At 35.8% G+C, this 243,793-nt stretch overlaps 1 protein-coding gene and 1 non-coding gene across 12 annotated transcripts; both read left to right on the top strand.

The window, feature by feature from the left end:
- The first annotated feature begins 12,231 nt into the window (after nucleotides 1-12,231).
- Nucleotides 12,232-242,581, top strand: Ank2 (ankyrin 2). Of its 11 annotated transcripts, XM_077803582.1 has the most exons (52): nucleotides 12,232-12,594; nucleotides 49,801-49,902; nucleotides 77,075-77,173; nucleotides 79,604-79,702; nucleotides 103,775-103,873; nucleotides 108,037-108,222; nucleotides 108,658-108,681; nucleotides 111,932-112,030; nucleotides 113,394-113,492; nucleotides 120,752-120,850; nucleotides 125,898-126,095; nucleotides 128,185-128,283; nucleotides 128,443-128,541; nucleotides 133,432-133,530; nucleotides 140,216-140,413; nucleotides 143,289-143,387; nucleotides 143,923-144,021; nucleotides 147,221-147,418; nucleotides 151,422-151,520; nucleotides 152,224-152,322; nucleotides 156,344-156,442; nucleotides 157,391-157,489; nucleotides 166,203-166,275; nucleotides 167,547-167,600; nucleotides 174,251-174,395; nucleotides 181,416-181,518; nucleotides 182,063-182,166; nucleotides 185,669-185,704; nucleotides 192,045-192,269; nucleotides 193,791-193,889; nucleotides 194,875-195,029; nucleotides 199,538-199,749; nucleotides 200,055-200,259; nucleotides 202,341-202,437; nucleotides 205,055-205,283; nucleotides 206,134-206,259; nucleotides 208,868-208,990; nucleotides 211,109-211,141; nucleotides 213,193-213,214; nucleotides 216,014-219,453; nucleotides 219,580-222,352; nucleotides 223,897-223,971; nucleotides 226,058-226,189; nucleotides 227,183-227,326; nucleotides 229,678-229,948; nucleotides 231,519-231,810; nucleotides 234,026-234,118; nucleotides 234,607-234,690; nucleotides 234,812-234,976; nucleotides 235,963-236,145; nucleotides 237,485-237,576; nucleotides 240,594-242,581. In XM_077803582.1, the coding sequence occupies exons 1-52, from the start codon at nucleotides 12,460-12,462 to the stop codon at nucleotides 240,775-240,777; spliced, it is 12,495 nt and encodes a 4,164-aa protein (XP_077659708.1). In that variant the 5' UTR covers nucleotides 12,232-12,459; the 3' UTR covers nucleotides 240,778-242,581. The 11 variants fall into 11 exon arrangements, with proteins under 11 accessions (XP_077659708.1, XP_077659709.1, XP_026245481.2 ...); XM_077803583.1 differs by lacking the exon at nucleotides 108,658-108,681; XM_026389696.2 differs by lacking the exons at nucleotides 193,791-193,889; nucleotides 216,014-219,453; nucleotides 219,580-222,352.
- On the top strand, nucleotides 76,660-76,732 carry LOC113183429 (small nucleolar RNA SNORD103/SNORD85). Its single transcript, XR_003300880.1, has one exon. It is a non-coding gene; the product is annotated as a small nucleolar RNA SNORD103/SNORD85 (small nucleolar RNA).
- Nucleotides 242,582-243,793: the final 1,212 nt, after the last annotated feature.

Below are 243,793 nucleotides of genomic sequence, written 5' to 3' on the forward strand. Positions count from 1 at the left end.
AAAAAACATAAGACTCTGGACAACTTGTCCCTGTATTTCTCCAATTGACCTTATACTTCTTTAAAGAAAAGTAGCTGTGATGGAGAGTATGTATCACTAAAATATGGAAAAATATTTTTACCATTTCAAGAAATGGAGCAAACAGAATAGAAGAGAGTTTGTTAGGAGTTGTAATGTAGTTTATACTAAGCAAGGTCTCCAATAACAAGAATGGAAGGTGGAGGAGGACAGAATACTCTAAACTACCGAAGGCTCAGGCCATCCATACTGCTAGGACTTCTGGCAACCAAAATGGCGTCAAAGTAGATGGAGTTCTAGATGTCTTCAACAAGAAGTTCTTGTAAAGTGGAAGAGGGTTGTGGTAGGTCCCCCAGGCTCAAATGTCACATAGTTGATTAGTTCAGAGACAGTTCATCAAACTGCAGATGGAGATACTTCTAAAATTTCCTGAAAATTGTTTTTGTTTTGTTTTTCTTTCCATCTCTTTCTTTTTGGCTGAAGCCACAGAGAAAATGCAAGAACAAATAAAATAAACTGAAAAAAAAAAGAAGGGCCCTGAGATATTTCTGAACACAAACACAAAAACCTAGGCAGCTAGTGAAGGTCTTTGAATGCCTTATCTGCTGAACCACAAGGTCAAGGGTCTGTAGGATGCTTCTGTACATAGGAAGGTGATCTTCCTTTATCGTAATGTGGGATAATAATAAACTGAACTATATCAGGTTTCAGAACAAGAAGGAAACACCTTCTTAGAGGGTTTTTAACCTTTGATCACCTGCTTAGCTAAAATTGAATGCTATTAAAATAGAATCCACATATATTTGTAAAGCTGACATTTAAAAATGTCAATAGTTAATGGAAGCTACATTCACTCTTATTGATGATTCTTTTTAAAGAAGAACTTAGGATAAGATTAAATTGTCATGACATCCTTCTTGGCCAGCTAAATAGAATATGACCCATTTAGTGAAACCTGACCAGAACTTTGCCATATAGTCTGAGTTGTCAAAATATAAAATCAGAATTGAGTGCTGTGGTGGATGCTTGTAATCCCAGCAACTCAGGAGATGGAGGCAGGAGAATTGAAAGTTTGAGAACAGCCTCAGAAACTTAGAGAGGTCCTCAGCAACTTATTGAGACCCTTTCTCAAAACAAAAAGTTAAAAAGGGCTAGGATTGTAGCTCAGTGGTAAAGCACCTCTGAGTTCAATCCTCAGTATCATCCCCCCCATATATGCGTGTGTGTAAGTGTGTGTGTGTGTGTGTGTGTGTAATAAGTTTATAGGCATAGAAATTGGAAATTCTAATTTCCAACATTAGAAGCATTTAGAATAATGAAAGTACAACTTTGGTATCTTATGGTTCTCATTGTTTCAGGATGCATAGTTATTGTGTTAGACATTCTGAAGTACAAATATCTGATAATGGCAAGGAAGGAGAGGTCACCTGAGTACTTTAGTTAGATGTTGACCATGAGAATGAGGAGGAATGCATTTCTTTCTCTGAGGATTTACTGCAGGCTCATAACTGTGAGGTATTTTTGCATTTATGCATTTGCTATATTAATGGTGGCTGTTGTCTGTAAAAGATTAATATTTACATTGAAAGTTGTTGGGAGTAATGATAGGTATGAAAAATTAATATGGCAAATTAAAAAATATATATATATAAATGGTGGAGAAGAAGAGAAGGAAGTGGGTATCATAGATTAGAGGCAATGTCATTGAAGGTGGTGGCCATGTAGAAATTATGGTTGTGAAGAGCATAAGATGCAACAGTAAGGCACATAAGGGAGCTCTTGATGATCCAACAGTGGGGAAAAACAGAGCCAGTAATGAAAGAACAAGGAAAGCTCTTCAAGTGGGAAGTGGGATTGGAATTGTGGCTCAGAGGTAGAGCGCTTGCCTAGCACATGCGAGGCCCTGAGTTCGATCCTTAGCATCACATGAAAATAAATAAATAAAATAAAGATATTGTGTCCAACTGCAACTAAAAAATGAATATTTTTTAAAAAGAAAAGAAAAGAATTTTCTATTACACAGAATACTTTATAGATCCATGATGGCCAAGCTGAAGGGCAGTGTGTGTGTGTGTGTGTGTGTGTGTGTGTGTGTGCGTGCGTGTGTGCGCTCTTTCATTGTAAGAGGAATCCATTTGTACCTCTAGAGAACACTTTATTTCTGGCATTAGTAATGATTATTCAGTTTGTTTTATAACCGTATCTATAAATACCCTGAACCATCCATAGTGTAGTCAGTAGGCTTCTCCTTACCTAATAAACCATCCTCTGGTTTGTGGCTCTTATTACTTTGCATTTGTTCTTTTCATTTCTCTTCATCTTCAGATAATTACTAATAGATTCAGTGCCTGGACCATTTCATAACAAAATCAAACATCTGAAAAAAATAACCATACATGAACTGACAGAATAGTAATAAGAACAAAACAAAGGAATATTTAAGGGTGATTGGATAAATTACTACAGATAGCCATTTTCAGAGATTCACTGAAGCATGTACATTGGTAATATTACACAATTGCCTCTTTTTATTTAAATGATGTGTCTGGGCCTGGCATGTAGTGCTAAATAAATATTTATGGGATAAATTAATAAATGTCTGTAGAAACCAATCATATTTTAAACGTGCAAAGGAAGATTTTTTTATTGTTCATTTATTCAGTAATCAATGATGGGTGCCTAACATATAGAGGCACTGACAGGAGTACTAGGAACATATTAAAATAAATATCTGTTCATCACAAGTCCCTAGTCTCTGAGGCAGCCCAACACATAAAAAGATAATTACAATACAGGGTAACAATCACCTTGCTGACTCTGTATCCACAGCAGACCCTAAACCTGTGGGACAAGCAGGGCTTCAAAGAAGAGTTTTGTAAATATTGAGAGGGAGGGAGGTGATCCAGATAGAGGATTAGTTATTAATAAAAACACAGAAGAAATTGCAATAAAGAAAAAGCAAAGATGGGGTTATGTAGACTAGGGTGAGGGGGATCAGATCTACACCATGTTAGAGTTTGGCTTTTATCGTGAAAATTCTAGGGAGTGCCCTAAACAGATCTGATCTGTGGAGAGAACACACTGGCTGTAGTGTGGGGAATGAATTGGAGGTAGTGCAAGGCTAGAAGCAGGAAACTGTTTAGGTGATGGTTACAGTGATTCCTGCAGGAAATGAATTACTGACCTAAAATAGTGGCAAAAGGATAGAAAGAGTACATTCCACAGGACTTTGTGGACGGGAAAAGGAATATTAAAATCTTTTAAGATTTCCAGCTTAGACAGCAAAGTGTTTAGGGCAGCTGGATACTAAGCCAAAGAAGACTGGGCCAGGAGCAGGTTTGAGGAGGACATTGGCTTAGGAAAGAGAGTTTTTATTGACCTGTGAAGGCTCTGAGCGTGTTTAAGTGTTCTGAAGAACTATTAGAAAGGAAAAACACTTTTCTTAAAAAATTCTTTACTGCTCTTAAAAGAAAAAACAAAAAACCCCTTAAGATTTAGAGATAGATCTGCATTAACTTATATTTTCCTCCCTCCCTCCCTCCCTTCCTTCCCTCCCTTCTTCCTTCCTTCCTTTCTCCCTCTCTTATCTTGCTATAGAGAAGATAAAGTATAGGCTGACCTCATAGCAGGATTTATAAACTTCTAACTTTAAAGATTAAACACAGACACACACACACACACACACACACACACACACACACACATTAGCCTAAGAAGCTCTTTATTATAGCTCATTATTATACAGATGGGAGTACTAAAGTTCAAAATAAATTTCCGAAGTATGTAGCCAATAGTATTTTACAAAGGACATAAGATCACACTAACATATTTTTAGAAGACTGAGTTAATAATATTGATTTTATAATAGTTTTATGATTATATTCCCAGAATTTTTGATTGTCTGTGAAGTAATTCTGTTTCTGAAAGAAAAGTAGGACATAATCGAAAACTTAAAAATAATTCTCACATATGCCAGGGAGAAAAAAAATACATAATCAGAATATTTACTCCAGCATGAATGATATATGAAGTATTATAAACAATTCTTTATACTTTAGGATACATAGAAGAAATCTGCTCTACAGAGATCTTGAAATAGAACCCAAATAAATGTTTAGTTAAACAATGAAATTCAGACTCATTTTGGAAGTTTTCACAATCTTTGCAGTAAATTGAACTGAGTTTATCTATCATTCATAATTGCATGCAACTTGTCTTGATTAAATGCATAGTCAACGTGCATTTTGAAAGGAAACCATATTTTTATGTTACTCACTGAGTAAATTCAGTTCAGCTGAGTGAACACATTTGATTCATGTTTTATCATAGAACCAGGAAATATGTTACTATCTTCATAATAAATTGGGTTTAATTGTTAATCCTAAGGTAAATACTCATATCTTCTCTGGTTTGAACTAGCATTAGATATTTACTTTGAATTTGAATTTGTTCTTGATTGCCCAGTGCCTGGCTGCTGCCTCACAATGTAATTTAAATGTCTATGTCTTTTGCTTATTTCACATGTTGTATGTATATTTTGTTAGGAAATTATTATCTGAAAATACTTTGAGACCAATAGATTAAAACATTTGTGTCTATGATTACTTGGACCTGGGTTTTACAGTTAAAGAATTTTTTTTTTGGCAATGACAAATGTATCAAAACATTAACTCTTCATATTTTGTGTCTCATGGACCAAAAAAGCTTATGAAAAATTCTCACTCTAGAACATCTAGGGTAAACGAACAAACTGAGTATATGTATGTAGCTTCATGCCTGTTAACCTTCAAAGGAAAACACTGGCCAAATACTAAGCTAAGTGGGAATTGAAAAGCACTGAAAGGATAAATGGATTTTCATTTGCTGGTTGTAGTAATGATAATTCATCTTGGCGCAATGGTGAGGTTTGCTATACGCCTAATAGCAAGACATCATTTGGGGAGATTAATTACAAACTCTCCCTAATACAATACCTCCATTTATCTTTTCTAGATGCTCAAGCACTTGTTTACTACCGTGGCATGGGATAGTCCTCTTTGATAGATAGTCTAGACAGCCTATGGAGCAGTAGCTTCTCAGCTTTCCCCCTAGCCTCCCACAAACAGTCATTTCCCCTAAGAATGTTGTTCTTTTGACCCCCAGAATCCCTCACTAATTCATCAACAGCTATGCTATGCACTATTAATTTTAAATTCACCTTAACTGAATACTTTTCAGATCATCATTTGCTGCCTCCTTTAGTTCAGAAATGAAAACTTAGAAGAAATGTTAGTAAACTGAAAAAAAAAAAATCAAAAACCGAAAAACTCACTTAGGTTTCAAAGCCAGACTGTTCACAGAGCCCCCTTCTGGCCTTTCAATTTTAATCACTTGCCCCTCTTTTCATGCAGAGTTTGTAGGGAGCCCCTGCTTCAGTAGCCGGCCATTTTCTAAGTATTATGAATACATAGATTTTTTTTTCTTCAGAAAAAGTAGGAGTGTACAATGGGTAAATTGTTTTATTAATGTTGCATTTCAAAATCCCGTTAAATATGAAAGAACATAGAATTTTAGTCAAATGGCCCTTTTGGCTTTGGACACCCTACATTTCTTGACTCATGGTCTCTTTAATGTCAGTCAATGACATTTATGAGTGCCCTTTTTGTGCTGGGCACTGTGTGGAGTAGGCTTTAGAAAACTTCACAAGTTGTTAACACTGTCTATTAAAGAATTGTCCTTGATTTGCCAGAAGTCAAGAGGCAGCAGTCTGGAATGAAAATAATAGCTGGAAGGAATGTAAAATTAAATTGGTTAATTGATGTTTGTGGGCCATGAATAGCTCGGCAGTATCCATTTTGGTTAATTTGTGTAAAGCATAAACAGTAAAGGTCATTTATACTGACCTCGATTAGAAAAGTTATGCCATGTGTTAATTTGGGAATCCAGTGTAGATCCATAAATCATGCAGTTCTCCTGATTGATCAATTATATAACAGATCCAATTGACAAAAATCATTATGTGCATAACTTTTAGCCAAATAAATTATATTGAATGTACTCAAACATGGAAGAAGAGAGCATGCTGCCCGAGTTATGGCATAGAATGTTCCAAATTTATTTCCATAAGCAAGTGATTCCCAAAGTTGGAAGAACTCATCCTTAGTTTCATGTGATGATGTTGGCATTGAGAATTTTGTATGCAATAGGATAATCACACTTTAGTTTAATTAGTTAAATACATTTGACTGAAGCGGTGAGTCTAGAATTGAAGCTATCCTGGTAAAAAGTGGTAAGGGTATAGGCTATAATCTACATGGATTTTTATTTTCTTATTTTTCTTTTCTTTTTTTTTAAATTCTTTTTGTATGTACATGACAGTACTGTGTATTTTAACATTATGTATACATGGAATATAACATATTCTAATTAGGATCCCATTTTTTTTTAAAGAGAGAGTGAGAGAGGAGAGAGAATTTTTAATATTTTTATTTTTTAGTTTTCAGCGGACACAACATCTTTGTTGGTATGTGGTGCTGAGGATCGAACCCCGGGCCGCACGCATGCCAGGCAAGCGCGCTACCGCTTGAGCCACATCCCCAGCCCAAGGATCCCATTCTTATGGTTGTACATATTGAGGAGTTTCATTGGTTTTGTATTTATATATAAACATAAGAAAGTTATGTATGATTCCTTCTACTGTCTTTCCTATTCCTATGCCTCCTCCCTTACCTTCATTCCCCTTTGTTTACATGGATTTTTAAATTCAGCAAAGGTTACATAAAACTTTTCTATTAACAATGAACTGAAAAATACCAAGTGTGTAACTAAACATGGTTTAGTTTCGATTGAAAAAAAATCTACATTGCATTTTTCATTTGTGTGATGTTCTTGAATAACCTTCTTAAACTCACTCTTTAAAAGCATGTTTATGAACATATTTAAGGGGAAGTAAGACCCCTGCTAACTTATACAGCTTGTTTGCAAAGATCTATCTTACTGAGTTCTATAAAACTGCCCTGCAAAATCAGTTTTGGAGTAAGATTATTTCCAGGTGGAAGTCATATAATTGTGGGATGTAGAAAGCTGTGGCAGGAGATGGGTTCCAAAATGTTACAAGTTTATCAGTGGGGCTAATATTCAGGAAAGAAAGAGCACAAGGGTCCTTACCTTGGCAAAGAGCTCCTGGATACCAATAGTGTTTGTCGTGTGTCACAATGGTCCTTTCATCTTCCTCGTGAGTCTGCCAGAGAAACAAGACTGAACAAAGCCAGCCCATAGAGGCAGAAAGCATGATGCAGTGTACCAAGTAATTCTTTTACCCTCCCCGCCCCCACAATCTACTTGTCTAAATAGATGGTCATCTTGGACTCTCACCTCAAGTGAGGTGTATGTTCAAATGTTAACAACTTCTATGTCCTAGAAGCAAGAAACTGCAGACTTGGAAGGGACCTGAAGCAATCATCTGGTCTAACTCCTAAAGAGATAGATAGATAGATAGATAGATAGATAGATAGATAGATAGATAGATGATAGATAGATAGATAATTGAAGACTAAATTTGATAACGGTTACATAAGTCCACACAGGTAAATTAGTGGTAGAACCAAATCCTGGTATTAGTAACACCTTGCGAAGAGAGCTTTAGAAAACTCCGCTATCAAGAGTCGTGATCTCACTCTGCAGCTGTGATCTCTTTTATGTTACTTTTGCAGAATTTAAATTACGGAACTGATACAGTTACTTCTTCTCCAAGCTGTTAGTTTCCTGATGATTCTGTAACCATAACTTCTTACTTAAAAGGTGAAGTTTAGAACAGCAGGGAATGGATTTCAGATTTGCTGTTTTAAGGACTTAAGCAGCAACTTTCGAAAGATTACAGCTGAGAAGCCAGCCTTTGTTCCCAGTCCTTAATTGCTTTTCTCTAGCGATGGATTTGAAACAGCAATACAGACCCAGTCCTGACAGTAAATGCCTGGGAATTTAAGAAGATATTGCAAATATGCCACATCATAGGGTGTTTGAATTTCACTTTCTAAGTTGTAGATGTAGATCAAATTCATGTATCCTGCTCTAAGTGTGGTCAAACATGCAAATATTTGCTTTCTGAGTAATTTGCCCTAGTGACTTTGAAGCATTTTTGAGGAACAGTGGTGACATTGTTCTGCCCTGGCAGAAAACATATCCCTTGTCAGATGTCCACAGAGATCCCAACCATCTACAGGCTTATTATTAAGACACGAGTGCTGCACAGCATTTGGTAACCTTGGCTTCAACTTGACAGTATGTTATGTATATAAGTTATCACTTTGCCCAAGCTTTTATGAAGAACCTGTCTGGATCTTAACTGTTAGTTAACCAATGGGAGGGAGAACAAGAATTGTTTTAACTTTTTTTTTTTTTTTTTTTTTTTTGATACTGGGAATTAAACTCAGGGTTTCCACATGCTGGGCAAGTGCTCTACCATTGAGCTACACCCCCAGACCTAGGATTGTTCTAACTTCTGATGAGCCCATGGACCCCTCACACTTTTGCATTTGATGAGGAAGTATTAGATCATTGGCAAAGCTTGGAGTGATCATAGCTAGGAAGCTGTTCACTGGAAATTCTGTTTTCATAGCTACTGATATCTTCTGAATTTTTCACTTAAATCTGTTCAATCAGAAAATAGAAAATTTCAGCCATCCCAGGAGTGCCAGGGTTTGTATTTTTCCCCCCTTTGCCCAATCTGGTTCAGCCCTGAGCAGCAAGCTTTGGGGACCATCACATGATATATTTTGGATAGCCCTAAAGATAGGAGTATGAATAGCATATTCAAGTTTCTCTGGAGAAAGTATGAGAAAATTTCCCTGAAAAGAAGAAAGGAGAGATGGGCAGAACAAGCATAATGGCCAGTTATTTAGAAAACAAGTATTTTTCTGGCCAGACAGGGTGGTGCACACCTATAATCCCAGTGGCATGGGTGGTTGAGATAGGAGGATCACGAGTTCAAGGCCAGACTCAGCAACTTAGCAAGGCACTAAGCAACTAGTGAGACCCTGTCTCTAAATAAAGATAAAAAAGGGCTGGGGATATGGCTTATTAGTTAAGCACCCCTGGGTTCAATTCCCTGTATCTTCCCCCCTCCAAAAAAAAAAAAAAAAAAAAACAAATTCCTTCTAAGAGTTGCCAGCCTATTACTTTTTTGGTTCATACTGTCAGGTTTTTTTTCTTTCTTAATAAAGCACTACAATTTCTTTTCTAGGAAAAGTCATCTCGAACAGTATCAAACACTAAAAGGAGTCTTTGTTTTAAATCAGTAAAGGGAGTTAAAATTTGTCATGCTTAAAGATGTTTAAAATGGCATCGTTATTGTTAATGCATAAGAGAGAGAAGCTCAGACCAGGATAGTCCAGATAAATATTGATGTTATGAATTGTACATCTATCTGCAGCTGCTTTTGTTCATTTATTTAGCAAACATTTAGTCCTAGCCTGTGTAGTTAGGTCTATGAGGAAGTCAGTGAGAGAGACCAGACATATCATGCAAAAAGAGGAGCTGATAATAGTCCCAACTTTACCACTAAGGTACACCCCAGTCCTTTTTATTTTTTGAGAAGATTCTGGCTCAATTGCTGAGGTTTCCTCTAAATTGCCGAGGCTGGCTTCAAATCTGTGATCTTCCTGCCATGGCCTCTGAGTCACTGGGATTATGACGCCTGCCACCTTGCCTGGAGAGTCCCAACCTTCATCAAAAAGACATTAGAAAAAAATTTAGGGATTAATAAAGAGGTGATGCAGACTTTTAGGGGAAAGTGAATTTTAAGATGAACTTTGAAGGAGACAATGAACAAAGATGGTGGAGGAGGGGAGGTGCATGCTTGACTAAAAAAAGAAGCAAAATCAAAGGCGTGGAGGTAGAATGGGTAACGTATTAATGAGACAGAAAGAGGCAACAATTCATGCATAGCAGAATTATTCATCTAGCACCTAGAGACATTTCTCTAATCTGCAGTGGTTAAATATCTCTTTTACATGTGTCAGTACAGAGTTTCAGATCTCAGTTCCATGAAGATGTAGGGAATTTGCTTCTAGCGTCTTAAATTACGTAAGTCCGAGTTAAGGATTCTGTCAAATGTTGTATTGTTATGCTTTAGAGATGGTAAATTAATTCTGAAAGTATAAGGGAAGTGCAGCTGGAAAAATGTCAGTTGATGCTGTGAATAAAATAGCTCACATATGTTCAAGAAGCAGCACCCACTATTAGAGTTTGTGGACAATAGACCTTCTCCAATCTGTAAGAACCTTGGAGAAGAAGAGAGGAGAGTAAAACCACATCTTTCTAGAAAAGTTTGTAAACATATATCATTAAGCCTCAGAGTTTAGGTAATTCCTACATCACACAGATGAAGGATATGGAACATTTGATGAGAAATCACCATGTTATGACAAATTGACAGCTTCTTCTATATAAAATGATCTAGGCAATGTGAAAGGTTTTGCTTCATCCATCTCAGCCAACAGCCTGATCTTATTGCTGGTATGGAAGCATTGTCTTTATGCATACTTTTACTTAATGTTTTAACATCCAAAATGTTTAGATTATGCTCCTCTTGGATATAAAAGGAGAATTTGTTCCTTCCCTTGTTGTGATAATATTGTTGGCCCAGTCAGTAATTTTTTTAAAGATGGTTTAAACAGATGCCTGAGAAGTAAAAATAATTCCACTAAATATTGGTGATGCCTCTCAGAAACTGGAGGGTGGGGATAGGATCTTTATAGTAAGTCACATACTCTAGGATCCTAAACACTAGAATAGATACTCAAAACCAGATTGGTTAAAAAGCAGCTTGAGATCCTATAGAAACTAACCCAAATATGTCATTCTCCTTCAAATTTGTAGAGCTTTATGAACTCAAATCCTGAGAATGGAATTTCAGGAATGTTATTTTTAATTTTATTTTTAAAAACAACAAATTGTTTTTAGTTTTCTAAAAATAATTACAGGGCTGTGTGTGTGTGTGTGTGTGTAGGGGTGTGTGGTTCAATGGTAGAATGCTTGCTTAGCATCTGAAAGACCTGCAAAGATATAAATGCCAAATTACAAAGGTGAATTTTAGGTGATCAAATGTATTATGATTAATGTCTAAATATCTTTCCCATACTATTTTCTTCAAATGATTGCTTTCAATTCATTTCTTAATCACTCAGTAGTTAATATATAACACATGGATGGATGATACAAAAATCTAAGTCTGGATCCTAGTAGTTTTAAGCTATTTGAAAGAGAAGATATATTACACACAAAATAAATAACAAATGTGAAAGGACAGGACTAATATTCAAATAAAGTTTTATAGGACACCACAGTTGGCTTCCTTAGTATAGTGTGTATTTGATGGGCTCATCTCAGTGGGAACCAATTTATTTCAAAAATCTATAATATGATTCCAATGTATGGTGTTGAAAGTCATCTTAATTATTTTTGTAAGGTTGGGAAAATGTTTTTAAAATATTAAAAGTTTTAAAGTGAAAATGTTCTCTGTTTTGTGACCCTTATGAATAATGACAAATTGCATATAATTTATAAATATCAAAAATCTCACTGGTACAGTGGCACAGGCTTGTCATACTAGTGACTCTGGAGGCTAAGGCAGGAGAATTGCAAGTTCAAAACGAGCCTTAGCAACTTAGGGAGACCCTGTCTCAAAGAAATAAAAAGGATGGGGCTATAGCTTAGTAGTAGAGTCTGGGTTTCAATCTGCAGTACTGGGCCTGGGGGTGGGGGGAGAAAGAAAGGAAAGGAGACCTCCATACAGGTATAAATGAGCTATATTAACTGATATAGTTCCTTTGAATATTAAATGCTAAAAGGATGGCTAACTGTTTTCTGTAAATGATAATGAAAAAGAGTACATGTCAACTCTGTGAATGCAGCTTAAACAACTAAAAATGATATATTTTTTAACTGTAATACTAAGAAACGAAGGTTATTCACAGACTTAGTATTCTGTGAAAGAGCAGCAGAGAGGAAAAATCAAAGGATTCAAAGGAATTTATTGAGTAATGCAAAAATTCTCTTATGCAGAGACATTTTACACAGCAGGAACTTAAGTCCATGTGTGAGGCAGGCTGCTAGCATAGTAAAAAACAAAACAACACCGCCCCTCCCCTGCTCTCCTTCTCCCTCACCCCCCTCACTCCATTGACATGCATAGCTGGCCTGGTAGGTGTAAAAATAGACTGGCAGTGCCTGAACTGGAAATGGTCACTGAAGGCAGCCTGCAGTTGCTGGGGTTTTGAGTTCTCTGACTCGATCAAGCCAGCCAGCAGATGGGGAGGACTGGTGAGGGGCGTGTAGGGGAACTGAGCAGAGGAGCCAAGGATCATCTGGATGAATTGTCCATGTTAGTGTACCCCTGGGAGCCCTGGACAGAGTGCAGAGGGCAAGGACAGGCCCACTGACAGCTGAAGCCCCAGTGCTGAGATGGGGAATGCAGCTCTCTGCTCGTCCTGCCATGCGGATAAGAGTGTCAGAGCCCAAGGCAACATGCAGGACTTGGACAGAACTCCAGACTACTATGGCTATAACAGTGAGGACGTCAAAGAACCTGGGGTACGGGTAAGTTTTAGGCCACAGATGAGGGAGCAGGGAGGGAGGATGGTAGCATGGGAATCAACAGTGGAGCCCATTGGTCAAATCTCTCAACTTCCTGGAAGGAAGTTTTGGAATAAAAACCAATGTGATCAACCACCTGACTGCCTCTGATTCAGCGGCACACTGTTGTTCCCTCTTAATACTACCCAGAGCCACGTGTTGGTTTCTTCTTAGCTGTCACTCACTATGAACTGGCATTTGGGGATGAGCAATGACAGTGTCTCTTTAATTTGGAGCTTTGTCCAAAGCTGAACCTGTATATTATTATATTATAGAGTGACGCTCAGCAATATCGCAGAAACTCACTCATATTCAGGCTGCCAAATTCTTTTGCTTATTTATGTATTCATGTACAGTTTGTTTTCCACTAGATCACACAGTAATTTTAAGCATGTGCTTAGAATCCCAGTTTCAGCCTACAAGGACATTTTACTTCTAGTATTTGACTAATTTCAATGAGAAGACCTTTAAATACCATTCCAATTATGATAGTGACAGTTTGTGAAAAGGCTTGAACGTTCAGTAATCAAATATTTAAAATCATATTTCAAATTTTTAATAATTCACTAGTATGACACATTCCTAAAAATGAAAACAAAGGTTTATTGTGATTTTTTGAAAAAAGTTTTGCCTAGGAATTTCTTTCTGACATAGGTTGATTTTTAGATTTGCTGGATAATAAAGTTTATCTTTGATCTGTCTGATCTAGCCTCTTGACCTTATTGCAAGTTGATGTATTTCAGACAGAAATCATAACACTATGATATGTAGAATTTCTGAGTATCAAAAGGTGAGGGCTTTGCCCTTGTCTTAGAATTGTCTGATGTTTCCAGGGCTGACTAGAGGGTCTATAAGGCTTGTGAGGTAGTTTTCTTTCCTAGATGAATTGCATCATTGAACTTGTTAGACCATGGTGACAATGAAACCCAAACTTAGAATTTGTGAATAAAAGCACATGCAGAGTAATGTGTGCAGACAGCAGAAGTGAACATTAAGTAATGGAGTGAAGAACTTCCATTCTGGAAGTCACCTCTGGTAAACACAGATCTGAAAGGTGAGCAGGGAGGCAGTCCCTCCGGGCAAGGGAAGCCACTTACCTGCTTTAACAACCTTACAGGCAGGTTTGTGGCCAGGAGCAGTGAGTTTCTCTTTCCAGATCATAGTTTAAATGACTACCTCATAGGACATCCACTGTCGATCTCTCACATCAGTCACTTCTAATGGAGCTGAACTGAGGGGGTAAAAAAGGGGAAGGTCTCCACAAGCTTGCCTGTTGCAGTATATAAACATGTTCTCTATGAAATAATCACCTTGTTTGAAAGGTAATTTCTATGTTCATGAAATTTAAAAAATAGAGTTTAGACCATCCTTTACAATGTTAGTTAATAATTCCTTCAGTGCTTTTAAGTTGTTGAATATACTCCATTTCTTCCACCTTTTAAAAATCATTAAGAGAAAAGTGAGAGACAGAGTCATGACATGATCTAGGCAAGGAAGAACAAAGAGACCCTTGAACCTGGAGCATCCGGATGGAGGAAGAAGCAGTGAAAATGAAGATAGATATTTGGGGCCAAATAAACTTTGGCCTTATTAGTCATATTAAGAGATTACTTTTAGTGATAGGAGACCGCTGGTTTTGAGCACAGAAGTGTCAGTGTGACTTATGTTTGTTGCTACTATGTAGATACTAAAATGTGGGAGATCAAGGATGAAAACAGAGACAATTAAGAGATATCCACAATAATCTAGGGAAGAGAATGTAGTCAAACAGACCAAAATTGTGGTGGTGGAGGTGAGGAGAATGCAGGATAAATAAGCTAGAGTATGCAGAGTTTATGGACAGATTGTATGTGTGGTTTAAGAGAAAGAGAAGAGTCAAGTTGACTTCAATATTTTTGTTTGGACAACTAGAAAAAAAATAATTCTTCATTACCAAATGAAGAAGATTCAAAGAGTAGCAGTTCTGAGGGTGAGAACCAAGAGTTAGCTACATTGGAGATGACTGTTAGTCTCTCAAATCATATGGGTCATAATTTCCTAGAATCTATGCTGGGATACAAAAAGTTGTGAACATAGACGAACTCAATCTCATGCCTTTTTGATTTTTCTCTGACTTTCTTTATGTCCTCCATCCTCTTATCAAGATTGATGATATTTAGTTACCTGATTATATTAGGTTCTTTTGGGGAGCCATAAAGCAAATATATCCCTTATTTTGTAAGAAATTCCCTCCCTGGAAAATGAAACAAAGTAAAAAGTCTTTCTTAAGATACAAAAACTTGGTAGTACAATTGGAGTGACATTATGTTAATTAGAGGAGATTCAGGAACAGCTATGAAGTAAGAAGAGAGGAATTTCTATTGGAAGAGAGAAAAATTGCTACAGAAGATGGGTAACAGTTCACATGGAACACTCTCTCAAAATTAACTCACCCTGAAAGATACACAGTTTGACATGCTCTGCAGATATGTGATGCTATCCTACTTCTAGAAAGAAAGCAGAACATTTCATTAGTGAATTTAAGGAGCAGAAGAAAGAATGATAACCAAATTTGATAGTTTTCCAGAGGGACAAAAAGTAGCTCTGTCAGGCTCGGAATAACTGCTTAGACTTATAAGAAAATCTGGGTTAGGATTGGTTTTTGTGTTTTAGACATATCCCAGACATCTGAGTTAGGGGCCAGAAAGGAAGTTTGGAGGCAAAGAAGGAAAAGGAGGAAGGGAAGGGGTGGGCTCATTTTCTGGTTTGTGATATTCTGTCTACAATTTCTCCACTTTGGGCTATGGGATACGGGGTTGGGGGGGAAGAAAATGATGTTTAACTCAATATTAGGGGTGACCTAGGCAAAATGGTTTTATGCAGATTACGTTTCCCAAACTTAAGAAATCTACCATCTTTTGTTTCTTTTACATGTTGTTCTGTAAGACTGAAATTACTCCTTGAATTGTTTATACATTGCTTAATTTACACATTTTCCAGCATTCATGCTTGTCATAATTGATGATAAATAATTGCTAAGAGGTTCGTAACTTTTAATTGTTATATTCTTTTAAAAACATCTTTATTATTTTTTTATTTTGGTCCTGAGGATTGAACCCATGGGCACTCTTCCACTGAGCCATGTTCCCCACCCCTTTTTATTTTTTCATTTTGAGATAGGGTCTCCCTAAGTTGCTTAGAGCCTTTCTGAGTAGCTGATGCTGGCCTCAAACTTGTAATCCTCCTACTTCGGCTTCCTGAGTTGTTGGGGTTATAGAACTATGGCACTGGGCCTGGCCTAGAATATTCTTTTGTTGAGGGAAAAAGTAGACAGAGGTTTTGGCATGTCTTTTTCCTTCTGGAAATAAACTCAGGACTTATTTATGGAGTTTATTATATTCTTGGGTCAAAAGTCTCAAATACATTTTCCAGTTTTATCCATAATCACAAAAACTAACAAAATGTAAACTGAAAATACTAAAACTACTGAACTTTATATAAATTAGTATTTAACTCTTTTTCATACATTTTACTTAAAGTTGTGTATACCTGACCTTATTTGTAAAGATTACTGTAGCAGTAAGTAAAAAATCAGTCAGAAATTGTATTGGATATAAGTGAACAAAAATAACTTCTCCTTGAACAGTATTATTGTACATCCACATTTGAAAATTCACATGTAAACTTTAAGAAAGATAAAGTAAATCAGCAGAATAATTCCAGATAATTATATAACTAAAAACAGAAATTACAGAAAAACACTTAAAGAAATGAAACTGGATATCATTTTGACAACATGATACATTTTAAATTTAAAACAAATTAAAAATATAGAGAAAAAAGATGAGCAGCAAATATAAAAAAAATTTAAAATTCCATAATGAATAATAGTATATTATTTTAATAATGTATATACACATTAATGTTTAAATCAAGAGCAGAATTCATCAAACTGTGAAGGGTCAGAGAGTGAATGTTCTAATTTGTGGAGCACATGGTCTTAGTTGCAGCTACTCATCTCTGCTATTGAAGAGTAAAAACAGCCAGAAATTATAGATAAACAAATGAGCCTATAAGGGCCTACATATGAAAAAAATGGGCTATATACCCATAATGACTTAATTTTTTATTACTACTGCCAATTGTTTTAATTACTAAATTTGAAAATAGTGATTTTAGTTATTTTTATTAGTTTGTCAAAATATAAATTACCATGATAAATTACATTGAATATTAATTTAAGACAGATACAAAATATAACGATGTTCAATCTTAAGAAGACTGTTGAGACTGATAAACATTCTGAGGCATTCTATAAATGGTTCTAATTATTTGGAAAGCAATTTGAAAACATATTTCAAAGTTTGGTTGTAATTTCTATTCTTCATTTTACCAATCCAACAAGGACTCTAGTAGCAGGATTTGCATGGAGAAAAAAAATCATTAGCAATCTTTCTGTGCAGAGCTCCTCATCCCCAATTCCAAACAACTGGGTGAGCTGGAACTCAGATTCACCATTGTGAGTGTCCCATACCCATCCCTCCTTCACCCAAACCCTCAAGGGCCCTACTGAATTCCTATCCCCAGAGATCTTACTCCACATCCACCGAGAAAATGTCTATCTTTCTAATGAAAATGTAACTCTCATAGCATATGAGATGTGGTTGCCTCTTTCATTAACCCTTAAAGCACTCAAAGGTCTGCTTTTATTGCAATTGGCTTGGCAGCTCCAAAAAGAGGAGATGTTCAGGTGAGGATCAAGAACAAAATTTAGCTGTTTTTAAATTTTTATTCAAAATATGTTCTGGGAGTGCTTCTATTTTTTTTTTAAATCACAGAGGGGAAAACTATATCATCTTTCCATTTTCATTTATGCGGCTACTGTTGTATATATTTTAATTTCACTTATGAAAAAAGTAGTGCCTTGGATCCTATGGTAGTTCTGCCTGGGACATGAGTCAGTGAGGTCTTTCAGTGTGCATATGGGCAGCATAGAGAGGAACTTTTAGCTGTGTTCTTGTAAGGTGCAATCTAGAACAGTATCAGAAAGGCATCTCTATTTTCTTCTCTTGGCTTATATTTTTATTATGGCAACATTTGTAAATTTGCATGTTGTTCTAGGTGTACTATGCATTTTTCTTACATTAGGATCATTTTTATTGTAGTAGCTTTATCATATCAAATTAATTTGCTTTCTTCCAAAAGGAAAACAATAAATGTGATGTTTCATCATAAACATTGGTTAAATTATCTATCCTAGCTGATTTTCTAATTACCATCCTTCTCTTTTTATCAGTTTACACTCAGAGATTTTTTTAATTTCCTGGCCTTATTTATTTTAATAATTTCCCCTATGGTAGTAGAGGATTTTCAGTTCTTTATATCAGCTTTATCTTTATCCTATCAATTTGTTTATTGCCTCAGACCACGAATCATGAGTCTCAGTGTTATGATGAAAACAATTCAGTACTTTTGTTAGGCTGACTCAAAACACAGTCACTTGGCTCTTTATTGATCCAAGTATACTTATAGGTGCTGGCCACACAATGACAAGAAGACTAAATTCCTATAGTAAAGAGAAACAAACTGTAAAAATGTAAGGGAAGGAGGCACCCTGCCTATCTGAGGGGTGTGCTGAGCCTGTTTAAGGGAAAGATGGTCTGAAAGATGGTCCCTTATTCAAGGGAAAGTGTGGCAGAAGCATCCTGAACAAAGAGAAGGGTGGCAATGAGGTATGAGAGTGAGAAATGGCTCAACCATGGCAGAAGTTTGGGGTATTTCTCTAAATGTCATTTGTCTTGGTAAAGGAATTTAGTTTTCCTTCAAAATATAGTGGGAAGTCTTGAGGATTCCAGTCCAGGATATAAATGGTGGGCTTTCATTTAAGCTTTGAAAAGATTCTCTCTCTCTCTCTCTCTCTCTCTCTCTCTCTCTCTCTCTCTCTCTCTCTCTCCTCTCTCTCCTTTCTCCTCTTTCACTTTAATGGAGAATGGATTGTGGCTATAGCAAGAGGGGAAGAGAGATCAATTAAACTAGACGCAGATTAGATTAGGATGTTAACAATGAAAATGAGACATGATCAGACTCAAAATGTATTTTTGTTTCTGTAAAAGAATTGTGTTGAAGTTTTAAAAGAAAAAGAAAAGAATGGGTGTTTTGGCTTAAGCAATGACAAAAGATAGTACTATTTACTGAAATGTGTGTATGATGTCAAGAGTTACATTTTTCTCTGTTTTATATGCTAAATGATAGAAATAAAATACTTTAAATGGTATAGGGTGTACTGTCTTCTGAAGCAGTTATGTAAAAGATAAGGAAATTGTCTTTATGTAGTTAGTTTTGATGTGAACTCCAGTGAGAACTAAAAGTGTAATGGAAATGATTTTGCTACAACATTTCAAAGAATATGAAATGGCATAGAGTGTGGTTATGTAACTATTGGATGATTGATTTAAAGATAAAGATTGAGGGCTAGGGCTGTGGCTCAGTGGTAGAGCGCTCATCTAGCACGTGTGAGACACTAGGTTCGATCCTCAGCACTACATAAAAATAAATAAATAAATGTCCAACTACAACTAAAATTTGGAGAGAGAGAGAGAGAGACAGAGAGAGAGAGAGAGAGAGAGAGAGAGAGAGAGAGAGAGAGAGAGATTGAAAGAAGATACAGCTTTTGGTCCCTAGGAGCTTACAGTCTAATTTTAGAAATGGAACTTATCCACATGTAATCAATTAATTATCAAACACCATAGAATTAAGTGGCAACATGAATGATAAAATGGGTCTCATAGGACACCCAAGAAGGGGAGGACTAGAGTGGGCCATGGTGCTCAGGAAATGTCTCTGGAACAGGAAAATTCAGCCATTTGTGGCAGAAGAGCTGCGCCACCTGCTTACAGTTTGAAATGCTTCCATGCAGGCTAATTAACTAGATAGCTGCTGCTCTGAGCTCACCAAGCTGTCCCTTCTAGTGAGGCTGAGCGACCTCCATCCCCAGGATTTCCCCTCCTGTCCCCATGGCTCAAAGAAGCAAACAAGGGCATAATGTCTGGACTTCTGGGACCACCCTGACCCTTGATTGTTATAGCCACTGTTTATTATGATTGGTTGGCATCTGAACCCTTCTAGTTGTTGAATATTTTGAATATTCTACTTGCTAATGGAAAAGGGGAGCTTGAAGTAGATGCTGGAAGCAGACTATAACCGGGGTTCCTATTTGGAAGAAATAGGAAATACTGATGCTTGTGCATTCAGTAAGGATTTAATGACCAGGCATTGGACTTACCAAGATGAATTGAGACATGCAACCTTGGCTTGAAGGAAGTGCAACCTAAAGATGGACAAAGCTGGAGTTCCGATATCATGTCACAGAGTTGCAAGAAAGGACAGGGTATTATAGGGTATTATGGAACTCCTGAGTTTCAAAGAGTTGCAGAAAGTTAAGTCTTCATGCATGGTAGATCACATATGGAATCTTGGAGTAAGGAGTGATGTGTCTGATTGAGAACCATTGTGTAAATCTCATGTCTATAATACCTAGCTTCTATGGGGCATGTTTGGAACCCATGACATTTGGGTAAAAAGCATGGGATCAGATTATCAAAAGCTTCATAAGCCAAGATTTAGAACTTGGACTATATTATAGGGAAAGACCAGCAATCAAAAACTGTTTTAGGAGAGTCAGTTAGGTTGTGGTTTGTATGCCACAAACTCTATTCTTTTTGACATGCTTAACAAAGTGTCTACCCTCTCCTAAGTACTTAATAAAATTTGTGGAAAAGATAAATGAATTGATGACTCAGAAATGATTCAAGGTAACAAATCTAGCTGTGGGCATTTTCCAGCTGCACCTGACACGTCCCCAGAGTATGAGACTGTGAAAAGTGAAAAGGTATTGGAGGTACAAAAAACATTTCCAAAAACACTTGAAGACCTTGTTGTCTAAGAAGTTTTAATTCCAACGTTTTGTTGCAGAAAGGAATGTGACTTTACTACAATGACACACATGACTGCTATAAAATATTAATGTATTTATAATAGAAACTAATGGATTTTCTTGAATTGTTATCAATTTTAAATACTAAATTTTATGTAAAATGTAATAGTCACATTTTATGGAAAATTGTTAAGATTATATTGTGATAAGAGAAATAATTATAATTTAAACAAAATCTAATATATTCCTATTAGATTTTTCTTGCAGTGAGGAACATCCAAACCAAAATTTTTATTTATTTGAGCCGTATAATTATTTTAAATAATATTTATTCTGCTGCATCTCATAGGATATGTTCCACTGCACCCTCAGTGGCTTTCAAGGGTACATGTGTGACAATGGAGCTGAGAAGCCACTGTGGAACCAGCTCCCTTCTCAACATTATTTTGTTTCCTTCCCACACAGACATCTGCTGTGACTCTTACTCACTCTCAGTTGCTGTTTTGGATTTAATGTCCCTCTAGTTAAATTTATTACACCACAAGAAATATACTTGTTTTCTGATTCCTTCATTTTTACTTAAGGGTTTCTCTTTGAACTTTTAACCAAATTATATCACATTTGATTGTCAAAATTTCAGAGGTTCGACACTTAAAAGCATATGTTTATGTCAAATTTGTGAAAGCTTATGTGGCTGTAATATAACTTGTTTCGTAGCTTTCTTTAATATTTGCTTATAAGAAGTAAAAATAATGCAATGATTATTTGAAGGATAGTCATTTCACTGGTGTCTTAAAGCTAGTCAATTGTATCTAAAAGCTATGTGAGAGTTAAGTGTTTAATAATAGAAATTGTACATTGAACGTGTTTTGATGAATTATTAATGTTGCTGACATATCGTTTATTTCAATTTTCTCTCCACTCTTTACTTACCTCAGTCATCACTGAGTTACAAAGGAGGCTATGAAGTAAAGCTTAGATTCTACATGATTTTTGTAGCAATTTCTATATTCTAACAACTCTTTTATTAAATAAACACACGATGTACTTAAATTTAGGTCTCTAAGATTGGTATGTTGTCTATTGAAGAATTCTTTATCAAGGAAAAAATACAAGAAATTAGATTTCTCACAAGGTATTGGAACTAGAGCTGAAGCTTCTTTGAATTTGTTATTATAGTATCTTTCTAGAGTGCTGACCTTTTGGAGGAAATTTTAAAAACACCTACTAAAACATCTGGTAAGGCAACAAAATATAGATTTGGTAAAACTCTTGCCTTTTTGAAAACCATTGACTGTTACCTATAGGTTTCCCACAAGAATGATAAAAGGAAAATAATGCCTTTCATAAAAGACATTCAACAATTTTCTGTTAATAAGGTGTTATGTTTCAAAAATTTGTTTATATGTCTATAATATCTGATTGTTTCTTTTAAAAGTAGTTTATGACTTTCAGCTTATTTGTTGTAACAGCATACATTTTTAAATTAGATAATAAGTGGTGATATATAGAGTATATTTGGGGTTGTGTGATAAATGCATGGGATAAAAGTTCTAGTCAGTCCTGTATGTCAGTACTTCCCAAAGTGTTCTGTAAACCACCCGATCAGAAGAATCATCTGGGTTTTTTTTTTTTTTTTTTAGTTATTGTTTGTTTGGGGGAGGGGGTTTACTTTTAAGAATGATGTAAATTGCAAAGCTTCACTCCAGGCCTCTTGAATCTCGGTGGTGGGAGCCAAGAATATTTACTTAAGAAAATGAAGCATGATCTCTAAGTTCTGAAGTGTGATGGCCCCTGCTTTATGTCATAAGAAGTTGACTTTACTGAAGAGATGGGTCTGAATATGTAACAGCAGCACATAAGGTCACAGGAGTGAAAAAAAAAAAAAGTCCTTCACATTTTATTAAGTCTTTTCTGTCCAGATTGGTTCAACTAGTTGCCAACACTCTATTTGGCAGCAGTTAAAGAAGCAAAGACCACACAGGACATGTGAGAACAGAGGATGTTCTGCCAGCAAACAGGCCTTCCTGCAGTTCCTAGGCATCACCTTCAAATTAAGAAAGTGTCTATCCTGTATTGCAGGGGAGTCTGAAACTCCTTTACTTAAGTTCTACGTTCAAAAACTAATAATCACTGTATCCCTATGTAGAGAGCGTTCTTTTATTCATTATTCAGCCTTGTCAACTCCCATCAGAAATCTGGTCACTGAGGGACTATATGAGGTTGTTATGGAAGTGTGTTCCCAATTTTTAAAAGGCAGAATTTCATTCCACTGTTGAGCAGCCAGCTTGAGCAGCAAGATTGTTCAGAATGATCTGTTACTCACTTGGAATTGAAGTCCAGTACAATATCCTGGCTGGATTCCAGACTTCTGCCTAAAAAGTCATGTAGCACATGAGAGATGATTAACAGAATTCTTCTGGACTCATTAAAAGTTCTTAGAACATCAACAATTAAAAGACAAATTTTAGACAAATTAAATTTAGCAGAGTTTATTTATGCAAAGAACAATTCATGATTCAAGCGGAACTTAGAACCAGAGCTCCACTTAGCAACATGGGCAGGCAGCAATTAATAGTCAGAAAAAGGAAATGACCTGCAGAAACAGCTTGACTGGTTCAGCTCTGCATTTATCTTAGTTGAGCATGGTGTGATGAGGCATTTGCCTTATCTGGACATGATCTGATCAATTGGCAGCCTGTGATAAGGTAAAGTTGCAATTCATTTTCATACTAAGTTAGGTTGCTGTCAAAGTACTGAGACAGTTTCAGGCCAAATTTTATTTAATTTTTATTTATTTATTTTATTTTATTTGACACAACTAGTGCAAAATATCAAATATGCAATACTCCATATATTTAAAAATTTTACATAACAATTATTTTAATTACATTTTAATTATTATCTGAAGTATTAAATAAATTTTTTTTCAAAAAAGTAAATAATTCTATTCTATAAGTCTACATTTTTTTCTGTTATATGATATATAACTACAGATCATAGAACAAATCTTTTCCTTAGTGATTGATGATTAATTCTGTAAAGAACTAAGTAGACATGCCAATAGCCATTCCTATTTTAAATGTGACCCATGCAATTACAGCAATGTGCCATAACTTCCTCATAGACATTGTCAACTTAGTTATGGATGGTAGGTTTCCTGCTGGTCCATCCTGGATTTAATCACGTGATCTGACCTTGAGACCAGATCTGTCATATTCAGCATCATCAGTGACTTAGAGGTGGAAAATAAGAAAGGAATAAAAAAAGGTATATTTGAATACAAATACAATATAAGAATTTGTATGCCTGCTTCCATATTAATTATTAAAAATATAGTTATAATTTATTATTCTCTATTTTCTACCAATTTCTATAATTTTGCTCTGTATAGCATTTTTAGAATATAATTTTTGTTTACTCCTTATAATAGCTTTGTGAAGCAAGTACTAAAACATATTTTATTAAATGACTATTATCCCAATACACCATTCTCATGGATTTACGTATATATGAGTAAGCTAAGACTTGAATTCACTAAGTCTTTCCATGTCACACAGGTCATGCTAAGTCACAGAACCATAATTTAGAAAGTTAGTTCTAAGCCTATTTGCTATGTTGACTCTTTAAGAAAAGAGAATGAAAAGTGTCATTAGAGAAAATGAACAGCAGTCTGTAAGATTTTTGACACTTGAAAACTTTCAAGTAAGATTGCTCCCAAGCAAACAAATAATTCAGGAAATTGTAATAGTTAGATGAAGAGGGAGAGAAGAAAAAAATCTTTAAATCTAGAAGAAAATAAAGAGAAGTATTTCATTGACTTCAGCATTAGAGAGCATAAAAGTAATGGAATAAAATATAAAAATATTGGCTTATATAGCTTATACTTTTTACTTCATATAACAAACTTCTAAAAACTGGCAAAAACCCCACAACAATGTTATCTGATCTATATGCAGAGTTTAAAAACACATTTGAAACTCTGAAAGGACAAAAAATATATGAATAGACAAATCAAAGAAGGAAAAAATGTAACTATATGCCTAAGTTTTTGAAATCTTCAAGAATGACAAAGGAAAATCAAAACCATGATGATAAACATATGAATTGAGCAAAGCAAATCTGAGCTTAAGAATTGTGTTGGGATGTCCTTCTGCATTCAGTTGAAGGGCAGTTTGGAAAGGCTTATAGGTATACCAAGAATTTTTATCCTTTGACATGATTATTCTACCTTTAGGACACCATGGAGACTGGGATAAAGAGGTACAAAAATTTTTATAACAACATAAAATAATGAAAATGGAAGGAACTAGTTCTGTACAAATCATTGGGGAAATCTAAAAACAATGATAGTCCATCCACAATCATTATGAGATTTAGATTATGTTTCAAAAGTTTCCGTGGTAAAGGCAATACTTATTTTGTGACGTTAGTTTTTAAAAACAAAAGACAGAATATTATCCCAACTTTATAAAAGTATTTTCTACCCACACATACACATATTACTGTGTATACAGAAAATTCTAGAATAAAACTGACAAAAATATTCAGTGTTAAGTTTAGGTAATGGGATCATGGTTGACAGCCATAATTTTTTAAATTCATGTTTTAAGCATTCTACTATGAGACTGCATATAAATATATATGTGGATGTGTAAGTATGTACATGCATATGTGTGTGTATGTTCATATGCATATAAAATGATCTCCCTGTCTTTTATAAGAGAAGGGAAAGCAAAAATGGAGTGAGAGAACATAGAAATATGTGTAGTTTTAGGCAAATGCTCTAGTGGAATATACATATTTCTATGTTTCTTTGGGTTTCATAACAAATTTACATATCACATGTATTTAGACTTCCAATCAATTTGGAAGAGAGGACTTATGGGTACATTTTTTAGTACTTAACTTTTACCAAGAAGAGAGACTTTACCATTATCATTTCTTAAAGGTGTAATCAATGGTTAAACAACAAGTGTAGTGATTGATTAAGAACAGCTGAGAAAGTTTCTGGAAGCATCTTGGAAACAGTCCAAGTTTAAATCCCACTCAAGGAAATATGTCAGTATGCATGAGTAAAAATCTGCATGCTGTTTTAGAAACAGAGGAACAAATGTTGTCTTTGAAACCTACCATTTCTGTGGAGCTTGAAAGTTTTCTTCTTTGCATGTCAGTAGTGACAATTGTGATAGAGACATTGCTCTTGTCTCACAATATTACTTTGAAACAACATAACTATGTCCTTGAAAGTCACAGCTTGTGTGTTAGAAACATTAAAGAAATCTTCATATTCTGGAGGTGTCAGTGTTATAAGTTCAAACTTCTGGTCCTTTCCCTAACACAAGAAACGGATTTAGGCACTAAGGGGGGATCAAAATCTGAGTTCTGAGCCAGGAACATTATTGCCAGAGGTTTGCTCTGGGCAGGAAGAAGCAACAACCCTTATAAGTCAATGAACAGTGAAAAAAGTATTCAGCACTTTTTACGGGGAGTTGGGAAAGTAAAAATGAATGGTGGTAATGAATGGCAGTCTCTTTAGTAAGACTGATTGGGTACCAGTCTCAGCACTGCCATTTATTACCCCCAAATCTCTGGACAAGAGGCTTAATTTGCTAAGCCTGAGTTGCTCATTTGGGAGGTTTATGAGGATTAAATAAGATTATGAATATATTTGTCCTGTACTAAGTTATCAATATTGTAGCAGAAGATACAAGAAAGAAATATAAAGAGTGCAGATATTATTCATCTCCCCAAGGTTCTGAAAGTCTAGTTGAATAGTCGAATATCTATACACGAAAGCAAATTACATTTTTATAGAATCTTATGAGTAGATAAATGACATAAAAGAAAAAGTCAGTCTAGATAGCATGTAGAATCCTAGTATGATGTGTTATGTCATTCTCTATTCTGTAAGAAAACATTTGACATTTTTAATAAGTAATCACTAAAACTTTATGGGTGTATATAAATCATGTAAAAAATGTTGAATAGACTTGTTTGCCTGATGTCCTTTTTGGCAAGTCTTTAATCTTAAAACAAAATATACTGGATAAAACTATAGTAAACCTAATCAAAACAACAGAAAACTATAGTAAACCTAATCAGAAGAGAGAAAGTATTATATTTCAACCCAGTTTAATTTGGTGGATGAACAATATTTTTCTGGCTATAGTTAATTCTGCCTTGTGAAAAATAATTTGAATGTTTTTATATGTGTAAAAGTTACCAAATTCTTGCTTTAGCAATTTTCTGTTTTTTTTTTTTTTTTAGCAATTAAAGTGGTTGTCACTTGTATTTTATATTATCTGTTTCCAGCTTTACCTAAGAGTAAAATATATGATACTTTTCTTCCCAAAGTTCTTTTACCATCATAGTCATCTTTATTTTAGGCATTGAGCTAGGTTATGGTAAATCTGAAAAATTTAAGATATGGTTCCTGCTTTCAAGTGAGTTAAAATTTTGTTCTAAAAATAGGCTACATGACTTTTGCGTTCTCTCTCTCTCTCTCTCTCTCTCTCTCTCTCTCTCTGTCTCTCTCTCTCTCTCTACACACACACACACACACACACACACACACACACACACTCACCTGTTGAAGGGAAATATTTGTTAAAAAAAAAGGAAAAGGGGAATTAAGTATGTAGGTTCCCTATGACTGAAGGGAAGTAGATTTTATATGCATAATAATTCTTAAAGAAAATAGCCTCCCTCCTCTTTAAGTCAACAACTTAGGCATACCAACAGTCTCTTTTACTTAGGAGATTAATCTTACTCTAACTACTGTGAATATTGAAATATTACTTTTTTATTCTAAAAAAAATGAGTAGTCATTAATTCCTCTTCTTTGGGAAATATATATGGTTACTTTGTGTCAGATACTGTGTTGGGCAGTGGACACAGAACGATGTATAAATTGTGGTCTATATTCTACCCCGCAAGGCCAGGCCAGTAGGGGACATAGACATAATACAGATAAACTGGGGAACTTGCTACAGCTAAACACAACAGCCGGCATAGTATCATGCCTGTAACTAGCAGCCAACAAAAATTGATGAGTAAGTGAATGCTCTTGGTGGTAAGGGAATTCAGAGAAAAGGAGCATGGTCAAACTTGAGGTAGATTCTGGGGGCTGTCCTAAGAAGCCATCCCTCAAGCTTCCCAACAAACCAAGAATTTCTTTTGAAAGCCACCTCAGAAGGAGTTCAGATATTATTAGTTTTTTTTTTTTTTTAATTGACTGAGTTCCAGCAAAAGGATTTTGCAGCTTAAGCTACAATGTTGATAGGGGAGCGGGGTGGGGAGTAGGGGAGAGGAGGGAAAGACGGAGGAGGGGAATACAGTGCAGGGTGAAAGCTATGCCTACTTGATTTCCTAATCTTTTTTCCACTGCATGTGCTGTGTACTGTAATTCACCAGATACATTCCTTTTTTAAAGCCAGTTTCCATCCTAGCTCTTACATTTCAGTGTAAAATTACACAAACCCTATACCTTGCATATAGTTTAAATTGGATTGCTCAAACCATTCTTGACAATTGCAGTTCATAGCACAAGGGTAAATTTTTAAAAATGTAGCAGGTCACATTGAGGAGCATTTTATCCATTGAGGATAAAACAACATCCCAGTCTTATGGGGAAATATCAGCCACATGGTATCAAAGGTCTGAGCTCATGGGAAACTTCCTGTACAGGATTCTGTTTTAGTTTCACTGGTGTTCATATGCATGTGTTCTCTCTCTCTCTCTCTCTCTCTCTCTCACCCCTCCCCCCACCCCTGACTCCAACAGTTTCTATTTTGTCAGCATTCCTGCATTTCATGATAGGTTGACAGTATTTTCTTCCCCAGGCAGCTGCTTCCATATCCCTAGCAGTTTCTAGGACAGTGTAAGGAGAGAAAGAAAAATCCATTATCTGCAGAAATATGAGTCACTTCCAGATGTCTCTCTATGACCTATGTTTTTAGTCCATGAATCGCTCCTGGACCTTTTAGTCTTCTATTTTCAACTTCTTGATTCTCAGTCATAGTTCTTCAAATTTAATCAGTCTAAAACCAAATAATTGTCTTCTTCAATTTTAGGGTATTCTGTTCCCCCAAATTCCTAATCCTGATTAAAAGTGTTGTATGCCAAAGCTAAAAGTCTCCAGGTTTGCAAGTGATATAGCCTTTTTATATGACAGACTTTTCCCTGATGGCATTGCTTGCCAAAACTATTTCAGTAGTCTCAGAGTGACTTAGAAACCTCATTCTATGTTTTTCTGCAACTCTAAATATTACTGGAGTGACCATTTTAAAATAACATTCTGATCTTTCCTCTTCCTATCCATTCACCTACAGGGTAACAATCTTCTAATCATACAGAGCATTCCTGGTCTGGGTCTTCCTTGACTTTCAAAATTTTACTTCTTTCCCGTTTCCATGATTTTTGTAACTCACACATACCGACTTATAGTTTTCTCCCTTCTGAGTTCTGTACATCATGACATTGAACCTGCTGGACCCTGTGCCAGCTATGTTTTGCAACTGACATCACATGAAACTTTTATCAAACACTATGCTGTGATTTGTAATCTAAGTGTAAACAGGAAAATATGAATCTTTGAAGGAATGTATCATCTTATTTCTTGAGTCCTAACATCTAGCATAATGACAGGCATACAACAAGAGCTTCAAAAATAATTGACTGATTCTTAACAAAACAACCTGTTGTCAGAGCCTAGTTAAGTTATTTTAACTATTAGTTATCAAAATTATTTGTTTGACAAACATTTTCTTTTTTTTTCAAATTGAAAGCTATGATATATACATACATATATATTTAAATAGGTCCAGTTATATATAGGTCTTTTGAATAATTTAATCAAATTAATTCAGTGAGTCAAACCTGCAAGTAATTTTCTCAGAGAGTTCATGTGCAAATATTCTTTTTTTGTTGTTTTAATTAACATTAAATTTATTGACACTATTGCATACCATTTGGCCAGCGTTATGGGGTCAGGAAATGACTGTAAAAATAATTTAACTTAATTTTGTTGCATATGAATTTCCAGTTTTCCCAGTACCATTTGTTGAATAGGCTATCTTTTCTCCAATGTATGTTTTTGGAGCCTTTGTCTAATATAAGATAACTGCAATTATGTAGGTTGGTCTCCGTGTCCTCTATTCCGAACCATTGGTCTACCAGTCTATTTTGGTGCCAATACCATAATGTTTTTGTTACTATTGCCCTGTAGTATAGTTTAATGTCTGGTATAGTGATGCCACCTGCTTCACTCTTCTTGCTATGGATTGCTTTAGCTATTTTGGGTCTCTTCTTTTTCCAGATGAATTTCATGACTGCTTTTTCTATTTCTATGAGGAATGTTATTGGGATTTTGATCAGAATTGCATTAAATCTGTATAGTGCAAGTATGTAGTATGATCATTTTGACAATATTAATTCTGCCTATCCAGGAACAAGGTAGATCTTTCCATCTTCTAGGGTCTTTTTAAGTTTCTTTCTTTAGCATTCTGTAGTTTTTGTTGTAAAGCTCTTTCACCTCTTTTGTTAGGTTGATTCCCAAGTTTTTTTTTTTTTTTTTGAGGCTTTTGTAAGTGGGTAGTTATCCTCATTTCCCTTGCAGAGGATTTGTCACTGATATACAGAAATGCCTTTGATTTATGGGTGTTGATTTTGTATCCTGCTACTTTTCTGAATTCATTTACTAGTTCAAGAAGTTTTCTGGTGGCATTTTCTTGGGTCTTCTAGGTATAGAATCATATCGTAGGCAAATAGTGCTAATTTGAATTCTGCTTTTCTTTTTTTTTTCTTTTTTTTTTATTGGTGGTTCATAACATTACATAGTTCTTAATACATCATATTACACGGTTTGATTCAAGTGGATTATGAACTCCCGCTTTTACCCCGTATACAAATTGCTGTATCACATCAGTTACCCTTCCATTGATTGACATATTGCCTTTCTAGTGTCTGATGTATTCTGCTGTCTGTCCTATTCTCTACTATCCCCCCTCCCCTCCCCTCCCCTCCCCTTTTCTCTCTCTACCCCTTCTACTGTAAATCATTTCTTCCATTTGTATTATCTTGTCTTACCCCTCCTTTCCTCTTATATGACATTTTGTATAACCCTGAGGATCGCCTTCCATTTCCATGCAATTTCCCTTCTCACTCCCTTTCCCTCCCACCTCTCATCCCTGTTTAATGTAAATATTCTTCTCAAGCTCTTCGTCCCTACCCTGTCCTTGTTAACTCCCCTTATATCAAAGGAGTCATTTGGTATTTGTTTTTTAAAGATTGACTAGCTTCACTTAGCATAATCTGCTCTAATGCCATCCATTTCCCTCCAAATTCTATGATTTTGTCATTTTTTTAATGCAGAAAAATACTCCATTGTATATAAATGCCACATTTTTTTTATCCATTCATCTATTGAAGGGCATCTAGGCTGGTTCCACAGTCTTGCTATCGTGAATTGAGCTGCTATGAACATCGATGTAGCAGTGTCCCTGTAGCATGCTCTTGTTAGGGCTTTAGGGAATAGACCAAGAAGGGGAATAGCTGGGTCAAATGGTGGTTCCATTCCCAGCTTTCCGAGAAATCTCCATACTGCTTTCCAAATTGGCTGCACCAATTTGCAGTCCCACCAGCAATGAACAAGAGTGCCCTTTTCCCCACATCCTCTCCAGCACTTATTGTTGTTTGACTTCCTAATGGCTGCCAGTCTTACTGGAGTGAGATGGTATCTTAGGGTAGTTTTGATTTGCATTTCTCTGACTGCTAGCGATGGTGAGCATTTTTTCATGTACTTGTTGATTGATTGTATGTCCTCCTCTGAGAAGTGTCTGTTCAGGTCCTTGGCCCATTTATTGATTGGGTTATTTGTTATCTTATTGTCTAATTTTTTGAGTTCTTTGTATATTCTGGTTATTAGGGCTCTATCTGAAGTGTGTGGAGTAAAGATTTGTTCCCAGGATGTAGGCTCCCTGTTTATCTCTCTTATTGTTTCTTTTGCTGAGAAAAAACTTTTTAGTTTGAGTAAGTCCCATTTGTTGATTCTATTTGTTAACTCTAGCGCTATGGGTGTCCTATTGAGGAATTTGGAGCCCGATCCCACAGCGTGTAGATCATAACCAACTTTTTCTTCTATCAGATGCCGTGTCTCTGATTTAATATCAAGCTCCTTGATCCATTTTGAGTTAACTTTTGTGCACGGCGAGAGATAGGGATTCAGATTCATTTTGGTGCAAATGGATTTCCAGTTTTCCCAGCACCATTTGTTGAAGATGCTATCCTTCCTCCATTGCATGCTTTTAGCCCCTTTATCAAATATAAGATAGTTGTAGTTTTGTGGGTTGGTTACTGTGTCCTCTATTCTGTACCATTGGTCCACCCGCCTGTTTTGGTACCAGTACCATGCTGTTTTTGTTACTATTGCTCTGTAGTATAGTTTGAAGTCTGGTATCGCTATACCGCCTGATTCACACTTCCTGCTTAGTATTGTTTTTGCTATTCTGGGTCTTTTATTATTCCATATGAATTTCATGATTCTTTTATCTATTTCTACAAGATATGCTGTTGGGATTTTGATTGGCATTGCATTGAACTTATAGAGAACTTTTGGTAATATCGCCATTTTGATGATGTTAGTTCTGCCTATCCATGAGCAGGGTATATTTTTCCATCTTCTAAGGTCTTCTTCAATGTCTTTCTTTAGGGTTCTGTAATTTTCATTGTATAAATCTTTCACCTCTTTTGTTAGGTTGATTCCCAAGTATTTTATTTTTTGGGGGGATATTGTGAATGGAGTAGTTGTCCTCATTTCCGTTTCAGAGGATTTGTCGCTGATATACAGGAATGCCTTTGATTTATATATCATATATATTTATATATATGCTTTGATCTTATATCCTGCCACTTTGCTGAATTCATTTATTAGCTCTAATAGCTTCTTTGTAGACCCTTTTGGGTCTGCTAGGTATAGAATCATATCATCTGCAAATAGTGATAATTTAAGTTCTTCTTTTCCTATTTTTATGCCTTTAATTTCTTTTGTCTGTCTAATTGCTCTAGCCAGTGTTTCGAGGACTATGTTGAACAGAAGTGGTGAGAGAGGGCATCCCTGTCTTGTACCAGATCTTAGAGGGAATGCCTTCAATTTTTCTCCATTCAGAATGATGCTGGCCTGTGGCTTATCATAGATTGCTTTTACAATGTTGAGGTATGATCCTGTTATCCCTAATTTTTCTAGCGTTTTGAACATAAAGGGATGCTGTACTTTGTCGAATGCTTTTTCTGCATCTATTGAGATGATCATATGGTTCTTATTTTTAAGTCTATTGATGTGGTGAATAACATTTATTGATTTCCGTATATTAAACCAGCCTTGCATCCCAGGGATGAATCCTTCTTGATCATGATGTATAATTTTTTTGATATGTATTTGAATCCGATTCGCCAGAATTTTATTGAGGATTTTTGCGTCAAGGTTCATTAGAGATATTGGTCTGTAGTTTTCCTTCTTTGAAGTGTCTTTGTCTGGTTTCGGAATCAGGGTGATGTTGGCCTCGTAGAATGAATTTGGAAGTTCTCCCTCTTTTTCTATTTCCTGAAATAGCTTGAAAAGTATTGGTGTTAGTTCCTCTTTAAAGGTTTTGTAAAACTCTGCTGTAAACCCATCCGGTCCTGGGCTTTTCTTAGTTGGTAGTCTTTTGATGGTTTCTTCTATTTCCTCTATTGTTATTGGTCTGTTTAGGTTGTCTATATCCTCCTGGCTCAATCTGGGCAGATCATAGGACTCAAGGAATTTATCTATGCCTTCACTATCTTCTATTTTATTGGAGTATAAGGATTCAAAGTAATTTCTGATTATCTTCTGTATTTCTGAAGTGTCTGTTGTGATATTGCCTTTTTCATCCCGTATGCTAGTAATTTGGGTTCTCTCTCTTCTTCTCTTCGTTAGCATGGCTAAGGGTCTGTCAATTTTATTTATTTTTTCAAAGAACCAGCTTTTAGTTTTGTCAATTTTTTCAATTGTTTCTTTTGTTTCAATTTCATTAATTTCAGCTCTGATTTTAATTATTTCTTGCCTTCTACTTCTTTTGCTGTTGTTTTGCTCTTCTTTTTCTAGGATTTTGAGATGAAGTATGAGATCATTTATTTGTTGGTTTTTTCTTTTTTTGAGGAATGAACTCCAAGCAATGAATTTTCCTCTTAGAACTGCTTTCAATGTGTCCCATAGATTCCGATATGTTGTGTCTGTGTTTTCATTTAACTCTAGGAATTTTTTAATTTCCTCCTTGATGTCTTCTAAAACCCATTGATCACTCAGCAACCTATTGTTCATTCTCCAGGTGATGCTTGATTTTTCCTTTCTTCTTTTATCATTGATTTTCAGTTTCATTCCATTATGATCAGATAAGATGCATGGTATTATCTCTACCCCTTTGTATTGTCTAAGAGTTGCCCTGTGACATAGTATATGGTCTATTTTTGAGAAGGTTCCATGTGCTGCTGAGAAAAAAGTGTAGCTACTTGATGTTGGGTGGTATAGTCTATATATGTCAATTAAGTCTAGGTTGTTAATTGTGTTATTGAGTTCTATAGTTTCCTTATTTAACTTTTGTTTGGAAGATCTGTCCAGTGGTGAGAGAGGTGTGTTGAAGTCTCCCATGATTATTGTATGGTGGTCTATTAGACTCTTGAACTTGAGAAGAGTTTGCTTGATGAACACAGCTGCACCATTATTTGGGGCATATATATTTATGATTGTTATGTCTTGTTGGTGTATGGTTCCCTTGAGCAGTATGAAGTGTCCTTCTATATCCCTTTTGATTAGCTTTGGCTTGAAATCTATTTTATTAGATATGAGTATAGACACTCCTGCTTGTTTCCGCGGTCCATATGAGTGATATGATTTTTCCCAACCTTTCACCTTCAGTCTAAGTATATCTTTTCCTATCAAATGCGTCTCCTGTAGACAGCATATTGTTGGGTCTTGTTTTTTGATCCATTCTACTAGCCTGTGTCTCTTAATTGGTGAGTTTAAGCCATTAACATTTAGGGTTATTATTGAGATATGGTTTGTTCTTCTATCCATATTTGTTTATTGATGTTACTAAACCTGATTTGTTATCCTCTTTGACTACTTTCCCCCCTTTACTGTCCTACCTCCCATTGTTGGTTTTCAATGTTATTTTCCATTTCCTCTTCCTGTAATGTTTTGCCAAGGATTTTTTGAAGAGATGGTTTTCTAGCTGCGAATTCTTTTAACTTTTGTTTATCGTGGAAGGTTTTAATTTCATCTTCTAATCTGAAGCTTAATTTCGCCGGATACACGATTCTTGGTTGGAACCCATTTTCTTTCAGTGTTTGAAATGTTATTCCAGGATCTTCTAGCTTTCAGAGTCTGTGTTGAGAGATCAGCTGTTATCCTGATTGGTTTACCCCTAAATGTAATCTGCTTTCTTTCTCTTGCAGCTTTTAAAATTCTCTCCTTATTCTGTATGTTGGACATTTTCATTATAATGTGTCTAGGTGTGGATCTCTTAAGATTTTGCACATTCGGCGTCCTGTAGGCTTCTAGGATTTGGGATTCTGTCTCATTCTTCAAGTCTGGGAAGTTTTCTCGTATTATTTCACTGAAAAGACTTTTTATTCCTTTGGTTTGGAGCTCTGTGCCTTCCTGTATCCCAATGACTCTTAAATTTGGTCTTTTGATATTATCCCATAATTCTTGGATGTTCTGCTCATGGTTTCTTAGCAGACTTGCTGAGCTGTCTATGTTCTTTTCCAGTTGAAATACTTTGTCTTCATTGTCTGATGTTCTCTCTTCTAAGTGATCTACTCTGCTGGTAGTATTCTCAATTGAGTTTTTAAGTTGGTTTATAGCTTCCTGCATTTCTAGAATTTCTATTTGTTTGTTTTTTATTACCTCTATCTCCCTGTGAAATTGATCTTTTACTTCCTGGATTTTTTTGTCAATGTGATCCTTCATTGTCTGATTTTGCTGTCTCATGTCTTCCTTGAGACTCCAGATCATCTGAAGCATATAAATCCTGATGTCTTTATCTGACATTCCATCTGTTGCAGCTATTACCTCTTCTAAAGTTGAGTTGACCTGCATTGCTTGTGGTCCTTTCTTTCCTTGTCTTTTCATACTGCTGACGTTTCTTTCTGCTTGGTGCCACTGTTATGTTTTTGAAATTTACCCCCTATTTATTTATGTTGCTCTTGTATAGTTGGGAAGTCTCCCTTGCAGGGCGGGTATTGGCTGTGCTCCTCCTCTAATTATGGTGGTCTGTCTACCCCGCTGATCAGTCGCAGGTCTGCCCCCGCTGCGGGCACGGGTGGTGGCTTTGCTCTGCCCCCACTCCAATTGTGGTAACGTAACTACCACGCCCTGGGGTCGTTGGTCCTGATCTGGATGTGGGTGGCGGCTCAGCTGGGCCCCCGCTCCAATTGGTGTGACGAGTCTACCGCGCTGGCAGACCTCTAGGCCGGTGGGTCGCAGTTCTGCACAGCCCCCACTCCCAATGGGGGTACCTAACTACCTCTCCAACGGGTCACTGAGCCCCCTCTGGACCCTGCTCCACCCCCACTCCAACCAGTGTGACGCGACTGCCTCGGTGTTACGTGTCCACCCCGCTGGCAAGCTACCTGGCCTGTCTTGCCAGTTGGCGGCAGGTCTGCCTGCCCTGCTTGCTCGGATGGCAGCTCCGCACAGCCCCTACTCCAAATGAGGTTACTTGGCTACTGCGCCGCGGAATCGCTGGTCCTATTCTAGGCGTGGGCGGCTGCTCTCTTCAGCCCCAGCTGCGTTTGGGGTGTCATGGCACCACGCCGGCGGGTCACTTGGCCTGCTCTGGGCGCAGGAGGAAGATCCACTCTGTCCCTACAACACCCCGCCGGACCCTGATTGAGAAGCAGTCACCGCAGGTTCCCTAGCCTTGGGCCAAAGCAGCTTAGGTAGCCGGAACCCCGCCTCTCTGATCTGATACACTCTCCGCTGGGAGCTGGCTCCAAGGAGCGACCCCCACGGGTTCCCCAGCCCCAGGCCAAAACTGTTCCAGGAGTTAGAACCCAGTCGCCCCAAGCTCAGCGCACGCTCCACTTGGAGCTGGCCTCCGCCGGCAGTCTCCGCAGTTTCCTCAGACCTGGGCCAGGTTAGCCCCGGGAACCCGAATGCAGCTGCTCAGTGCCTGGCGCACGCCTTGCCAGGCACGAGCCTCTAGGAGTATTCTCCACAAGAACCCCCGCCCCAAGCCTGAGCAAGAAATCTGACTGCTAGACGCAGGCAAATACCAGCCTGATATCACCTGTTCGTAGTTGAATGGGCTGAGATCAGTAGAACACGGGGATGATTACATCATCTCTCCGAAATGGCGGCTGCTGTTCTCCACTGTGGTCCGACCGGTGTCTGGAGCCAAACTGGGCCTCTTCTCTCCTCTGTTTCAAAGCCGGAACTCAGCGCTAAGGGCTCCGATGTACCACTGGCGGGAGCCCCCCTGGATCCGTATCGCTGTTCCCCCGCTCCGGCACCCTGCCGCTCCCCGGCGCGCGCCACAGACTCCAGCCTCCGGGCGATCGCCTATCAGGCTATGCGACCCTCCGTGCGGGGAAATGGAGCTCTCAGAGCCGAACTTCGCACGATGGAAATCTGTCCACTAGATTCTGGAGCACCTCAATTTCACTTGAACTTCCCAAAGATATCCTTCAGCCGTTTTGCATCGTCCTTCTCCCACTTAGTGACGCGGCGCCCTGGGGTGATGCAGTCCCTTCGCCGCCATCTTCTCTCTGCTTTTCCTCTCTGTAGTCCTTTAATTTCTTTTGTCTGTCTAATTGCTCTGGCCCGTGTTTCAAGAGCTATGTTAAATAGAAGTGGTGAGAGAGGGCATCCCTGCCTTGTTCCAGCTTTTAGAGGGAATGCCTTCAATTTTTCTCCATTTAGAATGATGTTGGCCAGGGGCTTGGCATAGATAGCTTTTACAATGTTGAGATATGTTCCTGTTATCCCTAGTTTTTCTAGTGTTTTGAACATGAAGGGGTACTGTATTTTGTCAAATGTTTTTTTCTGTGTCTATTGAGATGATTATATATGCAACATGATCATGCACAAATCTCAACTTAAAGTGGATCAAGGACCTAGGAATTAAATCAGAGACCCTGTGTCTAATAGAAGAAAACGTAGGCCCAAATCACCATCATATTGGATTAGGTCCCTACTCTCTTAACAAGACTACTATAATACAAGAATTAAAATTAAGAATTAATAAATGGAATGGATTCAAACTAAAAAACTTCTCAGCAAAAGAAACAATCAGTGAGGTGAATAGAGAGCCTACAGCTTGGGAGCAAATTTTTACCACTTGTACATCAGATGCAGCGCTAATCTCTAGGGTATATAAAGAACTCAAAAAGCTAAACTCCAAAAAACAAATAATCCAATCAATAAATGGGCCAAGGGACTGAATGGATACTTTTCAGAAGGTGATATACAATCAATCAACAAATATATGAAAAAATGTTCAATATCTCTAGCAAGTAGAGAAATGCAAATCAAAACTACTCTAAGATTTCATTTCACTCCAGTCAGAATGGCAGCTATTAAGAATACAAACAACAATAAGTGTTGGCGAGGATGGGGTGGGAAGACACACTCATACATTGCTAGTGGGACTGCAAAATGGTGCAGCCAGTATGGAAAGCAGTATGGAGATTCCTTGGAAAACTGGGAATGGAACCACCTTTTGACCCAACTATCCCACTCCTTGGTTTATACCCAAAGGTCTTAAAAACAGAATACTACAGGGACACAGCCATATCAATATTTATTGCAGCACAATTCACAATAGCTAAACTGTGGAACCAATCTAGATGCCCTTCAGTAGGTGAATGGATAAAGAAATGTGGTATATAAACACAATGAAATATTACACAGCAGTGAAAGAGAATAAAATTATGGCATTTGCAGGTAAATGGATGAAGTTGGAGCATATAATGCTAAGTGAAGTAAGCCAAGCCCCAAACGAAATGCTGAATGTTTTCTGTGATGTAAGGAGGCTGATTCATAGTGGGGTTGGGGGGGGGCATGGGAAGATTAGACAAACTGTAGATATGGCAAAGGGGAAGGAGTGGGAGGGAGGAGACAAGGGGGTAAAAAAAGCTAGTTGAATGAATTGGAGATAACTACCCTAAGTACATTTATGAAGAAGACACAAATGGTGTGAATATACTTTGTATGCAAGCAGAGAGATGAAAAACTGTGCTCTACATATATAATATGAATTGGAATACATTCTGCTGTCATAATAACAAATTAGAATAAAAAATTATAAAAAGACAAATAAAAAAGGCAAATAAAATTATTTAACATACTGAATTTGTATAATGCTGACTTATCAGAGTTGAAATTTTGCCTTCTTAAGTCATTGTTTAATGCCATGCTTGGGAGTGCTTGCCTGTAGTTCCAGCAGCTCAGTAGGCTGAGGCAGGAGGATTGCAAATTCAAAGCCAGTCTCGGCAACTTAGCAAAGCCCTAAGCAACTCAGTGAGATTCTGTCTCTAAATAAAATACCAAAAAAAAAAAAAAAAAAAGGCTAGGGATGTGGGTCATTGGTGAAGTGCCCTTGGTTTCAATCCTGGTACCAAAAATAAGTAAATAAAATAAAGTTCATTGTTTATATTCTGTGTCCATGGAGTTCATCACAGATGTCCAAAAGAATCTGGGAGCTGTGCATGACCTTTCGTGCCCACGTAGTTTGAAAAATGGGGTAAATGGAAACATTCTCAAAAATAATGTGTACATTAGAAAAAATGGACTCTCTACATCTTCTGGATGACAATGAACTGAACAATTTAATGAAAGGATTAGAGATACACAAATGATTTCTAATAAACAACATAATTATCACGCTAGAATTCTTGATACCCAGTAATTAGAAAGACTTTTCAAAAAGAAGTAGAAACTCCAAGGGTGGCATAAGCAGAGTTCTTGAGCCTATTATTCCCCAAAATTAAAATATTGCCTTGGGACAAGAAATGATATTAGAAAATAATAGACTTTAATTCTTATATTATTTTGGAATAGATGTTAATATTGCAAAACCTATATGCTAGAAGAAGTGAAAATGAAAATGTAAATTGAGTGATACATTTACTCTAATTTAATCAATGGGTAGATGAGTTCAGAATTAAATTTAAACAAATAAAATGAGGTTGTTATCGTGTGTGGTTGTTCAACTGTAATTAAGAGATATGCCCTAGAAAAAAAATAAATGTGACTGACAATTATAACTGTGTAGTAGGTTGTAATAAGCAAAAGAATTTCTATATTTCCATGTGCATCTTGATGGGCCAAATAAAATCAACAATGTTAGGAAATGTATCAAAATAGAAAAATATATTCAAGTTCTTTTAAAAGAGAGGTCTTATTATAAAACAAACCATTGAGAAGCTTTCATTTGGAGGATTGATTTTTTTATTCAGTCCTAAATAATTCTATGCTAAAGCACCTATCTATTTTTTAGTGTATGTGGTTCCTGGGGTATGGTCAGTGCCTCATTTGTGCTGTGTCAGGAAGCTGCTTCTGATTGAGTGATGTCGGCTTCTTAGCAGATGGTCTCTGGAGCTGAAGAATAATCAGACCAATGGGGTAAAAATGCAGGGCCTACCTCAAGGGGGCAATAGAAAATTAACACTGTAGGATGCCTAGCAGAAATAAAAAAATTGATGAGAGATATTTTCCCTTGGTTGGGTTTGTTTTTTCATATCCTGACAGTTCTAAAAGCCTTAAAAGGAGATTAAAACTTAATTCAATTTCTTTTATCTTGATCCTTAAGTAATACAATGGGATGAACTTTGATACATCTTTTCCCCAAATGTCCTGTAATATTTTAACACTCGGATTAATTAAGAAACGAGGAGTTTTGCAGAGATTTCTTTTTTTTTTCCTAATTCTTTTTTGCCTCTTTCTTTTTAAAAAAATGTTCTTTTTAATTGTACACGACAGTAGAATATATTTTGACATATTACACATATATGGAGTATAACTTTCCATTCTTGTGGGTGTACATGAGATGCAGCTACTGTCTTGCCATTCCTGTCCCCTCTCTCTTCCCTCCATTCCCCTCTGTCCAATCTGGTGAACTTCCACTCCCCCCTCCCATGACTGTACTGTGAGTCATGTGCAGAGATTTCTTAAGGAATGAAATGAATCATTGTTATGAAGATTTCAAAGCTCTGTCTTTTTCCTCCTGACCCAAATGTTGTCATAGTTGGTTATTATTCAATTCTTTTTAAGATCAGTGATGATCCAAAAGGAAATTCCTTTGTAAATTCGTGTACATGATATGAAAGTTTGATAAGTTCTTCCATGTTTTGGCCTGTATTCATTTGAGGCATTCTGGGGTAGGTGGAACATTCTCAAGAAATGTCCAGCTAGTTGGATATTAGTCGCAACATTAGGTCTGGGATATGTATTGCATATAAAAATAGTATTTTCCTTATCATCCACACAACGAATACCAGTTAGAGATACTAAAGCAACAATTGAGAACTGTTTAGAATTGAATTCAATTGAACATAGATATGTATTATTAAACTCGAATGTGGACCTCTAAATTCCATTATATTTATTGTTAATATGTGAAATACAGATTTCCATATTCTTTACGTACTGAAAATATTGTATAATATTACAGGGAAACCATAGTATTTAGCATAGGACTTTTTTTTTTTTTTTTTTTTGGTGATGGGGATTGAACCCAGGGCCTTGTGCATGCAAGGCAAACACTCTACCAACTGAGCTATATCCTCAGCCTTCAGCATAGGACTTATGTAATATTTTACTTGCTTTTGCATGGTCACCATTATGAAGATAAAATGTAGGTAGAACTTTGCAAATATATCAGTTCAAGAATTACTGTTAGGGGTAGAATATGGAATGAAATCAGGATGCCACATCTATACTTTAAGAAAAACCAGCAATAAAAGTGATGGAATCATGTTCCCTAAATAATATACCATTTTCTGGAACTGTGATATGTGAATATTAACTGTAATATGTGAATATTAACTGTTGCTAAATAATTCATTGATTAAAGCAATCACCGAGAGGCTTACCTAACTAAAGTAATAATGCCTTAAATTTGTTCATTAACTGGGGCCTCCAAAAGATGCCTGCCTATCTCTTGAAAAAATCTGAGGCATCAAATAGCAGAGTTCTTTAACTTAGATTTAAAGATGAGGCTAAATTCAAGTTGTTACTTATTCTAACATCTGACCTATACCTATAGAAAAATGTTTCCCTTATTACCCTAATTTTCTTAGATATTCATAAATGTTGTAAAATGAACCACAAATATTTCCATCTGCAAACTTACATTTTCCCATTCAAAGTCAGAAAATATTGACATGTATTTGGTGATGGAACTTTTGAGTTCTGGAGATATTTGGAGTCATAGTGCCTAAAATACAAGCAATCAAAATCTATTGATCTTCTGCCTTCTGAGAAGCTGCTTAAATTTTAAATTCTCTCTAAAGTTCAATAGGGCAAGATATATTGTAAACACTTAGGAAATTACCCAGCTATCTTTGTGAAAGTTCTTATTTTAGAGAAAGTTCCGGTATGCCTCATGGTTACAAATCTTTAGCAATGAGATTGGCAATAGGTTTGATATAGCCAAACTAATGTCAGCAAAACAAAGATCCCTTTGAGTCATACTTTTCTTGTGCCATAAAATCGCAGCTGAAGAGTTCATATTTCTTCTGTATTCTTTAAAAATGAATGTACATGTATATATGTATGTAATATATAAATAATCTCTAAAATTTCAAAATATAGGGAATATGAGTATAAAGTCATTAAATGTACATTACTATAATCTTTTCTGGTGGGTTGGTTTGTATTTTCTCTACTAGTTGAAGTCTGTGTATATGTGTGTGTGTGTGTGTGTGTGTGTGTGTGTTTCCATGGTAGTAATTTTCATTCATTCAGGAAGAGTATTGTCACATTATTAATATTTTGATTGAATATAGAAAAGCAAGTACCATAGAAAAGTAAGTGTCCTGAAATTTTTTAATGTATAAAATTGTCTCTGACAAATGACTCCACTTAAATTTATTTCAGAAGATTTGAACTGAAATCTCTGAATCAGAGCTGGTCTCCTTGGATTTGCAATAAATATTTTGAAGACTAGGGATGCATTATTTGTATAATATTTGTGAAACACAATAAAGATAGAATATCCTTACTAATGTTACATGAAGAGTATAATTCATGTATGATCAAATAGAATCATGAACATTTTATAAATACAGATTCAATGGATGTTAGAGCAATTAATTACTAAGTTTCTAAGGGTTTGATGCTTAGTTGACATTTTTTTTTAAGCCAAAGAACCAAATTGTGTGTATTTGGTAATCCTCATTGTCTTTTAGAATGTGTGGTTACTTTAATATATGCAGTACAGTTTTCACTGAAGGTCTAGCAGAATGTAAATAGTCTGTATCGGAAAAATTGCCTCTAGTATGAGAAAAAGATACTGATTTTGCATACTGATTTTTAGTTAGTTTACTCTTTGGTGAATTTTTGACACCATTGTATAAATTAGGAATACCTTAATTTTCTTAGGGTTACTATCTTTTTAAAGTAATCTTTAATTTACATATGGCAAATATACAGAAAAATGCACAAATTATAAATGTTCATCCCGACATTGCTCACAACATACACAATTCTTGAGCAACTCTCATAACTAGAGGGTAAAACTAGCCCCCAGAAACTATTCTGACTTCTAATTCTATAGGTTAGTTTTGCCCGTTTTTTAAATTTTAGTAAGTGGAATAGAAAGATGTCTTTTGTGTGTGTCTAACTTCTTTTGATTAGTACTCTCTTTGTGAGATCAATGATACATGAAGTTATGGTTCATACATTGTCATTCCTACTGCTGTATAATATTTTTCAAAGCTTAAAAATTGTATAGGGGATTCTTAAATCTCCATATGGTATTGAAAGGTATAGAACTGGTATGTTATAGGTGGCTCTGACTTTTGTGGCTGGTATTGATGAGTAAAGTGATTTATCTAGTACGCTAGCAAAGATCAATGTCAACATGTAATACTGAGTTAAATAAAAGTCATTGTCTATATAAAAATGAAATTTTAAGTCATCTAATAGAACAAAGATACTTAACATATGCAAGAGGAATTTTTCTACTGAAACTTAGATATTGTTCTGATTTTAATTCTCAATTTTCTGTGTTTATAATTATCTCAAATGTTACATGTTAGAAGTAAAAATGCAAACATCTGAATTTACTCTGCCTTTCCCCCTATCTAAAGTGATTATTGAGCTTACTTTTATGTTTGATCCAGTTTTCTTAACACATAGGTCATTGGATTAAGAACACTCTTTTGGGTCTTAGCATTAACTCTGAATATTAGAGCACCTGTCAATAATCTGCCTGAGTGCAATTCACAGACCTGTTTGTGACACTAGAAATGTAGGGTCATCCATCTGCATGCTTGAGCTGGAAAGTATAAATTTGGGGTTCATAGAGTTTTTATTACTGGTAGCAGCTGAATAGAAATTATCAGTGGATCTTAGGGTAGGAAGTGTTTCCTGGCACTTAAAATAGTCTATGCAGTTTTTGATTGTTCCCAAATTTTTTATTTTTGACAAAGTAGCAATAACACTTAGAAGCTATTGAAAGAGCTGAATTAATCAAACAATCCAGTAGTCCGTACACAAAAGCATAATAGTATATGTATAATAAAACCCTTCAGATGTCCTGTTCTACAAAATCCTCAGCATCAGCGCTGGCAACAGACCCTACCCATTCTGGTTCTCTTTTTGTCCTTTCACATCTCTACACCACAGAGTATCTTCAAGTCCTGTTTTGGTTATGACCTGCTTGCAAGAGAGTACTGCCAACACCCTTCACATTTGAAGACCATGTGTCTGTATCTATGATTGATTTGCTATTGTCGTTTGGCATTTATACCCTACAAGAAAACCCACAAAAATAAAGGAAGCTCAGTAGGTGTCTTCTGTGCCTCTATCAGGTTCAGTTCTTTTAAATCATCATACTAATCCATCTAGCAATTCTAGAAAGTACGTTTATTTTTTGATAAGAAAATGGAAACTTGTAAGACCATAAAAGCTAAGATCAGATGACTCAGGAATTTCCTGAAAGTAGATGATGATGATGATGATGATGATGATGATGATGATGATTAGGGATTGAACTCAGGGGGGCTTAACCAGTGAGCCACATCCACAGCCCTTTTTGTAGTTTATTTAGAGACAGTCTTTCTAACTTGCTTAGGGCCTCACTAAGTTGCTGTGGCTGGCTTGGCACTCGCAAACCTCCTGCTTCAGTGTTTGGAGTCACTGGGATTACAGGTGTGTGCCTACAAAGGAATAGCTACTTACTTCCTAAGGAAATAAGTGAATTCCTCAGATTCCACAGGAACATGTGCTTTACTTAAGGTTAATCAGCCAGCAAATATTTTCAGAGAGTACGCCATAACCCAGTGTTCTGCTTCCTTCTGTTAAGGCTCCTAGACTCCTGGCAGATTCACACTTAAGACAAGTGCCTCTCAAACTTGAATAATGCATTGATCCCTTTGAAAGCATACAAGCCTTTTATGACCTCCAGTGCTATTTTTATTTACAGTGGTAACTTAAATATTAAAAACACAAACTACACAAAAATTTTCATACTACTATAAAAACAATTTTTAGTAGCAATTAAATTTTACTAATAGTCTTCAAGTAAGTGACCCCAATTAAATACAGTGGATAAAAATGTCTAAAACTGACTCACAGATACTGGGTGTAATAATAAAAAGATATGACCTCAGAGTTCCACATTTAATTTAATGTTTCTGAATTTGACTTCAGTGAAAACAATATAAAGAATACCTTGTTTTGTAAACATGTAGAAACTATTGTTAATAAGTTTAAAGTTTTATTTCCTACTTCAGGATAATAAAACTTAGAGCTATTAAAGAGATTTGCTAGTGTCAATTTTAATGGCATGGTATTTGATGATCTTTTAAAGCTCTATTGGAGATGAAACTGGTATTGTGATAGAGATGGTTACTGAATTCAGTAAAAGCTAAAATTGAATTAAAAGCTATAATCTAAACCTGAAAAATGTTCACTGTGGATTTTCTACAACAATTCATGCAGGATCATGCAAAGAGCATCTGAGCCACATGTTAATTGGACATTAACTTGCTGCTGCTTGCTATTGTTCAGACTCTTGATTTATCATGCTTTCACCATTCTTGCCATGTCCCTCTCTGTACTACAGCAAAACTTTTGGCATATTATGCCTCTGAATGCCACTTATACTTCACTTGTTATGTATGCACTGAATTATAAACACAAATGCATATACCAAAATCATATATTTGTTCTCTGTTTTAGGGTAGCCATCTAGATGAACTGGAATATGCTTTCATTTTCTTTATTACATTACTATTGAAATATAAGCATAAAATTAAAAAATCCTTGTAGCAAACTCAGATACCTGTGAGTGTGGCCCTTTAGGATATGTGTTTCCATGAATGCATGTCCCTCCTGGCCTTTCAAGTCCACCTGCTGGGTGCTAAGAAAGTTGTCCTGTTTTTCTAACATTCAGACTTTTTAAAAAAGAAGAAAGAAAGAAAGAGAAAAAGAAAAGTACAAAATTGTGTCAAGACAATTCTAAGAGGAAATTTTTCTTTCTTGGCTTGAGATATGACACTAAGGTTGTAAAGGGCAAGCTTTAACGGCTTCCATCTGTTGCAAATTAAAATAGGTAGGGCTTGGCATTTGAATTCCTTGTCCAGAGTCAGACTTAATAGGCGTAAGCACAATTGGTTTTAGGGTTTGAGGGTCCTAGGAATATAAAGCAGCAAAGCAGAGAGAGGTTAGTTTTACATTTGTCTGAAACTTTCTCCCAAAGATATTGCTGTTGCCTCGTCTTAAAAGATTTTAAAAGGCGAAATCTCCTGGCTGAGCAAAGAAAATGGTAGTTTGAAAACGTACTTTCCCCTTCCTCATTCTTGATTTAAAAACTTTTTTTTTATAATCAGAGGGAAATATAGAATGGTGAACACTACTGCATCTCTCTCCATCTGAGCATCTGAGTTTCTTGCAGCTCTTTATTGAGTAAAGATAACCAGACTGTTTAACTGTTTATCCAAAGCTCTTTTGTCAAGAACTTTAATCACGGATTGACCTCATTGTAGGGCAGCATTGTGTGTGTGTGTCTATGTGAAAGGGGGAGAGGAATGTAGATTTCTATGTAAGAAGACAGGTTTGACCACAATGTCATCAATTCATGTATAAATTTTGAAACCTCATTTTAATTTCATCCACAGTATCCACATTCTTGAAACATTTTACAATAACATTTTCATTTAATGCATTTTCTCACTTTGGGAAAACTAAATCCCTTAATGGGGTTCTAGAAGAATTCATTGTGCACCAAAGTATACTCTGACTCAACTGCAGAAGAGGTCCCTGGCAGGATGGCTGGGATATTACTTTTCCGTTGGGTCCAGCCCCTCCTGAACACTGGGAACATTGTTTGCTGAAATTCCAGGGATTAGCTGTAACTATTTGACTTGCATTCACATTATAAAGGTTTGATTCAGAAAAGAGAAAAACAGTTTTAAAAAACGTCTAGATACTATGTATCAGCAAAAGCAGTCCTACCTATCTACCCTATCCCTAGGAAGTTCAAAGAGGGTGTATTGGGTGCTGCTCTATGATGCCTGCAGACCCTGTGGCCCCCTCTAGGGATTTGCAGTAGTGTCTCTAGGTGTCTCTTCATCCTACTGGGGTTAGTCTTTCCCTCTATTTGATTATAACTTTCTTATGCTAAGGTTGGGTATGTTAGGCATATGGAGAGAGAGTGTGAGAAAGAGAGAAATGTCTTTTTCATATGGTAGCTACTTTTTCATTTCTTTCCTCATTCCCAAATGAATAAGTTTCAAGATAGTTTATCTCAGTCAACTAGATTTTTCTAGTTGCACGTAGATGGCCAATAGATTTGAAGGTGGAGATGGCAGCTTAGAATTCTCTCTCTACCTGAGGCATTCTATATAGCTAGTGCTGTGATTTACAGAATGAATATGTAGACAAAGGGTGTAGTGTGGTCAACCCAAATGAAACGCTTATTGCTCATAAGTCAGGAATCCATGGTAACATCTGCTTTGATACTTTGGAAGAGTGGGGACAGAATAGCAGATAGATTTCTATCTCCCAGTCTGATGAGCATGAATTAAATCTTAAATCTTCCACGGAATCAATCAGTGATACTGGAAACATTCCAAACCTCTCCCCTCACTTAATAAATGAGCATAACATTAGTTCTTTCTTCTTAATATTCCTGTGAGTATTGATAATTTAATGCATATGACTTCTTTATTCTAGGCCCACAGTAAACACTCAATAAGTGGTACCTATAATTACTTGTGTACAAATTGGAAGTCCTTTCTAGGAACAACCTTTAATATGTTGCACATAGATTTGTTTTGGAAATAAACCTGTTCATACAGGAATAATACTTTCATATTTTATACCTGTGACATAGTATTATTTTATTTGTATTGTCTTATAGTGAAAAGATAAGATTTTTTTCGTGAGATGTTGGTGTAACATAGCCCTTTCACTTGTAAGGCCTATGGCAAGAAACCTCCTGGAATTTAGCATTTGCTGCAAACAGCAAAATAATTTCATAGATTACACATTTTATGATGAGTCACAATTCAGTCCCTGCAGCATTGCAGATCTACTTAGGGCACTCTGCCAGGGGCACATCTTTCAGGAAGGATGAAGCGTGAGGTGTCGCCGGGATGTGGGGAGGGAGAAGAACCCTTTTTAGTATTAATCACACCATGATACATTTCCAAAGAATCAGAGCATGAACTCTGTATGTGTAGATTTCCGTCACATCTTTCAACTCTTAATAAATATCTCTGATTTGTAAGCCTACAAGCCATTGTGGTGTTTGGGTTAAATGTGAGGTTATTTAGTCCTAGGGCTTTTCAATCTTCCCGTGTGTAAATCATTTTAGCAGTATGCAAGTAATCCCATATTTGAAACTCCCAGAGAAAATACTTCCATTTCTCTATCTGTACATCACCACAAATCATAAATAAATAGCTCTGACAGAGTGTGCTGAGAGTCCTTACAAAGCACGGGCTTCCACAGAGGGAGACAGGGTACCCCAGGGAGGAGAATGCAGTAAGAGTCATCAAAGCCTCATCTCACTTCCAAATGTGTAAATTAGATTCCTCTTCATGCTACCATTTTCTCTTTCGTGTGACATTATATCACAAGAAATATTTTAGTAGTTATGCAAGTGGCCCGGACCCTAGCAAAAATTTATCGTCAGTATTATGTTAAAGGTTAAAAGTTGGGCTTTTTAATCAAGCTGAGGGGATTGTAGCTCTGTCCCTGGAACAACTCTTCTCAGGACTTTTCAGGAGAATTCAGCTGATTCTCCCAGTATCAGATTTTCAAGAGTGTGGGAAGATGAAAAACTTAAAAAAAAAAAAAAAAAAAAGCAGTCTCCATCCAGAGCCATTGTCTTTACCAAGAGATGGTATTATGTCAGCTGGTTTGAATTTAGTCATGTTTTTCCAAAATCACGGGAATCATAGAATTTGCATCAGCCCAGTCCACACCTGCCAAGGAATGCTATCCCCTTCCTTCAAAGCACCCTTGGAGCTTTCTATTATTCTCTGATAATGAGGACTGATGACTCTTCAGTGACCTATACTCAGTTCTTTGGCAGACCCATCTGAAAACTGACAGTAGAAAAAGACAGACAGAAAGAAACCCAGGTTCTCCTCTTTTTTTTTTTTTATAAAAAATTTCTCTGATTCTTTTTGACTCGACACTAGGCTTAATATAAAGTCATTCAAATCCTGACACTAAAATAAACGGTAATAGTGGTTTTTGGAACAGTATAAGCTCATTTTTAAATGTGGTTGAAGATTTGGAATAAAGCAATAATAATTTTCATTTTAATGTCCTTTTATACTCTTTAATATAGCAGAGCATATTTCCCAATGTCTTTTATATTCTTAAACAACATCTAGGAATATTGTGAAGTTGTTACCTTCTACTGTGAATGATATTCAATGTTTTAAAGTTAGTATTAAAATTTTTTTGTGACTTGCAGTATAAACATTCTTGCCTTTCTGAATGGGATGTTTTCACTTTATCCATCACTCACAGAGGTCTTTTCTTCTACCCACAGTCTGACAGCAATGCAAGCTTCCTGCGTGCTGCCAGAGCAGGCAACCTGGACAAAGTCGTGGAGTATCTGAAGGGGGGTATCGACATTAATACCTGCAACCAGGTAAGAGGTGGTGGTGGCTCTGGACAGCATCAGAGCAATGCAAAAGCAGCCCTCCAGAGTTAGACTCAGAGCCCAAGGCTATTTTTTGTTTTCATTGAATTTCCTGGTACCAAGGACTTGGTCTTATGCAACCCCATTTTTGACTCTTACTAACTTTTTAAGCATCCGATGTTTGTTTCTAGAGTTAATATTGTTGGCAAAGTAGACAGATCAAAAATAACAATTGAATATCATTTTCCCTATAAAATGATCTGGACCATCCTCAGTTGAAAAATGAACCAAAAACGTTTTACTCGTCATTTATCATCCTCTAGTAATCTAGGTCTGAATTCTTTCCTTTTCTGTTAAATGTGCATTTTACTCAGGAGTAACTGGTGGTGAAAAATTTGAGGTAGAGAAATAAAAGAATAAAATAAAAAATTTTCTTCCTTTTTACCTGAGTTAATTTGAAAATGTGGGTTATAATGAGAAGAACTGAAACTACTGTGTTGGTTTAAATGAAGTATTTGTATTGTTCATTCATCACATCTATTGAACAAATACTTTAGAGTATATACTTTTATATTATTTGCTTTCAATATTTTCGTGCCATTTTGGAGTAAGACTTTTATACCATAAGTTATCTAGAGGACCCTGGTGTTTTCTACATTTTGCTCATTTTTTTTTGTTGTGTGTGTGTGTGTGTGTGTGTGTGTGTGTTTGACAGAGATCTAACTGAGAAGTAAAGAATCCTGGCCAATTTTATGTTAATAGGAGGTAAATTCCATTATTTGATTCTAAATCATCTATAGAATGCTTATTTCTATATCCCAGTATATATTCAGCCCAGTTATATTTAATTTATAAGCCACCAAATTTATTAAATCTCTCCAATGTGACATTTCAAAAACTTAACTTGGTCTTTTCTTATCCCCAGACTTATTCTCCCAATTTCCTACCCTCTAGTTTATCCTCTAATAGGTCAGTTCCAATCCAACTGCTCCTTATCCCTCATCTCCTTTCCTGCAGCCAGGGGGTTTTTCTTCTATGTCCAAACCCACATTGATTCTCCTCACCTCATGGTCACTTACCAACATGGTCAACATAGCCTCCTTAATTAGCTCTGTCTTATCCATTCTGGACAGTTCTCTATACTGTCTTGAGTGATCTTTCTAAAATGAAAATATGATTATGGCACTTCCCTTTTCCCCAAACTTGCTACAAATGCCCAGAATAGTGAGGTGGCTGTATCAAGGTCATCTCATCTGGAGGCTAATTTTACAAAGGGTACAGAACATCTCTTGCACCTCCTGAGAATCACTGGCATGGAAAACATTGTCACTGATAGCAATACTTTTCATCCTTTAGGAGAGTGTGTCTCTTTTCATGAAAAAACGTTGAGAGCTATTTGCCCTTGAGAAAGGCATCCTGCTGTGACCCTGAGCATTCCTGTAGATATTCTTGGAGATAACAAGAATAAAAGGCCTGGGCCTGGGTTTCATCTGGGCCATTTCTCAGGGTGATACCTGCAGTGAGGAACTGAGGGATTAGCAACACCTCCCTCTAGACACAAAGCTGGCTGTCTGAATCCCCCAAGATCACTGCTGTCACGCACAGGCACCCATCATTGGTCCTTTGTGTCCACCGAGTTAGCTTTGGTGGAAGAAGGGCATAGGGAACTGGTATAAGCCCGTGCTGATGCTAAGCAGCTGCTATTGCTATGAATTAAAAATCCTTTTTCTCTGACCCAGATTTGTGTCTTATACTCACATCATGAAATAGTAACAGTTTAGCTTTATAACTTGTAGGTCAAATAAAATCTCAAATAATTTGACCTTAAAATATACTAGTTGCCTTAAGAGAGAAAGAACATCCAAACTCCCATGTGGGTATATGTACTCACACTATAAAATCACCTTAAGAGATCATTATCAACCTAAGAGGTTGAAAATAAAATATTGTTTAATCTTGAAATGTTACCCTAGGTTTCTTGAAGTAGATTAAATATACTTCTCAAATTTTGATATCAATTTTCTAAATTTGAAATATGCTAGAGAGTGGACCATGAAGCTATTTGCTCAAGAGGGGAAAAATTTCATAAATAATGCCAAAAAAGGGAACCCAAGATAAATGAAGCTAATCTCATTTCAAACTATGTTTACTTCACCTTCAAATATAACAAACGTGTTAATTTTGCCAAAGGTCTTAGGTTATTTTAAGAAACGATACTCTTTTGGTAGTAAATACTTACTTTTATCAAATTTATAGATCAACCTAACTTTTTAAGGTAGCTCAAGGTATTGCTAATAGGCCATTTTTTTTTCTTTTGTAGTGGCCGCCAATCCACTAACATGTCACTGTAAACAAGAACTTTTATTATTCTAAGAACTCAACATGATATTATAAAATCCTTGCAAAATTTATATCCCACAGGCTCAAATTGGAGTCTCACACTTTTGCAAAGTCATTTCAATTCAGAAAGTGGAATAACAATATGCACAATGCTTACATCCCTGGTTGCAATGCAAGTTAAATTGTGAAATGGTAAAAGATATTTTTTTGTTTTTGTTTTGTACTGAGGGTTGAACCCAGAGGTGTTTTACCCCAGAGCCGCATCCCCAGCCCCTTCTTTTTATTTTATTTTTTATTTTGAGACAGGATCTTACTAAGTTGCTTAGGTCCTTACTAAGTTGCTTAGGTCCTTGCTGAGTTGTTGAGGCTGTCCTCAAACTTGTGATCCTCTTGCCTCAGCCTCCTGAGTTGCTGTGATTACAGATGTGCACCACTGTACCCAGATGGTAAAGGACTTTCTAAGGTGTATGCATTCTATTTGCAATTTCTGTGTAGAATCAGAAAAATCGAAACCTCTATACAAACTATGAGATTGATTTTTCTAATCGCCTGAATTTACTAGGTATAGTCTATAGGTCTGGTGTTGGGTCTTTATTATTACTATTCAGGAATGTGGATTAATTAAACAGATTTGGGACATAAAGTGAATAATATTAAATAATTAACTATTTTGTATCAGGTTTCGTGCTGGGGCTTTTCATATGATATTTTATCCATCAGCTGAGAAAATAAAGGTATGAGTTAAGGGTTAGCACAAGTTTACAAATGCAGAAACTGAGCCCACAGATGGTTAAGTGATTACCCTCAGAGTCATGGACATCTGTTTCTCACGTCCAGTCCAGGTTTATCTATTTCAGGTTATCTCTTTGAGGAGATGTCTGGTACTGTCCTTTGAATTATACAGTGGCAGTGTGCTTTATCTTGAAGCTCAAACTTACTAATAATCTACCATTATTAATATATAAGATCTTTATTCTCCTTAGGTTAATATAAAAGGTAGTTTTAAAAACTTGTGAGTCAAAGAGCACCACCATCAGGATTTCTCCTAAAACTCCAGTAAAATGTAGAACAAAATAATTTCCAAGTACTCAGGAGGGCAAAAGAGAGAAAGTATTGCTATTTCTAATTATGTGTAATATTCAATGAAAATGTATCCTCTATTTTGCTTCTAAGCCTGAGTTTCTAAGGAGCATTATGATATGTAACATACAAACCAGAACTTTCTGTACCCTGTTGTATTTCTCAATGAAAGACAATCTGGGCTGTACTAGCTTTCCAAAAATATCACATGTGTTGGCATGCTAAGATTTGTTTTAAACTGAATTCGAATCAGAATTTTTTTTTGTTATAAAATTTGTCTTATAACTACCATGAGAACTTTAAAATTTAATCCAAAATTATCATGTGGCTTGTAATAACTTGAAGGACATGGAAATAATTCATAAATTTGGCACAGTATCTCCCCAAATCTGCAGGTTTTCATTTTTCTTTTTACTAATGACTACAAACATATTTGTTACCTTTTATTTATAAGATTAGACTCATAATTTATTTACCTTGTTCTACTTTCAGAAAAGAGTAAATCTTAGCTTTTACTTTATTTATGTAACTTATAAATATTTTATCTATTTAGTAATTACACATGATCTAAGACTATTGCAAACAAGATTAACATCATAGCATTAAAAATAGACTGTATAACATTTTCATAAAAATTTATTGATGGTTTAAAAGTCAATAAAATCTCTGGAAGTTTCAGATACTTTTATCATCTATAAAATTTATTAGTTTCACTCTAGAGACTTAAAATGAAGTGCTATCACTTAGCATTTATTGGCTATAATCCAAATATGACACCAACTAATGATTAATACTTCTTAAAATGTCCTGGGTTTTGGTCTTGATCTTTTACCACTAAGTTGTAAAGGTACAAAATCATCAGTTGAAGCTTATGTTTCCTTTCTCAAAAACAGAAAATGAAGTAAATGTACCATTTTTTAAGACAATACTAATGTTCCTAAAATACTAGGCCTCTTGTTCCTAAAATAACAAAGGGATAAATTCAACAATGACTTTAGCATATGCTCACATACTATGACTCAGACCATAACACATTTTTGGAAGTCTTGTTAAAATATGGGTGGTGGAATCCAAATTCTCATTTTCTGCACTCTCCAGCTAAGAGATCCTGGGCCATCAACTTCTCCAGGCCTGAGTATTCTCAACTGTAATGACCATAGCAACACTGAAGTCATGGGATTATGTTGATGATTAAATGAACGGTTTGCAAAGTGCCTAGCAGAACAAGTACTCAGTCAATACTAGTGAAAATGACAATCCATATTACCATAATATAATCTCTTGATATGGATTTTCAACCTAAGCTTTAGCAAAAATAGTACAGATCCTCACAGGCATGACAGGAACATTAAATAGTATTACCATAGCCAGTTTCATCAAATAGGAAAGATAATGTTTAACAGTAGTTTAATAATGGTTACTGTTTATCTGGGTTGCATTAAACTGAAATGTTTTTTTATGAAACTAAACTTTTTTTTTTCCCAAATACCATTTGGATCCATCTGGTTTGAACCTCTCTAAAAAAATGACAAAACCAATGTTATTAACCTGAGACTAAGATAAAAGAGAGAGAGAGAGAGAGAGAGAGAGAGAGAGAGAGAGAGAGAGAGAGAATTGAATTTATGGAATTATTAGACCACAAAATGAACTATATTCAGTATTCTAATTCTAACCAATTAAATCAGGCACAGATATAAACAAAATTTACATAGCTAACTACCCATATGTTTATTATTGACCCTTTGTTTAGAAAAAGCAAAGGGTGTTTGGTTTGTTCTGGCTTTGTGTGCCCTTTTGTTTTTGCATTATGCACTATCCTGTGATCTAACTTTGGTACATTCATTCTGGAACTTGCAGTATGCTGTGTAGTGCTATACAGGTTAAGATTGATTAATGCTTGTCTAATATTTTCAGTACTTAGATTTTGAGTGTCAATATTAATATTTATTTGATGTAAAATGAGGTCAGTGAGACATTTGATTAACTACTTGTCCATAGCTCTAAAAAGTTTTGATCATATTTGCAATTACACAGATTTATGAAGATCTTTGAAATGTGACTCTTCTTTTATTTAAAACTGCTTCATGCAAATTATTTCTTTGGCTATCTTCTAAAGTACTCTGTGGTGGTTCAGATTAGACCAGAACACTTTATATTCTGGGATTTCTCTTGAACACTCTCTACACCCAAAAGCATGAACCATAATTCCCAGGCAGCCACACAACTCTCCCTAACACATTTCAGATACTATAATTATGCGTTCTTTTCAAGCAATCTGATCCTAGGCATAACATTTGTGCATCTATTTATTTAAATATATATTGTATGCTTCTTCTGTAGCAAGCAGTGTCTTAGTACTGGGAATGGAGCAGTATAGATTTAGGCAAAAACCTTGCTCTCATGTAGCTCATGATCTACGACTTGAGAGAGAAAAGTACTAAGGGAAGAGGTAAGATATGTGAAAAGAGGCTAGGTGCTGTGGCACATGCCTGTAATCCCAGCAGCTGGGGAGACTGAGACAGGAGGATCACGAGTTCAAAGCCAGCCTCAGCAATTTAGTGAGGCCCTAAGCATCTGAGTGAGACCCTGTCTTTAAATAAAATATATAAAAAGTGCTAGGGATGTGGTTTAGTGGTTAAGCACCTTGGGTTCAATCCTTGGTACGTGTACACACACACACACACACACACACACACACACACACACACAAGATATATACATGAAATGAGGAAAGGCAATAAATGATATGAAATATGGAGAAAAATATAGTAGGAAGGAAGGAGAGAGTAGTAGGAGAGCTGTGTCATTGTAGATAGGATGGTCAGACAAAGCCTCAAAGGAGCCAAGTATGGGAGACACTATTTTGGGGGAGTACACTTTAGAAGACAGACGAGAGAACCCCATAGAAAGAGCAGGGTGGCATATTTAAGGACCAAGGAAGCCAGGCTGCCTGGAGTTGGAGGAGCCTGGGGAGGACAGAAAGCAGCATTGAATCATGTAAGACTTGGTAGCCTATTTTAAGAGCTTTGGTTTTAATTCTGAATAAAAAGTGATTAGAAGAGCTGGAGTTGGGGCTCAGCAGTAGTGCACTTGCAGTGTGTGAGGCACTGAGTTTGATTCTCAGCACTGCACTTAAATAAATAAAATAAAGGTCTATCAACAACTAAAAAAAAACTAAAAAAAAAAAGATGTGATTAGACGGTTTTTAGCAAAGTGACACAAACTGACTTGTTTTAATAGTAACACTCAGGCTGAACGGGAGCAAGGACAGAAGCAGGGAATGCTATTATAATCCTTCAGGCAAGAGATGAGGTGTTTTACACAGGGCGAAAGGCAGGAGAGGTGGTAAGAAGTGGTTGGATTCTGGGTGCACTTTAAAGGGAAAACTGATTTTTCTGATGGATTTATGAAGGATGAGAGCAAAAGAGGATGTGGTGATGACAGTTGGGGTTTCTATATAGAAAATGAGGGTTAGGATTTCATGAACTGTGATGCAGAAGACTGTGTGTCAAAGTTTAAAGGAATAATCGGGAGGTCTGTTTTGAACACAGTGTTTGATTGGTCTATGTGATCTCCAAGTAGGCAATTGGATAATGAGTCTGAGGTCTAGAAGAGAGGTTTTAGTTAGAGATAAAAGTTTTGGTGTACTCAATGTACACAGGTAGTACTCAAAACCATTGCGCCAGGTGAGTGTCTATGAGAAACAGAAGAGACTCAGGGGCTGAGCCTCACTGCATTCCAAGTTTTAGAGGTCAGGAGGGTGAGGAGCCAGAAAGGAGAATGGGGAAGGGTGTCCAGAGATGTAGGAGGAAGAAAACCTGGAGAATGTGGCTATCTTGGAAGCCAAATGAAAAAAAAAATTATTTTCAGGTGGATGAAATGATCAGCTATTAAAATGATATTGAGGAACTGAATAATAGCTTTAGGCTGTGGTGGTCACTCATTATTTGATCAAAGAAATTTCAGTGGAGTGGTGAGTTGAACTCTGGATTGAGGCTCATTCAATGGACAGTGCACAGACAAAATACTGCTTTAAGGACTCTTTCTATAAAGACAGAGAGAGAATAAGGAAGGTAGCTGGAAGGGGAAGTGGAATTAAGAGAGGACTTATTTTTTTCTACAATACAAAAGAAGTGATAGCATTTTCATTTCATTGATGGGAAGAACATCAACAGGGAAAGAAAATTAATGACTCGAGAAAGAGAGAAGGGAGACTTACTGGCTGGTATCCTTGAGTGGATGGTGAGGACAATAGGGCCAGGGCACAAGAAAGGGAGAGTTTGACCATTGCTAGAAATTGCTAATTTAGGGAAAGAAAGGCTATGTGAGTAAAGGATCAGGAAGTGGTGTGTGTGGTTCTGGGAGTGTGGGGTGAAAGTTCTCTTTTAACTGCTTCTATTTTTTCAGTGAAGTATGAGTCAAGATCATCAGCTAAGAGGGAAGATGAGAGAGGAAATGACAGAGGTTGAGAAGACAGAAGGTGTGAAATAAAAATCTAGAATAGTGGAAGAGTGATTAATGGTAGCAGGGTAATTCCCAGGTAGCGTAAAGGGCCTGCCTGAGGCCCATGATCAGGAATTAAAGGGAGTCCAGGTAGGATGTATGTGTGTTCTTCCTCGGTCACATTTAGGTCTGAGATCACATAGACAGTTATATATAATCAGTTATAGACAATCAGAATATGGTTTAGCCAACCATTTATGGTAAAGCTAGAGAAATACAAAAGAACTGAGGATGCATAGAAGGAAATGCATGCAATGATTATAAAGCATACATAGAATTTTGTGCCGAGTCTGGAGAAATGTGGATATGCTGAAAAAGTAATGGATTCTAGGAATCGGGTGCAAGGATTACTGGAGTTGGCTGAATAGGTTGGCAAGAAAGGAAGTGGTGATCAGAGGTTTAGATGCTTAGAGTTGAGAACCTGGAAGAAGGTTATAATTATTGGAAACAAAAAAGTCTGGCCATGCAAGTGGATGAAGTAGAAAAAAGGAAAATTCCTTTGGCTAGAGAGAAATGCAGGAACCTGAGTGTCTGGAGAATTCATGTATGTATATGTCAAGAACATGGACATAAACTGGAAACTAAAATCTTCAAGGGATGAGGAATGGGAGCTAGAGGTTACACACTGAGGACAACTGGAGCTTTATGAAAGAGGAGGAGGAATAGTATATAGAGCAGTGAAGAGTATGGAGCACAAATACAGCTCCAGCTCTATTCCAGATGCATAGAAAGATTAAAGGGTGTATACATATCTATCACTTGAGAGAACTTCAGAGAAGCAGTTCCTTCAGATTCAATTAGAGCAAAAAAGGTTAAAAGCAATGTTCAGAGAACAGATTTAACAAGAGAGATGTTACTAATAACCATGCTCACATGTTCCAAAGGACTTAGTGTAAAAGTTTCAGGAAGTAGTAAGAGACAGTCAGAAAAGGGGGTACTCAGTATTTGGAGGGATGAGGGTTCAGTTGACTGGGTCAGATATGGATAGCAAGTGTGATAACTTTAGTCTAAACAGGCCCATGCAGATAGTCATGGGGATGGTAGAGGGACTGTCTGGAGAAAGAGGTAGAGAGTCTACCCAGGAGCCTGAAGAGTTCTGGAGTCCCACCTTGACTTCTACTGATGGAGGTCAATAGAGGGAAGATCTTAATGTAAATGAGTATTCAGTATAACTCTTTAGATGTGAACTACAACCAGAGGCAAGAGATGTGTGAGATGAGATCAAGCTGCCATTTCTGCTTAGTCATCTTCTCCTTGGTTATTTTCTTCATGTCATTGGAAATCATCCAGACCTTCTGCAGTGGCTGAGATTTTGCCCATTCATATTTTAGGATTTTCTTTCTTTTGCTGGCCATTTATTCTAAACAGTCTCTTCCCTGCATAGAAGTTTCCTGGGCTGGGTGTGGTGGGATACTCTTGTAATCCCAGCTGCTAAGGAGGTTGAGGCAGGAGTTTTGAGTCTAAGCTAGTTGTGACAATTTAGTGAGACCATGTCTCAAAAAAAAAAAAAAAAAAACCCAAAGAAACAAAAAAAAAAAAAAAACAAAACAAAAAAGAAGTTTCCAGTCATTTCCTATCCACTATCTATCCCTCTCTGCCCCCTGAATTTCTCACTCCCTCTGCTTCTCTCTGTATGTGTGTGCAATTTTAATGAGTCCCCAGATTCTATCATCTCCAGTGTTTCCAAGGCCTTTCTCTCTTGGAGAAAGTAGCAGAAGAGAAAAAGGAGATCTTGTTTTCAAATGGTACTTCTTCAAATTGAGGGGTCTCATTCCAAGAACTACAACCAGAGGCAAGAGATGTGTATGATGAGATCAAGCTGTATATAAGTGAATTTGGCAATTCTGCATTAAGGAATGCTTTCAGTTTGAAGGGAGCATAATCAGGAGCTACCTAGCTGTTAATGAAAACACACACAGACACACATGCATGTGTGTCTGTGTGTGTGCATGTGTGTGTGTGCATAAATTGAAATAGGCAATTGTTTTTAATTCCATACTCTGTTCCTTTTTGGCCTTCTCCTTCAGAAATAAAAGATCTTAGGGTGGGATGTAAGTGTCTAAAATGCAGGTGAGCAAGAGCTTATAAATAAGGACACACCTTGGAGCATAAGGGTGCGCTTACACATATGCACACAATTGTCATCAGTAAAATAAGAAAGGTCTTTTTGCAGTGTGGAGTGGACAGTGGGTAGTCTAAAATGAAACCCTGCCTCTTAGTGGATATACAAAATCATTGCTGGGGTGAGGAATGGTGTTTCTGCCAAAAGAGGCTTTGAAGAACAAAGGAAGACAGCAATAGTGCCCAGGGGAGGCAGAAAGTAGGGAAAGAAAGAAACAAGTTTTCAGGGAGTTGAGAATATATCATTTAACAGAATAGCCAGAACTTTCTTAAGATTTGTTATTTAAGTTTCCCTTAGAGTAACTTGTTTGGATATCAGACTAATGATAGTCCTTGAAGCCCCTTTTAACAACTCTACTTTTGGTGAGTTTTTTTGTCTATGAAGGAAATATGTTCTTAGTAACCATTTGCATCCAGAGTTAAAAATTTATCAATTTGCAGGAAGTAATGCAAGTCCCCCACACTGGGGACTTGGAACACAGGAAGACTGAAGGACTTAAGAAGAAAAAAATATATACTAATATAAGTATGGTTAAAATTAAGCAGGTAGGCACGGAGTCTAGCACTGACTGACATGAACCAACTCAAAAAAAATTTATAAAGTAGAATTTATAAACTTGACTTCAGTCTTGTGTAGTAGAAAAGAGTATACTGTTGGAAAGAATAATAATAGGTATCCATATAATGTTTGGTAAATGAATGACTGAATGATCTTTGTACACAGGGCCAGCCTCTTAAATCACTGAGTGTCATAGTATACATTTATGCAGTGGGAAGCAATAATACCCATGATATCAAGTAGTAGTTACCTTTATTGGAAGTCTACTACGGCTCATCATTGTATTGTACACACACATATAATCTGCAATATGTTTCTCTACCTCAAAGGGAGACTATTGAGGCCTGAAATGTTATAACAACCCATTATGTTGTCTACTATGGTTTCTTAGGGACCAAATTATGACCTTGGTGGTTGTCATTAGATAGAGTTTGTTAACAAAAGTTGGGTTAGGTACAAATGATGATTTCACCGAGGCTAGAGTAACTGGAAGGACAAGTCTGGACAAATACTAACAAGTTCATTTCTTCTGATTTTAGCTAGAAATCTTCTTAGTCAAAATAGTCATTATTTCTTTCAGACCATTGGTAGTTCTGGGGGACATAGCACAATTCCTAACACTTAGGAACACTAAGTCACACTACTCTACTTTCTAGATGCAAAGGCTCAAGTCTTATCATTTTCTGTTTACAAACCACCTGTGAAGGCTGTATTTCTTCTACTTAAGAGTGGGAAATTGCTGAGAATACTTCTATGTGCCTCAGCTTGAGAAATGCTGCTTTAAAAATTGAGTGTTCCCTGTAATTGATTTTTTGAAATCAGCACAATCACAAACATGACAAAGAAGAAGAAATTAGTAGATGTGATTATTCAGACGATACAGACTACACTTCTATTAACGTGTTTTAGATTGGCACTCAAATGAAAGAGTAAAATTCAAAGATTCTCATGGAACTCTGTTCCTTAAGAATACATCCAGAGATCCAGGCTAACAAAGACCATTTTAAAACAATGCTTTTCTCTGGTTCAATTCCTACTTACATATGTTAACAAGGCCCAGCTTCAGACTATAAGAGTAAATGTCTCCTGATAGTGTTTCCCAAAGCTGGAAATGGACGCATCTGTACCTGACTTGTCAATAAATACTTAATGAATATTTTTTTTCAATAACCTGGTTATCCATAACCTGATTCCATTTACTGACATAATGGATGAATGAATCAGATTCCTGTTTTCTTCCATACTATACATACTATTCATTAGCTCATTCATGATGCAAACATTAGTGAAGTACCCTCTTTCTTGTGCCAGGAGTTATGTTAGGTGTGAAGGTTACTACTGTGAATAGGATTTATTGCCTGTGAGAAGTCTTATTGAGAATAGACAGAGAAAATGCACAAATACAATAACTTGGTGAACAGAACCAAATTTTGTAATTGCTCAGAGTATGAAGTGGCTAAGGAGCTTGTGTATCTCAGTCTAACTCAGAAGTATATATTAAATGTTATTTAGAGGAATTTGTTTTATAATAATGTAAAATAGATAAATGATATGCTATTTAGACAACACTTAAAAGCTAACTTATGTTGTTTAGTGGCTCTCTCCTTTCTCTTCCCATAGCCTTCTAGAATACAAATTTGACTTATTTTTAATCAATGTTGTAGAAAATGGGGAGAAGATTAGAAATCATTGTAATTCTTTAATAACATTGCCAACTTTTGCATGGATACCTTGAAATACAGACTTGGTTCTTACTAGAATGTTTGGTATAAAACAAATATTCAATAATTATTTTATTGTGTGAATTCTTGATATCCAGTTATTTTTATTTATTGAATTTAAGTGATTGCTTATTAATATTAAAACTTTGTACCGTATTTTAATCTGAGTTTTATATCTTATGTCCAAAAATGTTTCTTCACTTGTGTCTCATTAGAAGTAGAAGAATAGAGCACAGACTAGAAATAGCTTCAGAACTTTTTTTGAGTTCTGTTTCCTTCTTACTTCCTTTCCTCTGAGATCCTTGGACTCTTTCTCCCTCTCACTCTGATTTTACCCTTGGCCTCTGGAGGCACCTTAGGCTGTCCCACTACAGAATTCTTTTGTTTCATTGGAAAAAAGTTACTAGTTGATTTTGATACACACTGCTGCCTCTGCTTGATACATTCTGTGTTGGGGGGCGAAATGCAGATTTTTAATGCCGTCTTTAGAAATGGTTTGCTTGAAATATAAAATAATCAATATACAGAGATAAAACCTCTTCTTTTAATAGTATCTCTAAAACTGAAAATTATGCTTATTAATTGTCATTTGGTTTTAGAATCACAGAATTTTATTACTGTAAAAATCTTGAGGGATCAACCATTCTAACTCATTCTTTTCACTTTTACTTTTCAAATAAAAACTAAAAGAATTAAAAAAATAAAAATAAAACAAAGCCATGTTTGAAAAAAAAAGACTAGCTAAGCTTGATATGCATATGACATCATAGCATTTTAGAACTCTAATTTTCACATAGGTCTAGAAGCTTCAAAAAGATAATTTTCAGAGACTGAGATATTTTCTATTCCACAGGATAATATATAAGGCTAATAAGAAGTTAAGGTCTAAATAAAGGGAAGTAGGGTTATAATGCAATATCCATAGAATCTTTTTCCTTTGGTTTCATTTTTTTTTGTTAAGACAAGGAGAGTTAAGAGTGCAGTTTGAAAGCTAGAATCACCAGTTAGTTCCTAATTTTCAATATTCAATTCAGGATTACATGATTTAATGCAATTAAATGCTTAAAGAGTGCTTGACTCATAAAAATAAGCCATAACAACTTTTAGCTATTATTTAAATAATTTGCTGCTTACTTTTAAATTTAATGTTTAATCCCTTTAAAACATGAATATTATAATAAGCAGTTTAAATAATTTTCTTTTGCTGAGATTTATATGACCATTTTCCTTAATATATATATATATTATATATATATATATATATATCTTATATATATATATATTATTTTTAGTAGTTAATGTAATATATATATATATTACATTAACTACTAAAAATAATTCATAATTTAATAAAATAATAAAAATAATAATAAAAATAATTCATAATTTCTCATAAAAATAAATTTAACCAAAAAAAATTATGAAACTGTGTGAAAATGACACTGGAATTAGGAGAGTTAAAACTTCAGAAGCCAAATAGCAGTTCTTTGAATTACTGATAAGGGTGGCTATTAGTGGGTCAAGCTTCTTTTACACACCTGCTTCCTAGGTTTCATTGGAATTCAAAATGCTTTTTAAAATGTCATTTCTGCATCATTTAATACTTTGCTAGCGCAGGTAAACATTATATATTGAACGCAAAATGCCTAATTTAACTCATCATATTTAACCAACTTTCAGTAATAGAAAATAGCTGTATGTGGGGCTGGCTGGGGTTTTGGCTCAGCGGTAGAATGCTTGCCTAGCACATGTGGGGCCCTGGGTTCAATACTCAACATCACATAAAAATAAAATAAAGGTATTGTATCCAACTACAACTAAAACAAAATATTAAAAAAGAAAAGAAAATAGCTGTATGGAAGGACAGAGTTAAAAAATCTATGTTTTATTATCTCTTGAATCTAACTGAAAAATAATAGCTTATAATTAGTTACTTTATAGATTCCAGACAACATTAACATGCATTAAATTAGGCTATCTTATAAGTAGTTATCGCCAGACTGGAACATTTCTCCTTTGTACCAAGGGATAAAATTTGTGTTATGCCTTTAGTAATGGAGAGAAAGAATAGGAACTGAGGCTTTCTGTTGCTTATGTTGTATTCTCTGCTAGACCCCACTCCCTCTGTAGCCCCAAATGTGAATGGTTTCATAGTGATTTGGCATAGATCCACAAAATGAATATTTTTGCTTCATCTCATTGTCGGTCTTCTTATTTGCATTGCAACACTTGTTAAAATAGAAATGAGTTCAGAAAATTCAAATAAGCACACTATAAAAACTATTCCTAAGCGTCCATCATCTGCTCTTAACACGATCTATGGGAGCACCAACTTTATTTATTTGGTTTGAAAGGACATGTTGTTTCCACAAGATGACCTCATGTCTCAGGTCTCATCTAAACATCTTTAGTTTTTTTGTGCACATGTACATACCCCCATGTATGCAAATGTGTGTGAAATTTCACAAAATTGAACACTTGCCATGCACAGTGAATTCTATTTTCTTTTATTCTAGTTCATGATTTGAAATATGCTGGTTGACAATATGCTGATTTTATGACCCTGCTATGTCCTACTGTTTGAATCACTGATTTATGGCTTAATTATTTTACCTTAGAGAGCATGGATTTGTGAATCAGACAGATCTATGTATACGTTTTTTGTTTGTCCTCTTACTAGTGGTAGGGATCTTTGAAGTAAATTACTTGACTTCTATCACCTATAAAATATAATATATATATTTAAGTTATACTATGATTATGTAAAATATAAACTATAATAATGATTGTTTCTTATTCTTTCATTCATCAGCAACTTATTCCTCAGCACCCATAGACTCTTTACCTCTTGTTTTTTTTTTTTTTCTTTTTCTTTTTTTTGTACCAGAGATTGATCCAGGGGCTTAGTCACTAAGCCACGCCCCCAATTCTTTTGATCTTTTTGAGACAGGGTCTCACGGAGTTACTTAGAACCTCACTAAGTTGGTGAGGCTGGTTTTGACTTGCAATTCTCCTGCTCAGCCTCCCAAGCTTCTGGGATTACAGAAATGTACCTCTCTTGTTCTTTATAAGCTTCTGAGGATAAATTTTATAACTAGTTTTTCTCTGAAGCTGACTCAACTGTCATTCTTTAAATTTGAGGGTTATGTGATAAAACATTTGATGGAACTAGATAGGGGGAAAGACCAGTGCCCAAAAGGGAGCTACTGGCCTGGAGCACTCGATGGAATGCCCCAATGGAGAAGTGACCTGGAAGTGGACAACGTAAGGTGGTGTACTTCAACGCATTCTTGTTCTAAATTCCCTATGAAATGATCAGTGACTTACCCAATTCCAAGTCTTATTGCAAATATTTTTAAATTGACAAGGTCGTAGCAAATAGCTCATGAAATATTCATTATTTGGGAATGAAAAAGAAAACCTTAAACACTTGAGAATAATAAAAAGTCACCCATAAAACAAATTTACTCCTAAATCACCTACAGTTTATACTTTATTAAATCAGAGACCTTGGAGACCAGCCAAGGACACAGCTAAATCACATTTGACAAAGATGACACAGTGTTTGCTCTGCCCTTCTTTATCATCACAACTAAATAAATACTTAATTCCATCACAGGAAACAAGTTGTCTTAGTTTAAGGAAGCTACCATGAAGAGGTGAAAAAGGTGCACATAAATTATGGATGGATACAGAGAGAATGGATGGAAGAAAAGTAAATGGGTTATTTTGTTGGTTTTATTTTTCCCCCATTGTACAGATTATTCCTTTTTTTAAGGTTATTTGTGCTGATGGAAGATGGAGCTGTAAATAGTATTTCATAAATATTTGTATTTGTGTCATCTACAGATGTGGCTTCTCTTGGGAAGTCCTGGTTTAGGGGGGCCTCTGACACAAGAGCCCCCAACCCAGGGGGAGGGGGGCTTGGATTTCTGGGGTGCCAGTTTTCTCTATCACTGCCCTTAAATGTGACCATTTTCTCTCTATCTCTTACTTCTGAAATATTTTAGGAACTCATCTATTTTAATTGCCTCCATCCAAATTACATTTTAATACAATTAAAGAAGTTACAGAAGTTAATTGGACTTTTCTAATAGTATAAGGCTTAGACTGAGGGCCTTTCATTCAACTTGTAAGATTTATAAAGCAAGGTAGCCAGAGATCTGGAAAGTAAAATTGTTGACGAGTGTATATTATTTTTCAGTGGTTTAATAAGAGTATGTGTGGGCTGTTTAGGGACAGAAACTATGCCATGTGGCCTTTGCTTCCCTTAGAACCTGGCAGCTAGAGCTGAGCACTTGGTGGGTACCTTGCAAATCCTTGCTAAGTTTGTATAAATTATGAATTCACACTATGGTACAAAACCATATTTGTTTTGTTAAATTGATTTTGACACAAAATTTAACCTTCATGTAAGTTCAGTTGCATCTTTGTTTAGTCAGCTTTTTTGCTGTTGTGACTAAAAGATCTGACTCAGAACAATTTTATGGGAGGAAGAAAAGTTTATTTGGGGGCTCATGGCTTCAAAGGCCTCTTTGTCCATGGACAGCAGGCTCCATTCCTCGGGGCTCGAGGTGAGGCTGAACATCATGGTGAATGTGTGGCAGAAGGAAGCAGCTCACATGATGATCAGGAAGCAGAGAGAGAGAGAGAGAGAGAGAGAGAGAGAGAGAGAGAGAGAGGAGAGAGAGAGAGAGGGAGAGAGAGAGAGAGAGAGAGAGAGAGAGAGAGAGAGAGAGAGAGACAGAGAGAGAGACTCCATCTCCAGATGCAAAATACATAGCCCATAGCCCATAACCATGTCCCCCATGGACCACTTCCTCCAGCCACACCCCACCTGCCTCCAGTTACCAATCCAACCCATGAGGGATAAATTCACTGATTAGGCTAAGGCTATAGCCCAATCATTTCTCCTCCAAACCTTCTTGCCCTGTCTCACACGTGAGCTTTTAGTGGGACACCTCACATCCAAAGCACAACACCTCACATATACACCATAAAAATCTTCTTGATTCTGTTCTTCAACTTTTTGGAATGGACAACTCTGTGGCTTTTCTGGATGTGACAGAAGTTTAACTAACACTCAAACGACTCTATAAAAATTTTTATTGCATATCTGCTGTACCTGGGGTTTCATCTTCTAGTTTTATATGAGCTTCAGAAAATCCATCAATGTGCAAAATATATAATAAAATCAGCAAGGGAAATAGAGACTAGAGTATCATAAATCTCATTGTAAACAATTACAATATTGCTTCATAAAATTTTGATAGAAGTACTAAACAAAAAAGATAACTTTTTTAGGATTGATTGATTGATATGCTCATTATTGTTTCAAAGTAGCATTATGACCTTGTTTTTTTAACTACTTGGTCTGTTTACCCATTTTAACAATATATAGAAATAGCATTCTTCTAAAGTTGTAGTATCAAAAGTGATACCTTGCCTGGTACTCAAAGATCTATGTAGCCCAATATCTTGCTTACAATAAGGGCTCAGTGGATATTTGTTGATTATTTTAAAAATTCAAGTTTATATTTTTTTATCAGTATTAACTTAAGTAAACTAATATCAAGACCTATCCATAGTAGCTGATTTGGTTGGTTTCTGTTCAACATGTGTAATTGACAGATATTTAAACTATTGCTAGAAATTAGTCTATATCTGCATGTAGAGAATCTAACACCTGTGTAGATCATTGCTAAAGTGGATCTATACCTCAGTGCATCATATTATCATGCTAAAATGCTTCCCTCATAAATTCATATTTCAATAGAAGGCTGTAGGTAACACATCTCTGTACGACAAATCTGTTCATACTCTTTATCAGCTTCATGTCTTTTGCCACTAAACTTGAAGGGAGGCCTTATCAGGAATATAAGCACCCTAAGATTATCATATTTACTAATTTCAATACCATGGTCAGGACCAGCTGGAATTAAGAATGGATTGTTACTGTTATTGTGATTTAGTGCTACAGTGTATAAGGAGGACAGTTTCTATAACTTTCATATTTAGTATGACTTTTTCTATTTTATGCTTAGAATATCACTAGATCATTCTGGAATAAGTACTCTTCTATAGATACAGTATACAAAACAAATGCTTCTCTAACATATGCAATGATACTATAGTGTAAACCATTTCTGTATTCTTTTCCAATATCAAAAATAATTATAATGAATCTCTGAAATTATCTATGAAGTAACATTTTGTAGAGTGACTTGGGTTTACATGAAATGTTCAAGACACACCAAGACATGTATACTTCAATTTGCATGTGGAAAGCCTTTAATTTTTCAGTATTGATATTAAAATATTTTCTGTGTATGACAAGTAGGATATGAAAATTAATAACTGGTACCTCATACCATCTGCCAAACTGTTTTTTACATTTATTGTTTTGTTTTTGCTTTACTAGAGCATCAGATGAAGACCACATTCTCTTTCTGAAGATGCAGGGACTAGTATTTACTCAGTGGGGAAATGGCAGGGAGGGTTTGGATTACTATGCAATGCTAATTCCTGTAAAATCTACACTTTTTCCATCTCATCACTCTACATTCTAAGAATATTCCTTGGAGAGCATTCAATGTCAAGTCTGGGCTCTTATGACTCATCTCACATTTTCAATGCTAGTGATGATTAGGAGAGTGGGTTTCATTCTCCATGTTGACCTTAGCTGGGTACTCACTTCTGAACTCTGTTTGCTCATCTATGTTAGTTTACCAGATATCCAAGATCTTTTCCAGTTTTAAACTATATACAGCTTGAGTTAATAATTTTTTAAGATCATTAATTGGTAGACACTCATATCCAACAGCCTTTTTTTTAAGAGAGTTGTTATGAGAGTAAAAAACAATATATGTAAAGTAGCTTACACATTTAGTACATAACTGGTGCTCATAAGTATTCATCTATTTATCTGTCATCATACTGCCTAAATAGACATTTTCATCCATTGAGATGATGATCGTTGTTATCATTATTGTTGTTGTTTATATGATATTGGTAGAGGGCATTGTGGGTTACTCACCTAAAACTTGTTTCTAACTACTGGTTAGTAGCAGAGCAAGAACAGATTGCATTTCTTAGAGTTTCCAACACCATGTTACTATTCCTGCAGTTGGCCATACTTTAAAGAAGGAAAAAAAAAGGAAATTAGAAGAAAATGAAAGAGAAAAAAGCACAGTCAATTGCGAATAAATAATACTCTTTTAGCACCTAAAGGAAATATTTCCAATTCTCTCTAATTAACCCAATTGTTCCATGGGTTTTCCTTGTTTTTTGCAAAATTTTTAACTTTATATTCATCTACTTTCCTTCTATTTATTTAGTAGAGTTATAACACAAATGGTGTTTTATTCCCTCTAGCATACTAAGAATATTAACTGAGTGCTTAGCCTACTATTTTTCAGGTTTAATTAATTCTTATCATTTCATCTTAAGTTTTTATTTTTAATTTTTAACCATAAAACATTTCTAAGTTTTTTTCCCAAATTGTTGGTCAGTATTGTGAGACTGAGTAGCTGATTAGAATCAGTCATCATATTGATCTAAAGTATAATTAGGAGGTAGGGGATTACCTATTTTGACACACTTAGTATGTGTCAAAATAGGTAATCTAAGCGTGAATGACACTTAGTGCTGTTTTGAGGTCAAAAGGAATGATTTTTTTTTCAATAACTTGTTGGTGGCACAGCACATGCTCACATATCCTGTGATTTTGACATTGTCAAAAATGAAACTATACATAGGAAAAAGAATAGAGAACTAGAGGATAGAGGATTGAGTAACTTAATTCATATGGATATTGAATTTATCCTGTGTCTGCTGGAAACTAGCAAAAACCCACAGTGAATTACATGATTTTTTTAAAAGTTTAGCAAAAGGAAGAAAAGAGCTTTTTTTTTTTTAAATAAAACTTTTTCCTGTTACTGACTTCAGTAACAGTTAATCCAGAGAATAGATATTCTATAAACACAAGGCCATAAAATCTTGCTCAGATGGACATCTCTTATATCCATCTTACATAAAAACCAAACGGGTCATCATGTTTCATAATTGAGTGAAACCATTTCTCTAGGGAATATAAATAATGTGTTCCAGACACATTGCTTTCTGGTGATCTGAACATCAATCCTGATATTAATCTAGGGAGTGAAGAGTTAATGTCTCTGTTAAACACAAATTGTTTCAGATACACTTTGGCCAGAACTCAGTAAGCTTATGATGAATGTTCTAATGAATGCAGAGACTTAACATCTTGGAATGGAAAGGACTTTGGTTCTTCAAACACCACATGTGCAGAAGGCACTACTGGGAATTGCTAGAGGATGCCCTGTTTCTCCAATCAGATAAAAAGGCGGCCCAGTTCTGCAGGTCTGTCTTCTTTCTACTCCTTTACCAGACAAAGTAAAAATATTTAGCAACAACAACCTCTTTTGAACTTCGGGCCAGTGTTATCAAGTGACTACTCTCTGCTAAAAAGCATCAATGTGGCTTCTGTGGGAAGTTTGGATTTTTAGAAGTTGTTACCCATAGGACTTCCCAGAATGGGCTAACCAAAAACATTATATATCTTATTCTCAAGAAATCAGCTTAGTTCTATCCTTAAATAGTATTGTCACTCTCCATTTTCATGTAATTTATTTTAGCTTATGATCTTAAAATAAAACATTTTAAGTCCAGTTGATACAAGTTGCTTTTCTGATAACTATCTATCATATTTGCATGTGTGTGTGTGTGTGTATGTGTGTGTTACTGGGGACTGAACCCAGTCTTTCATACATGTGGGGTAGATGCTCTAGCACAGACCAACATCCCAGGCCCTTCTATATTATTCTTTATTTTGAGACAAGGTCTTGTAGCTGGGATTATAGGTGTGCACCACTATACCTGACAACATATTCCATTTCTAGTTAAAATTATTTGTGGTCAAAAATTCCCAAACCAAGACATTAGCATAAAGCAAGCTGCTAATGGACATGTATTTAGAACTATAACTGCAATCCCAAATGTTTGCATGTTAAAAGAAGGCAACAGAAGAATTTATATATAGTATTTGTAACTAGAATTTCCCCCATCTGTGTCTTTAAAGCCACTCTAGTTTCAGTAGTAGTACGGATTAGTATTACAAAATCTTGAACACACATGCATATCCTGAATTTGATTTGCATAACAGTTTTGTTTTTAAATTATTTCCTCACGAAGAAAATTTTAGTCATATTCTTTTGATTTTTCAATAAAATGCGGCTATATTGTAGTGATTTATAATGGGCACTTTGTGCCTCCCCTCAAAAAGATAACTTTTCCTTAATTTTTTTTTTTTAATTTAGAGGGTCAGACTTAATTACAAGAAAGTTAGCCATTTGTTGAGAGAAAACTCTTTCATATGTTGGAGATTTAAATGGCTTCCTTTTGTGAAATGAGGTAGGCTACATTTGGAATACATAAAGAGTAAACTCCATGGAGTCAACTAAGATAAGTAATATGTCACTGGGGTTCTCCTGAGGATAGCCTCTCCTGAAATGATTAATTAAAAATATATTTCGGCTTCATAAGTTTCTAGATTGAAAATCATGTCTTTGTACCTTTGTTAATTTTTAACACATTTTTCCCCCATATTTATGGAAACAAAAATAAGAAATTTGGGGATGTGGTTGTGGCTCAGTGATAGAACACTTGCCTAGCATGTGTGAGGCACTGGGTTGGATTCTCAGCATAAAATAAAGGTCCATCAGCAACTAAAAAAAACAAATACATTGAAAAACCTTTTTAAAAATAAGAAGTTTGGTACTCTCATAAGCTGGTCTTCAGCAAGTGGAAGTTTTCAGATGAGCTGCTGCTATAGAGTGCAAGGGGAAATAGATATTTCCACATCCCCAGATGTGATGGAGCAGAGTGTTATAAATGCTCTGGACCTCGATTTGTCATTTGTGGGATTAAAGAGACATTTTACACCTTTTTAAAAAACATTTTATTCCTCAACTCTTTCTATTTTGAGTCTCTAAAGTGGCATTCAGGGTACTACTGTGGAGGAGATGATTTTTCAAGCCACTTTAGAAAGCAATAAAGGATTGGTGAATAATTAATAATGCTTGAGTGTATATTAGAAATATAAACAAGATTTCCTATCCGTAGATTCCAGACTGTATATTAGAAATATAAACAAGATTTCCTATCTGTAGATTCCATCTGTTATCTATATTTTAGAATTTTAGAGCTAAGTAAAGAACAGATTGAGGCTACTCTACTTTAGAGAAATTGGCTTTTGAGGAGCCATCTTTCCAGCTTACATTAAAAAAGAAATGTCAAAGCACCTTCATCTTTGCCAGTCAAACAGTGATATTGTCTGTAAATGTTTAACCACTGACAGTCTGGGTGCAAAAGTCCTGATTTTTTATTTTTGTAGTAAAATTAATTTTCCTATGCCAGGGATATGATAAAGGGGGAAATACTAAAATTAAGAAACTGGAAGGGAAATTACTGGCAAATATTGTGAAGATGCTTCCTTCTTTTCCTCCTTCAGCTGATAATAGCTCAGAGGCCAGAGGCTTAACCACAGAGTTGAATCTGTTTGGAGTAATTGTTTGAAGTGCTCTGATTGTTCTAGATGGGAAACCCTTCTCCATCGTCCCTCAGCTGGTTGGCGATTTCAATTTACAGGTTAAACTTTCTTTTTCTAACATCTAGTAAACATTGACATCAGATAAGACCACTTTTCAAAAAGCTAGTTAGCTGGGCATCATGGCACACATCAGCAGTTCTGGAGGCTGAGGCAGGAGGATAGCAGTTCAAAGCCAGCTTCAGCAAAAGGCACCAAGCAACTCAGTGAGACCCTACAAAATAGTGCTGGAGATGTGGCTCAGTGGTGGTATGACCCTGAGTTCAATCCCCTGGTCCACTCCGCCTTCCCCCCAAAGCTAAAGTGATCACTTTGGTTATCTAATGAGGCATAAATGATCATCAAAATGGTCCATTTTTTAAACTAAAAGAGAGTAGAGGAGATAAAATAATTTAATATCTCATTCCTCTTGTCTTAGAAAGGAAATTCATAAAATGTGGATCAACAGCTTTGAAAAGATCTAGGTTTAATCCCAAGTACCACAAGGAGGAAGGAATGGAGGGAAGGAGAGAGGAAAAGAAGAAGGAAGGAAGGAAGGAAGGAAGGAAGGAAGGAAGGAAGGAAGGAAGGAAGGAAGGAAGGAAAGGAGGGAGGGAGGGAGGTTGGTCAAGCAGTGTGGCACATACCTGTAATTCCTGTGACTCAGGAGGCTGAGGCCAGCCTGGGAAATTTAACAAGACCGTGTCTCAAAATAATTTGAAAAAAAAAAAGGGTGGGGTGGGGTGGAATATGTCTCTTGGGGATATAGCTCAGTGGTAGAGAATCCCTGGGTTCAATTCCTGGATCAATACAGAAAGAGTGGATCAATACAGAAAGTCATCCATGTAGATTTTGTCACTTAACCAAGTTTACCATTTGCCTCTAAAGTTAGAAGACTCCTGAATTATATGATATGAGATTTTAGAGAGAAGATATGTTCTGGCAGAATAAATCTGGTGTTTCTATCATGCCTCAGACACCTGGAAAATAATATCTCCAAATCAAAAATGTCTAATCCCATTTGGACAAAAGCCCTGATATAAGCAAGTTTATAAATTATAGAGACCATTATCTTTTTATATAAAATGCATTAAATAGTTTTCATTTTTTTTTATAAAAGTAGTCTTTACCAAACATTTCCTCTTTAGATTAATTCATTTATCTGGCAGTATTTATGGAGTAGATGCTCTGTCTAGGGCCTGGAGTTGAGTAGGAAGTGAATCATTACCATGGATAATCTAAACAGTCCTTTGAAATTCTTGGGTTCTAAAACCTGATGGAGGCAGAGAAAGGAAAGAAGCCTACTGCTAACCACAGACATCTTCAAATGTGACATTCCCTACCTTTGAGCTTCCTCGGCCATCTGGACAACTTCCATTTGCTGGAACATTTGATTCTTACTGAAGTAACTGATCCATACTCCAAAACGTTTACACAATTCTCCATATACAGAGCCAAAGACTTCTTTAAAAAGTGTGGGAAAGCCAGTGATGGCTATGCAGAAGAATATGTAGCAATCAGAAGGTATCAGAAAAGATTAAGCTCTTAAGTACCATCAGATTTAACTATCACCTTTAAATTCCTACCTTATGGTCATTCTGCTTGTCCCCAGAATAAGTGTATATCAGTTATAATTGCCTATTACCAAAGAGATTGGATGTTGAATAATTAGATCAGAAAACAACTTTATAATGCAATGCTTTCCTTGATCTGGTAGTAGGAGCAAAAACCAATTTTCATTTGTGAATCACCTGTCTGTATTTAACATCGTTAACATTTGCATACTGCTTGAATGCAAGGGGCAAAATAAATTCCATCTTTTTCAAGTTTTTATTATATTTTTGATTCATTTGTTAATTTTTCTAGGAATGTAATAAAACTATTAGAAGTTCTTCACTTTCTACCATTTGGTGTCAGTAAATGGGCCCAAACCATACAGGCATGTTTTGTAGAACAACTTTATTGGCTACTCAAAGTTAAGTAGGGATGAGGAACCAGGGCTGTTTTGCAAAGAAAAAAAACAACAAACCAAACATTACCTATTTTCTTTATTGAAACATAAAAGGCTGACTACTTTCTATATCAAAATCATTAAGTAAGGGCTGGGCGTGGGGCTCAGTGGTAGAGCGCTTCCCTCATATGTGTGGGGCCCTAGGTTCCATCCTCAGCACCACATACAAATAAATGAATAAAGGTCCATCAGCAACTAAAAAAAATTTTTTAAAAATCATTAAGTATAATTACTGTACAGCAAATATATTAATATGTTTCTTCTTCTTTTTAGTATTGGGGATTGAACCCAAGGGTGCTTAACCACTGAGCCAGACCCCTACCTTTTTTTTTCTTTTACAGTTTTTTATTTAGAGACAGGGTCTCACTGAGTTGCTTAGACCTTGCTAAGTTGTTGAGGCTGGCTATGAACTCGAGATTCTCCTGCCTCAGCCTCCTGAGCTCCTGGGATTACAGGTGTGGGCCACCACACCCAGCTATGTTTCTTCTTCTATGTATGATCAGATCTACTTTCAAACTTCATATGTAGTTGCAAATATTTTCTGTATTTTTAAAATATTGTCTTTCATTCTGCTGACTATTTCCTTTGCTGAGCAGAAGAAGCTTTGTAGTTTGATGTAATCCCATTTGTCTATTTTTGCTTTTGTTGTGTGTTATTGAAGTACGTTCCAAAAAAAATAAAAAAATACTGCTCTGGCCAATGAATGTCATGAAACATTTCCTTTGTATTTTCTTCTAGTAGCTTCATAGTTTGTGGTTTTATATTTAAGTTTTAAATCTATTTTGTGTTGATTTTTGGAATTAGTGAGAGACAGAGGTCTAGCTTCATTGTTCTGCAAATTGATATCAAGTTTTCCTGGCCCCAGTTCTTGAAAAAGGCACCCTTTTCCAAATGTGTGTTCTTGGCACCTTTGTTGAAAAACAGTTGGCCAAAGTGTGTTGATTTCTTTTGGGGCTCTCTGTTCTATAAGTGTATGTGTTTGTTTTTATGCCAGGGGCATGCTGTTTTGGGTACTATAACTTTGTAATATATTCTGAAGTCAAATAGTATGATGCCTTTCGGTTTTTATTTGTTTGTTTGTTTAACATTGTTTGGTTTGGGGAGGTCTTTTGTGGTACCATGAATTTTAGGAGTGATTTTTGTATTTCTTTGGAGAATATCATTGATACTTTGGTAAAGATTGCATTGACTGTAGATTATGCTAAGTAATAATATGCTAAATGAGTTTTTTCAATGCTGCAGTAAATAACTTTTTACAGATTTATATAGATAGGAACCAGATGTTATAGTTTTAACAGATAATATAAGATAAAATTTAAATTTTTGCTTAAAGAAAGACTGTTTAATGCCATAGAGCAAAATGTATTTTAAGTAAAGTGTTATCATTGAAGAGTTGTATTGCTTTAAAAATTGTCCTATAGAAGCTAGGGAGAAAAGAAGAGGCGGTGGGAGGAGAAAGGATTTTATGAAAATAGAAGGGAGACCAGCAGGGTAGAGAGTAGGGATTGGGGGGGAGGGAATGGGGAGGTACAGAGATATGCAGAAGACCAAATTATGCTATGTGCAGGTACAGATATATCACAATGAAGCCTACTATTATGTGTAATTATAATTCACCAATAAAATAAATAGTCCTGTGGTTTTATAAAAAGAACTTTTAAAAAAGTTTATAAAAGAACATTTTTCTCCTACTTTGTTAAAAAGTAAGATTAATTTAAAGCTCTATTGGTTCTAGGAACTTGGCAAAATTTTATTTTTTGCCCAACAAAATAAATGATGTAGAATTATTCTCTTTATTTTCTCATTAGAGAAAAGTAGAGATTCCTCTGGCAAGGATGATATACACTTGCCCTCACTTAGATTATAGTTGGTTGATGAGAGCATTATTCTGAGCCAGTTTTAAGTAAAAATAAAATAAAAAAGAAAAGTCTCTACTTTTTAAATTTAATTTAATTTCCTTAATTAAAGGGAAAAAAAGATGTTTTGTTGAAATGAAGTTGCCAAATTCATGTTTCTGATGAATATTTACCTTTTTGTTTATTGGAATCAGAAACACTAGAAGGCAGTCTCTGAACTGAATAGATTAAAGAGACTACAAAGAGGAGAGAGACAGACAGACGGGCAGGCAGACAGATGCACCAGAGTCTGTGTATTCTCTGGGTTCTGTGTTTGAATTCGATGGGCACACTGTGCCCCTCATCATGACTCCTCTTCTGAGGTTTTGCTTGTTCTTCTCTCAGAATGGACTCAACGCTCTCCATCTGGCTGCCAAGGAGGGCCACGTGGGGCTGGTCCAGGAGCTGCTGGGACGAGGGTCCTCGGTGGATTCTGCCACTAAGGTAATGTTCATGCTGATAGAACTTGTGTTCCTTAGAAAAGAGGACTTACTTTGGAGCTTCTTTTCCCGGTGTGCATTTCAGAGGTTCCCTGGAGCATTGAAATTCATAACTACACAACCACAGCGGAAGACCTCCCATTTAAACTTTCCAGTTTGAATCTTTTGTTTAAGGATTTATCAGACATGAGACTGAAGACATTTCTAAATCTAGCATTGAATAAATTGTCTTTCCTGTTTTGATTCACAAAGAGGACTAAATCAATATATTTATCTGTGAATAATACCATTTTTCCCTAAGATTAATTCATTTTTTAAAAGTAAATTGATGTGGCAAACTTGTCAGTGGAAATGAACAAGTAATTTTCATGCTTTAATTAAATTGACATATCTTGTAATATATTCATTCAACATGGTATGGGAATATACAGAATCCTTTAATGGAAAAGAGCTTTTGGATTTTGGATTGAATTACTAGGGTAAGATTAGATTTTTTTTTTTCACTATAAATGTGTGTTTATAAAGAACTTGGAACTCACTTTTTTTTTTTTTGAAGGGGGTACTGGGGATTGAACCCAGGGCACTTAACCAATGAGCCATATTCCCAGCCCTTTTTCATATGTAGAAACAGAGTCTTGCTGAATTGCTTAAGCCCTCACTAAATTGTTGAGGAGGCTGGCTTTGAACTTCCGATTCTCCTCCCTAGCTGCTCCGATTACAGTTGTGCCCCACCATGCCCAGCTGGAACTCACTTTTAAAGAAATACACAAGATGCTTGGCATTACTAGAAGCTATGATCCCTTGTGGATGCTGTTTTTGTTAAAATACATTTGAACCTGTTGACATGTGTATTATAAATAATAGATGTTAAAAAATATATCATTGATGGTGACAGATAGTTGTATGTTAAAGGTAAACTTTTTATTTGGAGAACGAAAATCAGTAACCAGCTATAGCCAACCCTGTTGAGAGAACTAGAGTGTGACAATACTCTGTGGTAGAGGGGGAGAGACAAGTTACACACTCAGGTGTAGGCCCAGGCTTACTGGACAAAGAGTTCAGGAATAAATTAGAAATATGGTCAGTTAACCTACATTTCCAATGCTTCATGCATAACTACCAAAATGTCCGATTTATAGTATAGTAAAGAACAATTCCTGTGAAATTTTAAAAACAATATCAAGCAATTCAAAAGAAGTTAAAACATAAGTTCACTTTATGTAGTAAATTACCTACTTTGAACATATAAATATTTCTCTTAAGCACATCAAATAAGCGTGAAACAATTACTTAAATAATATATATTTGAGGGTAAATAAAATTATTTGCCTCCAAAATTGCCCATATTAATATAGTGAATTCATTAAACCAACAACTTTTTGGTTGTTGAAGTGTTATTATTTTCATTTTTCCTTTCTTTTAGACTCTATTGAGATTTTAAAATATAGATTTTCTTTTATTCCTAGATTGGAGTTGTAGAATTTTCCAGGCATGCCCCCCCCAAAAAAGAAATTCCTTTAATAAGAAGGACACTGAGTCCCCACATTGTAAGTGAAGGGTTAGTGGCCTCACAAGGAGCTTGGTAACAGAAATTGAACTATTGTCTGAACTTTGTCTTGGAATCTATAGATATCTGGGTTTTTTTTTCCCATTTTTTGTTACTTATTTTAATTATATCACAAGTATTTTTTAATCTCTTTACCTATATTTTCACAGAAGGTTTAAATTATTTTTCAATGACAATTGGTTTTGTGGATGATAAATTTTTATGTATCAAATAGTAGAATTCAGGGCTTGGGCTGTGGCTCAGCAGTAGTGCACTTGCATGGCACATGTAAGGCACTGGGCTCGATTCTCAGCACCACATATAAATAAATAAAGGTCTATCAACAACTAAAAAGGTATTAAAAATAGTACAATTCATTGGCAATGTTATGATTCATGTAAAATTTATTTTTTTATTCTCAAAATATTTTATTCTCAAAATATTGAGTAATGTCCACATGCTTTTGTATCTAGAAACACAACTACCACTGAGAATCCCTAGGTTTCCTTGCAAGGTGAAATAAACTCAATGTTTTAGTAAACTTTTTTTAAAGTTAGTACTTCCTTGTAGTTGCATTCTTTAGTTGTTGATTAACTCCCATGAGTGTCATGATATATTGTCACACACATTCATGCACCCACATCCTAATTTTTTTTTATTCACTGAGAACAGTCTTCCTATGTCTTCACACTAGAGAAATATTATGAAAAACAGAAAAGAGAGATATTAGAGGAAATAGTCAATTTTCAATGGTAGAAAAATACAAGTATGTGGGAAGACTACTATTGTTATAAAATGATAAATTGTATTCATTTGAAAATGCCTGTACATTTTGATTTTTACAATTGGAGAACCTCTAACATTTTCTACTTTGTTTCTCCAAAACAGAAAGGAAATACTGCTCTTCACATTGCATCTTTGGCTGGACAAGCAGAAGTTGTCAAAGTTCTTGTTAAGGAAGGAGCCAATATTAATGCACAGTCTCAGGTATTACAGATTTTTCTCTAATGGAGATAAACTTAAATTGGAATGGTTTATTAGCTGTGTTTATTAGCTGCTGTGCAGGGATTTATTATAAATCCTGTCATTTATTTAAGCAAATTATTTTATTAACTCATGCAATTAAGTTTTTTACTTCTTGACATATTGTAATCTCCCTTTTGATGTAACTGAACACTTGACAAATGTAAGTCTATCATTATTTTTAAGTATTTTATAAAAGAATAGTGATTTTTTAAAGAATGACAGTGATATCCATGAATATGAATTACTTATGTCAGTTCTGTATGGCTCTATGAAAGTATTCTTTCTCCTTAAATTTAAAAAATTCTCAAAAGATTGACATTCTACTGGGGAAGTCTGCTGTTAAGTGGGAAGCACACTATTTTGGTTATCTCAAACTTCAAATGTGAGTTTTACTAAAACATGAAGAGAAATAGGCAAAATTCACTCCAATAGCCTTCTGATGCAAGATCTTAATGAACTTAAAAAAAACATTTAAACAATACTTATTTAATCAAAATTATACTATTAAGTTGACTCCTATTTTTTTTTCCTGGTAAAGAAAGAGAGAAAAATGTTTTACCCAAAGTTTTACTCTTGGTATCTATAATGCATATATACAGGATTTGATTTGCATATATTACTAGTGAAATGCATTCCTTCAGCATACATAAGGCTTTGAGGCTAGTGACCTGCACCACCCTGCCTTGCTGTCAAAAAAAAAAAAAAAAAAAAAAGCACAAAAACATTTCTCTTATTTTTTTTAGGTTTCTCAGTAGATTTTCTGAGTACACAGGCCACATCATGGGCAATATTGACAGAATAAGCCAGCTTCTTTTTATCCATTCTTTGAGGTAACATCACCATCTTGCCTTTGTGTAGAAACATTTATTTCCTCTTTTTTAATTTATTCATCACATACACATGGTCCTGGTTGTATAGACTACACAGGTTCTAGAGACCCAGGAAATACTAAAGGCAAAGGTTAGAACCAGCCATGTTTTCTTTTAGTTTGGTTACAGAAAAAAAAAAATCCATTAAAATTGTGACAGGTAGGACACTGTACATTAGTGTTTAAAGTGGTGACAATTCTTTTTTCTTACAACTTTTAAATACACATCAATATTTTCATATGAATTAAAAATATGCCTTAGCCTGAAGTCTTTATTTCATAAAATTTCAAAACTTGGTACCATCTATAATGAATACTAGTATGTCCAATAATGCATCTTAAGTTTGGAGACAAAAACTGTACAAAATTCACTGCTCCAAAGTAGGAATTAAGACTATCTTATAGCAAGGGAGCATATTTTTGTGTTAGAGCAGAGGTTTTCCAACAATATCCTTGCATCACAATCACCTGCTGGGCTTGTTGAAACACATTTCTAGGTCCTACCTCAGAGTTTGTGACTCCATTCTGTGACAGTACCTGAGAATCTTAATTTTTCACAAGTTCTCAGATATTCTGATGCTACTGGTCCAGGGAACTATTGCTTTAAAGAATGTGAGAGAAAACTGGGTGTAAGATGTTGCAGTAAATGTCATTAAGTGCAGATTTAACTGCACGTCTAAATCAATAGAATACTTACAAATCACAGAAATGAAGGCTGGTTAAGTTCAGTTGCTCAGAGGATGCTTCCCTTCCTTTAATTGGAAAGTCACATATACATCAGCGCTGTTAGTATTTATAAAAATAACAAGGTTACATTTCTCAAAATGGATAAGTTGAACATAGTAATGTCATAAAAGTTGATAGATTGCCAATGCTGCAAAATAAGTGCTTGTTAAAGCTATAATATCCATTATTCCACAGTGGTTATTGGAAATGCACATGCTGAGGCAAATTTTCAAGGAGAATAAGCTGAAGCTATCTTATTATAGTCACAACCATGCCAGAGTGTAACATCTTAAAAACAGATGTATATCATCATTAAGAGATCACAGTAATCCTTATTTGTACATATACTATTAGTTCAATTTAGAATTTATGTTTTAGGGAATCCTGGTAAATAGTTTCAAATGGATTTTTATATAGGCAGAAGGTTTTTGAGTAAGAAAAATCAATCAAATTTTAGGATGGTTTTCTAAATGCCTAAATCATTTGATAAGACCTATGACATCATTTGCTATTATTCAATTTAGGTAACCATCATTATCAATTGGCAACATGTATAATTACATAGAATTATCAGTGATTCAATGATTGAAATTAAAATACATGAATTTATATTAGCAGATTGATTATTTTGTTACTGTGTACAAGCAAGTCCCCAAAAGCATGATTTTAAGGCCATTGAGAGCTAATATGACTTCTTCCTCATATTTGATTCCTCACAGTTCTATCTTATTTAAAATACAAATTTATTTTTTTCTATATATTTCCAGTTATTTTATTAGTACATAGGATAAAATGTAAAGTTTTTTTCATAAAATTTTGGGATTGCAAATATCTTCATCTATATAGGAAAATATTTTTTAAATGATTTTTTTCCTTTCTATTTCTTTTAACTACAATACAAATTTCTTTATGTGATATCTTGAGGTTTTGGGTAGATAGGCAGGCTTATGACCATGGCAGATGGACAGGCACTTCCTTTTGGGAACCACAAAAAAGACATAGGAGTCTGAAATGCCCAATATAAATTCTGAATTTTGTATTGAAATTATTCCTTCCTCAACATCTTTCTAAGAATATATTATATAATTCAAAGCACTGAAATGCAGAATAGTCTGAAATTACACTTTTCCTAACAAGCATCTGAAGTAGGCTACTAAAATTATTTTTGAAATAAGAATGTAAAAGACTGAAAATTTCCAAGAAATAAACATTCAGTAAAAAATTTGGGGTCCATAGGTTATAAGAGAAGCAAATGGTAATAGTTTTATTTTTAGCATTCTCTGCATAAATTATAGTTCCACATGTGTTAAAAAAAGAATTATTCAGTGATGCTTGCTAACGAATGGTAAGGAAGACTTTCGTCAAGACCATTGCAATAAATGGAGAGGTCATTGTTTGTGGTCCATCAGTGGAGGAAAGAGATTGGGCTTGACTCTGAATATAACATGGGCAAGTGAAAATTTATGGCCAAAGAGCAGTGTGGGGCCATTGGAAGGAAAATTACTCAGAGGAAGCATCAGAAATAAGGAAGATTTTTATGAAACTGACTATCAGAATTTTTGCAAAAAACATACCAGGGTGATCAGATACAACTTGGGGAATGGCACAGGATTAAGAACCTGATCAGATATTGAGGATGATCACATATGATGAGACTGATTTAGCAGGGTTCTTTTTGCTAAAACTGGATTTTACAAGGAAGTGCACAGATGGGTCTCCAAGAAGTTTCAGAAACTTGACTGAAGTTTGGCCAACCAAAGAATCTTTGTCATTTGTCACATGACATAGTGCCAATTTTGGTAGGCAGTATCATTAATTCATGAGAGTCCTGAAATACCATCAGAATCAATTTATCTACTTTAAATGAATTATGTAACTGTTATTGTAACAAAGAACAAATGTTTACTTACATTTCTGTATTCAGCAGTGTCAGCAGTGTGGGCTTTAAAGATTACTCTTGACCATGTCTCTGGCTTGGTTCTTTGGTCTCCTGGATTCAGTGATATGGAGGTCTCATCTACTTCAGTGAACGCTGTCTTGGTGAAATAATGGGACTGAACATTAGATCAGAGTGAATTGAGGAATGTTGTTTGTTCTGAGGATAACTGTTGCTTTCTAAAAACAGGCACACTCAGGAAATCTTTACTAGACATATAACATGCTCCACACAAGTATGAATGCTTTCCATCTGTCTGCATGGGCATTTGTTGGGTTACTTTTGTAAACTGTAAATCTATTGGACTCAAAGACATGATTTAAAAAATTGTTCTAATTCTATCTTGTAAGCAATTATGCTTTTGAAAAAATTTTAAATATTCTGAGCCATGAATTAATTCCTTAAAATACTTGCAGTTTTTGTTTGCTTTTTGCCCATTGATACTGGCTTATCTTTGGCTTATTGTGTATCTACAGTTTCTCCAAGATGGTAAACTTCTTGGGAGAAGACTTTTTTGGTCATACTTTTTTTAAAAAAAATAATTTTAGGAATTCACAGATATATGATTAAAAGCTGAACATATGCACACACACTCTTCATGTATTAAGAATTAGCTTTGTTGCAATTTCTATCATTCCTAACAGTAGATGTTAATATAATAATAATACAAGTAATAATATTGATGACCATGCACCATCTGTGGCCCATTGTGTATGTCTTTTGATCTTCATTTACTCTGTCATTGTTGATGGCAAGCTGGGACTCAGATGGTCCCTTTGCTTGCCCATAATCTTCATTCCATGCAACATTCCTTCTCATAGTTCCTATGACAGTTCTACCTTTCCTTAGACCCAAAGAATGTTTGTGTGTACATATTTTGGTACCAAGGATTGAGCCCAGGGTCCCTTAACCATTGAGCCACATCCCAGCCCTTTTTTGTATTTTATTTAAAGACAGGGCCTTGCTAAGTTGCAGAGGCTGGCTTTGAGCTTGCTGAGCTGCTGGGTTTATAGGTATGTGCCACCACTCATTTTTAAAATTACTTTTTTTTTCTAGCTTAAGTCATATTCAGGTCCATAGAAGCTGATTTTCCTGAAGTAAAATTTATGCAAAGAGTTAAGATGGAAAATTTTCACCTAGTACTTTTTATGAACTATAAATGCTATAGCTCTGCAAAATGTTCAAAACATGAAAGAAAACATTAAAAAAATTTTCTAATTCTATCTTGTAAACAATTATGCTTTAAAATTTTTTTTAAATATTCTGAGCCATGAATTCCTTAATTGGTTTCAAGAAAACCATGAATTCCTTTTGATATTGGTTTCAAGAAAATTTGGCCTTAGGGTCCCCCTTTTTAATATTTTTTCCTGAAAAAATTATGAATTTTAGTTATGAGAATATTTTTCCTTTGGGTGTCTAATATATTGACTAAATGTAACATCATTAAAATCAGAATGACCCCTGTACTAATGCAAAATTACCTTCAAAAGTCTCTATTTGTCCTTTTGATTTTACAAAACAGACCTTTTTATGTTGCATACATTTTTTGACATTTAAAAAATAGCAAATTAGGGCTGGGGATGCCATTCAGTGGTAGAGCATTTGCCTAGCATGCTTGAGGTGTTAAGTTTGATCCCCAGCACCACAAAAAAATTAAATAAATAAATAAAGTAAATAGTATCCTGGGATATTGTTTTTCAGATAGCAGAAGCTAAGCTAAATTTTGGAGGATGAATACAATAAAGTTTCTTGCCCTTTAGGAGGACAGGAAGAAGGAAAGTGCTAAAAGCTCTCATGAGACTCCTCAAGAAGTATGTGTCCACAGAGCTCAGTCTGCATTGGAACAGATTTCAGGTGGCATAAAGCTACAGCCCAGTGATAGAATCTTGCATTCAGGGTCTTCTTTTTTTAATTTTTAAAATTTTTTTTGGTGGTACTGGGCATTGAATCCAGGCCTGCACACATTCAACACACTAAGCAAGTGCTGTACACTAAGCTACATGTACCTCAGCATTTTTTTAATTTTATTTTGAGACAAGGTCTGAGTAAGTTACCCAGGCTGGCCTTGAATTAGTGATGGCTTTCTTTTCAGGTGCAGCTTCCAATAGTTTTCTCTTCATTGGCCTTAACCCATTGTCACACATAATTTGAATTGGACAGTGAAGGGGAAGAAAGCCCACACAGTTGGCCAGCATGCCCGTTACCCTGAATTGCTTCCATATGGTCACAGGCATCCTTGGATCTTGAAGCAAAAACTCATAATGAAACATTCTGTTCTTTTTTGGTCTCTCTCTTACACACACACACACACACACACACACACACACACACTCACACACTCATATAAAATGGGATCCATGGTCTAGTTTCAACTCAGATTCCAAAAAAAAAGTTTCTATCTTCAGGTTTTTCCCCCTCCAATATACATATGGTGCTTTCTTAGTAATACTTTTATTTTTTTTCAGGTGGGAACATCACTATCTGTAGTAGAAATTCCTGAAGTTCAGATGAAGATAGGGACTCACATTTGACATAGAATAAAAAGAAGTCAGGACACTTGTGTTATCTCTTTGACTCTGAATGTCAGCCTATTGGGTCATTACGAGTTTGTTAGAGGGTCTATTCCACCATGCTCCAAGTGAAAGGAAATATGCTTTCTCCAATTTTCCATTTTCCAATGTGCTTGGCTAACTGAATTGAATATTTTTAGAAAGACATGGCTATCCCCTATTCCAGTAAACTCCAACTTGAAATTAGCAGTACGTTAAACACTCACATACATATCTGAAGATACATGATATTCTGATTTTAGTTTTTCAACTTTTGAAACAAAATTAATACCAGAACATTTTGTCTGAATGCTCATTTAGCTTAGAAGAGATGATTGGGAAAGGCTGAATCCTAGTTGTTATTTTTTTTTCTTGAAAATTAAATTATGTATGATATGTCAAGATCATTGTATTGTCATGAGCAACTAATAAAAAAATTTTGTAAAGGCAAAAAAAAAGAAAATTAAATTATGGCAAAGACATCATCAAATCTAAAATCTTTGGTTGGTGTCATTCATCATTTCACAAACTTATCTTAGTACAGTATTGTTGTCTTCTTAAGGAACCTAAATGTGTAGGTAGGTAAGACTTGTAGGGAGAAAGTTAAATGGCAAAGAAGGCTTTAAAGTTTCATTAACAGAAATAAGAGGTCCAATCTTTCACTGAAGGCCCTTTCTTTTCTCTTCTTATGAGTTAAAATAAAGGATGAGGCATTCCAGCAGTAAAAGGAAAAGTAGAACTACAGCATACACCTCAAATCTTAGCTCTCATGGCACCAATGCCAGGTGAAATCACCAGGAAACAAAAACCACAGAACAAAGAAGGAAAAAAATGACACTAAATACAACTTGCCAATACAAAATGATAGAAATTAATCCTCCCTCACTCAGCAGATTTTTTGTGTATCTAAAAGGTAAATCAGGATTTTGTTTTGGATTCTGCAAATATCACCTAGTGTCGCTTAGAAAACTTGGAGGGAGGCCAGTGAGGGGTGCAAAGCAAGCTTTGGGGACCATCAAAGTGATGGATTCCAGATGAGAGGGAATGTTAGCTGAGAATGGAGAAGTGGTGGTTTGGTGGTGGGGAAAGTGGAGTGCTTTGAGAAGTTAGTGGCTGTTATTGAGTATTTGGTGGTGACCTGTGGGAGAAGCGCAGGAGGGTGGTGTCCAGGATGACCATGGGCTTGCTCCCTTGTCTCAGAGTACAGATGGTGATACAATCTACTCAGACAGCTGCGGATAAAGACAGGTTGTGTTGGGTTTTTGATGAAGAGGAGGGTAGACATGGAGAATTATATATTAAGGGCTTGTTAGACTTTCCAAGAGGAGGTTTTAATAGGAAGTTTGATCACAAGTTTGGAGCTTCCAGGGAAATTGGAATAAAGATATTTCTAAGTCATCTTGTGTAAATGGTTATTAAAGCAGTGGACTTGATTGAGACCACAAAGCAATGAAGCCAGCAACAGGTAGAAGAGAGTCCACATTTAAGGGACAACACTCTCATGGAAGAAAAAGTTAGATGAGGAAGAAAATATGCGGCATATGTCAAGAAGTGAAACAGTTATAGTAATAATTATCCAGAGGACTCTAGGCCCTTTAGTGTAAAATTAGTCTTTCTTTCTTTCTTTCTTTCTTTCTTTCTTTCTTTCTTTCTTTCTTTCTTTCTTTCTTTCTTTCTTTCTTTCTTTCAGATAGGCTTGAAAGAATGAAAATGAGAGTTAATCAGGTCCAGGGAAATAAGCATTTTATTTACACCTGGACAGGTAACAGCTTAGCAGGGGTTAGGAGCAAGGGTTCAGAGTCCGATAAGCTGGAATTGAATCTTAATTCCATAACCCACATAACCCATAAGTAACTTGAATAAGTTACTTATTTTTGTGCCTATCTGTAAGATAGGTAAGGGGTAATCACAGTTCACTCAATTTAAATTTAAAATTTAGAGTTGTTTTGAGGATCAAAAGAAATAATAATATAATTATCACAATCCTTAGAATTGTTGTGAGAATTAAAAGAAATAATAGTATAATTATCACAATCTTCAACACATAGTGAGCTCTCTATGTTAGTTCCTGTTGTGATTTCTATTTTTTTTTAATTGTTAGCTCCCTGGGAAAGCTATTATTCTATCTTTGTGGGAAGCACTAGATCAGTGGTTATTGTTTCCTTAGATCCTGAATTACTTCCCCTTCCTACTTATTAGATGTATTCATTCTTAAAATTAAGAAGAAAATGTGAGCTTGCAATTGCAAGGAAAGAGTGTTAGGAAGAAGCAGAGGAGAGCAGTGGAGATAAGAGTTGCTCGTGAAAGCCTGTGGGGACTGTGATAGAAACCTGGAATTTAACTCATGAAAAAGAAACAGCTGGAGAAAGTAAAAAACTATTCAACTCTATCAAGATCTTTTAAGCAAATCAGAGATTTGCCACTTTTAGTCACAGGCTATTATGATTTGTCTGACTAGGAAGAGATTCTTGCATCAGTGGTCCCTTGATGTTAAGCTAGTGAGTGATAAACATTCCAAGCCGTGAATCTGATCAGGGTTCTTCATAGACGTGACAGCTGGACCTTGGAGGTAGCCTTTCTTCTTTCCTCTAATGTGCAACTGATTCATAACCAAACAGCTTGCATTTTAGAGCAAGGTTCCACATATTGCATCATCTCAGATGGACATTTTTGTTTTTTTCGTATTTTATGAAGCTATTTGAAAAAACTTTCAGTCTTCTAAATTAGCAATGGGCTTTGTGTTTTTACAATAACAACAAAAAGTTGTAGAAGCAATAGGATATAGACAGCGTTTGAAATGTCTTGAAGGTAAGTCTTCCACAGATGAACACTTAAATATTTTGTTTTATTTGGGCGGAGGGGCACATGTCCCTTACATTCTCCATATATTTGAATAAGCTGGAATTGAATCCTACTTCCATAACCCACACAACCCTGTGATTTTGGGAAGGTGACTTATAATTTTCTTACCGGAAGTGGGTATTAGAGACATCATAGCCATAATATTTATTATAGGAATCTGAAGTCCACAGAGTCAAATATCTTGCCTGAAGTCATGTTGTTAACTTTTATTTTTTGATATCTGGTTAAATTTTCCACATGTTTTAAGGATTTATCTCTGTTTTCCTGTTCATCTGTCTCAATTTCATGTATAAGACACCAATAATTTTGTTTTAAACAATCAAAATAATGCAAAAATGTGTGGAACAAAAAAATATAATTCTCTTTTCACAGCTCCTAACCAGCATGGCCTTCCTCAGAAGTAGTCATTTTTTATTTCCCTTTGATTTATTTAAATTATCCTTATTCTATGTGATGTTTTATAAACAATTACATCATTATTGTTCCTTAATAGAATTTTCAGTAATGATGTCTAAAATGCTGATAAGCATAGTGAATTTATTTGCAGTATTTCATTACTGTTCAATACATAATTTGCATAGAGATCAGGCATTAATTTTTCCATTCTATTAAGAATTTAAGTAACTAACCAAAGCTTCACAGTGATTGATTAATTACATAATCACTCTTGAGAGATGAAAATTAAAACTGTATTATGTCTTTATTTTTTCTAAGGCTTCATAGTTGGTGAAATTCTTAATAATTTCTTTCCAAGTTTTATTCTAGCCCATATCCTTAGTATGTATTTCTTTTCTTATTTGGGAAAATGGGCAGTGTCCAATAATTGTCTGAATACATCAATATAAATTTGTATGCAAATGTATTACAGTTAGCTACAGCTTCTTAACTCTATGGAATTGGAATCTCCTGATAACTTCTGCTCTTTATTTCTACTCTTTAAGACATGAAAGAAAAAGAGAAGTTTTTTGAGATTGTTTTAATACTGCCCAAGAAAGGCAGCATAGTAAAATGGATAGGAACACAAAATTTAAAGCATGCTGGTCAAATTCTAGCATTCAGATTCCAACTAGTCCTGTATCTGTGCTCAGTGCCTCTGTCTGTAATATGGAATTATAATAATAGCACCTTTTGTGAGGGGTTGTTGTGAGATTGATCCGTGTGTAACATTTAGAATACTGCTTGGCAATTTTATGAGCTTCATGACTGTGAGTAATCATTGTTACCAAATTTAGTCAGAGTGCATTTTTGCAAGACCAGCCTTTCTTCATGCCCTCTGCTGTCTATTCTTGGCACAGTGAAGAATAAAACAAAGTCAGTTTGTGTAACTGGTTTGTTTCACAACCTTCTTAGAATGCTGTCAATTTTGGTACAGAAAATTACATTTGTCTAAACACATCTATAAATTTTTAAGGAATTTGACAGGACATTTAGAACATAGCCATCTATGTTGACAATCCAAAAATTCTACAAATCAGTTATTAAAATATTTTCATGTTCACCAATTTACTCAGAGCTCAATGCCTGCATAATTCTATCCTGTGTATCAAATAGTTGTCCTCTCCTGTTATTGGGCTGATTTTCTTCGGCTTAAAGGCAGAAATGAATTACTCTTTAAAAAGCTAATACTGTCTTATAAGTACCATGCGATAACCGATTGTGTGGCTCAGTTGTAGAGCACTCGTCTGGCATGTGTGAGACACTGGGTTCAATCCTCAGCACTACATAAAAATAAATAAATAAAATAAAGGTATTGTGTCCATCTACAACTAAAAAAAAAAAAGCTAACATTGAATCTAGGTAGTAGGATTCATATCTAAGAGTGGCATAATAGACTTTAAATATCCCACACAAAATTGCATGCATGAAGTCCAGGCTGAAGCTTCATCTGAATGTGCTTGCAGGACTGACCTCAATGATATTATCTGTTCTTTTCAAGTCACTGGGGAATATTTTTTTAAATATTTAAAAGATCACAAAATCATATTATTATAAAAGTATCTCTCTTTTCATTCACAAACAGCATCCCTTCAAAATTGGATTTTCAGGAATCGAAATACATGTAAATAAAAAATATGATCAAAAGATATTCATCCACTATCTGATTGTAAAAACACTATCTGATTGTACAAAACACTCTCTCTCCTGTACGTTGTCTGAACAGAACTTGGTATAATTCTTATGTTTAAAAATTTACACTTAAATGCTATATGGAATTGAAGGTGTTAACAGCAAGAAAGTGATAGAACAAAACCTTGACATTAAAATGTAAAGCAACAAAGATGTATCTTTACAGTGAAGAGCAGAATAAAGACATCAGTACTGGAAACAACAGCAAGGCAGACTCCACTCTACTTTTGAGTAAGAGAGAAAAGATGATAAAATAATGTTGAATTTCTCCAGGGACACTATGGACAGAGATGTTTATGTGGAAGTCTGTATGGTCTAGCAGTTAAGAACCCTACTCTGTCACTTGCCACTTTCATGACCTTAGGCTCATTACTTAATATCTCAGTGATTCCATTCCCCCTATTACTATCCCTGTGTATTTAGATCATTGAAGAATAGATAATGAGTGGTTTGGAGTTGAGGACAACATCATCTGTTATTTTGGTTAATTGTTAATTGAAGCTTTCAGATCATTATTATCTGAGGGTGGGATGGGAAGAATGATATGGTAGCTCTGTCTTTAGTGATTAGCAGCATATAACTTTTCCTTGGTATAACATAGTTTGGGAACTGGGGGATTCATGCTGAATAGTTAGAAAAAGCCCTTGCTACAAACAGCCCAAAAGAAAAACGAATGTGTTCTTTGTACATGTACCATGTGCCAAGTGCTAGTCTAGGCTGAACATGCAACAGGCAGCTTCAATTTACTGTTGGTAGTTAAAACAAGCAAACCCAAAACTCCATTTCAATTGTGTTACCTTTATTTAATAATTAATTTTTCTATTTTCTGTCACCTTATAACCTACATTTTAATTTTTTAATTTTTTTAACAAATGTACTTAAATATGATTTAATGAGGAACAAAGTTCCTTGCTTCTTCTAACACATGAAACGCACATTTTGAAATCCCCAAATCATAGACTTCTTATGTAGAAAAATCTGTTTTTTTCTCTTTCCACTGTTAAACCAGACTTGACATTTCTTAATATTTCATGTCTCTAGCTCAATACTCTCCCTTACATGAGGAGCAAGCAATTTCTGGTAAAACTATTCCATTACTAATATTTGTAATAATCATTTAGTTTATTGAGAAAATGGCTAAAACAATATAAATCTCACCGAACAATTTAGCAGTTTATTGTCACCTTCTGATTTTGCAGTTAGGAATTGCATGAGTCCAAGCTACAGGACCCTATCAGCAACCTCAGACAATGAAAGCTTACTCAGACCTACACTTAGCATGGTTTATAGCATCAGGAAGGAGAAGTACTATTCATTGACAGATTAAATTTGAATTGTAGAGTTTTAAAGATACTTACATCTAAATAATCTGATTCTAAATTTAGAAGGATTGGTTAATATTCACTTGCCATCACTGAAGAAAGATGAAAATGCTGTTGAATGGCAATGACCATGCCTTGTGCATAATTCAGCCAATTAAGCCATCATTGTTTGAAAACATTATAATAATTATCCCAGGGGCCATGACAGTTACTATTTGGGGCAGTCCTGTTAGAAAATGCATCTAATAGGTTAGTCTAGTATTTGGGGGGGGGGGCCTCATAGGGTAATACATTTTGGAGCCAATACATCCAGATAGACTAATCATGATATATTTACATCAAAAGTCTGAATTTCAATAGGATAAGAAGTAGGTAGTGTGTATGGATGGCCTTTATGGATGGAAGTAGTATTTTCCTTTAAAATTATTGTAGCTTAAATTGTAATTTTTATTTTTTGGAAACAAGAACTGTGCGTACAGATTCTTTTAAGCTGATCAAACACATGTTTTAAAGGAAAAGTTTGCTGTAAGGTGTCTTTCCATTGGAGTGAGCCAGCCTCTGTCTCTGAGAGGGGACATCTTGAATCCATCTTGACACCTTTCAGAGCTTATTTCCCTGGATGGAAACTCCCCTTCCACTCACTTGTTGGTGATTCTTCCTTCGACAGGCTCTTCCAAGGAACAACCTGGGGCACATTTAGACAGCTTCTGTGTGTTCTGTCCTTTGTATGGAATCAAAATTCTAACCAATAAAAGGCAAGTTGCCTTTTCCTAGAAATTTGGGAATTCACTTTGACTTTCCTTAAACTATACAGAATAAGAATACTTCTCTTGTATATTATACCAAAAATATATTTTTAATCAATGATTGCCAGACAGTTTTCTTATTTCTACCCAATGATCTGAGAAAATGAAATGCTGCTCCATGTCTCTAAAAACACATCTATCATAAAAATATCATATGATTCATTGTTCACTTATTGAACCAACTTTTAATCTGGCTTCTGCTGACCACTACTGGAGATCAACTAAATGTGTTGAGGCCCAATTATATATATACATATGTATGTGTATGCGTGTGTGTGTGTGTGTGTGTATTAGCACAAATGTGCATAGATATAAAATACATTTATGTGTATATAAAATACTAAATGTATTATTAAATAATATAATTATTTATTACAATCAGACTATTAATTAATAATAATTTAATTTTAATTATATAATTGAAATAGTTTTAAGTAGGCTTAAATACTTTATAAATGTGAATATTATAAAGTTATAAATTACAAATAAGTATTCCAAAGACGTACGTCTGTCTATGTGACTCAATGAACCCCCATGAGTTATCTACATAAGTGTTTGGATTATTACATGGAAAATATTTATTCTTTGAAGTTGTATCTTTGGCAAATGGTGAACTAGAGTGTGTTAAGCAGCTGTTAAATATTGAGTGTATCACTCGGGTTACTTCCCTTCTTGATCTCGGCACTGCCTGGGAGCACCACCTGTTCTAACTCCCTAGAAGCTTTTGAAAGGGCTCTGATAAGGGTAAGTCAGCACAGACAAAACCCTACTCTTAGAAATAGAAGAGTTTTATATTATGCTTTCAATGTGCTTAACTCCTGTGTTACTCAAAAATTACTGAACCTATTTATATCCCCAGGTCTTGTTCTAATGTTCTATTCTCTATATATATCAAATTCATAATTCAGCCAATTAAGTCATCATCATTTGGCTGATCATTGAATAATGTTTTAACCAAAATAATAATAAATTAGCTTTTCATACTAAAATTCATGTAAAATGATTTGAAATGATACCTTGTTTGTATCCAAACTGTGAATTTCAGACATGGGGTAAAAATATCCTTATAATTCTGCCCACTGTTGAGTGACTGAGAAAATTTACAGTAAATATTATGGAATTCATGGAAATGAAACTTTTAATTGGGAAATTTTTTAAAATCTTTGAGTCCCATGAACTATGTCAGTGTATTTGTGTCAGCATGCCATCAAACTACGTGTCTTTTGATTTGACATGTAAAGTACTCTATCATCTTAACAGTAATCATTAATGACAAAAATGATCGACATTGCTGAAGGAAGCAATAATTTCAATTGGTTAAAGATTTAAACTTTCTGGATGGAGGTCTTAGGCAATAAAAATTGCTATACTGTTACCTTATACATGGATTAACAAAGCCAAGCCTACTAGCTGTGGAAACAGGTGGCTTTGGATGAGTTGGTCTAAATTAATCATATGATATTTTTATGATAGATGTGTTTTTAGAGACATGGAGCAGCATTTCATTTTCTCAGATCATTGGGTAGAAATAAGAAAACTGTCTGGCAATCAGTGATTAAAATATATTTTTGGTATAATATACAAGAGAAGTATTCTTATTCTGTATAGTTTAAGGAAAGTCAAAGTTCTTTCATTTTTCTTATATTTAATCAACCTCAACATAAAAAAATGATAAGTTAGGACTGTGGCTTAATTCAAGATAATTATTCATATTTATGGATTTTACTCTGTTGGGGAAAAATTAAACACCCCCTGGTGATTATTACTGACTTGATTTTCTCAGGGTTGTGGAACTGTACAGAGTATTGTTATTTTTGCTTTTTGAGGTAATACATTTTCTCTTGCTTCTGAGTTATTGGGTCACTTATGAAATTGTTCAATAATAACATTTTTAAAGCACTTGCTAGTGCCAAGCAAATCATACTACACATTGAAGATCTGAAACTTATAATCTATGTTCTTAAGCAATTTGGAAGTCTAGAAATGTATCAGGGAATTAATTTCCACCCAGTTTAAAAATTCAAATATTCATCAATCTGGTAGCTTCCTCTCTGATAGTCAAAAAATTTTTATTGCTTCTATAGAAAATTGTCCTGGTGTTACATCTGCAAAATTTAGTTTTAGTTTGTGTTATTAAAATTATTTATTATATGTGGATCATAAAGGCATTATTATAAAATTTTATGTTATATAATGAGAACCACTTAAACTTAACATTTCTATTGGCAATTTAAATAAAAGTTAGCATTGTATATGCAGAAATACCAATGGAAGGAAATCTACTACTGGATACCTCATTTTGTATTTTCCACTTACACAGGAAAAAAAAATTAGAATCTCATCACTTGCAGGACCTAATTTCTTGAAACGGATCTGTCTGCTCTTTTGTAGTTTAAACTCATTCTTTTTAAAAAATTGGTTCTTCGTTATACATGACAGTAAAATCCATTTTGATAAAACTATACAAGCATGGAATATATTTTCTTGATAAACCTATCTTAGATGTTCTATGCAGATCTCTTAGGATCATAGAATAATGTTTTAACCAAAATAATAATAAATTAGCTTTTCATACTATTATTTCTGATATGTTTATAACATTCTACCAAGTTCTTAGGAAGTGCTTTTAAAAAAAAAACTAATGCTAGTAATATAAGCTCTATTTTTCTTTAACTATTATATCAACTAGGATACCTTTGACTGCAAATAAGGAAAATATCCATCTCCTACTTGGATAAATAAAAAAGGGAATTTCTTGGCTTTCTAAGTAGAAAATTTAAATAGGTAAGGTGAGCTCCAGGACATATTTCTGTATGTCCCCCTATTTCCACCATGATGGCTCATTTCTAACCAAGGACTCAAATTCTTTCTCTTTGCTATAATTTGTAATGTAAGCTTTATTCTAGTCTGGCTTTCTTTGTGGGCCCAAGATTGGAGCCAGATTTTTTTTTTCCTTATTCACAGTTAAAATAAGAAAACAGGTCTGTCCCAGTTTTCCAAAAGAAAATCCTGTTTTTGATTGATTAGAGCAGCTTAATTCTCTTGCCCAAACTATAACAAATCATTGTATTAAAGAGAATGTAATGTGTTGATTGGTTTAAGTTATTTGATGACCTGCTTGCTGTTAGATGATGAGGAGAGTGGGTCTGTTTCATTAACTACCAATCAAGTATATAATCATAGTTTTTGTTCTTTTGTTCTAAGTACATCCCCAAAGTACAGAAAGTAGTCTTTATTTTAGTGACTACAATTATTATCCATTGGGTTTTTTTTTTTTAGAAAAACATCCTTTGTAGCTGTGTATTCACAATATATTTAGGGAAATAATTTGAATCATCCCGATCCTAAAGTGTGGCGATAATTTAGGAATGTTGTTTTCTCAACCTTATCTCTCATCATGTTAATTCAAAGAAGAAGATGATGCATAGTTTCAGGGATGGTACCTCGAGTAGTTGCTAACCAGTTCTCAGTCGCATCTTATGAAAAGCTTCCCAGAAGGTCATGGTTAAGGATGCTGAAGAATTCTGCTCTATGTAAAAGCCTAAATCATTAAGCCAACTTGCCTGCAAAAGTCAGGAGACATCTTCAGAAGGCAATTCAGGTTTCACTAGTTTGAAACCCTGAGCTGTCTACAACCATTCCCACTTTTCTATAGTTTCAGATGGTCATGAAATTTCTTGATGGTGTTTCCCAGTAGGTGCAGAATATACATGATACTTTCAGAAAACTGGCAAATATTAAGGGTATTATAAACATTTAAAACTGAAATTGTTAAAGCTCTCTTAGGCTATGTATTGCTTCATCTAGGCAAATAAGCACAAGCTACCTATTGCATCTTCTTTTTTTTGCAAAGACCTAATCTTTCCTGCTTCTGAAGCATTGTCATGAAAGCTAACACATGGTGACAGCTGCTTTGTCATTGTGCTTTCCCACCCTGCTAACTTTTAAAACAGCATTCTACAAGGAGGATCCCTGATGTGCTCCTTGGTACATAACACAGTTTAAAAACAGAAACAAAACTGTCCTGGTAATTTAAGGTTAGGGAAGACCTTGCTGAAGAGCCATAACTCAGTCAACTTCAAACAGGGAAACCCCAATAAATCTTTTATTTTTAGACTTTCCAGGTTAGATAGCATTTTAAGAGGTATGTGACTGCAAAATTTGAAGTTAACTGCCTAGGATGTAAATTTCTTTCCTAAAGAAAAAGGAAGTATCATGGAGTGAGAGTGGAAAGAGGTGTGGTTGGCAAGGTGGACAAGGGCCTGATCATGTAGGAGCTCAGTGGAAGTTAGATTGGTTAGCAATTATCACATAGTAAGTTGTTCCCAAACTTAGCAGCTTAAAACAAAAATCAACATTTATTATCGTCACCATTTCAGTGGATCAGGAATTCAGTGGTAGCTTAGCTATGTACTTATGGTTCGGCATCTGTCGGGAGATTATAGTGCAGATGTTGCCCAGGGCTAAAGGTTTTGAGGCTAGAGAATTTACTCCCAGGTTGTTCTCCCAGTTAGTAAGTTGGTTCTAGTTGTTGGTGGGAGATCTGAGTTTCTTCTCATGTGAGTTTCCACATGAGCGGCTGTTTGAGTGTCATCTAACATAGCAGCTCATTTCCTTCAGAGAAGATAATCCAAAAGAGAAAGCGATGCTAAAGGGCTATAGATTTAAAACCCTAGCCTTCAAAGTCATATACCAACCATCCCACATAATCAATACCTTAGAAGCAAACCTTTAAGCTCTCCTGCATTTAAAAGATGCGGAATTAGGCTCCACTTTTTGAGAGAAGTGTCAAAGAATTTGCAGATGTATATTGAAACCACCACAGGCATTAAGAGGAATTTGTATTTCATTCTATTTTATCTGTTTGTCTTTTAAAAATATTTACCGAGCACATACTATGTGCTAAATTTTTTTTATAAGTATTAAATAAAGCCTCTCAGAATGACAGAATAACACTTGTTCAAAAGAGAAGAAGGATATGGTAAGAGTCTCAAAGCATCTCTGCCACTACTGTATCTACTCACCTCCAATTTTCTCCTTTACCTCTGTAACTGGTCAGTCCACTTGGCAATCAGTGAGTCTCTGGGTTAAAGAGTCCTCAACTGTAAAATGACAACTTCCTTTTCATCTGTAGCATTTCCAACTAGAAAAACAAGACAATTTCTTAATCATTGAAAGGTACTTAATGAGCTTTGCAATATTGAATTAAAAGTAAGAACAAATAACATAATAATAGGTAATTTTCAGATATATTAATTTATAAACCATTAGAAGTTTTCATAATTTCCATGCTTGGTTTCAGAGTAGTATATTTCAAAGACTATGATTTAGTTTATGCTTGATCTACAAAATTATCTAAGGAACAGCTTTAGCTGAGTGGTAATGTGTTAGGATTCATTAACATTTTTTATATATCTATCTAGCAAAGAGATTTTCAATTTAAAAAAAATTTTAAGGACTTGAGAATTATTTTCAAATTCTTTCTTAAATAGGCTTTTACTCATGTTGGGCAATATGTATTATAGATTCTGTATGAATCTATTTTATGTAATGTGTTATATTATCTGCTCTTTGGGGGCAGGATCTATATTTGTTTCTTTCAAAAAACCTAGTCTAGTATGGGTCATAGTTATATTACTAACATAACTGGGAAAAAATAATATTATTTGTTTAAATTTTCTAAAATACAGGAAGATTTTAAATTTGGAAAAAAGTTATACCTATTTAATAAATCTATAAAAATAACTATAATAAATGACCTATAATACAGACTGAAAGAAACCACATCTAATCTTTTCAATCATGAAGTTTAATATAAATGCCTGAATACTAAATTATATTTTGAAGTACCAAAGTTATATTAATATTTCTAAATCTCACTTCTTATCAGGATTATGATGAAAATCTTCTTTCCACTCTGCTAGACTATAGTCTGGCCACTTTCCATGTCATCCTCTTCATTCCTGGCAATGTCATTTCCTTAAAATGCAAATGTGTTCATGGTGAACCCCTGTTTAAAACCCAGTGATTCCCAAGGTGTTAAAAATAAAATCCAGACTCCCCAGCACGGCAGATGGTACTATTTTCTGCCTATCTTCTACCTCCTCTCCCCTCTAGCATTGAATTATCTGTAGGTCCACATTTGTCCTACATGTTCTCATCTCATATTGTTTCTTCTGTCTGAAACACCTTTTCTGCTTCTGGGTCTAACTTAGGTGTTTCCATGACTCAGTTCACACTGAGTCACTCCCAGTAACATCCTTCAGATACAATTTCCTTAGAAAGTTGAGTTCTGTGTCCTTTATCTATGTTTTCCTTATATCCAATATATCACTTTAAAAACTAAAAATTTATTTATTTAATTATTTATTTAATTATTTAATAAACAAATGTGTTCACTGAACTGTCATTTGCTAATTTGTTCATCTTAGCTCTGGACTGTGAGTTCTTACAAACAGATATTTTTATTTTTTGTCTCTGAATCACTAAGGCTAAACAACAATTTCTGACAGTGAAGAGTCACCAAACACATTTTCTATTGAATAAATATAAATGAATGACAGATAATTAGTAATTTCCTACAGGCAGGGGTAATGTTCAAAATATTTAATGATTAGTTGCTAGAGGTACTGATGGGTTATGTCAGAATACTCTTAACAACTGCTGATGCTGTGCTTCTTGTACCCACCAATATCAATCCCAGAAGTAGGGATCTTTGACTTTTTTTTTTTAATATCAACATGAGAAACTATATATACTTTCATACCTACTTGTGTTTGGACTATTTTAGAAAAACATTGAGACATAATATGTGGGCAAGTGCCTTAATGCATGTACACAGAGACCAATTATGATGTGTGGTTAAGTCACTTATGTGTGAAGATGAATGCTTTCCTGTAAAATTTACAATGGTGTTAATGTGCTGCTGGGCTTTGTCCTAATTACTCAGAGGAGTGTTCACATTCTCCAGTGGGATATTTCTTGTTAAGTAGCAGTATGGTAAGAAAGGATCATTTGCACATCTTTAGAATCTGCATTAAATCTTTATTGTCTCATTTCATGTGTTTTATATCAGTAAACAATTCCCTCATCTCTTAACCAGTGTTGCCTTAGCTCATGTTTCTTTTTTTATGTACCCTATTGCAAATTCTGCAAAAACTGATTAATACCATGTTTCCATTCTCCTCTCCTACCACTCCAAGCCAAAGCATTCATTTTAGAAAGAGTAAACTTTTAAAAATACAGATGCAATCATGGTACTTCCTACCCCAAACCAATCAACCATTCTGCATCACTTATAAAAAAATTTCTTTGGGTGCTTTAAAAAAAATGAGTTTTGTAAAAAGTGCATGTGTCTGGGCTTTGTGCATGGAGATTCCAGTTTGGTAGGAGTAGGGTGGTAGAGTGGTACCTAGGCATTTCTAACAGTTTCTAGAGGAGATTCTATCTCATAGCCAGGCTGAGGACTCCTCAGCTACAGATAAAGTCCCAACTCCATTACAAGAAGGTTATTCTTGAACAATAATTAGCTATGAGATTTTGGCCAAATTGCCTACGTATTGGACCTTAGCTGCTTCATTTTAGTAGGGGAAATAGTGCTAATGTTGCAGCACTATGCTAAGTATTAGAGATAGGGTTGGGTCATGAATCATCCAAACTGAGATACTCCGGGACATTTTGCATAAATGTGGGCTATTCTAGGCAAATTGGGGCATGCAGTCACTATAATTTGAGAACATATATTGAATGCATTTCTCACAGTGGCTAATGTAGCAGAAGCTCAGTGGATCATTTTTATTTTTGTTCTTAATATTTGTTTTCCTCCTCTGCTGGAAGCCCAGGAACACAAGGTTATGATACAATGCACACAAATGGTATTTGTGATGTACTGTCACCAAAATCTTAAAGTTTCCTATGCATGGTCCTCTCCCCTCTGTTTACTATATTTTGTAAGCCTTGATTTCTCTCCCCTTTCCTTTTTCTCCCTCTCCTTCTCTCTTTCTCTCTCTCTTTTCTTTCTACCACTCTACATTCCTTTAATACTTGCAGGTCCCAAGGCAAGAGTGCAAAAGGGACTCACTTATAATTTTTAAAATTATAAAATATAGATTGAACTAACAAGCTTTTAAATAAGTGTTCTATTTTGATAACTACTAAAACAACATGGCAAATCCATATATAGACTTCTGCACAGTTCCACACAAGAAGTATGGTGAGAGGAGTGCCAAGCCTGGACCTTGACCTATGGCCAGCCCCTCTGCTCTTCTTATCCCTGGCTTCATCTGCATTTCAGGACCACCAGCCTATTCAAGCTCTGTTCATCTCCTGCTTCCACTCTCCCTAGTAAGCAACTCTTAGGGTGTGTATTTGATTCCCGTTGCTGCTGTAACAAATTACTACAAGTTCAATGGCTTAAAACAACAACGAATTTATTCTCTTCTAGTTTTGAAAATTAAACTTACTGGGTTTAATCCAAAGGTTGGCATTGTTGTTTCCTTCTGGAGATGTTAGGTAAGAGTCTATTTTTCTTGACAGTTCCAACTTCTGGATCTGTACTCTTTGAATCATAACCCCTTCCTCCATCTTTAAAGCCCATGGTGTAGCGTCTTCTCTCCCTCTGAACTCTTACTTCCCTCTCATGAAGACCCTTGCAAAGGCATTGAGCCCATTTGGCTACTCCAAGTTTCGAGGTCTTTAATTTAATCATGTCTGCAAAGTTCCTTTTATCATATAAGGTAGTTTACATGTTCCAAAGATGAGGATATTGATATATATGAGGCCCTTTATTCAGCTAACCAAAGAACCCTTGGGAGGATGACAAGAAAGAAGCTTGAGGAAACATTGGGAACATACTCAAGAACACTTAGGCAGACATTCTGGGCAGCCAGGTATGTGAGGGGTGGCCTGGAAGTCAGGAAACACTGGGGTCATAGTGGGCATGTCTCCTTGGCCCTCAGCATTTGCTGCCTTGCTCAGCCAGAGGAGGTTCTGCTACAGCTCACCACCCAGGGCTGGGGCTGTTGTAGAGGCACAGACCAAAGGCTGGTTCATTTCCTTTCCCCTGTCGATCTGGAAACCACTGTCTATTTTCCTTTCTCTTGATCTAGCTATAAGATTCCGCTGGAGGAAAAATTTCAGCCAATTGCTGTACTCGATTAAAAGTTCTTTTTCTCTTTTTGCATCCCTGCCTTTTACTTGTCATGAAAGATCCCATTCCACACCCACTCATTGTTTTTAACCATCTTCCCTGGCTTTCCCTTCCTTTGAATCTCTAATTCCATCCTTCCGCCACCTCTTCATTGTTCTTAAAATATACAAGACTTCACCTGCTTGCTGTGTTTAAAAAGTATGCTATCGAGCCAGCAAATTATTCCTGAATCCTACAACATTGTTAATTCACTCCTCTGATAATATTTCTTTTTTTTAAGTTTTAAATTTTCATCTACCATTTGAAGCCTGCAGATTTTCTTTTATAATCAAACTTAAAAATTACTTATTCTGCTTGTACATGCTGTATATATTTTGCTGGATTTGGGGCATTTGAATACTATTTCCACAGTCATAGAGTATATAGAAGAATTTTTATGTCAATAAAATAATTTTACAATGCTATTTTTCTCCTTTTAAGTTAAAAAAGTCTCTGAATACTCACCTCTGTTTTTACGAATTCTTGTTAATGCATGGAAAATTTGAGGAAATTATCAATGTTTTAAGATTCTTGTGGTTGTGAAAGAATTGCTGGGTTTTGAGAGTTTATGAACTATTACACAAACTTTATTTTTAAATAATTTTTTTGGTGTTTCTTCTTTTCTTAATGGGGCTTATATTATTCCTACGGATCTAATGAAAAGGTAACCTGCCAATTTAAACTTAGTTTTAGAATAATGTTGTAAATTTAAGTGAATTTTTGCCCAAGTCCATAATAATGTAATATTCCTGTAATGTGTGCTCCGTGAGGACATGTGTGTTCCTCTTGTTCGATGTTTTTCAGTGATGACTTAGCTACTAGCAGCTGGATTTTGATAATTAATTAATTAAATAAATGCAAAAATGGTAACATTTCAGAATGCTCTTAAAATAATAAAATCATGTTCAGTACAGGCCATCAGGCCATGCTATTTCAATCAGAATGATAAGATACAGTTTTTTTTAACTTTCAATCAAATTTGCAATTTCTTCTAGCCTATTCTGGTATAAGCAATAATTTATACCCATAAGAATACTAACTAAATTGTTTATATTCAAGGCAATACAGGTCTGTTTAAATAGTTTATGAACTGATAAATACAGAGGGCACTATATATTATTTTATATATAGTGAGAATTCTATATGCTCTATAGAATATCTACATAGCACAGAACTATGTAGATTAAGATAAATAAGTATCTTCAGCAGTTTTGGGAGATGAAAAATGTGAATCTCTGGTATTAAAGTGAGAAAAATATTTTCACTCTGTTCTTTTCTCCTCATTTCTTTTTTTTCATGACATTTTTTAATTTTTTTTTTTGAGTAAAAGAGGATTCTAATTTATTTGGAAATATTTCATGAATTTGCTGTTAGAATTGCAAGCATAAATTCATAACTATAATAGAGAAGTAATAGTTACTTCTCCTCATTTATTTATTTCTTTATGAATTGTTTGCGGGAATTGGTCAACGGTGATCTAGTCTCATAATAGTAATGACATACATGATTTATTCAGTGTGAAGGTATGCAATGTAGCTTCGTCATTTGAAAGGTTTACTTCATAATGTCTCTTTCCTTGTGCTATTGTCTTCCATGGCTTAAGCTTTATAAATGATTAAAGCTGTCATCTTTTTTATCATTTGTTTTCAGAATGGCTTCACTCCCTTATACATGGCTGCTCAGGAGAATCACATTGATGTTGTAAAATATTTACTGGAAAATGGAGCTAATCAGAGCACTGCTACAGAGGTAAGACTGCCAGTCCAAGTCTTAAGTTCTTTGATTATAATGTCCATGTTCTTTATACCAGTTGCAAAAGCTCTCCATTAACTTTTCTAAAACATGCTGGCAATACTTATATTATAATTACAGAGTGGCTATGAAGAAATGACCCAGGCTTGTGCACACCGTTCCATGAGTTTATGCCCTCACTTTAGATTCACGGCCACTTATTCTTACATGAAATCATGCCTGTGTCAATTTGGGGTATTCTACTTTCGCAATCTTTATATCATTTTAAAAGTAGATTACCATGAATCATAATCATTCCTTTTAATCAATATTTTATCTGGTTAAATTCAATACAATTCCTTGAAGGAACAATTTCTCACCATCAGAAATAATTCATAAGTATTTGTGTTACCACAATTTTCTGAGGAAAATGTCACTAAAATGCTATTTATACTGAAACTGGAATATGACATATGTGTGTAACTCTGTTTATGGCAACCACTAAATACCATGATTGACATCAGTCCGGTTTCAAAGAGTTCATTCAGGACATCTAATCATACAAGGGATTGGGAGGGGGCAGGGACTCTCAGCACACTACTTTTCTTTCCTACACATGTCCACCTCATAAGAAGATTTTACTTTGTATTTTCCATCTCATTTTAGCCTAGGCAGATGCAGGGGCAAGTCCAGTGATTTTCCAAGAGAGTAGTTTCTAGGTGTTGCTCCTGAAGCCCTTGAGCTTGGAGAAAATGCCTTGGGGACTCTTGGAGAGCTGGGAGTGGGTGATGTGGGAGAGGAGAGGAAGGAGCCTCCACTTTGACTTTTCCCTCCTCACCTCTTTTAACCAGAGTATTCAGGCTTTGTTTTTCCTGTTTCCTATTTTCTAGCTCCACTGATACAATTTTACAACTCCAGGCCTGAAATGAAATAGGACTGCTTGAATCTTGTAACCCGGAAACCATCTTGATAATTTTTAATATTGAATATGGCTTCCTTTCCAGACAATTAAATCTTTAGGTTAAATGAACATGAACTTCTTTCTACACAACAATGGCAGTCATTAAATCTATTAAATCCACTTCCAGGCTGTTTGGGAGAAAACTATTTATGGAGCCAATCAAAATCACTTTCTGACAGTTTATTTCCATTTAAAAAATCCCAATAAATCACTCTTAATAAGAACACATTTCCTACTTATAATCAGAAAACGCAGCTGCCCAATATGAAATGATTCCATATTCTTTGTTCAGAACAGACAGATTTTGCACTCTTGCCATAGGAGTACAAAGTGATTGTTATGATTTGGGGCCTTTTTTTCCTGAGACACTAATTCTGTCCATGTGAATATCTTTAGGCAAAGCTTGGGTATCAAAGAGACTGTATCTCTGGGAAATATACCAAAATAAGGAAATCTCTCTAATGTTTTATTCTTTTACTTAAAAGACAGAATCACTTACCAGGTGAAACTTGTACACCAGAGCCCTCTTAGTCACCATATAGACTTAATGTCTCTAGTGGAAGATTTAGGTAAACTCAGCTTGCCGGGCATTCTCAGCTGACTCAGGCTCTTCTGGTCTAGACCTTTGCAGCATTTCAGTCTGATTCCAAAAATACCCCTTTTATGTACTCTGCTTTGGTAGAGGCAATGTTACATCGTGATCCAAAGAAACTTAAAACCCTCTCTGGTTTCTGTACCAAGATGCAACTTTTGCAAATGAATGGGATTTTTTAATCTTAGCTTAAACACATGCATACCTTATTTGTTTCATTTAAAAAATCACCTTAATAACTAAATTTAACTTTTCCTGATTGAATGTATAAAAGTTTAATTCATTAATACACTAGCACTGACCCTTATGATTATCAAAAAACACACATATGGACTAAACTTTACACATTGCATTTTAAATGTATCATTTCTGTTAAAAAATGTTTGTAATGGCATATGGTTGGTTGTCATTTGGTATGTTATGCTGCATTGCTAAATATCTGCTATAATCTCATGGGCACAGATGTGGTTATGCCTAAAGGAGACACCCTGAACTGGTTGTTAGTACTAATTTGCAAAAATTAATTACTAATCAAGACATTATGCCCACTTTAAAAATCAGATAATTATGGAATCATTGAACATGGCAGTGAAACTCATGTGTATGATGAAATATTTAAAGTTGCAAATTTCTCATGATTATAGCAGTTAGCATTGATACATAAATGATGAAAAATGAAGCAACTGTAATTTAACCTGGATTTCCTTGAGTTAGTTGAGATATTTCAACATATCATTCCAAATGAGGTATAGATTGGAATAAAATCCAATAAAACTTGGGTGGAGATCTAGAATTACATTCTCCAAAGAGAGTTTACTGTCCTTCCAGTACCATTTTTATATTTCTCTGCTCTTCCTTCTTCCTGAATGTTGCCAAAATTGAAGGCTGATATCTCTCTAATAAAGTTCCATTCTGAAAGCAAATGCTTCATCTCCAAGAAAAAAAAAAGTTCACACTTTTAAAAATATAAGCTATCACAGTGTTTCAAGAGGTAATAAAATATGTATATGATAATGACACTATGTTTTCCCTGTTCAACGAGTGCTTAATCTGTGCCTAAATTCTAAATTTAAGCTAGCTGCCATTTTTCATCTTCAGACACAACATTCTTTACTCTTTCATTCTGTTAAGTAATGAGTTATTACTAATTTTAATTCTAATCTTATTAAAAAGAAAAAAATTACTTATTGGGGTTAGTACTGCATACATAATGTGGTATATTTGAGAAAAATTATTTTCCTTCAAAAGGCTACACTTAACATTCTAAAATTATTATTGAAAACAAATTTAGTAGTTACATTGTGGTAAATTACCATTGTCTCTATAATGCAATCTTTAAATGTCTAACCTCCTTTTCAAACTTTTTTCCTATTATTTATTTATTTATTTGGTATCAGGGATTGAACCCAGGGGAGCTTAACCACCAAGCGACATCCCCCATCATTTATTTATTTATTTATTATTTTTTTAAACTTTGAGATAGATCTTGCTAAATTGCTTAGGGCTTCATTAAATTACTGAGGCTGACTTTGAACTTGGAATCTTCTTGTCTCAGCCTCCCTACCTGCTAGGACTACAAGTGTGCTCCACTGTTCCTGGCTCTTGACCATGTATCTTGACCTCTCTTCTGTATATGAATGGAAACATTTAAGATTTGTTTCTAAACTTTTGGGAATCAAGGAGGTTTTTTAACAGAAATATAGCCCAGAATATCTATTTTTTTCTATTTACCGATCACCTTTCCAGGAACTAAAGACTTGTTTTTAAAGAGAAAACATGACGTTCCAAGTTGCCTAGCACAGTTGTCTTTTTACCCCTGAGCTCCTTCTAATTTTGCATTATCTGTACTGTTGTTTGCTTAGCACTCTTTTTAACTTTAGATTTCAAAAATCAGTTTATAAATGTTTTATAGAATATATATTTTATATCTAAAGGCTCTTAAAGAAAATTTAGTTTAGAACAAAATTAATGATTATCCTAATTTGCCAAAGAGTTTTAGATCACATTATGTCCCAAACTTCCAAAATTGGATTGGTAATAGCCATTCCATCCACAATGGTTATCATTTTCCCAGCCAATACAGAGACATTGAGCAACTTGCATAGTTGATCGTGTGTGTGTGTGTGTGTGTGTGTGTGTGTGTGTGTGGTGGTGGTGGTGGTGGTGGTGGTGGTTACCATATTTGTGATTCCCAGTCAGATTTAAGTTCCACTCTATCTTAAGTTCCACTCTTATCTTCCCACATTTTCCTTCTCATAACCAGGCATTCCTTAGGGTTTGTTCTAATTTTTATTTCCCATTAAAATCATACAAGTGATCAATTAAAAAAAAAACAATTACAACAACAAAAACATACAGGTGATTACATTCCGGCTTCAAAACAATCACACCCTTTAGGTAGTGTGCTTTGTTAGGATACATCTTTTAAAGAAATCTATAGAATAGAATTTAGGAAAGAAATCTGATTAACTTAGTCCACAGTGTGACAAATGACTAATTATGATCTGCTTCTGATCTTGCTTATCAGTGTTCATTACTACCTTAAAATTTAGAGACACCACTGCTTGGAGCTGAAACCTAAGAATCTGGATGTTAACGGAAGATATTTTTCTTCCTCGATTTTGCCAGGATGGCTTTACTCCTCTAGCTGTGGCCCTCCAGCAAGGACACAATCAGGCAGTGGCCATCCTCTTGGAGAATGACACCAAAGGCAAAGTAAGGCTGCCAGCTCTGCACATTGCAGCTAGGAAAGACGACACCAAATCTGCGGCACTCCTGCTTCAGAATGACCACAACGCTGACGTCCAATCCAAGGTAAAAGCTGAGTGCATCTGTTTAAAGGAACTCTGTGCTGCCAGATTCTTCCTGGGGAGTGATAAAGAAGTAGGCCCCGGTGATAATGCAAAATTACTCCTGCTCATGAAAAGAGATAAAATTACTTTCAGAGGTATTTCAGAAAGACGGGGTATTTGGGTACACTAGAAAAAAAAATTAAATGCGAGATAATTTTCTTTAAATGATGAGGATTGGCTATTGAGAAATTTGCTTCCTTCTGTTTACAATCATAAATAATAGAAAAAGAATCAGAAAGAAACAACTGTATTGCATAGTGTTTTGGGACTTTTTTCTGAGTAGACTACATTTTGGCATGTTGGAATAGTATCCCCAGTTCAGCAAGCAGATTGACTGTTTCCTTAATTTTGCACTGTGTAATATTTTCCCTCTTTTTCCCATACAACACTGCTTCAGATGATGGTGAATAGGACAACTGAGGTACAGTATTGTGATTATACCAAAATTTGCCTTATTTTTATTTATTTTTAATTTTTACCCAGTTAGAATAAATGCTCACTAATTCATACTAATGATTAAAATTTCCATGAATGGGAAATCATTTAGAAATTTTTCTTATAATTAAGGAAAATTGATAGTTCAAATATATTTAATGCAACATCTATTTGACGTGTTATTAAATCAACGAAACTATTTAAATACAAATTTAAAGTTTATGAGACTAGACCATGAAATAAAACTCTTCCTTAACATATTTTAATAAGTGAGCTTTACTCTTAACTTTTTGCAAAGAAGAGATGTGATCTTGATTTCTTAATGAGAATTCTCAGATTAAAGTTTAGAGAAGTGAAAATGAGAGAGGTTTCTCTGTTACCATGTTTTATATTTTTGTCTAATTGCAATTGCCTTTTTACCCCTGTATGCATTTTTCTTTATCACTTTGTTTGTAATCAATAATCATATCGAGCATATCATGTGCAAAGCAGTTACTTTTTTTTATAAGTCTTAAAACACTTGCCATTAAATCATTGTCCTCATATGAAAATAGATGACATCAAGCAACAAGAGTAATAAGTTTTGAAATCTCTCAGGGTGGGATATGTGTGTGTGTTTGGGGGTGGGGTCTAGTCTCTCCTTGGCCATTGCTGCAGACATGCCCTAACAGAAACATTGTTGAAAGTATATTATGGATATTATTCTATACCCAAAGACAAGTGGCTGATCATGTAGCTTGACTTTCACTGGAGTGAGGGAATTTTTTTTTTTTTTTTTGGTGCTGGGGATTGAATTCAGGACCTCGTGCATGGGAGGCAAACACTCTACCAACTGAGATAGATCCAAGCCCCTGAGGGAATTCTTTAACATCTTATTTGATTACTGGATTATGGGCTCATGGAGATTATGAAGCCTTGAACATTCATACTTAGTGTTGAACAATAGAGATGTATTTCTAAAACTATAATTTTCTTTATCGACATATTTTTGTTTTGAGATGGTAGCAGACTTGAGTTATTTGTGTCACTTCTTTTGGTCCATATCTATGCATGGAACCTAGGTCAGAGACAAAAACAAAAAAACAGCAGAGGCCCCAAATCAATGCTTTGGTGAAATTATTCAAGATAGGAATTGTATAAATTGATCTTTATTACTAATTACTGATTTTAATACATTTAATTTTTTAGATGCTCTTTGGTGAATATGATACATTTTTGAAAACAGTGTTAGCTCTAAATATCATATTTGAAAGCAGCACTTTGGATTCAATTGAACTTGGTTATAAATATTTCTCTTAAGTTAATCGAGCACCAAGAATAGGAATCATTCCATCTGTAGTCTTGTGGAAGGGTGAACTCTGCCTCCCACTTCTCTGTTAATCAGGGAAGAGTCCTCTGAGAGGGCTTCTGTTAGTCTTGTGCTGTTCCAAGACTCACAGGCTGAGGCATTAGCCTGGATGGTCAATGCGGATGTATCAGACAATAAATTCATTTATTTTTGCAAATGAGAAACTAATATTATTATACTTGAATAATTTGAAAATGTTCTACCAGCAATCAGTATGTTTTTTCTGAAATTATAACTTGAATAATAGACATACATTCAGGGTATGCCTGGGTGACAGGAAATATCAAGATAAAAATGAAAAAATCAATTATGTTTTAAAATACAACAATTTGACATTTTATAAAATGATATCCGGAGTAGACTGACTTTTTTTTTTTAACATTTTGACATGACTTTTTGGCAGTACCTAAATGTAAAATAAAAATATCTTGACCACAGTTGTGGAATTTTGGATTGATAATTACTCTTCTCATTTTGGATCTTGCTTCTCTACAGTTAAAAATTATTTGCAGTTAATGTTGCTGATAGCACAGAAAAATTTCTGTTACCTAAGTTATCTGAGAATTTATTGAGAGTGTTTTAAAAACAAAACCACTAAACCCACATATCAACTCAATAGAAAAACAATGATTGTAATTTAGAAAATATTTCTTTTAAAGTAATATGGTACACATCAAAGTTCAGTTCAAATAAAAAAGAACAATAGAAAATAATCAGAAAACGGCAGGATGTCATAGCCAATTAATACTATTTTAAGTAATGAAAATAGAGTGAAGAAGATGATCAGATCTTTGTGCAATTTAATAAGAGTTAAGACATCTATTGTGATGATTAATGTCTTTTGGGGAGCAGGGGTTACTGGCGATTTACCCAGGGGCACTTAACTCTGAGCCACATTCCCCCTTCTTATTTTTTTATTTTTTGACAGGGTCTTGCTAAGTTGCTTAGGTCCTCACTGAATAGATGAGGCTGGCCTTGAACTTAGAATCCTCCTTCCTCAGCCACCTGAGTTGCTGGGATTAAAGGTGTGCGCCACTGTGCCTGGCCAAAAGTTTTAAAGCAAATTTTCATCAAAAATAAATAAATAAATAAATAAATAAATATCTACTTTTCTTTACATAAAAAGTTCAGATGTTATTTTTTTAACATTTTCAGAATAAATGATTTTCTAATGCCTGTATAATTGATCTAACCTGGTTGCCTTAATCATATTTTATTAATAAAAATTAGTTTAATTAGCATTCAAAATTGGACTATGCTGAACTTTTATTTTGTATTCATATTACTACCAAGTATATTATTTAATTTTTCTTTAAAATTTTTTTTTCATTATAAAACATAGCCTGATTAATCAGTTGTAAGGATATGGAAATACCATGACAGGAATTTGTAAGAATTTTCACAGTTCCAAAGACATAATGTCAACCAATGCTATTTTACAAATCAAGAACAAAAACACAGGTTTGAAACCTTCTCCCAAGGAAACCACATTTTTAAAATTCACAATGTGTTAATTCTATGGCTGAAACTTTATGTTTTTTAATCACATTTTGTTTTTCTCTATTATGCTAAATCAATTCAAGAAACATGGTTTGGAATAAGCAAATCTGATAAATAGATAAACATTTGTGATAATTAAAAATAATGAAACCAGTGAATGTAGAATATTTATTTCTTTATATAACTATATATTGCGCATTTACCTCTTTATGTAACTATCACCACATAACACTACAATTTGAAGAGTCTTTTTAAAGCATTTATTATCTAAATTATGTTTCTCATATATTAGGTAAGCGGTAAAGTATGTGATTTTCTTCATTGGTTTGGTGACCACAGCATAAAAAGTGAAATGCTTTGTCAACTGCCATTTCTTTTCTTTCCACAGAGTGGTTTTACTCCTTTGCACATAGCTGCACACTATGGAAACGTCAATGTGGCAACTCTTCTTCTAAACCGGGGAGCTGCTGTGGACTTCACAGCCAGGGTATGGATTGAAATAGTTTCATATCTTAGGCAGCAATAAACGGGTATTTTATGAAAGTAAAAGTGAACACCAATGGCTTTCTTAAAGATTTTATTTTTATTTTTTCCCCTTTCTTGGAACTTCCTAAAAGGTACTAGATTTTCCTTTTACTTTTTTTTTTTTATATCACAAGAAGTTCTTGGGATTCAACAAGTAAAAAATAGGAATGTCCTAAATTCACATGCACACAAATTATTTGCAATAGTTGAGGAGACTATTAGTTTTGACAACAGCTTTAGCAGTTATTTTTAAAGATCATTCTGAAAATGATGAATAATCAGCTACAAGTTAATAAACAATGGAATATTATACACAGAGAAATTTTTTGTTTAATGAATTGAGAATTCATTCATACGAAGAGTCTGACTAAAATATAGAAACAGAAATAACATGGAGTATTATCTGCTTAATGGTATGGAAATAATTCATTTACATGAAAGATATAAAATTCACATATGTGATAGTATATAGTATAAATCAATTAATGCAAGATTTGAATATTCAAAAAAGTATGACAAAATAAGGTACATATTCTTACCATAGTGATAATTTTTATTGTGTTTTTCTCCTAAGAAGTTTTCTGCACTGGAACTATGTTGTGCTGTTTTCAAGTTGCCTTTATTACTGAATTATTCTAAAAAATATGTTTATAAGAATCATTTTCCATTGGATATTAATATGTATATTTGTATGCTATTTAAAAAAACTTGTTATTTTTAGTTATGCATGACAGTAGAATGTATTTTGACATATTATATATACATGGAGTAAATTCCCATTCTTTTGGTTGTACATGATGTGGAGTTACACTGGTCATATATGAACATAGGAAAGTTATGTCCAATTCATTCTACCATCTTTCTTGTTTCCATCTTCCCTCCCTCCCCTTCACTCCCCTTTGTCTAATTTAGCTATACTTCTATTTCTAAGTGTAGAAAACTTTGAGATCCCAGACTTTTTAAGAACATGGATATTATCAAAAGACTTTATCCTAGGGACTATATCCTATGTTAAATAGAATTTGAGCTTTTGTTTCTACTACACCAAAGTTCTCCCTTTTCTACTCACTGTAATGTGTACGTTCAGTACACTCATAGCCATTGATAATTTATGCTGTTTTATTCCATTTTGTATTCTCTAACAATAGTGCTTTGTAGTTTGTGTGCTTCTTTGGTCCTTAAAAAAAATCAAAGATATTGAAACAGTAGAAACCATGGGTCAAATTACCAGGTGGTCATTTGTGCCCTTTGTGCCCTTTGACACCAAGTCCCTGCTATCATGCCGTCATACCCAACTTGCTCTGTTTTGTCTTTCCTTGATGTAGAATGGAATTACTCCTCTGCATGTGGCTTCCAAAAGGGGAAACACAAACATGGTGAAGCTCTTACTGGATCGAGGTGGTCAGATCGATGCCAAAACTAGGGTGAGTGTCTCTGTTCTTTAATTGACTTCCATTATAATTTCTTTCTATCCTCTTACCAATCACCTTAAAACACTAGTCAGTAAACACAGACAGTGTGTTTTCAAGGAAATTGCTACCTTGGATTTGATTTAAATCTCATACAATATTTAAAGGCTTCATATCATAAAGTGAAATTAGTATTTGCTCAGAAATGCCTGAAAACAGAATGTTAGCCCCTCAATGTAATAGTTTCACATTTTTTTTGTCTTACTGATTTTCTGGGAACAAAGATCAAAGATTGAACTTATACATCTCTCTTTTGGATAATTATAAATAAGAACCCAAATTTGTTAGAAAATATTGGGCTATGAGAATGTGATTTTTACACAAAATATTTTAATACATGCTGAAAATCTTGTTTCTAACATCAATTCCTAAGTCATTTTTCTTTCTTTTTTTTTTAAGTTGTCAGTGGATCTTTATTTTATTTATTTATATGTAGTTCTGAGGATCAAACTCAGTGCTAGGCAAGTGCTCTACCACCGAACCACAACCCCAGCCCCTTACATCATTTTTCTTAAGTGATTTTGTTAGACTAATCTTAACAGGGGATTTGCTATTATTCTTATTTAAAAAATACAGTTGTCCAATCTCCAGGACAAAAACAAACAGACAAAACCCCCAAACAATAACAACAACAACAAAAAAACAACAGTTGTTATTTTGTACATTTACTTGAATATCATCTTGATGGATATGCTATCCTTCATTCATTTCAAACTTGAGTAAAATGTCATTCTGTGTTTTTAATGTATTCCCAATAAATCAGATAATATGATGAGCAGTAAAGTACAATTGTTACTAGGACAGATTCTGAAAAAGACACTGATTGATTTCAGTCTCTACTTGCATCATTTTCTAATATGAATAATATTGCCGTGTACTGATCTTCTCTGAATTTAAGCTAATACTACTTTCTACCTCATAAAGTTGTATGAGAATTAATTCTTAGCTGTTTATTTGCCTTCTTTAAAAATGTGGAATGGGTAAATGACTTAGCTACTTGTAATTTTTTAATAATATTGCTGACATTATATGCAATTATTTGCTTAAATATAATCTAGTGGGTTAATATTAGGTTTATTGAAGTAGATTAGGTTAATCATTGACTTTAGCAAAAACTTTAAATATTCCTGTAATATGAAAATTTTGAAATATGTGATATTAAAAAGGCTATGAAAGTTAATGGATAGAATGTATAATTGTGCCGGGCATGGTGGCACACATCTGTAATCCCAGCAGCTCAGAAGGCTAAGGCAGGAGGATTCCAAGTTCAAAGCCAGCCTCAACAAATCAGTGAGACCTAGTCTGTAAATAAAACACAAAATAAGACTGGAATGTGGCTCATGGTTAAGTGCTCCTAGGTTCAATCCCTGGTATCAAAAAAGAAAAAAGAAAAAAACATGTCTCTTGTAATATTTTCTCTTTATTTTGATTAATTCTGGAACTTCATGTTCTCAGTCCATGCAATAAGGATTACATCTAGTACCCTTGCACATCTTGAGGCAAGAAAATATTTTTAAATAAATCTCACCATCTTTAAGTCTCCAGAAGCTACGCCCATCGTGGACTACAAATTCTGGTGTTAGATACTCTTGCAGAATATTGCTTTCTAAATCTCATTTTTCCAGGACATTTGGTTCAAGCTGGCTGTGTCAAATTACATGGGAATTCTGGAGCAGTTTGTTTTATCTGTCAGGAGCTCTGTTGTGGTGTCCAGTGTCTTTGCCTCAGTGTTTCATGTGGTTCTACCCTTTGCCTTGTAGGCATGTCACTTCCCTTGCTATGCTGTGGGCACATACAATTTGGAACTCCCAGAGCTGCATGCTTTACACCCTTGCTCTTTATATTTAAAGCAAAAGAGTTTCTGCATATTCCTCTATTACTATCACCATTACTAACATTCCTAACACAATTCTATATTACTAACATAACCATCAACACTGTTTCTCCCTTATTCTGACTTTTTTTTCCCTATAAGACACCTGAGATTACCTAGAGGAAGAGCACTTTATTAATGATTTTCTGCACTATTCATTCATTATTCAGGCAGTTGATTTTATTATCATTGATTACCACAATATTTATTTAGCTCTTTAAAAGATGCTCCAATTTATGTAGCTCATCTACATGTCATACAATTAAAAAGTTTACCTTCCAAAAGACAATTCTTAGTACTTACAAAAAGTGGACTAAGAAATGAAGAGAAATGGAGTCTTATGCTAGTTCTGCCATTTAACTAATTACCCTCATTTTATTCATTTTGCCAGTTAAAAATCCACTGTGTTAGGAGGCTGGGAATGGAATATTTGGATCATTTTTCACTTCTCATAGTTAGATAGAGCAAATAAATTACTTTCAGGGTTTTAAAAAGAAAGATTTTCTGATTGTGTGGATTTCAAGGACATTCTATTCTTTCATTCTTTCAAAACATAGTTATTGAATTCCTGGTACTGTGAACCCAGAAGATACAAGTTAACAAAATAGACTAGATCTCTGTATTCATAGAGATGCAAAGTTCCCAATACCCAAGAGACGAGGTTAGCAGTGTGCTGTTAAAAGTTTAATTCAGGTTCTCAGAAAAGCAAAAGGAAAACAAAAATCTTGATTTGCAGTGTTTTCCTGGGTTTTTTTGGTATAAATAGCTCCACCATGGTCAATTTAGCTACCAATATGGTATCCCTAAATGCAGAATTGGGAAGAGATATACAGAAATTAGCTCTCTCTGCTCAGTGTGAGCTAGTTGGCTTCAGCACATGCCAAGATTGTGCACAATATGGAATAGTACAGTATTGGGCACAATATGGAATAGTACCAAAATGTTTCCCCCTTAAGTTCAAATACTTACTCTACTCTAAGTGGTAGGATATTAAAAGTACTGTTAAATTATTTTCATTCTGGCTGAAGCTAGAAGACCTATATCCCTGTTATCAAAGACAAACTCAAATAGGAGGTAAATGGGACCAAGACTATGGTCTGGAATTGAGAGGACAATTCTGGAGATATCCTATTTGATTACTAAAATAATGGACTATAAGGGCCAGGGGTGCAGCTCCGTGGTAGAGTGCTTGCTTAGCATGCGCAAGACCCTCAGCTTAATTCCCAGTACTGCAAAATAAATAAGTAAAATAAAAATTTTTAAAAATAAAATAGTAGTTTGCTTTTTCTTTTGTCCTTTGAAAATGTATTTTTAAATAAAAATATTTAATTTGTTCCTACTTTCATTTTAGATTATATAATAAAATTTCTATACATGAAATTTAAGATTATATCACTTTTTCATTTTTGTTACAGAGTTCTCAATTTCCTCTAGCAATCAAATTGACCATGAATACTCTGAAATTTTGTATATCACATTTGCATCTTGATGACATTCTCATCACTGACAAGGTTCTACTATGTAATTCAGAGAAATTTTAACCAGATCCCTTTTCTAGTGTCTAAAAATCCTCATTTTAATATTGAAAAATAAATTTTAGAAATAGTTAAAATGAACTTGTTAATTCAGGCATTATTAAGGGCATTATTCTTTTTTGTTGTTTTTAAACTTATTTATTATTTAGATGTGGAGAGGCCCCATGTGAAGATTATGTTTAAAATATTGAATTATGGATTTCAATGAAAACAATGAAAGTATAAAAAATTAAAGGATAATGAACAAAAAAAATCACACCAGAAAGAGGGATCACCCTTGCTACTATTAAAACCATAATAATAATGGCCACTAATTGTCACATGCACATGATGATCTAGGCACCCTACTAAGCCCTCTACGAATATCATCTTATTTCATCTTCCTAACAACTTGTGAAGCATATCATTTTTTTCTTGGTAAGAAAATATGCTGAAATTAACAGGTATTCATTTGAAAAATGAGACTACCAGAAGGGAAAAATGAATTTCAACCTAGTTAAGTCATATGACCAGGATGCACAGCTTAGTTATTAACATTTCATTATAATAAAAGGACTTTAGGAGCTATTGCTACAATGACCTACGCAGACAGGGAGGAAAGGAAAAGATAAAAAAGAAATGGCTCTAAAAAGCTAGTGCGGAGATACCAACTAGATAGATGGTAACCCAGCAATGTGGATTGATTGTCTCCTGTCAGAGTTATCCACATCATGGTGGTAGCACATCCATGTGGAATGAACTGCTCCTAGTGGAAAAAAAAAAAAAAAGGAAGGGGACTTTGGAGAGTGAGACAAAAGCATAATTTTCAAATTCAGGATTAAAAATTTAAGTAAAAATATCAGAATACAAAACTAGGGCAAGATTTTTTTCAGCATTAACTCAATACTGTACTTTGTAGAAAAGATTCAAGTTCTATTCAGATTGAGCATATTGAGCAACTTGAATTTGAGATCATCATTCACACGTCTTTTATAAGAACAGACACATTGCATCATTAAACATAAGATTTAGAACTAATCTAATCCATATTGTTCCTTAATGTTCTTCTAGGCATCTTAATGTTCTCCATGATGTTCCCATTGTTATCCTGGGATAACAATCATGTTGAGGTTTCAACATGATTACACAATGACCATTCCATGGAATTCACAGAAAACAGCATTCCACATTTTCTAAAAGTGATGTAAGGCACCATCTCCTACCTCATCTTCCATACAATGCTGTAAGTTAAACAGGGCAGGAAAAATCATCCCAGTTTTATATGTGATGAAGCTGAGTCTTAAGGAGAGGTGCCCCAGGCATCTGATCCGAGATTTTCCCCAGGTCTCTGTGACTCATTGCACTGGATGCTCTACCCACTACATGGAATTCCTCAAACTCAAGATATCAATTGCAGCATCCACCAGGAATATGAGCAGTCATACTATATCCAGTTATTGTATAGCTTTTATAGCAACTGTTGCTCTGTAGTTTCAGCAGGGTACTGTTATCAAGACACAAAAGCATAATCATTTTGCCAGCACACTTTCCTTTATAGACTCCTATCTGGTAAATTCATTAAAAAAATGTGAAATCCCACCTATGGTAAGTACTTTTTTCTGGAAAGGAAATCTTGTCATGTTAGTTCTCCTGTACCCCAAGTTGCAAAATCTTTTAGTTATTCAGTGTCTTCATATGAGCTAAATACATTTAAATATCAGACAAGGTCTTAGCCAACAACAGATGGCACACTCTAACTGATCATTTGATTAGAGTTTATTAAAGGGTCTATTTATAATGTCGTGGGTAGTCTGTAGGGAGGGCACAAAGAATAGTGTAGACTCTAGAAGCTTGTCACCACAGACCTGAAAGAAGAGGAGTAGAAGAGGCCCCCAGACCACGAAGGAGAGACACGGGTGGAAAGGCTGCTTTGGGAGGAGTTTAACCTTTGGTTATGGTGGGGTGCTGGGTGCCCCGCTAACATAGTTTCCTGCTCAGAAGATGATGAGCTACTTGAGAAAATGAAAGTCTGAAATAATTAGCAAAGAAGTAAGAGACTAAACCAGAAATTAAGTTTGAAAGGGAAAGTGGAGCTCCTAATAGGTTCTCTAGTCCACCTAGGAGCTGGAACTGAATGACTAGAAAATGGCTCTGATCCTTTATATAAGAGAGAGTACATCAAAGGCAGGGATAAGGTTTCAGTGGGTGGAGTCTTGCTTCATGGTGTCTTGCAGTCAACAGGTTTATTGGCATCTTGGCAGCCACGCCCATCTCTGAGATGCTGTGTGGCCATGTGGCTGCAGCAGGTCACCCCATCTCCAGTGTAGTGCAGAACCTGACAGAACTAGGTCAATTTTAATATGTAATGGGTGATATCAAACCAGCAGGAGTGATGCTGGGAGTGCAGCTGGGAATTACCAGATACCAGACTTTCCCATCCAGTGACTTTCATGCCCACTGGGTTCATTCACGGGTGGCTTCCAGCATCTGGTAAAGGCACACAGCCAGACTTGGGAGATCCCTTGGAGAGCCCCATCCATGTCTTGCTGCCTTTCCCATTGGCCAGGCAGATGCCAGAGGGCAAGGTAGCCCACTGATGCAGCCTAGAGTCAGTCAGGATACAGCAGAGCGTGGATCTGGAGGGGCAAGTGAAAAATATCCAGCATGGAAATCCCAGAATATTATACCAGAATGAAATGTTGTAACTCAGAGGAATTATTTTTATTAAGAGTAAAGCATTACCTGGAAAGGTGGTCTTGGAAGAAGAGACAAAAAAGATAGACTGTCACAGTGCTGGATGAATTGGATCCTTCTGGAGCCTCTGAACTGAAGCCTTGGAAATACTCTTACTTGCTCCTGTACTTGGTTCTTTCTGATTGCTACTTGCCTTCTCCACCTCTTTCAAGGGATAATCTCTATTTTTTTTTTCTTAGTGGGTTAATTATACATTCAGGATTCCATTTTCTCTCTCACTTCTTGCTCTTTGTTCCTTACAATGCTTTTGCCTTGTATTTCACCTTATATTCCCTACATACCCTGCCTTTGGGCCTTGCCATGCTTCCGGAGGAAAATAAAACAGAGACAGTGCACTTGGGAATTGTTCTGGAATCAGAAACTATCTCGAAAGTTTTCACCTCAGAAAATTTTATAAATAATATATGGTTGTACCACATTCTATTTGACATAGTTTTAATTCTACTATTAATAAATTTTATCTTTGGGAAACAATTATTTAAATATTTATGTAATGATGTAAATAATCATATAATTATGTAAGATATGTTGGAAATCCTTGGAAGAATCTGACAAAGACAAACATAACAAACCTTCCCTTCCGATTCACAAGCATCTGGGTGCAATTTAGGAAAATTTATTAAAGTAGTAGGATATATATGGACAAATTGTAAGAATTATCAGGTGAAAGTTGTGTTAGGATAACCAAAATGAAAAGAGTATAACTTGATGTCTTCCTGAGTTGTAATTCCAGGTGAGCAGGGTTTTCAAGTTCAACAAATGCAAAATGCGTTATTTCTTCATGACAAAGCAAACACATGGCCAGAAGTCGGTTTTGTTCCAGTGAAACCCCACACATAGGATTTCTCCTGCCCTCCTCCTGCTTGTTTTGTCTTTGGTTTTCTATTTCTCTTTGTGAAATACCCTTTCCATCTTGTATTCTCTTTCACTCATCTCTTTTTCCCTCTTGTAACTATTTGCAGTTCTGTTACTTTAAGCCCCGAGAGAGGGCTTCTTAAACAACAGATGTAGTCTCAGTTTAAAAAGAAAAGAAAAAAGTGAACTCAGCCCTAATTCTTTAATTCTTTTGGCAGGATGGGTTGACACCACTTCACTGTGCTGCAAGAAGTGGGCATGACCAAGTGGTAGAACTTCTGTTGGAACGAGGTGCTCCCTTGCTGGCAAGGACGAAGGTGAGTCATTATGGGTGAGAAGGGATCCAGGATACCCTTTGTGTCACTTTGTAGAAATTTATTTTCTTTTTGAAGTTAAAGAATCAGTTAAGCATTTTCTAGTTACTCAATACATGTATACTCAAAATGAGAAATATAAATCAAATCGATTTAAAGTTATTAAAATGAACATATCCATGCAATTAAGTTGTATTAAAAGTGTATACCTCCAGGTTCTACCTATATTTTGCTGTACTTACTACAGGTGAAAACTATATAATTATACATAAGTAAGGATATCATATAAAAATTAGAATATATTTTATATTCTGTGAGTCTAAATTTTGATTCTCTGAGATAATCATAAAAAATATATAAATATCTTTTAAAGGAACACAAATAGCAATAGAAGATGGATCTTTTGCATATATAATTTTTATCTTTTAGGCAATACTAGTAAAATAATTCCTTAATGGTCTTGGTTGATTACATTTGGATTAGGAGTATGATACAGAAAACATAAGATTGTCCACCTACAAAGAACCAATCAACAAGCATATTATTATTATGGCATAATACTTCTAGTATTTTTTGTTTTATTTTGTTAATATGCTTAAACATAAAGTAAATCCTTTTCTATATAAATAAGAACCACATGGTTAGTTGGTTTGTTGGAGGTTTTAATTATCAAATGTAGTTTAAAAGCTTTATTGTGGTGTAGTTTGCCATTATCTAGCCTTACTTTGGGTTATCAGAAAATATCATGAAACAGATTGATGTTAATCATCCAGAATTATATAATGGGATATGCAACAACTTTTGGATCATTAACTATAACACCAATTTAGACCAAGTACACTTCTTATGTTTTTCCTCATTTCTTCCCCACCTCCCACCCTCAAACAGGATTGATATCAACTGATGCTTGTACTTGGTTCAATTAAAAAACTAAGGCAGCTGACACAAGCAAATATTTTTCAATTTATATTATATTTCAATTGACTATTTAGTTAAAATCATCCAGAACAAACTAAATTACTCATTTAAATATATATCTAAATATTTATATTGTATTGGAAAAGATGAAGTAATCTGGTTGAAGTGAGATGATACCTCTAATCTAGGAGGTACCAGACCGCCCTCCCTCTTCCTCCATAAAAGCTCTTGGTTTTGAATCACCCGCAATTCCTCCTTGAAACAACTCCCCCTCAGTCTTTCAAAGTTCTAGCTCTCAGTTAACTGAATCTTTATCACAATTCATTTTGAATTCTTGGTAGTTTTAATGACCTTTATAAGAGCAATAGATTTAACAAATTATTTAAAATATTAATTTTTGTGTGTGTGTGTGTGTGTGTGTAGACAGAGAGAGAAAGAGAGAATCAAATCTTTAAAGATGTGTCTAACCAGCCATGGAAAGGTGGATTGAAATCAGAAATAAAAAAAGAGAAATAAATTATCTGAATTAATTAATTGCATTATCATATTGATACTGCAAGTGTTATAAAAATATATTTTAAAATGCAAAATTTGGGGATGGATAATTCAGAGATAATTATGAAAAGTTTGGTTGAAATTTAAGTGGAAATAAAATTTTGGACTGATCATTTTATAACCAACAAAAACGTATATCAAATTTAGGATATGCAGATATTTTATTCCACAAATCAAACAATCTTGTCTATGATGTTTTCCCATAACTGTCATATCATTAATGAAGACCCTGGATAACCAAGAGGGGGTTATTTTAATGGCCTTCTGAAAAATCAAGTGATATTCAGATGTAAGGATCCAACATAAACTGTTCATGACATGATTATATTCATTCACTCAAGCATGCATCCAACTATCATATTGAGATAATACAGTGTGCCAAGCAGCGTTCTGCACACACAGGACTATTAAGATGAATAATACACAATTTACATCTTTAAGATGTTCAGATTTTGGTGGGAAAGCTAGACAAGGAGATAATTACCAAGAGTAGAGCTATGTGCAGGATTAGGAACATGGATAAGATGAAGTAATCAGGTCAGAGTGAGATGATACCTCTAACCTGGGAGGTACCAGACTGCTTTCCCCACCTCCTCCATGAAAGCTCTCAGTTTTGCATCACCCATGATTCCTTCTTGAAACAACTCCCCTCCCCCAGTCTTTCAAATTTCTAGCTCAGCAAAATGAATCTTTACCACAATGCATTTCGAATTCTTGGTGATTTTAATGATCTTGATAAGAGCAATAGATGATTCTTCTACCTGGCCTCTTGGTGCAATAACTGTAAACCTTCTATTATTTCTGTTTCTAGCCTTCCCAACTCCAAACCACCCCCTTTTATATTTCAGCTCACTTTATCCAGAACCCACTTGCCCAAATTTTCTTATTCTGGTGGGCCATTCAGTCATAGCTTCCCTTGTCTCTCTTCATCTTATGCCCTCAATTCTCAATCAGAACCCACACGGTCTATGTTCTCTTCTGTTACTATCATCTAACACAACTCCTTACTACTCCTTTCTCAAAACACCTTCCTTATTTGCCTTCTAAGAAATTACATTCTTCTGGATTTCCTTCTGTTTTTCTGGCTTTCACTTCTTAAGCTCTTTAATGAGTTCCTCCTCAACTCTCAGGTCTCTGAACGTTAGAACTTCTGGAGCTCAGTCTTTGTGTCTTTCCTCTGTTTATTTGTACTCACTCCCTATGAACTCTTTAGATAGCATCTTCATGCTGATGAGACACAAATATATATATATATATATCTAAAATTCCATATGTTGATGTCAAGTCACCAAGACTATCAACTGGGCGTCTCAAATTTAGTAAGTTCAAAACTGAGCTCCTGGTATTTTCCTCACTCCTAACCATATCCTCCTATAGCGTCTCTTATCTCAATTCAGAGCCATCCCTTTCTTCCAGTTTCTTAGGCCAAATGCCTCACATCATGCTGGAACCCTCTCTTACTCTCCACATTCAGTCCCTCAACACTATAGCTTTCTCCTTTAAAATGTGTCATTAAGCCAGGAGCTTCTCAACAATCTCACTATTACTAGTCACCATCCCACCTGGATGGTTGCAAGAGACCCCAATTTGACCTTTCTTCTTTTCCCTCTAGCCCAGTCTATTCTTTTTTTTTTTTCAAATTTACAAACCAGACAATGGTATTCTTAATACAAGGATCACTGCAATCTTGTTGCCCTAATTCTTTCAGCAGTATCTCATCTGAAATAAAGTTGAATTCCCTGTTCTGACATGCAAGGTTTCTCACCTCTCTCAATTCTTCTCCCTCCTAACTCATGTAAGCAACATGATTCTCTTCTTTGCTGCCTATTGATCTATCATGCCAGCTGTGGTCCCAAAACAGCATGTTTCACTTATTTTTCTTCTGCCTCATATGCTCTTTCCCCCAATCAATAACGCCAGCTCTCTTATCTTCATCTTGTCGAAACTCACCTTCTCAGTAAGACCATTTATGGCCACCCTAACACTGTTTCATTCACACCCACAAACTCTCTTGGCCATTTTCTGCTTTGGATTTCCCTGATGCAATGATGATTCAACATGTGAAATATTTTAATTTCAATCTTCATTGTTTTTGAATTATATATCTATCTCCAACCTAGAAGTTAACCTTGATGAAGATGAGCATCCCTGTCTGTGTGTATATCCAATACTTGAACAGGGACTTGAGTAGGTTCCCAATAAACTAAAGTAAAATAAAGGATTATAATGGTGAATAGTTTATTTTCTACATATCTCAAGTGAATAAAGTAGCATCAAAGAATAATAAAATTTTGGAGAAATATTTAAAACTGCAGTCCAAATAATAAGACTTGTTATTCACTTAGACATTATCTTTGTCTCTAATGCATGGATAAATTCTTATTAATGTGCTTCTCTTTTCTCTGTTCATTAATGGCTTTCTACATATAGAAGCAATAATTTTGGATAGAGATTATTTTAGAAACAATGAAAAATATTATTTTTTAAGTCACTTGAACTCTATCACCCACTAACTATGGTAATCAGGACTTTAATCCATTTGTTTTTAGTCATTTCTCACTGTTGAAATTGTCCTTCTTATTGAGAATATTGGAGTGTGGGTCTCTTCTGGCATCTTATCCACACACAATTTTTACTTTCTTGAATGTAATTATTACCAAAGTGTGGTTATTTCATCAACAATCATTTTTATAGTGACTATATTAGAGTTGGTTAATAAGAAAAATTAATGGTACAGTCTGTTGAATGGGCAAATATTGCTTAAACCTAGTTTACTTCCTGGTTTTGCATATATTTCATATACACATGTATATTACATATACAGTTTATTTATTTAGTGTTTTCAAAAAAAGGAGAGTCTTACTTACTTACTTACTGGTAATTAACAGTGCATAGCACTGCTATCTTATATTTCTGCTGGTGGGAAAGATAGACAAGAATTAAGGTTAAAGTTGCTTAGGACAGTATACATGATGACAAATTCAGATCCTCAAATTCAAAATTGTGAAGTCAGTACACATGGTCCACATTGGCTTCATGTTCCTCTAGGGTTCAATCCCCAAATAAGACTCATAATATTATTGGAAAATGGAATCACAGAATTTCAGAGCAGCGTAAAACCAAGAGTTGATCAGTTTCTTTACCTCCGTGAAGCATCCACTTGTTCCTCCTTCACTTACCTCCCCCTCTGTAACAGATGAAGTGCTGGCAGAGAGATTAATTGAATGTCGACTGTTGTGTATGGAACTGGATGCAAATAATTTAAACATCAGCTATCACTTATTTTTATAGATTTAATACTGCCCTAATAATTATAAAATCAGGCTGCATTTCCACATATATTATTGCCATATATATTACTCATGAAAAGCATGTTAATATGTGTTTTACCTAAGAGTAGTACAATTATACTTTCCTTTCCATTGAACATAATCTGTTATTTATGCAGACATCAAATCAATATTATTTTCCCCCCTATCACTTATGTTAGAGATCAAGGATTGACTCTGCTGTGTTTCACAAACTTAAAGTCATTTTTGAAATGGTAAACATAGTTCTGCTTTGTTTTAACATACAGAATGGGCTGTCTCCACTTCACATGGCTGCACAGGGGGACCATGTGGAATGTGTGAAGCATTTGCTACAGCACAAAGCACCTGTGGATGATGTCACTCTCGACTACCTGACGGCCCTCCACGTTGCTGCACACTGTGGCCACTACCGCGTAACCAAACTCCTTCTGGACAAGAGAGCCAACCCCAACGCCAGAGCCCTGGTAAACCTGGCCCAATCCACATTTACCGAATACAGATTGAGACAAAATCCACATTGATTGACCAGTGGTGCCTACACCAGCAGTGCATGGTTACAGATATATAGTTAGTACTGCGAGTTTGTCAGTTTGTCACCTCCCACAAGTTGCCTGCCAACTTCATGCCTTCATAGTTTGCTGTTAAATGATGGTAAGCAAGGATGGATTTAAGAGAGCACCCAGGTAACATTCCTGAGATGAGTGAATTGCAAACAGATAGATACAAAGTTCTGGAGTAATAAGTGATATTAAATGGAAAATAGAAAAGAAAAAAAAAGGAAAGTTCTAGATATCTCTAGATATTAAATAGAGTCAGAATACAGGTGTGTTGAACTTTATTAATCTCTTTTGGGAAAAAGAAAGAGTAAAGTAATGACTGTATGTAATACATAGGATAGTATAAAATAAAAGCCTGTGAAAGTTCACATGCAGATTTTCCTTTTTGACATGATCACCCAACCATAGGTTAATAGAAAAGTGATGCCTGGTGTACTGTCTCTTTGGGAAGCATTTTATAGAAACCATTCCAAGAATTGCTCAAGAGAAAACTGCAAGAGGCAGTCCTTAGATTAGCTTCTGTGTCTCCCAAGATCTAATATTAAATAAATCTTCCTTGCTTCACTTATATTCTAACAGTAATCACTGGAAGTTTTAGGCATGTACTAATTCATGCAACTTGTATCCTAATTCTCAGACTAAAAGCAAATCATTTTTCCACATGTTTAAATGATTTATGTCAGTGCAGATTCCTCTCTAATTAGTATGTAAGTTGAGAAAAATCATTTATATCATTGAATATGAATTATTATTCTTATTTGAAATTTTCCATTGGAATCAATTTATTAATAATTACATAGGAAATAAATCTACCCCCAAAGGTACAATTAGGTGATGGTATTCATTTTTTCATAGGGAAATGAAGTATTAATTTTTAATTGAATAGAGCTCAATAAGCTTATGAAATATCACAATCTAATAATTGCAGATATATTTTAAGTGCTACATGTTCATATGGCTATTTATATCTGGCTTGTTATACAGTCTATAAATAGGTGAAATGACTCAATGAACTAATTATGTTTATCACTTCACTGTGAAGGATAAGAAGTCATTAGCTTAAATAAAACCATGTGTTTTCCTGAGAACTGCTAACATATAAAAATGTCGATTGATGATCATTACCCATTGGGACATGTAAAACTGTTAACTGGCAGAATAGATATAACTCAATAAAGGGTCATTGTTCAAATAAAAAGATGACAAATATAACATATAATGCTTAACCTTGGGATTAATTAAAATTTCACATAATTTCTCCAGTTCCTGGACATTCACCTAGTTTGCAAGGTTACAAAGTACCTCATAATCATCTTCCCACCTTCCCTTGCCTCTCAGAGGTATCTGCTTGTAATGATCCCAGAAATTCTCCCTTTTTATTGAAAATATTCAGGAACTTAGTCATTTCTTTATGAAATGAAATGTGTCTGATTGGCATATATGTGATAAATATTTTCAATAGAAAAACAACCTCGGGATATAAATCTATAACATAAATAATAATTTCTGGTAATTTGAAACATTTCATCTCTAAAGAAGAGGATAGCAGAGCTGAAACATTACTTTCAAGGCAGTTGTCAAAGATTTGCAAAGAAAAATAAGCAATTCTTATGCTCTGAGAATGGCTCTTCATCATGAAAACACATTCTTATTTTCAAGGCATCTTCAAGTCATTTCATCCAAGAATATCTAAAATATAATTGCCCCTCTATTTTTCCTTCTCTGAAGAGTAGGCCTGTGTATTTTTCTTCTCTTTTTGTTGGCTTTGTAAGCACACAAACAGAATTAAGAACAGGCCCGACGACACAAGGAAGCAAAATCCAGTGCCCATAGGAACACACCGCCCCTTTTCTTTCCAAATTCAGACACCTACAGAGTTTGAAGAAATGGTGACATTTTGTGACGATGTAACATTATTGCCTGCAATGTGCCAGCATGGAGTTGTGTGAGAATCGTTTCTGCATGTTTTCAACTAACTTGATTGTCTTTTGCACAGAATGGTTTTACTCCACTGCACATTGCCTGCAAGAAAAACCGCATCAAAGTCATGGAACTGCTGGTGAAATATGGGGCTTCAATCCAAGCTATAACAGAGGTAGAAAAATGTTTCAGCTCATCAGGAAACATTCCTTCTCTTACTCCTACCCTTCCTCTCACCCATCTTCTGTCCTCTTCACCAAGTTGTATTTATCTGAAGAAGCCCCAAAGTCCCACCGGTGCAGAGGAGTAAAACTGCTGTTGCTTTGTTTCGCAGTCTGGCCTCACACCAATACATGTGGCTGCCTTCATGGGCCACTTGAACATTGTCCTCCTTCTGCTGCAGAACGGAGCCTCTCCAGATGTCACTAACATTGTGAGTATGGCTTGGGTCAGAATAACCGCAGGGACAAAGAAAGAGAGGAGCTGAGAGTGTGGGTGTGTGTAGGTGTGTTTGTGTGTATATCATCAGAGCCAGCAACCTAGCTTTGAGAAGGGCCCTCATAATAAATAACATACTGTGAAATAATTGCTGGAACATCCCTGAAAAGAACCTCCATAGGTAAGAAATGGGCTCAAGAATGAAATGGGAGTTGTGAAGTGAGACAGCTTGAGCTACCCAAAGTAGATGGATTGAACATGCACGTAACATGCATTTACTCAAACTACATTTTAAACACTCCTCTGAGAGTGAATAGATGATTGTTGGAAAACAAAAAATCTTCTGGGCTCATCCTAGTTGCTTGAGTGAATTATATTCCAGATAGTTTTCAATAAAATTTCAAATCAGTTCCATAATCAGTCTTATCAAAAGATTAACTAGAGATCAACCAGGCATTAAATAGAGATTTTTTTCCTTGATAACAACTTCTTCCTCTTTTCAATGACATGGATTTTCCATTTCCTAACCTTCCTTTGATTTTTAAATTTTGATTTAATTTCCTCTGCTGGAGTGGAGACCTGTCTTACTTGAAATAGTTACACTCTCCCAAAATGAACTTTGATCTCCAGTCAACTTTCCTTCTGCCAGGAAATACTGTTTATCCCAGGATCCTTCTATCTAACCTAAATTAGGATTTTTGACTTCTGAGTTCTTTATATTTCTCTCACTTTTGTGGGTTCTTCCCCCTTTAAACTCTGGCTATTATATCATGGAAAACCATCTAATTCAAATTTCCCCTGAGCAAGGGCACTGTCTTGCACATGTGCCATCATGTATCAGAAGCTCAAGAGTGGCCACTGGAGTATTGGGATTTTTAAAAACATTTGCAAAAGAAATAACTATCCCTCAATAAATGTTAGTCACATTATTAAAAATGAATCATGTTTATAGAAGCATTTGCCTAACTATTGTCGCTGATTTTTATTTCATATAAGTTGTGAAACAGAAATTTCCAATTTTGCTTTTTTTTTTTTTAATTTCCCCTCACATTACTGTTTTAAACATTGCTTCTTTGCTAAAGTTTTTGATGCCTAGGCAAAATCCATTGTGGAACTAAACATTTTTTTTAATTTTAAATATTATTTAATACTCTATATTATCCAAGAGTTGATGCATAAAACTATTAAAGTCTGTATTTTTGTTTTCCTAGTTATTGATTTTTGGTCCTAAGTTTACACTATTATATGCTAATTGTTACTATTGTAATTATTAAGCAGATGTAATTTCATAATGTGCCAACTTGAGTTTAATTTCTAGTCACTTTAAGAACTCTAAAAGAAGGCATTTTTTATTTATTAAGATATGATCAAAAAAATTTTTGACTTGAGTAGGTTTACATACAGGCCAGTAACTTAAAAAAAAAATACTGTGTATATTCTCCTATTCTTCTCGCCCATCCCCCGCTTTCATTATTTGAATTCAATACTCAAAAACTCACAGGAACAATAATGATAACATGTTAAATCGCTATCATATTACAATAATAACAAATGCAATTATATTCCATGGGGTTGTTTTCTTAGGGGAGATTTTTTGTAAAATCTTTGAGAATAATCCATACAAAATGGTTGTGGGATTCTGTGACCATTCTTGCTTTGCTTCTTAACTGACCAATTCCAAATCTTTGATGGCTATTTCCTCCCAATATGTTCCCTTAGGGATGGGAGAAGGGAAATTATAAAGAAGACATGTAGATTTTTCAATAAAAATAAATAAAACACTAATTGAAACAATAAAAATGTTCAATCTCTTAAAGACTCCCAAATCTGGCAATTAAACATAAATCTATTAAACATAACTCTCAATTAGTCTTTCTAAAGTTCTTCATTTTGTTCTGTTCATTTGTCCATTACGTTTTCTTCCCCTCCAGCCCCCTAAAAACAAATTCTTGAGAAGCACCTGCCAAACTAATCCTCTTCTCAACAGGGTTCCTAGTTGGTTTTGTTTGTTCATTGACTTTTAGAAGATGTGTTCTTTAGGAAGTATACATCTGTAGTTAGAGTTGCTAGATAAAATACAAGATTCCCCATTAAATTTAAATTTTAGATAAACAATGACTTTTTTTTAGTATAAATATGTCCCATGCAATAGTTGAGACATACTAAAATAATTATTCATTGTTTGTCTGGAATTAAAATTTAACTGGCCATCTGTATTTTTATTTGCTAAACCTGGTACTCCTACATTTAGAGAATTTAACTTTCTCTAATGGTAGGATGCCTGTGAATATGAGGATATAGCTACTCAATCCAGAACTCTTTGCAAGTTGATTAAGAAGCCGTGTGAACACTGATTGCCTGCTTGCTGTGTTAGAGTTGGTCATTTCCTGACCCCAAAGTACCCCACCCTTGGAGCCTCTGTGTGCTGCCTGATATCATGTTGCATTTTTGAATGCAATGCTGTCTGTTGTGCTTTGATGCTTTCCAACTTGATGCAGCCAAAGTGGAAGTCCATGTAGCTGTCTGCAGTTGATTTTAACAATTGAGAAGAGGAGCATGAAACCTAGTACCTGCTTTGGACATGAGCATATCCATTCTCTTGCTGGTCTTGTTTTTGTCTGAAAATTCACTCCAATGTAAAGTGTACCAGTAACTCAATCAAGTGCAGATATTTTCCCTGAAAAGCTTCTTTTGCAGGAATCTTATAATGCACCTTGAAAACTGCCCTACCAGTTACAGTACACTCATAAGCCGATATATTCATTGACACGGAAGTAGAAAAGCAAGCAGTTTTAGGACCATTGAGAGTACAATCATGCAGGTTATTAAAAAAGCATCTCTTCTTCCTATAAGTCATGGTGAAGTTCACACTTTGCATTATGTTTAAAAAATTTCCCCCAATTCTTAAAGTTAATTAAGCTTAAGATAATGAAAACAGGCTAACAATCGAGAAATTGAAATTATTGAGGTAAACAGTATATACTTCCTTTTATTTTCTTATTTATACCTATGCAGAAACAGTGGAAATACAAATAAATAATGAAGGGCAAGGGCAATTTATTATAAATGCCAATTGCTCCAGAATCATTAAAAAAGAATTAAAGACCATCATTAAAAAGTGGAAGGACCAGGTCTGCATACATATGTAACTTTTCTTTAAATATGAAGTTTAATACTTTAGGTTCATATCTAACTCATTAATTTCATATGTGTAAAAATCATAAAAATAACTTGTTTTATGTATAAAGTAAAGCTTTTCAAAATATTAAGACTAGTACTGAAAACATTTTTAGATTTTGACAATTCCTATTGATAAAGCTTGGCTTATAAAACAAACATGTAAATTCACCATTGAGTAGAAACTTCTGGGGCCTCTTTGACTTAACCTCTTATCAAGAAATAATTTGTTCTTGCCTTTGTTTCTACCAAAACTAATAAGATTGCTAACCTTTTATCAGACCTAGAAATGAAGATTTGTACTTTTTTTTTAAGCAGTTAGAATCAGCCTCATCTATTGAGACTCAAGTTTTATATGTTATAGAAAACAAATTAGAAATCATGGTTGTCCAAAAAGGAAAAAAAATTGCCATATGTTTAAGTGCTGAAGACAACTATTGCTACTCCAGGAAAAATACCATGCTTTTATAAAATAACATATTCCAGATAGATTTACTTTACAAAAGTCACGGTTTGCTATCAGATAATTACTAGAGATAAGTGAGTCATCAACAAAGAAGAGAAAATTAGAGCAGACATTCAGTTTAATGCATTCACCGTTAAGTCATTTGACAGGAATTTCTCATAACTTCAAAAGGAATGGGTCTCTGAAGAGTGGAAATGAACTGTGAGCCACATACCTAAAACCCTCTAGATTTAAAGGTTTGTTGTGCAAAGAATCAGAAGACATTAATCACAGGAGTTTGTCAGAAATATTCAATTATCACAGCCAGGTTTAAGATCCATTTAGTGTATTTGGAATGATTTGCTTTAGTTGGTTGGAATCAGCCTTATGTTCTAGAAACATCATGGCAAATCGACATAGAATAATTTTTATTCCACTATCTTGTTCTCACTGTAACATGATTTGAAGGAAATCCTGCCCTCTTCAGCAATAACAGGCTTCCCAGTGAACAGATCCTCTTATATCTAACCCTCATGCTTCTCATCTCCCAGTGAGTGTGTCAGATACTTGAGCACTGGTGTGTCATACTTGAGCACTGATGTGGTGCCCGGTGCTGCCAACTTCCACAGATGACCCTGTGAACAGCCGCTTCGCTCCTCTCTCAGGCGCTTGCTCAGATCACTGCCTATAATTAATGTTAAATAGGCCACCTCCAAGATAAATCAGACTTCTTGTATGAAGCGTTGTTATCTAATCTCATAACACAAAGACAAATCAGATATCAAATAATAGTGTATTATTATTATTCAAAAGTTAAGTTTGAAATTTGAAAATAAATATGCATGGTACAAGTTATATGATTTTTTCCTCCTGTTACTGTGTCTTTTGTATTTGAAGTTGCTCATTGACATGGGATCCATGACAGATTTTAGATTTGTAGGGTGAAAAAAAATCTTTTATCTCTAAACCAGTATAAGTTATGGCAGCTTGATTGTGAAGTTAAACCTTAAGGTATCCTGGATGTGTGGGTAAGTTCACTAGTTTGTCAAAGACTGAAAAACAAATAAATAAAACATTTGCTTTATCCTTATGAAGATGGAGAAGACACAAAACTGTATTTTTCCAAACTCAATAACTATGCCTCTTCGTAGATTTCTTAAATCCTTGGATGTATTGCTGAATTTCGTAAAAAGGGACTCTTTATTCTTTACCATCAACAGCAGAGGGTTTATTTATGATTGGACGATTTTTGTTTCTTGGCAGCGTGGGGAGACAGCACTGCACATGGCAGCCCGGGCAGGGCAGGTGGAAGTGGTCCGATGCCTCCTGAGAAATGGTGCCCTTGTCGATGCCAGAGCCAGGGTAGGTTCTGGGGCTCCCAGGTTCTCTCCTGTCGCAGTGCATGGTCTCATCTTTAAGAGATGTGTATTCTTCAGTTCCTTGGTTTGGAAATGCCATAGGACCTAAGTGAATGCATCAGTAAAATGACAACATTTTCAGGCCAAAAAAAAAGTGACACACAATATATAAGTATGAACAATGAAAAATGAACCCCAGTTTCAGAAACATTTGAAAATATATACAATTTGGCATCAAAGACATGCATCATTGACTTAAATCTTAATATAATTGTTTAATCCAGGACAGTACACACATCTTTTTATTGCCATGAACTTAAAAACCTTATACCTGCATTATATAGATGTTATACATATTAAAATTAATTTCTTACTACCAACACCAAAAACAATGTCATTTAATAGTCATTCCTTTCAAGTTAATTAAAAATCAAAATACCAGATTAAAAAAAAAGAGAAAACACAAATTATCTTCAAAATTTTAATATTTCTCTTTTACCTGTTTCACTTTCCTTTCTTTTATATTGAGGTCTACTTTCCTTTCCACTCTGGACTTTATACATTTAGATGTTCTGCATTTTTGCTATTTCAGAATAGAAGAATTTGGGCACTGGAGATTACTTGATAAGACTTGATCTGTTTCTAATGACTTCAATTTCCTCATGGGTTGATTTTACCTTCTTTTTTTTTTTTAATTTTATTTCCCAATTTCTTTTCCCACCTTCTCTCTTTCTGCTGAACACACTAGTAATGTCTCTCTATTTCCCTTTCCACATTGTTCCATTAACTTTTGCACTGACATCATTGAGATCCTTATGGACTACTTAAACACTTTCTCTCCTTACCCAACACTGGAAACCTAAGTTAGGATTCACTGTAGCTTGATTCCTACCATTGAGGCTCCATTTAAGAAGCCATTGTCTTGGAATGAAAACATCTGGCAGGAGTCATCAGAATTTTCAGGGATGTTAGTTAAGTCACTTCATTTCTGTCTTTATCATTAAAATATGAAGACTGGACTCAGAAACCTCTAGTCTGCTTTCCAGACTTCCTCAGCATTCTCTGACTCAGTGACTTTAATAGGCTTTTGCTTATAACAGGTCCCATGGATCACCATGCAGAATTCAGTGGTATCCACACAGCCTTGACATCACTTAAGTTGTTTTAGGTTTTATCTGACTTTCTATTCATTATGCAAGTAGTGTAACTTATATGTTCATTGATAACAATCATGGATATTTCATGTTTTTATATTTTTAAAGCTTTGGTTATTCAATGTTTCCCCATGCCACAGCATTTTTCTCATTTCCTTTTAAGGTCACCTGGCATTCTGCTATTTAAAAAATATTTCTGTTGTCAGAATATTTCTGAGTACCATGAACTTCACTTTTTTTTTTTTTGAATCAGAAATGGTCATAATGTTCTCACTGTATTTTTGTAATCCATGAATGCATTGCAATTCTTATTACATATATACAGCACACTTTTTCATATCTCTGGTTGTATATAAAGTATATTCACATCAATTCATATCTTCATACATGTACTTTGGGTAATGATGTCCATCACATTCCACTATCCTTGCTAATTCCCTGCCCCATCCATATTTAATAATAAAAATTTCCAATTTTCCTTTTAAAATAAAACACCTTAGAATTTTTCTGATATTCAAAAATTTTTAAATAATTTATTCATTTTCATGTTTTTAAGCCTATTTTCTACATTGATTTAACCTATCATTATAGGCATATACCCTTTGGATACCATCTGAAACCCCTTCTTTAAAAGCACCACTGGCTACGTATTTTTTCCTTTGAACTAGTGTAACAATCACTCATTTATGTATTTATTTATTTATTTGACATGCAGGCTCTCTTTTACAACTACTTTTAGTCTTGTAGGCTTCGTATAAAAACAAATATCTCTTAATTCTTCATTCCTTCTAATTTTTTATTATTATTATTATTATTATCATTATCATTATCATTATCATTATTATTGTACAAGGATTAAACCCAGCGGCACTCAACCATTGGGCCTTATCCCCAACCTTATTTTAATTTTGTGACAGCATCTCACTAAATTGCTTAGGGCTTTGCTAAATTCCTGAGGCTGACTTTGAACTTGTGATCCTTTTGCCTCAGCCTCCTGAGCCCATGAGATTACAGGCGCCGCCATGCCCAGCTCTCCCTTCTAATTTAAATATTAAATTTCATATGTTTTCTTTTCTCTTTACCTTTCCACTTACTCTAAAATGCAGCTGAAATCCCTTCAGAATAGCATCTTTCTATTAGGAACAGGAAAAACACTATGCTTTATAGAGCAGTTCTCTCCAAAGGCCAATGTGCATAAAAATCACCTGGGGCACATTGTTAATGGGAGATTTGAACTCAGCTCTACATTTCTAACTCACAGGTGATGTCATTTCTCCTGTTCTGGGATTATACTCTGAGAAGCAAGGAACTAGAGTTTTCATGTGTTCTATTTTTAGTGGGGGCAGGGTTCTGGGGATTGAACTCCTGAGTGATTTACCACTGATAGTCACATATTCTATTTTAAGGCAAACTTTGCCATGAGTTTTTTACTTTAATTTAATCCTTGAAGGTTTCTCTGAAACTCTTTAATTTTGTTAACATTTTTGCAGTGCTTTATAATTCATGAAGGATTTGTAACAAATTATCTTATTTGACACACAGAGCAGCCCCTGTTGCAGGGCGGTTTGGGGTCCTCCAATTGAACCTAGTGCTGCCTTGGCTGTGGCCGAAATTAGGCTAAAGAGGATTTCTCTTGTGGTCCTGCATCTTCCTCCTAACTTTGCCTAGAGGAATTAATTCCCTCACCATAAAGCATCATTGCAAGGCAGCCTGGACAAGGAAGTAGCTGAGCTCTAATCTACTTGATTTCCTTACCTCCTGATTCAATGTAAAGAGAGCTTTCCTCTGTCTCACCCAAACAAATCGCTGGTTTCTTATTAGTCACATCCCCTTCCTGAGCAGGTGGCTGTGTCCAGGACACAGAGCAAGCCTGGGCCCATTCCCATTCACATGGCCCATTCATGAGTTGGCATAAATGCTCTAGAACCTCTAGATAAACCCTCTAGAGCCACATGTAGTGCAAAAGAAGGAGGACTATTCTCAGAAAGAGGTGCAGGGGTACTGGACAAAAAAAAAAAAAATGAACACATATCTGCTGTTTTACTTGGTTTCCCCTGAAAACTTCCTTTCTTAACCTCCATATCATTGCTTTAGAACTCACCCTCTCCCAAATAGGAGATTAAAAAATTAGGTTTACATTAAACTCAAAGATCAGATCTCTGGGTCACCTGTCATTCTTCTCAACTGAGTTTTGAAATGAATACCTCATGGTTTTATAACTCAGGACTAAATCATAAATTTTTTGCCTACTGCCAATGTATAACAAAAAAAATACCCTGCATAATCACAATAATATTTCTAACTTTAAACTGCAAGCAGCATACTCTATTTAGTCAGGGGCATGGGACATATTTTTGCTGGACAGAGTGGACAGCAGGGGCTACAGTGGCATAAGTTCCTTGGTCAACCAATCTGTGGACCTTATCTGAGAAAGGTACTTCTTGTTCAGGATTCACAAGAGAAATGACCAGGAGGACCACCAGGTCCAAGTTCTCTTGCTTTAGGAACTTATTCTGTTGGGGCTCAAGTTTTGCTTTAGGGATCCAGTGATCACAGAGACTTAACCTCACTTGCAACTTAACTCATTCAAAACTTTCAATAGCTACCAGTAGACTTGGTTCCTTGGTACCCTGTTACCTGGTAACTAATAGCAGAAATATCATCAATATTTTCTATTTATTTTTCATTTTTTGGCACCAGGGATTGAACCTAACAGCACTTGATCACTGAGTCACATGTGCAGCTTTTTTATTTTGAGACAGGATCTTGCTAAGTTTCTTGAGGTCTCACCAAGTTGCTTAGAGCCTCACTAAGTTGCTGAGGCTGGCTCTGAACTTCCAATCCTTCTGCCTCCGCCTCCTGAGCAGCTGGGATTAAAGATGTGTGTCACTGTGCCTGGCTCATCAATTTTTTTTATAACCATGTACCAGAAACTGTTATTTCTGTCTTTGCAAAAGAAGTTGGAGCTTAGCAAGTCTTCCTAATTTTGGTTGCCTCTAAGCCAAGTAAAACAGTAGGCTCTGGAGGTCAAGCAGGGTTCACCTACTTCCTTGACCAGGCTGTATCACAGTCAGTGATACTTTATAATGAATAATTGTTGCCTTTCCTAGGGTACCAGGCTCCCCCCAACCCCCTGCATAGCTTTACCTCTTCCTACCAGTCTTCTGTACTTTTCCAGTTATTTTCCTTGGCTTTATTTAATTTTAGTTTGAAGCAGCTAATTCTGCATTTGCTATTCCACAGAGAGATAACTGCCCAAACTTGAAAAGGTCTGATATCCTGGTTACAGGTTGCAGGATTTTCTTAGCAAAATCTTTGTGTCCTTTCCTTTCCCATTTTCTTATAGGACTATATCAAAAATTGAAAAAAAGTGGGCAAGACAGCTTGTTTCTTAACTGAAAAAGCAAACAAAACAACAAAAACCTTGATCCTCAGAGCAGAAATAGTTGAGCATTTACCTGTTATCCATAGCTACCGCCAGTCAAGGGTCAAGGATTGCCACTTCTTATCGGTAGATGAGAGCTGTCATCACCTGCCTGCCAAACACACTCATTGAAAAACACTTTTGAGAGTGTGTTGCTTCTATACCCAGCTCTGTTGAGTTCTGTAGGTTGGAGGCCTGAGAAGGGAAACCCATCAACAGCGAATGTTCACTGTAGCTATTCTCAAGTTCCTTGATTTTTTGGTGGTTGTATATTTTGCTAACCACTTATTTTTGTAAATGTTCAACTCTTCATTCCTATTGAGAGTCAATCTTTCTTTCTTTTTTTTTTTTTTTTGGTATTGGGGATTGAAACCAGGGGTGCTTACCCAATGAGCAGCATTCCTAGCCTTTCTTTCTTTTTTTCTTTCTTTCTTTTTTTTTTTTTGAGACAGAGTTTGATTACTTTGCTTATGTCCTCACTAAGTTGCTGAGACTGACCTTGAATTTGTAATCCTCCTGTCTCAGCCTCCCAAGTCACTGTGATAACAGCTGAGATTCGTTCTTCATGCATCTTATTTTATCTATTTCTGTAGAATATGTAGCCAAGAAACATTGTCTCAAGAATTCAGTACCTTCATTTGAGTTTAATAGTTTAATGACCTTGTATAATCCTTGAGAACTTATTAAATTACTTTTATTCTCTTCATCTGGAAAATGGTTTAATAATACATTCTATGCCTTCCTTTCAGATCTGTTACAAGGATAAGTCACATGTGCCTTGTACATAAAGGAAACTTATAAACTGCAAATTTTTTATGAAACTCCAGTTCTAATACTGAAATAATCATTACTATTGTTTATTATTTACTTCTGAATAATCATTACTATTACTTATTATTTACTTCTGAATGAGAAGTAAATAACACTAATATGATTATTTCAATATCAGAAGCAATGCAATTTCATCTTTTCCTATAGTTTCTTTTTTATTTTTCCTCATGACTTTAAGGTACTGCATTCCTTTAGACATATCTATCATAACTCTTCTCCACTCATTCTTAGCCCTGGAAGCTGGCCCAGTTTTTTATTCTTCAGTTTTATTATGAGATTCCCTGGACAGATTATAAAGATAAACCCTCTTTCATCACTAAGGTTACACCTAATTTTCTTTTTACATGAGACAGTGGTTTGGTCTAGTTCTCTTAGCTCTGAAAACTTGATTCCTGACTGCACATTAGAGACAGGCAATTTCATGATCCTTAAATATGTCCTTCCTCTCATTTATACCCAGCTATATCCTCTCTCTGCTTTTAAAATAAAGCATTTGACTAATCGTTCATTCCATTTGCTTCTTGCCAGAGTTCCATTTCATCTTTGAAGTCCTGGATGTAAATCCCAGGCCCATCTTCAACATTTCTGTAACAAAATCTCTTTAAATCAGATTACAATATCTTCTTTATCCACAGTTCCTCTTTGAAGGAAATGACCAGCATTTGTGTCCTTGGCTTGTGGGTGAAGTAAGCACAAAGTTTTCCAGCTTCTCTGGGTCTTTTTCTCTTGATACAGTTCCCAGAATAAATTTTGCCTCTAATTGAAAGCTCTTAGAAGTGAATCTAGGTCTTAGGACGTCTGGATTGAGTTTCTTTCTTCTTCAAAACCATGGTTTTCTATTTAAACGAAAGTGAGGACTAAAGCTTTATTGAATTTAGAAATATTTTGGGGTGCCCAGTAAACTGTGAACAGGTTCATGAAAGTATATACTATTTAAAATCTAAGGAATAGGGGCTGGGGTGTGACTCAATGGTAGAGCACTTGCCTAGCATTTGTGAGGCACTGTGTTCCATTCTTAGCATCACAAATAAAATAAAATAAATAAAATAAAGGTCCATCAACAACTAAAAAAATTTAAAAAATCTAAGAGATATTTTTAAGTTCAACTAGGTCATTTGATAGTAAAAATACAAATGAAAGCATGGTTCTAGTAGTAATGATTTTCTTCTTGAAAGAGGTCAGTGGAGATTCCAAGAAACATCATGAAGCCTCTGAGTGAAACATAATATCAATGAAGTTTGGTGTGCCTGCACTAACATTTTGCTTGACTTGAGTTGTAGGAGGAACAGACACCTCTACATATTGCTTCTCGCCTGGGTAAGACAGAAATTGTCCAGCTGCTTCTGCAACATATGGCTCATCCAGATGCGGCCACTACCAATGGGTACACGCCACTGCACATCTCTGCCCGGGAAGGCCAGGTGGATGTGGCATCTGTCCTCTTGGAGGCAGGGGCAGTACACTCCTTAGCTACCAAGGTAAGAAGAATGCCTTAATAACAGTAGGACCAAGAGAACTCCTAAGTCAGGATCCCTCTGCTCTGCTATACATGGATTCATGGGCAAATCTCTGTTAGGCTTCTGACTTACTTCCTCCTCTGAATATTTTAGATTCATTGTCAAAATGATCAAAGATGGTAAGATTTTTATATAATATTTTTTAAAAAGAGTGCTGGATTCTGTTTTATCATTTCCTTAATGCAAAATCTACTTTTCCTTCCCTTTTCACTATAAAATCTATAGTATAATTCTCAAGAGAAAAAAAAATAAGATTCCCAAACACATTGAATTGGTATTACTAATGAGGAAGAAAATGTCAAATTAGATTGAAAGTACATTTATGGGTTGTAGTACTACGTAGAACTTCCCTTGACTTAATCTTGCATTTTCCCAGTCCTGGGATGAGCCAACACCTATTTAGTATCTCATTCCTTTTCTAGTCTCGACCGACTGTACTTTTGTCTGAGTATTAATGGGCTCAAAAATCATACTTTATGATTTGTTGTTGACATTAAACAGAGAATATACACGAGCCTGAATTTTACTTGTACTCAAAGTTTCGTGATAGGATAATTTGTCCTTTTCTTTTCGCATTCTATTTGAAATTCACTGTTTGGAGGTAACTTAGGGTGAAACACAAACACACCCAGTTAATTGGAACAAAAGACTTTGAGAAAGTCTAGAATAAGTGAATTTGTCACAGGGCTAAATAATTTCCACAAGCACAATTGTAATTCATATTAATTTTAATAATCTCAATTTGTTTATAATAAATAGGAATAAATACTGCCAACTGGGATGAAGAAGGCTTACAAGTATGAGCTGAGGCAGGGAGGTGGCCCTTAGAAGAGGAAACTGATCACTTATGCCTTTAGGACTTAACTGGTGGCCCATGGCTATAAAAATGTTTGCATGTAAGAAATTGATTATTATTTAAATTCTGACATCTGAACAATTGAAAGGACTTTAAAAAATCTTTAAAGAGAAAAAAAACCCAGAAATTCAGAAACTAAGCAAGAAACATATAATAATAGTTATTATAACTCAAGGGAGACTGGATGATTGTCTTATAGGTGAAGAAGGTATAAATAAATAGAACTAAGATATGTGAAAATATAGAAATGCAGGAGAGTCCCTTGTATTTCAAGGATTATTATTATTTTCAATTTAAAAACATATGCTAAATCCGTACTCAATCAGGATGGTAAAATTGGAGGAACTATTAACCAGGGCAGTTTAACAGTGCAACTGAAGGTTGAACATAGGTGACTCCTCATCATTAAAGCCATGTAAGTGTTATAAATAAGGGAGGGTAGATGGAATCCTGATGAGGTTGACATGGGTGAGAAAGGGCTGGGTGACTAAGAGGTGCTTTCTAACCCCGACACTGTGATTCTATAATAATCAAATCCAAGTGGTTTCGTCTAATGAGAGTCTCCAAATTTATAAAGGGATTGCATCACTACCCAGAAGGATAAGGAGTTTATTTTTTCTTCTTCCTTCATGGTTTGCCTCAAAAAACAAAACTCACCTTCTTCCCAAAAGAGAGTCACCCCAAGCACTGTGTGCACTGGGCCTGGGCGGCAGAGCTTTTGACAGTGAATGTGGATTTGTATGGACAAATGCCAGAAGGAAGAAATATTTCCTACATTTGTCCTACTCTTGGAAAAACCCAGAAGATTCACTTTCTTCCAAGAACTTATTGGTACCAAATGTTAAAAAACAAAACAAAACAAAAAGAAAAAAAAAGAAAGTCATCTTAATTAAAAATAATTGGTCTGGTGATACTGTGAAATGGTAATATTGATTTTGGGGGCATATTTGGTGTTTAGGGCTTGAACAGTCTGAGAATAAACCATGTCTTAGAACACCTATTACAGGCATATTTGCTGTGTGTGTTTCAGGGTTTCTGGTCAGTGTTAGAATCTTTTTCCCACTCCCCCTGGGGTGCCAGAAGAGCATGTGGTTGAAGTGTCTGGCCAAGAGAATGGATTTGAGATCATAGTGCATGAGCTATATCATCCTCAAGATCCTCATCCAGGAACTTATCAATATTTATAAATACTGCTAATTACAGAACATGGCTATTTGTTGGACACAGAAGCCATATGTACATGTATGTATTAGCATGTACATATAAATGTGCAGGACAGCTATCTTTTAAAAAAGCTTCAAAGCTCCAGTGTCTCAAAGCCTGGTGTTAATCAGCCCAACATCATACCAGAAGTAGAATGTGTTTTACAAGACAAATTGGTCTTTTAGACAGTGTGGGTCTTCTGGGACAGGAAACAAAAATCAGGATGTGAGGAGCTTTTTAATAGTGAGAGTTTTTTTTTCTGCAAACCATTTATCTTGCATTTATATTTCTACAGCAAATACGTCAAACTGAATCTCAAATAATTATTCATTTTTTCCAAAACCCCCAAAATATCCTAAAACTTAAATAAATTGGGAACTAAGGTGTTATAAAAAGGATTGTAAGAAATAGAAGGCAGCTGTTGTTTCAATCCTATTAATTTTAGAGGCCAGAAAAAAGGCAGGCCTTGTTTTTCCACTCACAAATCACAGCCAGTTTCCTGACACTAGTGGTTATTGCAAATCCCAAACCTATAAAGTGAAATTTCAGTCTCCAAGCACTTAAAATAAAATTTTCTTTTGTCTTGCCTATTAAACCAAACCTTTAAATGTTAAATTTCATTCTTTTTTCTTGTCCTTGTTTATGACTAACTGATCTCATTCCATTTTTCCCAAATGGAGAAGGAGCAAAACTTGTTTAGTATATTAATAAATAAAGATCTTGATAGGTGTTAGAAAAATAAATATTAAATTTTGCATTTCTTCTTCACATTTTCAGAAGGGTTTTACTCCCCTGCACGTAGCAGCCAAGTATGGAAGCCTGGATGTGGCAAAACTTCTCTTGCAACGTCGTGCTGCTGCAGATTCTGCAGGGAAGGTAAAAGTTTTCAGTAGTATGTTTTAATTGTGAAAATCTCTTGGGTTGATAAATCTGGAGATCTGTGGAGCTATTTTTTCTCAGTGTTCAGAAAGGAATGTGATTCCAACTGCTGCAACTATGCCAAGTACATGGTGTGGATTATCTGTTCATGATTTTCCTCGTACACACAGATTCAGAAAATGTTTTGAGCTGAGCCTTTAGTGTGTGTTCTTGTCACAACAGGGCCCACAACTTCTCTATGTTGAGAAGAACCCCTGTGATGTCAATGTGGCATTTCTTACATAGCATTTGAGTTCTTCATTTGTTGTGACCATTGAGATGCCCTTTGCTATTTGTAAGCCCATTTTCAATTTTAGTTATATGTCTAATTTGAAATTTATTATGTATTTGTTTATTTATTTTGGTTCTTTTCTATTGACTATATTAATTAATTAACACAGACTTAATCAACATCAATTTCCATGCATCCTAGTAGCTTCAGGGCAGCTAATGCTAATTTCTTAACACTGACACTTAAACACACCCTTTTCAGAATGGCCTTACCCCGCTCCATGTTGCTGCTCACTATGACAACCAGAAGGTGGCGCTGCTGTTACTGGAGAAGGGTGCTTCCCCTCATGCCACTGCCAAGGTGAGGACTACAGGAAAGGATTTATAGACACAGGGCATAGCTGTAATCTGAAAGCGCATGGGAATTGCTTTTTAAACACATCATATTGTATCATTGCAACTAGCTAATAATAGTAGCGTTTGTTATTGACATTTTTTCCCTTCTATTTCTACCAGTTGCTTCTACAAAACCTTTTAACTGTTAGAGTCAGCAAACATTAAAGCGAAGGGCCCATAAACCAGTAGAGATGAATCTTATTTCCAGGAGTCAGTTTTGAATACTGACATCTGAATTTTTAGAAACGAAACAGGATAAAGGCATGGCACATTTTTTCCTTCTTTCCTATAAAACATAATATGATACAACCATCATTTTATACTTCTATGCCTTCAGAGACCTCACTGTGCTGTATGAAGAACTCTTGTTTTCTTGGTCTCTTAAAATGATTCAACCACGTTCACTGTAGTGTGGATCCTTTTAGGTCCCTAGACTAGCAATGACAGTCTAGACTACTAAAACAGCTCCAGCTGAGTCCAATACCTATGGACTAGGCATTTCCACCACTGGTATTGTCCTTTGTTATAGAATGAAAATATACATGAAAGTCACACAATACATATAGCCATCATTATATCTTTCATTTGTTTATTTAGCAAACATATTTTAAAAGAAAAAAAAATATTTGTCGTGTAGGAAAATATCCATGCCACATTAGAAGAAATAATAAGACAATAATTAGCATGTCTGTGACACTGTACATAGACCTTTACATTCAGGATCTCATTTAATTTCATAGTAATCCTAAATTGATATTATAGTGATACCCATTCTACACCTAAGAAAGTGAGATTTAAATAGTTTGGTTTTTCCAAAGTCACATAAATAGTTGGTGCTAGAGCTATCCTCAGGCTACCTGACAGAGCTGTCACTCTTCACCACAAGGTCCGTTGTGTCCCAAAGCACTGGAGGAAGATTTCTTCCATGGTCACTTTACAAATATGTACCTGTATACTCTCGTGTCTATTTAAATGGTACATATTATATATAAGTAATAAAATGGAATACTATGTATATAAGTATATTCTATAAAATACCAGACATTTTGTATATAAATGTTCCCTCTACAAACTATTACAACTTACATAACTTTATACACACACACACACACACACACACACACACATATAAGTTTCCATGATATCATTATAATTTCCCCTGCCCCTAACGCACAGTCCCTTAATCCCACAAACTCCTTTTTTCTTTCTGTTAGAATCCAGTACCTTCCCTGGGGGTAAAGTAGGATTGGGTGAGAGGAGTTTCAGTTACTTAGTTCCGAAAATGTTTACTCTTTCTGGAGTAGAGGACTCTTCAGGTCTTCAGGTGGAGTATCTATCAGACAGTCAGACCTCTTACATTGCCCAAATCAACTCTGTCTTCAATGATCTCATGTCTTGTTTTGTTAAAACATCTTTGTCTTCTTCTACATCAGTCTCATTAACAAATGCCCTGGTACTTTCCTACCTCGGTAGAGCTTGTGCTGCAGGAATGGGGGAAGTTGGCACTGAAAAAGCTCTTTATAGCAAAAAGGAGATGCCTTAAATTTATAGGGTCCACAAAAAATCTGTGTGGTATTCAGTCGAGCCCCTGGAGCCAAGTGTGATATTGTGAAGCAACTGGGGTACCTGGGACCTATGATCAGCACCTGAAAAGATTTTCAAGGATAGTGTCTGGATTTCCTTCAGCAGCTGAAAAAGAAATATTATTTATTAAAAAAAAATGGTGCTTGTTTTTGCTTGGGAAATGGGAATAGTGAAGATACCATAGGGCTGTTTGAAGACTGAGATTTGATGATGGCACAGAAAGACATTTAAATTCTCAAATCTGCTTTTCATGTTTTGGTACATATTTGAGGAAATACCATATCCTAAAAATACCTCTTAAGGTAGTCTCACAAGGAGCACTCCATCAGTATGCCACCTGTTCCTTCAGTGTGTCACAGTTAATGGCAAAACCACTGCTTTTCATCTTTATCACACATTTTTTTTCATGGAAAATTTTACCAAGTTTGATAATGATAAGGGAAGAAAACAATACATGTTCCAGAAATGCACTTGTTCCAGTGATTTTGCTTTTTATTTTCTTTTGACCAAGTATGAGGATTAGTATTTGGTTCTTCAATCCACAAACTCCCGCATTAAGCAAATAGCCTCATGTTTCTACTTTTGAGGCAGAAGGATAAGAAGGGGAGATACTGGATTTAAAGTGACCCCAGGATTAATAGAAGCCTATTTTGTTGGTTAATATCTTTTTCTATTAGAATGCAACCTCTTAGAGGCAGAGAACATGCCATGTGCACCTCTGTGTCCCTTCATTCTGCCTGGCATCTGTTTGGTACACTTGCTGAATGTGCAAGAGGTACAATCCAATCAGAAACATGTTAGTAGGAGATCAGAAACAATCCCATTTTATTCTGTATGATTAAGACTATGTCTGAAGGGTAGCATTCACTTCCGGCTAACTTGACTCAAGAGCAACATTGACAAACTCTAGTCAGCTCCAGACAGTTCATCCTTGGTGGAGAGAGGTCTCAAAAGGATGTCTTCTATCAGGAATAGTGAAGGAAAAGGACGTTTAAGCTGGAAAAGAGAATCTAATAGGAGATATGAAATGCACCCTAGGGCCAGGTGTGGTGGTGCATGCCTGTAATCCCAGGAGTTCCAGAGGCTGAGGCAGGAGGATAGCAACTTCAAAGGCAGCCTCAGCAACTGAGCAAGGCCCTAAGCAACTTAGTGAGACCCTGTCTTTAAGAAAAATATAAAAAGGGCTGGGGACATGGTTTGGTGGATAAGCATCCCTGAATTCAATCCCTATACCATAAAAGAAAGAAAGAAATCCACCTCAGGTACTTAAAAGACAGTCATGTAGAAAAGTTGTTGACTTATTTTCTCTACTGTTCAGGAGAGAATCAATATTATAAGGGGGAGATGTTTAGCTTTAGGATTTTTGTGTCTGAATCTGTATTATAGTGTCATGTGGCACTTTTTTACTTTGGTTGCAAATATTGGTTGTGGTTGGATGGAAACTTGTGGTGGGTTAGAGTTTGGATTAACTGTCAGCTCACTTTTAACTTTTTTGTTGATTACAGATTCTTATTTCCTTCAGAGATACCTATAAGGTCAATGATTAAGCTTACTATATATAATATATGTTTTTGTTTTAGAATGGCTACACCCCTTTACATATTGCTGCAAAGAAGAATCAGATGCAGATAGCTTCCACACTCCTCAACTATGGAGCAGAGACTAACATTGTGACAAAGCAAGGAGTAACTCCACTCCATCTGGCCTCACAGGAGGGGCACACGGATATGGTCACCTTGCTTCTCGAAAAGGGAGCCAATATCCACATGTCAACCAAGGTATTCTGATCTTGTCTCTTCTTGCATCAATCAAGAGACGCTTGGATGGCTGTAAACAAAAACCCATCAAAGATAACTTGGAACAAAAAGGGGAATGTATCAAAAGGAAAAAAGGATATATTACAGACCCCCAGGACACAAGGGAGACAAGCTTTATGAGGAACTAGAAAGCCATGAGAAACAAAGCAGTTGGTCTCAGATTCTCTGCTTGTGTGACTGCATTTTGCACCTTGAATTTTCTCTAAAAGTCAGTTTTTTTCACCTCTTCCTATAGATCTGCTTCCTCAACTTCTCGGTGTAGTGCCTGAATAGGCTATGCCATAGCTCCCCAGAGTTCATATTACTGTAGTTCAAAGAGTTAGCCCAAATTACTCTAGTTGGTGCTGGTTCTAATTCCAAATCCGAGAAAAGAGGAGCTGTTAGGGAGGAATGGAGAGAGATGGTGGTTCCATTTGGAATTTGGCTCAAATAATTGCATGTAAGCTGGCCAGCCCACATCTACCATTGAGGTTATCTTTCAGCACAAATGCCAGTCACCTCTGGGGTGGTGGTAGTGGTGGTGGTGGGAAATTCATGTTATTTTTAATTTACAATAATGATAAATATGTATCTGAAATCAGTTCCCTATGTCTGCCTTGATGGTATTCTTTCAAATGTATGGTATTCTTTCAAAACTCTCCTTTGGGAGAGTTTTAGCAGTCCCTCAGCTAAGATAGAATGAGTATTTTTGAGTTACACTCTTAGCAATGAAAAAGAAATATTCAATTTTGAATCACAAAATAACTATATTATCTTTATAAAAATGACTTCAGTGTTGTATTTGAGTGATGTTCTAAAGATAAAGCCATGCTGGGTGTGGTGGTGCATAACTGTAATCCCAGCAGCTTGGGAGGCTGAGTCGGGAATATCACAAGTTCAAAGCCAGCTTCAATAACTTATTTAGGCTCTAAGCCACTCAGCAATCTAAGAAAATATAATAAAGGGCTGGCTCAGTGGTTCAACCTCAGTACCAAAAGAAGAAGAAGGAGGAGGAGGAGGAGGAAGAGGAGGAGGAAGAGGAGGAGGAGGAGGAGGGAATGAAGGATAAAGCCATGATGTATTTATCACTAAAGTAAAATTTTCCTATACATGATGTTTCAATATATTGGAATGATAATATAATACATAAACTCTCTGTGTAAGAAGTATAACCTTGCCTTTTAGTTGGTATTGTAGTAAGATAATGCAATTATAAAAATACTTCAGATAAGAAGCAAAACCAACAACAAATTTTCCCATTGATTTTGAGACCATCTACAATCAATACTCTCATCCCCTCCAAATGATTATTTCTCAGTAAGAACTGTAATATGGAAATGATAATAAATTCCTTAACCAATCACCGTATAATAATAAAACACTTATAGGTCCACTAAGTATATTTAGGCAATACCTGACTTTTTTTTTTTTAAAAAAGAACCCCATCAACATCTTATGGTTTTTTTGATTTGTTAGGAAGGTTTCTATAATTTGATTTGGATATGCACGTTTATCATAAACCACAGAAGATTTCATACTGGTTGTTAGTTTGTAATCTTGTACAAAATTCATTCTGCAAATTGAGTAGAAAACATTACAGATATTTGACATGTCACTAAAAATGTCTTCGAGCTAATTGATGATCACTTTATTTAATGATCTCTTCTATAATTTCTTTTTAGAGATGTCAGAACAGAATTTTTACTGCTCATTTCCAATAGATACTTGGTAGATTTAGTCTGACCTAGTGAATAGGAGTGATATCCACATTTGTTTTAGTATGTATTCCTGGGAATCTATTTCGAAAAATTCCAGAAAAATCTAATCAAAAGCTGCTTTTGTCATTTCAAAAGATACTTTTTATTATAAAACATAGGCAGTAATTTTAAAAAATGAATATCTTATCTATACCTATCTATAATAAATTTAAGGATCAATCCATAAAATTTAAGTATCTGAAATAAAGATAGCTTGAATTTTGATCAAAGAGTGCCTGGTACAGATCACTGATGTTCAGCTCCAGATTTATATTCATTTTTCTGTGTCAATATTGAGACAGACCTACTATCTCTGTAAAAAGAAATAATCTTCTATTTGCTGTTTTGAGGCAGAGAAATCAAAGTAAGGAAGAACCTGGTATTTTGTTTTAATATTCAGATTTCTTACACTTTAGGATTAAATAATATTTGTTTAGATGTGATGAGATTTTAGTGCAAAAGGATGTCTTCTATCTTACCTGATGTTTTTTATTCACCTCAAAGCTGAGCTCAGCCATGGTTCTAAGGATTAAAAATCCCAGATCCTGAAATAAAAAACACCTTCTCTCCACTTGTAGAATGTTTTTCTCTTTGTAGGTATTACTGATATATTTTTTTTTAAGATCAGAGCACTTATTGATTTCTAGAAGTAGCACCTTGGCTGTAGATCATGGGTTTTCTTTTTTTCTTTTTAATTTAGTTAAGCATTGGAATTTATTTTATTTTTTATCAATTCTTTTTTAAAAAATTTATTTATTTTAATTAGGTATATATGACAGCAGAATGCATTTTGATTCATTGTACACAATCGCAGCACAAGAGATCATGGGTTTTCAAGAGTACAGCTTAGCCTTCTTGGCTCATGGAGAGGCCTGCAAGGTGATAGTCAACAGGACCATCTATCTTCAGCTGAATGTGAATTGAGGGTGAGAGAGCGCACAGGTAGCTACTCAGTGTACAGCTGTAGGATATGGAGAAAGAGGATGAATATACAAGGTCTTGGAGGAATAGTTGGAGGAGAGAAACATTTGTTATGAATATGCTATAAGCTAGAATGTAAGTTCTGTAAAGGGGAGCTTTTGTTCATGGCTATATTCAAGTGCCTAAAATAATTCATTATATAGGAAAGGAACTAATAAAAAACACCTATTAATACAAATGACTTAACTTTTAAAGATATTCTTTTGATCTCAATTTTGCTGAATGGAAGCTGCTTATATACTGGGAGATGCTCGATGGTTGCACAGCATTGATTGAACAAATCACTTCTTCCTCTCTTTTCTTTATGCCTTCATTTTTGATCAATTTATAACTATTTTTTTAACCTCATCTTCAAATAAACAAAATAATTTCTTTGATTAATACATGTCAAATATTTTCACATAAAACTGAACCATTTATGTTGCTGTGCAAATTATAGTTACATTTTTAAATTTAGTGTCAAGAGGCACTCCCCACACACACACACACACACACACATACACACACACACACACACACACACACACCATTATACTCTCTTTGGGTGCTGGGAAAATTACTCTGAAATCATTTCCTATTATCCTGTACATTTTTTAAACATTGATATGATATTTTATTGGTGAAGATATTTTATTGGTGAGTATATGATATTTTATGGTGAAACCAAGGTAAATTATTACATTGCTATGGATATATAACAGCAGTAGTATTTGGTTGATCAGTTATTTAAGTAAATAAATAGATTCAGCAGGAACAGTCGGGTTTGGAATGAATATTGTTTGGAGACTTTTAAGGTAAGTTATTTTAAAGTCTTACATCATAAACCCCCAGTATAGAAAATAGAATATGTGGGGCTGGGGTTGTGGTTAAGTGGTAGATCATTTGCCTAGCATTTGTGAGGCACTGGGTGGGTTCAATTCTCAGCCCCATATATAAATAAATAAATAAATAAATAAATAAATAAATAAACAGACAAATAAATAAATAAATGGTCCATCGACAACCAAAAAAAAAAATTATAAAAAAAGAAAAGAAAAAGTATAATTTGCTGGAGGTGTTGATTAGCTTAGACAATAAGTCTTGAATGAAAAATTATATTAACTTAAAGTGTTTCTCTTAGATATCAAACACTGCAGTTTCTGGGAAGAAGCTATGCATCTTCCAGGGGTTTTTTCAAGACATTGATATAAATGTTGCAATACATTTTCCTCTTCAAATATACTTCTTTCATTCCATTCTCTCCATAGAGTGGACTCACCTCCTTACACCTTGCAGCTCAAGAAGACAAAGTAAATGTTGCTGAAATTCTCACCAAGCATGGGGCTGACCAGGATGCTCATACAAAGGTGAAATTAATCACTATCTATCTTGCAACCTGTTTTGACGTGAATGATTTCCAGTAATCCTCAAGAGTCCAGCCCCTGCCTTACTCCTCATAAGTCCATTCTAAAGTATAAACCTTCAGAACAGATCTATAGTGGTTCCTGGTTTTTGAAGAAATCAAATACAAATGGATAGCATGGTATCCGGACCCTTCATAAGAAGACTCTAGTTTTGCAGGCTTGAGTCCACCTTCTCCCTTGTTGCCTTAGCTTGTCCAAATGGCTCACTATTTTCCTCCTGTGCTTGCTCACCTCCATGTCCTTGAAATGCATTTCCCTATTCAAACCACTGAATTCTTGCTCTTTCTTTAAGCTCATCTTAGCTTCACCTTCCCCGGGTCTCCTCCTGAATGTCCTATCAAAGTCACCCTTTCATTTCTGTTTTTAGATGATATCATTTTGTGCATCTCTCTTAGCTTCTTTTCAAATTAAATCACACAAGTCTGATCTGCCTTGCTGATATAAAGTTCCCTGTGCTCAGGGGTCTGCTCATAACCATATTGGCACCCACGGGATACATATATAATCTGCTAAATAATATTTATATAATCAAATTGAGTTTCAACCCATCCTATAATAACTGAAATTCTACCCAGTTCCCCTCCTTTTGAGGATTAACCACTAGAGTATTAATGCTTCTACTTTATGATTTATTTCTTATTCACAGCTTGGTTACACTCCTTTAATTGTGGCCTGTCACTATGGAAATGTGAAAATGGTCAACTTTCTCCTGAAGCAGGGAGCAAATGTTAATGCAAAAACCAAGGTAAATTATTGTACACATTTTCCTTTTCTATAAGCAAAAGGGTTCTGCCATCTAGATATTTCACTAGCTACCATAGCTACAAATATGTTTTTTTTTCTTTTCCTTTTTAGTTTTCTTAAAGTGATTTTGAAGAGGCAATGTAGTTTTGTATTTGTTTGAGACTTTTCATTCTAATAACCTTTGACAGCCATGTGGGTTAGCTTCAGAACTGCTTCTATTACAAAGTTAAAGTAGCTGACGCTGCTTTAACAATTTACTGCAGGACACAACAGATGCCTGCTAGGACACCCTGATGTTGTTCAGGCAGATTTTCAGAGCCTTGGCCCCCTTACCCCTAGCTCCTTGTCCACTCATGAAGAAGGGAAGCCAGGCAACCTAGATTGCACGCCTTTCATTTTTAATAAACTCTGTCATTTTGGGAACATTGTGGGGTCATGCTCAGTAGGACAATAATGTGTTAAGCCCTGAGCTGCAAGTTCTCAAGGATAATACAGAGCTGACTTAAACCAACAGCTTTCCCCAGAGGAATTTGAATGCTCCTATGTAACAAAGCAAGGTCAGAACATCACCCCACAATTCAGTTCACTCAACTTGATTGAAGTTGTAGAGAAATCCACGATATAAGCACTGCTGTTATGCATAATGTAACTTGCATCTCCAGGTCCTTTGGTCCAAAGGAATATCTGCATGATGTTGTTGTAAGTTCACATATCAGAAATTCCTAATTGCAGCTCAAGTAAATTACTGTGAGCACATTTAGAAGTTTTCAAAGCCATCATTCAAGATGCTACTAATTAGAAATACATAAAAATTTTGTAAGTCAGTGTTTCTTTTCATATCCTCTCAGAAGCAGAAACAAAATCATGTCTGTACATAAGCATATTATAGCTAATTTTAAACAAATTTAATTTTGTAAACTATAAAGAGTTCTGTAACATTTGAGATTCAAACCTGTAGTCTTAGGTTTGAATAGTTGAAACTATTCAAATAGTTGAAACTAGCAAGAATAGTTGCAGTCTATTTCCTGACCAATTCTTGCGATTTCAGGAAATTTGACTTTGAAACTTATTTAAAAGCTCTCATATGAGTTTTTAGACATTAGCTCCTAGACCATTTTTGCTGAGCTAGTTCACATTTAAGCATTCCAGGAAAGACATTTTTGTTGAAATGAAGATATTTCCCAGAAATGTACAAATGCAACAATTCAATGAAACGATGGCAGGGCTTGAAAATATTTAACATACTTTTTGTTATGTGTTTGGTTGTTGAGGTGGTTCTGACTTTAAAAACAATCATTATATTGTCTAGACAATATCTGTGCCTCCCTGGAATTAGATCTACATCAAATGGACTTTAGATTAAGAGAAAAATCTCATCTTAACATTTAATTTTTAAAGGTGGACTGTGAAATTTTCACTGTTGCTTTGGAACCATATACATCAGGTATTTAGATAGATATATACCTCAAAGTAAATCTTTTAATAAACCCTTCAGAATTTTTTTATATAGAATGATCTCTCTGAAGAGGAAATTACATTTTCTTTCTGACATTTCATGTGTAACCATAGTTTCTAAAGAATTGTTTTATTTGCTCTTTGAAAGAGCAAAAATAGGTATTGCTTTTATTCCCCAACTATTCAGAACTTTGTATAAAAGACTTACAAAATTACACTTGCTTTTATGGAAGTATTAGTTGCCTAAAATTAGAATTAGAAGCCCTATCACATTGGCTTAAGGCAAACCAAACTTGGTTAGTTAACTTGGGAAGAAGGTTTAGAACTACAGCATACTAAAGAATATTTTCTTCATAAAATATATTGCAAAGATTATAGAGTTCTTTAAAAAGCAAAAATGCAAAACAAAACAATGTTTGCTAGCATTTTCATATAAATTTGTAACCAAGAAGTAATTAACGGACAACTTATTTGATCCTTCATCAAACTTGATGTCTTGGCCATATTTATTTTACAAATGAGAAAATTGGTATTTGGAGAGGTTTGGAGACTTGCTAATTAGGGGGTATGTCTAGAGCAACTAGCCAGAAATAGCCTATGAGAGTGTATTAATCTTCAACCTAATATTCTTGTAAATATTTCTAAATTGCTGCAACTTTCCTGGGAAATGGCCTAACTCAGCAGAAGCTTTAGATAAAGAGTGGTTTAAATCAGGCCTGAGAGACATTTTCCTGGTCATAATGTCCATTGAGGGCTCCATATACTATGAATTACTAAAGCAAGATTGTTATTTCATAATTATTAATCTCAGTTGGGCATTATTTACATATGTACAGATAATATATATTAATTTATATTATTCTAATATGTTAATTCATTATACATAATGTTAATTTATATTCTCCATTATTTGGTACATAGTGTTTTATTAGTAAATGCTTGTCAAATGAATTAATTTGGGTGATACTGAAGGGATAAACTCAATTTGTTGGGTAGAACATTGTAAACACAATGGAAAGGAAGAATTTTTAGGAAAAGAAATATCATTTGCTTAATGCTCTTGAAATATCTATGGATTAGCTCATTTGGGAGCAGGGTCCATGCAATAACTATAGGTTTCTTAAAGTTCCTGTAATTGGTTTATATTTCCAGATTTCCCAGGATTATTCCATTGTAGGGCTATAAAGCAGGCTCAAGACTTCTATCTAACACGGCTGTGCTAGGCTTAAGACACTCAGCCAGCAAGACTCTCACACATATGAACATTCCTATGGACAGAAAGTCCATGGTGAATGTATAGAAGGAATCACGTGACACCCATGTATATAAATAAGCACTTTGTATTGTCAGGATAAGCAGATATGCATGTTGATCATGAGGTCACAGTGACACTGGATAAAAGGGATGTATGTACTCCTACAAGCTTAGGATATGAATGGGCCTCTCAGCACTTCTAGTCCAGCACAAGTGCATCAGAAGTACATAGGTAAAAATTTGTCAGTGATGAAGCAAGTAGACTTAAAAAGCAGTTCTGATAACCACTGCTTGTCATTGTCTGCCATGTAGGATCTAAACCTGGAATGACTAGAAAAATTACTGAACTGTTATTTTCAGTTTCATTATCTTTGAAATGAGTAGAAACATCTACTTATTCAGTCATTTGTTCATCACTCACTTAATCCACCATTATTTATGAAATGCCTACTGTGTCTCAAGCACCCTCATTTCAGAGTGATAATGAGACAAAACTTTAAGGTCCTGTATCTGGCACAAAATGAATGCTCAATAAATGAACAAATACTGTTGTATTTCCTGAGATTCTAGTGCAGCTTTTAAAATTAATGTGAATAAGTAACTAACCTGTACTACTTAACCACCCACTACAGTTCTGAGCAAGACTGGCCTCAAACCAAACTTAACAGCAATTCCTCACAAATCCTAGATTACAGAGTTTTCATCTGTGTGAAAGTTTAGACCTGAATGTTATAAACCTAATTTTCAAAGACTTTTTGGGGGGTGAGGGTAGGAGGGTGGTTCACTCACCTTCCAATGAAGTGTTATTACCTCCAAGAACATGTGTTCTCTAGCACATCCAAAGCTGTACACTAAAATGAATATGAGACTGGAATTTACTTTTATTGATATAGAATCTCAAATGTTAACCCAAAGGTTCTCTGTCAGGGAAGTCACAAGCAAACAGGGTTTGTGTGACCCTTTGCTGCCTTGGTTTAAATACAAGTTTACTTTCCTGTTGCCTAGGGGAGAGATCATGGAGACAATGCCCTTTCCTATTTTAAATCTCCTCCCCACCCATTTTTAATGCTAATTGGTTAAAATGTAATAATAGTTATAATTTGGAGTCTGTTTATCTTGTGTTTCATAAGCCGGTCTCTTCTCTTTGTTCAGCAGACCATAAGGTGTGAGGGAGGGTTTGCTGCTGAGAAATAGGTTGCTGGGAATATTGGCTCCAAATAAACAAAGTGTCCTAATAATTTTGTTGTAAATAAAAATGAAGGCTAACCTACTTTTCTTCTTCCTCTGCAAATGGATGCCATCATTGTCCACAGAATGGCTACACACCTTTGCACCAGGCTGCCCAGCAGGGTCACACGCACATCATCAATGTCCTGCTACAGCATGGAGCCAAGCCCAACGCCACCACTGCGGTAAGACAGGCACCACTGTCTCTCCCCAAGCTTTCTTCTCTTCTCTTTCTTCTCTTTCTCCTCTTGTCCTGCTGTCCTCTTGTCTGATCTAAGATCTGATATATCCTCCCTAAATGAGCTCCCGGACTGTGGAAAGTCCCAGATTGCTAGAAAACCTTTCCCAGAAATCAGTGTGACTTCCTGGGAGTGCTGGTCCCAGGAGGGAAACTAGTTTGGCCAGACTCAGTTGACTCTCTGGAGAGTGGGGCCCTCCTCTTGGGCTGCTGGAAGCACTCTGCTTACAGCTGGCTCTCAGATGTGTGAGCAAATCATCCCCTCCCTCTCTGCCTTCTTAAGGGAGCTCAGTTTCTGGGCTGCTGGCTTAGACAAAGCTCATTGGGATGTGGAGCATTGAAATGTAAACTAAGTGGAGCAATTAAACAAACCGGGATCCCAGGAGTTGGTCTCCATGCAGCCTGAATTGCTTGCTTCTGTTACTTTGCTGCATAGTAAGCTCCTCTACAGCTGTAGCTTGAATACGTTACCATGTTCCCTATGGTAACATCTTACCTGCACCAGATGGCCTGACCTCAGTGAGGAGCAAGTGTACCTGGTGCTCCCTAATAATTCTGGAAGGCATTGTCTTGTATCCAAGGGGTACTTTCCTAAGCCCAGTCCCGTTTTGTAGAAGGCATTTGACAACCTCAGGGTTAAAACACCAAGTGCTTCTTATTAAAAAGAGCAGGCAGATGCAAAGTTGTTGTGTTACCATGGTGACCTGGGCTATAGTCTAAAGAAGTTACAAAGACAGATTTAGATGTAATGGTAAAAACTAGTGATTTTCCTAAGCTGTGCCTTGTTTTGGAAGGAAATGCTGGCTCATGCAGAGCTGCGGGTGATCTCATTGGCTCACATCTCAGTCCTCCCTCTCATTTCTCACTCTCTTCCCCTCTTTCACTCTCTCTTCAGAATGGTAACACTGCCTTGGCGATTGCTAAGCGTCTGGGCTACATCTCCGTGGTCGACACCCTGAAGGTTGTGACCGAGGAGGTCACCACCACCACCACAGTGAGTACAAGTGACAGATGGGCTTCTGCCCCGTCTTCTTGGTTTTCCAGCCACATACTTTTCCACTCAGGCAGTTTGAAGCTTTTAGAGTTGAACTTTGGTTGAATGCATTGCAGAACATACACAGAAGCATGCAGATGCAAATGCTTTCCACAAGGGACACGGGACTTTTGGCTTCTTTTACTCAATGTAATTCCACGCAATGTGTGTGAATATAGTTTTATGATGTTTAGTATCTTCTTTAACTTTTTTTTTTTTTTTCCTGGTGCCTCTGCCCTTTTCCTTGAGTTGTGTGTGACACCTACTGCTGGCAGAGTGGCAGCACACTCTGAAGCAAACTTCTTGAAGCAAACACAGGAAGTCAGGTTGCCCATGGACAGACCCTGACCCTCCTGTCCATTGTGCTCCTGGCCCTGGTGGAGTCAAATGCACTGTCAGTGAGAACAATTGATCCTGACTTTTCTTCTTCTTTCTGATTATTTTATTCAAAAAGAAAATTCCATGTTCTTGGTAGATTTTTAAATTTCCACCCTTTTATCACAATAACTGATTTCTTTAGCAAACAGTGATGATGACCTGCCTTTGCCAGAGAAACTCTGGAAGAGTGAACACCCGACAATCATGAGTCCCAATGCTCTTGTACAGTTCAGCTGGAGCGAAGCCTAAAGGAGGCCCCCTCAGAGGGGGTTCCTGGCAGAAAGTGGAAATGCTATTATATTTGCATTTATTTGCGTATTAGCTTTTTCACTTCAGCACAAACCCTAAGAACAATAACTTTTCAATTTATCCTTGTAAAATAGAAAATTAGAACAACAGTAAAACATTAGATGTGGAGACAGTAAAACCATAAATCAACAAAGAAAGGACTCTGAAGAAGGTTCTAGTAAATGATGCAAAAAGAGTTTTGGAACACTTGGTTCTTTTGATAGATGGGAGGAAAAAGAAAGGAATTTTGCTTTCCAGGGTGATGGAAAGTCCCTATTGACATCCACTGAAGTAGATGGAATAAGTTGGTTTAACATGCAGTTTTAAATAGAGTGGAGTATGATTTATTAATGAACTGCAAGATACAGACTGAATTTAGATGGGAGAGAATAGGACTGCTCATTTTCTCCAGCAGAATCTTAAAGCCTTTAGCCACAATGTTTTTAAAGATTTAAAGTGTAGCTTTAATAAATTATATAGGAGTAAAACCGTCTTATCACTGCCTAACAGCACATTTTGTAGGTCATTACATATGGCTAAATTCTTTTTTAATGTTAAAATTTTATTTTTATTTAAAACCATTTTTGAAGATGCATTAAAAATGTCCATATTTATGGGGTCCAGGTAATGTTTTGATACATGTATACATTCCGTGGTGTTCAAATCAGGATGAACCTGTCTAGCTGGTAAAAACATTCAAAATTCTTTTTGTATGACTAAATCTTAATTTGAATTTTAATTGCTTTTTCTTACTATATGACTTATCATCCCAGGATAATCTTCATGTTAAGGTTCAATACACTTAGGCCACTTTATTTGGCACATTTTCAGCATTGTGTACATCCCAAACAAATGAAGTCTTTAGTGGCAAGATTACCCAAGCACATCTGTTGTGAGAAGTGTTTTTTTGTCAACTCTATTTCTTTTTCCATGCTCTGGGAATCATGTATGTACTTTTTTTTTTTTTTAATCAATTCCACTAGATGGCAAACTTTCATCTCTTTTGCTGTCTTGGACCTGCTTTTCTTCCACTCATTAACTAATTGATTCGTTTGTTGTTTTTTGGACATAAAATATGCACTAGGCTCCTTGCTGTACGAAAGTCATTCATAGTAGCAGGATTGGAGAATGAGATTTATGCTCCACAATGAAGTAAGGTTTTTTACATCAAGAGCACTATGCACTTACAGCTTCAGTTCCAAAGTTTCAAATTATTTTAAACATAAAGATTTGAATTTTTAAAGAGGAACAATTAACTTTCTGCATTTGGCTCTAAATATTCTAATTACTATCTCCAAACAAGTTCTCAGGTATCTTCTCAGAAATCAGATTGTGAGGTGTACTGAGAGGTCATCTCCAAACCACATTTAGGTCTAGAGAGAGATGACAGCTTCCGATACAACCCTCTGTGAGTTTTTTGTTTTATTTTTCCTGTTAACTGTTATTCTCTACACATTCTAGCTGAGCACAGTTCAAAAATCAAGACATCAACAACAGAACCCACTATACTCAGAATTCAAATTTATAAGTAAAAAGCCAATAAACAAATATAAACCATGACAGAATTTCTGAGTTCAAGTAGAATAATAAAAAGTCATTGACAGCATTAAATAAACAAGTACCCCCTTTAATCAGATGTTTTTATGGATACATATTTCAATACTGTTGCCTTTACTTTATGCTTCTCTGATTTCTTATAGAATGGTGAGTTTGTTTTGTGAAATGGAACCTAGGGTGAAGAGTTGAAAATAAGAATTTATTCTTTTCTATAAAATCTCTCATATTACACTTCTTTTTGGGAAGAGATTTTCAAGCATTCTTTTCCACATAATTTATTTTCCATGTAAGCTGGTATTAAAAATAATAGTTAATACTTAGGGTTAAAAATATGCCAGACATGGAGGGCAAATCTAGGATTCAAGTTTAGGTTGTTGGATTCCAAAGCCCTCATTTCTATCCACTCTGGCTAACTGATCTTGGTTTTGCTGAAAAATAGCCTAGCAGGAATTTTGTACAGGAACTATTTTTTACAAAATTTTTAATTTAAAAAATACCCCCCCAAACAGCGTCCTTTCTTGATTTTGGTAGAAGCATCATATTCAGTATCATTTTCTCAAGTCTATAGATTCACCAAAATTAATTTAGTATGTGGTGAGAGCAAATAGCACAAGATTGTTTAATAATTAGGTAAAATTAATAAATTCTATTTTGATGTTATTACCATTTAACGATACTAGCTGCATTACAGCTATACAGCTGACGTATGGATTTCACATCAGTTGGATTCATATGGTGTGCCATCTGAGCAGCCATGTGAGTTCTCTTTTGATCAGAAAAAAAATGTTCCTTTGCTTTTCTTCCTTCCAGAGTTCTTTACTCCAAAGTATGAATGAAATCATTGTGCACAAGGCAAAGTAAGGCATCAGTTTATAAAGGAAATGTTACTGCTGCAGAGATTTCTGAGACATTTTGGAATAGTGGTTTGTTTCCTTAACCTTTGCTTTTCTAACTTTACTTTGAAAAACACAGCAGGGAAGATGAGACAGTTTAGAATTCTCCTGAGGCTACAGTCACTCTGAGTTTGCCAGAATAGACGTCAGAGTGGTGGGGACACATTTCTGGCAGCAGACGCTGGTAAACCCAATCTTCTAAGGCAGCTTGGAAAAAGTATGGGATGTGACTCATCTCTCTACTTATCAATCAGCTATCAATTCCTTTTATTTGTATAGAGTCATCATGTTTTGTGTTGCATATAATCATTGACAAACAAAGCATAAATTACTTAATCAATTACTGAAATAAAAATATCAGATATAAGTGATATGATATGTATTTTCATTTGAACATTGGGGCAGTCTTTTAACAAACAATTAGGAAAGTGTAAAGCACCCAAGTCCTAAATCTTATCTGATACCATGTCCATTAACAAGGGAGTCATAAAACTGGAAATGTAATAAATAAATGTAATGTCATTTGATACCTTTTTATGTGACATCATTTCTGTGAATAAGGTTCTGGACTCAATGGCTGAATAATATATACTATATTATGTATATTACATACTATATACTATATTACACTCAATAATATACTATATTGTAATGTGTATATACCTTATATCTATGTGCATATAATATTTACATAACATATGCATTTTTTAAAGGAGACATTATACTTAATGGAGAAGCATTTTAAATGTTTGTCAGATTTTTTCCAGTGGGTTAGAATTATCCTAGTCACACTTATTGGATGGCAATTATTTTTGGTGACTCACCTTTGTTGAGACTTTGCAGAGTACTTACCTTAGTTTGTATAGAAAAGAGTTTACATAATATTTAATTTAATCACAAAAGTTATATCCACATGTGTGATTGGTATAAGTAGATTTGAAAACAAAAACAAGTTTAGCCTGTAAATTGATGGGAGGCAATGGTTGTGGGCATTGGAAGGTGACATAGTGGCCAAGATCAGTCATTGTATTGTGGCCTAATGAATATGTGACATAAAAGAAATGGTTTACTGGGGAATGGCTAAGTAAAGGTCAATTAATCACACTTTTTATTTTCATAGAACAAACCAGATATTAACCACCATTTATAAAACATCATGTTAAGGGCTCATGCTTTATTTTCTACATTTTCTGTATATTATGATAAGTAATAAAAACTTGTCATCTGATTTAATTATATCCCATCAAATTTGCACAGAGCATACTACTCATTTTAACTTTTAAAGTAGTTTCTAATCTTGACCATAGCATCTTCGTTTCTACAGCAGAAGGAGAGGCACATGATCATTTAATTATAGCTTTGTTTTGCATGTACTGTTCAGATGCAATTGCATACAACCATATTTATGTTTCAATAATTGAGTTTTCAGAGGATACTTTGTTTAAAAAGAAAGCACATATTAATTTCTCATTACATTACTCATGAGTAGGAAGACTTATTTGTCATCATTCAACAACACTTATTGATAGCCTTCTAAAGGCCAAGTGTAACATTGTGTACAAATGGGTATTATCTTTACTATATTGCCAGAGGGAGTTTTGAATATACAAAAAAAAATACCCTTGGCAAAGATGATTACTGTGTTCTGATTTTTATCTTTCCACATACATTTGCTTATAATAACTTTGATAGCATTCAAAGATCAGACTAAAGCAAATTAATTATTTCAATTTTTGTAAGTACAAATACAATATAGTCCCATTACCAGCATCTGAAAATAGAAATTGAGACTGCCAGGAGGCAGTCATTCAAGAAGTATCTCCATCAATTATTTTTGAATGGAGAATCATCCTCTTGAAGAAATGTGTACCTGGAAGGATGAACACTCTAGAACATTTCTGGGAAAAAAAAAAAAAAGACCTTGTGGTGTAGTTGAATTCAATAGATATAAATTCACATTTTTTATTATTTTATTTGCCATTAGATAATTATTGTTAAAGAATAAAAAAACTTTTAGCAAAACATCATAATATAGCTGTCTCCATCCTATATTTCACATGAAAATCATTCTTCCACATACACTTTCTCCACTCCAGGAAAATGAATCTCAAATTGAACTACACAATACACCCAAATGAAAAAAAAAATTACTGATGTGATAGATGACCATTTTACTTTTCTTCAATTTTTATTAGTAGATGATCATTCCTTTTGCACATTCATTCTTTGGCAGTTTTATATGACCATATTCCTCACAGCATCTAAAATATTGCTGGGTGTGTACATGAATCATAGAATGTCTTCAGGAATGTGGTGTTAAGTAAGTTGCCTACGTAACTGAGGAGCTTTAAAAAAAAAATACTCATAGCTGGACCCTATCCTCAGGGATTCTGATTCAATAGGTCTGTAATATGATCCAAGTAACAACATTTTTAAAAAATCCCTCTAATAATTCTAATATGCAGCTAGAGTTGAATACAACTAATTGAGAACATAGGTTGTAATTTATCTGTGTTACATTTATAAACCCATATTGACAATATTAAAATAATCACCAAATGGTATAACAGTTTTTTTAAGTTCATTCATTCAACAAATCTTTATTCAACACCTATTCTTCTCCAGAACTTTGGATGCATGCTTTTGTCTTTCCTGCAACATTTGCTTTCAGTGAATAAGATGCTATGGAATTATTTAAACATCATAAGAAACATTCAGGCATGCTGAATTTGTTATTCTGTGCTTCTCTGGATATTGTAACATTTTCTTTAGTTAGTCAGTTTCTTCCTAGTCTCATTTAACTATGATTCCACCCCAAAGAAAATCTATTTAATCATTTTTGTGGCTCTTAACTATATTTTTTGCATAATTTCATATCATCAATTTTTTCAATATGTATTGGGGAGGTACATATTGGAAATAATTTCCCTGTTAAATGACTCATAATGTTATGTGGGAGCAGATAAATAGAGAAGGCTCACACGGTTATATGATGTGGTCACACGATGTTCTAGGAGTACATAGCAACAGATGAACAGAGATAAACAAATGAATTAATTGGTGAGGGCCAAGAATGTTTCTCTAAGGAAGTTTCATCTAACATGAGCCAAGAAAAGATGGGGAAGAAGAATCCTGGTGGAGGAAAAAGTACTGTCTTATATTTATAAAAAGAACAAATAAAAAATATATAAAAGGTTTCAAAAGGGCTGGTAGCTCAGGGGAGAAGTGCATGCTTAGCATGCCCAAGGCCCCAAATTCAATATGCAGCACTATTTAAAAAAAAAAGAAAGAAAAAGAAAAGGAAAGGAAAGCAAATAAGCAAAATTTTCTAAAATAGCACAGGAAAGAACACTTGGTAGTAAAACCATTAAAATTTACATCTTGGATTGAGTGCTTGCCTAGCATGCATGACATTCTAGGTTCAGTATCCAGCACTTCAGTATATACACACATAAATTTAATGTCTTTTTTTCTACCTTAATGGTTTAGAAAACCCTTTTGGAATAACTCAAGTTATTGCTTGGTTTAAAATGATGGATTACTTGACAGTTATTACTGTTAGGTTACAATGCAGCCTGTAAATAGTAAAAGCAATAATAAAAGTGTGGTCATTTAACTTTGGGTGTGGCAGGGAGAGAACCTGACCTGTGTTGTCAGGGACACAGGCCTTCCAACATGGAGTGAGACCTGGGGCCTCCCTGTGAGTCCCTCTTCACTACATCACAAGGGGTCTTGTGAGCCATTTTATTTAGTTTTTTTTTTTTTCCTGAATAAAATGGAGAGCCACTAAAAGACTTACGCAGTATCACATAAAGATTTTAATCAATCCCTCTTAACACACATATTATATACGTATATATTTCTAATTTCTCAGTTTAATTTGACAATCAATTGAATTCTTCATAAATATATTTGAAGCTCTCTGCTGCTTTTGGAAAGGAAAGAACTGGTGGTAGGATTATTATAGCCATTCAAACAATCTCTGATACCTATGTTATGAAACCTAAAGAAAATATAGACAACTTATTCATTGTACTTCTGTGCTTTAGTTGAAGATTTTACTAACGTCATGGAATTTTCCTTTTAAAGTTATCATGACTGCCAAGTGGTACACTTAATTCATTTTAAATGGAGAAACCAGAGATATGGGTTTGAGACTCAGGAATATTTAGTAATATTTAGGTGACATTTAGTCATGAGATTTAGATTTTTATTCTTTTTTATACATGTGTTTTATTTATTTATGTAAATTGTAAAAAATGGTACTTATTAATGGTGCACAATATGAAGCTTTGATGAATACATACATTCTGGAATGGCTAAATCAAGCTAGTTTATATATCCATCATTCCATATACTTATCCTTTTTGGTGATGAGAATGCTTAAAATCTACTTCTTTGGCAGTTTTCAAGTATACAACACATTGTTTCTATTGCTATAGTCACCATGTAATACATCTCAAACTTACTATTCCTGTCTAACTGAAATTTTGTGTTCTTTCAACATCATCTCCCTAATCCTCCTCATCTGGCCCACTCAGCCCCTGGTAACCACATTCTACTCTCTGCTTCTATAAGTTGGATTATTTTAGATTCTTCATATAAGCAAAATCATGAGGTATTTGTCGTTCTATGCTGGCTTATTTATTATTATTATTATTATTATTTTTAATCACTGTGGTGTCTTAGGTGTTTAGCACGATTATTATGCAATCTGCACTCAAAATGTTTCATGAGTACATGAGTGCCTGAAACTTCAGAGGACCAGGAGAGGTGGCACACACACCTAGTGACTAGAGAGGCTGAGGCCGGAGGATGGCAAATTTGAAGCCAGCCTCGGCAACTTAGTGAGACCCTGTCTCAAAAAATAAAAAGGGCTGGGGATATAGCTCAGTGCTAAAGCACCCCTGGTTCAGTCCCCAGTACCAAATAAATAAATAAATAGGTCTCAACCTTACGCCACACATCAGGAGGGAGAGGCAGTGCATCTGACCACTCTGGGTGCTATCTTGGAAGGCAGATAAAGAACATACCAGAATTGTGGTGAAATACAGAGAATTTGACTGATTCTCTACCGTTGATCTTCTAATCCAGAAAGGACATGTCACATTATCTGCTCACGTTAATTTATGTGGCTCACATTGTTTACAACTTCCTTTCCCAAGGCTTTTTGCTTTTAATAAAGTGCATGTTTTCATTGCTTCCTTTTAAAGCTTTTCTAGAAACGTCACTTAGTTCATTTTAGAGAAGCCTTGAAAGCATTAATGTGCTTTCTCAGTATGACTAATTATTAACGCCATCGCTAAAGAATTTGCTTTTTAAGTGAGAACTCAAATAATAAACCTTCTCTTGTATAATTTCACTGCAAAGATCATTTTTCTTCTGAAAGAACAGATGAGTTTTCACAGGAGAGAGAGGTTTCCACAGGGTACACGCTGATAAGATGGGGCATTTGGGGCCTGATGCTGCTATCGAGTATGATCCATTCCGTCGTTCTTTGCATCTTCTGTTTGATTTTTTTTTTTAACTTGAAGTCCTAATGATTTTTGTCTTTTCAGACCATCACAGAGAAACACAAGTTAAATGTTCCTGAAACGATGACCGAGGTTCTTGACGTTTCTGATGAAGAAGGTAAGACTTGTTTGAACTGTTATGACATCTGTCACATTATCACACAGAGACCGACCCAGTGCTGGGGATGGCCACCTCTTAACACTTAGATTTAACATTCAAAGTTCTTTCTACATCTTTGTTTCAATATGTTTACTTCTGCCACTGTGGAGGAGCAGGGAGGAAAGACTGATCAGTCTATTTTCTCCTTTCATTGCTTTTAATATATGTATCAAATGACAGTTGGCAGAAAGTGGAAAGAACCAAAACTGGTCATGCTTTAAAAGAGCTACCTGGTAATACAATTATTAATAATGTGTATTTTAATTATGTCAAAATATTTTTTATTCAAGTGTCTTAAAGTCTTTAAAGTATTCTTCATTAATGATATATTAAGAAATCTCTGCTTTCTGATTGGTTCAAATGTACAGAACAAATATTAAATCCAAAGGAAAAGAGCCATAGTGAAGGCTTAAAAATAGCACTGCAGCAAATAGTACAAATCCAACATAAATAAGCAGCTCTTTAAGTAAAAAAAAAGATGCATCTTATAGTTTTAAAGTTGATGAAAATTATCTAAGGCAGTAGATTGCAAAGTCCTAGGAAGCCCATTTTTCTAAAAGGCGTCCTGGGGACTGCCTAGGGTAGGTGTGAGGCATTTTGCCAGAGCTGGAGTTCTGGCCCCTCTACTTCAAACCAGAAAGTCGACTTTGCTTTATATTTTGATTTTTCATATAATAGTCCACTTGAATAAAAAAAAAAAAAAACTGCTACTAAAAAATCACAAAGGCAGTTTATAAAGTATGTAACCTAGCCTCAGTGGTGCCACCGTTGGTCATATGTACATGATTGAAAAATCATTGCCAAATGCTTACACATGGAAAATGTATATGTTTGAAAATTATTGCCTTAAAAGGTGGTACTAGGCTTAATACTATACTTTTATGAAGAAATACTAAAGCATTTTTTAAGGTTCATCAACATAAAATCAGGTAAAACTTTAATTGTGATATTTTTCTTTGGAACCAATTTGTTATATCACCTATTGACTGATAGGTATTGAGTTGTCCCAATTTATAAAAGATTCAGGACGGACAAGAATGAACAAATGTTGGGTAAATGCATTATTATAAGTAAGTTAAAAAGTATTGTCAAAGTCATCAGATGCACATATTTATCATAATTTTGTGTTCTATCCTTATACTTATGAACTAATTTTCCAGTATCCATGTATGCATACCATATTTTGTTTTGTGGATCATCTTTCTCATCTTCACTTCTGTGTTGTACAGCTTTAAAACAGTTTGGGGACCATTTTGTTGATGGGGAAACACTTAGTGATTCAGGTACCATTAGAGGAACTTGGTGTGTAAGCTTTTCTTTGCTTTTGTTTTTTTCTGAAATGGATAAAAACAACTTGCTTATTATTTAAATCTGTGTGCCTGTTACTAATGTTTCTTTTGAAATAGCATGTGTAATATGGGTGGAATTGTATATGTGTGCTTATGACTGTGTGGATTTTATTAACCTAGAAGCTTAAAGCTGTAAATAGTTTATGCTTTCAATGATTTTGCAATTACTATTGAGACTTACTAACATAACTTTATCAGATGATATTATATAAATATTTTTCTCAAATTAATATCTTTTCTTAGGATATAAATTTAGAGAAGAAGTAATCCTTTGCTAAATTGATACTAAACTAGCATAATCATGTTAAAATATGTCATTAGTTACTAACTAAGCTATAAGCTAAGACTGCTTGTAATGAAAACAGTTCACATCATCCTTCTTGGATGAAGACATACTTCAAGTTTGGTAAGAGAAAATATTAAATTAGAAGCTGAGTATAGTAGCAAGAGCCTATACTATAGCCCCAACCACTGGGGAAGCTGAGGCAGGAGGATTACTGGAGTCCAGGAGTTCATCAGCCTATGTAAAATAGCAAGACCCTGTCTCTTAAAAAGTACAAGTATATATAATATATATTAATTTTTACTATATAAATTAGTGATTTTTTAAAAAAATTAAAATTAAAAAACTCTTTTAAATAATGTGAATTTTTTAAAGTTAAGAATGGAGATAAATAAACTTTTAAAATTATTTAGGGTAAACTTGGCATTTAGGGGGAAAATGAATAAGACATTCTATAGTTTAGCCAAAAATTTCAAAAGTACATGTGGTACTATTTTAATGCAACTCTACTAAATTAAAAAAATAATGATTATTTGATTTAAAAATAACTTTATTTACAAAATAATTGTTAAAGAATTCCATTTCTAGTGCATTTAAAACATTTACTATTGGATCTTTAGAAATTTCATTAATAGCCTCTCAGACCTTCACAATAAGGTCTAGCTATAACATGTAACTTAAAAAATTAAAACAATTATCTATTAGAAATTATTAGGGATAAGAACTGTTGATTTGAGAAGCATACTGGTTAATGATCAAGAAAGTCTCTTTAGTAAGAAAAATTTTCCATTTTTAAAAATAGCCCAAAACTTAGTAACCTTTTATTCCTAGCAGGCAATTCAAGTTGAATAATTTTTATATAAAGGACATATTAGAGTAGTATAAACTATCTTTTTCATTCAGGGAAAGTATAAAGAGAGTTGGCTTTCACATTGCCAACTCTTTAATGTTTTGCACAATTAAAAATGTTTTCATGGAACCTGACATCACCCACGTGGTCATATTGCATCCACATGCGTTTGGAAAGTACTATCCAATTCTCATTTTCTCTACAGCATCTATTATTTTAATAATAGTAATACTGTACTACCCCAAAGATTAGTCAAGCCAAATACAGATGTCTTCTAAGACTAACTTGCTATGTATTATAGAAATCAGCATTATCCGTCCATGAATCTATGAGCAAGTAGTAAATGTGAAATTTTATGGTGGAAAGGTCTATAACTGGTACTATGGGGGAATCAAAGGTGAATATGGGGTATGCCTTTGAGAAGCATGAATGGAGAGATAATGTATAAAAGAAGTATAATTTAGGGCAACATGTCAGGTCTTCATATTTGCTTGGCAGGATGGAGATACTTAGCAGTTTCATAGATGATAGATGAATAAGAAGGTAATCCGGGTTTAGGGAATGAAGAAGGGATAGTGTGAAGGTCCCAAGATGGGAAAAGTGCAAAAGAGATGTAGAGTGATCAAGTAATACAGTCAATTGATTTGGCTGATGCATAAAAACATGGGGTCAGTTGTGGAGTGTTTGAATTCTTAACTGAAAAGTCTGGGAAAATTAGGATACCTTAAAATGTCATTTAAATCTGTTAATCCAATTAAATCTGTTAATTAAATCTGTTAATTAAATTAAATCTGTTAATCCAACAGGGGTCCACAGAAGGCATGCACTAAGAACTTGGGAAGAAACAGATATCAAAGCAGAGACAAATAATTTATTGAAGCATTTAGATGTGTTATCTTATTTAACTCCCACAGCATCCCTGTGAGAGAGGCTATAGATTTCCCCCATATTTTTTTTTCAGGTGAGGACAGGCTTATCTGCAGGCGAAGAGAATAAGCCTTAGAGACATTAAGTAGTTTGTTCAGTGGCACACAGCTATTAAGTGGTAATAGAATCTAAGTAGTAGTAGAGTCTAAATCTAGCACGAAAACTGTTGTAACAGCTTGGCTGTGTTAGAAAGAACATCTTCATGGAGGAGCATGGCAGGTTATTCAAGAAAAAGACAGAAGTGGGAAGGGAATTATAATGTCCAGACTTCATTGAAGCTGTGAATGTAATCCTCGACATCTCGTGGAATCATGAGCTGATTCCTGTCTTTGCTGACTCAGCTCCATAGCCATAAGCTGTAAGTGGGAGCTGAGGAGTTATAACACTAGTGCAGTGGGGGAAAAAAAAAAAAAAAAGATCTAACAGTTGAGAACTCCATCATGGCAGAGCATTGTATGAAATACCGAGGCTCCATCTGTCTTCTGCTTTGACACACTTCACTTCTGTTGTGAACACTTGACACTTAGTGAAGCCCTTATCTCAGAATTCGGTCTTTTTCCCATATATCAACAGCAAGGATAATTTGAATGGGAGGGAGCTTAGTGACATTTCAGATAATCATCTTCTTCCCAGCATCAATTGTGACCATTCCATTGTATCTTAATTTGTGTCTACGCTCTTCCCATCTGTGTCCTACAGAGGCTGGTTATTTTAGTTGGGTTTGTGTGATTGTGATCTAAAGGCCCAACAAGAAAATCTTAGAGAAGGAAAAGTTTATTTTGGCTCAGTTTCCGAGGTTCAATCCCTGGTCATCTGAGTCCATGGCTCTGGAACCCAAGGTGAGACAGAACATCATAGAGGAAGGATGTGGCACAAGGAAGCAGCTCAGGATGTGACAACTAGGAAGCGGAGAGCACTACTCACTACGGACAAAATATAACCCCCAAAGCACACCCCCAGTGATCCACTTCCTCCAGCCACACCCTGCCCGCCTACAGTTACCACCCACTTAATCCACATCAGAGGATTAATCCACTGATTAGCTTTTAGCTGTCATAATCTTTTCACCTCTGAACGTCTTGCATTGTCTCCCATATGAGTTTATGGGGGACATCTCATATCTATACCATAACACTGTTCATGGTTAAATTCCACTATCACTATGGAATCTCATAGTTTCCAGCTATCAAAACTTCAACTCTGCTGTGATACACTGATGCTTTTACGGTTAATAGGAAAGCGTTGTCACAACATTGTTTGGAAAGAATTGGAGAATACAACAAAGAAAAGTAATTCATAAACCTGGGTGTCATCATTTCATTAAGTGAGGAAGTAGGTAATGAGGGGGAGGTGTCATCCTGAGTATAGGCAACAGTAAGGAAATGTATATAAGGTTTATTATATGATGGAATAAAATAGGTTTGACTATTTTACATCAAGTAAGTAAGCTGGTAAAAGGAAGTATGTTGGTGTATAATAATCCTTTCACAATCTAAGTTACGTAAAAGTTTTTCCAAGTATACTGGAAGTCTACTTAAATAAGAGCTAAACGTTTTACATCAAGCTATTGTTTTAAAACACTCATCCCCATAGACCTGATCAACTTGGGCAAGGAAGTAGTTGTTTTGTTTGCCCATATATGGAATTTGCAAAGAAGTATGGTGGTTAGGAGTGGGACAGGTAAAGAAGATGAGTTCTGTTTGGGACAAGCTAAATCTGAGTTGCTTGTAGGAATTTCAGTGCCCCAAAATAGGATTAGGACACAATTTCCATTGTGTAGATGTGGAGTTTGTGAGCAAGGTCTATGATAGATATAAATTTGTGTATAGATAGTGTATTGAATGTCCTTGAACCATTCAATAATCTTAATAATACATGATAATATATGACATAAAAAGAAAGATTAGATGGGAAATAGCAACATTTATGGGAAGTAGAAGCTGAGAAGAAAAACTCAAAGTGGTAGGAGGAAGACAAGGAGAGATGTCAGAGAAATTAAGAAGAGTTATTTTTTAGAGAAAAAAAGCTTCTTTGAGTCATTTCTCTCTGAGACATAATCAAGACATCATGATCAGAAAGAGAAACGGGGAGGGAAAGAAGAAATACAGGAGATTGAAATGGAGTAATTGTGTTATATGCATTTGTAAATGTCAGAATAAATTCCACTATTATGTATGACTATAATACACTAATGAAATGTAGAAAATAAAAAATTTTAAAAAACACTAAAAAAAGATTAAAACAAACAAACAAAAAACCCTGTGATGTTATATACCTAAGGCCATCATAGGTGTCTCTAGAACTGTGAAGTGCTGGGCGTGTTGGCGCATGCCTGTAATCCCAGTGGTTTGGAAGTCGGAGGCAGGAGGATAGTGAGTTCAAAGCCAGCCTCAGTAGTTTAGCGAGGCTCTAAGCAACTCAGTGAGTTCCTGTCTCTAATAAAATACAAAGTAGGGCTAGGAATGTGGCTTAGTTGTCTGTTCGAATGCCCCTGAGTTCAGTCTCTGGTACCACCCCCCACCCCCACCCCACTCCACTCCCCCACCCCCACCCCCACCAAAAAAGAAAAAAAAAAAACTGTGAAGTTTCTTTTTGTATGTGTTTTTTTTTTTGTTGTTGTTGTTTGTTTTTGTTTTTTTGTATTGGACATTGAACCTAGGGCTGCCTTAACACTCAGCTACATCCCCAGCCCTTTTTATCTTTATATATATATTTTTTAATTTTGAGATAGGGTTTCACTAATTTGCTTAGGGCTTTGTTAAGCTGCTGAGGCTGGCTTTGAACTTGCAATCCTCCTGCCTCAACCTCCCAAGTTGCTGATATTACTCATGTGTGACACCATACCCAGCTGGTTTTTAATAACACTAAACATAGCAGCTGTTAGATAGAAAGCACCATGACAAAATCTCAAAATGTAGAGAATGAGGGAGAATGCCAAGGAAATCCAATGTCTCATTAACTCAGTGTAATCAGAGGTTTTTAAATTTTATGCCTTGATTTGTTACTAGAGGCAAAAAAAATTTGATGTGTTTGATTAAAAATGTACTCTTAAGTTTCTTGCTTTCTGTCTTCTAACAAGATTCCGTATTCATAAGAGAGAAGGCAAGGGTTAGATCCTGGGGTTCTTTTGCATAACCTTCAAGATGAAACCATGAGGCTGCGTCTTGCGCCTGCTAGCTAGACTCTTTTCTCTTTCTTTCTCCCCTTTTCTTTCCATCACATTTTTTAACCTTATTCTCTCCACAAAGACATGATAGGAGGGAAATATGGGTGGAATAAGGAAATTGGAAATTCAAGACCTATTTGAATAAGGAGTTTTTGGTATTTTCTTTTCTTTTTTGGACTGGTGATTGAACCTAGGGGTGCTTAGCTATTGAGCCACATCCCAGCCCTTTTTATTTTTTTATTTTGAGGCAGTCTTGCTAAGTTGTTTAGGGCCTTACTAAATTGCTGAGGCATGCCTCAAACTTGCCATCCTCCTGCCTCAGTCTTCCTGGATTGCTGGGATTACAGGCATGTGCCACCACACCCGGCTAATTTTCAAGAATTTTAAGAACCAAGAAAATTAAAGCTTATTTTGAGTTGCTTTTGTTCCTCGTCACCACCGTGACTTCTGAGAGAGTGAACTGAGAACTGGCAGATTGGGAGAATCAAGTTGAAATACAAAACCAAATTGATGTGGCAGAGGGAGGGGATGCTCTATTTGTGGGTAGTATTAGGAATGTTGTGTTAGAAAGCAAGGCAAAATTGCAGTGGATTCTTAGGGGTGGGATAGTAGAGTGAGGAAAAGAAAGAAAAAGAGAGTGAGAATGTACCAGTGGCCATTTGGCTTTTTGTCAAGCAATCCCCAATGGATAGCCTGTGTTATGTGACAGTCCTGCAGTCTACCAACCCATCACTTTTTCACAAATAAGTGTGTATGTTGTCCTCTCAAACATTAGCAAAACTCACTGAAAATAATTTAGGCTTGTACCCAAGCCAGACTATATAGTGTGTTTCATTAGACCTATTCTCAGAATTCAACTTAGATTTTTTTCTCACTTTATTCAAGTGTTCTTTCCCCTAATGTATGCATTTTATTAATCCTATAAATTAATTATTCCACTTAAAATATCACATATTTGAGAGGAATAGACATTTTTAAAGCATATTGTCAAATGTATGAAGAAACCATTAAGGCTGGACATTATGTATAAAATTATTGAAACTACAGATAGAAGCCAAGTAGTCTATGCATTGGATTAATTATTAGGCTAAACAATATAAGCTAAAAACCAGTTGTCCTGATAAAGCAAATTGACGGGCTTGAAAAGAATTATAATTCAGGTAATTATTTATTCTTTATATATTTTAGTATGTTTTAGCCTTTTTCAAGTGTCTGCATGCCTCTGTGTTCTACTAGAGTGCAGTGTTTCATGTATGTCAGGGCTGTTTATGGAATGCATTCTGCAATCACAGTCATAATTTGTAGTTGATACTGCATCCAACAAATAAATTCCTCCATCTTCCTCTGCTTGTTTCAAGGGGATGACACCATGACAGGTGATGGGGGAGAATACCTAAGGCCTGAGGACCTCAAAGAACTGGGTGATGACTCCCTACCCAGCAGTCAATTCCTGGACGGCATGAATTACCTGCGATACAGCTTGGAGGGAGGACGATCTGACAGGTATTCACGCAAAACTTGATGTCCATTGAAAGTGTGTGCAACACATTTTTATGATGATAAAAAAGTAGATGCAATTATTGAACACTTAATGGGCACTTCACCATTTTCAGCAGCTAGTATTTCATCTCATTCAGTTCTGTAACAACTTTAAGAAGTGTCCGTTTGCTGGGCGTGGTGGCGCATGCCTGTAATCCCAGTGGCTCTGGAGACTGAGGCTAGAGGATCGTGAGTGCAAAGCCAGCCTCAGCAATGGTGAGATGCTAAGCAGCTCAATGAGACCCTGTCTCTAAATAAAATACAAAATAGGGTTGGGGATGTGGTTCAGTGGTCTGGTGCCCCTGAGTTCAATCCCTGGTACCCCCGCCCTGCAAAAAAGAAGTGTCCATTTTCAAGAACAGACACTGAGGCCAAGAGAAATTAAGTAACTTGGTAAAATCAAACAACTACTAAGAAGCAGAACTGTGATAAATAAGAGCCTTTAATGGTGTGTTTGATCATCGGCTACTTCTTTTCCTCTTGGTAAATCCAAGGGGCCATTTTGCATATAGAGCCTCTTACCAAGTGGCATCTATAGATATCTCTAAATCCCTTTTTTTGTTGTTGTTAATCATATAGTTTCTGTGAACAAGAGTATGTTATGAAGAATAATTAAAAGGATTCAAAAGAAAACTGTGCCTGGAATTAGCTTTTTCATAAAACAAACAAACAAAACTGAACTGATCTTGGAAAAACCGAGGTACATTAGAAACTATCTGAGCAAAACCTTAAGGAGCCTCACTTTTATAGAAAAATCTGGAGGGCAGGGGCTGTAGCTCAGTAGTAGAGTGCTTGCCTTGCACATGAGAAACACTGGGTTTAATCCTCAGCACCACATAAAAATAAATAAAGATATTGCGTCCATCTATAACTTTTAAAAAATTTTTAAAAAGAAAAATTTGGAGAGGTTTATACAATATCTGAAATATATGCTCTGTGTTATTTTTGGTTATTACTGGTAAAACTAGTACTTGTTACTTTCTGGGGCAAGCTGATTAAGAACACCGGAGCTGGGTATGGTGGTGCACACCTGTAATCCCAGCGACTTGGGAGACTGAGGCAGGAGGATCACAGTTTAAAGCCAGCCTCAGCAATTTAGCGAGGCCCTAAGCAATTCAGTGAGACCCTGTCTCTAAATAAAATACAAAGAAGGACTGGGGATGTGGCTCAGTGGTTAAGTGCCCCTTGATTCACTCCTCAGTACCAAAAATAAACAAAAACACATCTGGAATACCTCATCAAAAGCATGACTACTAATTTAGGTCAAGCATATCGTTGTCCATGTAGTTCTATTTCCTAATCAACACTCTCATGTTTCCTCCTATCTGACTATATATCTATCTATTTATCATGGTACTGAGAATTGAAACCAGGGGTACTCTAACACCTGGGTTTATATATTTTATATATATTTATATTTCATACCCCTAGCCCATTTATTTTATTTTGAGACAGGGTCTCATTAAATTGCTGTGGGTCTTGCTAAGTTTCTGAAGGTGCTCTTTAACTTGCAATCCTCCTAAATCAGTCTTCTATGTGGCTTGGATTACAAATGTGCATCCCCCACCTGGCTTTGTCTATTACGTTAAAGTTGCCCCTGTTCTAAGCTATTTTATGAATAGTCCATATACTTACAGTTTAAGAAATAATTACACTAAAGAATAGTCAATTCTAAGGAAATAACTGGCCAAACTGAGATTTTCTTGGGCTTTTTCTTTGAATATCAGTGCTCTCTTACCTTTTTTTTTTTAATTAACATTCAAATGTAGTTACAATAAAATGTATTTGTGTCAGGCTTTGTAGTAAGTACTGAAGGTGCCAACGTGATTAAGATATGCTTGTTAAACCCATAGCCTAACAGGGTGGGAGACAGTAGATTAGCAGTAGACAAAGAGGGCCACTGGAGCCCTGTGGCTTGAGCTGCCTGGAGAAGAACCCAAACTGAGGTACAATGATGATAATGATGGTGGGGAAAGGTAGGCTGGGCATCTGAAGCCTTAATAGGTCACAGGCAAAGGCTGACAATGTGTGTGAACAACAAAGAAGTGTAGCATTCCTAGAGAATAAGTGTAAAAGAGGAATCATATTTATATTTTTAGAGGACTCCTTCTACTAATGAGATGGAGGATGAATTTTAGAGGAGAGTTGTTTATCTGAAGGACTAGATCTCTCAGTTGTAGTCACCTGAGAGCCTACTGCAGGGTTATTAACCATGATTGTTATGAGAGGGCTTCAACTCTAACCTTGGAGATGGTCATGAAAAATGAAAAATCTAAGACGTATCTCAGAATATGTCTTAGCCAGAATATGAACTAGCCAGATTTGGTGATGGAATCCATGGGGTGGTTGAAGTGGTTGGTAAGTTGACTGCTTGGCCTTAGTGGCTTAGATACAGGATGGCCCTTGGGATCAGGATACAGAAGGAGGAGCCCATTGGGAGATTGTGGGGGGGATGATGGGGGTCAGTGTATCATACATTAATTGGAACATATTTTGAAACATTGATAGATTTGGAACTTATAACCTGAGATTCTTAGAATTTCAATGAAAGGAGAATTAGGAGATATTTAGAGTTGTGCATCAATTCATCATAATCTATGAAAAACTATATTACTATAAGCCAGAAAAATCTTTATTTTCAGCATAGTCTCTTTTATTAAAAATGCATACTTCATTCAGTCATTTTCCCTTCTTTTAAAAGTGCTTTAACCTGAGAAAGTATGTAGAATATATGTTCTATAAAACAGGGGTGGATGGTTTGATACCTTTCCTTAAACTGAATTCTTATTAGCATGTAAAGTCAGGGACAGGAAGCAAACCAACACACGATTGTCCTTCAGGTCCACATGTGCCTATCTAGAGTCCCAGATGTGTTCACAGTCTCTTAAATGGAACCATAGGCAGCATCTCATTTTCATGGTTTTCTTGTTCATTTTACTTTCTTTAATTTTTAAAATTTTGCTCAGGCGATTCAAAATCAGTCACCTCTTTTTTTTGGTAACCATTTTTCCTTTTCATTATTTCTTTATTTGGTATGCTCTCAATAGTACCATGCCCAGGTAGGTATTACACAGCATGAGAACATGGCCTTCCTGGTTTCATCCACATCTCCCTGCTCACTGCTCAATGTGTGTGTATGTGTGTATATGTATGTTGGCAAGAGGTGCTTATATTCTAGAATTATGGATCTATTCTCGAAGTAGGATTTTTTTGGACTAAATTGAAAACCTGTTTGAGCTAGAGAGATGAATCTATTACTGGAATAAAGTGAGCTACAGACCCAAGTGTGACTTTAACCGTCACAGCTCCACCTTGTGGTTGACAAAACATGAGCATTGCTTCCTCTAAACTAACCCAATCAGCCTGTGTGTGCTTGGAGAAGACAGAAAAAGGATTGTGATGCCTAAAATGAACAGAGATGCAAAATAATAAAAAATATGCAATTTAATTTATGTTGAACAAAAAATCCAGATAAGCCTTGAGGAGTTAGATTTTGCTTCCACTTTATTTTATTAGTGCTTACAAATTTTAAATTCTGTCCAAATCCAATATAAAACACCAAATAACAATGAACTGCAGAAGCTTCTCCATTTATTAAAGCAAGCAAATTAGATTTTTTGGATATTCACTTGTTACATAAGGTTTGAAATTCCACAAATCAAATTTCTAATAGATATTGTAGTTTACTAAGAGTAATTATTACACTTTTCAATGAACTTATACTTTCATATTAGCAAATATAAGTCCCTAAAGCAATTTCACCATAGTGAAAAAAGTATAAATTGAATCCATAGCAAATTCTTGGCAACCAGATGGACAGTAAAAATGTACCCTTCTATGGAGATATAATTATATATATATATATATGTTTTAACTGAACAGAGGCCCTCTGACTTAATGGAAAAAAGAGGAATTCTATTGCAAAATACTGAAACTTGTCTGTAATGTTTTAAATACATTAAAACAATTTAATTTTTTTTAAAAAAGTAAATCAAATCCCTGGACAATTTCTGATCCAGGGACTTGACTTATTTCAGAGCTTTGTGCTGGTTATTCAGAGAAAATAATTTTTCTGTCCTTAGACTATTTCAATCATAGTCATTTCATTTAAATAGATTCTATAACAGCATAAAAACAAAACAATTAGAACCTATAAACATTCATTAAATAACCAATTAGTATAGCAGAGGGCAGTAAACAGAGTGAGCTAGAATAAAATTCTTACACAGAAATACTTAGAGACACATTTCATCTTCCTCATTTTGCCACATTCTCTCCGTCCAATTTTTATCATTCTGTCCACATATCCTAACATTTTGCCTTCTTTACCCATGTCATTTTGTCTCCTTTATCCTTCTTCCTGTCTTTTAGGAAAGACAAAAAAACAATTATAACAAGAACAGCAGCAGTATCTCTTTACTCTTCCCAGTTCAAAACCAATTGAGAGACCTAGATATCAGGTAACTGGATATCAAAAATCCACCTCAAATACTGATACTAAGTGCTGATGAGGCTTTATATTCATAGCCCAGTGGGATCTTTCGTACCACATCCCTGAAACAGACAGAAGAGTTCACCTCGTCAACACCACTCCTTGAGAGTGACAATTGAGACCTGGTGACTTTTTTGAAAATTTAGACAGGTATAATGCTGACAGGCATGTCACTAGGTTTTACTTAGGGTAGCTTTATTTACCATTCAGCTAAATTCCATTTACCCTTGAGATCAGTTTCTGCTATTCTTGTGCTACATTCAAGGGTTGGTTTTGCCTGGTGACAGTAAAAAGTTCCCCTTCCATGGAGAAGGGTAGATGTTTTCTCTATGATCAGACTAGTTCTAGTCATGGACTGTGTGCCTCTTGTTCCTTTTGTAATGTTGATGAATATACATTGAGCAGCTTTAAATGTATAAAGTCAAAATCTGAATCTTTGAAATCTAAAGTTTTGGAGAGAGATTATGTAATTAACAAATCTCAGCCCAATAGAAACCACTTAATGGGAGAAAGCAGTTGAACCCATAGACAACCCATTCATTTCTATGGGTTGGTTCCTCTGCTGTTTTTCCCTTTCTTGGCTAACTTCAAAACAAAGTTGAGAAGAATAGTATTTTGGAACTGCTTATCTAGCACTGTCTGGTACAAAATACATCCAAGTGGATCTTTGCTATCTTTGTGGTTTAAAGCAGGCAGGGGTTGGGGTAGGGGGGAGGGGTTGTTCATTCTACCAATTGAGAAAAGCATTTTCTGAGATTAAAGACCCCTTTCTCAATAATTTAATCTCTGTCCCAGCTTCAAATTCAAGATCAAGTGAAGACTAATCACAGCAGCCTATAGCCTGTTGATGAAGTACACCATCAAAAGCCAATAGCACAACTATAAGCCAGATGTAAAATATGCTGTCTCCAGCTGCTGGGATTTAAAACCCTAAAGCAGGGGCAGCTTTAGCTTTGTCAGGAGACTCAATCTGCCTCCAAGGGCCTATTAAAAAAATAAAAAGCTAATTCTCAAATTATATTAGATTTTATTTTATTATAAACACATAGATTCATATAGGGATACATGCATAGGTTCATATTATCAATTCCTTTGATTCATGTCACTCACTCTTTCAAGATTTGAGGTTCATAAACCTACCTATAAAATAGGAGAGGAGAGGTCTTAGATTACTATGAATAACCTCTCAAGAGAGGATTTCTTCAAAGACAATTGAAGTTGTGATGTCTCATAAGGAAAATAGTATATGGCTTACAAAATTAGATGTATTTTCAAAATTAAAATAATTCCTACTAATATATTTGCTACCTTGCTATCCAGTCCATAATTCTACTGTGCTTCACTGGTCAAATGCCAACTAGCTACAAGTAAATGAAAGTTTGCTTCTATCAATATTATGAGAATTGCACACCTTCTCTCCTCCCCGAATATGGGCTTTGGGCTAATATTTTGAATGCAGGTCTTTAATTTATGGACTAAATTCACATAATAAGCTATAGTATTTAAAACATCCAAATTAAGATATTTATTATATGCAACTGATTGAAGAATTAAATTGTCTATATGCAAATGTTAAGTTTTGTTTGAGTATATAACTCAGAACTTTGAGCTGCAGATTTATCAAAAGTAGATCATTTTTCAAGGCCTAAATCCCATTTTGAAGCCCAACCTCAGTTTCATCAATGTCCATTAGCAATTTGTCTTTGTGCTGGCAAGCGTGTCTGTGCTCGGGGCTGGTGCTTAGAAACGGTTTCTTGTGCTCTTGCATCTCATCCCCACGGCAACCAACACTTCATTGGTGCTTCACTCACCACACGCAGGACACGCCAAGGGGACAGTGCTCTTCTCTGAAATAATAGCATTGTTGGAGTCACCAGAGGAAAAACAGGAGGAACTCCACTTCCACAGGAAGCATGCATCTGACCTCAGTTCATTTCACTCTGTACCTTCCAGGGGAGTGGACCAACATTCAGTCATTCAGTTTAGAGAGGAAGAGAAAGAGGCATGCAGAGAATGGAAAATAATAAGCGAAAATGAAACCTGCCCTTTCATTTTGTTCTTCTCTCTGAGGGGCTGCCTACTTTCCCTCCCAAGATTTTTCTTAGTGGCAGGGAGATTAAAATTTCACACAGTTTGCAGCAGTTTATCCTAGAATTAGTTCCTGTGTGACTTTCTTGTACTGGCAGCAAGTAAACTACAGTTGCTGGTTTCAAAGATTTCTGGGAAGAAAATGAATCAGATTAAGAGTATCACATTTTAACTTCTGGATTCCCTTGTGCCCTGGTCATTGAGCAGTAGGAACCAGTCCAAGGAGGTGTTAGTTTAGCTGCTGGACAGAGAGGTAGGGCAACGCAGAGACCTTGTCCCCCTGGAAGTTGCACGGTTAGCTAATAGCACGCTTTTTTTCACTTCCCTGCTCGGCTCATCATTTCATCCTCCCAACCCTACTACTGCTGTTGGTATATCACCATGGCCTCCTGCCAACCTACCAGCCTTCGATCCTTCAGTTCCGACAGGTCTCACACTCTGAGCCATGCATCCTACCTGAGGGACAGTGCCATGATTGACGACACAGTTGTGATCCCCAGTCACCAGGTATGTGACCTTTTGCTTTTCTGTCTTTGCTTTCTGGTTAGCTTTTAAACATTACCTGAGGCTAGAAATGTCCTGAGAAAGCTTTTAGTCTTAAAACAAAGAAAGCCTTAACTCAGTCGACAATTTAGGATGCATATATGGTATAAGATGAGTAGTAGCTAGCTTCAAATTTATATATCTTTCAGTATTTAAAATTGATAGCTATGAGAAAAGGCTTACAGTTTATGCTGAAATATTCTTATTTAAAAATAGTTTTATTTTAGGTATGATTTTATCACTTTTAGTGGATAGGATGAAGGGAAATAGATGGACACTTAATCCCTTCAAAGAAAATTATACTAAAGTGATCTTATGTCAATAATATAATTTTAAAAGGGGAATGCATTATAAAAGATTTCATTGTAAATGCATTGGTCTTATGTTGTTAAATGAAAATCTTTCCAGGAATTACCACCTCCTTGTGTTGCCATTTTAAAAATTTCACCCTATTTTACTTTAATTGAAGCAAAGTATTTTTATGAAATCCAAGGTTCTTTGTGTTTAGGTGTCAACCCTAGCCAAGGAGGCAGAAAGGAATTCTTATCGTCTAAGCTGGGGCACTGAGAATTTAGACAACGTGGCTCTTTCTTCCAGCCCTATTCATTCAGGGTGAGTAAATCAATATTATGTATCCAGATCAAGAGGTAAAAAGAGATGAGAGTGAAAATAACAGCTTTGTCCAATAGCTGTAGCTGATGGCTCACTCACAGTGCAGGTGACCTCCATCAAAACCTGTGAATAACATTGCTTTATCCAACATGGACTCAGTCTATACAAATAGAATAGCAAAAAGGTTGAATTCAACATAGAAAACGGATTATTGTTTTAAAATAACTAGCAGGATTGTGTCAAACAGCTTGCTAACTAACCAGAACATCCCAATGGCCTCCTTTATAGAAGTTTGAATCACATAGATATGCAGATAAGTTCATTACTGCTTGAAGTAGGGATATAAATAAAAGGGCGAGTTTGCATGCAACTGTAAGCTTCTCAGTTGTCTTTTTAGAGTCATCCAGAATAAGTATGAAACAATTTAAGCAATATTGTCTATTTATATTAACTCATTAAGAAGCAGGACTTGAGTCATACTTTCAAACATAAAATCATTCTTCAGGTGTAAGAATTGAATTAGGTATAATATAAATTCTTTAAGAAGTTTTAAATTGTAACATTATTCCAATTTTTTTAGTAGCTTCAAATAGTGTGGTAATGTCATAATTATATATAAAATCCCCATATTTTATCATTTAATTACTTTTTAAAAAGCTCTACCCCTATTTTATTTAATTGCCAGTAATATTATAGTTTAAATTATTATCCCAAACTTTTATTCATAATCCCCAGGGCTATTTGGAGAAGCAGATCTATTCTTCTTTTGCTCTAAGATAATCTCCTTTTAGGAAAGTATTCCATGGTATTGTAGTTAAACATTTTGAACTTCTTAGTCTAACCTTCTAAGAAATAAAGACCATAGAATATAAAATTGGTTCTTTAGATATTCAAAACAATCATCACATTTTCTTTATTAAATAACAAAAGCTAGTTTCTGATAAAGGAATTGTATGGAGGAATAAAAAAACAAATTAAACCTAATCTAAATTTCCTTACATACTTTTAAGTATAAAATGAGATAACTAAAATCTCTCAGGTATAAAATATTGGAAAACCATAACATTGCATTCTGCAACTAAGTTTCTCAACAATGATGTGTAGGAAGGAAAAGAGGCATAGAACCAGAGGAATAAAAGATGATATGCATGAATCCAGAAACATATACACACTAGAGTGTGCAAAAGATTATAGATACTAGTACTTATGCAATCCCCATCCCATGTTCCAAACTTTTCACAAATTGCATCAGTTAAGCAAAACATGTTCTGAATCCTCTAAATGACAATACCAACACGGTTCAATTTATAATGGTGATATTTGACTTGTAATTTTTCATTAGGTAATTTACTATCTATTAGTGTTTCTACTATAGTATTTGAACAAACACAAAGCTACAGATGACTCTAAAAGCATGGCTGGTCTGGAAAATTTGGTTCCGAGTATTGTTGTATTTGAAAACTACCATGATATTAATGTATACGAATAATATTTCTCATACCGTATCATGTAACATTGATTTCTTATAATCTTGTAGACAAGATTCCTGAGCAGTAGTTTTTTTAAGGAACTGAGTTTCCATTTAATTCATTGGGTAAATTCCTAAACAACTTCAAAATCTAAAAATGGAAGAAAAAGAGTGCTTTTTTTTTTAATAGTTTCTAATGCACATGTCACTGACTTGTGTATATAATGGTCTAATAGAGTTATTTTAGATTAGTAAAAGATCCAGCTTCTACCAATAAGTAGTATTGGTGATTTTATTTTACCTCTATACTTAATGTTTTCAAAGACTGATGACCCATAGCAGAGGAGAATAGGTACGATGATTTAAACACTTCCCTGCCTAATAGTTATAGTTACTATCTGGCAAAAAAACTGACAGCAGCATTTTTTGTTATTCTTCAAAGAGTTGCCCTACTGATTCACACGGAAGATAATCAACTGATATTTCTAGCACTGAGACATGGGCACATACCAACATAACTTTGGGCAAGAATTTGAATTTTACAAATTCTTCTTCAATTTATTAATGCCTAGTAGATGTAAGTCACAATTTTATTATCCAAATTTTATCCAAATTTACTTATATATTTTAAGTGTAAAATGAGGTCATTAAAATTTCAGCATTATAAATTATTCAAAACCATAACATTGTATTCTAATACCAAGCTTCTCAATAATGATGAGTAAAAAGGAAAGTACTCCTAGAACCAGAGAATTGAAGGATTATAGATAAGAATCAGAAACCATGTCCAAAATTCATTTTAAATATTGTTATTCCCAAAGTTTTACTTTTGTAGTGATTCAATAGCAGGAGCCATGAATTAAATGCCCACTTATGATGTTGTGCTACAAGATAATATGAATAATATGAGTCCATAAGATGATGGTCTTTTAAAAGAACTTCATAAAAACATTTTGAAGATGGTTTTGCTGTGAAGGTCACATTACTCTAAGGAATAAAGTCTATTTTTAAAAAATGTGTTGAAGACATTTGCTCAAATAATGGAGTATTTGAAATGCAAGGAATCCAAGGCTGTTTTTCAGGTCACAACATGAAATGTTTATCCAAGTACTTATAGTGGTGATTTACTTGTTCATGTGTTTTATCACACCCTATGGTCTCTTTTAGGTACATATAGGCAAATTCTTTAGAATAAAGAAAACTTTTTATAACTAGCAAAACAACTATTTTTTAAGATTGGATTTCTAGTCCATTAAACGTGTATACTTCTGTATGTCATCAAGTATTGAAAATACAAGTGACCTATTTGAAACCATATGGAAAGTTTCCAGGAAAAGCAGATTCACAGGTAGAAGAGAAGTGAAGGGTGGAACCATAGAGTGGGACTTAACATTAGGTCCAGTGCAGAAGACTACAATCCCCAAAGCAGGGAATTCAGTCATTTGAAAAAAAAAAAAAAGCACTAAGAATTCATTTGCTAATATTTTGTTACAGACTGGGAGGTAATTAATGTTTTCTATTTGCCTTAGAGTTTATGCTGTTTGTCATTGAAGCTATATTTTAAATTATGCATTTCTGTTTGCATTTCTTTCGTGGTAGCCCAAAATGTATTATCATTGTTCTAAAAGTTTTAGAAGTATGAATGAAAAAATTTTTGAGTCAAAATTATATCCATCAAGTCAAATGTATATTTTTCATTATAATACCCCTTGACATGTCATAGCTTCTTGGACACTTTAAGTGTTCCCACGAACCAATGATCAATAATGCTACAAAATCTACATCCAGTGATTTTATAACATCTGTAGTTTCTTTAACTGGGAGTAGCTGCAAAACCCCCACACCTTGTCTTTCTTTCAGCATTTGCATAGAGCTGTCTCATTGTATTTCCATCTTTTTTAAAAAATTTTTTTAGTGAATACTGTATTGGTATATAAGTTATATATATTTCAGTTGAAAGTTGCTTCTGATTTCATTCTTTATATTTCACTTTATCCATTCCTTCTCTGTGCTAAAGTATCTATTCTATTGCAGCCGCACCTCTCCATGTCTTGATCGTGACAACAGCAGGTGAACTTCTGCATAATTCCTTCTCTGAATCTGTTGCCTATTCCTCTCCCAATTTCACCATCTCCTTCTGCATATCCCCAACCTCAGGATGCTTTAGTGTGGAAGATACCTAGCCAAACAGATAGGTTTATGTTCTCCAAATCATGAGCATTGTTCACTTTCCCATTCTCTCTCTGCAAAGGGAAAGTTGCTTTGTTTACTGTCAGTGGAAATAAGGTGGGGCTGTGCCAAGATTAATATGGGGTGCCTGTCTTGGTCGTGGGTCTCCACATCTCAGCTTCTTTTTGTGAGAAAAAGTGCTACACAGAGCTAAAATATGTTGTTCCCCATAATTATGCAAGTTGATTGAATTATTTTAGAGTTTTATTGAAGATTATCATTTTAAGTGGCACTTAACAGGCTTTTTGTTTTTATTTTGGCTTTGTTTGGTCTTACCATATTTTAGGTGAGCCAAAGGCTGAAAGTTTATTAATAGTGAATTTCCTTGCTAGTACTGCTTTAAGTATAACCTTATGATATTTTGGAAATTGTACTATAGAATGGCTCTAGTCCGCTTTCTAAAATAAGCTATTATTCTATGTCATTATAATACAGTTATTTTTAGAGGTTGCAGACTGCTGATTAGAGGGTAATTCTTTAGTCATCCATGATGATACTATAGATCATGAGTCTACAATTTAGACAATATTAGCATTTTTGAAAACGTATCTATCATTTTACTTTTTCTCAAACATCCACTAAATATTATCTTTCTATATGTGAACATATAATGATTGACAAATAATTACTTGGTGATGGTGATTTTAACAAATTGGAAACATATTTTCAAAGCCCATTTTTTAAATCAACTTTTCAGTTTATGGAATTCAGAGAATTAGGAAGGAATCAAGGGACTTATAGAGGAGGAAAAGCTCATGGTGTGATTTTCTCACAGTATCTTGGAAATTGAATTTAATTTGAGACCCTCTTGCTATGTATATATGGATCACTGAAGCACCCTGACTTATTTTTTCCTGTTCTTTCACCCAGTAACTAACTATGAATGTTGCAATCTCCTCTCTGTCCCTACCCCCATGGTCCTGGATGAATTAAAAGTAAAACTAAGAATCAGTAACTTTTGGGGTGCAGGATATAGTCCTCAAAAGACCAGATCATTGTTTTCTGCTGACTCTGAAGCATGCACCCATTTAGCTAATCAAATTGCATATTTGTAGGCAAGTCATCTGCATAATAATAGTGGATTGCTTTTGCTTTCTTTTAAAATTGTAATAACATTGTATCTCACAATTTAGAAAACTTCAATAAGAATTTCTACTTTGCATGACTGCTGAATTTCATTTGGAGAGTAAGATATGCTATTAAAGCTGAATGTTACCTGGTATTTTTTTTTTGTCTGTGTAGTCTTAAGTTGATGTTTAGTGTAGTTCATGTACACATTTCAGCAAAGCAGCTATTTTAACTTTAAGGCAAAATAATACAAAATTCTTATTTTCCACTTAGGAATTCTTCCAGAACATCTAAAATGGAAGATTCCAGTAGGTTTTCTAACCTACTCAATAGGAAGCTACACATAACATTTTAACCTTTGGGAAGCAACTTAGAGTTTGTTCATTGATGTCTCTCATTTTATGGATGAGAAAACTAAAACTTATGAAGATGTTAAGTAACCTTCCTGTGGTTACAGTGATAATTCAAGACGGAAACAGGTCTACAACCACTGAAGAGCATGATGCACGTTACATTATCCTGTGCCCTGCAATAATAGCATTTTTACATTTTATTTAAATAGTAAATTTCATAAACAAAAACTCTATAAAATCTTATTAAACTACTTAGCACAGATCCAGGTTCATTGTTGGGTCTCAAAAAATTTTAGTTTTCCTATTTTTATGTGGTCATAACTTAAAGACATCCAAAATATATAAAACTCTGTGGCTATAGGTAAAAGAAGATGCTGGAAGCAAGCATTTATTGAATTCTGTATGTTTACCCATATAACTTAATTCTCACCATAACCTTAAGATGTAATAGGATTACCCCTCACTGACAGAGGAGGCTTCAGTCTTAGATCTCATAGCATGGAGAGCTAAGCTTTGATCTATTTGTCATCTTTTTTATATATATCTAATTATGTGTTTTTTTACTTTAATTCTTTTCATCTCTAAATATTTACAGGCATTATCTTGTCTCATTTTTAATCTTCCCAACACTTAAGAAAATCATATTTATTTGATCAACTCTAACATGGTGACTGACTCATCTCATGGCTCACACCTTCCAACCTTTCTCTTGTTCTGTGGTACATAAAGGTAAAATAGTCTCTTATAATCTGCTTTCTGCAGCTGTTTTATACCTAGAAGAATAATCATCCCCCAATCTACTACCTGTCTCAATAGTGGCACTTTTTGATACTCTGCTACCTTTGATGAAAACTCTCAAATGCTTACCCAATTTTGTATTAGGAACTATTGGGCTTGACTGATTATATATTGACCTTTACCAGTAGACTTTTCATCAGTAACTAGATATAAACTTGGGTTATTATTTCTCCAATTCCTTCTTATTTAAAGAAAAAGCTTCTTTTACTTTACAACTTCATAAGTTCAAAATTTTTATTAGTCATTTGGCAATTGCACTATTTGAGTCTCATTTGTTTAGAATATTTTCTTGCTAGACTTATATATTTATTCATTTTGACTGACAATATTTAGTTCTTTCATGTCTTACAAGCCCTTGTTCTTGTCATCTTTCTACTTGACATTCTTCTCTGTTCTCTCTTCCTGAAGAAAATTGCCTCACTACAAACTACAGTTTGTCATTTTCTGTTTATGCCATTTCTTTAGTTACTTGATAAAAACAAAAAGCTTTATTTTCTTTAGAAATTCAAGTCGCCTCCCAAATTATGCATTTTGGCATTTTATTTTTCCAATTTGATTTGCATTTGGTGCAATACTTAAATATTATTTTCCTGATTTATGATGATACAGAGATACTTACAGATAAATTTATTAGCTTGCAGCTTTAGTCCTTAAGTACTTTTACTTTGAATTCCCTATCTTTGGTCTTTCTTCATACAACTTTTATTCCTAATTAAATTATTTGCTGCATTAAATTCAAATTCTTGGTTTTTGCTAAGTACCATTTTCTACCAGTTCTCTGCCAAGGGAAATAAATACATTAGATATCTCATTTTGGAGCAGAAATAAGCCAACAAACTATAATGCATTAAAGAGGCCTTTCAAACTGCTTTGCTACATGTGAGTGGAGTAATTGGAAAGAGTTCTGGAATAATTGTCTAGAGACCAAAAAACTAAGTTACCTCTTACTTCATCCTTCCTCATTAGACACAAATTTAGACAATGTCTCATAACTGGCCTTTTCACTCTTCCATTCATTTATTGATTCAAAAATTACCTACCATGTGTTGCAGGACCCACACTGTTCTCAGCACTGACACAGGAAGAAATATGGAGAACCTTTTCACTGCCCTTTATGGTGTTTGGGTGTTTCCTTAATGGGGCTGTAGTCCATTTCTCATTGATCAGGAAGTTAGCAGTTCTGAGCAAAGATGAAGCCATCAGGAGACATCTGGGCTTAGACCTTGAGCTTCTTGGCAGCACTACCTGGTACTTAATAGGAAGATAACAAAGACATGAAGAGGAGTGTGGAAATGGAAATCATGGAGCAAGGAGAATAAAATGAGGGTTTCAGCTACACAAAATCATGGAAAGTAATTGAACATGTGGTTATTTAACATTGTTATAGTCAAGAACACAGCTACTGCAATTCACTGTTTAGACAAGGGAGCCCAAAAAGGTAGATGTTATCCATGTTCTTCTAGATGGAGAATTGATATTATATAGGCCATATGCCTCCACTGTGGCAAATACAGTGGAAATGTGATAGCAAATAATATGAGCACTGAAACTTCTTAAATGCCTTCGAAAAGTACAGATACTATTGAGGATTCATAACATTAATGAGATGTTCTATAATAATCCCTTGACTAGCTTTAGTCCCTTTTCTCTTTTTGCCATAGAGATAATAGTAAATAGATTTTTAAAAACAGAGGATGTAATACTGTTAATTATCAATGAGTCAAAAATATTATAACTAGTTTGGAAACATTTTTAGTTAAAATGTAAGCTTTTATCCCTACTTTTAAATGAAAATCAAGGCAAATATCATAATCAAATAAAATAATAAAATGGAAAGGAAGCCTTTATCTTTATGTTACCAGTTCTTTTTATTCTTTTATATTTAAAAGTTAGATAAAAAAGGAAATTTTAAGAATTTATGTTAAATACCAATAATAAAAGCCAATATTTTCTTATTGTTTTTTTGATAAAGACCAGAAACAACAACACTTCAGTATTGAAATGTTGATTGTATTCCCCAGTTTTCATCCTTTCCTGGGAACTCCAAGGCTAGGGAGGAATGGCAGATCTGGCCTGGCTCGTGCATGTGGGAGGACTGTGTGCCTCTTCCCATGGTCTCATACTGCATGACGTGCTTCAGACAGGCACACTGGGCTTCTTCGCACCCATTTTTATTACTAGCAACAGATTTCTGTTTAATGGCATGCTTAATGAGTTCTATGTTCTGCTATGAAGAGGATGCTAAGATATTATTCTTCACTTGTCTAAAAATAACATAAATGTATTGTGTTTCTATCCTGTAACTTACTTTGATAAAATACCTTTCAATTGTTTTCAGTGTTGTCTTGGAAGCAATATCTAGGTGTGTCAAAGCTGGTTCTTTGCTGGTTAAGTTATAAGTAGATCCATGAAACACCTATATGTTGCTTTCCTATTTTTTTTTTTTGTCTTAGTGTAAAGATCTTGCAAATGCAATGAAAATAGGGAAGACATTAGTGCAATTGGGTAAGAGCCTACACCCTATTGGTATGTATCTTGGTACAGGTGTGCATGACAATTAGATTGTCATGCTATATAATTTTTGTTCCTTGAGAAAGTGAGTGCCTAAGAGACTTTCATAAGTGTTATGTCTAACAAAGTGACAAACATCCAGGTTAAGCTGGAGCAGGATCTATAACCATCCCAAAGGAAACAACTCCAAAGATAAGACCACTACTTTCTCTTGATACACTTAAAAAAGTCACCTTAGGTTATAGATCTCTTTGCCGTGAACGATTGACTTAGTAGGCAAGGAGCAAAAGTAATAGAGGTGCTTTTATATTTCTAAGTTATGACTTGCCACATTCAATTTATTATACTTTGGGGAAAATCATGATGCACAAATATTCTCCACTAACAGAGCTCAGAGTTTCCCACTTGTGAAATGATGGTTCAGAAACAGAGCAAAGGAGCCAGGCATGGTGGCGAATGCCTGTAATCTCAGAGGCTTGGGAGGCTGAGGCAGGAGGATTGTGAGTTCGAAGACAGCCTCAGCAATGGCAAGGCACTAAGCAACTCAGTGAGACTCTGTCTCTAAATAAAATACAAAATAGGGCTGGGGATGTGGGTCCAGTGCCCCTGAGTTCAATTCCCAGTAACCCCTGCTACCAAAAAAAAAAAAAAAGAAAGAAAGAAAGAAAAAAAGAAATAGAGCACAGGGGACTCAGCTGCTTCCAGTGCCCATCTTCTTTGTTTCAGTCAGATGGCCTGGCAGAAAGACTCCTATTTAAAAAGTGAAAAAGGACATTTTATCTAGCAAACTGGTTCAATCCAAAACATTTAGTCATTTTGCTTTTCTCCTTTTAGAATGCAATCATTAAAAATCTGCATCCTGGGTAAGATGATGTTGGAGCAGGATGTGTTGGCATGGATTTGACCTTGGAAGACAGCCATCGAATATTTTTATCAAGTCATAAGATTCTATCAAAATGAGATGGACAAGATTTATTTTGAAAAATCGTCTTGAGTTAACTCAGAAAAACTGTTAATTCGGTCTTTCCTCTCTGATCTAGCTTCACTTTATTTCAACATGTGGATTATTCAACATATGAGGAAACAGAAGTCTTCGCGCTTATACCAAAAGGAGACTTCTCAGTATTTTTTATATAATTTCATTCCAGTTACTTTAAAAATCATTTGGACATATTTCAATCTTACAGTTTATGTTTAAAATCAACATTGTCAACGAAATTATAATTCTTCTTTAGTAACAGATGAAAATCATACAAAAATAAACAAAAACATAACAGAAATAAAGACACTGGTATATGGTGACTTTTGAAAACAAATGATTTACCACCATCTACTTAATAAAAAAGAAAAAGTTCCAGGCCAAATTATTAGGGAAAAAAATTAACTTCACAAAACTTGATAATTTGCTCTAATATTTCAAAACCTATCTGACATTCTGTTTTAATTTTTAGCTTCCTGGTTAGTTTTATGGTGGATGCCCGAGGTGGCGCCATGCGAGGATGCAGACACAATGGGCTCCGAATCATTATCCCACCTCGGAAATGTACTGCCCCAACACGAGTCACCTGCCGGCTGGTCAAACGCCACAGATTGGCGACCATGCCTCCAATGGTGGAAGGAGAAGGCCTGGCCAGTCGTCTGATCGAAGTCGGACCTTCTGGTGCTCAGTTCCTTGGGTAAGGGTTTCTGATAAGCCTCCCACTTAGACACCGATGAGCTTGTGTCCTCTACATGAAATCACTAGGATGGAATGAAAACAGGTACGTCAAACCACTTTGAAAGAGGATCGGCTCCTATGAAATTTTTAAAAATTGGAAGTCAGACCTGAATGCTCGACTCCACTTACATGCCTCTTCTTTTAAGGCATTTAGGAGTTAAACACTCAGGCTGATTATTATTCTCTCTCTTTGGATGTCATCAGACCTGCCAGATTCCCTTTGCAAGTAATCATATTGTAGTTGATGGTAGGTATTTTTTTTTCTCACCTGAGACTTAAGTGGCAAAGTATAAAGAAAAAAGAAAAATACTGCTGTATTCCAAACAAAAATGTATTTAGAGCCTCATGTCATTTTTGACGCAGAATCATTATCTTCTTTTTGAAAAGCAGTGTTGCCTTTATGGAATATCCAAAAATCGGACACATGTGATTTGTTTTTTCTGATATCAAAATTGCTACCTTGAGCCTTAACATTAAACTAAGCTGTCTATTTAGCCACAGCGTGTTTTAAGGTGCAATCATCAAGACTAACTTCCACCAAGGTCATTTTGGCAATTTTGAGCAGAAATTAGCATTTCTCATTTCTTCTGTTTGTCTGTACGGCTGCTATTATTTTAAGTGGCATCTCAATGTGTCAAGAAAGGAATAGCTATCCCTGAAAGCGGACCAAAGGATGAAGTTGTGGAGGGGGACACGTTTCAAAACATATTGAAACAAATCAATTGTATTTAAGTCTTGTCATATCAAGTCTTGGTGCTTTAAAAAAAATGGAGAAAACTTATTAATCATGAACTCTTTCATGTTGTCGGCATCATACTGGGGAGAGGATTTCTCGCTTTAGAACTCAGGAGAGGTTCTAAAGCCTGTAATTTGGAGCAAACAGTTAACAGGTTACTCCAAATTACTTTCACACCTGAAAAAGGGTGTGTTAGTATTTCCCAATTGTAGAAACCACCTCCCATGTCCTTCTATCAGATGGATCAGAGCCTTAGAAGGAGCCTGTGAAGTTCTGGGTTGCATCAGAAAATGCCCTTATGTTTCGAGTTTTCCCTGATGATTCTTTTCATACTTACCCTCTGTTCAGGTAGTTGTAGGTTTTTAAATAATCTTCAAATCTGTTGGGGAATATCCATGAAAACATCTGGCCTCTGGACGGAGCAGAGTTTTTATTATATTCCCAACAGCTTTGTCTTTCCCATGGAACATTTTTTCTATCTTTTTTTTTTGGCCAGTGCCCTGGCAGTGAACCTGATAGGGACTGATCTGACAGCCAGGTGCTGTCCTCGCACAGATGCGCCTCCATTGTACACTCTGGGTCTCGGTTCCTTGCTCATTGTGACCAATGGAGGGGGCAGAACCAAACGCAGAGTGAAACCAAAGTTCACCCTGTGGATCAGCTGGCGACGCTGGGGTTCTGTGGAAGACCATACCTAAAGCTTACTTATGTTCTTTCTTTCACTGCTGCTTTGGATGTACTCAGTAAACTTCACCTGCCAACGGCTCCTCCCCCACTTAATGAGGGAGAAAGTTTGGTCAGCCGCATCCTTCAGCTGGGGCCTCCTGGAACCAAATTCCTTGGGTAGGAGTGACTTAAAACAAATTGATGGCTGCTGGCCCCCCATTCTTCTCCTTCTTCTGCAATATGATTTCTCTTTTCGTCATTGTGCCCATGACATGTCCCTCTCTATGATTTAAACTCTGTATAACCTATCTTTAGTGGACCATTTCTGACCCTTGTGGTATGTGACTTTTATTTTTGAGTGATGTTTTTATATCTTTTCCCTTAAAGTGCTGTGACCTTCATTTTCGTTTAAGCATGAGATCTGCCTAGTTGTACTATGTGCTAGTTATGATGTTGTTATGACGAGTTTGGAGTCTGTATCAAAGCAACCTGGACTCAAAAATCAAGAGCCTCTATATATTTTGAGAATGAATTTGACCTAAAAAATTGCAGGATGGTGCATGTTCCGAATCCTGACTATAATAGGCATTGGACACACTTGGGTTGCCAGTGGAGGGGCTCAATCAGGGCCACGCTGTGTGCACATGCCTATTGTTTCCTTGAATGAAGACAATACAAGCAAAACCCATGAGTGCATGGCTCATTAGCACACGTAGTCTACCTTTATGACATCTCCTCATTTACGACACATCGAATTATGCAATGTATGAGCCATTTTTCCTCTTAAACCATTTTGTCATTTTGCACCTTGTAGAAAATGTTTTAGGAGATTGGCATACATCGTAGATATGCATGTACATTTCTTTTGGTTAAATGTGTATACTTACATTTATCAAAGGAGAAGTTCCAGAATGCCACATGCACTCACAGGGAAACATCATTTGGCTTAAGATAGCAGCATGTATGTGAGGATCGGTGCCCCTGAGGTGGAGTGCCACTGTGCGACCATCTGCTAACTAATGGGCTCCAGAGGATAGCCCACTATGTTCCTGTCCCCAGAAGAGCAGAATTCCAGGTCACTTTGCAACAGACAGAGTCGAGGTGCTTGTCTTGCTGTTGGTTGGCTCCCGTCCACACTAAATGTTCTGCATTGCTATGTCAGGCCTGTGATCGTGGAGATCCCCCACTTTGCGGCCCTTCGAGGAAAGGAGAGGGAACTGGTGGTCCTGCGCAGTGAGAATGGGGACAGCTGGAAAGAGCATTTCTGTGAATACACCGAAGATGAACTGAATGAAATCCTTAACGGCATGGATGAAGGTACCTTTGGATTAAGGGGTTTAAAAGAAAGGAAAAATGGAAGCATGAATATATTGCATTTCTTTCTTATAGTCCAGTGATTTGTGGTGTGTGTGTGTGTGTGTGTGTGTGTGTGTGTGTGTGTGTGTGTCCCCCTTGTGATGTATTTCTACAGAAGCTATCTGCTGTGTTCCAATGGTGGTGAGGCAGGGTACTCAACACATTTGCCTAATTCTCCTCCTGTTACATTCAGACAAGAAAATCCTTCAAGATAGCAAGCATAGCATTTTAAAAGGAGATACAGCAAGCTTTCATCTTTAATGCAAACTTCTTTGAATCTAAAACTAGTGGTAGAACAGACATTGTTGCCCCATGACAGAATGAAGTGATAGTAAATGGTAAAGTATGTTTTTTTTTTTAATGCCTAACCTGAAAAACTATATGTATTTAAGATAATGGTAAAAAATGCTAAGCTCTTCGGTTGGAAAACTTGCATCTTTCCATCACTAGTACATTCTAGAATAATCTAATTTCTTTTTAAACTTTCTATTATTAAAGCAGTAGGAAAATTAGGTTCATTCAATCTTCTACCTATAATTCAAATAAGGAGTTAGCTAGGATTGAATTGCATACATACACATACATATAAACTTGGGGAACTTAGTTTTTTATCATTTTTTAAAATTTATTTTAATTTGTTATACATAATGGCAGAATGCAGTTTATTTCATATTACACATATAGAGCACAATTTTTCAATGATTGTATACAAAGTATTTTCACACCATTCATGTCTTACACATGTACTTAGGGTAATGATGTCTAACTCATTCCACCAGCATTCCTACCCCTTTGCCCCGTCCTTCATCCTCCCTCCCCTTTGCCCTATCTAAAGTTCCTCCATTCCTCCCATGCTCCCCCTACCCCCCATTGCCATATCAAACCCCATCCTCATATCAAAGAAAACATTTGGCCTTTGAGTTTTGGGAATTGGCTTGTTTCACTTAGTATTATATTCTCCAATTTCATCTATTTACCTTCAAATGCCATGATTTTATTCTCTTTTAATGCTTGAATAATGGTCTATTGTGTATATACACCAAAGTTTCCCTATCCATTCATCTACTGAAGAGCATCTAGCTTGATTCCATAATTTAGTTATTGTGAATTGTGTTGCTATAAACATTGATATGACTGTGTCCCTGTAGAATGCTGTTTTTAAGTCCTTTGGGTATAAACTGAGGAGTAGGATAGTTGGATCAAAAGGTGGTTCCATTCCCAGTTTTCCAAGGAATCCATACTGCTTTCCATATTGGCTGCACCATTTTGCAGTCCCACTAGCAATGTATGAGTGTGTCTTCCCCCCACCACATCCTTGCCAACACTCATTGTTGTTTGTATTCTTGATAGCTGCCATTCTGACTGGAGTGAGATGAAATCTTAAAGTAGCTTTGATTTGCATTTCTCTAATTGCTAGAGATGTTGAACATTTTTTCATGTTTGTTGATTGATTGTATATCCTCCTCCAAGAAATGTCTGTTCAGTTTCTTGGCCCATTTATTGATTGGGTTATTGGTTTCTTTTGTGTTAAGGTTTTTGAGTGCTTTATATATTCTAGAAATTAGTGCTCTATCTGATGTGCTTGTGGTAAAGCCCATTCTGTAGGCTCTCTATTCACCTCACTGATTGTTTCTTTTGTTGAGAAGAAGCTTTTTAGTTTGAATCCATCCCATTTATTGATTCTTGGTTTTAATTCTTGCGCTACAGGAATTTTATTAAGAAAGTTGGGGCCTAATCTGATGTGATGGAGATTTGGGCCTACTTTTTCTTCCATTAGGTGCAAGGTCTCTGGTTTAATTCCTAGGTCTTTGCTCCACTTTGAGTTGAGTTTTGTGCATGGTGAGAGATAGGGGTTTAATTTCATTTTGTTACATGTGGATTTCCAGTTTTCTCAGCACCATTTGTTAAGAGGCTATCTTTTCTCCAATGTACGTTTTTGGCGCCTTTGTCAAGTATAAGATAACTAAAGTTATGTGGGTTAGACTCTGTGTCCTCTATTTTGTACCATTGGTCTGGTCTACAGGTCTATTTTGGTGCCAATACCATGTTATTTTTGTTACAATTGCTCTGTAGTATAGTATTAGGTCTAGGATAGTAATGCCACCAGTTTCACTCTTCTTGCTAAGGATTGCTTTATCTATTCTGGGTCTCTTATTTTTCCAGATGAATTTCATGATTGCTTTTTCTATTTCTATAAGGAGTGCCATTGGGATTTTGATTGGGATTGCATTGAATCTGTATAGTGCTTTTGGTAGTATGGTCATTATGACAATATTAATTATGCCTATCCAAGAACAAGGTTGATCTTTCCATCTTCTAAGGTCTTTATTATTTCTTTCTTTAACGTGTTTGTTGTAGTTTTCATTGTAGAGGTCTTTCACCTCTTTCATTAAATTTATTCCCAAGTATGAAAATACCTAGCATACAGATTAAGGATAGAATTTTAAAGGCCCCAAGAGAGAAAAATCAGATTACCCATAAGGGAAGACCAATTGACTCTCAGCAGAGTTTTCAACCCAGACTCTCAAAGTTAGGAGATCCTGGAACAACATATACCAAGCTCTAAGATAAGGGATGCCAACCAAGAATCTTATATCCAGCAAAAATTAAGCTTCAGATTTGATGATGAAATAGAAACCTTCCACGAGAAACAAAAGCTAAAAAAATTTACAGCAAGAAAGCCTGCACTACAGAACATTCTTGGCAAAATATTCCATGATGAGTAAATGAAAAACAATAATGAAAATCTGCAAAGGGAGGAACTTAGTTTTTTTTTATTAGAATTTAAATCTCTAAATCCCAAATTTGTCTTTGGCCATTAATCCATAGGTTGAAATGTCTCTGTTTGACTAAAGAGAAGTTGCTCATTCATAGGCCACCACAGGTTGCACAGAGAAAGTGCCCGTGTCCTAAGATGAGGCATAATCCACTTAAAGAAACTAGAAGAAATAGGGCAAGTTCTTTGCCTAAGTGACAACAGCATTTCTTATGCAAAGAGGGGATAGAAGAAGAAATTATTGTCATCTTCCAAGTAAGGTAAAAAGGATCAGAATTCTGATTGATAAAACTTATTCCTACCTGGGCGCCATGGTTGCACAACTGTAATCCCAGTGGCTCAGGAGGCTGAGGCAGGAAGATCTCAAGTTCAAAGCCAACTTCAGCAACAGCAAGGTGCTAAGCAACTCAGTGAGACCCTGTCTCCAAATAAAATATAAATTAGGGCTGGGGATGTGGCTCAGTGATTGAATGCCCCTGAGTGCAATCCCCAGTAACCCTCCCAAAAAAACAAGCTTATTCCTTGCAATATTTAGGCCACTTTTATTTTGGGGGACAATTTCTTTTGCTAGCATGTAGATTTAGTATACTTTTCTCTGAGATGTTTGCTGGTCACTGATCTATCCTTCAACACTGGCATCTTGCCCTTGATGGGGACCCACTCTCATAACTTTTTATGTATGTAAAAAGTATATTTTAAATGAAGAATCATATTTTCATATGTTTGTCTGTTTTTAAATATATTCTTTTGTAAGTATATGATAGTATTTGCCAGTGTATTAGTCTTTAATTATATCTGTAGGATCAAATCCTGGGACTTTTATAGTAACTAGTTATAATCAATAGTCAAAAAACATACTTTTTTCTGCCTTGTATTATGAATTGTAAATGAGTTCTAAAAGTGAATGACTCTTCATAATCCCTTAAAATTCAGTGATCCACTTAGTTCAAATTTTCTACATTGTAAATCCGCCTGATTTTTTTGTGTTGTCCTAAATATCTACACTAATGCAACTTATAAAGTGTACACGACCCTATCCCTGTGAAGTTAGATGGCATATTTGGTAAGTTGTTGGCATTGGAGGAATATTGAGACTCAGAAATCATAAGCATGCATCGTTTTTTATAGCCACAGGAACTATCACAAAGACACCCATCTCACTAGAATAAACACATAAACACAAACCTTACCCTTTCAAGACAGATTTTATTCATGTACCACTCCCTTGAGAATCCAAAAGGCCATATTATTTCTTAAAAACCACAATAACTGGTCATGAGCTAACTTTGAATTCTGCAAACAAAAGGAGTTCATACACAACCTCCTCTCCATCACACGAACCAAGAATAGAAGAGGTCCGTTGTCATTCCAGGTTTGCCCTCATATGCCCTCATTTACAAAGGCAGCCCTGGAGGACTGCAGCTGGTATGAGATGCTTTCCTTTCACAGTGCCCTGGAAAGTCCTAATTTTCCCAAAGAAAGAAAATGTAGAAGCTGAATGCTGAGAGGTCTTAAAAGACTGCAATGTTTATTTTTTCTAGTGTCAGAGTAACCTTGCTTAATAAATTTTTCTATTACTTGAAAAAAAAGTTTTGATGCCACTTCTATTCACTATTAACTATGCCAATGAGTTTGCTAGAATGCTATCAGAAGGAAATCCTTGCTGCATGAAGATGGGTATTTCTTGTCTCAGTGCTGGATAGCCCAGAAGACCTAGAGAAGAAGCGAATCTGCCGCATCATCACACGTGACTTCCCCCAGTACTTTGCAGTGGTATCTCGCATCAAACAGGACAGCAACCTGATTGGCCCAGAGGGAGGTGTGCTGAGTAGCACGGTGGTACCCCAGGTGCAGGCTGTCTTCCCAGAGGGAGCACTAACCAAGAGGATCCGTGTAGGCCTACAGGTACACCCATATTGGATGCAGTTGATCCTCATGTGGATTTATTCCTTTGATTAAAAATGAGCATTTCAAATGGAAAATAAAATGTTAAATAATCAAATTATTCCAGGGGGCGCCAAAGTAACTATGGGAGATCACAGGTCTCACAAATTTACATGAGTGCTTGGTAATAATATGAAACTTGGAATTGCCATATTTAAAGTCTCACAAACTGATTTGTGAAATGAAAAGCAATGCTTTAGGTAGGATATTGACATTAAATGTAATAATATATGGTTTATTTTAATATTTTTCTTTATTTTGAAAAGGCTCAACCTATGCACAGTGAATTGGTTAAGAAGATCCTTGGCAACAAAGCTACCTTCAGCCCTATAGTCACTTTGGAACCTAGAAGAAGAAAATTCCACAAGCCAATCACCATGACCATTCCTGTCCCCAAAGCTTCAAGTGATGTCATGCTGAATGGTTTTGGGGGAGATGCACCAACCTTAAGATTGTTATGCAGCATAACAGGTGAGTCATATATGACCATGTTATAGTATAGAGTTCTGAAAAAAGAAACTTAATTATAAAAATTAAATTGCCTTTGTCATAAGATGTTTCCTGGGTTATATGCATTAATTCAGGAAAAGCATTTTTAATTGATTAGGGAAGCGAAAGCCAAAAGGAAATGAATTCTTATTTACTAAATGTAGTCTGTATGTGAGACTTAGATACTATATATGAATTGTCATTTCCACCCAATTAACCCTATAAGTAAACTTTAACCCCATTTTGGCAAAAAAGAAACCAAGATTAAAGAAAAATGTATAGCATACCTGAGTTATGCCTTAAATATTTGGAAGAGTTGGTATTCAAACCCCATGCCAGATATCTCCCCAGCCCAGGCTTCATGTCTTCACAGAAGATATCCCTTTATATCCACTGGGTGGAAAAGAACATTCTGATTTTACCCAGTGGTTCAACCCAACTGGTCTTTCTAGGGTAGCTCATGTCTTTATCACTGATTTATTGAACTAGCTTTGGAGAAACAAAGTAAAGGTTTTCTAGTAACTAACAGATTTTTGGTCTCTTCAATTGATAGTTATAGTAGCTTTCAGACAACTATCAAGCTCTCCAAAGATATTCCCTAAACCACCCTAGATAGAGGCAAAAACATCCACACAAATAATTTGTTTTAGGGCTATGTAATTTGATAATTTCCAAATATATCAGTAATTACAGTGTTGGCATTCAATGAAATATCAATATTATCATCAGAAGGAAAAATAGCCATTTATGGTTGTCTTGGTATTGTTCAATTTTTTTTTTCATTTCTCCTTCGTATTGACAGAAATGTTTACCCTTATTTATTTCTCCTTCTCTATTTCTCCCTTATTATTGTGTTTTGTATACTTAGGAAGGAGAAACCATCAAGATTATGCCATAAGTTTAATAATGTGACAAAATTTAACTCTCTGTGGACTGTAATGAGTAGAGGGGGGAATGATCTGCTTCACGTATCATCTTTTTTTCCAATTGCTTATTTCCGGTTATCACTGAGTATTTCTCAGTGTCTTTCCCATACTTTTTGTAGTGTGGGTGTATATCCCCACTATGGTATGCTACCTGATGCTGTGGATGTGAAATGGGAGAGAGAAGTTGTCTGTGATACACCCTGAAGGTACCACATGGGCCTAGAAACCATCCACCATGTCTTCAAATGAGCTTTTACTAAACAATTTTTAAAATTTAAAATAGTTTGAAAAATTAGTACATTTATGTGTTAATTTCAAAAATATGCATGTGCATAGAATTTTGTATTTTTTCATATTCTGTAATTCTGCTAAGAATATATATATCTTAAAGGCCTAATGGAGTAAACATCTGTAATCTTTCTTTGATAAGCCATTTCCCTCTTAGAGTCAAGGTCTGTCTCCATCTCAGACATATATTCCTCCTCACTGCTCAGTAGAAATAAGATAAGAGGTTACTGGCCCTCATGATGATCTACCTATATGCAAAGGCTGATCTTTGCCATTAATGTATTTGTTCATTTGTCCTGCAGAATATATTGAGCTCTTAATATTTTTCAGGCATTCTTTTTTTCCAATCTTCAATTTTAAGTGGATAGGAAATTTCATTTTTTTAAAAATGGTTGTACAGAATGTGAAGTTCAAGAATAAGAAAATACTAAATATTGGATATTTAGTATTTATAGATATTAAAATAATAAACAATCTAAATATTCTCTTATTCCTGAAACTCTTTAATTGGATCTTTTAAAATGATCTAAATGATATATGATCTAAAACTACCTTCAAAGCCTAGCAATTATGACAAAAGCTTCAGAACGTCAGGCAGAGAATGGAACACTTAATAAACAGTTATTCAAACAACCTCCCTGAAATTTAGTTCCTTGAATGGTGGTGTCTGCTGCTTGTGTTCCACGTGTCGTTTTTTAGCATGTAGTTTTGCCATTTTGTTCTCAATATGTCATTTTGAGGGGTGGGTGGGATTACGTGCATGAACACAGCCAGAACCACAGAGATTTTATTTTATGACCCAGAGTCTGGAGTTTTGCCTAACTTTCTTCCACAATCGTGTTATTTCAGGTGGAACCACCCCTGCGCAGTGGGAAGACATTACAGGAACCACACCCCTAACATTTGTCAATGAATGTGTTTCCTTTACAACTAATGTGTCTGCCAGGTAAGCTGTGCAGGCCAGAAAAGCCCATTGTACTCCCCCTCCCCCTCAAATTATTCCTGTTGTTGTTGTTTTATTTGGCTTCTTAATTCTTTAACAGTGATTATTATTTTTTTTTTAAGTAAGTTCAACATTTTCTTTCACCTTTTAAACTAGACCTACCAACAAATGTAATAGTGGCACTACTATAACAAAGTCTGAAAGTCAGATGAAAATCTAAGCAAAATGAGTGACTCTGCTTGGCCTGAATGATTGTGACTCTGGCTTTAGAAGCCACTGCTGTTTTTCCAGTTCAAAGGTCTTAGGAATGAGAAATTTCCTGTTGTCAACAAAATATCCTAAAATACTTTTTCTGTCTTTCTTTTTTCTTTCTTTCTATCTTTCTTTTCTTTTCTTTTTTTTTTTTTTTTTTTTGGCAGAGGGGTGCCGGGGATTGAACGTAGAGGCACTTGACCACTGAACCACATTCCCCAGCCCTATTTTGTTTTTTATTTAGAGACAGGGTCTCACTGAATTGCTTAGCACCTCGCTTTTGCTGAGGCTAGCTTTGAACTCATGATCCTCTTGCCTCAGCCTCTGGATCCAGTGGGATTACAGGCGTGTCCACCATGCCCAGTCTAAATTACTTTTTCAACAAAATAACAAAAGCACAAAGCCTGCCATGGTTTGCTTAAATGGCTTAGTGGTTTTAGAGTCTCTCTTGCATCCTAATACATTTGCATATTAGCTGTTGTTGTGTTGGATATCTTTAAAAAGCTGAAGCTATCTTTCTTATTTACAGGTTAACTCCATTTTTAATATCAGTTCCCATCTGAATAGTCTTTGTTAAGCCTCTTCACATTTCTTTAATTTGATATTATAATAATGCTGTGACTTAAGTAGGGCAAGAAGCATTTATGTCTATTTTAGGAAAACTGAAGTTGAGAGTAGTTAAAGCTTAAATTCCTATGGGGACAAGAAAAGATAAAAATGCATGAATTGTTAAGTAACAGTTCCAGCAATAGTCTTATAGTTCCTTCTCCAGAGGGCCCAACTATTTAGTTTCCTGCCCATGCTTTAGCATGTTCTGCCAGTCTGGCACCTGTACTCTAAGGCCCCAAGATTACCAGTTCTGAATGAGAGAGACAGACCAGAGGTACTAAAAGAATTCAGAAGAAGGTGCTGTACTAGTAGTTCCAGAGGATCTGAGAAGAGATTACCTTTGAAGTATGTGTCAGAACCTCACAGCCACATGAAATTGGATAAGAATATAAGATGAGTAAAAATGCAAAGACAAAATTCTCAGGGTGCATTGGGGGATAGAATAAGGATTGATATCATCTTGAACTCAGAAATAATGCTGGAATGTTGCTGGCAACACTCGTTTTAGAAGCCTTTAATAATGTAAAGAAATGAAGAGTCACTGTACAATTTGTACTTCTCAGTTAAAAAAATACCAAAAAAAAAAAGAAAGAAAAAGAAAAGAGTGCACAGCTGTGTCCAAAATGAAAATACTACAAGAACAACAATAAAACTAAAAAAATTGTTGTAGAAGAAATAAACTCTTTTGTGATAAGATGGGAGAAATAAATATATAAATTTAAAATACCACAAAATGACTGTCTTTGTAATAATAATTTAACTTGTATGTTATAAGAAACAGTGAGTATAGTTAGATTAGTAGAAAGAGGAAGGTAATTTTGTGTCCCTGCCATGAGCCGGGAACTACACTGAAGTTTAAAAACATTATGCCAACTGAAAATCCATAGAGACAGGAAGTAGAATAGAGTTTATCCTGGGCTAGAGTGAGGAGGAAAATGGGAAGTTATGGTTTAATGAATACAAAATTTTTATTATGTAAGAAACCTTTGGAAGGGTAGAAAGGACAAAATTGAGAAAATATCCATCTGATGGCCTCTACTTTCTTCTTCAAGTTCTCCGCCTTGCGGTAAGGGTGAAGCTCAAGGAGAGTCATAAAGGGCCAGCAACCTCGCTGTACTGGGAAAAATTATATCTGAGTAAAACTGCCAAACAGCACAGATTTATGAGAGTCTGGAAATCATAAAATCATGGAACCAGTAATTTATTCTATGATCCATTTGAATTCTATCCATTAATAATTAAAGCATTCAGGAGCCGAATTTTTAAATGGTTGAATTGATACAATCTTAGTTATTGGAGTGCTGCTTGGAAAAGAATAATGAGATGAAGAAACACAGCAATTGTTGTTGAAAAGCTTCAGGAAATGCAATGAAGACTAAGAGGGGAAATAGGAACTCATTCAGTGGGACCCCTATCAAATCTGAGGCTGGGCTTACACCACTGGAGAATTCTAAGACACCACAGGTGTGTTTCAGAGGATTGAATACATAGAATTGTTTCCAAGGAAGGAAAACACACAGTATTTAATAGTTGATCTTAGAAACCTGGTACAGCTCCCTTCCCCTTGCTCCCTCTGCCCTCCTCTCTATCCTGCCATCCTTGTTTCTTTCCCTTTCCTTCAGCTTCCTTTCATTATTCCTGCTCTCACCTTCTTCTTATTCCAAGAAGTACTTGTTGATTACTCTGATCATATTAATGGAACTGGTTTTTTTTTTTCAAGGGGTACACTTTAAATAATCGTTTTTATTTATTTTTCTAGGTTCTGGCTGATAGATTGTCGACAGATACAGGAATCCGTTACCTTTGCATCACAAGTGTACAGGGAAATTATCTGTGTACCTTACATGGCCAAATTTGTCGTGTTTGCCAAATCACATGACCCCATTGAAGCCAGATTGAGATGTTTCTGCATGACTGATGATAAAGTGGATAAGACCCTTGAACAACAAGAAAACTTCGCTGAAGTGGCCAGAAGCAGGGATGTGGAGGTACTGTATTAAAAATACAGATAATCTATGTTGCTGTTCTGTCATTAGACTTATATTTCAAATATAATATTATGAACAAAGTCATTAAAAAACATCAAGGTAAAATCAGCCATTTTCTGGGGCTGGGGATATAACTCAGTGGTGGAGCACTTGCCTACCATGCACAAGGCCCAGGTTGGATTTCCATCACTACAAATAAATAAAATCAGCTCTTTTCAGCCAATTGAGACCTGTCCTATAGAGATGATCTCAGTGAATGTGGGAAGATAAAAGGGTTTCTTTGAAGATTATTTGAAGAAAAACTATGAGTTATTGATAAACTCAAAATATGTGACTGTAGCAGTTGAGATTGTTTTAGTTTTCCTGGATGTTCTTTTTTATTTGAAATAAATAAATTAAGATTTCTTTTTTTAGTAAAGAAAACAGTCTGAGAATTTCTTCCTTTTGTGTAAATGTTCATATAGGATACCCAGGGCTTTTTCATATTACTTATTCTTATTTTAGAATTCTCCATCAGTTTGATGTCCAGTAATCTGACTCATTGTGATGTCAAAAATTAGCCAATTCGAATTTTAAACTTAAAAATTAAATATCTATTGGTTTGTGGTACAGTGATAGAAATGAGAGCATTAATGTTTCCTTGCATTTGAAGATTTCCATTACCAATAAGAAGAAAAAGTTCTATACCTTGTCACATATAAGACAAATTGTCATTTGGCAACGTAAAGATTATTATATGTGTATTTTAAGAATGTAAAACTCCAGGTAGTAACACTGCTGCTTTCTTTGTGTAAATAATAAACTATAATTGCATCTCTTTTGTTCTGTTATTTTTCTCCATTTCACCCAGGTATTAGAAGGAAAGCCCATCTACGTTGATTGCTTCGGCAACCTGGTGCCATTAACCAAGAGTGGCCAACACCACATATTCAGTTTTTTTGCCTTTAAAGAAAACAGACTTCCTCTCTTTGTCAAGGTAATGTATGCATGGAATTTTGTAATATATTTTATTCAAGATCAAGAAAAGAGTTGACTTCCTTCATAGTGGAGAATATTTGCCTTTCAATTATTCCCAGATTTTATTTTTTAAGTCTGTTTGTAAAATGTAATGGTTCTAGAAAATCAAATATTTTTATTTTTAGAGTTCAAAGTCAACTTTAAGTTTTAGTTATAGACCATATTTAAGGAGGAGAATAAGAATAAATAATAGCTGACTCATTAATTAGAAACACTGGCTACTCTTCAAAATTTGAGGGGGAGTCTATTTTTTAAAAAATAGACTAATGATTTTTAAATATTTAGACTTAAATTTTTAAAATATGAGTGAATTTCAGAAGTGTAAAAGAGTTCTGACAACTTTTTTGTTGTCAAAAAAAAGAGACCCAGAATCTCACTTAGGCTAATAAGAAATCATCCCAGATAGAGCTATTGATTTGATGTATTTTCATATATTCATCCAACAAACATTATGATGACAGGTCAGTGCACCATCAATGTGCTGCCTGTGTTTTATGAATGTCAATCCAAGTTAGGGCCTAGATTCCAATTCTAAAGAGGATCACAGCGTATGAATGACATTCATGAGATAAAACAAAACTAATAATTCCTCTCTACTCTGTTTGCTTATTTTCTTTCCTATTTCTCACAACTTATTTCACTATTCTAGATTTCTTAATGTTTAGTCCTCACAAGGCATAGGCTAGTCTCTGCTCCCTTCCCCCGACAGTCCTTCTTCAAGCTTTGACTTCCCAAACTGTTCATTAGCAATGACTCCTTTTGTTATTTTAACACCTCATGATTTTTCAAAACATGCATCTGCAAACCTGTTTAATAAATTTGCCGAAGATCTCTAAAGATTATCCATTATGCTACTTCTGCTTCTGTTGTTTTGCCTGATGAATGATAGGTTCTTAAAGACAACCTCATTATACAGTAGTGCTGAAAGGTAATGGACCCACTTAGTAAAGACATCTGTATAATTAAGCTAATATTTGATATTGTGGATGTGCAAAAGTCATCCAACAAGAAACCCAATACGAAAATGTTCTCCAAAGAGGTATAAGAATGACCAATAAGCACATGAAAAAAAATGTTCAACAAATTAGGGAAATGCACATCAAAAGCACAATAAGATACTACTTTATACCCATGAAATGGCTATTATTAAAATAAATCCTATCAAATAAATAAATGTTGGCAAGGATGTGGACCTTACTTACACTGTTGATGGGAATATAAAGTAATGTAGTCATTGTGTAAAACAGTATGATATTTTGTCAAAATATTAAGTACATATGATCCAGTAGTTTCATTTCCAGGTATGCTCCCAAAAGAACTGAAAGTGTTAATAGCACACCAGTGTTCTTAGCAGCATTTTCCACAATAGCCCCAAAGTGGAAACAACCCAAGTGGGTAGATAAATAGATGAAAAAACATACACACAAAAAGGTATTATTTAGCTTTTAAAATGAATGAAGTCCTGATACATGCTACAATATAGATGACACTTAAACAATATGCTAAATGAAATAAGTGACACAGAAGAACAAATATTGTATAGTTTTGCTATATGAGGTACTTAGAGTAGTCAAAATTCACAAAGACAGAAAATGCAAAGGTGGTTACCAGGAGCAGGGGGATGGAGGGAATGGGAAATTATTGTTTAATATACACAGAGTTTCAGTTTGGAAAGGTCGGCAAGTTCTGAATGAAGACGGGTGGGGTGGTAGTGCTTGGTTATACAACAATGTGAATGTACCAAATGCCACAGAATTAAAGATCTAAAAATGGTGAAACAATTAGTCTTATGTTATGAATGTATTATCACAGTAAAATATGAAATTCTGAAACTGCCATATGGATGAACCTTGAGAATATGCTAAGTAAAATAAAACAGAGAATATTGTATGACTCCACCATTACCAAGGAACTAGAATAGGCACATTCGCAGAGAAAGGAAGTAGAATAGAGGCTATCAGGGTGGAGGACTGGGAAGTTATTGTATAAGGGGGACAGTTTTATTGTAGGGTAATGAAAAGTTGTAGATAGTGGTGATGAACACACAGCTCTAGAATTGTGCTTCATCTGCTTACAATAGTAGCAATGGTAAATTTTATGTTATATCTTACCATGGTTTTTTAAAAAGCTTAATAAGTGATTGAGATCTTGTGTACAATATGGTGACAGTAGTTGATAATAATGTGTTGTATTTTGAAACTTCCCAAGAGAGGTCTTAAGTGTTTTCAAGACAAGAGGGACAATAACCAGATGAGGTGATAGGTATGTTAATGAGCTTGATTATAATAATTATTTAACAATACATAGATATCATAGATATATACATCAAATAATCACATTTGGGTACTTTAAATATATAAAAGTTTTATTTGTCAATCATACTTCATAAAACTGGATATAGCTAAATGTTTTTTAAAAAGTTATTCTAAATGAGTGTGGGGAGGAGGAAGACCTTTGAATTTTTACTGAGCATTAACAAATGAATTTTATTTTACCCCTTTAAATATTGCCTAAATGAAATAAATAGTACATGTTAAATATAGGTGAACAAAATGTTCTTGTTCAAGGTACGTGATACAACTCAGGAACCTTGCGGACGACTATCATTTATGAAGGAGCCCAAATCCACAAGAGGCCTGGTGCATCAAGCTATTTGTAACTTAAACATCACCCTGCCGATTTATATGAAGGTACGTAATGTTTGCTGTAGTGTTATTCAGACAGAGTAGAAACTGAATTCAAATCCTTTGAAATGAACAAAAATAAAGGCAGTGAATGTAAGCATATGTAACAATCACTTTTGTTAACCTGTTGAATTTAGGATTTTTCCATTCAAATAAAGGAAGAAGTATTTTCTCCTAACTTTGCATTAAATGTACTTTGATGAAAAATTTTATCAACATATTGAATATGGAAGAGAGAAATAGGGTATGAGTTTTGACATTTTGAACCAATTTTTTTAAAAAATAAAATGATTAGCTTTATTTCCATGTGCTGTCCTGAGACCACTCTAATGCAATTAGCCCTACCAAAATACTGGAGTCTCTTGGCTCTGCTTACAACCAATTCACATGTAGATAATACATTATTAAATTCAGGATAACCTCATGATATTTTATTTTTTGTTCAAATAATTACCATAATCTATCCTGTTTTAGGAGTAATAAATTAATTTTTCAATTATTTTAAGATGTCAGTATAAAAAATGTCCCTGTGCTACAAGAAATAACACTGGAAACACTGATGAAAAGAAAAAAAAAAATGACTCACTTCTGACACAAAGTCTACCTAGGCACTTTCTTCTCAAACCTTTTCCAGTTATATAAATCTTTAAGTACTCTGGTTACATCACATATGACAACTGAATTAGTTAAATGTTGTAAGTAACTTTTTAAAATTATTTTTAAGTTTTTCAAAAAAATTTTAAACCAATATCCCTTTTTAAATGGGAAGCTCCCAATGTCAATCTGTAGGTGGCTACAGTAGGTTGTCAGTGTGCACATTATAGATTGGGGAAGAGGATGGGTGGTGGCTGCTGAGAAGGAGGGATATATTTAAAATCCTAAGTCTTCACTCCACAAAACAAAGAATTTTCTTTCTTATTTTACCCACCGTGATTGTCGAATTATAAATTTTGGATAATTAATTATGTAAACCAAAATAACGTAGAGAAAAGCTAAAAGCATCCTATTTGACATTGTAAAGTATTATTAAATGACTAAAAAAATTAAAATATTTACATATGTAAATATACATGTTATTCCTCAAATTGGAATGTAGCATTGCTATATTGACCCAAATGAGTATAATCTAACTGTACTCCAGTGATGCAGAATGTACTCTTCAGATTGTGGTACTGAATATTGGTGAGTCACTGGAAGCAGAATGCCAGATAAGAACCATAAAAAAATATATTCAAGCCACCTGAGTGATACACAAAGATGAAGGAGCTTTATGTGATACAACATAAAGCTGTATCGCTAGACAGGAAAAAGGAAAAGAAAGGTAGGGGTGGGGAGCTCATGAAAATCAAAAGGAAATCAGTGGAGGAAATGTCCAGGCAGGTAGGGAGAAGTGCTAGGAAGTATATTGGCCAAATTATATTGTTATATTACATGCACGAACAAATATGTAATAACAAATTCCATCATTATGTATAACTATAATGCCCCCCCAAAACTGTGGAGAGACAAAAAAATAAAAAGATGAACAAACTTTGGTTTGCAGTAAGCTTTCAATAAGCTGTAAGAGAAAACATTGACTTGGTTTTGTATTAAGACATATCAGACACAGTTATTAATGCCATGATGGTCAAGAACAATTTTTTATTTACTAACTTATTTACTAATTCAGTTTTTTATATACTAATTTCAAAAAGGAGAAAATGTCAGCATTGCACATTTAAGATCTACTTTGGAATTTAATAGCATGCTATTATAATAAAACTCCTATATATTGCCTACGTATTAAAAATGTTTTCATCATCTGCGTACTCAAGGGTTTTTTTTTTTGACATTTTCAGTCAATCTCTGTGATGACTGGGATATCATCATCACTACTTGATGACCTAGCATCTGAAATTATTATATTTGTAATTTTTGTTCTTTTGTCTCGCAAATATACAGAATTAAATCAGTCCTCTTTGATTTTCTGTCTGCCTTCTGTAAACTTAATAAGAAAAAATAAGAGTATGCTGGTTCCAAGCTTGCCTGTTGATGTTTGTTGGCAGGGTATTTACTCTTCTCTTCTAAACACTCTACTCTTCCTTCTCTCTTTTTCCATCTTGCATGGCATGTTGGGGCGGCAAGGAGTCAGAGTCAGACCAAGAACAGGAGGAAGAGGTAATTTTATGATGGTGTCACTAATTAATGGCTGTGTCATTGCTACAATCACATGCGTTCTTAGAAGAGATAAACCAATGTTTTTAGTAATCAAGGGGACAGAATTTCATTTAAACTCTCTGAGCCTGTTTTCTCATCTTGTGGATTGACTTCAGAGGATAGTTAAGTTTCCCTATAAATTTCAGTCCTTTCTCTATGCCAAATGTACATTTCTCCAAAAGCTATTGAACTCAATGGTTCTCAAAGGTTAGTCTGAAGTTGCCATTTTATAGCAGCACTAAGGTATCACTTGCCTTTTTAATTCCTATACCCTACCAGGCCATAGAGCAGTACCCAGAGGCCATAAATATGTGATACCATAGTAATGGGGTGTATGCTTATATATTATTGGATCCTAGCATTTTCTCAGCTGTAATTTGTAATGCAGATATTTGTTTATGCATATCACATATAAACAAAAGTTCTTCCAGGAACTTCAATAATTTTTAGGAGTGTGGTTGTCCTAAGATCAATAAGTTTGAGAATGACTCAAACCAAAAACTTTTAGGAACATATAGTTCATTGATTACACTATAATAATGTTGTAATAGAGAACTATACACCAAACATTTCTCATAAAATATGATCTTTATCAAGTACTCCACGTGTGATCTCTCTTAACCACCCTATGAGGTGTGTACTATACCACAGATGAGGAAAACAAGTCTTAAGAAGTTACCCAGAATAAACAGCCATTTTATTATATCCATTTTAGTATTTAATTCAAATAGGTATTTGTCTTGTTTATAAAATGTGAAAATGTCCAAATATTGTAACAGAAATGAAACAAATCATTGGAAAACTCCTTATATTTACTTAAAAATGGCAGCTGATAGAAATAGGGAAATACTATTTATAAGACAATTGTAATAATTACTAGTTATGGTTTTTTATTTTTTATTTTTTTGGTACTCAGGATTGAACTCTAAGGTGCTTAATCACTGAGTCACATCCTCATCCCTTTTTTAATTTTTTATTTTGGGATGGGAGTCTTGCTAAATTGCTGAGGTCGGCCTTGATCTTGAGATTCTCCTGCCTCAGCCTAGGATTATAGGCATGCACCACCATGCTCAGCTACATTATTTTTAATATACTTGTTTCTTTTATAAAGGTTATTCTAATGCTTTGGAAACAAAAATATAAAGAAAAAATATAATTAATACCTTATACTCTTCAGCTTAACCTATAAGGCCTTGGTTCAGAGGATTCCCAGATTTCCCTTTGTCTGGTGTCTTGGCAGTGAAGTAGAACAGGAGGAAGGAATGTAGACTCGCTGCCTATTCCACATAGCCACACACACATATCAACCGATGACCGGGCTGAGATCATTCTTTCCCTAACTGCATATGCGCTTTCATGTCCTCAACTTCCTTCCTGTACACAGTGGCCGTGTCACCACTGTTATTGAAAATGGTACCTGCACATACTGAAAGAACAATAAAACCATGAAACCAACTTTGCTATGTTCACAAAGGAATTTTACCCATTGGATGTATGATTTTTTAAATTGAGTCTTTTCAGAAGCGAATCAGGACAATAGATCCGGTTCATATTCTTTTTAGGGTTTAGAATGCTGACTTATTTTTAATGACAGTTCCACTACCTCTGTGGGACCTATCACCCTGGCATACTGTTGGTTATTTTCTTCTTTTTTCCACTAAATTGACACATGTTGTTTAATGCCAACTCTACCCTTTGCCTGGCCTTTTTCCTAATATGTATTTCTCACACTGATCACAACCTGGGTCATAGCTCCCCAAGAATAATAATTAGGATTTTTTACCCCTAATATCTAGAAAAGAGATTTATGTTTTTCAAAGTTAAGATAAAAATCACTGAGACCCTCAGGGGAAAAAAAAAAAAAAAACTGTAGCAAACAACTCCAGCCTTCCAGCATGTGGTGTGGTCACCCCCATGTACATAATTACGAATAAGAGCTTATTATGCACATCAGGGGCTATAAGCAAAGATGCTATTTGTAACCATTCAATTTATGTTATGTTTTCTTTCAGATCGATATGACATCTGAAAAAAGTAAGATTTTTAAATAAAATTGAGTTTGTTTGAAAGCTGGCTACTATAAAAAGAAGCATGAGTTAAAAATGCAAGCTAGTTGTTATTACTAACCACTGTAATAATTATATTTTATATTATTAATCATTAATATATATTTATAAAAGCAGCTTGGCCAGTTAAATTACAAATATGCCTAATTTGTGAAGCTAATTAGCAGTAAAATGCAATGATTATTCATCTAAGCATTCACTTTCTTTTGACATCCCTGTTAACCCTGGTATGCTGTTGTGCTTGTTTAGAATGCCACCCACTGTTTTGTCCATTTGTTAGCCTAACATTATCATCTCATTATTTTTTAAGCATTGATATGACAGTATCACTTTTTATATAAAGCATCAGGGACTTCTATAGAGAGGGGTTTTTGTTGTTTTGTTTTGTTTTGTAGGCTGCACCCGCAAAAGTGATACTGTCTAATAGTTTTGAGCTGAAGCTAACTCCACTCACTCCATCCCTCCCTTGCACCCCTTACTGTGGTGAAGTGTAACTAAAATCCTTAGGCGGAGATCTGACAGACTTCTGTGAAAAGTTTCTGAAAAAAAGAGAAATTAGAAAACAACTAGGGGTCAGCAGTGCAACGATTGAAACCTCCTGGATGAAATCATGAATCACCACAATGGTTTATTATAGGGCTGATTTTAAATAATGATGCAAAATCCCAAACCTGACCCAGAACAGACAGAGCTGATTTTTGCAGACTTTAGAAGAGTTACCTTGAATTTATTTCAGCTTTATAATATTCAATTAGCATTTTAGTTTGTTGGCCTAATTCCAGTGGATACTCTAACTTCTTGTGTGGAAACTCAAGTTGAATTTAACTAGTTTCTTTCTTTTATGCCCCAAATGCTTTAGAAAAAGATACTAATTTTTAATGTTTACTGATTTTAAGATTTACATTGATTTACTTTATTTTGGATGATAGTCCCAAAAGGAGAAAACTCAGAGCCATGTTCAATATGGTCACTTGGCCCTATACTATATCTGTGGGCTTTTTTTTTTTTTTAACTGCTAGCACAATATAATTTACTACTAAATTCTTGGAATGGCTTTAAGTGAGACTTACCCTTATGTTAAATCATTATTCAAAACTAGAATATTTGAGCCTCTGGATGTGGTTTAAATAACTGAACAACTCTGTATTGATATAAATTATCTTGATATATTATGCAGATTCACATGTCATATTGCCTTACCAAATAGAAATTCCTCCAAGAGAAGGCACTTTTGTTTCAATGACATATTATTGTTGCCTTCATTGACTCCTTTTTTTTTTTTTAAAGGTGATTTTATTTTTTCCTCTCCTATTCAGGACTATTGTGTTTATTTAAATGACCCTATTTTTTGTTCCTGTGTACAACCTAGTAGGAATCAAAATTTTATCTATCTGACTCAGTTGTTGCAAAAGAAGAAAAAAAAATGTAACCATGCTGTTAGAAAGCCCTGGGTTTTCCTGAAGAACTCCTAGATGTAGTGAATGTTTTGCAAATCTCAGATATACACTCAATACTGAGTTTTGTTTTAGTTTAAAGACAACCACTGAATAGTCTTCGTGTAGGTACAAAATCATCTTCAAAGAAGGTCTCTGTTGAAGGGTCACTTTCCTAGAGTCTTTTCAGGATTAAATCCTAGAGGTTTGACCAACCCTTCCTCCTCACCATTAATGATGGTGGGCCCCTACAATCTGTGCTTCAAATACACTTCGTTCAGCATTTGTTGTAGGGAAACGAATATCCTTCACCACAGTAACGTTTTACATATTCGTTCTAATTCCTCACCATCCTCCTGCCTGTGCTTTCCCGCAAGGCTGCCTCTCCCAGCAGTTTTACTCCACCTTTGCTTTGCATGGAAATAACTTGGCTTACATAAACTGTGCGTGTGTCCCGTGTGACTGTCTCTGATTTGGGTTGCCATGCCTCACATTTTAACTCTGGACTCACATATACGTTTGATCACAGTGGTTTTTTGGTTTGGTTTGGTTTTTCTGTTGTTTTTCTTTCCTTTCCTTTATTTCCCTCCTTGGTCTGTCAGTTCCGTGTCTAAACAAGGAGGTTGCTCCAAGGAAAGAACCATGCCTCTTAGCAGAAGACTGTTTGTTCCATTGTTAGGTGTGAATTTCCCTTAGATGAAATGCCAGTTTGCAGCCAATTCAGATGTTTTTCTATCATCGTTGTGTATTGGCAGAACTAAACATGCTGAATTCCAGAGATACATGATTTAAAAAACGTATGTGCACCATTGGACGCGTTCATTCTGAGTTTGCTACTGCTGGCTTTCACCTAGAGGAAATCAACTCTCTGCAATTTCTAATGCTTTTTTTTTTCTTATTTTTTTTCCACATGGTATTTTTCTTTTCTTTCTTTTTTTTTTTTTCCGACATTGATCTGTAACATCTGAACAATCTTGAGATACCTCTGTGTAATTTCACTGCGTTGTTTCTTTGTTTTGATTTGTGATGGTTTTTTTGTGAGTGTCTCGGTTATTTGTGATAGCTTTGTTGTATGTGTGGATGTGCTACAAGTGAGAAAATTAAGCAAGTTATTTCCTGCTCATTTTTCCTTTTCAGTTTTTTTTTTTTTTTCGTTAGCCTTGCTTTGCTCTTGTACCTTGAGACCTTGTGGATCCACCATCCCCAGCCCATTCTGTTGCCCCTCCCACCACGGCAGGAAAAAGACACTGTGTCGTTTCAAAGTCCTGATTTACATTTGCCAATATCTTTTTTGATTTCCATTTTACTTTCAATGTTTTTCATTCACATCAAAGATGATGAGACAGAATCTACAGAAACATCTGTCCTGAAAAGTCACCTGGTTAATGAAGTTCCTGTCCTAGCCAGTCCGGACTTGCTCTCTGAAGTTTCTGAGATGAAACAAGATCTGATCAAAATGACCGCCATCTTGACCACAGATGTGTCTGATAAGGCAGGTTCTATTAAAGTGAAGGAGCTGGTGAAGGCTGCGGAGGAAGAGCCAGGAGAGCCCTTTGAAATTGTGGAAAGAGTCAAAGAGGATTTAGAGAAAGTGAATGAAATCTTGAGAAGCGGAACCTGCTCCAGAGAGGAAAGCAGTGTGCAGAGCTCTGCTCAGTCTGAGAAAGAACTAGTGGAGGAAGGATGGGTTATTGTCAGTGATGAGGAAATAGAAGAGGCCAGACAAAAAGCACCGTTAGAAATCACTGAATATCCATGTGTAGAAGTTAGACTAGAGAAAGAGACCAAAGCCCAAGTAGAGAAAGATGACACTGGGTTAGTGAACTACCTTGTTGAGGACCTCAATTCCTATGTGTCTCCTCCTGGAGAGAAGCCACAGACAGGTCACGATGTGGCCAGGGAGAAAAGTGAGGCTCCCTCTGTTGGCAAAAGCTCGGAGAAAGAAGGGAAGGCTGCACCCGCCGATGAGAAACAGGGCCTGCAGAAACCGCACAAACCAACCCTGGGAATAAAGAAGCCTGTGAGAAGGAAATTAAAAGAAAAGCAGAAACAGAAAGAGGAAAGCATAAACGCAAGTGAAGACAAATCAGAAGTTAAAAAAGGTAGTTCGGAAGAGTCACTAGATGAAGATGCAGGTCTGGCCCCAGACTCTCTTCCCACTGTGAAGGCCACCTCTCCTCTGATAGAAGAAACTCCCATTGGTTCCATTAAGGATAAAGTAAAGGCCCTTCAGAAGCGAGTGGAAGATGAACAGAAAGGTCGAAGCAAGTTGCCCATCAGAGTCAAAGGCAAAGAGGATGTGCCCAAGAAGACCACTCACAGGACGCATCCAACGGCATCGCCTTCTCTGAAGTCAGAGAGACATGCCCCAGCGTCTCCCTCCCCTAGAACAGACAGGCACTCTCCCCTGTCCTCCTCTGCGAAAAACGAAAGGCATCCTCCAGTGTCACCATCCAGCAAAACCGAGAAACACTCACCTGTGTCACCCTCAGCCAAAACCGAAAGACATTCACCTGTGTTGTCATCAGGTAAAACTGAGAAACACTCACCTGTATCTCCCTCCACAAAAGCTGAAAGGCACTCGCCTGTGTCATCCACAAAGACAGAAAGACACCCACCTGTTTCTCCTTCCACCAAAACAGACAAGCGTCCACCTGTGTCACCTTCCGGGAGAACCGAGAAACATCCTCCAGTGTCACCTGGGAGAACGGAAAAACGCTTGCCCGTTTCACCCTCTGGAAGAACAGAGAAGCACCCACCTGTGTCAACCGCTGGGAAAACAGAGAAGCACCTCCCTGTGTCACCTTCTGGGAAAACAGAAAAGCAGCCACCTGTGTCCCCCACCTCAAAAACAGAAAGAATTGAGGAAACCATGTCTGTTCGGGAGTTGATGAAAGCTTTCCAGTCAGGTCAGGACCCATCTAAACATAAAACTGGACTCTTTGAACATAAATCAGCAAAACAGAAACCCTCCCAAGAGAAAGGTAAAGCTGCTCGAGTAGAAAAAGAAAAGGGGCAGACAGCAACCCTGAAGGAAACACAGAGAACAGAGACTCAGACCATCAAAAGAGGCCAGAGATTCCTAGTCACAGGAGCTTCCGAATCCAGGAGGGGGGTCCGGACCTCCTCGATAGGATTTAAGAAGGAGGATGCAGTTGGAGAAAAGGAGAAAGCACCCAGTCCCAAAACACCGGAACCCGTTCACTCAGCCCCTGAAGAAGAAAGCCATAGAGAGAGTGAAGTTCCCAAAGAAAAAATGGTGGATGAGCAGGGAGACATGGACCTCCAGATCAGCCCAGACAGGAAAACCTCCACTGACTTTTCTGATGTCATTAAGCAAGAATTGGAAGACAATGACAAATACCAGCAATTCCGGATGAGTGAAGGGACCGAAAAGGTGCAGCTTCACTTAGACCAGGTCCTCACTAGCCCTTTCAATACAACCTTTCCACTAGATTACATGAAGGATGAATTCCTTCCGGCTCTGTCTCTGCAGAGTGGTGCTTTGGATGCCAGTTCTGAAAGCCTAAAACAGGAAGGGATAGCAGGCTCTCCATGTGGCAGCCTGATGGAGGGGACCCCTCAGATTAGTTCAGAAGAGAGCTATAAGCATGAGGGCCTAGCAGAGACCCCTGAGACAAGCCCAGAGAGCCTTTCTTTCTCACCAAAGAAAAGTGAGGAGCAGATTGGGGAAACCCAGGAAACCAAGTTAGACACGCCCCCAGAAACACATTCAGGAGAAGAACATCACCCCACCAAAGACATTACTGATGGTTCTGAAGAGCAAGGTGCTGCAGTCACTGAGGGCTCAGAGCCCTCTACTGAGTGCTTTCAGAAGGTGACCACCCCAGACCCTTCCAAAGACATAAGCCCCCAACCAGAAGGCAGCAGCAGTGTATCGTTAGCAACAGAAACACCCAAGGCATTGACGGATGAAAGTCAGCTTACACTTGATAGTTCAGCTCACAAGACTCCAACTGATGGTGAGGCTCGGAAATCTCCAGATGAGACAAAGTCCTCACCTCTGACTGATGCATCTGTAAAGACAGACACAGGAATTGCATCGAAGCCTCAGGGAGGCATTAGAAGTCCCCAAGGGTTGGAACTTGCACTCCCTAGCCGTGACAGTGAGGTCCTCAGCCCAATGGCTGATGAATCATTAGCAGTCAGCCACAAAGACTCTCTGGAAGCCAGCCCTGTTCTGGAAGATAACTCCTCACACAAGACTCCCGATTCTCTGGAGCCAAGTCCTCTGAAAGAATCCCCCTGTCGGGACTCTCTCGAAAGCAGCCCCGTGGAACCAAAGATGAAGGCAGGAATTCTTCCAAGTCACTTTCCTCTTCCTTCAGCTGTCACCAAAACAGAACTCGTTACGGAAGTGGCCTCCATGAGGTCCCGGTTGCTCCGAGACCCCGACGGCAGTGCTGAAGATGACAGTCTTGAGCAGACGTCACTCATGGAGAGCTCAGGGAAGAGCCCTCTTTCTCCTGACACCCCCAGCTCTGAAGAAGTTAGCTATGAGGTCACACCCAAAGCTGCAGATACAAGTACACCCAAACCAGCTGTGATTCATGAATGTGCAGAGGAGGATGACTCAGAAAACGGGGAGAAAAAGAGGTTCACACCTGAAGAGGAAATGTTCAAAATGGTAACCAAAATTAAAATGTTTGATGAACTTGAACAAGAAGCCAAGCAGAAAAGGGACTACAAAAAAGAACCCAAACAAGAGGAATCTTCCTCATCCTCTGACCCAGATGCAGACTGCTCAGCAGATGTGGATGAACCAAAACAGGTGGACGAACCAAAACAGGTGGGTGAGCCAAAACAGGTGGACGAACCAAAACAGGTGGGTGAGCCAAAACAGGTGGATGAGCCAAAACAGGTGGGTGAGCCAAAACAGGTGGATGAACCAAAACAGATGGAGAACATGGCAGGTGAAAGCCATGTCCCCGTGTTGGTGACTTCTGAGAGCAGAAAGGCTTCTTCCTCTTCAGACAGTGAACCTGAATTGACGCAGCTGAAGAAAGGTGCTGACTCTGGCCTTTTACCAGAACCAGTTATTCGAGTGCAGCCTCCTTCCCCACTCCCATCCAGCATAGACTCCAATTCTAGTCCAGAAGAGGTGCAGTTCCAGCCTATAGTTTCCAAACAATATACTTTCAAGATGAATGAAGATACTCAGGAAGAGCCAGGTAACTCAGAAGAAGAAAAAGACTGTGAATCCCCTTTAGCTGAAGACAGTCACCCTTTTTCCACGGATGATGCAGATAGAACTTATGATGATCTAAGCAGAGACACTGATCAGCCAAAAGTCTGTGATGGCCATGGATGTGAGGCTGTGAGTCCTACCTGCTCAACCACCCCTATCTCTTCAGGTCTCCAGAATTCTGCTGGTGATGATGTCGATGAGCAGTTAGTCACCCACAAGGAATCATTCGCTCCCCAAGATACTCATGAAAATGACACAGGAGAAGAGCTTGATGCTCCTGCTGTGAAATCGCCACAGGGAGAATGCCCCAGTGAAAACTGTTCTTCTTTGTCCCCTCTGCCTCATTGTCCCGAATCTGAAGGAAAGGAATTAGATGATGATCTATCCTCCGCATCTTCCACAACAAAAGTGGAGGTCACAAAAACGGATGAAACATTGGAGAATATACCAAAGGACTGTTCTACTCAAGAGAACACTATTACCACTCAAACAGATAGGTTTCCCATGGACGTTCCAGTTTCCGACCTAGCTGAGACTGGTGAAATCTACGATCCACATGTCATAAGCCCTTATGAAAATGTTCCTACCCAATCTTTTTTCTCTAGTGAAGAAAGCAAAACCCAAACAGGCACAAGTCACACCTCAAGTGATTACTCTTCTGAAGTATACTCTGTGACTACATCCTCTGTTGAAGATGTATTAGTAACGAGCTCCTCTAGTACAACTGTTTCCAGCAAAGAATCTAATCTTGAGGGACAGAACCTAGAAATCGAATCTAGGCAAGAAAGTACCTTGTGGGAAATGCAATCAGATAGAGCCTCCTCTTTAGAGCCTGGTGTACCAAGTACACCAGCAGTCATTAGTGAACAAATAAGCAAAGTCATCATCACAAAAACTGATGTGGATTCTGATTCCTGGAGTGAAATTCGTGAAGATGATGAAGCCTTTGAAGCTCGAGTGAAAGAGGAAGAACAGAAGATATTTGGCCTGATGGTGGACAGACAATCTCAGGGTACTACCCCTGACACCACTCCTGCTAGGACCCCAACCGAAGAGGGGACCCCAACGAGTGAGCAAAATCCATTTCTCTTTCAGGAAGGAAAATTGTTTGAGATGACCCGAAGTGGGGCCATTGATATGACCAAAAGGTCCTATGCGGATGAAAGTTTTCACTTTTTCCAAATTGGGCAAGAATCTGGGGATGACACTCTCTCTGAAGACATGAAAGAAGGGGTCACTGGAGCTGAGCCCCAACAGCTGGAGTCAACAGCTGAGTCACTAGCACTTTCAGAATCAAAGGAAACGGTGGACGATGAAGGCGAATTACTTCCAGATGACTTGAGCGAGGAAGTAGAGGAAATATCTGCTTCAGATACTCACCTTAACTCCCAAATGGGAATTTCAGTTTGCATGGAACCATCCACAAAAGAGGCCATTGCTACAGGGGCTGAGGACCTCCCCACCATGCAAAGGGGTGATACACCTTCTCTGTCCAATGTGAAGCAGACACCTTGCTCTGACTCTCCAGAACCAGTTGTACAAGTTCAGTTAGATTTTTCCACAGTCACCAGGTCCGTATATTCAGATCGGGATGATGATTCCCCCGATTCTTCCCCGGAGGAACAGAAATCAGTGATCGAAATCCCAACTGCACCCATGGAGAATGTGCCTTCCACTGAAAGCAAATCCAAAATTCCTGTAAGGACTATCCCCACTTCAATCCCAGAGCCTCCATCTGTAGAGGATGAGAGTACGTTTTCTGAAGATGTTCTATCTAGTCTGGATGAGGAAAGTAAGGAGGAGGAAGCAAAACCAAAGTCCAAAATCCCCATCAAAGCACCCATCCAAAGAGTGGAGCAGTCGCTCTCACACCTAGGTGCATCTCTTCAGCAGTCAGTTGCTCCTCAGGGACAGGATGTGACAAGCAGAGCACCAGATAACAGAAGCCAATCCGAATCTGATGTTAGTCCAGAGGACTCAAAGACCAAATGCCCAGTGAAGGCCAGAAGTGATACTGAGACAGAAACAGAGAGCAGAGAGGGGGCAGAGGAGCTTGAGTTAGAATCAGAAGAAGGGGCCACAGGACCAAAGATATTTGCGTCCCGTTTGCCAGTTAAGAGCAGAAGCACCACATCATCCTGCAGGGGGGGCATGAGCCCCACAAAAGAAAGTAAGGAGCATTTCTTTGACCTTTACAGGAACTCCATAGAATTCTTTGAGGAGATTAGCGATGAGGCTTCCAAATTGGTGGATAGACTTACACAGTCAGAAAGGGAGCAGGAATTAGTTTCAGACGATGAAAGTAGTAGTGCCCTGGAAGTTTCAGTTATTGAAAATCTGCCACCTGTTGAGACCGAGCACTCAGTTCCTGAGGACATCTTTGACACAAGGCCCATTTGGGATGAGTCCATTGAGACTCTGATTGAACGCATCCCTGATGAAAATGGCCATGACCATGCTGAAGGTATTTGATAGCCACTGGGATTCCCTGTGCTACGCATGTCATAAATTTGATAGTTTTTTTTTTTATACCTTTGTTTTATTTGGTGATTTGTGTCTCATTTTCTTTAAGCTTTCTGTAGTGGTTAATGTGTTTGTGTAAGCCCTTTGTGTTTTGTGCTTTCTCTGTATACTCTTGTCTATGAAAACAATCTCAAGATTGAGTAATGAGAATGCTTATGGAAAACATAAACATATCCAGGCAATGAACTTGCCTTTCTTTATTTGCTGCACGTAAGGCCATGCAAGCTTTGAGTTTTGTTGTTCTGAAGTACCCAGGCTTAGCCTCGAATTAAGCACTTTTGCTATTGTGCATGAACATTTGGATTTTTGTTTCATGATATGAGGACTCACAACTGTTTTTTTTTCTTTGAATACTTCGCAATAATTTATACTTACAATTTTGTAATTATTAGGAAGCCATTTGCTCAAGAAGATTTCACATATCCAAAAATTCCAATTGTTGTGGATCTGTTTTTAATGCAGAAAGGTGGGATTTCAAATACATTGGTAAACACTTTAAGCAAACAAATATAAGGTAAAAATATGCTTTTCATTTACGTGGTAGATGAATGGAGAATGTACTCGGAAAAGATGCAGCAGACAACAAAAACTCAAACTTTGCACCATTTAAGTTGACTGTGAGGGAATGATGGCTCTTTGAATTGTAAAAATGGAAACCACAGATGGCTTTGAGAAGTAGCCTCTGGTCTTCCAATATCTCTACAATGAAGACTATTATTCTTAAATTTGGCTTATAAAAAATTTCATGGTACCATGGTCTAAAATGCTGCCCATCAATACATGGAATTTTAAAATAAATGGGAAAATTATAAATTAAGTAAGATATGAGCTTTCTTGATAGCAAGCAGGCAGAAATTTGTCCCAAAGACATATATGCATACCAATCCAACAAACACGAACAAATGCATTTTCTTTTTTCCTCTCCTCTTCCGAGGTCATAGGGACCAAGGTAAATGTTATTTCTGGCCACACTGGATAAATCAGGATGGTCTGAGCAAGCCATGACCAAGATCTCTTGCAAATTTATGATGAGATTTCTTTCAGCAAGACCTGGAAGTGGCTGATGCCTCCATGAATAATACTAGATGGTTCTAGCCAATTATTCTACTTCTGCATCCCATTTATGATTACTCTGGTGTTTCTTGAGTAAAGCAGATTGTCTTCTGGTGGGCAGTATTCACTCAGATAATTTAAAAGAAAAGTCCTAAAATGACTATAAATTGACAGTTTATAGAATTTTCCAGTAAGTAGTCTTGATTAAAGAGATATGGAAGCAGATGGTTTTCATGAATCATATTAGATTTATTCCCCATTTCACCCCAGATATCAGACAAACACACAACTTAATATGATCCAAATTGGAATAGGTAATATGTGCTATCAAATATTTGGACAAGTAACTTCCTTCCTTTGGATGGTCGGCACATCGTTGTTCCTCCCCTATCATAGACAACCTTTGGCCCTTCTGTCTTTGACCTTCTGTAGATCCACAGGATGAGCAGGAACGGATTGAGGAGAGGCTGGCTTACATTGCTGATCATCTTGGCTTCAGCTGGACAGGTAAAACCAGGGTGACCTTTTTATTTTTTTTCCTGCAGAAAGCCTGCTTAGTTTAAATGATACAGGTGCAGTAACTAAGTGAGAATGGTCTTTTCCTCCTCCTTTTTCTTGAGAAAGACCACATGAAATAGTGAAAAGAACAATAAACTATGAATTAAAAATCCAGCTTCTGTATTGGCAAGGCAGGTTTTTCTCTGAAATTTGGAATGACTTTAGATTTGAAGATCAAATGATTTTATATGATTTTCATAAAATTTAATTTGAGATTTAACTAGGGCTTCTTCTTTTAGATAGTTTGTGTCAGGTATCTTCAGAGTAAAGGCACTAAAATTTGTTTGGGGTGAATATTGCAACATATATGAATGAGATGTTTCAATAACTTTTTTGAAAAATGGAAATGTTTAAGTATAGAAATGGTATGTTAAATAATTTACTAAGAGAGTAAATTATTAAATCAGTGTGGTTTATTTAAAAATCATGATTCATAGATTTTAAAATGATATGCTTTCATCTACTTGTGATTTACTACATTATAGCAGAATTATATAGTTTGTTCCTTCATTCCTTTCTGCCTTCCTTCCATTCTTCCTAAAATCTGTTTTGATTTCCTTTTATGTCATTTGTGACTACTTCATTGAGACAAACAGTATAAAGTTAATATTCTTCTTTCAATTACTTAAAGATTTGCTAATGAATAGGATTGCTAATGAATAGGATTCCATGTGCTAATAATCGATCATTTAAAATAAATAACTGGAAATGGGAAATAGCATTGCCTCATTTTAAACCGTTTTAAAGTAATTTTAAATACTGATCAGCCTTATTTAATTGGAAAATTTAGAGGAAGGTATATGTTATCAAATTGTCCCTGATTGATTTATTAGATAGGTAACATTCAATTTTTTTGTTGTTTAAATAAATATGCATATGTTTGGTGAAAGTTCAAGCCTTTATATCATCATATAGAAAGATATAAAATGAAAAGTAAGTATGTCTCTCACACCTACTCCTGGTCTTCTAGCCCCAAGTCTCAACAGTAACTGTTAACACTTTCTCATGTTTTCAGAAAAAAAAAATACAATGCCTATATATATGCCTACCATTTAAAAGTTAGCAAAATTTTGTAAATTTTGCTTACTAATACTCCTTAGAAATTTTCCGGTAGCATACATGAGCAGCAGCATAGACATACCTGTTATATTTTTAAAATAGTTTTCTAATTCTATTGCATGGGCATCCATCATTTTATCAATAGCCTTTGTTAATGGAATTTAGGTTGTTCCCTCTTACTGGCAATAAATATTCTTGTATATTGGTATATTTTTAGGAGAATGCCTATAGAGTATGTCCTTAGAAGTAGAATTGTTGTGTCACAGATAATTTTTATTTTAAATGGTATTATCAAAATGATAATAGAAGCCATCCCTTGTGCACACACCACTACCACACACCCACACAGTCATGCAAAAGCACCCATATAGATGAATATGGTAGAATTTTAAGGAAAGCATTGTGGCTTTTTCCCTGGGAAAACTAATGCTTTCCATACCTGCTGAGGGCCATTATTATTCATATAACATGAAATCAAAGGAAGAATTTTATCCTACCCCTATAGTTTAGACAAAGCTATTTATATTTATATTAGACAAAGCTAGGTATTTATATCTAAGTACCCAGAAACAGGATTTATAGTACTTAAAATATCACCCAGGATGATTAAAAATGAGAAGTAGTCTATTTCTCCCGCTTTCCCGCATTTATTTTCTATTACTTTGGTAAGAGCATTAGTATTAATGGTCTCCTCTGCACTTTTGGAATCAAATGAACCTAAGTTATACACATTTTATTATCACTGCTTCATATCTGCTATTTCTACCATGGCAATGATCAATTTCATACCCAGTTTTAAGGAAAGACCCATAATCAGGAGTAGAAAAGCAAAGAAATATGAATCACTTCTACTGTGCAGAAATAAAAGAACCCAAATATAGCACCCACAAAAGCACATGTATAAAATCACAAAGCAAGGTATAGATATTCAAACTGTGAAGTCAGTGTGTTTACAAAGTAGTACCTTCTCCTCTAGAACTGGCAAGAGAATTGGATTTCACTGAAGAGCAAATTCATCAAATTCGAATTGAGAACCCCAACTCCCTTCAGGACCAGAGTCATGCACTGTTGAAGTACTGGCTGGAAAGGGATGGGAAACATGCTACTGGTAGGTACAGAATTCTAAGTAAAAACTATTAGGCTAAAAGTGGAAATCCTGGGGCTGGGGTTGTGGCTCAGTGGCCATCAACATTTAAAAAAAAAAAAAAAAAGTGGAAATGCCTGTTCAACAACCCCATTCTTGCAAATTTGGTAAGACAATTAATTAACAAATACCATCCATTTGAAGTACTAACAATGAATGAGAACAAACTGTTGCCCTTTCTAAAACATGCATGTGGCATAAAATATCTTGCATTTCATTCCTGTGATTAATGGGAAATGACACCAGCACTAGCTGACAACAGGGATATTATTCAAGTCTTAAAATTATCCAAATATTGGTATGGGATATAGTTTATTTATTGTTTTATTAGTAGCATGCTCAGTTCCTGCTTCCTTTATTCCTAAATAACGTAAGTAGGGAGAAATATTAAGTACTTTTTTAATGTTATAATTCCTATGTGATATTCTGACCACATGGAGTAAAATGGGAGTGATATGGACCAGAGGTGCTTCTCATCCTTTAGCTGGGCTAAATTTGTCACTTCCTTTAATGTCTCCCTGCAGATCTACCTTGAGACCTCTATACATATCATTTCTTCTGTCTATATGCTTTTTAGTAGCACTGACATATTTAGCAAATAATAAAAGTAAATTTATTTAAATTTAAATTTCTGATAATTAGTTTACACTGAGTTGGTATAAATCCATCCCATGCAGTATTTTGGATAAACTTGTACCAAAAAAGTATTTTACCTGCAACTCAGATTGGACGGGGTGTCCCATATGTTATCGTCAACTCTACTTTTAGGGCTTGTGCCTAGGCTAAACCATCTTTTTTGTGTGCATGCCTCTCTGTTTGCTTTTTACCAAAGACACTTAATTAATCTTTGGCTGTTTCCTATGCAAATATCAGAAATGTAGTCAGAAATTAAATGAAAGAGATTTTAAAAAGAATAACCTCTCATATACAATAAGTGGATTTTCTCTACTATCTTAGATACCAACCTCATTGAATGTCTTACCAAGATCAACCGAATGGATATTGTTCACCTCATGGAGACCAGCACAGAACCTCTCCAGGAGCGCATCAGTCATAGCTATGCAGAGATTGAGCAGACCATTACACTGGACCATAGTGAAGGTAAAACACTGTGTATGTTGGCGGTAGAGGTATTGGATTAGGTATTGGATCTACTCCTCTCTCTCTCTCTCTCTCTTCATTTTTTGTTGTTAATTTGTTCATAATTTGTTCTTTTTAGATATATTTATGATAGTAGAGTATATTTTGACATATGTACATGGAGTATAACTTATTCTAATTATGATCCCATTCTTGTGGCTGTACATGATATGGATTACAGTCATCCATTGATATATGAACATAAGGTTATGTCTGGTTCATTCTGCTGTCTTTCCTTTTAGAAGATAGACCACGGCCTTTGGGGATCATTCATTTCCTTGTTACTTCAACTTTGCTGCCTGTTTAACACCCCCCTCTCCAACACCTCATACACACTGTTCATTCTTTGTTTTTGTGCCATCATGGGTGACCCATTCAATTTACTTTCCTCGGTTCCTTGATGGCATTTTTGAAACTAGTCTTCCTCAGACACTAAATTCTATTCTCACAACCTAGAGTGTATCATGACCAATAACTGTTGTACTTCTGAGAAGCACACTACTTGAACCATTATACTTCACTTTTTCTTTCACCTCCACACCAACAATTCTTCAGACCCACTGGGACCTCCAGGCTTTGGCCCTACCGCCTTTTGAAAATTAAAGTTTCTTGAATTTATTGTCATTCCTTTGCCTGCTCAATCTCTTATCTCTATTTTATACCTTTTCTTCTTCCTTCAGACCTCCAATACTTCTCCTTATTTATTCCCAGCTGATACCCACACTTCAGATTTCTTAGAAAGATAGGTTATAGGAAAATGTCGGTATTTTTCCATCCCAAGATCCATCAAGAGGAGTGCATCATGACGCACATTATACCTTCTCTCCTCTTACAGTGGATTAAATTTCCTTGCTTTTCTAAAGCCACTATTTTTTTCTTTTGTCCTGGATTTGATTTCCTTTTACCCAACGAAGGACTTTACTCCTGCAAGTACTATTCTGCTCCCTGCAACTGGACTATGTCCAACTGCATTAAACCATGTTTTAACAGGTCTGTTCTTAAAAAAACAAAGCAAATGGGGCTGGAGCTGTGGCTTAGTGGTAGCGCACTTGCCTGGCTTGTGTGAGGCACTGGGTTTGGTTCTCAGCACCACATATAAATAAATAAAATAAAGGTCTATCAAAAACTAAGAAAAAATATTTTCAAAAAATCAAATAACTCCTTTCACCCTAGATTCCCCTCTATATTTCTCCATCCATTTTATAGGAAATTTCTTCAAAAGAGCAGTCTGATTTTCCTGTCTCTCCTTCTCTTCCCACTCTCTCACGAACTGTTTCTATAATCCACTCCAGACCAATTGTTTCTCATTGCAAAATTCAATGGGAAATTCTAAGTGTTCGATTACTTTATCCTTTAGTAACCTGTGCACAAATAATTAATTCCTTTTTGTTCTCTTTGCTGCTACCTGAGCACCTCCAGCATTCTGCTTCTTCAGGGTCCTGGTGCTTTCTGTCTCCTCCAACCTGGATCCACAGAACCTTTTCTCTCTCACTTTTCTTTGGGTCACTGCTCAGATATCACCTCCTAGGGGGAGTCTTTCCTGCCTCGTCTATCTAAAATAGCAGCCCTATTTGTTCTATTCTTTACCCTGGTTTGCTTTCTCCTAACATTTATCATATGTACAGATCTACAGAAATAGAAGTTCAGTAAGGGCAAAAGCAGCCTTTTCTGTCTTGTTAAAATCTGCAAGATTATCCAGCCTCTCCACAGCCCCCACTACATAGTTCATCTTCAATATACATTTGTTGAGCAAACAAATAAATAGGTGAATGTCATTCACTCCTCTGCTAAAACTTTTTCAATGACTCTTCATTGCCTTGAGTAGCATGAAATGCCTTAGCCTGGCATAAGACTCTACAAAAAAAAAAAAAGACACCCTACTAACCACAGAGTGTTGTGGTGAGTATTAAACAAGTTAATACTTACAAAGCACTGAATTAATATTCAGAATGTATTAGTAATTTACTATTATTAATTCGTACTCTTTTTTCAGCTAGATTCTATGCCTTGACTACATGGTGAATGTCTATTTATCATAAGTATTTCAAACATTACCTCTTCTGTATTTCCTTTCCAACTTCTCAGATGCTGAGACGAGGATAGTGCTCCCATATTTAGTGACTGCCAGCTGTGGCCCTGTCACTCTGCATTTGAAATGACTTCTCCTCCCTTTATGTGATCAACCCCTTGATCTTATTCATCTTTCTAACCCATGGGCCTATCTCAGGACATGGCACATCATAGCTACTTAATAAATGCACATTTAGTATAAATGAGTTTTGATTAACCACTTAAATCATTCTCCCCATCAGGTTTCTCAGTACTTCAAGAGGAGCTCTCCGCTGCCCAGCATAAGCAGTCAGAGGAGCAAGCTCTTTCTAAAGAGAGCGAGTCCAGTGACCACCCTCCCATCGTCTCTGAGGAAGACATTTCTGTTGGTTATTCCACGTTTCAGGATTCCATCCCTAAAACTGAGGGAGACAGTGCAACAACAGTACTTTCTCCCCAAACACACAAGGAACAAGTTCAACAAGATTTCTCAGGGAAAATGCAAGACCTGCCTGAAGATAAGCAGGAATACTTGTGAGTTTCAAAAGCAAGTCTGCATGCCAATACCATGGGGGGGGGTGCAGTTTTAAACTATTGCCAGTCATACAGATTTTAATAATTTTAAAATATCCCTCACCTATAACAAATGACAGAGCTACATCAAAAGAAAAGAAAAAAAAGAAACATTTAAAAGATTGTGACAGTGTGTGTGGGACAGACCTGTTTGAACTTCCAGTTCTGTGACAGTCCCTAAGTGTTTTGAGTCTCCATTTCCACATCTATAAGCCATGATAACAGTAGACACTTTACGTATTTCACAGAGAAAGGTCCAAGACATGCCTGTGAATGCATTGTTTGAACTGTAAACTTTTGTCTTGACAACACAGTCATCACTTGTACAGTGGCTGCACCTTGTCTGCTCCAGAATGTTTCCAGTCTGGCACTCATTGTGCCTTGACTGGTCTGGAGCACGAAGAGTGACAGCAGAGGTATGGCAGCATTTATAAAACTAAAAATACACACAAATGATTCACACAGGCCAAAAGACCATTGACACAAGGATGGGGTGAGAAGGGAAGTAAAAAGAGGTTTTCTAGAGAACTTCTGGCTAAGGAAGCTCCAGAGTACAGTGCAGCTCAGAACCTGAGCTCTGGGTTTTATGGAAACAAAGGAGAAACAGAGCTGCCTAAAAGACACTGCTGTCCAGAAAAAGAAAACTGATCATGAGAAAGACAAATGTGTCCCTAACTCTGAAATCTGAGAATAGTGTGTCACGAGGCAGCATTACAGCATTTCCTTTGTCATTATGTGAGTGTTGTTTGGTGGCCCTGGAATGTGAGAAGAGGGTAAAGTGGGTAATGAAGTGATCTCTCCTTCCAGTGAGCCACCCCTCCCATCTGCCTGTAGGGAAGAGCATAAAGTAGAGGTTAGGAAAAGATGGAAAGAAAAGAAAGTGCTATCAGAGAGGCTCTGGATATTTGACATCAATGCCCATAGGGCACAACAGAAATTATGCTAAGAAAAAGGGAGCAAAGAATTTTCATATTTCAAAATTGGAGATTATAAAAGGTTCATTGGAGTAACTCTAAACTGTCAGTAGAAAAAAAAGTTTCAGTGTCAACAGATCCCTCTGTTAGTAATATTTTTTTCAGAGGCCCTATAAAAATTTCCTTTTAGTTATGATAACTAGATTAACGTGGGGATTTATTTAATTCTTCCAGCGTTTCATTCTTACTTTAGAAGTATTATTTACAAAGCATTATTAGGTGAAGTTTCTCAAATCCTCAATATTACTGACTTATTGAAGAAAAAATAAAAGTTTAATTTATACTACTTTAGAGGTTAGAAAACTGTCATTCACTTTGGGATAATTTTTACCTTTGGAATACATCACTCTCCATCAATGCTACATCAGTGAGCCATAACTCTAGGCTATATCTTTATATATATATATAAAATTTAATTATTTTCTTGGCTAAATACACAAAACCCATCTTGGCTATCATGGGCTATGAATACTAGCTTCACCTTTTCTTCCAGTCCTCTTCCTCAAGCAGGGGAAATGTAAATGCCCCATATGTATTATTTGACTTTTTTGTTCCAGTGTGACCACCCCAGGTACAGAGGGGTCAGAGACTCACAAGGCCACGGCAGAGCCTGGCTCTCCCAGCAAGACTCCTGAGGAGATTAGTACCCCTCCTGAGGAGGAGAGGCAGTACCTTCAGACCCCAACGTCCAGTGAGCGGGGAGGCTCCCCCATTGTGCAAGAACCTGAAGAGCTCCCAGAGCCCAGGGAGGAGGGTTCCCCACGGAAGACCAGTCTGGTGATAGTGGAGTCTGCTGATGACCAGGCACAGACGGTGGAGAGACTCGATGGAGATGCAACTTTTGACAAGGCAAGACTTTCATTCCTCTCCGTTTTCTTGCCCATCTGTAACAAAGCTACAAACCTTCCTCCAGTTTCATTTCTCTGATGGTTTATTTTTTATTATTTCAAAACAAAAAAAAATTTTTTGCCAGATTAATTAACCTGAGCTTTGGGAAACCCTCAGTTCTTTTAAAGTCCGAGAAACAATGTATCTAGGAGAAATGGAATATCTGGTGGGTCTAGCTCCCAAAGCAAACTTTCTTCAGTGGAGGACAGATAATCTCCAAATTAGATTTTCTTAGATTTATTTTAGGACTAATTTAGCAAAAGAACATTTTGTCTAAATTTTGCTGTTTCTGAATGTCCAAATGGCTGACCGTGGCATGAGATTTTTCATAACACATCCTTTGTTATTAAATGAGGTATAAAGTTGTGAAGATAGGAGTGTACCATACTAAGAAATTTATTCTCAAAATGCGGCCTATATGGTTCACGTATTTCAGAATTAATTGGGGAACTTGATCTCCCCTTGGACCTCCTGAATCAGAAGGAACCCCAAGAAGTGAAGAGAGAGCAAATCTGCATTTTAAATAACTTCCCAGATGATGCTCGGGCACAAAGAAGTATGAGAATCTGTCTGAATTAAACTTAGTATAAAATAACTTAAATTAGATGTTGTTTTTTCCTTTTAGAAAGTAACAGATTTTAAAAGCATGTTATACTTAAAAGTATTTTTCATCATAGGCCTAGTAATAAAAGATTTGTTACATGAAAGAATTGAGATCTTTTGGGGGGAAAGGAAATACAATATCTTTGGATTCAAGATCTACATTTGTTTTAATTCACTATCAGGGTAACATCTGCTACTAGGATTTATCTAAAGTCATAACTAAAATTAGAAAAGATCCAGGCAGATGAGAACTGTGTCCTGATTTTGGCAGTTGTTTCAAAGAATGAATTCATTTCATGAATGGATTTTTATTCCAAGTTTGCTTTGCACAGAATTATTCATCTCAAGTTCTTGGCTTCAATGCATACTAGTAAAAATATTTCAAACATGTTCTCTGGGCTTAAAAATTACCAAATTTAGCCTGAAATTCCATAGGCAAATAAGATAAAGACTTAAAACTATTATTTGGATGAATTATGTACTTAATCGAATCTGTGCATATAAATAAGTTTTTATGTCATTTTGCATTCTACATACTGTATACAGGCCCGTTCCACTTATTCTTGATGGCTTCAAGTATCTCTCATCAACTTCATATGTTGACATTTACACTCTTATGGTCATAACTTGGGCATCCAATTTGGTTACTTTTCTTGTAGACTATATTTCTAGGCAGTGGGTTTCTAATTGTATTTCAAGTAAAATTTGGCTTGAAGATATATATTCTTCCTTAGCAGAGAAAAGTGTAGAGCTATAATCTGGGTATTTTAAAATATGTGGTGTGTGTGTGTGTGTGTGTGTATTTTTTTTTTTAAGGATTTTGCTAAGTTGCTTAAGGCCTGGCTAAGTTGCTGAGGCTGACCTTGAATTTACAAGCCTCCTGCCTTAGCCTCCCCAGTTGAAGGGATTATAGGCATGAATCTGGGGAATTTTCTCTTTTTTAAAAAAAACATCATTCCATTAGGAAAGAGTAACTTCATACATGACTCTTAAGACATATGTTCTTATTTAAAATTATGTTCTTAGCCTCAACTGGCTTTAGGTCAAACTCATTAAATCTGATTGTTCTCTTCATTCTTGACTTCTTTGAAAAATAATTGTTATTTGTAGCTTGCCTTTTTTGATACCAGGAAAGTACATGACTGACTAGACAACAGGAAATTTTGGCTTCCTGCAAAAAGTTCTGCGACAAACACCAGCTATTCCTACATGTGTGGGTTACTCATCCCAAGTTTAAACCAAATGTCCGTGACACAACTTGGATCCTAGGTTTACACTCAGTTATTTATGTAAAAGAAGTCATGTGGGCAAGATTCATCTCTTCAGACAGATTTTTGAAAGATGGGTTTTCTGACAGTTCTCAGAATTACAGATTGTTTTCAATCATTGCCCCCCAAAATCTTTATTTTTGTTGAAGCCTGAGACTACCGCACATTTGCTTTTACCTCTGCTAACTTTTCTACCAAAGCCTCCATGAACAACATTCTCAGAATACAGTGGGAGTTAAAGGAGAAACCAGTAGGGAAGTCATTCCTTAGAATGTTAAAAAACAATGCTTCCATGCTTCCACCAGGAGCTAACAGAGGAATTAGGTGAGCTGGAGGCCAGCTCTGATGAGGAGGCGATGGTAACTACCAGGGTTGTCCGCCGGCGAGTCATTATTCAGGTACCAGTTGTTGAATTACTGCACGTCAGGGACGGTTCTGTCCTTGTACCCATAGAGAGTAACCCACCCAAAGCAATAAAAGCTCAGCATGCTCCATAGGTAATGCATGGCGACTTGAAAGCAGATCCCTTAACTTTCTTATTTCATTTGTAAAGAAATGCGGTGTTAATGACATTTGCAGCCTACATCCAAGAGCGGGAGCAAGCAAGAGCAAGATCTGGCCTCTTCAGTTCCTTCCACCTCACCTCTTGCTTATCTGTGTTTGTTTTAAGTTTTACCTAACTTGGATCAGATTCTCCTAAGCATGTTATTACCCACCTGCTTCTGTTTTTGATTAATCAAACTATTTGACAGGAGTTTGCATCCCAGCAATGCTTTTCCACATTGCCTTTGGTTTTCCTAACATTCCTCATTTTAGCAACACTTGGAAGTAGTTCCTCAGAATTTTAGCCCAATGCTGAAATGACCCTTTTCTCCCAACTGTTTAGGGAGATGATATGCCTGACATCCCCCCAGAAACAGTCACAGAAGAAGAATATATTGATGAGCAGGGACACACCGTGGTGAAGAAGGTACTGTCGAGGGTCTCCTCACGTGGCTGTTTAAAAATCTCCTCAAATTTCCTGTTTCAAATCTCTCAGTATTGCTGTTCCTTAACTCAAAAATAAGATACACAAATGAAATATATTTCAGGTTACTAGGAAAATCATTAGGAGGTATGTATCCTCGGATGGCACAGAGAAAGAAGAGATTACGATGCAAGGGATGCCACAGGAACCTGTCACCATCCAGGAAGGCGATGGCTATTCCAAAGTCATAAAGCGTGTTGTATTGAAGAGTGACATCGAGCAGTCAGAGGTGAGGCCACACCATTCTTCAACACTCACAGAGAGGAGCACAGCAGAGCTCAAACAAGATGGAGGACATTGCTCATATTGGTCCCATTTCCTTTTATATGGCAGTCTGCTTATAGTTGCACATTCCTTTTTTTTTTTCCCATGATTTGTATAATAGCCACGAAGAAGCTTGGCAGCCATTGTACTCATTGTCTTGTGTCTGATCCTTTTCATTTCTGTTGTCTTTTTAATTTATAGTTGAACAGAACAGAAATCTAAAAGTCAAGTTTTAAAAGAATAAAGTCCCTTTTGCTGGGCAAGGATGTTAGGAAGAGGCATTACATGCACCTAGGGTGCTAGTGTGTGACTGGGACACCAGCCTTCTGAAGGTCACTTTAGATAAATATTTGATCTTCCAACTTCTGCATTTCAGGGCCACTAAAAAGCAGGATCCAGAAACTCCTTGATTCATAGTTTTTTTTCTTTCTGTTTAACTTCCCAGTTTCAGGGACATGTTTACTCTCTTGGACATGTAATTTGTGAAATTCTCACTGTTTTACAATCCTTCATATCCTCAAAATGTCACTATGAGGTTATCTGGAAATCTACATGTCAGTTTCTCATGGTTTTTTGAGTTCCTCCTTTGGGGATTAACTTTATCTAAATGGGCCAGATGAAACCATTTGAACGTGAGAAAAGAGAGTTCATCCATAGATTGCTCTATCTACATTACACTATGTAACCAGTCTTGCTCACAAAACTGATTGATTAATTTTTATTCAAGTGATATTAAGTAGGGGCTATGGAGATTTAGCCATTAAACAGACATTGCCAGTTGATTATAGTTCACTTTTCCCAAGCTTCCTCCTCTTTTCCACATACTGTTTTCTAGCAGGCCAGCATATAATATTGGAGTTACTGTGCTTTGTTTCTTAGAACAGAAAAACTAATTATTTGTTACATTTTAGCAGTCAGAAAATGTATTTTGTGTGTCCTTCATTTCATTAGGTCACTTTGTCTGAACCCAGCATTTTGTCCAGTGCCTCACAATTTCAGGCTGAGCCAGTAGAAGGCCGTAGAGTGAGCAAAGTTATTAAAACAACTATGGTGCGTGGAGAAAGGATGGAGAAACATCTGGGGGATTCTAGTTTAGCCACTGATCTTCCTTCAGCCAAAGATGACTTTGAAGAGGTATTAGAAGCATCTTTTTGTCTTTCTTTTTACTTTTTTTTTTTGATGTGCATTTTACATTTACTTTGTGCTTCAAAAGAAAATTGCTTGTCATTGTGTCATTTCATGCACAAATTCATGGAAGGGAAGAATGCAGCATAATCAAGAAAGCAGATTTCCTGTTCGAATAACTCGTATGGTGAAGTGATGTTTCCTCAGCTTAATAGTGTTCATCCATGTCACCCTAAAAGCTTTTAAAAAAAATCTAGGTAACCAGGATGCACTTCTGCAAAATTAGAGTCAGAATCTAGAGCTGGAGCATGGTCATCTGTAGGTTGTATAAAGGTCTCAGAAATGTTCTGTACTCCTAATAAGGGAAAGAAATAAAGATGTTGCAAATTATCTTTGCTAGCTAATATTATCAACACTGCCAACGATAGACATTAAAAAATTTAGATATGTTTTATAATTGTTACTTTAAAAATCGTTTAAAGTTACTTATATTCTGATTTCAGCAATGAGGAAATAGGTCCACAGGGGCAGATCCACGGCAGTAAGCTAATTTGACTTTACATAAACTGCCTTAGAATTTGATATAACCCTTGGCATGAATTGACCTGAAGCTATTTTGACATGAAATCTACTTTCTTAGAGTCAAAATCCATATGTTTTTCTATTGGTAATCATTGGGTTTGATTATAGGATGCTATCTCCACCTCCTCTGAGTTGTTAGTTATATATAGTTTATATATCATGTTACCTTTCTAAAATCTCAATTCTGAAGCACATATGATGAAGGATCGGTTGGGCATGAACAAACACCCACAAGATATTTTTACTGTTGAAATACTTAGAAGTGAAATGCTGTGGGTATATCGTCGAATACACCTGCAACATATATTAAGATTACCTAGGAAGACATTTGTATACTAAAAACAAACCTTACTTAAATACTTTTAGTTTTTCACATTTAACAACTGGAATCCTAAGATGATAATTTTCGGATTATCCAAAGGTAAATTCTCTGAGTTATATCCTGGCCCTTGTTTCTGTGTTTGTCCCTGGTCATTATATTTATCCTCAGCATCTTTTCAGTAGGAAGGAATGGGGTGAAGGGAGGACATTAAGAGTCAGTCAATATGGGTAAGTTTCCTAAAGTAATATAAAAAAATCTTCTTCACAAATGAGAGAAATTTTCAGGGACTTGTTAAGTAAAACTCAATTAGATGTGCTGCTAGGAGTTGTTTCTACTTATCCTTTCATATGTATCTTTTCATACTATGAATTGCAAAGTGGTAGATCGATTGCAAAGTCTATGGTTTATGCTGAATTGTGTCTTATTCTCTTTTTCTTACCCCAGGCTTTGAGTTACACAGGTAGCCACATGAAAGTCCACTTTCCCAGTTTAGTAGAGAATGAAATCCTGAAAGAGGATGGATCAATAATTAAAAGGTTTGGGTTAGCATGGGGTGATGCTTTGCCAACTAACACCATAATTTTTTTTTTCAATTTTAACAAAAGAAGGGCAGAGCCCCTGTGTAACCCTAACCCCCACCCCCCACAGGAAGTGCCAACTCTCCTATATTATAAAGCTTTGGTCAGGTGGTACCTGCAGTGCACGCTGATGCTCTAAAGGTGATGTTGAGGCCTAGCGATGGTGAGGTGAGATATGTGCTCACACAGTCTGATGCTCTGGGTTTTAGCAAGTTGTCAAAGTCATTGAAGTCAGCCAGCTAGGTTTCCCATTGTGTTGATAGATTTGGAGAACACAGGACAGGGGAATCTCATCAATTGCACACACAGTAATTTTGTGTCCAGGTACCTGCTGCTCAATCTTAGTAAATCATTACTTTAAATGTGTTTTGTGTTTAACAAACTGTTCATGACTCTGCATGTGAGTGGCGAGTAACATGAGCATGAGTTTGATGCCCATGAACCTGAATGCACCTAGCGATGCTGAAACCAGAGGCTTTTGAAAGTGAAGAAAAAAATGCATGACTGTAGGAAGCCGCACTTCTTGCCTATATAGAATGAGGCTGGCTGTGAGGCGCTCTGGACTGCTGGTCTCTGTAAGGGATCTGATGCATAAACTTGGGTGCCATTGCTGTGGTCTACTTTCAGTTCTCTCTGGTCCTCTAGCAGCACAGTAAATATCTGTATTAAAGAAATGTTCTCACCCTCTCAGTGAAAAAAACACGATGGGAACCAAAGTTACTATTGTGCTTTGCACTTCATTGAAAAGAAGAGAAAGATTGTCATTTCTAGTACTCTACAAGGCTATTTTAAGCCTCTGGAACATAATAATTAGAACAGCAAAATTAAAGGTTCTGTCACAATGCTACTCTCCAACCAAATGTGAAAAACAGCAGCAGCTAGGAATTTAACAGAGTGTAATTGTTCTCTTAGAACTTTAAAAATGCTACAAGAATTCAGGACAAAATGCTTTTTATATTCTGAACTTTAAAGGCTTTTATCCATGTACTCAGATGAAACTATATAACCCTTGCCTGTCCTAACATCACAGGATCTTTAAATTGGAATAGATTTGGAAACCAATTGGTTCAAAGTTCTCCATAATAGCTATTGAATTTGAAGTTGAGAATATAGAACTATTGAGTTCCCCCAGCCAGTCACTGAACTCTATTTGTGGTATGCAGCATTTAATCTTATTCATTACTGAAGCATCTTATTATATATCTGCATAGACCTGCAAAATACACAGAGGACCTCCCTTGCACCAATGCTATCAAAGCTCCTCCTAACTGTTGGCAGAAATCGTCAGATATTTGCCTTTTTTGGAGGAAAAAAGTAAATGGATGCTGAACAGAAAAACATGATCTGATTTATTCCCTTCCCTCCCCTCCCCTCCCTTCCTTCCTTCATTTTTGGTAGTCGGGATTGAACCCAGGAGTGCTTAACTGAGGCCACATCCCTAGCCCTTTTTAATATTTTATTTAGAGATAGGGTCTCTCTAAGTTACTGAGGGCCTTGCTAAGTTGCTGAGGCTGCCTTTGAACTCATGATTCTCGTTCTCAGCCTCCCCAAGCTGCTGGGATTATGGGCTTGCGCTACCATGCCCAGCCATAATGTGATTTCAATCATTTGAATAAGATTTGTCCATTTCATCAAGATTAACAAATTTTAGTTTGCCTTCAAATGCAAAGTTAGCCATGTAGTATCAAAGGAAAGGAGGGATGAGAAAAATTGAGAGAAGAGAGCAGGAAACAAGGATGTCTAAAAGAAAGCTGAAAGTATTTTAGATTGAAATAAGTCACCTTTAAAAAAAATCAGAATGATCTTAACAAATGCATAGAGAGGTGTTGGGAGGGGGCCATATCTCCTAGCTCCTGAACACTGGGGAGAAATGTAAGGAAAATGGTGGCTCAAGCTACAAGTTTGATCCTTTCTGACTCTGGTTCTAAGTGAAGATGTGTGGCACAGGAGTTAAGGACTCAGGCTGTGGAAACTTGGGCTCTCGTCTGCACTGCAAGTCTCCATGGCATGCTAAAACTGTTATTGTTAAATTTCGGGACATTGCTTAAATTCCCTAAGATTGAGTTTCCTTATTTATTGTAATAATTGTGCCTGGCACACAAAACACTTTCATCAAATATTTGTGGCATGAAAAATTGTATTTACAAGTACAGAGAGAAGAACAGAGAATGAACAAATTATGATACAATCATTTTCAGGCAGGGATACAGAAAAATAATAATATGAAATATAATGATAAGTAATAGTCTCTGTTCTCAAGTAATATCCAGTCTGATGGGGGAGGCAAGGAAGCAACAGACTGTTAATTGCAATAGGATGCACTAAAGAACAAAGTATATGGGGGTTTTTTCAGGGCAGAGGAAGTGTCTGTCTTTCATGTTTGTTTTTTCCCTTTTCCTCTCTCTCCCTCACTATCCCCGGATGAAGCTTCAGAGAGGCCCGTGTTGGTAGTTAACTTTCTTTTATATTAATAGGATACCATTTCACTTTTTTAACTATGTCACATAAAAAAGTTCTCTTACAGAATAATTTGGGGAAATTTGATGGGAATATGACCCTAAAGTTTAAGTTGGCATTTAAGGTGTTTTGAACAAATTGAACGAAAAACTCTTCTTCTTAAAAGTTGTTTGTGGAATTACGATTTCAGGACAAACTGGGCCCTTTTAGATGGATGTGAGTTAATCCAAACATGAGTGTTGTACAGTTTTCTTTTGAATCATAATGAAGCCTTGTTTCGTTTATTTGAAATACTTCTCCAAGATTTCAACAATACTCCTTGCCCCCCAAAACACTTTTCAAAGTCTCATGAATCGTTTCATATATGGTAGCCATATTTAAAAGAGACAAGAAGATACCGGTAGCTGTGATACTAATGGCTTGGTGTGGAATCATCGAGAAGTAATGTCATGGTTGGCTTCAGGCCATGTTAGCAATGAAGAAAGAGCGTAATTCTCTCCCTGTCTGCTTTCCTCTAGGACAACCATGAGTAAAGCCAGCACACAGAAGAGGGCTGTGGTGAAGGACCAGCATGGAAAACGCATAGACTTGGAGCACCTGGAGGATGTACCTGAAGCATTAGAGCAGGATGACCTCCAGCGCGACCTCCAGCAACTCCTTCGGCATTTCTGCAAGGAGGACTTGAAGCAAGAGGCCAAATGAGGGGCTGCCCAATTCTCATACCAGAAACCACACATTCACTCAATATGCAACTTCCCATTTCCTTAGAGGAGTGACCTATCTGGCCTAATTGATGGGATCCCCAGACATTTCCACTGTTAGCAAACATACAGCATTTTGTTTTAGTTTTCCCCCATCCTTTTCAACTATAAGCTAATTTGTGACCAAAGATGGCATCCTTCATTCTGGATGCTGTATCCACTACTTTGTGTGTCTGTGCTAACCTGGGAACTGGCCACCTCCATTGTTCTTGCTTCTGCCCAAGCTCCGTGAAAATCCACCGCTCAGAAGAACTTCACCTATAGACCTCTTCAAGTGACCACGCAGAGGAATCCTTCCGAGGGATATCCATGTACAATGTATATAGCTGAAATGCTCAGATGAACACCATATTAAAATTAAAACCACTGCCTATCATAACCACACTGGGCATCATGGAATAAAAGGCCTCTAGAAAACGAACAATGGTTAATTAAGATATTGCTAACACAATCGAATGATAATCCAGTTCTACTGCAAAAGAAGCACTTCAGACCTATCATGTCCTTAGAACTTGCAGAATAGCCATTGCTCCTAGGTAAAGATGGGTTAATAATCTTGAACTATGCTAAGAAGTTATGGCTGGTGCTGGCCAGCATACTTTGTGACTCTCCAACACCATACTGAGGGAGGGGAAGGAGGGAGCAAAAAGGTGAAGAGATTCAAACAATGAGGTATTCGGTTGCTAGAAGCTACATCCCGTGGCCTTCTAGCATCATCAGGTCTTGTAGATTTTGAACACGTTGGCAGGGTATTTTAAAAGCTATAACTACTGTAGTTTTCCAGTTTTCATTGCTGCTTTAGCAAACCACGCTGTCTTACTGGTGGTACTTTCTTCTGGCCACTGCACTGTAGATACTCCATTGGAAACAAGATTTACCCACTACACAAAAGATTAAAACTCCTTCACCATGTTGGAGTGGTTTCTTTTTTTTTTTTTTTCATTTTTTTTCCTCCAGATTTATATCTTCTCTAATACCTGCATGTGGCATTGAAAAAAAATCAAAACCACAGTCAAAAACCCCTCTTCTAATCACATTAATGGTTTTTCGTTCCTTTTGCCCTGAGTGAGCACTTTCCATTGTCCAGCTAGGTCTGTTTTTCAGCTTGCAGACAAAATTGAGAAATCCTTTGAAAATTTGGTTTTGGTTAAAATTTTTCGGTTTATTTATTTGAAATCCAAACTCCCTTGGAAACTCTTAAGTGCATTTGTGCACTTTACTATTTGTTTGTTTCAAAGAAGGGACTGTAACAACCTGAGTGATTTCCATGTCCTCTTTCTTATTCCTCTAGTGGTTGAAGCTGTGTAGCATTTTAACATATATATATATTCACAAATATATTCATATAAACAGTATACATTTTGAATCAGTTATTTGTTAAAGAAAAGTATATTCAATGAAGATGAAATTTAAAAAAAGAGAAAAAAAAAAGAGTCTATCCTCCAGGGATCGAGCTTTCTCCAATTCTATCTGGTCTTTTCCTGTTGTGCAAAAAAATGACTCATTGCTCCAAATGTCAAAAACAAATGCGACAAACAATGGCACTTCATCATTTATAGTACGTTGCCAAAAGAGAAAATTTCCTGGGAGGGAGGTTTCCCATAAGCCAAATCTCCTAAGCCTCAAATACTAGCACTTTTTGGCAGTTGGATAGGAAATACAAGCATTCTTTGGCAGCCAAAAGGAGAAAGGCCTGTGGCGAAACTTTTTGAGACACGCCATGGCCTTCTTGTCAAAAACCTTCACTGGAGCTCAAGAAAAGCATTTCTGTTGTGTTATTTGCAGTGCAGATGGTGTCTGTGTAACAACATAATGGTTAATCACCTTCTTTTGATTTTGATTTTTGCTGTGTTATCAAAAAACTTGAATACTGTGAGAAGAAGTGAATTTTCAGTTGATGAATCAGCATCTTGTTCCCATGGTGATAACACTAATTGAATATATCTATGAGGGCATGTATTAGTTAATGGAAAAAAAATACAACACTAACAATACATAGCTGCAATGTTGTACAATGGCTGATTTAATTAAATAAAATGTACAAGTGTTAAATGTGGCAACAGTGATTTGTTCTTCTTTATCAAAGACCTGTAGTTTCAGGAAAATGAGATTATTAAAGAGATAAGATAGGACTGAAGCCAACAGAAAGACACAAATTCCTGCTTTCTTCAGTTTTATATAGAAACTGAGTGTGTTATATGTGATAAATAGAAAGACTGGGATAAATAGAAAGACTCAGTCTTTGCCCTCCAGGAAATTTTATTGCTTTTGCTATGCAACAGAGAGAAGCAAGCATGTATGTTTAGTTTGGGGGTCACTAGTAAATAGAAAATGGGAATCTAGGGACTTGATGGAGGTGAGAATGTGGTAACCAGGTGTCAGCATCATAGCAAGTTTATAGGACAGAACCATTGGGTTCTTTTCCATAAGATCAAGGTTGTCACAAAACACCTGCCTCTGGGAACAGCTTTTAGCTTTGAACTTTTATTTCTCTTTTATTGCCAAAGAATTGAAAATTAAATGAATATACTAATATAAGTAAAGACAAGACCAGAATTGGCAAAATCAAAATCAGTTTTGTTTGGAGTGTCTGGTTTTGTTATGCTTTTTTGAAAGATCTCTTTAACGCCAGAGACACAGTTTAGGAATTGAGTAGGTTTGGTTTAAATCTTATCTAATATGTGATATGAAGCTTACTGAATCTGTTTAATCAACCTGGTTGACTAATACATTCTTCTGAAATTAAAATACCTATTAGTACTGAAATATATTTCAAAGAAAATACAAAGTTCAAAAATTTTTCCAAAATGGGAGTTGCTGTACTCCTCATTTGCTTAGTATTTTGCACTTTCTACTTATAGGAACTCTCATATTGCCTTGGGTTTGATGAAGGCAATCAAAAAAAAAATCAGAGAATAAACCATGTCTTCTCATGTTGAATTATTTGCTGTGCAAAC

This window comes from Urocitellus parryii, chromosome 10, assembly GCF_045843805.1.
Source record: "Urocitellus parryii isolate mUroPar1 chromosome 10, mUroPar1.hap1, whole genome shotgun sequence".
NCBI lineage: Eukaryota > Metazoa > Chordata > Mammalia > Rodentia > Sciuridae > Urocitellus > Urocitellus parryii.

Bases quoted from the DNA above. Each gene is read 5' to 3' on its own strand.
- Ank2 (XM_077803582.1), top strand. From the start codon at position 12,460: ATGGGGAATGCAGCTCTCTGCTCGTCCTGCCATGCGGATAAGAGTGTC. The intron at 112,031-113,393 runs GTATGGATTGAA...TCCTTGATGTAG, and splicing joins CTGTGGACTTCACAGCCAGG to AATGGAATTACTCCTCTGCA. The intron at 182,167-185,668 runs GTGAGTAAATCA...ATTCTATTGCAG, and splicing joins TCCAGCCCTATTCATTCAGG to CCGCACCTCTCCATGTCTTG.